The sequence below is a fragment of the Myotis daubentonii genome, chromosome 1 (genome assembly GCF_963259705.1).
Source record: "Myotis daubentonii chromosome 1, mMyoDau2.1, whole genome shotgun sequence".
Taxonomy (NCBI): domain Eukaryota; kingdom Metazoa; phylum Chordata; class Mammalia; order Chiroptera; family Vespertilionidae; genus Myotis; species Myotis daubentonii.
The window spans coordinates 132,731,687-132,997,088 of record NC_081840.1 but is presented as its reverse complement, the minus strand read 5'-3'; the positions used below and the strand labels follow the sequence as shown (position 1 = coordinate 132,997,088).

At 41.5% G+C, this 265,402-nt stretch overlaps 1 protein-coding gene and 1 pseudogene across 1 annotated transcript; one reads left to right on the top strand and one right to left on the bottom strand.

Annotated features, from left to right (window-relative positions):
* Positions 1 to 103,789: 103,789 nt before the first annotated feature.
* ST8SIA6 (ST8 alpha-N-acetyl-neuraminide alpha-2,8-sialyltransferase 6) lies at positions 103,790 to 254,998 on the top strand. Its single transcript, XM_059660339.1, has 8 exons — positions 103,790 to 104,426; positions 104,994 to 105,095; positions 161,159 to 161,245; positions 209,491 to 209,577; positions 243,159 to 243,303; positions 247,479 to 247,591; positions 251,508 to 251,600; positions 254,305 to 254,998. Exons 1-8 carry the CDS (start codon positions 104,335 to 104,337, stop codon positions 254,771 to 254,773), a joined length of 1,188 nt encoding a protein of 395 aa, XP_059516322.1. The 5' UTR covers positions 103,790 to 104,334; the 3' UTR covers positions 254,774 to 254,998.
* LOC132226788 (adenylate kinase 4, mitochondrial-like) lies at positions 176,948 to 177,525 on the bottom strand (annotated as a pseudogene).
* Positions 254,999 to 265,402: the final 10,404 nt, after the last annotated feature.

The following is a 265,402-nucleotide window of genomic DNA, read 5'->3' as shown; positions in this document are numbered from 1 at the left end:
TAATATTGATATACAGCAGTGGGGGGGGGGGGGGGGGTTTGGAGGCACTGAGGATATTAAACAGAATATCCAGCTAGCCTCAAGTTTCCAAATCACAACATTCATCAGTTTTCCTCTCAGATATCCTTAAGGTAGGAGGCACTAATTTATCTATTTCAGTGCCCTTAGACACCTGGCTTTCTGCAGCACATAAGCTATTTGCCTAGTGTGTTTTAAAGGATTTTTTTCAGTAAAGAAAAAGAAAAATCAATATTTTTTTATTTGCACACAAAAATGAAAACATACTTGGCCTCAGAGGAACAAAATATCTAATCTATTTCACAATGTTTTCTAAATATTTCTCCAGAGAGGCTTATATTTATGAAGAGTATTTGAACATGACCTTTAAAATACATTGTTTTGGTGAAGTTGTTGTTCTGAACAGACTACAATAATAATAACAGACTACAATAACAGACTACTATAAAAGAAAATGCACTTAAAAATAATGTGTGTTTGTACTGGTAATGTATGGAGATCAACCAAATTCTGCAAATCTTTTTTTCAAAATTAAGACTATTCTCATTGCAGTAGCAATTTTCTATTTAAACCTACTACGAATATTTATTGACAATCTATTCTGAGCAGTATGCTGCTGAGAACTGTAGAGATGTGGTTAATAAAACAAATTCTGTATTCTCACACAGTAGGCCACTGTCCAAGAGGAGATATAGAAACATCCTATCTAATAATAGACAAACATGGTAATTGACTGTACCTTCGCTATGCCTCCCATTGGCTAATCAGCATGATATGCAAATTAACCGCCAACAAAGATGGCAGCTAATTTGCATACTGCAGGCAGGGCGGGAAAGCGGGAGCCGCCATCCAGGCCCCCGTGTGCGACTCCAGAGGCCGCCTGTCTGCCGCCGGTGATCAGATCCGATCCTGGGCCGCAGGCCAACCCCAGAAGCCCCAGAGGCCGCCTGCCTGCCACCTGTGATCAGATCCGGTCCCAGGCCACAGGCCGGCCCTGGAAGCTCCAGAAGCCACCTGATATGGCAGTAACTCTATCAGTAAGCACTCTGAAAGTCAGTGGCATAAATGCACCAATTAAAAGACAGATTATGAGAGTGAATCAAAAACAAGACCCACTTTAAATATAAAGACACAGATAGCTTAAAAGTAAATGAATTAAGCTGCAGCCTGTTTTGCTCAGTGGATAGAGCATTAGCCCATGGACTGAAGGGTCCCAAGTTCGATTCCAGTCAAGGGCATGTACCTCAGTTGTTGGCTTGATCCCCAGTCCCTATCAGAGCATGTGCAGGAGGCAACCAATCAATGTGTCTCTCCCTTTTCCTTCACTCACTCTATAATTCAATGGAAAAATATCCTTGGGTGAAGATAAACAAAAACAAAGTAGATGGATTAAGTAACATTAAAGAGATTATAAGAAAAATATATTACAAATGTTGTTAGTTGTATAATGGTTATGTTTAAATTATTAACACTTGCCATAACTGGTTTGGCTCAGTGGATAGAGCGTCGGCCTGCAGACTGAAAGGTCCTAGGTTCAATTCTGGCCAAGGGCATGTACCTTGGTTGTGGGCACATCCCCCGTGGGGGGTGTGCAGGAGGCAGCTGATTGATGTTTCTCTCTCATCGATGTTTCTGACTCTCTATCCCTGTCCCTTCCTCTCTGTGAAAAATCAATAAAATATATTTTAAAAAAATTATTAACACCTAAGAAATTGGGTGAAGGGTACATATAATATGCTGTAGTATTTTATAGTTTTTTTACACGTATGAGGTTATTTCAAATTAAAATATTAAAAAATTAAAAATTAATAAAATATTAATTGAAATGTATCTGCATTACATGAAAAATCTCCTAATTGCTTCTAGCATAATTTATTAAATTGTGCTAAAATTTACAAGGGTTCAATTAAAAGATATCTTAATTCTAAATGATATAATAGAAAATATATAACAGTGCAGTTATAAGCACTTATCTGAAAATAAAAATTTAAAGAAGTGAATTTAAAGAAGGGATTAGCCAAAGAAAATACATGCACAACCCATGGACACAGACAACAGTAAGGTGATGGCCAGAGAGAAGTGGGGGGCAAGAGCTGGGTAGAGAGGGCAAAAGGGGTGAACTAGGGACATCCTATATAATGATAATAAAAGGCTAATATGCAAATTGACTGAACGGCAGAATGGCCGGTTGCTATGATGCACGCTGGCCACCGCGGGCAGACGTTCAATGCAGGAGCTGCCCCCTGGTGGTCAGTGCACTTCCACATGGGGAGTGCCACTCAGCCAAAAGCTGGCTCATGGCTGGCCAGTGCAGAGGTGGTGGCAGGAGCCTCTCCCATCTCCGTGGCAGCACTAAGAATGTCCAACTAATAGTTTAGGCCTGATCCCTTGGGGGCCTAAGCCTTTAGTCAGACATCCCCCGAGGGCTCCCTGGCTGCCAGAAGGATGTCTGACTGCAAGCTTAGGCCTGATCCCCCGGGGAGTGGGCCTAAGTCAACAGGCAGACATTTCCCAAGGGGTCCTGGACTGCAAATGGGCACAGGCAGGACTGAGGGACCCCCCCCCACCCTGAGTGCACAAATTTTTGTGCACTGGGACTGTAGTCTACACTAATAAAAGAGAATCATGCAAATTTGTGTCACTCTGCTACTCCCACCAGCTAATCAGGATGAGTATGCAAATTAACCCAACAAAGATGGCAGTTAATTTGCATATGCAGGCCAGGAGTGAAGACTGAAGACTGAAGAGGCTTGTCTTCTCTGCTGCAGCCAGAGCGAAGGCCTGGGTTCCCGGGTGCCAGAGGAAAACCGGTGCTGGCAGCCAGGGGAAGGAAGGCCTATTGCACAAATGTCTTCATGCAACAGGCCTCTAGTCTATACTAATAAAAGCCTAGGTGGCCCTCGCGCATGACTTCATCACAAGATGGCCACCACAAGATGGCGATGCGCACAGCGAATGTGGGGTCCGGCAGCCGCTCCGCGCAGTCGCAGTGTCTTTGCCACCTCATGCAGAGGAGGCGGGTCCCAGCGGAGGAGGCGGGTTGTGGCAGGGGAAGGCAGTTGTGGGCGATCAGGCTGACGGGGGAGGACATTGGGGGCGATCCAGCCGGCAGGGGAGGGCAGTTGGGGGCAATCGAGCTGACAGGGGAGGGCAGTTGAGGGTGATCAGGCTGGCAGGGGAGCAGTTAGGCATCAATCAGGCCGGCAGGGGAGCGGTTAGGGGGCGATCAGGCAGGCAGGCAGGCAAGCGGTTAGGAGCCAGGGGTCCTGGATTGTGAGAGGGATGTGCAACTGCTGGTCATCCCCTGAGGGGTCCCAGATTGGAGAGGTTGCAGGCCGGGCTGAGGAACAGCCCTTCCCATGCACAAATTTCATGCACTGAGCCTTTAGTACATACATAAACAATACAGAGTGCTAAGCAGAGGCCCAAAGGCTGTGAGGATGTAGGAGAGGAAAGATTAGTTCCTCTCAGGTGAAGCTTGAAGGCTTCCTTTGAATGATGGGTATTAAAAAACTGGAAACATTCCAACAAGCACAGTTAGAAGTGAGCTTGGACACTGGCTTGGTAGCTCAGGTGGTTAGAGCGTCATCCTGATATGCCAAGGTTGTGGGTTCAATCCCTGGTTAGGACATATATAAGAATCAACCAATGAATGCATAAATAAGCAAAGCAACAAATCTCTCTCTCTCTCTCTCTCTCTCTCTCTCTCTCTCTCTCTCTCTCAATAAAAACATTTTTTTTAAAGGAGGCTGGGACTGGTTTGGAAAAGGGAATAATGCAAGCCAATATAAGTGAGAAGCCAGGAGAATATGCAACAGAAACCAGGGACAAGTGGTAGCCATGTCATACATAGATGCAAAGCCAAAAAAGCACACTGTGTGGGCTCTTGTCCGGTGGAGATATGTTTTCTTCAACATGCAAAAGCCATCGGATTTTTTAACGCGATGGGGACAATTTCATCGGTGCTTCCATTATCATGGGGGAGGCTGGAGACATTAGACTGAAGGCTGGAGACCAGCTAGGAGGCTGCTGCATTATTGGGCCCGGAAGTGCTGAGAACCTTAACTGGGGGGACGTGAGAGAAAGGGTCAAGGTGGCTGAGACATTGTGAGATGTGGAAGTTTCAAGGTTTGGTGACTGAAAAAATAGAAGAGGAAAAGATACACCCTCAAATAATCCTCAGAAAATTAAGCATATAAAATAAATATGACCTTACCTTACAGAAAAAGGAAATACAGAAGACATGATCTCTTTTTCCCCAAAGACACACATTAATGAAACCCCACACCTCAGCAAATGGTGAATCTGCTCTGTTCCCCTCACCCTTCATTTGTCATCGATGTATCATTTCTCTCACACCTCACCGTTCCTTGACTTGACCTTCAAACTGCATCCTGCCTTCACTGATACCATTCTGGATTTGGCCACAATGTTGTTTCGCCTGTGTCGTTGGGGTAGTTCCTAACTACTTTCCCCAGCTCATTCCTGGCTCCTTGGCATCTGCTCTTAATAGCCGTCAGGGTTACCTTTAAAACACAAGTAAAATCATGACATTCCTCTTCCCAAAACCTTCCAGTAATTCCCCACTTCGAATGAAAGCCAAAGTTCTGCCTATAACCTAGAAGCCCTTCACGAGCGCCTGGCTCCCCCAACGCCTCAGTCGCCTTCTGCCTTGTCTTTTTCCTCTTTGCTGCAGCCACAATTGACACCTTGCTGTTCCTAGAAAATGCCAATCACGCTCTTGCCTCAGGGCCTTTGCACTTGCTGTCCCCCCTCCCTCCCCTTTAGGTTTTTGTTCAAAATGTCCCTTTATCGGCGAGGCCTTCCCTGACTACCCCATGAAGCAGCAACCCTCTTCCCTTTGCTACAGTCTGGATCCACCTCTTAATATTTTCCATAACGCTTGGGAAAATACAATTGGTAAGGCTCGTGTCCTCCCTTTATGTAGAATGAACACCGATGAGGGTAGGCTTATTGGTCTTTTTGTTTTCTTTTCTTGCTGCGTCTCCAGCACCTAGAAGAGCTCCACAGAGTGGGCATTAAACGTTTATGGAATGAGTAAGTGAGTGGTTTGTATCAACAAAAGGCTAAATCCCACAAGTGTGTGCTGCACGCTCCCATTGTTAATGTGTGCCTGTAATACAGCAACTGGTCTGTAAGACGAGCAACTTGTTAGGATTTCCAGTAAACCATTTATAAACTATAACAAAGCACGCAAAAAAGTATAGTCTCAACAAATATAATCTCTACTATACCTTAGTAACCATACTACTCGACTGTGTCCCAGCAAACTAAAAAGCTTTGAAGTGTGGGATTAGGTTAACAGGTGATCTTCGCATTCTTTTTCAAAATAGCTATAAGCTGCAGAAATCACTCCATCTAACATATAACAAATTTATTAAACAGCTACCTATATGCCAACTCTGTGCCCTGGGCATGCAAAGATGAAAGGTTGTTTCTGCCTTCCAGGGGCTTACAATCTTTTAAAAAACACATGCAAGTCAGCCTGCAGTTAAAAATGTGTGCCAAGTGCTTCGTATTTATGCTGTGGGAGCACAGAAGAGGGACGGCTATCGGGGAAGGGTCTGGAAAGGCCAGGCTGGAGGTGACTGGAAGGGTTATGTGGCTTCCATGTGAGTGGGAGAGTGGGGCTGGGTGTGCTGGGGCCTGAGCAGGGCCAGACAGTTCTGAGCAGCTTGCGGTAGGAAACTCCAGGAAGTTCTGCATGGCTGGTACACAAGGTATCTTCTAAAACGGGATGAAAAATGATCACACAGGCAGGGCCCAGAGGGAAAAGTAGAAGGAGATAGAAGACAAATGTGTGATGGTCATTCCAGTCGGGGTACATTGTGTTAGAATGGGGTCCTGTCAGGAGGAGAGGGCCGGACAATGCATGTATGTTGCCATATTAAAGTTCACTTTTAATTCCAGGCGTCATTTAATAATAGTTTTTCTTAAAAAGCTTTCAAGTAATATAGGTTAAGCTAAGAACAAACTAGACTTTGGTTCTGATCACACATCAATTTTGATTAGATTATTTGGATTGATAACTATAGACTGAAATTTACGCACTCCCGTTTTATTTGTATCAGTAAAGTTAATGGTACAATTTGTGATTTTTAAGATTTAAAAAATATGTACTTTTTTCTGTTCAAGAGTTCATATTTCTTATTCTTTTACTCCTTTTCAAGGCACTTAAATCATTTTGGCCGCTCATTTGTCCCTTCTTCTATCTGAGGGCAAGTAGTCTTGAACTACAATTGCAAGATCCTTAGAGAAATTCTCAGCCTTTGTAGCAGGACAATCTCTGATGTCACCTTCCATCTGATTGATTGTTAGCAGCTGCAAGGACTCCATGCCCAGGATGCAGAATCGGCCAGAAAGAATGCCAAGATCACTAGTGATACCTGCATGGGCGTGAGAGAGCCAGTGTTGGCACATGTCTAAGTATTGCCCTCTCTGATGATGACAACATGTTCTGACAATTCAAACAACTCTTCTCCACCTTCCCCCCAAAGCCTTTGAACTCCAGAAATGTGGTAATCACATTGACTTTAAACTTTTTGAACCATAAGTCACAGGGACTGAATTTTGGCATATGCATGCACCCCATGGCCATAAGCTATTTTTTTTTTTTTGAGAGAGAGAGAGAGAGAGAGAGAGAGAGAGAGAGAGAGAGAGAGAGAAATGGATCGGTTGCCTCCCAGATGCTCCCCTACCAGGGATCGAACCCGAAATGTTTTGGTGTACTGGGCAATGCTCCAAACAATTGCACCACCCGGCTACGGCTGGCCATAAGCTCTTATACTTCCTTTCCCTTGGTTTAATCATCAGCTGCACTTATGTCCACCCAACACCCACCTGATGCAATTGGCCGTATTTCTCCTTCCTACATATGACATGGAGTAGGCTGTTTTCAAATGCTTATTGATATGATAATTTGACACCAAATTATGAGTTTTTGCTTAGGTAAAAAAATAAAGTCTAAACAGGAAGAAGGAGAAGTGACAGATGACAGAACAGTTTTTATTGAAAGACCTCTAAGAGTCAGGGTTTCTGTGTGGGAGCTACAAAGTTCTAACTGGAATGTTTGCCTGACTGAGCTTGTTTCCTTTAATTCCTCGCTAAAGCTAATTGGAAATCATCAAACTGCTGGCCAGGGAGCAGTAAAGCCAGCTACTCTAACCAATGTCAAATATCCAGAAGTCTCAGCAGCTCACCTCACAGTCAAAAATGGATTGGTGCCAGGGGAGGGGGAGTCAATCAGGGAAAAGGAGACATATGTAAAACTTTAAACAATAAACACACACACACACACAGATTGGTGTGCAGCTCACTCCGGTGACTTGGGAACCCAGGTTCCTTCTGTCCTATGGCTGTGCCATGTTTCACATGACTTCCAAGGTCAGTGTGCCTTTCTATATCGAGGCAGCAGAGCAGAAGAGACATACAGATTTGCATGTGGGAAGTGTCGATGGCAGTGGCGTTCACAGATAGCCCACTGGCAAAAACAGTCACAGAACCAAAGCAAATTGTGAAGGATGCCGGTGCCCAGGAGGGGGAAAACAGTTGGTGCAGAACTTCCTTATTTCTCAATGGAAACAGACAGACACAAATTGGCTTTTACTGAAACTTGCCTTTGGATTGGTACCTGTTTATAAAAGAGCCCTTATTTTTATTTTTTAAAAAATATTTTTAAAATGAAGAAAATTTGAAGGGGAAAAAGCCCACAATTCCACTCTGTAATATATTCATAGTCACCTAAATTTTTATTTATATCATTCTCATAGTTATGTAAGAAATAGGAATGATTATTTAAAATGGCCATATCATGACAAGGAACCCATATTATTTATATGACTTCTCTCTTTTTTCCCAAAAAATATATTTAATTTATTTCAGAGAGGAAGGGAGAGGAATAGGGAGACAGAAATATCAAGGATGAGAATCATTGATCAGCTGCCTTCTGCACGCCCCCCACTGGGGACCAAGCCCTCAACCTGGGGATGTGCCCTTGGCCAGAATCGAACCTGGGATCCTTCAGTCCACAGGCCAATACTCTATCCACTGAGCCAAAACGGCTAGGGCCTAACTTCTCTTTTTTGGATATTAATTTGATTTTATTAATTGGATATTAACTTGAATACTCATTTGGATATTAATCTGATTTCTTTTAAAAATTAAAAAAATTATTTATTGTTGACATTCAATATTTGATTAGTTGTAGGTGTACAGCATAGTGGTCAGACATTTATATACTTTACAAAGTGATCCCTCTGATAAGTCTAGTACCCACCTGGCACCACACATAGTTATTATGATATTATTGACTATATTCCCTAAGCTGTGCTTTATACCCTTATGGCCTGCCCCACTTTTATAAATAAGGATGCCGTGAGCAACCTCTGCAGTTTTTTTATCTGTTGAATTGTTTTTTATAATTATACAGTCGCATTATTCTATAAATAATTCTGAAGTGAACACATTTCAGCAGATAGTCTTTCTTCTACTAAATTATTTCCTTAGAATAAAGTAATATAAATAGGTCAATTGTATTACTGTATTCAATAGTACAAATGTTTTTAATTATTCTAGATGCATTTTTTCATCGTGTTGCTTTTCCAGAAGTGTCTACTAATTTTCAGTGCTATTAACCTTACCCTTTTATTCCAGCCTCACAAGCATTTATGAAACGTTTTCTGAAATGAATTTAGTAGGTGTGAAATGGTATTTCAGAGTTGTCTCAATATTGATTCCTAAGATGAACATTTTTGTTGTTCGAATCTATGGAATTCTTGATGTTTTCTCTATAAATTTGAAAGAGCTGTTTATCTGGTAGAGATGTTTCTCTTTTATTGGTTTTGCCGCAATTTCTTCTCCTCTGTATCGTCTGTTATAAATGCAGGTTTCTTGCATGCCCTTTGCAATGGACACAAGTGCTTTGGTGCATACATGCTGTTATTTCTTTATTTCCTTTATGATGTTTCTCTCAATTGTTTGAAAACACAGAAATCCATGTAGGATCTACTTGGGGATTTGTGTTTATTTCATTGGTCTATGTGTTTATCTTGATAATAATTCTGCACAATACAGATTTGAAAGATATTACAAGATAGGAGAGGATGTGTGTATGATGAAAGGAGAAATAAACCACTTCATTTTCTGCATATAATCTTTCCTTAGCTTGATTTAAATGTGTCCAATAACAGATAAGTGTGTGCATGGGTGTCTGTGGGGGTGTCTGTGTGTCTGTGGCAGGAAGCAGGTGGGATGAGGAAGGACAAAGGGAGATGTTGAGAAATTGTGGGGGGAGTGAGAGAACCAGTGAGCTGATGAATTGTTTGGGGTTTAAGCCATAATTATTCTGTATTGTATTGTAATTATTCTCTATTGACTTCATGGATTCCAAGCAGCTTCTGAATTGTCAGACTTGATAGAGCATAACTTTGTATTTGATTATTAATATCTGATTTAAACAAGCTTTCAAAATGAGTCATTCATGGTAATGAACTATATTCAGGTTCTCTTATTTTCCCTAAAACTAATCAAGCAAACAGCCTACAGAGGCATTAAAATTAAGGACACACAAAAATGATATTAGGAGGACAGCAGTGTGGTGTTTAGTAAAATAATTTTGTTTTTCAGGAAGACATAGGATAAATGATATTTTGAATAAGCACTGCCATAATTGTGTGCAGAATTCATATTTCCTTATGCTGGGAGATAAAAAGAATTACTTCAAGTGCAAAGAAATTTATAGTTCAGTTATGAGAATGCACTGAAAAGTAGAATTATAGCTGCCTGAGGCTTATTTGAATTTCTAATGAGGGAATTCAGAAGGAAAGCAGTGTAGATGTGATCTACCCAATGTTGTGATCATTCTTAAGACTCTCCAGATCTCCTGATAATATAAAACTTGGTTGCCGCAGAGTTATTGAAAGCATATAGAACCTGTACAGGATCTAGGATCTAGCGCAGTCCAGGGGGGAAGTTCTTTCATGTGTTGGATATATAGAGGCATGATCCAAGCAAACCTTCACCCACTTATTCTAGTTCATGGTCTGGTCATGTTCCCTGCCAAGGCTTTTCTGGGAAGCAATAAGGAGACAAAGATTTGTTGGCCTGGCTTCTGACTTGACTTCATTCCTCTCTGTGGGGGATCACTTTACATTTCCTTAATTGCAAGGGCAGCTTGTATGGCTGGCAGTTGTTTGAACTGCAAAATGGATTTTAATGAACTACAGTTTCTTTTGCTCAGCTGGAACTGAAGTAGTCACAGACTAAATTAACAGCCACGATCAAAAGCTAAGATGACAGCTGTGTCACAGACGGGGAAAGGTAGGGTTTATTTTGTGCCAGTGTTTAGGATCATGTTCTTAAAATAATAGGTGTTGTAACTTCACACTTTTTTTGGTATTTTTTTATTTATTATTTTTTGTTAATACTCACCCGAGGATATTTATGATGTTTAGAGAGAGTGGAAGGGAGGGAAGAAAGAGGGAGAGAAAGAGAGATCTGTGTGAGAGAGACACATCCATTGGTTGCCTCCTGCACACACCCTGACCTGGTCAGGGATTAGACCTGCAACCCAGCTATGTTTCCTTGACTAGAGATCAAACACAAGATCCTTAGGTGTGAGGGCTGATGCTATAACCACTGAGCACACTGGCCAGAATTCATACTTTCGAGTTTGTTTGCTAATTTTTTAAAATATATTTTATTGATTTTTTTTTACAGAGAGGAAGGGAGAGGGATAGAGAGTTAGAAACATCGATGAGAGAGAAACATCCATCAGCTGCCTTCTGCACACCCCCCACTGGGGATGTGCCCGCAACCAAGGTACATGCCCTTGACCAGAATCGAACCCGGGACCCTTGAGTCTGCAGGCCGACGCTCCATCCACTGAGCCAAACTGGTCAGGGCACTAATTTTTTTTGAAGGAACCAAAAGCCTCCTGCAACGTAGTTTTGGAAACCTCAGATGTTATTTATTAAAGCACACAGTCTTAGTTTTTTTCCTCATCATGACCGAATGCAATAGGTCATTGCCATTATTCCTACTGAACATCTGAAGATACAAATGCAGATAAAGTTTAACCAAATGGAACAACAGAATAAAAATTGAAATTATATTCCCTGACTTTTTTTTTGTTATTAGGTATAGTAGACATATAATATCATTATAGTTTCTGGTGTACAACATAGTGATTTAACATTTTTATTCCTTATGATGTGATCACAGCAATAAGCCTAGTAACCATCTGTCACCATACAAAATTATCATGATAATATTGACTATTTTTCCCATGCTGTACATTATATCCCTAATGTTAATTTAATAAGCGGGAAAGCTTTTACTATGTCTATGTAATTCACAAAAATTTCTTCAGGCATTTTGTAAACACATTTTATGAGACATTATGCAAATTAAAATTATTAGCGTTAAATTTGTTTCTTACTATTCTTAGTTTATTACTTCTTAGGGAAACAAACTTGCCCAGTACTTTTCCAGAAAACTGTTTGCTAATGATGTGTTATAAATGCATTCCTACTCATTCATCATTTTGATAAATGGACTTAGATGAATATATGGCTTAGTTTCTTTAAAAGCCCTGTAGCAATTTTGCAACAGAAAATGGACATGCTGTGACTTAATTTTAAAATGCATCATCTTTCCTAAAACTTGGACAAAACAAAATGAAAGAAAAATCGAGTGAGAAAAACAGCATCAAAAAAAAGACTCTGTTCTTCTTTTGTAGTGACAATTTTCGTCTTTTCCCCAATGATAGGATATAAAGATATATTAATTCTAAATATCTCTTGCATCTAGCGGGGATAAGTCACACAGGTTTGCCCAGGACTTTGAAAGTTTTAGCACTAAAAATCCCTCTTCCTGGGAAACTCCTGAGCCCGAGGCAAACTAGAATGGTTGGTCATACCACTTGCACATGAAAAGTCTACATGTAGTGTAGGGTTTAGGAGTGGCCTGCTTCAGGGTGCAAATAATGCCATCTGATTCCCATGTTACAGCAGGCTGCATTCTCAGGCTTCACCAAGTGGCCACCGATAGTTTCAGGTTCCTCATTTTTTAATCAAAAGAAGCCAAGCTTCAAACTTTATGACCTCATTCCATAAAAAGAGCAGTGGAAGTGGAAAAGATGTCTCTCTTCTAGAAACCCTCAGGCATCACTGAGTTTGGTGGGCTTATGTGTCCTCTCTTGAGACGATGACTATGGATGAATGGATGGAATAATGTGATTGGTTCTGTCATCCCTGAACTTGCAGATGAGGTTCACATCACTCAAACTATGTGGTGGATGAAACAACTTCCTAAAACTAACTTGATGCCCTCAAATTGAAGGGAGATAAGGACTATCACATAACAAATATTCTAGTCATTTACCTTGTTAACAAAGTAGCAAGAACAAGTGCAGGGAACTTTTGTTTCTGGGTAGGATGTAGATAACAAGTAGGGAGAAGAGTAGATAATTGACAAAAAATAATTTTTTAAAGACTTTGGAAAGCTGATCACACAAAGAGGACTAGATCAGTCATCCTTACACTTTTACATGAACCAGGAAGGCTTGTTGAAACAGACTACGGCTTCCACTCTGCAGAGTTTCTGATTCAGTTGGCATGAGTTGGGGCCAGGGAATTGTCATTTCTAACAAGTCCCCAGATGCTGCAGTAGCTGCTGATCTGGGCACTATACCAGACTAGAGGAAACAAAGTTTCAGAAAGGAAGAGGCCTGCCTAATCAGCAGAGATTGCTGGCCTGTCTTCCTGAAGGACATTTGCTGAGTCTGGCTGTAGACTGAAGGCTTAGCCTAGACAAGAAATGCTACTGCTGGAAAGAAAAACTGGTAAAATTTTGAGTGTTGCATAGGCTTGCAAGACAGAATGAACTACAGAGGCACCCCAAGCACATAGCAATATTTTACCTAGAGAATATTTGCATGGGAGGTCAAGAAACTGGGCTGGAGCCCTGGCTGGTGTGGCTCCCCTATACCAAAAGGTGGCAGCTTCAATTCTCAGTCAGGACACGTGTCCAGGTTTCGAGTTCTGTCCTCTGTTTGGGGTATATACAAGGGGCAACTGATTGAACTCTCTCTCTCTCTCTCTCTCTCTCTCTCTCTCTCTCTCTCTCAAATCAATAAAAAAAAATCCTCAGGTGAGGATTAAAAAAAAAAAAAGAGCTGGGCTGGAAAGATGGAGTGAAAGCTACCTAACAGAGGAAAGTACAAACAGGGAAGTTCTTAAGGGATAAAATGTTAATTTTAATCTCTATTGTTCTTTTATACACAATGTGTAGCATAAAATTTTTAAAAAGCCATTCAAAAAGGTGAAAAAATATGATCAAGAGAAAAAGCAGACAACAGAAGGAGACCCATAGATTCTGCATATATTGGAATTAACTTTCGGAGACTTTAAGAGAACAGATTAACAAGTTAAAGAAAATAGAGACAAAGTTGGCCAAAATGGAATAAAAGATGAAGAATTTCAGCAAGAAAATTATATCTATTAAAAAATGAATCAAATCTACATTCCAGAAATTTAAAAATAAAATGTGAAATTAAATCATTGCATGGGTGTAAGAAAAGACTTGGCACAATAGAAGACACAATTAGTTCCTTGAAGGCAGGTGAGTAGAAAATATCTAAGCTCATACAGGGAGTGAAGAATAAAAGAACAGAATATTAAAAAATATAGATAAGTGGGAAACAAAACAAACAGTAAAATATAGTTGATGAAAAGGGAAGAGAGAATGGATCAAGAGCAATATCTGAAGAGGTAATGGTCAAACATTATTCTAAGATTAAAGATTAATATTAACCCACAGATTCAAGAAGTTCAGCAAATCCCAAGAGAATAAAACCAAACATAGAATCAACATCATAAAAATGTCCATACTACCCAAAGCAATCTATAGATTCAATGCAATCCCCATTAAACTACCAATGGCGTATTTCACAGATCTAGAACGAATGTTCCAAAAATTCATCTGGAATAAAAAAAAAGACCTTGAATAGCTGCAGCAATCCTGAGAAAGAAGAACAAACTAGGTGAGATCTCAATACCACATATCAAACTGTATTACAAAGCCACTGTACTTAAAACAGCTTGGTACTGGCACAAAAACAGACATATAGATCAAGGGAATAGAATAGAGAACCCAGAAATTGACCCAAAGCACTATGCCCAATTAATATTCGACAAAGGAGGGAAGAGCATACAATGGAGTCAAGATAGTCTCTTCAATAAATGGTGTTGGGAAAATTGGACAGATACATGAAAAAGGATGAAACCAGACCACCAACTCATACCATACACAAAAATAAACTCAAAATGGATAAAAGACTTAAACGTAAGACGGGAAACCATAAAAATACTAGAGGAAACCACAGGCAGCGAAATTGCAAACATATGCTGAAGGAATTTCTTCTCTGATAATGCTCCTAGGGCAATGGAAACTAAAGAGAAAATAAACAAATGGGACTACATCAAAATAAAAAGCTTTTGCACAGCAAGGGAAACCATCAACAAAACAACAAGAAGACCCACTGCATGGGAGAACATATTTGCCAATGATATCACCGATAAGGTTTTAATCTCCAACATTTACAGGGAACTCATGCAACTTAACAATAGAAAGATAAACAATCCAATCAAAAAATGGGCAACGCACCTAGATACACACTTTTCGAAAGAGGACATGCAGAAGGCCAAAAGACATATGAAAACATGCTCAAAGTCACTAATTATACGAGAGATGCAAATCAAAACGACAATGCGGTATCATCTCACACCTGTCAGAATGGCTATCATCAACAAATCAACAAACAACAAGTGTTTGAGAGGATGTGGAGAAACAGGAACCCTTCTGCACTGCTGGTGGGAATACAGACTGGTGCAGCCACTATGGAAGACAGTATGGAGTTTCCTCAAAAGACTAAAAATGGAACTCCCATTTGACCCAGTGATCCCACTTCTAGGAATATATCCCAAGAAAACAGAAACAGCAATCAGAAAGGATATATGCACCCCTATGTTCACAGCAGCACAATTCACCATAGCTAAGATTTGGAAACAGCCTAAGTGCCCATCAAAAGATGAGTGGATTAAAAAACTGTGGCACATCTACACAATGGAATTCTACGCTGCGGTAAAAAAGAAGGAACTCTTGCCATTTATAACAGCATGGATGGAACTGGAGAGCATTATGCTAAGTGAAATAAGCCAGTCAGAGAAAGATAAATACCTCATGATTTCACTCATTTGTGGAATATAGAGAACAACATAGACTGATGAACAGGGACAGATCCAAAGACAGAGAAACAGCGATCAGACTATTAATCCCCAGAGGGAAAGTAGGGGAGGGAGGGGGCTAGGGGAAGAGATCAACCAAAGGACTTGTATGCATGCATATAAGCCAAACCAATGGACATGGACAATAGCGGGATGACAGCATAAGTGGAGGGGGGGGGATGGGGATTTAATGGGGGGATGAGGACACATTTGTAATACCTTAACTAATAAAGAGTTTTAAAAAAAACTATAGTAAAGCAAAATCAAAGCAAATAAAACATAAACTCTTGGTAAATTAAAACAAACAAACAAACAAAAATCCAAACAAAAATAACAACAACAAATAGGCTTAGGCACACAACCAAAGTCAGAAGACTCCTATCCTGCCATCTTGGTGACATTTTTCAAGACAACTTTTATCACCCAACCCTGTCAAAAACATTTTGATAAGAGAAAATTATAGGTTAATTGCTTTAATGAACACATACAGAAAAATCTTAAGCAAATTTAGCAGGTCGATTTGCATAAAACGCTGTGACAAAATGAAATTTATCCCAGGAATACAAGATGGATGTGATATTTGAAAATTAATTATTGTAATTCCCCACATTAGCAGAATAAAGGAGAAAAACTATGGCCCTCTGAATAAATACATAATAAGCATTTGGTACCTTTATAATGGCTAAAATGTAGATGGACAATGTAAAACAACTGGAACTCTCATACATTGCTGGTGGGAGTGCTACCTCTTTGTAGAACTGGCTGTGTTTTCTAAAGGCTCCTGGTTAGGTACTCAAGAGAAATGAATGTATATATCCATCAAAAGATATATACACACGAATGTTCCCAGCAACTTCATTTATAACAGTCTAAAACTGCCAACAACCCAAAGTCCAATAGATGAATAAATAAATATAGCCATACTACATAAAATTTATACTCAGCAATATCAAAGAATAAACTATTGCTACCCACAACAATATGGATGACACTTACAGATATTATGTTGAGTATAATGAGCCAAACCCAAAAGAGTAAATACAGTCTCATTCCATGTATATTAAGTTCAAAAACAGACAAAACCACTCAATGATGAATTGTGGTTGTCATTGCTGGGAGTGTAGAATTGACTGGGAAGAGCATAAAAAAGCCTCTAGCATTCTGTCAATATTTTATATCTTGATTTGGGTCACAATGAAGTAAATGTAAATAGATATAAGTCTTCATTAGGATGTATACTTAATGTTCTTTACTTCCATGAATGTATTCATGCCTCAAAGAAAAGCAGAAGTATTGGCTCTGTTTTAGTCTATAATTCTAGAGTAAAACCCATAGGTTAAGTTGAGAAATGGAAAAAATAAAAAAAGAAGAGAGAAGACCTCTGAGTCATATTACAGCTCTCCTCAAACAGTTGAAAAGATGTTATCTGGAAAAAGGATTTGCCTTATCTATACATATAAAAGGCTAAGTGACCGACCAACCAGCTGGTAGATATGACTCACACTGGCAATTTAAAAATAAACGTTGACTTGTGCATGTGTGATACTTATAAAGCTCTCGCTGGCACCAATCACACTTGTGTGTTTCGATATGTCATTGTCAATCGTGAATTTGGTTGTTTTTGTTGACATTTCTATTATAGAGAAAGGGCGAATAGTGATATTAAAATATTTCTTCTAATTAATTTCCTTTAAATGTGCACAAATCCATGCACTGGGCCACTAGTTTTACATGATTTTGATTGAAGGTCAAAGATCAAGGATGAATTAGAAGCAGAAAATTTTTTTTAAATACTTTTATTGATTTCAGAGAGGAAGGGAGAGGGAGAGAGAGATAGAAACATGAATGATGAGAGAGAATCATTGATCGGCTGCCTCCTGCACATCCCTTACTGGGGATTGAACCTGCAACTGAACCACGTGCCCTTGACTGGAATTGAACCTGGGGACCCTTCAGTCTGCAGGCCGAGGCTCTATCCACTGAGCAAAACCAGCTAGGGCCAGAAAAATTTTTTGAATAGATTGTTTCACAGTTACACTTTCACCCATCCTAGTATGTGTTCTTGTGCAATGTCCCATTGCCATCTCCCTTTGCAGAAGTGGAGTCTTTTTCTTCCCCCTTTGCATCTAGACTATTCGCTTTAATCAAAAAATTTTAAAAATTGAAATGTGGCAGTGATGATAATGTATGAGTTCTGGATCCTAGGTTTAAGAGGCCCTGAATTCTCAGCCTTCATTCTTTTGAACATTACCCTGAGACATGTAATGAAATCAATTTATTGTGCAGGAAGAGGAAAAGCTATATGGAAGTCCTGTGGGACATAGGACTGCTCGGGGTTAGGCTGGACTCCCTGAATTGGAGGAATTCTAGCATTCCTGATCTCTGCTCACCAAGTGTCAGTAGTATTCCTCAACTGCTGTAATAATTTAAGCTCTCCCTCTTTGATTTCCCCCACAAAGCTTAGAGTGAGTGCATTCACTGTGGAAAAACAGTGATTAGAAAATTATTTTCTTCATTGTTGAGCTCTTTGCCTTCAAACCTGTGATAAAAAATGACATCTAATTTCTCCACATAATAACTAAAAAACAAATTATCTTTTTCTAGTACTAAACTGTTATAAACTTAAAACAAAATTTTTATAGGAGTTGAAGTAGATTGCAAAGTGCTTTTCAGCTCTGAAAGTTTAACAGCTATTTAACTTTTAATATACCACTATGCCATAAATCACATTAGATGAAAAAAAGGGGATTATTTTTATAATTGAATGAAGGGATAGTCTAAATTATTTATGACGTTTTTACTTTAAAATTTTGTAGTTAAGTGGTAATGTGTGCTCATTACAATTCAATTGTTACGGTTCAGACAAATAGGAAGATAAATTATATAAAATAGCACAGAAGCAAATCAACAAGAGAGAGTCTTAGTTAATGTTCTTACAGGTTTCTTTTCATGTCTAATTTGTTTATTTGAGGCTTTAAAATATACAATAAACTTTGTATTTGCCTTTTAAGCTAATGAGCGTTTCCCCTATTATTTCAAACAACTGATAGTCTTAAAATTTTTAAAACAAGAGCTGGTTGGTCCTCAATATATTGCTAACCCAACCCTCAGATCTCCATGATAATAGAACTCTAGATTTTTAGCTATACACATGACCATCTAGAGCAGGAATTGGCAAACTATGGTCATTAGTCCAGATCTAGCCTGTGTATGTTTCTGTATGGCCTGCAAGCTCAGAATGGTTTTACATTTGTAGGTGTATATTATTCAGGGTTCTTCAGAGAAACAGAACCAATAGGATAATATATAGACATTTGTTATAGGAACTGGCTCAAGCTATTATGAAGGCTGAGAAGTCCCACATGTGCCTTCTGCAAGCTGGAAACCCAGGGAAGCTGTTGGTATAGTTCAGTCTATATCTGAAGGCCTGAACACCAGGAGCTCTGATGTCCGAAGCAGGGGAATTACATTAATACTTTGATGTATTTCTTTTCTTTTTTTTGTTTTGTTAATCCTCACCTGAGGATATTTTTCCATAGAATTTTAAGAGAAACATCCACATGAGAGAGACACACATCGATTGGTTGCCTCCTGCACACACCCTGACCAGGTCCAGGGATTGAGCATGCAACTGAGGTACGTGCCCTTGACCAGAATGGAACCCAGGACCCTTCAGTCCATGGGCCCATGCTCTATCCATTGAGCCAAACTGGTTTAGGGTTGGTGTATTTCCTTTTAATCTTTGAAAGTATTTTTATGTACCTAGTTGCAATTACACTGAACCTGAAATTATTTATCTTGCTTTCTCATTTAATATGAGCATAATTTCATGTTATTATTTTTCAATTATAATTGACATTCCATTTTTTTAAAATTTTGTTTTATTGCTTAAAATATTACAAAGAGTATTGTATATGTCTCCTCCCCCCCCCATTCCCCCCCCCCCGACATTCCCCTGGCCTCCTCTACCCCCCAGTGTCTTGTGTTCATTGGTTATGCTTATATGAATGCATACAAGTCCTTCGGTTGATCTCTTACCCCACCCCCCCAAACCCCGCTTAGTTTGACAGTCTGTTCAATGCTGCTCTGCCTCTATATCTACTTTTGTTCGTAAGTTTATAATGGTCTTTATTATCCATAAATGTGTGAGATCATGTGGTATTTTTCTTTCATTGACTGGCTTATTTCACTTAGCATAATGCTCTCCAGTTCCATCCATGCTGTTGCAAATGGTAAGAATTCCTTCTTTTTCACAGCAGCATAGTATTCCATTGTGTAGATATACCACAGTTTTCTAATCCATTCATCTGCTGATAGGCACTTAGACTGTTTCCAAATCTTTGCTATGGTGAATTGTGCTGCTATGAACATAGGGGTGCATATATCCTTTCTGATTGGAGTTTCTGGTTTCTTGGGATATATTCCTGGAAGCGGGATCACTGGGTCAAATGGGAGTTCCATTTTTAGTTTTTTGAGGAAATTCCATACTGTCTTCCATAGTGGCTGCACCAGTCTGCATTCCCACCAGCAGTGCACGAGTGTTCCCTTTTCTCCGTTGACATTTAATTTTATATTAGTTTCAGGTGAATAGCATGTTGGTTAGAAATTTATACAACACAGTGATCCCCCAAGTAAATCTAGTAATCCCCAACACCATGCATAGTTATTGCAATATTATTGACTGTATTTTCTATATTGTGCTTTACATCCCAATGACTATTTTGTAACTGCCACTTTGCCTTTTTCACCTACATATTATTAGTTTTTATACATATTTACTATGTAATATTTACTATGAAATATTCCATTATGTGATGTCCAATAATCCACAGAGTTACCTCATTGACAATTTAGCTAACTCAATTAACAAGCCACAATAAAACTGCCTGATAATTTTAAATGGATGTGAGTCAAGTATATAGAAATGACAATTGAATAAACTATTCTCTTTCATGGTACTTTTATTTTATTTCCTAAGAGACCTTAAAGTCCCTAATAATAATTGAGAAATTTAACTCCAGCTATTAACAATAACTTTACAACAGAGAAGACTCATACTTGGTCTTTATAAAATACTAGAGGCCCAGTGCACTGGTGGGGTCCCTTGGCCTGGCCTGTGGGGATCGGGCCGAAACCAGCTCTCTTACATCCCCTCAGGGGTCCCAGATTGGAGAGGGCGGTTCTCAGGTGATGCACCCTGGAATCAGGCTCCCTCCTTTCTGGTTCCGGGTGCTTTACCCGAGAACTACTGCTGCCAAGTCACCGCAGCTTGGCAGTTCCTGCATTGAGTGTCTGTCCCCTGGTAGTCAGTGCGAGTTATAGCTACTGGTTGGACAGTTGGATGGTCAGACGGTTGCTTAGTCTTTTATATATATAGATTGCTCCCTTAAGCAGCTTGATCACCAAAGGCTGCGCATAACTCCCATTTATAGTGAGAATGTATTTTACTATGGAAACCATTTTATCAACATGCCTCTCAAGAGTTTTTAGAGGGGACCTTAGATGCTAAAGTTTGAGACATAAGAAAGGTCCAAAGGGTGAAAAAGCATTAGAAGCAGAATGAAGATCTCAGGTTAGATACAGCTATCTTATTCATAGGAAAAGCTAGTGAAAGAAATTTGACTTGATTTGATAGCATATCAATAGTGTTCTAAAGATAGAGTGAAGAATAATGGGTAAAACCAGAAAGAGAGAGAGAGAGAGAAAGAGAGAGAGAGAGAGAGAGAGAGAGAGAGAGAGAGAGCGCTAAAACCATTCTATTCCAAGAAAATTATTTTGTTGTTCCTTTTTTAAAAAAAATCCTCACTGGAGAATATTTTTCCATTGATCTTTCAAGAGAGATGGAAAGGAGGGAGGAGGGAGAGAGAGATAGAGAGAGAGAGAGAGAGAAAGAGAGAGAGAGAGAAACATTGATATGAGATATATATCAACTGGCTGACTTCCACATATGCCCCAACTGGGGCTGGGGATTGAACCTTTAACTGAGGTATGTGCCCTTGACCAGGAATGGTACTGAGACCCTTTGGTCCATGTGCTGATGCTCTAACCACTGAGCAAAACTGACCAGGACTGGTTGGTGTTCCTTTTTAATATAAACTTCTGTATTATTAAAATTTGAAAACAGCCTAGACAGAGATTATCACCTATGCAATTAAAGATTATGGCTTCCTAAAAGATTTTCATGTTTAAAAAGCACAGTAGCAAGTACTGGCAGCAGGAAAGGAAAAATGCAACTTTAACAGAGCAGGAAGTTCATCCTCAGTTTTTCTGAATTGCAACCCGTGGGGACCACCTACAACTATGAGATGAGGTATTATCTTTGATTTATGAGTAAGCAACAAGAGATGAGAGCATTTATTAGAAAACTCTCTCTCTCTCTCTCTCTCTCTCTCTCTCTCTCTCTCGTTCTCTCTCTCTCTCTTTTATAGATACAAAGAAATGAGAACTGCAGTGCTGGTAGAACAAGTGTTTTACAGAGCGGAGTTCCACTATGTATCCAATGTCAAGATAATATTTGTCTTTGATAGTCTTGTGTTAAATAATGTTATAACAGTAACATTGGACTTTAAACAGGACAGAAAGAAATAGGAAAAATACAAATGTGAAAGGAATAATATCCAGTTTAAGTTTTCTGGTATTGTTATAATCTTGAATTAGTATGCCTAGAGAATGTTTGATTTTGAAAAATTAATAACATGCTGACATAATGGGAAAATATTTGCAAATCATATAGCTAATAACAGACTTGTGTCCAGAATATATGAAGTACTCTTACAACTCAACAGTGAAAAGATTAAAAACTCAATTCATAAAAGGATTTGAATAGATATTTCTCCAAGGAGGATAGACTAATGGCCCAGAGCTACATGCAGAGATGTTCAACATCATTATGATTAGAAAAATGAAAATCAAAACCACAATGAGATACCAGTTTATGCTTACTAGGATATAAATGGACAATAACTAATGTTGATGAGGATGTCTAGAAATTGAATCCCACATGCATTGCTGGTGGAGTATATTACTCAGCAATTTGACTGCTAAGTAGAAATGAAATGAAAATTGTGTCTACACTAACAATGGTACACACATGTTCATAACACCGTTATGCTTAGTAGCCATTACATGGGAACATCCCAAATGTCCACAACTGATGAATGGATAAATGAAAAGAGTTGTATTTATACAATGGAATAGTATATACTTGGGATGAAAAATAGAATGAAATAGTGATCCATGTTACAATATGGATGAACCTTGAAAACATTATGCTAAGTAATGCCACTCACAGGAGGCCACATATGGTATGTAAAATGTTCAGAGCAGGAAAATTCATAGATGCAGAAAGTAGATTAGTTGTTGCCAGGGGCTAGGGGAGGGGAAATAGGGAGCAACTGCTAATGGGTGTGGGGATTCTTTTTGGGGTGATGAAAATGTTCTGAAATTTGATAGTGATGATGTTTGCACAACTTTGAGAATGTACTGAAACCCACAAATTGTATACATTCAAAGTGTGAATTTTATCATATGTGAAATGTATCTCAAAAAGCTGTTATAAAAATTAAATTTATACTATAAAAACAGAATTTCTAAGCAATTGGAACTAAGTTAAGTTTCTAGATTCACTTAACACATTTTATTTCTCTTTTAATATTATAAATAATTATACTACTTTTGTTTACTTGACTGAACCAAGAAAGTGAAATCAAAGTCATGAAAGTGAGATAATTACTTTTCCATCTGACCAAGCTACTTTTGGTTTTGCTTTCATTCATTTATTTATTACCTATTTTATTACCAATTAGAGGCCCATTGCAGGAAGATTCCTGCAAGAATAGGGCTTCCTGAGGCTGGAGCAAAGCCTCGCTCCCTCCCTTCTCCGCTGCTTCGCTCCCTCCCGTCTCTGCTGCCTTGCTCCCTCCCATGTCTACTGCCTCAGCTCTGCTCCCATCTCCGCTGCCTCGGTTCCATTCCCTTCTCCGCCACTTCGCTCCCTTCTATGCCGTCTTCAGTCTTTGCTTGGCGCCTGTGTATGCAAATTAACCTCCATCTTTGTTGGGTTAATTTGCATATCGCTCTGATTCACTGGTGGGCATAGCAGAGGGACAGTCAATTTGCATGTTTCTCTTTTATTAGTGTAGATTAGAAAGGAAAATGAGACTTGTGGTTATTTGTTGAGATAAATGAAATATATATATATATATATATATATATATATAATTTTTCAATTTTAATTACTGTCTTTCTTTGTGTGTTCTGATAAATGTCAGATAAATCTCCCCCCATTCCCATATAATATGCTATCAGAGAAAATGATTGGCTAGAGGTGAAGTGGCAGTGGAAGAAAATCATCCACAATCCTGTTATTTTTACAGAACTTTCCCACATTTAACCCTGATTTTCTACTCCATGTGTACGTTTTTATATGCCACAGAATTTCAGTTATGTATTTTGCTTCAATTCACATTCTATTGAGAATGCTGTTTGCTCTGGCTGGGTAGCTCAGTTGGTTAGAGCATCATCCCTATATGCCAAGGTTGTAGGTTCCATCCCCAGTCAGGGTACATACAAGAATCAACCAATGAATGCATAAATAAATAAGTGGAACAACAAAAATTGATGTCTCTCTCTCTCTAAAATCAATCAATTTTAAAAAAAGCGCCTTTCCTTGTTTCGGCATCAATTTCCTGATCATTGCAGTAGGTAGAACCATCACCTCCCTCTTCTGCAAGGCGTCCATTTCCCCATCCTGGAAACTGTCAATGTGTTACTTTATGTAACGAAAGGGACTTTGTAGACGTGGTTAGTTAGGCATTTTGAGATGGAGAGGTTATCCTGCAATACCCTGGATCATCTGGGTGGGTCTGATATAATTACAACAGCCCTTAAGCGGGAAAGGAGGTGGGAGAATCTGAGAAGGAAATGTGCCCATAGGATCAGAGGTCAGAGTCAGACAGGGAGCAAGGACTCAAGGACATGGATGGTCTCCGAAAGCCGGAAAGGCAAGGAAACAAATTCTTTCCTAGAGCTTCTACCAATCCATGTTGGATGTCCGACTCTCAGAACTGAAGATGAGAAATAGATTTTATTTTAAGCCCCTCATTTTGTGGTAATTTGTTGCAGTAGTGACAGGAAGCTAATACAATCATTTAACATTATGACCTCTTTGTTGCCATAATGGACCATAGTTTCACAAATCATTCCCTTGTTTTGAAATGGCAAACATTCTGAAACAGCAATTGAGTGAGTGTTGCCAGATCTGAGTGTGGGTCTGGTCCATGGCTGCGGACTGTGACCAGACCAACTTCCGTGATGCTGACTGTCGGGGGCCTGGCGCTGGGCCCACTGCCACTGTCATTCCATTCTCCTCTCCCAGGGCGGCTTCGCACTGAGCAGCACTCCGCAGCCCGTAGCTCCACCACCACTGCTCTCTCGGGTCTGGTGCGGGCACACAGTCATGGGCCCTGAGGACAGAGACCGTATTTTCTGAACCCAAACTGGGGGCAGCATATTTGAAATTTGGACGTTTGGAAATGGGGAACCTAAGGTTGCCATACAGGTGGCTCAGTGAGTGATACTTTTTAATCCCCTTAGTCGGTGGATAATAATTTAAGCATTGCAGCGGGCAGGGCTCCTTGTTTTTGCCTTTTTGATTAATTTCCAGGAAACAATGCCAAACACTTCCTTGCTGAAAGATGGGAAGTTTCCATTTTGTCTTTCGAAGTCAGCCTGGGTCCCAGCAGACGGCGGCACAGCAGCAGTTCCGTGGCTGGCCACGCAGAGAGACAATAACAGAGGCAGGGAGCGGTGATTAAGCTCCCAGCTGTGGACGGCCCAACGCTTCTGAGAATTCACTTTTTCTGGGGAAGAAAAAGAAACATCATGGAACAAATGTTCCACTGAATTCTTTCACCCGGTGGGCAGATAGGCTAGGTTAGGCTACATGAGGTATAAACGGTGATGATAGGGTACACATTGTCCAATACACTAAGTTAATCTGACACATACGTGCTGGCGTAGACTATTGTCAATATGCTGCATGGTGATTAGGGAAAATGGCAATTAGTTCACATGAATGACTGTAATTAGTATTATTTGTACAAAAAGCCATTTTTAAATACTTGTTTTTCTCTTTTCCTTTTGAGTTCTCCAGGACTTGGAATCAGAGTCTGAATCACTGTTTACTCCCATTCCTTTATCAGATGTACCATCTGCAGGGCAAAGGTCCGGAGTTCCCCCATTTGTCCTGCACTGTCTGTCACACAAGGTTCCTGACACTTTAGCCTTGTGGTCCTCTCCTCTCCTCAGCATTCTTCCACTCCCTGCACCAAGTGTCCTGGGCCGTGAAACTTTGGTAAGGGGCTTTGACTTGCTCTCCACATGCCCAAGTGGTTGGGAATGTCAGGGGAAACTGAGGCTAAAGGATGGGGGAGGGTCCTGTAAAATGTTCTCTGAAGTGCAGTAGCATGGCAAGGGCAGGGCAGTGGAGCAACCACCCCCAGGAACAGGCAGTAAGAGGATGCATGGTCTGTAGAGAAGTGGAAAACAAAAATAAAACAGATTTTTAAAGGTTTGTTTTTTTTTATTTCACCATAGAAGAACAATCCTAAACAGTGCCATTGATTCACTGGTAAAATATTCCTTCCCCCAGCAATATTTTATTGGTCTAGGTTCTAAACAATTGCTGTGGTTTACTGTTGAGTTTTAATGCTATATTGGTATGCTTGAAATAATAAAATTTTAACTTTATATTTTTAATATACATTGGATTCTTAGGACACCCGGTTATATCATTGCCCCAGACACAGTTGGAATCAGCTATACATGCTTGTTTTAGGGGTAAGTTTCTCATTCTTCAGAAATGCTGGGTTTCATCCCAGATGTAGTTTGTGTGTCCAAACCCTGTGATATACTACGTATTCTTGTGTTTAAACAGTAAATTAAAAATAAAGAATTATAGTACACTGATTGCAAGGAGAAAGGCACAGAAATTGAATTGCTTCAATCTGCCATTCTATTTGATCAGTTGGGAGATTTAATTTTGCTTAAAATTTCTTGTCTGCAGGCACATCTGAAAGCTGTTAGGTGTATCCAGGAGTTGAATTCCTGCATCATGGAGTAACTCTATGTTTAACTTTATTAGAAATTGCTAAACTGACTTTTCAAAGAGATTGTGCATTTTGAACTGTCATCAGCAATATAATTCCACCTTTCCCCACCCCAAATCTTCTGGGATCACATTGAATCTAAAGATTTAATTTTAGGAGAACTGATATCTTAATGATATTGAGGCTTTCATTCCATGAAAATTGTATATCTCTTAATTTATTAAGTCTCATTTAATTAATTTTGGCAATGATTTATAGTTTTCAGTTTTGAGGTCTTACATAACTTTTATTAAATGTATTTGAAAGTACTTAATGTTATTTGATGCTTTTATAAATGTTAACTTTAAATTTTTAATTGTTTGTTGCTGGTATATAGCAATACAATTGATTCTTTTGTGTTGACCTTGTATCCCACAATCATGTTAAACTCAATCAGTTCTAGCAATTTATTGATTTCTTTGAATTTCTATGTACAAAACCATGTTATCTGTAAAGAACAGTTTTAATTCTCTTTACTCAATTGTTATGCCTTTTATCTTTCCTTCTGTGCCTTATTGCACTGACTAGAACCACTAGTGCAACATTGAATAGAAGTGAAAAAAGTGGACATCATTCTTATATTCCCAACTTAGGAAGAGAAAATTTGATAGTCTACCACAAAAATTATAGTAGCTGCAAGTTTTGTATAGATGTTTTATCAAATTATTAGAATTTCCTTCTATTACTGGTCTGCTGGTGCTTTTTATATATGACTCAGTATTGACATTTATTAAGAGGATTCTATTCATCTACTGAGTTAATCTCATATTTTTCTCTTTTATTCTGTGATTGTGGAGAATTGCACATTTATTTGCCTTTTGAAGTTAAAACAATTTTGCATTCCTGGAATAAACTTCACTTTTTAGTATTATCATGTTCATATATTGCTGAATTGATTCCATTAACGATTTCTGTGTTCATGTTTATGAAGAATTTAGTGTGTCATTTTCTTTTCTGGTAAAGTCATTGTTAGGTTTTAGTAGTGTTAGACTAGCCATATAAAATGAGCTGAAGAATATTTTTTCTTCCTTTATACATTGAAATAATTTGTGCATTATTGTAATTTCTTCCTAAAAGCTTAGTAGAATTTATCAATGATTTTTGTGCCTGGAATTTTCTTTGTGGGGAGGTTTTTAATCAGGCAATTCAATTTCTTTCAGAGATATTACTCTTGAGAGTGTTTATTTCTTTTTGCACCGTGCTTACACAGCTTTATTTTTTAGGGAATTTGTCATTTCTAGGGAATTTCTCAAGTTTATTGAGGAAAATTTTAATAGTGTCTTCTTAGTATTCCTTTAATGTCATAGGATACAATGATGTCCTTTTATTCATTCCTGAACTTGGTTATGTGCGCTCTCTCTCTCTCGTTTATAAATTTTACTGATTTCAAAGGATCAAATTTACTTTGTTGATTTTCTCTATTATTTGTCTTTTTTCATATTTCATGAGTTTCTTTTTTTACCTATTAGTTTCCTTCTATAGTTTCTTCTCTGATTTTAGTTCCAAAATTGAAAGTTTAGATCATTAATTTTGAATATTTTATTTCTAATATATGCATTTAAAGCTATATAATTTTGCTCCTACACATTGAATACCATGGATTTCTATATATTATTTCTATAATTTGGTTCAAAACATTTTCTAATTTCTGATGTGATTTCATCTTTGATCCATGGCTAATTTAAAAAAGTGTTGCATTATTTTCAAATATTTGGGAGATTTTCTAGTTACTTTATTATTATTGAGTTCTGGCTTATTTTGGGAGAATTAGAAAATATACTCCCAGTGATTTTAATCTTTTAAATTTATCAAGAAATTACTCTGTGGGAAGCAAAAAGATGTATTCTCCAGTTGTTGCATATGGTGGTCTCTGGACATTGACTAGGTTGAATTAGTTAATAGTGTTGTTCAAATCTTCTATATTCCTACCTGTTTTTTCATCTTCTTTTTTTCTATCAATTTCTAGGACAGATGTTTAAAATATCCAACTACAGTTGACCTTTGAACAATAAGGTAATGGATTAGGACCCGCTTAGTCAAAAATCTGCATGTAACTTTTGACTCTGCAATCACTCCTTGGCATTCAAGGATTGAAGCAACCATGGATCAAATTATTAACAATAACAACAACAATAATAATTGTTGTTACCATGTAAAAAAATCAGTATTTTTCAATTCATAGTTGGGAATGTGAAAATATATTGCTCTGCGGTTGGGAATCATCAGTTGGGAATATGAAAATACTGTTTCTATCCGCATCTGGGAATCTGCCATTGGGAATGCGAATATACTATTTTTTCAATTACAGTTTACATTCAATATTATTTTGCATGAGTTTCAGGTGTACAGCATAGTGGCTATACAATCATATCCTTTACAAAGTGCTCCCTCTGATATTTCCAGTTCCCACCTGGCACCATGCATAGTTATTACAATATTATTGACTATGTTCCCTGTGCTGCACTTTCCATCCTTATGACTATTTTGTAACTACCACCCTGTACTTCTCAATCCCTTCATCCTTTTCACCAGTTCCCCAATCTCTCTCCCCTCTGGCAACCATCAGCCTGTACTCTGTATCTATGAGTCTGTTTCTATTTTGTTTGTTCATTTATATTGTTCCTTAGTTTCCACATATACTAGTAAGTGAAATCATCTGGTATTTGTTTTTCTCTGACTGACTTATTTTACTTAGCATAATACTCTCTAGGTCCATGTATGCTGTCGCAAATGGTAACATTTTGTTCTTTTATATGGTTGAGTGATATTTTTTCTGATATATCTCCTTTGGCAAGGGAAACAAAAGAAAAAATAAGCAAATGGGACTACATCAAAATGAAAAGTTTTTGCACAGCAAAAGAAACCATCAACAAAATGAAAAGACAACCTACTGAATGGGAGAACATATTTGCCAAAATCATACATCTGTTGAGGGGTTAATAGCCAAAATTTATAAAGAGCTCATACAACTCAAAAAACAAATAATCCAATTAAAATATGGGTAAATGACCTGAATAGACACTTGTCCAAATAGGACATACAAATAGCCAACAGACATATGAAAAGATTCTCAACAACACTAATTACCAGAGAAATGCAAATTAAAACCACAAGGAGTACTACTTCACACCTGTCAGAATGGCTATCTTCAATAAATCAACAAACAAGAGTTGGTAAGGACATGGAGAAAAAGGAATCCTTGTACACTGTTGGTGGGAATACAAATTAGTGTAGCCACTGTGAAAAGCAGCATGAAGGTTAAAAAAAAAGAAGAACTGCTTTATGACCCAGCAATTCCACTTTTGGGTATATATCTGAAAAACCCCAAAACACTGAAAGAGTATATATACTCCTATGTTCATTGAAGCATTATTTACATTAGCCAAGCTGTGAAAGCAACCCAAATGCCCATCAACAGACAAATGGATAAAAAAGCTGTGGCACATATATACAATGAAAATACTGCTTTTGATTCGGTTAGTTGAATCTGTGAATGCAAAACTGGCTGATGTGAAGCCCAAGAATAGGAAGGGCTAGCTGTATTTGTTGGAAAAAATCAGAGTATAAGTGAACTTGCACAGTTCAACCTATGTTGTTCAAGGATTGACTGTATGTTTATAAATATCTCTAGTTATTCTATCATTTCTATCATTTTTTTGCTGTTATGTACATATAGATTTATGATTGTTTTGTCTTCCTGATGAATCAACCCATTTGTTACAATGAAGTCTACTTTATCTGGTATTAAAATAGGCATGTTAGCTTTCTTATGATTGATGTATGCAAGGCATTTTTTCTTTCTTTTTTTTTAATTGTTTTATTGCTTAAAGTATTACAAAGGGTATTACATATGTCTCCTTTTTTCCCCCGCTCTTGACAATCCCCTGGCCTCCTCTACCCTCAAGTGTCTTATGTCCATTGGTTATGCTTACATGCATGTATATAAGTCCTTTGGTTGATCTCTTACCCCCCCCCCCTTCTGCCCCATTACCCTCCCCGGCCTTCCCGCTGATGTATGCAAGGCATTTTTTCATCCTTTACTATGAATCTCTATTATATTTAAATTTATCTTGTAATCAGCAATGACTGGGCCTTGTTATTTTATCCAGTTTGACTATTTCTTACTTTAATTGAAATATTTAGTTCATTTACACTTAATTTAACTACTGATGTAGTTTTATCATTCTCTTACATGTTTCCTGTTTGTCCCATTTCCCTTTACTTCCTTTGTTTTCCCCTGTCTTCTTTTAGATAAATCAAGTAGTTTCTAGTGTTACATTTTATATCCCTTTTTGGCTCTTTGAATTATTTTTAGTGTTTACACAGAAGTGATATAATGCAAACTTTAGAAATTTATTATATCAAAATCAATTGGAATACCATTTACTAGACAATGTAAGACTCTTTCAAGAACTATGATTTAACTTACTCCTTTTCCTGACATTTGTGGAATTATTGTCATGTATTTTATTTTTGCATGTTATAAATCCCACATATTTTATAGTTGTGCTTGCTTTAAAGAGAATTTAAAGAAAAAATTTGAAAGCTCTTCAGTTCTTTTAGGGTTTTATTCAGCATAATTTCTCTTTAACCTGAAAGACTTTCTTTAGCATTTCTTATAGTGCAGGTGATAGATTCTCTCAGGTTTTGTTTGCTTGAAAATATGCTTATTTTGCCTATAGTCTTAACGGATATTTTCAATGCATAGAGAAATTTAACAAGTTATTTTCCTTCAGGGGGTTAAAATTTTATTCCATTATCATTTAGTTTTCATTGTTTCTGAGTAGAAGCTGTTTTCTGAAATGCAGTGTTTCTTTTCTCTGCTTTTAAGTTTTTCTCTTTAAGTTTGGTATTATCTCTATCATGGTACTCAGCAGTCTGACTATAATATGCCTACATGTAATTTTCTTTCTTTATCCTCTTTGAACCATTTTTATTTAGGGTTCTTGGAGACTCTTAAATCTGTAGCTTGATGTCTTCCTTTTGAAAAATGTTCTGCCATGATCTCTTCATATCTTGCTTCTGCACCATAGTTTTCTTGCTTCTCTTTCTTCAATTATATATGTGTTAGACTATTTGATGTTCTTTTTAAGTTAGCATATTTATAAGATTTCTCTTAAAATCCTGTTTCCTAATTTCAAAATCTGGATCACTTGTGGGTTCTTTTTCAATGATTATATTTTCTACTGATTTAAAGTCACATTTTCAAGCTTCTTTTCACATCTATAACTTTTGATTGAATGTCATCCTATCTAATAAAAGAGAAACATGCAAATTGGCCATAACCCTGAGACCCTTCCCATTGGCTAATCAGCAGGATATGCAAATTAACTGCCAACCAAGATGGCGGCCGGCAGCCAGGCAGCTGAAGCAAGCAGGAGGCTTGCTTGCTCCAGTGACGGTTGGCCTGCCACTGCCAGTCTCTGAGCTACACTCTAAGCAACTATGTTGCAATTATAGAAGCTAAACAAGCTCCAGAGACCTCCTTTCAGCCAGCTTCGGCCTCAAAGCTTAGAGCTGCAGTGATGGCAACAGAGTTTCAATTATAGAAGCCAAACAAACCTAGAAACCTGCTTTCAGCCAGCTTCGGCCTCAGAGCTTAGAGCTGCTGTGATGGCAACAGAGTTTTAATTATAGAAGCCAAACAGACCCAGAACCTGCTTTCAGCCCTCAGAACTGGAGCTGGCTCTCAGCTCCAGAGACAGCTATAGAAGGTAAATAAATCCCAGAATAAAAAAAGAAAAGAAAAAAAGGAGAGGCTGGGAACTTAAGTTGCCCTCCAGCCTGAAAACGGCCCTCAGGCCCTCACCCAGACTGGCCAGGCACCCCAGTTGGGACCCCCACCCTGAAGGGGGTGTGACCAGCTGCAAACAGCCATCATCCCCTCATCCAGGCTGGCCAGGCACCCAAGCGGGACCCCCACCCTGATCTGGGACACCCTTCAGGGCAAACCAGCCGGCCCCCACCTGTGCACCAGGTCTCTATCCTATACTACAGGCAGGGCAGAACAGCGCGAGCTGCCAGCTGGGCCCCATGTGCAGCCCTGGGCAGCAGGGAATAAGCCCCGCCCCCAGCTGGGACCCCTGTGCTGCCTAAGCCCTGCCCCCAGCCAGGACCCTATGACTATTGGAGAGCAGGAAAGTGCCGCTGGGCCCTGGGTCGCTGTGGTGATCCGGCCATCGGTAAGTAAAAACATGCGGCCTGTAGGCAGCCCCCAGCTGGGCCTGATCCAGGAGCAGGAGAGCAAGCCCGGCCTGTGGGCAGCACCAAGCTGGGCCTGAAACAGGAGCAGGAAAACCCTGCCTGCGGGCAGCCCCCAGCTGGGCCTGCTCCCGGTCACCATGGCTATCCGGGAGCAGGAAAGCCCGGCCTGCAAGCAGCACCCCCATCCTGGCCATAGCTCAAGGGAGAGTACAACATGCAGTGGAGGCCAGGAGCCTGAGAGATCTCACACACACACACACACACACACACACACGGGACACCTGCTCCGAGCCTCTGCTGCCAGACTGTGGCCATCAGTAGGACATCCACTGATGGCTCCCAGACTGTGAGAGGGGCAGGCTGGGCTGAGGGAACCCCATCCCCCAGTGCACGAATTTCATGCACCGGGCCTCTAGTCTTATATAATAAAAGGCTAACATGCAAACAGACTGAACTGTGGAATGACTGGTCGCTATGACACACACTGACCATCAGGGGGCAGATGCTCAGCGCAGGAGCTGCCCCCTGGTGGTCAGTGCACTCCCACAGGGGGAGCACCATTCAGCCAGAAGCTGGGCTCACATCTGGGAAGCATAGCAGTGGTGGGGCAGGAGCCTCTCCTGCCTCTACAGCAGCCCTAAGGACCCCTTAGGGGATCCTTAGCTGACAGGCAGACATCCCCCGAGGGTTCCTGGACTGTGAGAGGGCACAGGCAGGACTGAAGGACACCCCTCCCCCGCAGTGCATAAATGTGCACTGGGCCTCTAGCTATGTGATAAAGAGCATTAGAGACTGAAGTCCATAATAATTTGTTCAGAAAATTCTTACCCTTAAGGGATAGATATTGCTCTCTTTTCTCAGAATTAAGTGAGCAGAGTCAGGATTGCACTGTTGCTTTACCTGCTTTCAATTTATTTATGGTTACCCTTGTTTTGAGTAGGAGATCAAGACTTTAGAATGTAGGCATTAACATTGCTCTCTGCAACCAGCACCATGCCAATCTTCCCCTGAGGTGCTGTTGCTAAGCATTGATGTTAGGGCTGGCAGGGTCAGCTAGTTCTGTGTCTGGAGACCCTCTAAATTCTAATCCATACACTAACCCCTGTGTGTAATCCTAGTATTTCTTCACCTTTCAGCTACCTCTGTATCTCCCTCACAATTCTTAGGCTAAATGTTTCTTCATTTTTAAAAATAATAGCCCTAACCAGTTTGGCTCAGTGGATAGAGCGTCAGCCTGTGGACTCAAGGGTCCCAGGTTCGATTCCGGTCAAGGGCATGTACCTTGGTTTGGGGCACATCCCCAGTGGGGGGTGTGCAGGAGGCAGCTGATCGATGTTTCTCTCTCATCGATGTTTCTGACTCTCTATCCCTCTCCCTTCCTTTCTGTAAAAAATCAATAAAATATATTTTAAAAAATAATATAGTGTTTACAAATTTATAAATTATGCTATTTGCATTTCATTTTTCTCTTTTGATTAATTTCCAGCTTACATAAGAATACTTGCATAATGAGGGTGTTAAAAAATGCGCACACTGCTAAATGTGCTTTATAAATGCATAATTATATTAACACAGAGGTTATCTGGCTACTTTCTGAATAATATTTTAAGTGATATTAAAATCATGTCTAACCTGACCAGTGTGCTCAATAGTTGAGCATCGACCTATAAACAAGGAGGCCAAGGTTTGATTACCAGTAGGACACATGCCAGGGTTATGGGCTTGATCCCCAGTAGGGGGTGTGCAGGAGGCAAACCAATTAGTAATTCTCTCTCATCATTGATGTTTTTATTTCTCTCTCCCTCTCCCTTCCTCTCTGAAATCAATAAAAATATATTTAAAAAAATATACAATCGTGTCTAACCATTATTTCTGGGTGTGTCTGTGTTAGTGTTTTTGAATGAGATTAGCATTTGACTCAGTAAAGCAGATTGCCCTCACCAATGCAGGTGAGCACCATCCATCCACTGAGGGCCTGAGTAGAGCAGAAGGCAGAGAAAGGTTGGACTTCCCCTCTCTCTGACTGCTTAAGCTGAGACATGGGTCTTTTTCTGCCTCAGACTGGGAATCACATCATCAACTCCCCTCGTTCTTAGGCCTTTGGACTTTGTGGACAAAAGGGGCCACATGCTGACCTGACAAGCTCAGAGGAGGCCTGCATGGCAGTCTTGCAAACTCAAAGACTTAAAGTAACCACAAAGGATGGTCTGAATTTAAACTTTAACTAAAGCAGTTATGGTGGGCAGTTACGTCCTAGGCTGGTGTCTTCACTGACAAGGTCAACCTTTACCTTAACTGAGCCTATCTGTCTTTTTGCATCTATGATAACATACCCTTGAAATGTCTGGGTAACTTGTATCTTCCCTTTTTCTTGACCCTTGGGGCACAATCTACTGTACCTGGGCACCAGGACAGATACCACAAATTCCTTCATTGTTATCATATTAAGTATTCCTGCACCCACCTAAGCATGTGTCTATCATTTTACTTTTTATCTAATCCCAGAGGTTTCTCAGCTTTGCTTTTTCCCGCCTCTCTAATCTATCACCAATGGATTTCATGTAACTCACCTAAGTCCCCTCCTTTGATTACAATGTATAAAAATAGATGAGAAACCACCATTCTCTGGAGCACTATCCCAATCCGTTGAGGTTCTGCTTCCTGGCAATTATCAACAGTTTGGCTCAAATAAACTCACAAAAATTCTTTACAGATTTGAATGTTTTTATGTTAATAACTTGGACTGAACTATATCACCAGCTTCCCTAGGTCTCCAGCTTGCAGACAGCAGCTTGTGGGACTTGTCAGCCCCCATAATCACATGAGCTATCTCATCATAAATCTATCCATCTATATACATACATATTTCTATCTCTCTCTATGTCTATCTGTCTATCTGTCTGTCTGATGCCTTTTGGTTCTGTTTCTCTGGAAAACCCTGACTAATCCATGGGGTGTTCAATTATTGGTAACTAGAAGCCCGGTGCACGAAATTCATGCACAGGTACAGTCCCTAAGCCTGGCCTGCCATAAGGGCCATCTTCCCCAGCTGCCTGCAGCTGGCCCGGCCCCCTCTGCCACCCACCCCTGGTTCCCCATTCGCCCCCATTCGCCTCTGTTCGCCATCGGGTGATTGGTGCCGGGGGAAGGGACCGAGAAGTTGGCTGTTCCCGCCCTCTCGCCAGCCTCACCCTCGCTGTGGGTGGCCATCAGGCAATAGGAGTGTGCTGGCAGAGGAAAGGGACCAAGAGGTGGTCAGTGTGCCTCATAGTGACTGGTCCAGCGGTCGTTCCAGTCGTTCTGCCATTAGGGTCAATTTGCATATTACTCTTTTGTTATATAGGATAGAGGCCTGGTGCATGGGTGGGGACTGGTTGGCCTGCTCTGAAGGGGGCCCCAGATTGGGGTGGGGGGTCCCCGCTGTGGGGAAGGGCCAGCCAGGGCAAGGGGCTGCAGGGTTTGCAGGCCAGCACTGCCCCCGATCAGGGTGGGGGTCCCCACTGGGGGTGGGGCTGGCCTGGGCAAGGGGCTATGGGCAGTTTGCAGGCCGGCCATGCCCCCAATGGGGGTGGGGGGTTCCAGCTTTGTCAGGAAGCTACGCCTGGAATGATGTCTACCTGGTCTAATTAGCATATTACTCTTTTATTAGTATAGATGAGAAGGTCCTAGAACAGTGATGGCGAACCTATGACACGTGTGTCAGAGGTGACACACAAACTCATTTTTTGGTTGATTTTTCTTTATTAAATGGCATTTAAATATATAAAATAAATATCAAAAATATAAGTCTTTGTTTTACTATGGTTGCAAATATCAAAAAATTTCTATATGTGACACGGCACCAGAGTTAAGTTAGGGTTTTTCAAAATGCTGACACGCCGAGCTCAAAAGGTTCGCCATCACTGTCCTAGAATATGATAGTGGAAGTGACAAAGCCTATGTAAGATGCACAAAAAGATCAATAGATTAGAAGTGTTCAAGCAAAATGAGAGGAAAAGATGGTCTAGATGTAGCAATGTGGCGCAAAGGGGATGCTTATTCCACCTTTAGGTCTGACGGTATGAGAGCTAGGGGTTGAGTAAAACTGTCCACCACTTGAAAGGGTTGGAAAAGATGCGATGTCCTCAGGGTAAAGTCAGGTTTTGGGCTCTGAGCAAGACTGTGAATGAACTACAGTCAGTTCAGTTGTAATGCTAATTTTGAAATCTGAATTTGTCTAAACACAATTGAGATATTAGGGAACATTGTGAGGATAAGGCTAGTTTTGCATTTACTTATATGTGATTTCATTTGTGAGAAATACTAAGGATAACACAGAAGACTACACCAGGCTGATGGGAGCCCCTTATGCATACACAAAATACAAACCTCAAACATCTCCCCGCTGCCTCAGTTTACCTCATGAATTATGAGCCACACCCACCTGCAGCTGGTGCTACAATCTTCCCTCTGATTTCAGTTGACCCTTCTTCCACCCTTCACAATAACTCACAAGCTGCTACCCTTCCAACATCCTCTTCCATAGGCAAAGCGCTATTTTATTGTAATATTTCTGTCTTTCTTAACCACTTAACATGTGTACGACTGTGCTACTGTTTTTATTAGGCTCTTTTTTTTCTATCACTGATGAAAATTTTGATTTTATGTCCCCACACAATTTTCTCCATAAGCTCTGTGGTTTTTATAGGGTGTTTAAAAATAGCACAGGAATTTTTGTTGCATTATAGCAGAACCGACTATATTTGGAGATAGGCTGCAGTTTAGTGGATTTTGCTGATGAATGGGCCATAAGTTCCAAAGAGCACAGTGGAAGGGGTTTTAGGAGATAAGGAGGAGCAGGAGGGGAGGGCAGCAAAAGAATATGCAGACCTGTAGGATTATGAGAAGGCAGGGTAAGTGTGACCTGAGAATCTGGAGTTCCTTGTGGATTAAGCAAGAGACAAAGGGTAGAATGGGATTATTACTGTTGTCTTGAGGCCGACAGTGGCTCCAGGCTGTGAGAGCTGTGGTCGGGAGGCATGAAGTCCAAAGGAGGCAAAGAAGTGAGAAAGGGAGGGTGTCAGGGCAGGTAAATTTTCTCAGAGCACAATGGGCTCTCTGAGAGAGTGTATACTTGAGTGTGAATAAATTACACATAACAATGAGATAATTCTCCTCATTATGTCTGTTTGAATAGGAGTAGGAGATTTAAAATAAGAAAAGGTGAGGCCTGAAAATATGGGGTTGGGTCAGAGAACTTATACTAGTGCAAGAGTAGAAAAGTAACTAAAAAGGGGAGGTCAAAATGCCCGGTCCGTGTGGTTCAGTGGTTGAGCATCCACCCAGGAACCAAGAGGTCCTGGGTTCCATTCCAGGTCAGGGAACATGCCCAGGTTGCAGGCCCAATCCCCGTTAGGGGGCGTGCAGGAGGCAGCCAATTGATGTCTCTTATCGATGTTTGAATCTGTTGCTCTCACTGTCTCTTTCTCTAAAATAAATAAAAACATTTTTTTTTTTGTAAAGGGAGAGGTCAAAGACACATAAACAAAAACATTTTCATAGCCTCCCAGTTTTGTCTTGGCTTATTTTCAGTGTCTGAGTGGGGATGGTGATGGAGACTTGGTATTATTTTTGTCAGAACTGTCAGGTACTTTATGAAATGGCTTGAGAAGTGATGATAACTTTTTGAATAGAGAGCATCCTTATTCTATTTTAAAAATAAAGTTAATGTTCTTTCACCAAAGTAAGTGCTGAAAAGTGAAGGGAGAAAAATTATCTCCTTGTCCACCAAGAGCTGGAACCACCTCTAATATCCCAGTATTTTTCCTTTGAATATTTTGTTTCATTTTTAATGCGAATGAACCAAAAACTAAAAACATATGCTAAGAACAATGTAGCACAGTCTCATCATTTTTAAAACATTGTTTTCCAATTTCAAAAGCTTGCAACTCAACCAACCTACAGGTCAGGAAGTATAGAAAAATGCAAAAGAAAGTTAAAAGTGCTAAGAACTCTATCACTGAGTTTTATGTGTTTTCTGGAAGGTTATTTTACTTACAGTTGATTATCACAATATTCTATGTACGATAGTTTTAAAGTATAGTTTTCACAGGCCTATTTACAGGTTCCACATCAGTGTTTCTCAAGCTGTGGTCAAGGGGCCACCTGCATCTGAAGCTCCAGTGAGTGGGCTGAAATGCTGGTTCTTAGGCCTCACCTGGGACTGTTGAGTTAGAATCACCAGAGGGTGGACCCAGAAGTCAGCACTTTATAATCTCCTCAACTGTTTCTTACAACAGAGTGGAAATATTACCTAGGTCAGTGGTTCTCAACCTTGGCTGAAACATGAGAATCACCTGGGAATATTTTTAAAATCCTGATTTCTGGGCCTCATCCTCTGGAAATTGTTTCTTTGTTACTAATGTTGTGGCCTCACCCCATAAAAAAGAAACAGAATTTCCAGAGGATGAGGCCCAGAAATCAGGATTTTAAAAGGATTCCCAGGTGATTCTCACGTGCAGCCAAGGTTGAGAACCACTGATCTAGGTGGAAGACAATAGAAAGAGAAATTTACATACAGATATCTGTTTGTTTTTTAGCTTTTTCCAATTAAAATGATTGAACAACTGAGGTTATATTCAAAAGTGAGAAAACAAAAACTTATTACGCTATGACGTGACAGCTATTTTAACGTGCAGCCCAGATTTCCCCAGGACTCTGAGTAAAATGAAGTCATATTAAAGATCTTATTTCACTAATGTGTGTGCCTCACCGGCATAATGCAGCCCGTCCCCTCCCAACCTTCCCCGTTTCCCCGCGTTACTGTCTTCTCTGTTCTCCCTGGAAGCACTAGAGGAGGACACTTCACTTGTTTTACTAATATTTTTCTTATTTACTATTTTTCTTGCCTTTCTAATTTCACTGGTCCCTGCATGTATTAGCGTTCTCCAGAAAAACAGAAGCTATAATATGTAATAGAAAAGAGACTCATTATGAGGCCCTGGCTCATGTGATTATGGAGGCTGACAAACCCCAGCATCTGCAGGCTGAGCCAGCACACTGGCGGCCCAGGAGAGCAGACAGTGTAGGTCCAGTCTGAGCTGCAGCCTCAGAGCCAGGAGAACTGACGGTGTACTGCTGTCTGAAGGCCGGCAGACAGGAGACCCAGGAAAAGCCCCTGTGTCAGTTACTCTGAAGGCAGAAAAAGACCTGATGTCCTAGTTCAAAAACTGTCAGGCTGGAGAAGCTGCCCTTACGCAGGGGAACATCCGCCTTTTGTTCTAGTCAGGCCTTCAACTGGCTGCATGAGGCCCACTCGCCTCAAGAAGGGCAATCTGATTTACTGTCTCCCAATGTAAATGTTAATCTCACCAAAAAAATCCTCACAGCCCAGCTGGAGTAGCTGTTGGTTGAGTGTCCATCTTCCTGTGCGCCGGTAGGTTGCTGGTTCAATTCCCAGTCAGGGTATGGGTTTGATCCCTGGTCAGAGCACATATACAAGGCAACACATCTCTCTCTCTCTCTCTCTCTCTCTCTCTCTCTCTCTCTCTCTCTCTTCCTCAGGTGAGGATTAAAAAAACACACACATCCTCACAGAAACACCCAGAATAATTATTGACCAAATATCTGTATCTGTGCATCCTACGGCCCAGTCACACTGACACATAAAATTAACCATCCCACCGCATCTCTTATTCAATTCAGGTGGCATGCATGGTATTATATGAATAAATTAAATTGTTTTTATGTTATAACCTAATTATTAGGGATAACACCTTATTATGTATTAAAATGCTAATTCAATAACAATTTTATTATTCTTTTTGTGTATATTTAATCTACCACCTTGATATAAAGTATCTTACATGGGAAAGTCGCTATTTTAAACTTGTCATGAGTTAATGCATTTGTATGACTTTATTTTGATATATTCTGTTCAAAATTTTGAAAAGTTGATTATGAGAAAGTAGAGTTTTGAAGATAAAACATTATTGAAAGAATTAAAAAATGCTAACTCAGGTTTTTGAAATAAAACAGTACACTTTCCCAAGCTAAATTTAAATTTAATAATTAAATCTAATATGAAGGGAAAGGCACTCAGTGGGAGTATGTTCTGGTACTTAAACAATTTTCCTTTTTAAATTATTTTTTAATTGTTTTATTGCTTAAAGTATTACAAAGAGTATTACATATGTCTCCTTCCCCCCCCCCACCCTTGACAATCCCCTGACCTCCCCTACCCCCCAGTGTCTTATGTCCATTGGTTATGCTTATATGCATGCATACAAGTCCTTCGGTTGATCTCTTACCACCACCACCACCCACCAGCCCCCCGCCACCCCTCAACCCTCCCAGCTTTCCTGCTGTAGTTTGACAGTCTCTCTGAGGCAGCTCTGCCTCTGTATCTATTTTTGTTCATAAGTTTATAATGGTCTCTATTATCCATGAGTGAGTGAGATCATGTGGTGTTTTTCCTTCATTGACTGGCTTATTTCAATTAGCATAATGCTCTCCAGTTCCATCCATGCCGTTGCAAATGGTAAGAGTTCCTTCTTTTTTACAGCAGCATAGTATTCCATCTTGTAGATGTGCCACAGTTTTCTAATCCATACATCTACTGATGAACACTTAGGCTGTTTCCAGATCTTAGCTATGGTGAATTGTGCTGCTATGAACATATGGGTGCATATATCCTTTCTGATTGCTGTTTCTGATTTCTTGGGATATAGTCCTAGAAGTGGGATCACTGGGTCAAATGGGAGTTCCATTTTTAACTTTTTGAGGAAACTCCATACTGTCTTCCATAGTGGCTGCACCAGTCTGCATTCCCACCAGTAGTGCACGAGTGTTCCTTCTTCTCCACATCCTCTCCAGCACTTGTCGTTTGTGGATTTGTTGATGATAGCCATTCAGATAGGTGTGAGATGGTACCTCATTGTTGTTTTGATTTGCATCTCTTGGATGATTAGTGACTTTGAGCAAGTTTTCATATGTCTCTTGGCTTTCTGAATGTCCTCTTTTGAAAGGTGTCTATTTAGGTCCTTTGCCCATTTTTTTGGATTGGATTGTTTATCTTCCTTTTGTTAAGTTGTATGAGTTCCCTATAAATATTGGAGAATAGGCCCTTATCAGATATAACGTTGGCAAATATGTTTTCCCATGCAGTGGGCTTTCTTGTTGTTTTGTTGATGGTTTCTTTTGCTGTGCAGAAGCTTTTTATTTTGATGTAGTCCCATTTGTTTATTTTCTCTTTAGTTTCCAATGCCCTAGGAGCTGTATCAGTGAAGAAATTGCTTCGGCATATGTCTGAGATTTTGTTGCCTTTGGATTCTTGTAGTATTTTTATGGTTTCCCATTGTACATTTAAGTCCTTTATCCATTTTGAGTTTATTTTTGTGTATGGTGTAAGTTGGTGGTCTAGTTTCATTTTTTTGCATCTATCCATCCAATTTTCCCAACACCATTTATTGAAGAGACTATCTTGGCTCCATTGTATGTTCTTGCCTCCTTTGTCGAATATTAATTGAGCATATTGGTTCGGGCCGATTTCTGGGCTCTCTATTCTATTTCATTGATCTATATGTCTGTTCTTGTGCCAATACCAGGCAGTTTTGAGAACAGTGGCTTTGTAATACAGCTTGATATCTGGTATTGAGATCCCACCTACTTTGTTCTTTCTCAGGATCACTGCAGCTATTCGGGGTCTTTCTTAATTCCAGATGAATTTTTGGACAGTTCATTCTAGGCCTGTGAAATATGCCTTTGGTATTTTAATGGGAAGTGCGTTGAATTTATAGATTGCTTTGGGTAGTATGGACATTTTAATGATGTTGATTCTACCAATCCAAGAACATGGTATGTTCTTCCATCTGTTTATGTCTTCCTCTATCTCTTTTTTCAACATCCTGTAGTTTTCTGAGTAGAGGTCTTTTACCTCTTTAGTTAAGTTTATTCCTAGGTAGCTTAATTTTTTTGGTGCTATGGTAAATGGGATTGTTTTTTTTAGTCTCTCTTTCTGTAAGTTCACTATTGGTGTATAGAAATGCCATTGATTTCTTGGCATTAATTTTGTTTCCTTCTATATTGCCGAATTCATTTATTAAGTCTAATAGTTTTTTGATGGAGTCTTCAGGATTTTTTATCTATAATATCATGTCATTTGCAAATAAGGACAGTTTTACTTCCTCTTTTCCAATTTGGATGCCTTTTATTTCTTCTTCTTGCCGAATTGCAATGGCTAACACTTCCAGTACTATGTTGAACAGGAGTGGTGAGAGTGGGCATCCCTGTCTTGTTCCTGTTCTTAGGGGAAATGGTGTTAGTTTGTGTCCATTGAGTATGATGTTGGCTGTGGGCCTGTCATATATGGCTTTTATTATGTTGAGGTATGATCCTTCTATTCCCACCTTGCTGAGAGTTTTTATCAAAAATGGGTGTTGGATTTTGTCAAATGCTTTTTCTGCATCAATTGATATGACCATGTGGGTTTTTTCTTTCAATTTGTTTATGTGATGTATCACGTTTATTGATTTGCGGATATTGTACCATCCTTGCATCCCTGGGATAAATCCTACTTGGTCATGGTGTATGATCTTTCTGATGTACTGCTGGATCCGATTTGCTAAGATTTTGTTGAGGATTTTGGCATCTATGTTCATGAGGGATATTGGCCTATAATTCTCTTTCATTGTGTTGTCTTTACCTGGTTTTGGTATTAGGGTGATGCTGGCTTCATAGAATGAGCTTGGAAGTGTTCCTTCCTCTTGGATTTTTTGTAGTAGTCTGAGGAGGATAGGTTTTAGTTCTTCCTTGAATGTTTGGTAAAACTCCCCTGTGAAGCCGTCTGGTCCTGGGCTTTTGTTTGCTGGAAGCTTTTTGATGACTGCTTCAATTTCTTCTATTGTTATTGGCCTGTTGAGATATTTAGATTCTTCCTGATTGAGTTTTGGAATGTTGCATTTTTCTGGGAATATGTCCATTTCCTCCAGGTTGTCTAGTTTGTTGGAGTAGAGCTGTCCATAGTATTTTTTAACAATCATTTGTATTTCTGTGGGGTCTGTTGTTATTTCACCTCTATCACTTCTGATTTTGTTTATTTGGGTCATCTCTCTTTGCTTCTTGGTGAGCCTAGCTAGAGGTTTGTCAATCTTGTTTATCCTTTCAAAGAACCAGTTCTTGGTTTCATTGATTTTATGTATTGTTTTTTGGTCTCTATGTCATTTATTTCTGCTCTAATCTTTATTATCTCCTTCCTTCTGCTCACTCTGGGCTTTTCTTGTTGCTCTCTTTCTAATTCTTTGAGTTGTATAGTTAGATGATTTAGTATCATTTTTTTCTTGGTTTTTGAGATAGGCCCGTAGAGCTGTAAACTTCCCTCTCAGGACTGCTTTCATTGTGTCCCATAGGTTTTGGCTTGTTGTGTTTTCATTGTCATTATTTTCCAGGATGTTTCAATTTCTTCTTTGATCTCATTGGTAACCCAATCAATATTTAATAACATGCTATTCAGCTTCCAAGTGTTTGAGTATTTTGGGTTGTTTTTATTGTAGTTTATTTCTAATATTATGCCATCGTGGTCTGAGAAGATGCTTGGTATGATTTCAATCTTCTTGAATTTGGGGAGACTTTGTTTGTGACCCAATATGTGGTCTATTTTTGAATATGTCCCATGAGCCCTTGAGAAGAATGTATATTCCGTGGCTTTGGGATGAAGCGTTCTGAAGATGTCAATTAAATCCTAATGATCTAGTGAGTCATTTAAGATTGCTGTTTCTTTGCTGATTGTTTGTCTAGAGGATTTATGCAGTGATGTCAGTGGTGTATTAAAGTCCCCTACTATGATTGTATTGCTGTGGATCTCTCCCTTGATATCTTCCAGGAGTTTGTTTATGTATTTGGGTGCTCCTGCATTGGATGCATATCTGTTTACCAGGTTTATATCTTCTCGTTGTATTGCTCCCTTTAGTATTATGAAGTGGCCTTCCTTATCTTGTTATGGCCTTCACTTTAAGGTCTATCTTTTCTGATATAAGTATTGCTACCCCAGCTTTTTTTTCATTTCCATTTTCCCGACAGATATTTTTCCATCCCTTCACTTTCAGTCTGTGTGAGTCCCTTCTTCTGAGGTGGGTCTCTTGTAGACAGCAAATGTATACGTCATGCTTTTTTATCCATTCAGCCACTTGATGTCTTTTGATTGGAGCATTTAGTCCGTTTATGTTTAAAGTTATTATTGAAAGGTACTTCTTTGTAGCCATTTCTTTTTTTGTGTGTCTGTTTTCTTTCTGAGCTTTTTATTTATTCTTTTTACACCAGTCCCTTTAGCATTTCTTGCATTGCTGGCTTGGTGGTGATAAACTCCCTTAGCCTTTTTTTGTCTGTGAAGCTTCTTATTTCCCCTTCAATTTTGAATGATAGCCTTGCTGGATAGAGTATTCTTGGATTCAGTCCTTTGCTTTGCATCACTTTGTAAATTTCTGTCCATTCTTTTCTGGCCTTATGTGTTTCTGTTGAGAAATCATTTGATAATCTAATGGGAGATCCCTTGAATGTAACTTTCCATCTCTCTCTTGAAGCCTTTAAGATTCTCTTTTTGTCCTGAACATTTGCCATGGTAATTATGATGTGTCTTGGTGTGGGTCTTGTCTGGTTCACCTTGTTTGGGACTCTCTGTGCTTGTGTGATTTTTTTTCTTCCCCACCTCTGTGAAGTTTTCTGATATTATTTCTTCGAGTAGGTTTTCTACTCCTCGTTCATCTTTCTGTTGTTCTGGTACCCCTATTATTCGTATGTTGTTTCGTTTCATGTTGTCCCATAGCTCCCTTAGGCTTTCCTCCTGTATTTTAATTTTTTTCTCCAATTGCTGTTCAGTTTGGGTGTGTTTTGTTTCCCTGTCTTCTAATTCGCTAATTCGGTCCTCCGCTTCTCTTAGTCTACTGTTGAAACTTTCAATGGTGTTTTTTATTGCAGCTATATCACTCTTCATTTCTTCTTGGTTCTTACATAATTTATTGATTTTTTCACCTGTTTCTTCTTGCTTCTTGCATAAATTGTTGATTTTTTCCTCCATGCACTCTAGGATCCTTAATCTGAATTCTTTTTCTGTCATGTTGCATGCCTCTGTATCACTTAGCTGCTTTTCTGGCGAGTCCTCCTTTTCTTTCATTTGGGGGTTTCTTTGTCTACCCATGTTTGATCATACTGCCATAGCTAGATGTTGAGTAGTTCAGTGGCTGCTCCTTGGGTGGCAGTGGCTCCTTGGGCTGCGGTTGCTCCTCGGGCGGTTGTGGTAGCAGCTGCTCCTCAGTTGGTAGCAGCTCCTCTGGTGGGTGCTGTTCACAGTTGTGGTGGCTCTTCTGGCTGGTGGGGGGAGGCTTCACACACAGCTGCTGTTCCTCAGACAGAGTGTGTGGTGATCAGGAGGCTGCTGTTCCTTGGATAGGGGCGGGCTAGACAAGCAGCTGCTACTCCTTTGAATTGTTACTTTTAATCTCTTAAGCAGCCTCAGGGCAAGGTGTTTTCCAATAGTGTGTGTCAACTGTCTTCCCCCCTGGCAAGGCAGATATCTATGTGGCTGTGTGAGGGAATGACTGAGCCGAGGAGACTTGGGGTGTCTGCCTTCTGAGCTCTGTTCCCCAAGTCCCCAGTGCTGACTTCATCCTCCCTCTGCCAGAGCACAAGGTGGGCGGCTCCACAAGGAATGTTTGTGCCTTGGCCCTTTAAGAGGGTGCCTGAACTTTCAGCTGCCACTCCCTGGCAGACAGCACCCCACTGCTTTTCACAGCTTGATGTTATGTGGATACCTTCCTCAGTTTGGTGCTCTCTGCTGGGGAGCCCAGCTCCGGGATTAGATCCCAGAATTCTCAGTGGCACCTCCCCCCACTCCACCACCGGCTGGGATATATCTCTGGGACTTCAGTTCCCCTCTGTGGGTCATGTCTCTTCCCCTCCTACCAGTCTCTATGCCAGCTCCACCTTCGGTCCTTGGGTATCAGGGTTCTCTCCTGTGAGTTTTCCGTTGATTATTCAGGAAGCCTTCTCGTATTTCAGTTGTAATTCCAGCTTGTTCCTGGGAGCATGACCATGCAGCATCCTCCTACTCTGCCACCATTTTTAATCTCCAATTTTCCTTTTTAAAAAAAATATATTTTCATTGTTTTCAGAGAGGAAGGGAGAGGGATAGAGAGATAGAACATCAATGATGAAGAAGAATCACTGATTGGCTTCCTCCTGCATGCCTCCTACTAAGGATCAAACCCACAACCTGGACATGTGCTCTGACCTCCTGGTTCATAGGTTGATGTTCAACCACTGAGCTACACCAGCCAGGCTCCTTTTGTTTTTTAACATAAAATACTGTCTTTGTTTATTCTTTTATCATTTGCCTGTTGTTTACATGGGTTTCTTGAAGATATCATATTCATTCATTTTTGTTAAATGGTTGCTGAGGGCTTCCGATATGTGGCCACTGTAAGCATTGGAAATACTTCTATGATAGGCATGGAATTGCAAGCCAGTTGTGAAATAGATCTTAAACAAATAATGGCATAAGTAACTTCTGGTAACACTTGTGATCTGAAACAAAAATGTAGGATTGATGTATAACCGGGCCTCTGTACAAGAATTGAGGGTTTGTGGAAATTTCCTCAAGCTGAGGCAATAAAGGATGATTTAGAGGTAGCTTTATACTGGGTGGAAATAGAACTATTTCAGGCAGAGGAAACAAAATTCACAAAGCTTCTGAAGCCAGAAAAAGCTCAGAGCATTTGGGCAGAAAGAAGTCTTAGTGGCTAAAGCCAAGTGCAGGAGCCCATGCAGACCATGCAGCCTTTGTTAATGATTTGGGATGTTTTCCTAAACTAAATAGAAAGCTTCTAAAGGTTTTCAGGCAGAGTGATGCTCTGATTGGATGTGTTGTTGAGAAGCTCACTCTGGACACTGGAAATTAGAATAGGTTGGGGCGGTTGTGGCAGGGAGGGGATGGTGCTGAGGGGACTTTAGAAAGCAACAGAGGTTGTATATGGGGTGTGGTGTTGGTGATGGGAAGCAGTGGATACCTTCAAGAAATATTAAAAGTGAGAGAGAGGGAAGAATCAAAACTCACTGCCAATTTTCTAGATAACTAACTGGGTGAGTGGGAGAGTACCACTGGAGGGTTAGCCACCTCGAGGGGGGAAGTTTTGAGTTCACTAGAGTCAGGATGTTGTAGGACCTTCAAATGCTATATTACCAACTAGAGGCCCAGTGCACAAAATTCATGCACTGAAGGGGAGTCCCCTCAGGCCAGCCTGCACCCTCTCCAATCCGGGACCCCTCGGGGGATGCCCGACTGGCAATTTAGGCCTGATCTTGGGGATCAGGGCTAAACTGGCAGTCATACATACCTCTCACAATCCTGGACCATTAGCTCCTAATCGCTCACCTGCCTGTCTGCCTGGTTGTCCCTAACTGCCCCCCGCTGCCAGCCAGGTCACCCCTAACTGCACCCCCTGCCAGTCCGGTCACTCCTAACTGTCCCGTCTCTGGCCTGGTCACCCCCAACTGCCCCTCCCCTCCACCAGCCTGGTTGTCCCTAACTGCCCCCACCCCCCGCGCCTGCCTGGTGCCTCTTACTGTCCCCCCCCCTGCTGGCCTGGTTGCCCCCAACTGCCCCTCTCTGCTGGCCTGGTCACCCCTAAGTGCCCTCCCTGCCAACCTGGTCACTTCCAACTGCCCCCTCCCTCCCCGTTGGCCTGGTTGGCCCAACTCCCCCCCTTGTCTGCCTGGTTGCCCCACGCAGCCTGCTGGTCAGTCATTTGGTAATCCCTCACTAACCCCCGCTGCCAGCCTGGTCACCCCACGCAGCCTGCTGTTCAGTCATTTGGTTGTCCCTCACTAATGCCCCTGCTGGACTGGTTGTAGGCAGCCATCTTGTGAGGGTGTGAGGGTTAATTTGCATATTACTTCTTTATTATATAGGATTAGACAGTTTGGAGTGAGGGGAGAGTGCTGGGCTAATGCTATATAGATGCTTTGGTTTTGACTCAACCTGAGCAGACTCATATTCTAGAATGAAAAGTACCCTTCTGGAACTGCACCTTCTTTTCTGCCCAGTGAGTTCATGGTAATTTCAGTCTTCAAGTGGATTTTGGAAGAGAGGAACTGATGACACTGGGGAAGGGGGTACAATGGAGGTGAGGAAAGACCAAAAGCATCTGAGTGTCTCAAATGTATATTCAGACAGGATAGTAACAGCTGCCCAATCTTCTGGATGGTTCAGGTCCTGTATATCAGATCAGAGGCCGAAATAGGCTTTCTGTATCCTATTCAGTAGGTCAGGTCATTTTGTTTGCAATTCCATTGGACTTATATTAAGTTGAAGTGATCCCCAGTACTAAGCTTCATGGAAATATTGGTTTTTGTTTTCTTCTGTTGTTGCATAGTATATTTTAAGGGAAGTTCAGCAAGCTGAATCAGTATTTTCCAGAAAGGCTCCAAATCCAGTAGTTAAATTTCTTACTTTCTGGTTAAAAAAAACAATTTTTAAATTTTGTTGATTCTGCATAAATGGATTATCATCACTATCTTGTTTAGTGCATTTGCTTTTAAATATAATCAGAAATATATGAAGAATGATACTATATTTTAAATAATTCCTCCAAAATTTTAAAGACAAAAATTAAGAGCTCAACAATAAAAAGTAAAATTAAGAACTCAACAGCCCGGGCTGGGTAGATCCATTGGTTAGAGTGTTGTCCTCTTATGCCAAGGTTTTGGGTTCAATCCCTGGTCATATCACATACAAGAATCAACTAAAGAATGCATAAATAAGTGGAACAGCAAATCAACTAATCAATGTTTCCCTCTCTCTCTCTGTCTCTCTCTCTCTCTCCCGTCTCTCTCTAATATCAATCAATAAAAACAACACAAAGTAAGAACTCAACAGCTCTTTAGTCTTTAAAATTTATAATTTAACTAGAGGCCCGGTGCACAAAAATTTGTGCACTCGGCGGGGGGCGGGGGGGGGGGAGGGAGGGAGGGAGGGTCCCTCAGCACGGCCTGTGCCCTCTCGCAGTCTGGGACCCCTCGGGAGATAACGACCTGCTGGCTTAGGCCTGCTCCAGCGTGGCAGAGGGCAGGCCCAATCCCTAGGTGCAGCCCCTGGTCGGGCTCAGAGCAGGGCCGATTGGGGAGTTGGGGCACCGCTCCCTGTCATGCACAGAGCAGGGAGGATTGGGAGGTTGCGATGCCACCCTCAGTCATGCTCAGGGTAGGATCGATTGGGGGGTTGGGGCACCGCCCCATGTCACACTCAAGGCAGGGTTGATGGGGAGGTTGCGGCTCCACCCCCTGTCACACACAGAGCAGGGCCCATCAGGGGGTTGGGGAGCTCCCCCCTTTCATGCACAGAGCAGGGTTAATCAGTGGGTTGGGGAGCTCCCCCCTGTCATGCACAGAGCAGGGCCCAGCAGGGGGTTGAGGAGCTCCCCCCTGTCACTCATAGAGTAGGGCCAAAAGGGGAGTTGGGGCACCACCCCCTGTCACACACAGAGCAGGGCGGATCAGGGGGTTGGGGCACCACCCTCTATCACCCACAGAGCAGGGCCCATCAGGGGGTTGGGGTGCCGCCACTCTCACACTCAGGGCAGGGCCAATGGGGAGGTTATGTCTCTACCCCGTTATACACAGAGCCGCAGGGCGATCAGGGGGTTGGGGAGCTCTCCCTATCAGGCACAGAGCAGGGCCGATCAAGGGGTTGGGGCACCTTCCCCTGTCAGTAACAGAGCAGGGCCGATAGGGAGGCTGTGGCCCCGCCCCCTGTCACACACAGAGCCACAGGGCGATCAGGGGGTTTGGGCACTGCCCCCTTTCACGCTGATCCCGGTGCCGGGAGGCCTCGTGGCTCCGCTGATCACGGTGCTGGGAGGCATATTACCCTTTTACTATATAGAATAGAGGCCTGGTGCATGGGTGGGGGCTGGCTGGTTTGCCCTGAAGGGTGTCCTGGATCAGGGTGGGGGTCCCCACTGGGGTGCCAGGCCAGCCTGGATGAGGGGCTGAGGGCTGTTTTCAGGCTGGGACTGAAGCTCCCAACTGCTCCTTTTTTTCTTTTTTTTTTTTTTATTCTGAGCCAGCTTTAGCTCTGAGGCTCCAGCTCTTAGGCCTCCACTCCTGAAAGCAGGTATCTGGTTTGTTTAGGTTCTACAATCGAAACTCTGTATCAACTCCAGGTCTGAGATCCCGGCTAGCTGAAAGCTGGTTTCTGGGGTTTTGTTTAGCTTCTTTTTTTTTTTTTTTTAAATATATATTTTATTGATTTTTTACAGAGAGTAAGGGAGAGGGATAGAGAGTTAGGAACATCGATGAGAGAGAAACATCGATCAGCTGCCTCTTGCACACTCCCCACTGGGGATGTGCCCGCAACCCAGGTACATGCCCCTGACCGGAATCGAACCTGGGACCCTTGAGTCCGCAGGCCGACGCTCTATCCACTGAGCCAAACCGGTCAGGGCTAGCTTCTATTTTTGTAACTATGTTTCAAACTGCCAGCTCAGAGGCCGGCATGGCAGGCGGGGAACATTGGTTTCCTCCGTCACTGAAGCAAGCAAGCCTCATGTTAGTTTCAAGCTGCCTGGCTGCCGGCCGCCATCTTGGCTGGCAGTTAATTTGCATATCGCCCTGATTAGCCAATGGGAAGGGTAGCGGTTGTACGCCAATTACCATGTTTCTCTTTTATTGGATAGGATGGGTGGACATTTAGCACAAACTGGACTTCTCTATTATCTCATTAGATAATTTAGAACCCAAAATAGTATATCTAATTGTTACATAACAGACTATTATTGTTTTTCAAAGCAGGGAATTTGGTATTATATTTTATAAACAAGGGTTTTAGTATTTATACAGGGTGTCCCCCAAAAATGTATACACACACTTTAAGAGCTGATAGCTGCCTTTATAATTATTTAAAGTATGTGTATATATTTTTTGGAGACACCCTATAAAGTAACAATAGAACTATATCTTTACACAAGGATTTAAAAATAATTATTACTTAGGCACTTTTTCTTTCTGCATATCAAGAGTACTCAATATAGCTTTCAGTGTAATTCATAATTAGTTAGTGTCTAATTCAGTTGGTTGGGAGATTGCAAAAGATAACCTAAGGCTACAAGGAATTGAATCAGTTTCTTTAACAAAAACACAGTGGACCCTTGTACTTCATTCATTTCCCTTGTTTCCTCACAGTGCTTGTTTTATGAACTCTTGAAAAATAGATTTCATTATAGTATGTAAAGTATTTTGAGGCATTAACAGAACATAAGCACTTTGATCAAATGTCAACTTAGTCTTTTGGTACAAAAACAAAGCCATCCTTTATGGTTTTCATTTGTGTTGGTAAAATCATCCTTTCCTCTTTCCTTCTTTCACCCTCCCCCTTCCCTTTTCCGTCTCCTCTCCCTCCCTCTTTCCTGCTCTCTCTCTCTCTTCTTTCTTATTTTCTTTCTTTCTACTAAGCACCAGGCTCAAAGCATTTTGTCAAAATGTAGATATCAGATATGCATGTACATAACACAAGAAGGTGAAGGAAGAGATGGAGTGAGCTGAATGTGCACTGAATATGGAAGAAGCCAGCCCCTATATTCCAAATTGAAAAACGGAATTTATGGCACGGTTTTGGCAGGACTGGGAGCAGGAGAAGTGGCCAGATGGACAGGGCCCTTTGAAATCACCTAAGTGGCTGGATCAAGTGATTTGCTAACAAAATTCCCAATTTGGTACTAAAAATGAGGAGTTTTATGATTGAAAAATTTTATGAGTAAAATTAGAAGCCGTTAAAAGCAACATTTAGATCCAAATGACTTCACTTAACCAGAGGCCAAATGCCTTTGTGGATCACAGTTGCTAATGTAAATTGCACTCAGAGGTGAGTCAGGAGCCAGAACAGACTGGGGCCCAGTTGTTTCCTGCATGCAGCCAACACCTCCAAGTGAACCAGCTGCTGTACTCGGAACCTCCTAACACTTCGAGCTGTTTTCAAGGGTAACTGCGAGTAGAGAGAATGTATTCCTGTCATGGTTCACTCCATGGCATTATATATTCCAGGTAAAAACATGGTATGGTCAAATAAGCTTGGGAAACACTGAGTAAAACAAAGTTAGACAAGGCTTTTCACTGCAGGCCCTCTTTAAGGTTTTAACCCCTTAATGTGAATTGTGAACTTGTAAGAGTATTTTCCAAGTTTATTCACTCAGTGAACCTTTTTTCCCTAGAGAATCTTCTAAATGTTGTGTATAACATGGACTTTGGGGACCATTTTATTAGACTAACCCAGCCGTGGGCAAACTACGGCCCACAGACCGGATCCGGCCCCTTCGGCTGTTCTATCCGGCCCATGGAGCCGGAAGAGCGGAGGGATCTCTTGCTCTCCCCTCCGCTCCTTCACCAGCAGCAGTGTTAACATGGCAACGTCGGGAAACACGGCCGCAGCTCCTCCTTCTGAGTCCAGTTTAAGAACCCATTGTGGCCCTCGAGTCAAAAAGTTTGCCCACCCTGGACTAACCTCTAATTATAAACTACAGCTGGGGTAACCATATAATTTATTATCCAAAGTGAGAGTCTTTGAGAATATTCAGAGAGTTATTAATAATTATGCTTCACAATGAGTATACTGGGACTCTCTTGGGCAAACCAGGACATAGGATTAGTTATAGCTAATAAAGGATGTTGCAACAGCAATTAGTATCCTCTGGATGTCATAAAAGCAACAGGACTTAAAGAGGTTGGGTCATGGAGCATGCTCTGCTCAATGATGAGAGGGTCCTGAAGGAGATCCAGAGCACACTGGAGGGAGACCGGGGGAGCTATGGCGACTGGTGTTCCCAGCAAGTGGCCATGAGCCAAGTGAGCAGGCCGGGTGTCCAGGCTGTGCGGTGAACACACTACTGAGGGGCTCTTCCTCCAGGCACTGGCCCACCTGGAGAGGCCCATGTACCGGGCTGGGCTGTAGGCTGGGGGCTCCCTCAGCTTCCACTCTGCTGCTGCTCCTGGCCTCGGGAGAGGGGGGACCCCGGCCTCGGGGCTGTCCCTCCCCGGGCCTTGTCTGTCTGGGTCCTTTTGTCAATGTTGCATAGTTTTTATCATCCCCACCCCCCCTGCTTTTTGTAGTGGGTTGGGTTTTAAATTATAAATTTTAACTGCCTCTGGGTGAAAAAGTTTTTAATAAACACCTTATTACCTCTTAGGAAAAAAAAAAAAAAGAGGTTGGGTCAGCTCACATCCTCTGAGAAGTAGGTCCCAACATGAACTTCGATATGACAGATATTTCAAAATTTTATTCTTATTGTTCTATTTTTTATTATTTTTATTAAATGTATTGGGGTAACATCGGTTAATAACATTACATAAATTTAAGGTGTACAACTTTATAATACACATATTTATATTCCTTTGTGTGCTCACCACCAGAAGCCTAATCTTCCCTCACCAATATATGACCACTTTTTACCTTTTTGTCCTTCCTCTACCCTTCTTCCCCTCTGGTTACCACCATTCTGTTGTCTGTATCTAGGAGTTTGTTTTTCATTTGGTTTTTTTGTTTGTTTATTCAGTGACCCTCCTATGAAGGATGAAGGGGGAGGAAGCAGGAGGAGGTGGGAATTTGGTCAGACTAAAAGGCAGCTCTGATACTTAGGAAAAAAGAGAGGGAAGAGATGGGGGAGACTGGGGAAGAAGATCCCCAGCACAGTTCTGAGAAAAACTTCACCAGGCTGATGGGGTTCCCAAGCAAAGACCGCCTGCCGGAGGAGTCCCACATGGAGTAGGAATGGGCTAGTGCTGGCACCTTCACTGTGGGAACTACACATGAGAAGCTTGACTTCAGCATGAGCATCTTGCTGGATCCTAAGGGATTGTTTGGCTCTGGAAATTGGACCTTGGCTTGGGTCTCCATAGCCCAGTAGAAGAGGATATCCTATATAATAAAAGCCCAGCGACCAAATGGAGGAATGACCAGGACGACCAGTCAACCAGTCGCTATGATACGCACTGACCACCAGGGGGCATATGCTCAATGCAGAAGCTGCCCCCTGGTGGTCAGTGCACTCCCACAGTAGGAGCGCCGCTCGGCTGACCGGGATGAGTAGCGCTCCCACAGTGGGCCAATTCCCACAGGCCATTCTCTCTATCAGTGCACGAATCCCGTGCACCGAGTCTCTAGTCCTATATAATAAAAGCCTAATATTCAAATTGACTGAACAGTGAAACAACTGGTTGCTATGACACACACTGACCACCAGGGGGCAGATGCTAAACACAGGAGCTGCCCCCAGCCTGCAGGCCCCAGGCCAGCTAAGGTGTGTGAGCAGGGGCCCCCAGATTGCCCTGCCGGTCACCCCACAGATTGGCCACACTTAGGGACCCTACCTGTGCACGAATTTTGTGCACTGGGCCTCTAGTTTTTTATAATTGGGAAATCTCCTGGCTATTGAAAGACTCATACCCCAATTGGGTATCCAGTGGAAGACCTGTCAGATTACTCCCAAAAGTTTCAGTTTATCAAGAGAAATATATTTATGAATAAGTGGCGAGGACTCCATCCTGGGATTATTTGCAATCTTTCTTTGGATTAAATTATATTAGCACAGATGTGCTGGTTTGCAATGACAGCAGAATTGTCATAGCTCTATGATTTATGGTTACATGCATGATTCCTGTTCTTGGTAAATGCCAGCAGAGAGAGGAGAAGGCAGAATTTAAGCTGTTTTGAATTCAGGACTCAAAGCTTTACATGGCCCTGAGTTGGCTGTTGAAACATGGCTCTCAGATTTCAGTGCACTCTTTATGGCAGTTCCATATTATCCGAATTGACGACCTGCACAATAAATTTCTCTGTTTCCCTCTGTGGTTAGTTCTAGGTGGAGATGGATTTTGCCCGAGAGGAGCAAAATGTAACATTTGTCTGTGACTGTATTCTAAAGCTCAGGTGATCAATTGTGATTATGCCTCTGTGATGGCTAATTTTGTGTATCAATTTGACTAGGCCATGGCACCCAGATATTTGATCAAATACTAGTTGAGTTATTGCTGTTAAGGTATTTTTTTAGATGTGATTAACATTAAATTTGAAGAGTTTGAGTAATGCAGATTACCCTCTGTAATGTGGGTGGACCTCATCCAATCAGTTGAAGGATTCCTTGGGGAAAAGGGAACTCTGTCTCCAGACTATCTTTGGAACAAGTTGCAAAATCAGTTCTTCCCTGGGTCTCTAGTATGTTGGCTTATATGCAGAACTTGGACTTGCCAGCCCCTCCAGTTATGTAACCCATTCCTTAAAATCAATATCTATCTATCTATCTATCTATCTATCTATCTATCTATCATCTATCTATCTATCTATCTATCTATCTATTATCATCAATCATCAAGAGTGAGAGTGAGAGTGAGAGTGAGAACGAGAGAGAGAGAGAGAGAGAGAGAGAGAGAGAGAGAGAGAGAGAGAGAGAGAGAGACACCATTGGTTTTGCTTCTCAGGAGAACCCTAATTAATACAGCTGCTTATAAGAGAGGAACCATGACACTCATCATCATAAATGGTGACTAATTCAAGTAGTTGGTATTTAAAAAGCATTGTATGACCTCTTACCCTTGTGTCTCATCCTAATCTACCTACCAAATCTCTGTGAGTACCTGGAAAAACTGCCTTGGCTATTCTATTATTCTTGTCATATAATATTTTTCTTGTCATTTTATACAAAGCACATATACCAGGAAGAGCTGGCTACTTGGAAAATTAGCTTCCTGTCCCTAGAATTTTAATGGGTGAGAAATCTAAGAAACTTACAGTTGTACTTTAGATGCTGGGACTTGAAGAATCTTGCCCTTGGGAGACCTGTCAAGCATTTCTGTCTTGTTATTTCCCAGGGTTCCTCCCTGCCCCTTCTCCTCTGAGAGTACTCCTTGAATTAAAAACAAGCATGAGATCAGTCTTTTGGTGAAAAGTATTTCTTCCTTCTTTCCTAACCTTTTCTAACCTCCTTCTCTGTTATTTTTTGGTTCTATTGAAAGATTTCTGCTAAAGCCAAAAGAATTTTTGATAGGGCTTTAGAGATTAATTAAAAAGACACATTTTCTGTATCTTTAGTATTGAGTAAAATGAAATTATTTACTGTTTACCCTTTCTTAGCAGGGAACTCATTACTCAGGTGACTGAAAGCTATGTTCGTTCACCTTATTTTACAGATACGTTGAAACCTCTTTCTGCTTACCTAAGGAGAAGTTCAAGGAGCAAAGGGATTTGCATATTTAATTTGTCATGTTATAACTGTAAAGTGAACCATTTTAAAAACTGGGAATGTTCTCATTCTCATATTACTGTCATTTCATTCCACATGATTTGCTTAACGAGAGCAAAACTAGTTTCATCCATCCGATGGGGCAGATGCTGGGAAAATTTCAGGGAGAGGCAAAATGCAATGTTCAGAGGGCACATAAGCCAGACCAGTGGTTCTCAACCTTGGCTGCACATGAGAATCACCTGGGAATCTTTTTAAAATCCTGATTTCTGGGCCCCATCCTCCGGAAATTCTGTTTCTTTGTTATGGGGGTGAGGCCACAACGTTAGTAACAAAGAAACAGAATTTGTGGAGGATGAGGCCCAGAAATCAGGATTTTAAAAAGATTCCCAGGTGATTCGCATGTGCAGCCAAGGTTGAGAACCACTGAGTTAGACGTTAGGCAAGCTACTTGCAGGTGTTTGGAAAAAAGACTAGCCTGGCTTGTGTGTGTGTGTTGGATTGTACAAGTTCTTTAAAAATTTTGGATATTAACTCCTTATCACAGGTATCATTGGTGAATATCATCTCTCATTCAGTGAGTTGTCTTTTCGCTTTGTCGATTTTCTTTGCTGTACAAAAAACATTTTAATTTTCTGTAGTCTCATTTGTTTACTTTTTCTTTCTTTTTTAAAAATATATTTTATTGATTTTTTTACAGAGAGGATGGGAGAGGAATAGAGAGTTAGAAACATCAATGAGAGAGAAACATCGATCAGCTGCCTCCTGCACACCCCCTACTAGGGATGTGCCCGCAACCAAGGTACATGCCCTTGACCAGAATCTAACCTGGGACCCTTCAGTCCGCAGGCCAACGCTCTATCCACTGAGCCAAACCAGTTAGGGCTACTTTTTATTTTGTTTCCTTTGCCCCCAGGAAATAAATATATCAGAAAAAAATATTGCTACAAGAAATGTTTGAGATTTTACTATCTGTGCTTTCTTCTAGGACTTTTATGGTTTTGAGTCTTATATTTAAATCTTTGGTACATTTTGAGTTTATTCTTGTATATGGTGTAAGAAGGTGGTCTAGTTTCATTCTTTTTTGCACGTACCTGTCCAATTTTCCCAGCACCATTTATTGAAGAGACTGTCTTTACCCCATTGTATGTTCTAGTCTCCTTTGTCAAATAAAAATTGATCGTAAAAGCTTAGGTTTATTTTTGGGTTCTCTATTCTGTCCCATTGATCTAAACGTTTGTTTTTATGCCAGTACCATGCTGTTGTGATTACTATGGCCTTATAGTATAGTTTGATATCGGGTAGCATGATTCCTCCAACTTTATTCTTCTTTCTCAAGATTTCTGTTGCTATTCAGGGTCTTTTGTGATTCCGTTAATTTTTGAAGTATTTGTTTTAGTTCTTTGAAATATGCCATTGGTATCTTGACAGGAATTGTGTTGAATCTATAGATTGTTTTGGGTAATATGGACATTTTAATGATGTTGATTCTTCTTACTCACAAACATGGTATATGCTTCCACTTATTTGTATCTTTTTCAGTGTCTTAGACTTTTCTCAGTACAGGTCTTTTACTTCCTTCATTAAATTTATGCCTGGGTATTTTATGTATTTATTTTTTGATGGAAGTGTAAATGGGATTGTCTTCTTAGTTTCCCTTTCTGATAGTTCATTATTGGTGTAAAAAATGCAACCTATTTCTGGATATTTATTTTGTATTCTGCAACTTTACTGAATTAATTTATCAGTTCTTATAGTTTTATTTTTTTGTAGACTATCTAGGGTTCTCTATGTACAGTATCATGGCAGACCAAGTTGACTTTCTTAAAATTAACCCAGGTTGGGAAGTATGTTAGATCGGAAAGAAGGGCAACAAGAGCATTTTCTGTTTGGAAAGAGGGAAGGGAGAAAACTCCTGAAGGTGGGAGGGAAGCGCAGGGCTTACCCAGAAGTACATTGTACAGATCTGCTTGAGTACAGGGCACGTTGGAGGCCAGGGAGACAAGGCTAGACAGGTAAGAGGGTAGTATCTTGTGAAAGCCTTGAACTTTTTTTTCCAGATAGTGCTATCTATGTTGTCTGAGAAAAGTAATTCATTCTGCTCTGTGTTTAAGGGAGACAAGTACAAGATGGCAGATAGATTACCGTGTGGTGAGATTGAAGATAAATCAGTAGAGGATAATTATTAGTCATGATATTATTTTACATCAGATATAAATTTTTAAAGAGACATTAATCTTTTGTTTTCACTATCTCCTCTTAAAAAGGACTGACTTTCTGAATTGCATTCTATAACTGAAATAATTATTTATATGTCGATATCCTTAATTATTCTATAAAGATCTTTATATAGTTTTAAAGCAATATAAAATTAGAGCATAATAAAAAAAATCAAGGCCAGAGAAGGTATATTAGCAAGATAAGACAAGTTGAAAAATATTATTAAGCAATTCAAGGCAGTACCTAATTGGGGTATAAATTTGACTCGGAGCATCCAGGAAGCCAAAGCAAAAAGGAATATACAAACCACTACAAAATTCATATCACCCGTGAGATACGACCCCTATTACCCATGTCATTTCCTAAGGAGCAACAGGGCAACTATGAATCTGAACGCAGTCATCACATACAAGTCAAATTAAATGAGCCATTTTGTTCTCGTTTTAGTAATAGAAGGAGCACATTTGTGTAGATTTTGATGAGCAGTTCTCTGTGGAGACAGCATGGTGCTTTAAACAGTGTGAGGACAACGAGACAAATGAAATACAAAGTCAGGGAGAAGGGAGACCAAGTCTGTCTGTCATGGCTGGTCCTTTTCAGGGTGTATTCAAAGGTCAAGGGAGACAGGAGTGGTCTCATTCTCATTCTCTACCTCACAGAGAGACTATATATATAATATGTGAATCACCAGTTTTTAAACATTTAGTACTTCATGTGAGTCTTTTGTTATGCACATATTTAACTTTATATGTTTAATTTATAATGTCTAAAAAATTTAAGGGCATGCTGGTTTATCCATTGACTTGCAGCATTTAAACTACTGATGAGTTTATAGTGAAAATAATTCCGAGGCCCATAGAAAGAGACAGGATTCTTATAAAACCAAATGTGGTGCCATGCTTGTTCTGTGACCCTTTACCGGCGAATCATCAGTATTCATTCCTTCTTGCTTTTGTCTTCACTTATTTTAAGGAAGATCTTCTTTCGAAACACGGCATTTTAAGACAAATGGCCAGGGATCATTTTCAAGGGAACATGCTTCAAATAAGACCTTTGACCCCTTTGTACTGAGTGGTGATGATTATGCTGCATGCAGCACTCTGAGTCTCTTGATAGACGGATTCTCCCGTCATAAAACAAGCCAAATCAGCAGCATACAACCCAAACTTCATGTACTCCTTCCCTTTGTAGCAAAAACAACTTGAAGCCTAAATCTGTGCCTTTTTTTAAAAGCTTACTAGTCTGAAATAATTCGAAGCATACGGTATCATTTTGAATATCTTTTTTTCAAAGGCTTCAAAGGAATGCATTCTCGGCCTCCCCCTACCATCATCTTTTTGGTGCATAAAGTACTTTTGGTTTGAGGTAGGGGAATTCATTTCTATGTGCATTTCTTAGATTTCTACCTTCCTTGTTCAGGAAGCCAGGGTAAGTGCTATAGGTAGGTGAGATAACATATAGTCTAGGGAGGTAAAGATGGCCATGGGTTGTGGAAGGGGTGGGGGAGTTGCTCAAGTTCTAGGAACTCAAGTGGGATGAGGGGAATCAAGAAACGTTTTGTAAAGGTGGTGAGAAGTTTGATATATAGAAACAGGAGCGAAAACATCAGTCAAATTATCTTGTCACACTTGTCAATACATTCAAAACAGATAGCTAACTTTTGAGGAAAATCTTCAGCTGTACTACAAATTTAACACCCACGCAAATTTTAGGTGAATAACAGGAGAAATCTTTTCTAAATACAGTTATTGAAACCAGTAAGTTGACTATCCCTTTTGAGTTGCTCTCAGGAAGAAAATGTCCTGTTCCTCTTCCTGGATCAATGACAAACCTTGCCTGAAGAGATCCACGCTGGGGTGATGGTCCCTGCGTAGCGAAATGCCCAGCAGCTCATAAGAGGAACTGCCATGCAATAATCTTCAAATAGTAGAGAGGTCAGCTCAGAAAGTGTTTAAAAGTTGGGAAAGCTGTTGCAATATGTCCCTCAGCGCACATCTTCCTGCTGTCCTCCACTCCCCGAAACATACAGTGATGATAGCTTTTTTGATTATTGGCAATTCAAGTAAAAAATAGGCTAGGAATGATCCTCCTTCTACTGAATTTTCAAGGGAAGGTAAGATCACAGACCAAGAGACTGTGAGTTTTGATTTGAAGTATGTCATCCTGCTGAGGCAATTTCTAGTGGAAGCTTTACTCATTTCTTGAGAAATAGCTGGTACAGAAAGCTTTTGCTCACAAATCCAGAGTAATGGAAGGATGACAGAGGCACAGCTATGGTACACATAAAAATCATTAAAAACACTTGCTGGTCTTCATTCCAACAGGCCATTGACTGACACGACATTCATAACCTTAACACTCAAAAAAAAAAAAAAAAGGCTTAGCATGAGAGGAATAGCTTCTGCGTAAGATCGATCTGTTGGAACACTAGAAAAAACCCAAAGGAAAACCTGAAATCGTGAGCGCTAAGATAGACAAATCTGTACGAGTCCTCAGTCTTTGTTAAGATTCCTTATTCGCTCAAAGGAACGCTAAAATAGTCAGCAGAGTGTTATTGTCTGATGGAAAAAGAAGGCTGAACAGGGAGCCAGACCAGTTTCTCTTATTTATTTCCTATGCTACCTCTTGAGTTCAGGTTTTTCTCATTTGTAAACCAGAAGTAATATACTGTCATAAATCTCTCCTGGGACTTTTGTTGGAATGAAATCAGGTAAAGATGCAGAAGCTTCTTCAAGAAGGGCAAAGTGTAAGCTAATAATCATCATTACCATTTATATACAGAATGCTTCAAGTATATTAGACACAGGCCTTAGATATATTATTTAAGCCCAGACAGCCTTGAGGGAGGTATACTCACTAGTCTATAGACTTGGACACTGAGGTTTAGAGACACAAAGAATTTGCATATGATCATGGTGAATAAATAGTTAAAGCCAAGATTCTCTGATTCAGCTGCTACCCAATTACATAAGCACTTAAAACGGAAAGGATCTAATGGGTCATGCTGTTCAATCCCACCATTTAGCAGGTGCCCCTTTCTATTTTCTTATCTTCTCCCTTCGTTCTATAGCAGGCTTCTCCATTATATACCGGTTCCTTTGCTCAGCACCACTGAATTTGTCATCTTTGCTCAAACACTCCTGTTCTCCACTCTTCACTCTGATAACTCTTAAATTTCTTTTCCATCTCAGTGAGAACAGCACAGTAGGGATATGATATATTGCATTTACCACTGTGCTCTTTGCTTCAGCACAGAGCCAGTTATAAATACTCACTCAATAAAAGATTGAATGAAAGAAACTGATGCGCAGAGAGATGAACTGAGTGGACCACTGCCAAGTGGCACGGTGCATCACCAGACATCCAAATTTACTGTTCTTTCTACTATCCCACTGGGTGTGAAGTTTATTTTCTGTTTAAAATAATGGAATTTGAAGCTTAATACTTGAATCATAATCCATTAATTAAAATCTCAGTAATTCCCTAAATTAGTCATGCACTGACAAAAATAGAGTGATAAGTGATTTGGGTGAAGAAAAAAAAATCAGCCAGCAGGAACATCGAGATAGCTAAAACAAGATTTGAGATCAATTAATGACATGAGAATGAGAAACTGGAAGCAATGGGCAGATATTAGATATTAGAGGAAAGGCTCAGGGCTACTTTATATTAATTTTTGCAGCATATGGAATACTTTGTGTCAATCCAGTTTGAAGAATATAAAATTCTTCCAACTACTTAACCATGCAAAGTTCAATTTTGTCTCATTCCTGTGAGGGCACAGCCATGTTAAAATAAACTGAAAGATGAAAAAAATGCAAGAATAAAAATTACTATGTAAATATAAGTTTTAATAAATTATGTTTAGGTGAACTTGTAATGCAGAGGCAGAATTATAATTTTGAAATGAAAAACATATATATCTTCATCTATTAAGAAATAAGACAACTTCAAAAAGTGTTGTCACCATGCCATAGCTTTGATAGATGGCATTACTCATTCCAGTGAGATAATTCATTTCCTCTGTTGCCTGTTTAGTATAAAGCAATCACTGTGCCACCTAGTGTTTATTAAAATTCATTGACAGATGATATACACCAACATCAAGGGAAATGTATCACACTTATAGTCTGATTTATTCTTTCAACCTAGAGCCCATTTTCTAAAGGCTTGGAAACCTGGAAAGTTAATCTGACATGCTTATTGTAGATGGACCGGTTAAGATAAAGTTGGAATAAAAAACAAAATAAAACAAAATAAGACCCTGTGTGTGTTAAACTCTTCATGGTGGAAAATTTCAAACATATACAAAATATAGCAACTAAAACAAAAAACCCCAAGTTTCACCACTCAATTTGAACAATTGTCAACTGAAGGCCAAACCTGGCTTATTTCTACTTTCTCCCTTGCTAAGTTATTTTGAGGCAAGTCTATTTTTTATTGAAGCAAATCTTATGATATTCTTTGGTCCAAAAATATGTTGGGATGCATCCCCAAAACGTAAGGGCCCTTTTAAAATACAAACAGAACATCATTATTAAACCTTAAAACATCAACATTAATTTCTTAAGATTGTCATTTATTTAATTAGTGTTCAAATTTGTCTGATTCCTAATTTTTCACAATAGCTGCAATACCCCAAGGCTCCACTTTTTATTGTTGCTGTGGTGTGGTTGGCTCTCCTGTCTGACAGAAACTGTCCTCGCTCCCCTCCCACCTTCATGGCCCTTCTCTGTCTTTGTCTCCCCGTCCCTGATTTGTTCCAATTACATCCCGTGCCGGGAGTTTCTCTTCAGGCTGCGGATTTCTCCTGAAGCCCCTGCTTTATGAAAGCGGTGTTGAGGCTTTGAGTGCAGGAATATTAATACCTAATGTATCCTTATGTGAAATGGTAGCTTACAGAGTTGAAAGACTTTGTTATCTTTTTAAATGCATTGTGATCTGACCAATCTGGGCGTTTGCAAGGCCTCTGGAGCTGAGAGGACTCTTCCCTTTGGGAGTGGTTTCTTGTTGGCAATTCAATTTGGGGGCTGTTTGTTGGAAGTCCCTTGTCTTTCCCTTCCTCCTGCAGTTGTCACCACACGTCTTGTTGCTGCCAGTGCGTCGACCTCTCCTGCTTATGGGAATGTCTTGTCACTGTTGTCAGAGATGCTGTCCATGGGTTCTTGCTTTGCTTTCTCATTTGTTCTGTCTTTTTTGTGGAGGGTGATTTGGGGAGATTCCGTAACTGTGCTAGGGCCACACTGCTATCTTTCTCCCCATGGGGATGGGTAAATGGGGAGCAAATGTGCTGCTGTCCATATTTCTAAACATGTAAAATCCAAGGTGGTGTTGTATTTGTTTTTCTTTGTAATGGCTTTGTCCTCTGCCCTCCCCACCCTTAAATATATGATACTGTTTGAAAATACAATGAAAAACATTGAACAGGATTTGGAAAATATCAAGGATCTTGTGAGAGAATGCTGCTTTGTCTATGTTTATAATGTTTGGAGTCAGTCATTCTAATCGACTTTAAAATAAACACTAAGAATTATGACCTTTTTTCCTATGACAAGCTTCTCAGAAATTCATGCTTACAGAATGTATGAATAACAAGCCCAGTAACAAAGAGTAGGTGAAATAAAAGGAACTTCCACATTTTTAAGATCCGCCCATAGTTATTCTGTTACTATATAATGTATGACTGCCTAAATCTTACATTACTTATTTTCTATTCAAAATGATTATAGACAACTTATAATTTCTTATCACATGGTATAACAATAAACTTATATAATTGATTTCTGTTTTTTTGAACTTTCTTTGTTGAAAATGTATCATTCTTTTTTGGGAGTAAGTTCAACAAGCAGCATACAAAATCATTTAAGTTAAGAACTTTTATTGTGTATACAGCTAGTGCCACTGTAATTAATATGCCTAATCTCCAGAAAATGACTCCATCAATCACTCATTTGCTCCATCCAGAAAATGAGGTCTCCTTTTCAATTCCTTCTTCTATAGCACTACTCCTTTAAATGAGTCACTAAATTCTGGTTATTCCATCTCTAAATGTAAATTTTTTTTAACTTCTTGCTAACATTTGACACTACCTTAGTGCTGGCTATCCTCTATCTTGCCTTGGCCATTGTAATATACACATTCTTCTTCCTTTAGTATCATCTCTAAATTTTGATTTTTCAAAATGCAAATCTTGCTATGTCCCTTCTTATCTCAAAACCCTTATACGTCGTCTCATTGCTTTGTGGTGCAAGTCCAGAACCCTAATGTGACTTTCAAATGTGACTCTACCTTCTTCCTATCTTTATAGCTTTTGCCTAACTTTTTAAATTAAGATATAACTGACAATATAACATTATATTAGTCTCAGATGTACAACATAATGATTTATATATGTATATATAGTGCAAAATTATCATCACAATAAGTCTAGTTAACATCCATCACCATACATAGTTATGATTTTTTTCTATATGAGAGAGAAACATAGATAGGTTGCCTCCTATATGCGCCCCAACTGAGTATCAAATCCACAACCTAGATATGTGCCCTGACTGGGAATCCAGCCCTCAACCTTGTTGGTGCATGGGTCAATGCTCCAACCAACTGAGCCCCCCGGCCGGGCTCTTGCCTAACACTTTTTATGCCTTTCACCTGTGACTTTCCTTCACTGCCAAAGACAAGCTTCCTTGGATCTAGGCCTTTCTCTCTGCTGTTCTTCCTTCCCAGAACACTCACCTGCTCTCTACCTCCTTGTTACTCTATAGTCGAGTGGTCGGCAAACTCATTACTCAACAGAGCCAAATATCAACAGTACAATGATTGAAATTTCTTTTGAGAGCCAAATTTTTTCAACTTAAACTATATAGGTAGGTACATTGTTATTAACTTAGTTAGGGTACTCCTTAGAATTAGGAAGAGCCACACTCAAGGGGCCAAAGAGCCTCATGCGGCTCGCAAGCCACAGTTTGCCGACCATGGCTCTAGACAATCCCAAGTATCATTCAGGACTGAGGGGAAGTGTCCTTTCTGCAGAGAGGCCTTTCCTACCCCTTTGCCTTGGGGAGGGCCTCTTGCTGTGGGTTCCCAGTGTTTCTAATCCTTACTCTATCATAATCATCATCTTGATTGATGTACTAGTATGTTTCTCTCACCAGACAGTAAACTTCATGAGGACATGGGTTGTCTTTTTTGGTATTTATTTATTTATTTATTTATTTATTTATTTTTTAGAGTCAGATATTTCTTTTTTTTTAAATTAAATCTTTATTGTTCAGATTATTACATTTGTTCCTCTTTTTTCCCCCCATAACTCCCCTCCTCCCAGTTCCCGCCCCACCCTCCACCCTCATTCCCCACCCACTGTCCTCATCCATAGGTGCACGATTTTTGTCCAGTCTCTTCCCGCATCTCCCACACCCCTTTCCCCCCAAGAATAGTCAGTCCATTCCCTTTCTATGTCCCTGATTCTATTATAATCACCAGTTCATTCTGTTCATCAGATTATTTATTCACTTGATTTTTAGATTCACTTGTTGATAGATGAGTATTTGTTGTTCATAATTTGTATCTTTACCTTTTTCTTCTTCTTCCTCTTCTTAAAGGATACCTTTCAGCATTTCATATAATCCTGGTTTGGTGGTGATGAACTCCTTTAGCTTTTCCTTATCTGTGAAGCTCTTTATCTGACCTTCAATTCTGAATGATAGCTTTGCTGGATAAAGTAATCTTGGTTGTAGGTTCTTGGTATTCATCACTTTGAATATTTCTTGCCACTCCCTTCTGGCCTGCAAAGTTTCTGTTGAGAAATCCGCTGACAGTCGTATGGGTATTCCCTTGTAGGTAACTGAGTTTCTTTCTCTTGCTGCTTTTAGGATTCTCTCTTTGTCTTTTGCTCTTGGCATTTTAATTATGATGTGTCTTGGTGTGGTCCTCTTTGGATTCCTTTTGTTTGGGATTCTCTGCACTTCTTGGACCTGTAAGTCTATTTCTTTCACCAGGTGGGGGAAGTTTTCTGTCATTATTTCTTCAAATAGGTTTTCAATATCTTGCTCTCTCTCATCTTCTGGCACCCCTATAATTCTGATGTTGGTACGCTTGAAGCTATCCCAGAGGCTCCTTACACTATCTTCGTATTTTCGGATTCTTTTTTCATTTTGCTTTTCCAGTTGGGTGTTTTTTGCTTCTTCGCATTTCAAATCTTTGACTTGATTCTTGTGCTCCTCTGGTCTGCTGTTGGGTGTCTGTATAATATTCTTTATTTCAGTCAGTGTATGCTTAATTTCTAGTTGGTTCTTTATCACAACATCGAGGGTCTCATTAGATTTCTTGTAGATCTCATTAAGTTTATCGGCAGTTTCTAGAAAATTATTGAAAGACCTTAAAAGTGTGGTTTTGAGCTCTATATCCTCCATTTCTGTCACGTTTCTTTGTCTCTGCATTTTTTATGCTTTCTTGGTGCACCCCCTTGTGGTCTTTGTGCGCAGTCTTGTTGTAGTTAAGCCTTGATTGTTGTAGGTAATACTGGAGGGGATTTGACCTCCAGGCCAACTGGCTATGAGAATCAGCTGTGTCTGCAGTGGGAGAACTTCTGTGCTGGATCTCTAGGGCGGTGCTAATCTAGACTTTGCCTGAGGCTATCTGGCAAATGCCTCTGTGCAGGGCTTGGGCGGGGCAAGCAGTTATGGCTGCTCTCAGTCCCGTCCCCAGGGGCTCTGCCTCTCAGAGTCCTAGCAACTGCTGCAAACCTCGGAGAGAAAGCTGCCTTCGCGTTCCAACCGAAGCCAGACAGTCCTGCTTCTCCCGTTTGAGTCTGGGTCCCTAGAGACTTGCCTGGATCTGGAGCTCAGAGTCTGAGACTCCCTCCCTATTGAAACAGACAACCGCGCCCTCAGCCTCCAGCCTGCTCCGCATGCACTCTGCACCTTAGTATTTGACTTCAGCACTGCGCCTCCTCTGAGTCTCAGTATGCTATTCTTTTTCCTCCTAGTTGTAGAACTTCCACTCAGCCAGCCTTCCTGTGGTTCTGGATGATGTCCGTTATGTCTTTTAGTTGTATTTTTGAAGTGGTTGTTCAAGGCAGCAAACTCCGGCGTTAACCTATGCCGCCATCTTCCCGGGTTTGATCCTTTTTTTTAAATTTAATACTAAATTAAACCCACTCAGTATGTGTTCAGTAAATATTTTCTAAAATTTTTGAGCTGCAATAAGATCCACATATGTGATAATACAATTATCTGCGGCCCAAGCTGGGACTAGGGTGGTCCAGGGCCTCACTCACTCATTCCCTATGCAAAATTTAAGGGGGTGCAAAAAGACCCTCAGTAATGACTGTAAATAATATTTGTGATGATTAATTGTATGTGTCAACCTGACTGGGCCATGGACTGCCCAGATATCTGATTATGTGCTATTTCTGGTGTGTTTATGAGGGTGTGTATAGAAGAGATTCACATTGAATTGGTAGATGGAGTACAGCAGATGGCTCTCACATCATCCAATCCACCGAGTAGAACAAAAAGCTGGAGGAAGGTTGGATTAGTTTTCTCTGCCTGATGAGCTGGGACATCGATCTTCACCTGACCTCGACGCTCTGGTTCTCAAACCTTTAGACTCAGATGGGAATCCACACCATCAGCTCACCTGCTCTCAGACCTTGAAACTAGAGGACAGGCTTTCCTGTGTCTGCAGCTTGCAGATGGCAGATCATGGGGCATCTCAGCCTCTATAATCCTGTGAGCCAATACCTAACATAAAATCTTATTCTGTTATATATATAATTCACATATATTATATATACCAGGGGCCCAGTGCACGCATTTGTGAACCTTGAAAGGAACTGTGGGCTGCGAGGCTGCAGTGGCCACAGGGGCGGGTCTTGGCCCATCCTCCATGCACCGACCCGGCCCCTCCCGCCATGGCCCCCAATCCCCTCTCTGCCAGGAGCCCTGCTCCAGCTGCCTCCGTTCCTATGTGCTAATGGTGCCGGCTCCACTTGCACCCACTAAAGCAGCCGTGGGCGAACTACGGCCCACGGGCCGGATCCGGCCTGTTTGAAATGAATAAAACTAAAAAAAAAAAAAAAGACCGTACCCTTTTATGTAATGATGTTTACTTTAATTTATATTAGTTCACAGAAACACTCCATCCATGCTTTTGTTCCGGCCCTCCGGTCCAGTTTAAGAACCCATTGTGGCCCTCGAGTCAAAAAGTTTGCCCACCCCTGCACTAAAGGCAGGAGCCAGCACAAGCAGGGGAGCAGTTAGGGGCAATCAGGCAGGCAGAGTGATTAGGGGTGATCAGGCAGGCAGGCGAGTAGTTTGAAGCCAGCAGTCCCGGATTGGGAGAAGCAGTCGGACATTCCCCGAGGGTTCAGGCTGGGCTGAAGGTCCCCCCCATCCCCATGCATGAATTTCATGCACTGGGCCTCTAGTCTTGATATAACAGATTAGGATTGGGGGAAAGAGTGAAGCAAGAAATTTGAGATAAGACATTCAAAAAGTCTCAGGGAAGTATAAGTCTCAGTGAATCCTTGATGGGCTTTTTGGGAATTTCCTAAAATGATTGATCAAGGCATTCCAGGCAAGAATGTCTGGAATAGCAGAGTTATGCTAATAAAATTACACATACAATGGGACAGTAAAGTCATGTTAATGTAGATACTCGAATTATATAAGTAAATTGAATACATAAAATCAGAGTTTAAAATCTTCAGGTGATTCCCACAAATCATGATATAGATAAGTTTTTAAATTTTTGAAAGGTTAGATTTGAAAACTATATGAAATATCATGATTAGACATGATTGTCAGTTTCAGTTTCAAATTTGTTTTCTCTATTTTCTGTTCTGAAATTTCAGAAGTGTTTTGACATCCATTCTTTTCCTCATCTTGCGCCACAGTCTATAATAGGACAAGAATTTTTTTGACCCATCTTAAATCTGTACAGACACATTATATGAAAATATATATTTCTATTTGCTATGGTTCAAATAAGGGGAATTCGTGGGCAAGCTATTTTTCTTTCAACCTTGTAATTCAGCACTTGATCTCTAGGTCTTTACTTCTCACTTTCCTCCCCTTTTAAACCTGGCCCCCAGTTTCATACACTGCTCTGTATGGGTGTGGTCCTTTTAAGATGGTGGCAGTGGTTAGAATGGGGGTGAGGAGGAGGGATAGAAAACTTGCTTGGCAAGTTCCCCAAAATACTTTTAAAATGCTCTGGCCAATTAGGAGAAGTGGATCATAACTCATGTGTGTAGACTGGGTCATTCATTCTCTTTGATGCACTTTAGCTACAGCACAGCTGTCAGGCCAAGGAAGTTATAAATCTCTCTCCATGTTAACATTCAGATTTAATTAATACTAATGGGCAAAGCTGTCTCCAGGGGCAGATGATGCTACAGGGAGTGAAGCCTGAGAAGCAGATAATAAAGGTAGTGTGTGAATGTATTATTTCTGGATCAATCCAGTTTGATTGCCAACAGTATTATCCTCTCTTAATATTTTCCGTATTTTGCTCTTTAGAGTGGTTTGGATTTGGGTCTTTCTAATGTTTTTGTGTTTCTTTTTAAAGGCTAGACATCTGTACTTTTTCTTTAGAAAAGGTAGGAGCACAAACTCAGACCCATCAAATTTCTCATATGAGATTTTAGAACTTCTACTCTCATTTCTGACATTCATCAGCTTAGTAGTAGTCCTGGCTGGTTTCTTTTGGGCATTGGGCTAAGAGAATACCCAAAAGCTGTGATTTCTAATTGGTCCTTGGGCTCAATCAAAGTCATGTTGACTCAGCAGCAATGAGCTATGCAGGCATAAATAGTCCTTTGACTATTTTACCCTGCACTTTTACACATTAAAAGCAGCCTAAATAATGACATTTCTAAAAATCCCTACAAAAGTCCCTATTTAGATAACATACAATCCATGCAGATTTCAGAAAACAAAAACAAAATCAGGGCTCACCTAGAGCAGTCTTATTTCATTTGTGTTTAATGTGCAATGTGCTTCTGAGATATACTGAAGAGTGATGGGAAAGAAAGCTTTATTTAACCTCTCTTCCTACTTGAGTTCTGTTTACCATAAGGACCAGTCAAGGAGATGCCTGATTAGGTAACTATTTAGGGAATTCCAAAATGTTACTTTAGGTAATGACTTTCCTCATGGATGGTTTGAATAACTTGTAGCCGCTATAGGTGTGAGTACGGTAGTCCAGCCATATCCTATTTGGCTTAATTTATCTTCCTTTCCAGGCTCTCGTGAAGGTATTTTCCCTTTCTTTTACGTCTAAAAGTTTCACTTTTAATACACCAATATCTTCATAAGGCCATTAAAATTAGATTCCTGTATCTGATTTTGGCTTCCCATCAGGATGGAAATTAGGATAGGTTGCTAGCTTTCTCTCTTCAAATCAACCTTAGAGAAACTAGAAGTGAAAAGAAATCATGGACTTGAGAAACCAACAAAAATGGCATGAACCTCCTGGGAAGAGTGAATGGCGTAGTGAACTCCTGGGGTTCAGGGTAGAGGGTGGGTTAGAGGGAAAGGGGTAGCTTAAGGAAGACACTGCAGTGAGAGAGCAGGTTGGAGAAAAGCTTATGTGTTTTGTTCTTGCTTTTCCTTACATGGCCGTGGGTCAAGAGTTGGCAGGTATTTCGTCACAGAAATCAACTATTGTGGTCCAGGTTTTGGGGTAACATTAGGGCAGAGCAAAAGCTTTACGGAGTGAAGATTTACAAAAATAGATGAAGAGTGCCAGCATTGTCTTCACTTCTGTCCCTCTAACCCCCCAGGCTGACAGATTGCCATGAGGGAGACTGCCTTATCCTAATAACCAGAACAGGGACTTCATAAAGTGTCAAGTATGATGCATACATAAAAAAGTAAATGAAAAGCAAAACCCTTCACACCCAGATACTATAATAAAAATTAAGGACATCAAAGACAAAGAGGGAATTAGAAAAGTTTCTAGATATAAATAGCAGATTACAAAGAAACAAAAATCAAACTTTTCAACAGCAACACTAGATACAAGAAAACAATGGCTTAATATTTTTAAAACATTGGAGAGAAATGAACTTTAAGCCAAGACTTTTATATCCCACTATAGTGACATTTAAACATGAAGGTAAAATTTTAATTACTTCTTCCAAGAATATGGTGGTATAATAGTAGTTCAGGGCTGATAGGCAATTTAATATTTGGGGGGCCCAGGCTCCTTCTATCATGTTAGTGTGACATCCCTACCATGTTGACCTTATCTGTATGATCTACGGTGGCTACTCTAGTCTTCACCACTGTTTCTAAATTTTAGCCATCAGAAATGAGAAAGGGGAAGCCATGTCCTTTTCTTTTTAAAAGTTACAACCAAAAGATGAACACATCACTTCTACTCATATCCAACAGACCAGAATTTAGTCATGAGGCCATATCTAGTGGCAAGTGAGTCTAGGAAAAATAGTCTTAATTTTGGATGGATGTGAGTCCAGCCCAAAATTTAGAGGTTCTATAACAAAATGGAAGAGAGAAAACATGAGTATGTTTGCCATTATTACATATCCCAAACCAAAAATATTCCCTTTATGAAAGGGACTAGACAAGATGGTCCATTAGTACTATTACTACTTAACATAATTCTAGTGAATGCTATAAGAAAAAGAAATGGTGTGTGTTATGCTTGGTCAAGAAAGAGATGGCACTGCCAATATTTTAGAAAGAAACAAGTTACTAGAACAATTGGGATTTTAGGAAGGTTTCTGGATATGTTAATTTATAAAAATGTCAATTTTAAAAAAAATTTTACTACCTGTCTAGAAAATACAATAAAAAATAAGATGTGATGCATAAAACTGAATAAAGGATGCATAAGTGATTCTGAATAAATGAATTTTCAAAGTTTCCAGAATGGATGTTAATATTTATGAAAATGTCAACTCTTCTCAAGTTAATCTATATATTCAATGGAAATCTCAATCAAACTCCTGGTTGAAAATACTACAAAGTTGATGTGAAAGAATAAAGGTGGTAAATCAGTCTTTAGAGAAAAGAAGAGGTTCTAGCCCGACCAGATATTAAGACATACTACAAAGCCACAGTATTTATTTATTTATGTATTTACTTATTTATTTGTTAATCCTCACCCAAGGCCATTTTTCCATTGATTTTCAAAGGGAGTGGAAGGGAGAGGGGGAGAGAGAGAGAGAGAGAGAAACATTCATGTGGATTGGTTGCTTCCCGCATGCACCCAGACCAGGGCTGGGGATAGAGCTTGCAACCTCAGCCTGTAATCAAGGTATGTGCCCTTGACCAGAACCAAACCTGGGACCCTTCAGTCCACAGGCCAATGCTCTATCCACTGAGTCAAACTGGCAGCCACAGTAATTTTTAAAAGGCAGTATTAGCATAAGAACAAGAAAAATAGAGCACTGAAGTAGAATAAACATTTCAGTGAATTTATCTATATATCCTATCTAATAAAAGAGAAACATGGTAATTGGCATATGAGCGCTACCCTTCCCATTGGCTAATCAGGGCAATATGCAAATTAACTGCCAGCCAAGATGGCGGTCGGCAGCCAGGCAGCTTGAAACTACCATGAGGCTTGCTTGCTTCAGTGATGGAGGACTCCAACGTTCCCCGCCTGCTGCTGCAGGCCTCTGAGCTAGAACTCTCAGCAACTATGTAACAAATATAGAAGCTAAACAAAACCCCAGAAACCTGCTTTAGTCCGCCGGCTTCAGCCAGCAGGATCGCAACATTGTAAGCAAAGGCCAGAAACCTACTTTCAGCAGCGAAGGCCTAAGAGCTGGAGCCAAGCTTCAAAGCTAAAGCTGGCCCAGAATAAAAAAAAAAAGAAAGGAAAAAAGGAGCGGTTGGGAGCTTCAGTCACCCCCAGCCTGAAAACAGCCCTCATCCCCTCACCCAGACTGGCCAGGCACCCCAGTGGGGACCCCCACCCTGAAGGGTATGTGACCAGCTGAAAACAGCCATCATCCCCTCACCCAGGCTGGCCAGGCACCCCAGTGGGGACCCCCACCCTGAAGTATGTGTGACCAGCTGCAAACAGCCATCATCCCCTCACCCACACTGGCCAGGCACCCCAGTGGGGACCCCCACCCTGATCCAGGACACCCTTCAGGGCAAACCAGCCGGCACCCACCCATGCACCAGGCCTCTACCCTATATAGTAAAAGGGTAATATGCCTCCCAGCACCGGGATCAGTGGAGCCGCGAGGCCTCCTGGCACCAGGATCAGAGTGACAGGGGGCAGCGCCCAAACCCCTTGATCGCCCTGTGGCTCTGTGTGTGACAGGGGGCGGGGCCACAACCTCCCTATCCGCCCTGCTCTGTTCATGACAGGGGAAGGCACCCCAACCCCCTGATCAGCCCTGCTCTGTGCCTGATAGGGGGGAGCTCCACAATCCCCTGATCACCCTGTGGCTCTGTGTGTGACAGGGTGCGACGCCCCAACCCCCTGATAGGCCCTGCTCTGTGCGTGACAGGGGCCAGCACCCCAACCCCCTGATGGGCCCTGCTCTGTGAGTGACAGGGGTGGCGCTGCAACCACCCCATAGACCCTGCCTTGAGTGTGACAGGGGACGGTACCCCCACCCCCAATCAGCCCTACCCTGAGCGTGACTGAGGGTGGCATCACAACCGCCTGATCGCCTTGCTTTGTGTATGACAGGGTACGGAGCCCCAACCCCCCTGATGGGCCCTGCTCTGAGCCCGACCATGGGCTGCACCTAGGGATTGGGCCTGCCCTCTGCCACCCGGGAGCAGGCCTAAGCCAGCAGGTCGTTATCTCCCGAGGGGTCCCAGACTGCGAGAGGGCACAGGCTGGGCTGAGGGACCCCCCTCCCCCCTGAGTGCACAAATTTTTGTGGACCGGGCCTCTAGTCCTATCTAATAAAAGAGAAACATGGTAATTGGCGTACGACCGCTACCCTTCCCATTGGCTAATCAGAGAGATATGCAAATTAACTGCCAGCCAAGATGGCGGCAGGCAGCCAGGCAGCTTGAAACTAACATGAGGCTTGCTTGCTTCAGTGACGGAGGAAACCAACGCTCCCCGCCTGCTTTGCCGGTCTCTGAGCCTGCAGTTTAAGAAACATTGTAATGAATATAGAAGCTAAACAAAACCCCAGACACCTGCTTTCAGCGAGGCTGGGATCTTAGAGCTGGAGTTATACAGTGTTTCGATTATAGAACCGAAACAAACCAGATGCCTTCTTTCAGCAGCAGAAGCCTCAGAGCTGGAGCCAGAGCTAAAGCTGGCCCAGAATAAAAAAAAAGAAAAAAAGGAGCAGTTGGGAGCTTCAGTCAGCCTGAAAACAGCCCTCAGCCCCTCACCCAGACTGGCCAGGCACCCCAGTGGGGACTCTCACCCTGAAGGGTGTGTGACCAGCTGCAAACAGCCATCATCCCCTCACCCAGGCTGGCCAGGCACCCCAGTGGGACCCCCACCCTGATCCAGGACACCCTTCAGGGCAAACCAGCCAGCCTCACCCATGCACCAGGCCCTATCCTATATAGTAAAAGGGATCAGAGGAGCCTAGAGGCCTCCCAGCACCGGGATCAGCGTGACAGGTGGCAGCACCCAAACCCCCTGATCGCCCTGTGGCTCTGTGTGTGACAGGGGGCAGGGCCACAACCTCCCTATCAGCCCTGCTCTGTTCATGACAGGGGAAGGCGCCCCAACCCGCTGATCGGCCCTGCTCTGTGCCTGATAGGGGGGAGCTCCCCAACCCCCTGATTGCCCTGCGGCTCTGTGTTTGACATGGTGCAGTGCCCCAACCCCCCCCCCACGGGCCCTGCTCTGTGTGTGACGGGGTAGAGCCATAACCTCCCCATTGGCCCTGCCCTGAGTGTGAGAGTGGCGGTGCCCCAACCGCCTGATTGGCCCTGCTCTGTGTGTGATGGGGTAGAGCCATAACCTCCCCATCAGCCCTGCCCTGAGTGTGACAGTAGCGGCGCCCCAACCCCCTGATCACCCTGCTCTGTGGGTGATAGAGGGCCGCGCCCCAACCCCCTGATCTGCCCTGCCCTGAGTGTGACAGCGGGCAGTGCCCCAACACCCCTATCCGCCCTACTCTGTGAGTGACAGGGGGGAGCTCCTCAACCCCCTGATCGTCCCTGCTCTGTGCATGACAGGGTACGGAGCCCCAACCCCCCTGATGGGCCCTGCTCTGTGTGTGCAGGGGGTGGCGCCGCAACCTCCCCATCGACCCTGCCTTGAGTGTGACAGGGGGCGGTGCCCCAACCCCCCAATCGGCCCTACCCTGGAGCGTGACTGAGGGTGGCATCGCAACCTCCCAATCTGCCCTGCTCCTAGCATGACAGGGGAAGGCACCCCAACTCCCGAATCAGCCCTGCTCTGAGCCCGACCAGGGGCTGCACCTAGGGATTGGGCCTGCCCTCTGGCACCTGGGAGCAGGCCTAAGCCAGCAGGTCATTATCTCCTGAGGGGTCCCAGACTGTGAGAGGGCACAGGCCGAGCTGAGGGACCCCCTCTCCCCTCCGAGTGCACAAATTTTTGTGTACCGGGCCTCTAGTATATACATAAAAGCCTAAGCGACCATCCAACTGTTTGACTGCCCAACCAGTAGCTATGATGTGCACTGACCATCAGGGGACAAACACTCAATGCAGGAACTGCAGAGCTGTGGTAATTTGGCAGCTGTGGTTCTCAGGTGATACAGAGAGGAAGGAGCCTGATTCTGGGGTGCGCCACCAGAGGACTGCCCTCTCTCAATCCAGGCCCCTTTGGGGATGTCGGAGAACCAGTTTTGGCCTGATCCCCACAGGCCAGGCTGAGGGACCCCACTGGTGCACAAATTCGTGCACCAGGCCTCTAGTATATCATAAAGATGGCACTACAATAGATGATGTGGGAAAACTGACTTCCCATATATAAAAAAATGAAAGTATTACCTATCCAATACCACATGCAAATGTGAATTCCAGGTAGATTAAAGACCTGAATGTGAAAAGTATGCATTAAATGTAATAAAATTAATGTAGGAGAATATCTTCTTATATGGAGGTAGAAAAGACTTCTGACACCTTCATAAGCCTATACCATTAAGCAAAACTAAGGAATTTCATTCAATGAAAGATACCATGGACAAAGTTAGAAATGACAAATATGGAAAAATTATTTGACAGTGCTTAAAACTGACAAAGGACTAAAACCCAATACACAAAAAATGGGGAATGTCTACAAATTAACCTGAAGAAGTAGGAACCCCAACATAAAACATGAGCTAAGAATATGAATAGCCAATTTATAGAAAATTAATAAACACCGAAGAGTTACTCAAATGAATTATTTATCAGGAATATAAGCTAAAATTACAGTGAACTATTACTTCACATACATTAACCTGGCAGGATGGGAGACATGTGGAGTTATAGGGACCCTATGCATGACTGGTGGGAGTATAGATTTGTGCAGTCATCCTTGAGAGTATATGGCAGGAAATGGTCAAATTAAATATGTGTAGATCCTAGGATCCAGGAATTCTCTTCCTTGCTATTTCCCAAAGGAATTCACACACAGACCCACAATGGAATATATACATTGATGTTCATCATAGTTTGTGGGAGTTGGAGGCAACTGTTGTCTATCACTGGGGTAGAAGATAAACACAGTGTTCTGTATGGAATAACATATGGAATATAGCCAGAAACAATTCACTGAATGTACGCACAGCAACCTGGGTGCCTTAAATACACAGTACTAAGTACCTAAAATAAGAAAGATTGGCCCAGCCAGTGTGGCTCAGTGGTTGAGCATCAACCTATGAACCAGGAGGTCACGGTTTGACTCCCAGTTGGGGCACATGCTTGGGTTGCGGGCTTGATCCCCAGTGTGGGCATGCTGGAGGCAGCCGGTCAATGATTGTCTCCCATAATTGATGTTTCTATCTCTTTCTCCTCCTCCCTTCCTCTCTGAAATCAATAAAAATATATTTAAAATAAGAAATATTGATATCCATAGCTCAATACCATTTATGTCCGGCTTTAAGAGATGTACACAAACCCAAAATAAACATTTTACGAAGATAAACACAGATAAGATAATATTCATCAAAGATATTAGAAAGGTGGTGGGGTAGGGGCAGTTAGAGGGATGAGAGTGGGGATGGAAAACAAAGGGAACCAAAAGATGAAAGGAAAGAGGAGCCCAGTGCAGACTGTTGCTGGAGTGTGTCTTTTGTTCCCCTCATGAAGCATTAGAATGGATTGGTCCATCAAGGGGTCCTGGCCCTGAATGAAATATTAGGATGGATTAGTCCATCAGGAGGTTCTTGCTCAGAGCATTTCATTGAGGATGGGCAGAAGATGGTGGGGCCATGGATTTGAGACAGGTGGGTGAGTGAAGGACCACCTGAAGGGAGATCTGCTCCTGAAAGGGATCCCAAAGGGAGAGACCTGGAGACCAGGGAGGCCACCTTCTTCATAGTTCTGCCTGCTTTTTCCCAGAGAAGCACATAATCTTTAGATTAAAAAAAAAAAGGCCCAGTATAAGCCACATGAGGGCACTTTTTCCTCATTGAAATGAGGCTCCATCATGTGAGAAGAAGCCTAAAGTGGAGTCCATGGTGGGGACATGCAATCTCACTTCACGGGGGAGTTCCTGACTCCATAATTAACTGGCTGCACCTGGACTCATTTCCTCCAGTCTAATTTGTCTCCATGAGAGAGCAACCTTTAAAACCCCGCAATGTATAAAATTTGGCAGAAAAAAGTGAACTTGAAGGGGGGAAAGTCATCCCAATTTTAAAATCATCTGTGAAATAATAGTAAATGGAACAATACTGGCATAATGCTTTATCTGCTTCTTCAGATTCTCCAGAAATGCTTTGTATTTCTACATCAAAACTATTTAAAATCTTTTCTCTTAAAAATCTTCCTAAAGCCTAAATTGTCATGTTTTTAGAAAGCTCCAATTTATTTCTTCCTAAAGCTGTGTTTTGTTTTGTGTTTTGCTATTGAAAATGATTTCAAATTCAAAACCACTTACAGAGAAATGAAATAAAATAACACAATAAAAATATTTGCAGTGTAGCTGTAATAAGAAGGTCAGCTTAAGAACATAATGGCTCTATAGGATAGAATCTTTTATGAAGATTTAAAAATACTAAAATCTATATTGTTTCATTTACTATGAATAAAGCTAGTTAGGGTAGATACACTATCTTGAACCCAGAAAAAGACAAATCTTTTAAGTGACAGTTTCAAGGGAAGAGATGGTATTTGAGTTAGATTTTGAAAAATGGGTAGGTTTTCAGTGGAGAAAAGGTCATGTAAGGCAAAGGGAACAATTTGAACAAAAGATCAGGAATGATAAAAAGGAAGACATCTTTGGGAAATGGTGAGTGGTCCCATTTGTAGGTTATAAGATCATCCATAACAAGAAACACCGATAATATACACAGTAACTGTTTGGCTCAATGTATTAATGTACATTTATTCATTATACAACCTCAAGAGGAAACTCTTCTGGTGAAGAAACCGAGGCGAGGCATGGAGAGATGAGGTCTGAGACTGCACAGATAGTGAGTGGCAAACCCAGGATATTGAACCCTACTCTCTAGGTCCTGATAATAACAGGGAGTATAGTCTGGGTGTCAGTCATAGAATTTCATCTCAATTGAGAGGCAATTGAGAAACATTGAAGATTAGATTCTGGAATGGCAGCATGGCCTGGCCTATATACGACAAGTTTAAGGAAAAATATTTTGTGGCATAGATAAGAATAGGAAATAAATGAAGTGATGAATCAAGACACCAACTCTGATATTGATGAGGCGAGAGGGAGGAGGAGAAATTAGAGGTAAGTCTGGGAAATCTAGCTTGAGTGGCTTGACAATGGTTTGAGACTGTCCTTATAGGAACTATGGTTTGGGAGGAGGAATGGATAAAGCTGGTGGGAAATCAAGGTGGGGATATCTAGCCGGCTTCCAGAAAGATGAGTTTTCTATTCACTAGAGAGGAAGGACAAAGCTAGAGGTCAAGTTTAAGAATTACCCAATTAAGGAACAACAGAGCTCACCCATGCATGTGAGTATGTTCCCAGAGGATCACAGTCGAGGGGAAAGAACTGAGGATTGAACTGTAGTGAAAAAATGCCCACATTTTTTTCCCCCTCAATGGTTTTCTTTTACTCCCCGAACCTGAGACATAACATACTCATGGGACTAACAGAGCCTTTAATTGATTATAACACCACTCACTTGGGTTTTACGATAAGGTAGCATGGCCAGAGCTGTTGTGAAGGCCACTCTCAGATGGTGATAATGAAACCCTCCCGTTTCTGGATAAGGTGTGTGTGGGTGTGAATTCAGTGGTGGGTCCGTTTCTTATAGCTGTGGGTCTTTATCAACAAGTGTTTATTTAATGCTTTCTGGCTTTCCTGTTCCTGAGAGAATGCTGCTGGTATTGGCACCACCACTTCCAAAACAGAACTTGTCTCTTTTCCCAAATAAAAATGACATTTTAATCTGGCTTGCCACTGGTCTCAGAAGAAAATATTTTGCTCTGTGTGTTTGCTGCTCTAGTGAATTACACAGATGTACCATTTTTAAATTCAAGAACTTGCTTACATTTTTTAGAAACTCAAGATGGTATGGAATTTATACTCAAAAGACATTATAATAATGCATATGTTGAAAGCGAACTCTTACCCTGTGTTTGCCGAGGCCATCCTGTGTCATTCATTCACTTATTCTGCAACTGTTTGCTGTCACCTACTAAGTAGCCCAGGATTCAGTGTGGACAAGGCAAGCGACACTCCTGTCCTCAGGGAGCTTGGACTTAGAAATGGAAAAACTATGAGTTGTTTGTATTTCCCTAAAGAAAACAAACTCTTAAAGAGGAAATAAGAAAAATGGAAAGGTTTATGTTTCTTAAATACCTAACAATATAAAAACCGGATAAATAAATAAGGTTAACTGATTATTCCTAAAGGAAAAAAAACCCACAACAAAAACTTCTGAGAGAACCATCGGTTACTTATGTATGGGGTTCAGGATTGAGTCAGATTATGCGCATGTCTGTATTGAAACATTACCCATTCTGAACATGTGCTTTATTAAAAATTAGCTGGTGAGAAAGGGGCATGAGGAGTTCTGCTTCCGTCAGGCATCTATTGCATGGTGCTGTTTCACAGCGGAGAAATCTGTCTTACCTGGGAATGATATCCATCTGTTCAGCTCTGCTTAATCTCGGTGACTGACGCTATAAAAAAGATGTGTTCCTAAAATGAATGTCCTTAGTTTGTAATTTTAGGTTTTACAATCTCCTGTATTACATTCTAATTCTCTAGTGGTCCTTGCTTTTGATGAACTGCCTAAACTTTTTTGGGGGGGGGCGGGGGGAGGGCAGACACTGGCCTGTTTCTATATCTCAATATTGTATCACTGGCAAATCCTATAATTTAAACCTACTTAAAAAAATCCAAGTAAAAATTGTTTAATTTTTAAGGTATTACTCTGACAATGTAGGCCCCAGTCACAGTACTACTGTAATTGTTTGCATTTAAACTATTTTCTGGAACAGACTTAAAATAGGACAAAACCAGTGGTTCCAAGGTGGAATGTGATCAGTGACTACAACAGCATGCAGCTGTTCTCATGAAGGTGCAAGGAAAAATATCTTCTTTCAATTCAGTGGCACATGGGGTGCTATTTGATGGGCACCCACAGAGACAGGAGAGATTCCTGTGTCCACAGCTGCTAATAACTTGCTTTGGGATTAGGGAAAAAATCATTTCACTTCCTACTGGCTGAGCCTTCATAGCTGGCAGAGAAAGGGTAATTAGGCTGTTATTTGGATAAGGCAGGAAAGACAGTTTTTGCTCTGCTGATTTTACTCTAATAATCCAGACGCAAAACATGATATTGGCTCAAGCCATCTAAATCAATGATTAAAACATGACATTGGCTCAAATGATCCATCAAACTTTTATTTTATGTGCCTGTTGGGAATGTAACTTAACTGAAGCCAGCAAAGAAGTATTCAAAGGAAAACTCTGAGAGACAAAAGTGCCCTCAGAAGAAAAACAATGAAGATCATTGGCTGTGAGGGGTCAGCGTTAGTAATTCAATCTTCTCAGAGAAACCACAAAGAAAAGGCCAAGTCATCTTGGCGCTATAATTTAGTTATAATATAGATTTGATTAGGTTTATATTTTAATTATATATCCATCAGATGTTAGATGTCATTGAAAAGTCTTAATAGAGCTCATGAGGTGATAAAATAGGTTACAAAATGTCAGCTAGGTCAAACATGTAAGGTCCATTTTTCAAAGTACATGAAATATAAAGGCATCCTTTCTCTAACTTAGATAATCAATTCATTAGAGTTGAGTGCTTTTGAACGCAGGTGGAAAATGGGACACATTCAAATGTGCAAAACATAATTAAAGGAACATTTTCCAGGGGAAAATTAATTAAGATGGGTAAACATATGGTTATCTCCTAACTTAAAAGTGAAATTAACATTGACACATCATGTAGACTCTAAGGGATTAGGAATTCTATCTTATGATATCTGTGAGTTGGAGGGGTGCAGTGATTAATGTGTTTGGCATTGAGCTATGCTAAGCAATTCGATGAATGGAAGAGTATAAGAAAATATTCTCTTAAAGCAGTGGCCGGAAAACTGCGGCTCGCAAGCCACATGCGGCTCTTTGGCCCCTTGAGTGTGGCTCTTCCACAAAATACCACATGCAGGCATGCATGTACAGTGTGATTGAAACTTTGTGGCCCATGCACAGAAGTCGGTATTTTGTGGAAGAGCCACACTCAAGGGGCCAAAGAGCCGCATGTGGCTCACGAGCCACAGTTTTCCGACCACTGTTAAAGAATGGGGACTCAAAGGTGAAATACTAAACAAGAGTATTATTTCCTTATCAATAGCTATGGGAGAATACTATTTACACATCTGTATATAATAGAATGGGAAACACAATGACTAAAAAGATAAGAGGTCTGAAACGAAGTATTTTATTTATCAAGGACTTTCTTCTACTCAAGTGCTCATGGGACAGATTAAAAAATAGACCACATATTGGGTCACAAGCAAAGTCTCCCCAAATTCAAGAAGATTGAAATGATACCAAGCATCTTCTCAGATCACAATGGCATAATATTAGAAATAAACTACAATAAAAACAACCCAAAATACTCAAACACTTGGAAGCTGAATACCATGTTATTAAATATTGATTGGGTTACCAATGAGATCAAAGAAGAAATTGAAAATATCCTGGAAACTAATGACAATGAAAACACAATAAGCCAAAACCTATGGGACACAATGAAAGCAGTCCTGAGAGGGAAGTTTATAGCTCTACAGGCCTATCTCAAAAAACAAGAAAAAATGGTAGTAAATCATCTCACTCTACAACTCAAAGAATTAGAAAGAGAGCAACAAGAAAACCCCAGAGTGAGTAGAAGGAAGGAGATAATAAAGATTAGAGCAGAAATAAATGACATAGAGACCAAAAAACAATACAGAAAATCAATGAAACCAAGAGCTGGTTCTTTGAAAGGATAAACAAGATTGACAAACCTCTAGCCAGACTCACCAAGAAGCAAAGAGAGAAGACCCAAATAAACAAAATCAGAAGTGATAGAGGCGAAATAACAACAGACCCCACAGAAATACAAATGATTGTTAAAAAATACTATGGACAGCTCTACTCCAACAAACTAGACAACCTGGAGGAAATGGACAAATTCCTAGAAAAATACAACATTCCAAAACTCAATCAGGAAGAATCTAAAAATCTCAACAGGCCAATAACAATAGAAGAAATTGAAGCAGTCATCAAAAAGCTTCCAGCAAACAAAAGCCCAGGACCAGACGGCTTCACAGGGGAGTTTTACCAAACATTCAAGGAAGAACTAAAACCTATCCTCCTCAGACTACTGCAAAAAATTCAAGAGGAAGGAACATTTCCAAGTGCATTCTATGAAGCCAGCATCACCCTAATACCAAAACCAGGTAAAGACAACACAATGAAAGAGAATTACAGGCCAATATCCCTCATGAACATAGATGCCAAAATCCTCAACAAAATCTTAGCAAATCGGATTCAGCAGTACATCAGAAAGATCATACACCATGACCAAGTAGGATTTATCCCAGGGATGCAAGGATGGTACAATATCCGCAAATCAATAAACGTGATACATCACATAAACAAATTGAAAGAAAAAAAACACATGGTCATATCAATTGATGCAGAAAAAGCGTTTGACAAAATCCAACACCCATTTTTGATAAAAAACTATCAGCAAGGTGGGAATAGAAGGATCATACCTCAACATAAAAAAAGCCATATATGACAGGCCCACAGCCAACATCATACTCAATGGACAAAAACTAACACCATTTCCCCTAAGAACAGGAACAAGACAGGGATGCCCACTCTCACCACTCCTGTTCAACATAGTACTGGAAGTGTTAGCCATTGAAATTCGGCAAGAAGAAGAACTAAATGGCATCCAAATTGGAAAAGAGGAAGTAAAACTGTCCTTATTTGCAGACGACATGATATTATACATATAAAACCCTAGAGACTCCATCAAAAAGCTACTAGACTTAATACATGAATTTGGCAATGTAGCAGGATACAAAATTAACCCCAAGAAATCTGAGGCATTTCTATACACCAATAGTGAACTTTCAGAAAGAGAGATTATAAAACAATCCCATTTACCATCGCACCAAAAAGTTAAGCTACCTAGGAATAAACTTAACTAAAGAGGTAAAAGACCTCTGCTCAGAAAACTACAGGACGTTGAAAAAAGAGATAGAGGAAGACATAAACAGATGGAAGAACATACCGTGTTCATAGATTGGTTGAATCAACATCATTAAAATGTCCATACTACCCAAAGCAATCTATAAATTCAGTGCACTTCCCATTAAAATACCAATGGCATATTTCACAGGCCTAGAACGAGCTCTCCAAAAATTCATCTGGAATAAAAAAAGACCCCGAATAGCTGCAGCAATCCTGAGAAAGCACAAAGTAGGTGGGATCTCAATACCAGATATCAAGCTGTATTACAATGCCACTGTTCTCAAAACTTCCTGGTACTGGCACAAGAACAGGCATATAGATCAATGGAATAGAATAGAGAGCCCAGAAATCGGCTCGAACCAATATGCTCAATTAATATTCGACAAAGGAGGCAACAACATACAATGGAGCCAAGATAGTCTCTTCAATAAATGGTGTTGGGAAAATTGGACAGATATATGCAAGAAAATGAAACTAGATCAACAACTGACACCATACACAAAAATAAACTCAAAATGGATAAAAGACTTAAATGTATGACAGGAAACCATAAAAATTCTAGAAGAATCCAAAGGCAACAAAGTCTCAGACATATGCCGAAGCAATTTCTTCACTGATACAGCTCCTAGGGCATTGGAAACTAAAGAGAAAATAAACAAATGGGACTACATCAAAATAAAAAGCTTCTGCACAGCAAAAGAAACCATCAACAAAACAACGAGAAAACCTACTGCGTGGGAAAACATATTTGCCAATGTCATATCCGATAAGGGCCTAATCTCCAAAATTTATAGGGAACTCATACAACTTAACAAAAGGAAGATAAACAATCCAATTACAAAATGGTCAAAGGACCTAAATAGACACCTTTCAAAAGAGGACATTCAGAAAGCCAAAAGATATATGAAAACTTGCTCAAAGTCACTAATCATCCAAGAGATGCAAATCAAAACTACAATGAGGTACCATCTCACACCTGTCAGAATGGCTATCATCAACAAATCCACAAAGGACAAGTGCTGGAGAGGATGCGGAGAAAAAGGAACACTCGTGCACTGCTGGTGGGAATGCAGACTGGTGCAGCTACTATGGAAGACAGTATGGAGTTTCCTCAAAAAACTAAAAATGGAACTCCCATTTGACCCTGTGATCCCACTTCTAGGAATATATCCCAAGAAAACAGAAACACCAATCAGAAAGGATATATGCACCCCTATGTTCATAGCAGCACAATTCACCATAGCTAAGATCTGGAAACAGCCTAAGTGCCCATCAGTAGATGAATGGATTAGAAAACTGTGGTACATCTACATGATGGAATACTATGCTGCTGTAAAAAAGAAGGAACTCTTACCATTTGCAATGGCATGGATGGAACTGGAGAGCATTATGCTAAGTGAAATAAGCCAGTCGATGAAGGAAAAATACCACATGATCTCACTTATTCATGGATAATAGAGACCATTATAAACTTTTGAACAATAATAGATACAGAGGCAGAGCTGCCTCAAACAGATTGTCAAAGTACAGTGGGAAGGCTGGGGAGGGTTGGGGGCAGGAGGGAGGGGTGTAAGAGATCAACCGAAGGACTTGTATGCATGCATATAAGCATAACCAATGGTCATAAGACACTGGGGGGTAGGGGAGGCTAGGGGATTGTCAAGGGTTGGGGGAAAAAAAGGACACATATGTAATACCCTTTGTAATACTTTAAGCAATAAAAGAAAAAAAAGAAAGAAAGAAAGAAACAAGACTGCAATGGCAAAGTTCCAGGGAAGTTATTTACCATGTTCCTATAAAAATTAAATGTGTGCATTCAAAAAATAAATAAATAAATAAATAAATAAATAAACTCTTAATCTTTCATCTCCTACTCTAATAGGATACAGAAGAATGAATATTTAATTTCTGTGGTATTTCCTAATCATACTAGTGCTATTTGTTAACCTCCAAATGACTACCTTAGATTTTCCATATGGACATCCATTTTTTTCATATTTAGCTTTATTAACAATTAAGACTCTTATGTGGGTGTTTGATTTTACTGAATTGTACTTCTCTGAAATCTCAGGATTGCTTTTTTAAAGTGTTGCTACTGATCTAAAAAAACACTAACCTATTTTACCTCTGGAAAGAAATGGTGAAATGTACTGGACTTTGAATAATTTAAAGTATCATTTTAGAAAAAAATTAAATATCCTATATAATGAAAGGGTAATATGCAAAGTGACCTATGTAATAAAAGGGTAATATGCAAATTGACCCTAAAGGTGGAACCACTGGGAACCACTGGTCACTATGACACTCACTGACCACCAGGGGGCAGACGCTCAATGCAGGAGCTGCTCCCTGGTGGTCAGTGCGCTCCCACAGGGGAACTCTGCTTAGCCACAAGCTGGGCTGTTGGCTGCCAGCCAGCGGCGGTGTCAGGAGCCTCTCCTGCCTACTGTACAGCGCTAAGGATGTCTGACTGTGGCTTAGGCCTGCTCCCCTAAGCTGGCAGGTGGACATCCCCAGAGGGTTCCCGGGCTGCCAGAGGGATACTGGACTGTTAGCTTCAGCCCAATCCTCCGAGTGCATGAATTTTTGTGCACCGGGCCTATAGTGTAATATATTTTAAGGTAAATAAAACATGTATTTAGAAGAATCATATAAATCCTTGATATGTTCCTGGGCCTCTATTACTTTTGAATACCTTTGTGCAGTATAAGTTATATATTTAGATGCACCGTATATTTCATGTGTTTGCTTCTAATGAATATCTAACCCCGAGTGTCTTGTAGGGCACAGTGGCTTCTATATTTTATGAGTTATTCTAGTTTAATAGAATTTTTTTCTTTCCAAAAGACCCTTGCTTTCCACCCCTTGTATAGTTTCCTCTTGGAAAAATGAACAGGTGAACAGACATGCGGCTGATTTAGAGACTGGGTTGGTGAAACGGCTCGTGGGAGCTAAGTGTGCATAATAAATGGCAGGCTTTAAGCAGGTGATGGGTATTGAGTTAGAGAACCTGTCAAAGGCAGCTGCTTCCTAATGTGTAAAAACTAAGGGGTTATTCAAAATGTACTAGGAGTTTCTTACCATTTTCAAAATGATTAGCTCAGGTTGGAACACCTGTACCCTGTATATAAGTGTTCAGAAATAAAAGGAGTCGAAGTCACTTGTTCAATGTTTAATGTTTATTTTTTTGTACCCATTAAAAATTAAACTATTACAGACTGGAGTATAAACCTAAGCACCGTCATAGTCATAACTTTTTCTGAAGGATGTTATAGTGGTACAGCAGTTTCAACTTGACAGGATACCGGTTCAAGTTATCCGATTCCTACTTATGGGCACGCAGGTTCACACGCACACATGCACGCACACATTCTCACATACATGGGCTCCCTCATACAGATGAATGGGTTTGTGCTAGATTTAGAAGGTCTCTAACTTTCATATGACGCTCCAGATGGGCAATTTCTTTCTGCTTGCAAAGGGCAAAGGAACCCCCTTACTAGTGTTTATTGGAAACCTATTATATGGTGTCGTTTTTTGCAACAACATTGTGAGACAGATATTTTTATGCAAGTATTTGAGAATATTGAAAACATGTACCTAATATTTAATTTCAAAAAATAAAGGAATATACAGTGGAATGTCAGTCTCACGCCACAAAATCATTTTGACCACATGTTTGGAGGTGCATTGTATATTCCCTTCCTCACTAAGCAGGAGAAGAATTTTAGAAAAAAGGCAAGAAGAAGATGATCTAAGGTTGATGCCTGAACCCAAAATATTTCTAAATACTTTTCTTCAATTTTGAATTGTAAGGTCATGTTCTAGAGATACATCTTGGAGAAAGATACCGTAAAGGATTCTGACTCGCCAATGGCAACAAAAACTGAATCCTTGTGCTAATAAAGATAGAAACATTCAACTAAGCCTAAAATCGACATGCCTTTAGGGATTAAATTGTCATATAAATGAGTAGTGAAGAATATCATTCAGGTTAATTGTTACTAATTGTAAAATCAGACTTATTTTATAATTTTCTCTTCTCTAGTTTCAGAGATAACGATACATTCAATCCCAATTTTGAGTGTTAAATGTAAAAATAGAAAAATTGATAACTTGTATTATACTGGTTCCTAAACTATGGATGAAGGTGTTGAATATTTTTACATGGCTCCATTTGGGTTTAAAGTTTAAAAAATATTTTTAGCATGCTGAAGAATCAAATGGCCTGTCAAGCACCTGTTCAGGACCATGGATACCCTTCACTCAACAAATATTTTTTGAGAGCTTGTTTCATTCCTGACAGAAATTGTTTCAATGAAATAAGTAATTATGCATGAGGTTGCCTTTTGATTTGAGATGACTATTTTTCTATTATTTATTTAAAGACGGCTGTTAAATTCTGTTTTACAAGGATTTTTTTTAAATCTAGGAAATGTAGATAAATTTTATTAAATGCCTCTTTTCTTTTGCTCGGATGATCATGGCTTTCCTGCAATGATCAAGTAATATGATAAATAAAATTAGATTTATTATGTTGAACCATCTTTGCATCATGAGAATAAATGCTAGTGGTCTTTTTTTTAAGGCTTTATTTATTTTTAAAAAACTTAAATTTTAGAGTAGTTTTAGGTTCACTGAAAAATTGATCAGAAAGTACAGAAAGCTCCCATATACCCCTGCCCCCAAAACATATATCACTTTCCCCATTATCAACATCCCACATCAAAGTGGGACATTTGTTACAACTGATGAACCCACACTGACACATAATCATCCAAAATCCATTGAATACACTAGTGTTCCCTCTTAGTGTTGTATAGCCTATGGGTTTGGATAAGTGTATTATGACATGTATTAATCATTATAGTATCATACAGAGTATTTTCACTGCTCTAAAAATCCTCTGTACATTGCCTATTCACCCCTCCCCCCACAACCCCTAGCAACCACTGATTGTTTTTTATATCTCCATAGTTTTGCCTCTTCCAGAATGTCATATAGTTGGAATCATACAGTATTAATGGATCTTTTAATGTAGTTTTTGAGATTTGTGGTATTTTTATTGCTGAATGAGTAAGTGGCAAAATATTTATCATTCTGCTGAAGGGAAATTAGGTAGTTTCTACTTTCTTTGTATAACATTCTAGATGAAAATAATTTTGCCTTTGAATTTTGAAGCTGTTGTTCCATTATCTTCTAGCTTCCATTGTTGTTCTAAAGCAGTGGTTCTCAACCTTCCTAATGCCGCGACCCTTTAATGCAGTTCCTCATGTGATGACCCCCAATTTCATTGTTACAAATTGAACATAATTAAAGCATAGTGATTAACCACAAAAACAATATGTAATTATATATGTGTTTTCTGATGGTCTTAGGCGACCCCTGTGAAAGGGTCGTTCGACCCCCAAAGGGGTCACGACCCACAGGTTGAGAACTGCTGTTCTAGAGAATGTAATGAGACATATAATGTTTATCATGTTCCTGGCACTGTCTTAATCTCTTTATATAAAACAGTTCATTTAATATTTATAAAAGCATTATAAAGTAGATACTGTTACTATTATTCCCATTTTAAATGTGAGGAATTTGGGACACAGAATAGCTAAGTATCTTACCCAAAATTCTATAGCAGGTAAATGGGAAGGCCTGCATAGGAGCCCAGGTAGTCTGCCTTGAGAGTTCCTTCTAACCTATTAGATGATATTCCCTCTCATGACAACTTCATTCCTGACCCTTTGTATAAGACCTGTTTTTTAATCTTGTTTCCACTGATGAGAGTTCCACATTAGTGCAGATGTAACCTTCGGTTGCCATGTATATCTCCTGTTTCCTTCCTGGGGCTTCTTGGATCTCATGGTGTGATGGTCTCATTCTTGGAGAAACTCACCTGGTCCTCATTCATGTGCAACCTGAAAAATGTGAGAGAGTTTGCAGCTCAGAAGACATCAACCCTTGAAAGAGGGGGACCCAAGCTGGTGGGTGAGTGCTCCTGCCTGCCCTTCACATGTACAGTTTGGAGGTGCATTCCATGTGGTTCAGGGGTTGCTGAGAGGGACAGAGCTCCACCTTCCCATGGACTGGACCAACCAAATCATTATTTCCCTTTCTACATCCCTCAGTCCCGCTTCTGGGGAATACTTCTTAAGTGTCCTACTTGCAAGATTTTGCCTCCGGCTTTGGGGGTGGGCAGGTCAAAAGTTGGTATCAAAAGTGGTCCTGAAAAGCAGAGCTTCAGCACAGGGTTCTGGAACGGAATCACTTCCCTGTCGGACAGCAGCAAGGACCCCACTGCTGGTGGAGGGTGGACGGTGAGAACCCTTGACACCACAATTACTGAGCTCTCACTGCAATGGATTGGGGCGAAGGGTATGTGAAGATGAAGTGTTCAGCTAAGAGGCCAATCCTTTGAATAGGATGGGGCAGTAGTAAGGGAAAAAGACCACAGATTTGCTGGTTTTAGTTAATGCTTTAGGAGCTTTACATTAAGGAAATTGTTAGGCTTAGTTCAGCTAACTATCAACTCAAAGCAGGCTTTGAACGCTAGAGGCCCTCTATAGTAGTACTTAAGGAAATATCATCATTTGCGGCTGCAGACCATTTTGGCCCAGGGTTGAATTTTATGGGCAGCAGAACGACAAAGAAGATGGAGTTTACAGCCTCGATAGGTCTCTTGGGCAAATGTCAAGATTGTGACAGAAAAGGAGGAGGGCTTTGAGACCTGTCGTGGGGCATTTGTTTAGGTCAGCCCGAGAATCTTGATAAGCCCCAGGTTCCTCTACAATCTCTGGTCTGGCAGAAGCAGCCTCCACTCCCTTGATGACAGGGAAAATCTTTACCTTGCTTAGATTCAAGCAAACGCCTCAAAGGCGGCAGATGCCGCTCATGATGATGTTTTTCCTCACCATCTACCCCATCTTCCTCATTGCTTCCAGACTAATAATGAGGGCCAAGTCACAGCATGGCTTAGGCAAGCAAATACAGTCTGTACTCCAGGAGGAAAGCATACACATCAGACAAATTGTAGTACCTGTTGGCAGAAGCCCAGGACCACATCTGGGGGTGGACCACAGACGTGCTGGAGCAGACAAGGCAGAATATACCACTGAAGAGGGAAGAATTTATTCATAAGGAGCCCTGTCCTGTGAACTGAAGCCTGATGCGGGGTCGTTGTACCACTGCAGGACGCCTGCCACTCATTCCTGTGCAACCTGAAAACGCACTGATGGAGAAATGCCAGCCTTCCTTGAGGCAGACAATACTGAGCCACTCTCCGTGAGGCGCATCAGAGAGTCCCTGGCATGAGGAAGCCCAACATCCACAGGAGTGTCCAATTTAATGATGCAGTTTTGCACTGGCCTTCTCTCCTCTGCTTTGCTTTTTTCTAGTTTATCACTCCTGCACTCCTGGATTTATTTTGAAACAAACTGCCTGCACAAAAGCCTCTATCTCAGTTTTGCTTTTAGAGAGTGAGCAAGAGGACCTGTTATTTGGATAGTAGGGTGTTGAATTGATCTCCCAATTTTCTTACCTTTACAATGTCGTCGTTTGGTATATTTCATTGTCTTAGGTTTACGCAGCTCTATTTTCCCAGGATCTCAAGGAGGGTGTTTCATTCATTGATTTTTAATTTTTTTATTTTTAATATCTGCTATTAAGGCTATAAAATTTCCTGCTTTCATTATAGACCACAATTTTATATGTTGTCTTTTCATTATTGGTGTTGTGGAAATATTTTCTAAATTGAATGTAGATGATCTATTTGGCCTATGAATTATTTAAAAATGTGTTTAAGTATAGGAATAGTTTTATGAATCTTTTTGTTTCTAATTTTCCTGCTTTCTGATTAGAAAAAAAAATCTCTATAATTTCCACTTTGTAGGATTTGTTGGAGCTTGCTTTGTGGAGTAGAATATGATCAGTTTTAAGAGATATTCCAGATTAGCTTGAGAAAAAATGTCTTTTTTTGAATTGTGTTGTTCAATCCGTGTTTTTCTCATTTCTTTTTGGTCTCTGAGAGAAAGTAGTGTTGAATCTATAAAATTTGTTTTGTATAATTTGAGATTATGTTGTTGGCTGTTCCATATAGATCCAGGATTTCTTTTTAATCCTCACCCAAGTATATTTTTCCTATTGATCTTTAGAGAGAGAGAGAGTAGAAGGGAGAGAGGGAGGGAGGAAAAGGGAGAGAGAGAGAGAGAGAGAGAGAGAGAGAGAGAGAGAGAGAGAGAGAGACATTGATGTGTCACATTGACTGGTTGCCTCCTGCATGTGCCCCAACCTAGATCAGGGATCAAACCTGCAAGACTTCGGTCCATAAGCTGATGCTCTAACCACTAAGCAAAACCGGCCAGGACTAGATCCAGGAGCACTGTTCTGAGAACTGAAGTCCGTGAACTGACAAATAATAACCTTTTTATCTCTACCTAGCAAGTTATACTTTTTTTTATTATGAATGACCTTCTTTATTTCTAATACTGGTTTCCACCTCCATGCCTGTTTTGTCTGATATTGTTTTAGCATTCTTTTGGTTAGTATTTCCTTTGCATATAATTGTACATTTTGTTATTTTCTGTGCCATTTTGTTTATTTTTTATATTATTATTATTATTATTATTATTATTTTAAATATATTTTATTAACGTCAGAGAGGAAGGAAGAAGGCTAGAGAGATAGAAACATCAATGATGATGACAGAGAATCATTGATCAGCTGCCTCCTGCACGCCCCCTACTGGGGATTGAGCCTGCAACCTGGGCACGTCCCCTTTACCGAAATCAAACCTGGAACATGCCAGTCCGCAGGCCCGCGCTTTATCCATTGAGCAAAACCAGCTAGGGCCATTTTGTCTATTTTTTAAATCTGATCTGTGAGTTTCTGTCTTTTAACTGGTAAGTTTAGTTTGTTTATATTCACTATGAAAACTACTGTATTTGAATTTATTTATACCATCTTATTTTATTCTTTATTTTTGACTTGTATTTACTTTTCCCTCTTCTACTTTTCCATCTTCTAGTGAATAGGTTGGTTTTTAAGTTCTATTTTCTCTTCCAGTGGCTTAAAAGTTATCATGTTTTTACTTTATAGTGAATGTCTTTTTTCAGCTTCATTGAGGTTATAATTGACAAATAAAAGGCATGATATATTTAAAGTATACAATGTGATGATCTGATACACATATACAGTGTGAAAGGGTTCCCACCATTGAGTAAATTAACAGATCCATCACGCCACATACTGTAGTGGATGTCTTAACATTTAAAAGTGCATATTTGACTTAGCAATGTATAAGGGTAAGCACTGGCATCCTGAGTAAGACAAGGACCTTTCCTGAGCTTTCACTCTAACTAACAGCTTGTAGTTTCTGCCGGGGGCTCTTAGAATATTTTTAATGGGAATTGTGAACCTCTAAGTAAGAAGTCTGGCTACCCTGAAGTCACTATGCTGGAGATTTCATGTGTTGGTGTGTCAGTTAACTGTTTTAGGTAAACTCATCTTTCAATTATTCCCATCAAAGGACAAAGACATGTGAATAAATCTACGTTGAACTCTCCAGATTTTACTCCAAGTGAAACACCAGTATTATCCAGCTGAGTACTATCTGAATTCCTGCCCTACAAAATTTTTAGGTATAATAAAACGTTATTGCTTTAAACCACCTTTTTACAAGTCTTTTAGCCTTTTTCTCACACTTTCTTTCTCTTTCTCTTTAATATATAATTTTCTCAGATTGGTTTTCCACATTATTGATTCTCTTTTTACCAATATCACTTACCCCATCCATTGCTTATTTTTACATCAATGGCTATTTTTTTCCTCATAGTTCTATTGGTTCTTCAGGACAAATCTGCTTCTTTTGTCACACTTATTTTCCCAGTGTGTTGATTTAACGAGTTAATAATTTTAAAATTATTTCATGTTTTCTCCATTATTGGTTAAATAGTCCTTCCATTAGTTGTACCTACTGAGACATATTCATGGTGAATTCCTTAAGTCTTCTATAATTGTTAAATTTTATGGTCATTTTTATTGAGATTTCTTTTCTTTGAGATTTTTATGGAACCAAAATAGTTCTCACTCTTTTTTGTCATGCACCTCAGGGCATCATTAGCCAGGGACCAAGCCCTATGTTAATTTCAGGACTATTTAGGCAGGGTAACATTGGACCTCAAAGCCAAAGGAAGCAAATTTTAGAGTAAAATTTGAGCTCAGGCAGAGACAAGCAATTGTCATTGTGCAGGTGTGTGGATTTTTGTATTTTTAGTTCTTACATTTTGTTTTTAACAACAAAAAGAAGCTTTATACCGGAATTTTAATTCTAGTTCTGTCTCACTGGGAGTTCAGTCCTCCTCTTTCATTCTCTGTATTGATGCTGAAAGCAAACTTCTAGGTAACCTGGATGATAATGTATTCCCGGTGACTGCTGCATCAGAGCACACACTGCTTTTTTTCCAGTTCTTTCCTGGACAATAATGGGGTTCCTGAGGCTTTTCCTTTCTTTATTGCGAGCTCATCTATGAATTCCTTTTTTATTATTACATTTTATAAAACATTTTAAGTGTTTGTAACAGATCCACATACTAGTATTTCTTGAATAGGTATTCTTTCTGTTTTTAACTAAAAAGTTTGACTTTTTTTTTCTTCCCTCTTGTTCTTTTAAATATACTTATATTTTTTGTTTTTATTTTTTGTAAAACAATTACTGCTTGTTTGACTAACAACTTGTTATGATTTAAATATATATATACTGAGTGGCCAGATTATTATGACCACCTGACATTTGTAAGCAAATTAGCTATAATTCCGCGCTGAAGTTGCTAGAGGGCCAGATCATTATAAATAGGGAAGCAGGTCATTTACCAAGACAGTAGAAGTGATTTTTTTTTCTGAGATATGGGCAAACAACACGATTTAACAGCCTTTGAACGTGGGATATATTTGAACGTGAATGGCCAGATTATTATGACCACCTCATCAATACTTTGTTGGGCCACTTTTGCCTTCAATACTGCGGTGATTCTTCTTGGCATTGACTCCACGAGATGTTGAAAGGTGATGCGAGGAATCTGACACCATGCCTGATGAATAGCACTGTCCAGTTCTGTGAGATTTGATGGTTGTGGAACCAGCTGCCTGATGGCTCTTTTAACTTTGTCCCACAAATGCTCAATTGGATTGAGATTTGGTGATTGTGGGGGTCACCTAAGCAAGGTAAAGTCTCCCTCATGTTCTTGAAACCACTCCTGCACAATATGAGCACCATGGCATGGTGCATTGTCTTGTTGGAAGAAGCCATCTCCATTGGGATATGCCATCAACATGATAGGATGAAGTTGATCAGCAATGATACTTAGTTATGTTGTGCTATTCAGACGTTGTTCCACACGAATTAAAGGGCCCAAGTCATGCCAGAAAAACATGCCCCAAACCATAACACTGCCTCCACCAGCTTGAAGTGTTGTACTCATGCATGTGGGGTGCATGCTTTCATGCTGTTTCCGCCAAATTCTCACTCTGCCATCTGCATGATGCAACTGGAAACGTGATTCATCAGACACATGACTTTTTTCCTATGCTCGACTGTCCAATCTTTGTGTTCCTGTGCGAATTAGAGACATTTTATCTTGGTAACTGCAAACAGCAAAGGTGTTCGAACAGGCCTTCGGCTTCCATATCCCATACGATGCAGTGTACGGCTAATTTGCCTATAAAGGTCAGGTGGTCATAATAATCTGGCCACTCACGTTCAAATATATCCTATGTTCAAAGGCTGTTAAATCGCATTGTTTACCCATATCTTCAGAAAAAAATCACTTCTTCTACCGTCGTGGTAAACAACCTGCTTCCCTATTTATAATGGTCTGGCCCTCTAGCAACTTCAGCGTGGAATTATAGCTAATTTGCCTACAAACGTCAGGTGGTCACAGTAATCTGGCCGCTCCGTGTGTATTCAAAGGCAGGAAAACAATGTACATTTATTGCATCCTTCATTCTCCTTCTTATTTCATGTTTTCTACTATTTACCATGAACTAGAATTTTCCTTCCCGGATTTATTGCATCAACATATTATTTTATATTTATATAGCAATTTGAAAAGAAAATGTAACACATGTGGAATTTTATTATTTAGACTCAATTCTGTTTTTAAAATGATTTATTTCTCATCTGACTTCTTTATGGTCAAGCCTTCTTTATTGTGAATTCTTTATTTTGATTCATGTTTTATGATTGGGTTATGGTTGAAGGTATTTTTTAGGACACATACAATAACTCATATATTCTGAGTTATTGAATATTTGAAAATTTTATATGCAAAATATTTGCTTTTATTAGCAAAAACTATCTTAGTTGGGTATATTTTGGGGTCACATCTTTTCTGCTTAAAACTCTGTAAATATATAGTTGTGTTTTTAGTCTAATGTTGCTAAGGTATTCAGAAGAAAGATTAATTTTTACCTGTTTCTTCTGTCTGGATGCTTTCAGGAGTCTCTGTTTTTGAATGATCTCTGCAAGAAAATTAATGATGAAGTTAGCTGTTGTCTATTAAATTTCTCTGGATAACCATGAGTTCACTTAATGAGTTCAAACAATGAGAACTCAAAAACCCACAGGTTCCCATATTTCTTTATTTCAGAAAAGATTTTCCTATTATATCTTTAAATGTTTTAAATATTTCATCTTTATGCTTTTAGAAAGAGCACCTAATACCTACATGATATATATCTAATATCTGTCTTTGGTACTAATTATTTTCCTAATCAATGTAATTTTTTTGTCCCTTTCCTTTGTCGGGGGGGGGGAGGTTTTTTTTTTCTTTCAATTTTCATCAGCATAACCTTTATGACACTGATTTAAATGTTTGCTATGTAAATTCTGATCTCCAGGCTTATTAGGTAGTTCCAAATTCTGTAATGTTTTTTATTTGTTTGTTTGCTTTGTCTTGTTTTTTACTGTTGTCAGCTCACTTCATCTTGTTGCTTTGCTATCTCTTACAGTTCTTATTTCTCCTTTGGGTTCTTCTATCATTCATATGTTTATATTATACTAGAGGCCCGGTGCACAAAAATTTGTGCACTCGGGGGGAAGGAGGGGGTCCCTCAGCCCGGCCTGTGCCCTCTAGCAGTCTGGGACCCCTCTGGAGATAACGCCCTGCTGGCTTAGGCCTGCTCCCAGGTGGCAGAGGGCAGGCCCAATCCCTAGGTGCAGCCCCTGGCCGGGCCCAGAGCAGGGCTGATTGGGGAGTTGGGGCACCGCCCCCTGTCATGCACAAAGCAGGGCATATCAGGAGGTTGCGATGCCACCCTCAGTCTCGCTCAGGGTAGGGCCGATTGGAGGGTCGGGGCACCGCCCCCTGTCACACTCAAGGCAGGGTTGATGGGGAGGTTGCAGTGCCACCCCCTGTCACGCACAGAGCAGGGCCCATCAGGGGGTTGAGGAGCTCCCCCCTGTCACTCACAGAGTAGGGCCCATAGGGGAGTTGGGGCACCGCCCCCTGTCACACACAGAGCAGGGCCAATCCAGGGGTTGGGGCACCACCACTGTCACACTCAGGGCAGGGCCGATGGGGAGGTTATGGCTCTACCCTGTCACACACAGAGCAGGGCCCATGGGGGGGGGGTTGGGGTGCCGCACCCTGTCACACACAGAGCCACAGGGGGATCAGGGGGTTGGGGAGCTCCCCCGTATCAGGCACAGAGCAGGGCTGATCCGGAGGTTGGGGCACCTTCCCCTGTCATGAACAGAGCAGGGTGGATAGGGAGGTTGTGGCCCTGCCCCCTGTCACACACAGAGCTGCAGGGAGATCAGGGGGTTTGGGCGCTGCCCCCTGTCACGCTGATCCCGGTGCCGGGAGGCATATTACCCTTTTACTATATAGGATAGAGGCCTGGTGCATGGGTGGGGCTGGCTGGTTTGCCCTGAAGGGTGTCCTGGATCAGGGTGGCGGTCCCCACTGGGGTGCCTGGCAAGCCTGGGTGAGGGGATGATGGCTGCAGCTGGTCACACCCCCTTCAGGGTGGGTGTCCCCACTGGGGTGCCTGGTCAGTCTGGGTGAGGGGCTGAGGGCTGAAGCTCCCAACTGCTCCTTTTTTTCTTTTTCTTTTTTTTTTTTTTTAATTCTGGGCCAGCTTTAGCTCTGGCTCCAGCTCTGAGGCTTCTGCTGCTGAAAGCAGGTATCTGGTTTGTTTGGCTTCTATTATCAAAACAATGTATAACTCCAGCTCTGAGATCCCGGCTCGCTGAAAGCTGGTTTCTGGGATTTTGTTTAGCGTCTGTATTTGTTACAATGTTTCAAACTGCAGGCTCAGAGGCCGGCAAGGCAGGCGGGGAATGTTGGTTTCCTCCATCACTGAAGCAAGCAAGCCTCATGTTAGGTTCAAGCTGCCTGGCTGCCGGCCGCCATCTCGGCTGGCAGTTAATTTGCATATCACCCTGATTAGCCAATGGGAAGGGTAGTGGTCATACACTAATTACCATGTTTCTCTTTTATTAGATAGGATTTCAGTTCCTGGGGAGTAGGAAGTGATTCTTGCTTAAATTTTCTATTTCCTGGAGTAAGTCTTGTTCCAATATATTGTCTTCATTGACTTTTTATTGGTTATATTTCTTTTCTTTTGTATTATATTTTACAGGTGTTTCCCCCCTGCTTACTCATCTTTGAAATAAGGCATACTTGTTTTTTTCTGCTACTTGCTAGAAATGTTGTGAATGGAAAATGTTTGGCAGTCCTTCCTTTTTACTTGCCCACTTATTGAAACTTAGTTTTGCATTAAGGGTTTGCTATTGGCTATTTTTTTTTGTTTGGTTATTTATCTGCTAATGATTTAGGGTGAATGAAATGAAGGGTTGGGGAAGAAAAGCTGAGGAAAGAAATATGGCAGGTTTGGGTACATTACCTCTGGACACACAATCCCCAACCTCCACTCTGTTGAAATAATCAGAGTTCTGTCAGGTCTTACAAAACCTGGAATTAGGTAGGAGATACTGGGAGAGGCCAACTCAGTATAAAAACCAATGGCTCAAGGGCCTTTTAGTTATTAAATATGTAGACCAGCTGCTTATTTCTCTTTGGTAAATTGACTTTAATCAGTAGCTATAAAATTCTTTTGTAACATCTCTCTTCAAGATTAGTACTGTCTCTAAGTCATCCTCTGGCTAGAAAGCTGAATTCACTGAAATATTGGTCACTATCTCTCCTTCAACTCCATGGCCCCTGCCATACACACTGATTGTTACTCATTTTTGTGGTGACATACTTCCAACCTTTGCTCTTCCAAATTGAGTATTAGAGGGGTCTTCAAAAGCTTTCATTTTTCCCTCTGTAAATCTAAGGTCACACATAGGAGATGTGTCCTGAACCTGGCATTCTTCTCCAACCAGTTCACCGTTAGCTGGCATTCTTGCAGGTTGTGAAATGGGATTGTGGCCATTCTATAGTTTCAGGATAAATTGTTTCCACTTCTGTTTTTGATCCTTTTTGATCTTTTAAGTAGACAGGGAGAGGTGTTTTAAAAGTTTGAATGTTGCCCTAACCAGTTTGGCTCAGTGGATAGAGCTTCAGCCTGCGGACTGAAAGGTCCCAGGTTCGATTCTGGCCAAGGGCATGTACCTTGGTTGCAGGCACATCCCCAGTAGGAGGTGTGCAGGAGGCAGCTGATCAATGTTCCTTTCTCATCGATGTTTCTAACTCTCTATCTCTCTTCCTTCCTCTCTGTAAAAAATCAATAAAATATATTTTAAAAAATGTTTGAGTGTTTTATACATTAAAAATCAATTTTATTATGTGAATAATAATTCTTATTTTTTTGTTTTGTAATTTTAGTTCTGCTACAAATCTGATTTTTTATATGCATAAAGCCTACATATAATTTATATATCATCCTAGGTATTCTATCTTTAAACTTAAAACTACTTTATACACAAAATTGATTGCATTTTCGTATTCAATTAGCAATGGGCAAAATCTAATTTGAATAAAACATATTTGAAAACATACCTTCATAGAAGGTTATTGATTCCTTGAAGTTATTTCTACTTTTATTTATATCCTACATATTTTTTATTGAAAATATGTAGTCTTGGTTATACTATCCTTATGAATTTTCTCCCCAAGGAAATAATTAATATTTATAAATGTACTATGGCTCTTCAGTCTTCACAAATCTCTAATATTACTAAAACCAATCACACAGGCCGAAGACATCGGAAACCATTCTTTCTAGACATGGAAGTTAACATGTCAACCAAATAAAGGAAACGATTTTTTGGTGGATCAATTTTCTTAGTTTCTCACAGCACTCCTTCCTTGCCTTATACTGAGAGGTGCCACTGCTGTAGAGTAGATATAGTAGACACTTGATTTTTTTTTCATGAATCCCCAAATCATACATATGGAAATGTCTAGAACCAAAAATAAGAAACCCAACTTCCTGGATGTTTTTTAATTACTTAGACATTTTGTATATATCAAACCTCCCAATTATTTTTAAAAAATTTATTTTATGAAAGTGAGAGCATTCTTGGAGATGAATGAATAATAACACAGGAAGAATGAGAAGCAAATGTTGGGCAGAGTGGATGAGCAAGGTAGGTTCATGCACCAACTTGGGCTTCTGCACATCAGCCCAAATTTCTGGGTCTATCTATTCTAAGCCACAGTAGAATCTCAAATTACTACATGACATAGATCATTTTGGTATTGGTCAAACCTGCAAATGTTAAGTTACCAAATGTACAGTTTTCCAGTATTGGTTCAATGGCTGATAACATTTAGGAATTGTGTTTTTGTCAAATTCTTTTATGTCTCAAGTATAAGCAAGGAAATTCATATTTTACCAACCCAAGGCTTCAATTACAAAGCTTGTGGTAAAGTTCCCTACTGTCAAATTTTAGCACCCAGTTCAGAATTCTCATTGCAAATTTATACTTCTGTTTTCCAATTAAAATGGGCTTTTGCAAGTCCCCTGCTGATAGCCATTGGCTTGAAAAAAGTTACTTCATTTTCAGTGAGGGTGTTTAGGGACCTCAGCGCAAGGCTGGCTCTTCTGCTCTTGCCTTGAGCCCAGCTGTGCTGAAATATTAAACTTCAGTAAATTAGGTAAACTTGCAGCTTCCTGGCTGATATAGTAATGCCCTTTTCTTTTTCTGCAAACAATCTTCAGTGTGAGTTTTCTGCACAATTCTTTTCTCCTCTAAGATAAATAAAATTGAGATTATCTTCCAAAGCTAAACAGCTTTTTCATTTAGACTGTCTTCCAAATCCAGACTTTTCATTTTCAAGATAGTTGTGCTATGCCCTACTTAGCTAACAGAATATGTATTTTCAAACATGTATAATTGGATTACTTTATTATGTTAGCACTGAAGACAGCATTACATTATTCTACTATACTCAGTTAAGCAGTTGGACACCTAAAAATGTAAGTCTTACATAAAAGTGGCAATTTTTTCTTCATTGATTAGTATATATTTTAGTTGCAAGGGTTGCTATGGGTGGAAATAATATTTCTAGTCACATTTCAGTTTTTTGCTCCTTTCTCTTTAAGAATAGGTATTTTTTGTGTGTGTTTTTGTTTTGTTTTGTTTTGTTTTAGTTCTGACGTGTTTTATTTATTGACCAAACATTTATTGATCAATTACTATGTACAAAGTTCTGTATGTTTTCAACTAAATATTTTTAATTAGAACAAATGTAGAGTTAGCAAAAAGAGCCTACGGCCATACCACCCTCAACGCGCCCGATCTCGTCTGATCTCGGAAGCTAAGCAGGGTCGGCCCTGGTTAGTACTTGGATGGGAGTTAGCAAAAAGAAACTAGGCAACCATTCTTTTCTCTTCTTGATGTTACTTTTTCAGTGATGAACTTGCTGGTGGCAACTTTATTGAACTGTCTGGCCTACTTGCTCCCCAAAAGATTCTCACATTGCTCTTCCAGGTTAAGACCTTATGCTCCTAAGAGACTCCAGTTGAAATATGAATATTTTTGTTGCTTAGAAAAGTTACTCACGAAAGCCTTTCAAAGGACCTTTATCAGGGTACTCACAAGACGACAGAGTCCAAAGGTTGTTTCTAGAAAAATCTCAAATTTAGACAAAAGTAGACTGAATAGTCTAATGAGTCCCCATGTAAACATTATGGAGTTTATGAATTATTGATGTTCCTCAAGGGTCCAGAGTCAGGGTCAAAACCTGGGGAGGTGGCACAATGGAAGCTTGGGAAGTCTGGTGGCTACACGTGTAGAGAGATGGTTCAGGAATGAAACAGGGAAAGGCCACTCCCAAATAAGTAACTGGGGAGCCAGGCTCTATCACTGTCATCGGGTTACTCTCTTGCAATAAATAAGATCATTAATAGATGAGATGCTAATCAATAGAATCTAGATCAATAGGATTTAGATCAGGAACGTACCAACTTTTTCTGAGAAGGGACAGCTAGTAAATATTTTTTAGCTTTGTGGGCCATATGATCTTTTCACCACCACTCAACTTGGCACTTGCGTCATAAAAGCAGCCATAGATAATCAGACACAGCCCTTGATAATACAAAGGAATGGATAGGGAGGCGTTCCAATAAAACTACAAAAACAGGCAGGGACCGAATTTGGCCCAGGGGCAGTAGTTTGCAGGCCCCTAAAGATTGCCTGGCCCTAGAAATAGATTCTCTGCGTCTTGGATTCTGCGTTTAAGCCAGGAGACGTTATTCCTTCTACTGGGCACCGGAACCTATCCAATGACTGCCAAGTTGCTGGCAGCCTTCATGCGTGGGACAATCCGGCAGAGCGACTACACAATTTCCAAAGTTTTCAAAGTGGGCCTTTGTTCCGTCCTCCTCCGCCCCGCTAAGCCCTGGCTGTCGACCACAGGGCACCGACGGAGTTGCAGTGCTCCTCCGTGGGCCGCGTAGGCTTCGGGGAGCAGCCCGCGGGCCCTCGGGAGCCGGTGAAGGCGCAGAAAAGTTGGATCCCAATCTGCACTGAGTGGAGCTCCCGCGCCCCAACCTTCAGGTGACCCCGCGCGGCGTCGGCGGCGGCGGCGGCAGCAGCGGCGGCGGCGACCAGAGCCCGGAGCCCGCAGCGGCTCGGAGCGCCTCCGGCAGGAGAGGAAGCGAGTTCGGCGAAGCGTCACCGCCTGCCGAGCGCGCGCCGGCGGGCCGGGGCAGGGGGAGAAGTGGGAGAGCGGGACGCCGTGCAGCCGGGGCCGGGTGGCCCGCGAGCGCGGACCTCGCCGAGCGCTGTGGTCCCCCTCCCGCCGCCTGTCAACGCTGGAGGTGTGCGTGGCTGCGGTGGCTGCGGCGGCCGCGGCCAGAGCCACGAGTCGGGGCCGCCGGGGCTGCGCGTCGCTGGGGCAGCGGCGGCGGCTGCCGCGCCTGTGGCTCAGGATGCGGCCGGGGAGCGCGCTGTTCGCCCTGCTCGGCAGCCTCCTGCTGCTGCGCCTGCTCTGGGGCTCGACCACCGCACCCGCTCGCCGCAGGTAACCCGCCCCCCCCCCCCCCCCCGCCGCGCCCCGGTGGCCGCGGGTTCCGGGCACCCCGCCGCGCACCCTGCTGTGCGCTCCCGGGGCCCCAGCCGCCGATCCGCTTGACTTGGGCGCGCAGACTTTTGGAGGCGGCGAAGACAAGCCGAAGGGCAGCGGCGGCCTGAGGGTGGGGTGTGTTGGGGAAGTCCGGGTCGCAGGGCTGGATGAGTCGGGGGTACCCGAGGGGCGACACTGGAATCCCGTGGGCAGCGCGTGGGCAGAGAGGGACCTGTCTGCGTGGTGAGGGCCCAAGCGTGCATCGCCCGGGGCGAGGGAGCTGCAGGGCGGGACCTGCCGTCGGGCTCTGCCTGCGTGTCCTGGGCTCTCCGCCCCGGCGCGTGCTGCCCCGCCGTCCCGCCCGCAGCCTCTTCAGACGCCGGGGCTCGGGACACTACCTGGGAGCCAGGGCGCGCAGGGACGTCCCGGCCAGTCAGCCAATGCGGTGCCCAGCTTGCCAGCCAACTGCTCCCCGCGAGGTGTAACAACTTAGGTTTTTTTTTTTGTTTTTCCCTGGCTTTGCAGGCTCTTGGTGGAGAAAAGCAGAGAAGCCACCCATGGTATCCCGGTAGCGCTGAGGACGCTCAGGAGCCCGGGGACCCCGCCGCCTCGCGCCACAACTAACAGGTATTACTGGTGCCCGCGGGGATGGGGTGAGGCTGCACTTGCAGGACTTGCCTTGAGTTATCTGGCTGGGATGGCACGATTGAGTGTGTGTGTGTGTGTGTGTGTGTGTGTGTGTGTGTGTGTGTGTGTGTGAGAGAGAGAGAGAGAGAGAGAGAGAATGAATATGCACACACCAGAATGTAACTCCTCACTCCCTCAGTCTCCTCGGTAAAGCCTGTTTCTTGGTCTAGGGGTATCCGAAAACAGCTGCACTTTAAAAAAACGGGAGCTGAATTCCCCTCTGGCTCATGGTGCTTTGCACCCCCTTGGGAGTTGGTGCAGCCTGTCCTTATTGAGGGATTTGGTTGGGTTGCTTTCTGTCTATGCTTTAATGTGCACCGGTGTAAGAGGCACATTTGGGAGGATGGAATTCTGTGCACGATGTTGAGAATGTTTTTGTCCTTAGTAAATGGAGACTTAAAATTGTTCTCTTTCACTTATATGAGTATTTTATTCATGCGCGATAATTGTGTTTGTCTTTTTTAAAATCATTTTTCCGATTATAAAAGTAATACATGCTTGGTGGAAAAAGTTAGATGTTAGAAATATATAAAAATTATATTCACTCAGAGTCCCACCACCCAGAGATCATATTAAGGTTTTGGTCTGTATTCTTCCAGGAGTTTTCCCTACATAAACATATTTTAAAATATACTTAATATTGTACTTTGTATTTTGTGTTCTTTCTTTTTTCCTAAACAATCAGACATATTTATATTATTAAATTTTCCCCAAAGCATTGTTTTTCACTGTTGCTTAATTCATCATATGGATGTGCCATAATCCATTGACTTGTTTCCAGTTTTAGACATTTAGATCATTTCCTGTTTTGTGTTGCTTTGTTTGCTATGAATAATTGTATTAAGTACATTGATGTATGTAAATTTTAATATTAAAAATTAATTCTCCAGATGGGCTGATAGATGTTGGATTGGTAGGTCCAAGAATAAGTCTACTTTAGGTTCTAAATACATAAGGCCAGTTGCTTCCTAGAAGAGTTGAATCAAATTACATTCTCACCAGCAGAATGTACTTTGCGTCTCAGCATTGTTTTATTATTGCAATTTTATATATGGCAATATATTTTCCTTTTCCTATATTTATCTCTTGTGAATTTCTTTTCCTCTATGTAGTCTTCTGTATATTCTTTTTTGGAAAGAAATATTTTTAAAAGAGAATAAAAATAAGGCTAAATAGTTTTGGTCACAAACCTTATATTCTTTAAATATAAGAATATTTAAAGGTAAACATATCTGAGGAACCAAACATGATGTATAATAATCATTAATATACATATTGATATGTTGATACAGGAAATAGTATTCCCTCTGACATTACTAGTAGCATCAGTTTCTTGTTTTATATTTTTCTTTGACTTCTAAGGATAATTTAAGTGTCTTTGTAATAAGAAACTCATTGATAGCATAGTCAAGTATAGTGAATGGGAGTTAGGTAGAATACATTCTCTGTCACCGGTGTTCTTTTTGCTATGCTTTGTGTTCATATTTAAGAACAGAGATCCGTGTCGGTTCTCTCAAGAGAAAAATTATGACATCATAGACTATATACACTATTCATGTCAAAACACAATTTTACTTGCATTTTATAGCTTGCTTTAGCATTCTTTTGGAAATGAATTCTCCCAGAAGACCTAATTGCCATCTTATTAATGAGTCTGTGTTTTGTTACCATTTACTATTCTAGCAGTTCTTTTTAAAATTTGTCTTTATTTTTGAAAGTATTACAGATGTCCCCTTTTTCCCCCATTGACCTCCCTCCCCTTAGGCCTTCACACTATGGTCTGTGTCCATGGGTTATGCATATATGCATATAAGTTCTTTAGTTAATCTCTTCCTGCTCTTGGGTCATCTTAATCTTCTGACTGCCTGACTCAAGGCTCCTGTGTAGCTTCTGTGTGGTCACGAGAAGGGTCTGGGGGAGTCTGGAAGAAATCTTAAAGTGCTGGAACCACACTCCCTCCCACAACCCTCCTTTTGGAATTTCACAGCAGATTAGAGGCGCTAAGAAATCCTGGAGTAACAAAACTTTGAGAAAAATGTCTGCCTATACTTTGATTTTATGCAGGGTTGTGTACTATAGGCAGCCTTGCTTCCCAATGAACGGGGCATTCCATCATTTTCCAAGTCCTGGTACTGTTTGTTATACTTTCTGAGGTTGCCCCTTGGGGAAAGTTTGAAAGAATGTACTAATTATGTTATCTGGTTCTAGGCCTTTTCTCAGGTAATTCTTTGATGAAATTTTCAGCATCTTTTGGCATACTCCTTTTCTGCTTGGCATACTTCTTGAGCTAATATAGGTAATTCATATTTTTTCCTGAATGTGGTCTATTTTAAGATTTTTCAATTTATATCATTCTGTTGTGTTTTTTAAAGCTGTCTTTTAACTTATTTTATATCCCTTTTATCATATACTAGAGGCCTGGTGCACGAAAATTGTGCACTTCAGGGGTGGTAGTGGTCACGCAGCCCGGCTTGCAAGAGAGCACAGGCCAGGCTGAGGGACCCCACCAGTGCACGATCGAGGCTGGGGAGGGATGTGGGAGGTTGGCCAGCTGGGGAGGGACTGCAGGAGGGCCCAGGGCATGTCTGACTTGTCTCACTCAGTCCTGATCAGCTGGAACCCAGCAGCAAGCTAAGCTACTGGTCAGAGTGTCTGCCCCCTGTGATCAGTGCACATAGCAACTGGTCGGCGGGCCGACTGTCTGCCCCCTGGTGGTGAGTGCACATCATAGCAAGCAATTGAGTGGCCTTAGCATGTCATTAGCATATTATGCTTTGATTGGTTGAATGGCCGACTGGACAACCGGACACTCAGCATATTAGGCTTTTATTATATAGAACTAGAGGCCCGGTGCACAAAAATTTGTGCACTCGGGGAGGAGGCGGGGGGGGGGGGTTCCTCACCTGGCCTGTGCCCTCTCGCAGTCTGGAACCCCTCGGGAGATAATGACCTGCTGGCTTAGACCTGCTCCCGGGTGGCAGAGGGCAGGCCCAATCCCTAGGTGCAGCCCCTGGTCGGGATCAGAGCAGGGCTGATTGGGGAGTTGGGGCGCCGTCCCCTATCATGCACAGAGCAGGGCGGATTGGGAGGTTGCGATGCCACCCTCAGTCACGCTCAGGGTAGGGCCGATTGGGGGGTTGGGGTACCGCCACCTGTCACACTCAAGGCAGGGTCGATGGGGAGGTTGTGGTGCCAACCCCTGTCACGCATAGAGCAGGGCCAATCAGGGGGGTTGGGGCTCCGTACCCTGTCACGCACAGAGTAGGGTCGATCAGGGGGTTGGGGAGCTCCCCACTGTCACACACAGCAGGGCCGATCAGGGGGTTGAGGAGCTCCCCCCTCCCTGTCACTCACAGAGTAGGGCCAATAGGGGAGTTGGGGCACTGCCCCCTGTCACACACAGAGCAGGGCGGATCAGGGGGTTGGGGCACCGCACCCTGTCACACTCAGGGCAGGGCCGATGGGGAGGTAATGGTTCTACCCCGTCACACACAGAGCAGGGCCCGTGGGGGGCGGTTGGGGCGCCGCCCTCTATCAACCACAGAGCAGGGCTGATCAGGGGGTTGGGGCGCCGCCACTGTCACACTCAGGGCAGGGCCAATGGGGAAGTTATGGCTCTACCCCATCACACACAGAACAGGGCCTGTGGGGGGTGGGGGGTTGGGGCACTGCCCCCTGTCACACACAGAGCAGGGCCTATCAAGGGGTTGGGGCGCTGCACCCTGTCACACACAGAGCCACAGGGTTATCAGGGGATTGTGGAGCTCCCCCCTATCAGGCACAGAGCAGGGCTGATCAGGGGGTTGGGGCGCCTTCCCCTGTCAGGAACAGAGCAGGGTGGATAGGGAGGTTGTGGCCCTGCCCCCTGTCACACACAGAGCCTCAGGGCGATCAGGGGGTTTGGGCGCTGCCCCCTGTCAGGCTGATCCCGGTGCCGGGAGGCCTCTTGACTCCACTGATCCCGGTGCTGGGAGGCATATTACCCTTTTACTATATAGGATAGAGGCCTGGTGCACGGGTGGGGGCCGGCTTGTTTGCCCTGAAGGGTGTCCTGGATCAGGGTGGGGGTCCCCACTGGGGTGCCTGGCCAGCCTGAATGAGGGGATGATGGCTGTTTGCAGCTGGTCACACCCCCTTCAGGGTGGGGGTCCCCACTGGGGTGCCTGGCCAGTCTGGGTGAGGGAATGAGGGCTGTTTTCAGGCTGTCGGGTGACTGAAGCTCCCAACCGCTCCTTTTTTTCTTTTTCCTTTTTTCTTTTTCATTCTGGGCCAGCTTTAGCTCTGAGGCTTGGCTCCAGCTCTAAGGTCCCGGCTGGCTGAAAGCTGGTTTCTGGGGTTTTATTTAGCTTCTATATTTGTAACAATGTTTTAAACTGCAAGCTCAGAGGCCGGTAGTGGCAGGCGGGGAACGTTTGAGTCCTCCGTCACTGAAGCAAGCAAGCCTCATGTTCACTTCAAGCTGCCTGGCTGCCGGCTGCCATCTTGGCTGGCAGTTAATTTGCATATCACCCTGATTAGCCAATGGGAAGGGTAGCGGATGTATGGCTAATTACCATGTTTCTCTTTTATTAGATAGGATGGTTTTGATTATTTGTGTAGCAGGGGTGCAAAATTTATAGTGCTTGGCCGTATAAAGAAATTATAATTTAATTTGTCCTCTTCCTCTGCCCTCTGCAATAGTTTCTCAAATTTGCCCTCTATATTATTGAATTATTTTTCTGTAGTGTCAACTCTGTTTTGCCCTATCTATAACAGTAAATCTATGACATATTTATTTTTTATAGTTTTTTAAATTTTTTCCAGCCTGTACTTTATCACATCAATTTACATCTTAGAAAACACTTAATAATCTTTTAAACCTCACCTTCCATTTCTTACTTCATATTTTCTTGAGAATGTGAAGCAAATGCTTTCCAAGGGTTTCTTCTGTTTCTTATAGTATGTATTCTCCAAAAGTAGCATTTTCTCCATATCTTAACAATATTCTCCCCTTAACCTATAGAATGTTTTTATACATTTTATGATTTTTTGGATCTGTGGTTTTTGTTGTTGTTAACCCTCACCCGAAGATATTTTTTCTGTTGATTTTTAGAGGGAATGGAAGGGAGGGAGAGAGACACAGCCATGTGAGAGAGACACATGGATTGGCTGCCTCCCCCATGCACCTTGACTGGGACCAGGGATAGAGCCTGCAACCAAGAACCCTGGACCTTTCAAGTCTGAGTGCCTATACTCTATCCACAGAGCCAAACTGGCTAGGGCGGGCTTGTTTTTAATTTAGATTTCCCCAAATGGCCTGTGCTCTCAGACAGGATTTAGAACTCCTGGTGGTCACTACTAAGCAGCAGTTGTCCTTCTTGGAGAATAAACCACATGAGAGGCTGCACCACAGAGCCCTTAAACAAATGTCTGTTGTTTTTTTTAAAACTTGAATTAAAAACATTGTGATAAAATACACATAATATAAAACTTACTAATTTGAGTTTTTTATTTTATTTATTATTATTTCTTTAAATATATATTTTTATTGATTTCAGAGAGGAAGGGAGAGGGAGAGAGAGAAACATCAGTGATGAGAGAGAATCAATGTTTAGCTGCCTCCTGCACACCACACACCAGGGATCGAGCCTGCAACCTGGGCATGTGCCCTGACTGGGAGTTGAACCGTGACCTCCTGGTTCATAAGTCGATGCTCAACCACTGAGCCATGCCAGCTGGACAAATAATTTGAGTGTTCTATTTTAAAATATATTTTTACTAATTTCAGAGAGGAAGGAAGAGGGAGAAAGAGATAGAAACATCAATGATGAGAGAGAATCACTGATTGGCTGCCTCTTGGCTCCCCACTGGGGATCGAGCCCACAACCCGGGCATGTACCCTTGACTGGAATGGAACCTGGGACCCTTTCGTCCGCAGGTTGATGCTCTATCCACTGAGCCAAACTGGCTAGGGTAATAATTTGAGTTTTTTAAAAATTGTGGTAAATACAGGTAACATAAAATTTATTCATTTGAATTTATTGATTTATTGAATTTATTGGGGTGACATTTGTTAATGAAATTGTATAGGTTTTAGGTGTACAATTCTATAATACATCATCTGTATATTGTATTGTGTGTTCACCACCCCAAGTCAAGTCTCCTTCCATCACCATTTATTCCCCCCTTTGCACTCTTCTACTCTTCCCAACCCCCTTCCCCTCTGGTAATCACCTTCCTGTTGTCTGTGTCTACGTCATTTGAGTTTTTAAATTCTGGATCTCAAAGCTATCTTCTGCTCCCATGTCTTAACCCAATGGGTGTCATAAAGTGCATATATTCATGAGTGATCCTAATCAACCTGGACTCCTGCTGCTGCCAGGAATAATGCATGAACAATGCCACCTGAAACCTGCCACCCCGTCATGTCCGGAGGGGTGATGGCTGATTTCCCTCCCATTCCTTTGGTGTCGCTTTATAATGTAACAGAGGTATCATCTCCAGAGCCTGGAGACAGAGCGCAGTGAACGAGCCTGGGGCACCCAGTCAGCCTCAGGAAGTGCATCCTTCCTGTGTGGGAGCAGCCACCTGATTCTCTGGCTGGGCAGTGGGAGGAAGATCAAAGCCTCTATTTTTTCCTCCCTGGGCCTGCTCTGTTTCAGAGGTAGACTCTGACATCAGCTGCTGGCATTGCTCCATGTGGTCCGTGTGCCCTCTTGTTAGCAGTATTTCTTCCCCAAACCTGAGATTTCTGAAGCAGTTGAGTAAGGTCGTCATTCTGTGTAGACTTGTGTACTTTCCTAAGAACGTAGTATGGAAGTGAGAGAATCAGGCACTGTTGACTCTCTACTGTCTTCTAGTGAAAGTTGTAATAATGTTTTATGCGACATTTTTCTGTTGTCTATGTTCACACTGGGATCATAACTATGAACTACAGAAAATTCAAATTAAATGTGAACCAGGCTTGAGGAAAGGTCCATACAACTCATCAGAACCCTGGAATAGCTGACGTTCACCCAGTATCCCTTTCTTCTACCCCCACCCTCCAAATTGCTGAAGGCTATTGAATTTTACTTTTGAGAATGCTGTCATTCACTTAGTGTATATATATATTATTGATTTCAGAGAGAAAGGGAGAGGGAGAGAAAGGTAGAAACATCAATGATGACAGAGAATCATTGATCAACTGCCTCCTGCACACCCCACACTGGGGATCGAGCCCACACCCTGGGTATAGGTCATCGTTCAACCACTGAGCCATGCCGGCTGGGCTGTTACTCCCTTTTGCATCTTTACTTTATTGCTTTTAGAAGTTATTATACTATCCGTGTTCTGTTTTAAAAAATTCAGTACACTTTAAAGTTGCCTTAAGTCTGGTTTCTGAAGTAACTTGAAATGAGGCGTTAACTCTTGCAGTCTTCCTAACCGGTGCCTAATTGCAGCCCTTCTCTTTCAAGGGGTAAGAGGAGCTCTCCTCCACTGCTGCTCTGGTGTCAGTTGCCTGTCTCCTCCTATTCCCTGTTTGGAAATGGGTTTCTCTGGGGTTTCCCAGCTTGTCATTTCCACCTCTTTGTCCTTAGTCGCTTATGCATACCTTCAGCTGCTCTGCTGTGGTAAGAGCTGTGGGGCACATGGTTTAGGCCAGCTGACCAGGGAGAGGCTTCTGAATGCGGCTGCAGTCACTCTGGGCTTCTGTGGGCACATTGCCACGGGGACAGAAAAGCTAGGGTGAGCTTGCCAGGCAGGAGGACATGCTCTGCTCTTTCCTTTGCTTTGTTGGGTAGGTGGGCGAAGAGATCGGAGTTCATGAAGAAATGGTGTCTGATTGGCCCCACTTACTCTGGAGGTTGTTGGAGGTGGAATTTTATTTTCTGTTATGCTCCTGTGACTTCGCTACTTCCTTGACAGGGCCTCTCTTCACAAAGAGGCTGGGTGTTGCTTTTTATAACTTGAAAGAAAACATTCATCAGACAACACTGTTCGCACCCGTTTGCCAAAGTGAAGGTGGGCCCATTGAAACATAAAGCGGGGTTGCCGTAATGTTGCCTGGCCTTGTGTGTTAATTCACTGTGACCTTGGTAGACGGTTTCCTTGAGCCAACAAGCATTAGAATGAATTTGAAACAAACAAAGGAAAGCCCTTCTGCCTGGTGGGAGGAATTATTTTTGGGGGGAGTTACAGAGAAGCACAAATATTTTGAGAGATTAAGTGCTTACAGGAAGTAGTGAGAAAAGAGGCGTGGGCTCAGTGGAAGGGATATGAAGAGAAGAAAAGGAATTAAATATACCTCCTCATCTGCCAGGGCCAGTGATTCTTTTTAGAGCCACTAGGCTCTTAGCTGCTCTGTGGTTTAAGAGTTCAAATGTTCCACAACCTCTCATTTGATGGGAGAAAAAGAAGCTCTTTAGAGAGCCGCCGAGGCCATGAGCAAACTGGAGGAAAATGTTCTTGTGTCCTGATGTCTTATATTATAGCTTCTTTTGCCATTAAGAAGATGGTTATTGCTGTAGTATCTTTATGTGTACACACTTAAGAAGTTAAATATATCTTGTCTATACTTTCATATTTCAAAAACTTAATTTTGTTTCATGAAGTACTAAGAAGACTTTGTACATGCTATAGGTAATCAGTCATTGGGAACATACATTTCCATGGGCATAATGATTTCTAAAGGTGATTTTACAGGCACAACCTGTGCTTTTAAAATGATTGTAAAATAATTTCCATTACCTTGCTGGTTATTGTAAAAACCCTAGAACTCTCTAATACACAATTTTTAAACCACAATATTCCACAAACCCTCTAGAAGAAAACAAATTTTAATGGCTTTGGATTAGGTAAAGAAACAACACTAAAAGTATAATCAATATAGGGGAAAATGATAAATTATATTTTATCAGACTTTAACATTTTTATGCTTCTGCATACATCATTAAGAATATGAAAAAAAAAAAAAAAGAATATGAGAGGAAGCCTGGCCAGCATGGCTCAGTGGTTGAGCATCAACCTGTGAACCAGGATATCCCAGTTTGATTTCTGGTCAGGGCACATGCCCAGGTTGCAGGCTCTATCCCCAATGTGGGCATGCAGGAGGCAGCCAATCATTGATTCTCTCTCATCATTGATGTTTATATATCTCTCTCCCTCTCCCTTTCTTTCTGAAATCAATAAAAGTATTTTTTAAAGAATATAAAAAGAAAAACTACAGACTGGGAGAAAATATTTGAAAATCATATAGCAGTAAAAGAGTTGTATACAGAATATATAAAGAACTCTTGCCGAAACCGGTTTGGCTCAGTGGATAGAGCGTCGGCCTGCGGACTGAAAGGTCCCAGGTTCGATTCCGGTCAAGGGCATGTACCTGGGTTGCGGGCATATCCCCAGTAGGAGATGTGCAGGAGGCAGCTGATCGATGTTTCTCTCTCATCGATGTTTCTAACTCTCTATCTCTCTCCCTTCCTCTCTGTAAAAAATCAATAAAATATATTAAAAAAACAAAAACAGAACTCTTGCAACTAACTCAATAACAAGAAGAAAACAACCCAACTTAAAAATGGGCAGAAATTTTAATAGACATTTTACCAAAGAATATATACAGATAGCTAATAAGCATTTGAAAAAAAAATGTTTAAAATCATTAGTCACTAGGGAAAAAACACAATGAGATAGTCACTTCCTACCTTCTATGATGGCTTTCCTAGCAACTTCACCATGTCATGGGGCAGCTCCTCCCAAGGTTAGTTTCTCCTACTGAAGGTCATGACAGTAGTGCTTTGGTATAACCAAAGAAAGGTTTATTACTCAGGCAAGCGAAGAATTCCTGAGGTGGGGATAAAGGAGGATGGTTCTCCAGGAAAAGACCTGGAACAGAGAGAGAGAGAGTATTGGGTATACAGCAGTTTACAAAACCTTTATGAGTCTGTGAGTAGCCCTAAGACCTCGAGACAGAGCTTTACATTTGAGAAATTACCACAAGAATGACTAAAAATCAGTATTCCTTTGGCTCCAAGAGTTGTTGAGTAAATTCTTATTTCCTATTATTATGAGAGGCATGGGCATTCCATCCTGAGTCTTGTAGCAAATCCTTATTCAAATCACCATAATAGAGTGGAGCTGGCATCCCATTTAAGAATGTTGGTGTTAGGAACTAATTCAAGATCTTCCATTCCTCGTTAAAAGATCCACACAGTTACAGGGAGTGTTGAGTCTGTGTTAAACAATTGAAAATACTAGACATGTGTCTTTTATACCAAAGGCTGTGATGTAGTTTAAAAGAAGGCACCAAGAAACAGACACCTCCAGTTAGTCAGCCTTTAAAGCCATCATATTGAGGAAAGACAGTAGGCTTTGGCAGACAGATTTCTTTGGCATATAGAATAGCTTTTTGGGGAGGGGAGCGGGTGGAAGGGGAAGATTAGGGCCCTCATTTTCTATGGGTCCCACTGTGTTATCCCTTTCAATCTGGGCTCCAGGTTTGAAAAGGGATAGCAGAACGGGAGTTTGTTATTCAGTGGGAAGGGCAATTCTGTTTGGTTCTATATGAGTTTACTTAAGAAATGTGAGCAAGTCGGTTGGCTGTGGCATTAAACTGAGCTTCCTCCTTGGGACCTGTAGTAGGAGCTGAGACCTGGGGGACTTTAATTTTAATACATGAGGTAAGAGCAGCAATATATTCCTAATGCGGAAGGTCCCATAGTGAACAATCCTGAATGTGGAATCTATTTTGTGTTTGATCCGTAGAGCAGATCAAAGAGAAGAGCCATTAGCTACCACCCAGGAGTCTGTAAAATAGGGACAATGAACATACTTTTTTTGAGGGTATCCTCCGGTATTGAAATGACTGATGTTTGGATCCCAGCCTTTATCAAGGATGTCCTGGTCATAGAATGAAAGAAGCAGCTCTTCACTGGTTTCCAGCACATGTGATGGTGGTGCTGTCATCTATAAAATAAATTTATTCCCTTTCTCCTAAACGTAGGGGACCCTGCAAGTAGCCAATTGGGACAAGCAAGGTATACTCTTACTTGGATCCATGGGCAAGAAAACTCCATAGAGCAGGAGAACTAGTGGCTAAGGCTTCCATGGTAAAGGAATCACCAGATGGAATTAGTGGCATTTTTACCTGGACAGCTTTTGGGGTGGCCTCAAGGGTCTATTGCTGGGATGACTTCATTCCGATTGGACCGATTTTCTTGTGATTGTCTAAATAGATTGTCTAAATCTCAATTGTTTTTTAATTAAATGTGTAGATGGGGAATATGTTGCTTCCAGAAACTAAATAGGCAAGTAGATGTTGGGCTTTCTGGAGAGTGCTAGGAGTAGGGATATTGACTGGAGATGGTATGGAGCAGCCTTCTTGGGATCAAACGAAGCCTCCAAATCTAACTGAGGTGCTGGACCTCTTAGATGTGCAGTGACGCAGCTACAGTTAGTCAAAGTCTGGGCCACGGTATGAATATCTTGTGAAATACCTTTATGTGTTTCTCCCCTCAGTAGAATACAGGGGTGGGCAAAAGTAGGTTTACAGTTGTGAGTATGCAAAACAACTTATTCTTGCGTTATTATTTATTAATTATTGTACTATTTCCCATAATCACAACTGTAAATCTACTTTTGCCAACCCCTGTATTTTCAGGGTACTTAAAAATAAAACAAGCCCATGAAGATAGTGTTTGCATAAATGGTAGGGATATAGATATACTCCACAGATAATTTAGTGAAGCTATATTGGGATACCTCATAGATGAATGCAAATTGTGACTGTGATGCTGGATAAATGGGCCAGAATGAAACATATTGGCTAGTTCAATAGCTCTGAGGATCTACCTCAGGGAATTTATCATTCCTAAGATGATACAGATGGTCCCCAACCTTATGATGGTTTGACTTAATAATTTTTTTGACTTTTCAATGGAATGAAAGCAATATACATTCAATAAAAACTGGATATAGGCTAAGCTACAATGTTCAGTATGTAAGGTGTAGTAAATGCATTTTGACTCAATAATATTTTTAATTATAATGGGTTTATTAGGACATAAAACCATCATAAATTGAAGAGCATCAGTGTTCATAGCCTTATTGTGTAAGGAGTCTCAATCTCAATTGTTTTTTAAAATATTTTATTTCAAAGACAATGCTTGTTGTTGTTTTTTTTTTTTAAAAAGATATTTTTATTGATTTCAGAGAGGAAGGGAGAGGGAGAGAGAAATAGAAACATCAATGAAGAGAAAACATCATTGATCAGCTGCCTCCTGCACTCCCCCTATTGGGGATCAAGCTTGCAGTTTGGGCATATGCCCTGACTTGGAATCGAACCAGTGACCTCCTGGTCCACAGGCTGAAGCTCAACCTCTGAACCACGCCTCCCAGCTGTAGCTTTTTTAATCCCCACCTGAGGATATGTTTTTGTTGATTTGAGAAAGAGAAAGGGGGGGGGGAGAGAGAGAGAGAGAGAGAAGAGAGAGAGAGAGAGAGAGAGAGAGAGAGAGAGAGAGAGAGAGAGAGAAAGAGAAACATCCATGTGAGAGTAACATTGATCAGTTGCCTCCTGTATGGCCCCGACTAGGGATTGAACCTGCAGCCTTTTGGTATATGGGATGATGCTCCAACTGAGCCATCTGGACAGGACTTTTGTGGGGGGTTTTTGTTGTTGAATTTTTATTGATTTTAGAGAAAGAGAGAGAGAGACTGAGAGATAGAGAGGCAGAGACATCAATTTGTTGTTCCATCCATCTGTGCTTTCATTGGTTGATTCTTGTATGTGCCCTGATGGGGGATCAAACCCGCAACCTTGGCATATTGGGACAACACTCTAACCAACTGAGCTACCTACAGGGCCATTGTTGGGGTTTATGTTATCACTCTTGGTTATTTGTTGAAATGTGGGAGCACTAAGGAGGGTACATAATCTTTGTCAATGACCTTTACATTAGCTCAAAAGTGCATTAGTTTCCTTGGTATACTTAGAAGGTACCATTTAGGGCTGGTTAACACTTTAGTTTTAGCTCCTGGGAATATTTGGATCATTGTAGTAGGATCCATGTTCCTGCCATTCAAGGGCAGGAACAGCTGTAAAGATTTTTGGTGCTCTTAGTGTTCCTATTAACCATTTGCGCTGGGGATGAGCCTCAGCAGGCCACATAGTGATAGTTCTGCTTCATTCAGGGGTCCCCTGCTGACACCGGGGGTTAGTGCTGATGCTGGAGTAAGTTTCTTTAGGATTGTGCAGGAGGCAACAGACACAGGTGGGAGGTGAGGCTTAGGGGTTGCTGGCACTAAATCAGTCATCGGTGGAAATCCAGGTGCAACTACTTTGGAAATGGTTTGATAATTTCTTGGAAAGTTAAACATAAATTTGTCATATGCTCCAGGATTTCTTCTCCTAGATATTTACCCAAGATAAGTAAAAACATGTCCACATAAATATAAACATAGTATATGAACATTTATAGCAACATTATTCATAATCATCAAACAATGGAAACAGTCCAGATGTCCATCAACTGGTGAATCGATAAACAAAATGTGGTATATCTATACATGAAGTATTATTCGGCAATAGAAAGGAATGAAATATGAATACACACTACAACGTGGACGAAACTCAAAAACACTAAGTGAAAGAAGCCAGACACAAAATATTGTATGAAACAGGCATGCAAAGCAGACCAATGGTTGCCTGTGACTGTGGGTGAGGGTACGGTAGAAATTGGGTACAAGGGATCTTTTGGGGGTAATGGAAATCTAAAGCTGGATTATAGTAAAGGCTGTGGAAATCTATAAAGTTACTAAATATCATTGAATTGTGTACTTAAGCTTTTTATATGTAGGAAATTTTGAGAGCAAATACGGGTTGGCATCCTTAGTTTTGCTGTGTATAATTTTATGCAGTGTGTGTGTGTGTGTGTGTGTGTGTGTGTTTCAAATATTGGAGGTTGATGAACATAAGTAATGTTGTGTTGCTAGGATATGCAGTAGATTTAAGTAGTTTTGAAGAGCACCACGTTAAAAATGTCTACTTAGGTAATCTACATAGTCATCATCAATATCCTGAAGTGAAAAATAGACAAAATGAGCAAAGTTTTCCATTAGCATTTAGATTTCACTTTTTTTTTCTAAGCTTCCAAGTCAAGTTTAACATGCTGTTTATTTAAGATTGAAAACATCACCCAAATATGAGTACCTGTAAGGTGTGGGGTGTTGTGTCAAGCTCAACAAAATAAACAAGGTTTAGCAAGTATTGAGCTGTTGCCATGTCCAGGTTTAGCAGCTTAATATTGTACAACTCCATCTAATTCTCACAGCAACACAGTTTGGTAGGACTATTAATATTCCCATTTTATAGAAAGAGAAACTGAGATCCAGAGGGTTTATTCACTTGTCCCGGGCCACATAGGTGGAAGGGTCAACTGACTGACTTCCCAGGCTGTGTTCCAAATGGAGAAACAGGGGTAAGTCATTTAGTCCCATGTCAAATACAAGTGATCTTTCCAGATATATAGGGAATTGTTGGAGAGAATGGCAGGGAGTGGTCAAGAATGACTGAGACTTGCAGGGATGGAGGACCTCGGGGACATGTGGAGGTGAGACCAGGGCCATATGCTATGGTGGGAGGCAGGGGCCATCCAGAGGAGATCTTTGAATTCCTTCAGACAAAGTCAGATGTACTGAAGGCAGATGTGCCACAGCTACAGATGCAGCATAGACCAAACACTGAGAAGGGAGCTTCAGGGGCTGGCCAGAGGCCCATGCCCTGCTGTCCAGGCTGAGGTTTAGCTAGGATAGCCAGGCCAGTCATTCAAGTAGTGGCTGAACTGCAGCTTTTTCCTTCTCCCTAGGTCACCAGAGGTGCCTATCTGGTTGAGTAGGTGCCTGCACTGGTTGAGTAGGTGCCTGCACTGTGGGTACTTTGCCTGCAGAACATCTGTTTCTGTGTGTTTGGCATCTGTTGCAAGTATCCCCCTGTGCAGATGATGGATTGAAAAGGGAAGGAAAGGAGAGACCGAATAGGAGTCTGTCATGGTCAGGTCTGAGTTAAAATACACATGATAGGAGTAGATGGAGATTTAAGGAGAAGCGTGAGGAATTTGAATCCTTGTCTTGGTAATTCAGTGGAATTTGGGGGTGAGAGGAACCTGGTCAAGGTCTTGGGTGCGTGCAATTATGTACTGTGTTAATCTGCTATGGCTGCTGTAACCAAGTACCACAGACTGGGTGGCTTTACCAAATACATTTATTTTCTCATTAATTTTTATTTAATTTAGTTCTGGAGGCTAGACATCTGACATTAGAGTGTCGGCAGAGTTGGTTCCTTCTGAGGGCTGTGAGGGAAGGAGCCGTTCCAGGCCTTTCTCCTCAGCTTGCAGATGATCATTCCTGTTTCTTCACATGGTCTTCCCCTTCTGTCTGTGTCCCCATATCCTCTTTTTATAACTTAAGTATCTCTTTGTAACTTAAGTACCCCTTTAAAGGGCCTGTCTCCAAATAAGGCAACATTCTGAGGTACTGGGGGTTAGGACTCCTACAGATGAATTTTGGCGGTAGGAGAACACAAGTCAGCCCATGATGCTGAAACATAAACAGATCTAACTTTGCTCATTCTGAGGAGTCATATAATGGGGCTGGCCTGTACTTCCCAGCTGGGTTAGTGTGTGTTAGTTGTAAGGTGGAAGGGTGACTTTCATGGAAAGAATCCCGTGACCTAAGTCGAGGTGGCAGATCTTAACATAGTTTGGAAATTCAGATTTTCTTAAGGTGAGTGTAACCTCTATGAGAAGCCCAGGTTTGGGGGAACCTTGAGACGTTGAGACAGCATGGCTTAAGTAGTTTTATTTCATCTTCACTTTTCATGCCTCTGTTGAGCCAAATATGCTTAGCCGAGAGTTTGGACATCCTAGAGATGTATGACTTCATGTGCCCACTTTGTTTTCTTGAGCAAAACAATGTCTTTATTTGTAATTCTTTTCTCTTTCACATGCTATTATAACACACTCTAAAGTGATTTTTTAAGTTGTATTTTTTTAAATTATATTGTTTTCTGATTATAAAAGTGTTATGAATTCATTGTAAAATTATTTTTAACAAAAATGAAAATTACCTATTATCTCACCATTGAAAGATAGTTTATTAATTTTATCATAGGGGTTTTATTTTCTTCAAGAATATGTGTATGTATGCACTTAATATAGGAGAGATTACATATGACACATACACACATGTATTATATACATATAAACACAATTTTGTGTCTTCCTTTTTTCACCAAATATTGGAAATTTAAAAATCCTTTAAAAATGTGTTTTAAGTGACTATCCTTTTGTCTGAGACTTCATAACAGACTCATTCTTTTCTGTTTGTTTTTTCATTATTATTATACACTCCACTTCCATAACACTAATCAACATAAGATACATTATATATTTATTGATTGAATGATTGATTGTCTATTTTACCCTACAAAATGTAAGCTCCAAAAGGACAGGATTTGAAGTTTAATGTTCCCTAGCCCCACTCCAACTCTTCTGCACTCAGCACCCAGAACAATACCTGGTACATGGTAGATATTCAATAAGTGTTTGTTGAATGAATAAGTGAATGAATGAATGAACATATTTGTGCCTGTACCTTTTTTACTTTACAGATACTTTTCTCTAGGGTTGATTTTAGAAGGATAATCCCTGTTAACAGATACTAACAATTATAAAGCCTTGATATATGTTGCTATTTTGTCAATTCGGGAAAGATCATGTCGATTTAGAGCTCCAATCACTAGACCATGACAACTCCAGAAATAGACTGCGTAACCCACTGACACTCAGCTAATCTCCCCCAGACATCAGCTTCTCCCCTGGAGAAGACAAAAAAGGTTACAAATATGCTTTACTACCAGTATATATCCCCAACTTTCTTTTCTTTCTCCTCCATCTCAAGGGGGAATCTATCTGACCTTCTAAACAAGAACCACAAAGACCTCCTCCAATCTATATGTCGTTCTATTAAAGTCACACGTCTTCCCTGGAACAGACTCCGCAGCCACGGGCCTGATGGTGCTAAGAGCCTTGAGCTTCCTCAGAGGGAGGTGACGTGGTGAGATGGAACACGTGGCCTTTCTGGTTTCCCACTCTGCTTCCGTCAGAGATGCCTCTTTTCATCAATTTGATATATTAAATATTTGCATTAAATCTTATTAGTAAAACAGGGTTTCATAATAAAAGAGTTTGAGAATCATTTGTTTATTCATTTTATAGCTGAGGCCCAGAGATGCTACTCACTCGGCAAGGATCCCAAGCCCAGGCTTCCCTTCACTAGCTCCCGGTTTTATAGCCTTTAGCAAAGATTAAAACATGACAGTTACCAACTGAGGTGCTCATTAGAAATGAAAATTCCTCACCCTAACCGGTTTGGCACAGTGGATCGAGCGTCGGCCTGCGGACTGAAGGGTCCCAGGTTTGATTCTGGTCAAGGGCATGTACCTTGGTTGTGGGCACATCCCCAGTAGGAGATGTGCAGGAGGCAGCTGATGGATGTTTCTCTCTCATCGATGTTTCTAACTCTCTATCCCTCTTCCTTCCTCTCTGTAAAAATATCAATAAAAACATATATATATATATATATATATATATATATATATATATATATATATATATGTGTGTGTGTGTATATATATATATATATATATTCATATTTAAAAAAAAAGAAAATTCCTGGATGGACCCCACTTCAGATCTATGGCTTCAGAATCTCTGGGTTGGGACCCATGAGTCTGCATTTCTAAATGAACCATGTTGCAACTCATTCACCCTTTTATGCCCTGGCACTTTCTCCCAACACATACCTCTCCCATCACACTTACAGGAGGCTTCCTCGTTATCAGGGCCTCAGGACTCTCCCTGCTCTTCACTGGCCACTGTTGAACCTTCTTTTCCTTTGTTTCCCATCCCTCCTGCCCACTTCTCCCCTTTCAGCAATCCTGTATTACTGGGCAGGGGAGATACCCACTTTGTAGGTGTGACCCATGCATCTTTGTACTTTCTTATGAAGGCACGTTTCTGGGTGCTTCTGTGGTTTTCATCCAGGGGTCAGAAACATCCAGAAACCTGTCAACCAGATATCAGGGTTGTCTGACCGTGGGTCTTAGCAGTAGCTGTGGGTGCACTAGAGGCCGCAGTGCAACAAGGGCTGTCTCATTTGTGTACACTTGGAGCTGCCAGTGATGGATCTTTCGAGAGTATCATGGAGGTGGGAGAGCTCTCAGGATTCGAGGGGCCTCACAAAGCACCAACCAACTGTCTGCTTTTCATGCTTCCAGGGGTGGATCAAGATGCATGTACCGACAAGGGTTATGCTTCTGCTTAGCAAGGAGTCCAGACTGCTGCAGCCGCTCCCCAGTGTCACCAGCGCCCCTGATTCCTTCATCCCTCATCTCCACCAGCCTCAGTGTGTGGTCCTCCTCCTCACATCTGCAAATGGTGGCTGCCCCTAGACGCCTGCATTGCAGTTGGGAGAAAGAGGCTAAGGGCCAAAGGCTTTTTTCCTAATGAGGTTTTGCCTTTATAGTTGGGAAGGAAATCTCTACCGCAAGATGTCTGCCCAAATCTTTTGGGCCCTAATAGTCACACACCCAGTCTAGAAAGATGAATGTTCTAATTTTCCCGCCTCTGTGCTAGAGGAAGGTTAAAGAAAGGGCTTTCAGAAATGGCACTGGGGCTGTTGATCCACTGTCTGCCACAAGGGGAGCCCTTGGTCATGCGGAGAAAGTCTTCTGCATAACCCTATTACAAAGACTGTAGACACTCAGAAGAGGTGGGGGTGCTGCAGGACAAAGTACAAGATACTAGATGAAGCCCCACACTGTAAGATGTGAGGTCCAGATCGACATGGAACAAGTTCCCAGGAGTATGCGGGGGTATCGGTAGTGGAGTTAGTGGTGTATTCTGAAAGGCAACACTGGCTGTACAAATGTATAAGGGAGCATAAATTGCTTTAAGGGCTATAGAAGTACTCTAAAATATGAAATATGTACATAGAGAGACATAACTGAAAATACTAGCTGTGAGCCAACAGCAGCACACCTCTGTGCTAACGTGAGATACCAGGGTGACCGTGACTCCCCAACACAACAGAGGTGGTGGGGAATGGCAGTGCAGCAGACTGACTTCTGTCCCAGCTGCTCTCTGACTCTCTTTTTGCTGAGATCATCAGCAACGTAGCGAACAAACAATCCCTGTATTTCTTGCTTTCTCAGATCCAATCACCCCTTTTCTTCTCTGCATGTTTTCCTCCTTGACTCCCATGGTGCCGGCGCTGTGCTCCCTCACTTGTCTCATTCACGTTGCCCCCCTGCCCTGCATTGCTGCCGTCCCAGCTCCTTTTCTAGCTTTCAGAGGCGTCTTACTCTGCACCCTCACACTTGCTCTTCTTTCTGCTCCTTCCCACCTGGCTGATTCCTCAGCTCTTCCCGGAAGATCTAGCTCAGCTGCCTCTTCCCTTGGGAAGCCTTGCCACTGCTTTTCCTCCCTCTTTCTAACTTTCCTTCTGTGTTTCTCTGGCATCGCTCATTATCACACTCGAGTAAATTAAATTTTTATTTGCTCCTCTCCTGGGAGACTGAGATCTATGTGCTGGCAGTGGCTGCCCGTCATTTTTGTATCTCCAACATTTACTGACTGTCACATCACAAATAAAAACAAATATGCATTGAATGAATGAGTGAGTGAATGCGTGCATGCATGAAAATAGGCTAGGATTTATAATGCGCTCCAGCTCTACTCAGAGAGAGCAACTATCATGGCAACTAATGATGGGGCCAGGGTGTGGGAGGGGAGGGGTAGGAGTGAAGACAGCTCACATTCAGCCAGAGTGAGACAGGCCCGGCCAGACACTTCACACATATTGTTTGCTTTATTTATCATGTCAACCTGTGGAATATGTGTTGGAGTATTTGTGTTATAGCATTGAAAGAAATGGACATTCGGAGAGATTTAGTCACTGGACTAGTAACTAAGGAAAACGTGTAGGGATGATGCTAAAGTTAATAGAGCTGAAAATGAAGTCAAAACAATGCCTTGAAACACTTTGACAGTAAGCAAAATGAGCTTGTTTCTTTTCTTTGTGCAAGGAGAAGGACGTTTCACAGGCATAGAGAAAACCTTCCTGCGTGTCCCATGCCTTCTTGCGCTGCCTTCGGTTCAGACTGACCTCCTACAAGGTGTCTGGCTTAGTCTCCATGGGGCAGGCAGCAGGAAGAGCCCCCAACCTCCTCCCCCCCAATACAGCCTCACCTTCAATTTGTACTAAGATTGTGAAATACATCATCCAGAGCCTTCCTTCCTCACCACAAGCACCCTGTGCTCCTTGGGCCACCTACCACCTTGAGGTGTTACTGTTTCCCACCAGTTTTCCAGGTTCTGCATTGAAGCACCTCACCTACTCCGGACTTCTCACTGCTTCTCCTCATATTTTGTGCCCTGTGTTCTCCACCATCAACATTTCCTTTTCCATATCATACCCATATGGTTCTGTGCTGGGCCATCCATCTCTTGGCAAACAGTATCATATGCCTATTTCCACCAAGGTGTTTCTTCAGGATTCTAGCTCAGTGTTGGGGTCCTTGCCAGCTGTATTTCAGCTCATTGGGAGTTTCTGCAGGATCCTGTCCCTCCCTGGGAAAGAATGAATCTGAAATCACAGAATTTCAAATGGGTTGGATGGCTCTACTAGAAAACATAGGCTCTTGCAAGAGCCTCTTACACCTATCAGACTGTATTCTGAATACTCTTTACAGAAGGCATATGGCCTATCACATAAGAGCCAAGCATAGCATTTGAAAAATGAAAACTGCATGAATGATGAGACTTGCTCTTTCGATACATGGTGTGGATGATAGAGCGTCTGAAGTCAGACTCCTTTGGAGACTGAATTCTGAGTTCCAGAGATTTGGGGGAGGAAAGACTTCCCTCTGTCTTGCATCACTATGCTCTCTCATGCCTCAGGGAGACCAGGGCGATGGGCTTTCATAAGTCACCTCATGGGGAGACTTTAGGGTTTTCTTCTTTCTCAAGCAATAATTGATCTGGTCATAGCTTCTTGAGCACTTAAATTCAGAGGCAGAAAGATAAAGTGCTAGTCAAGGTCGTCCTCTTTTCACGAGTAAGCGGATTTCTAGGAGACCAAGACACCAGGCTATTTCCAAAGACAAAACAGACTCTTGTTGGACTAAAGGGATAAAGGAAAAAAGGCAAGGGCAAGGCATCCCCTTTTCAATGGGTAAGTGCCCAGATGTTGCCTAGAAAGAGTGACCTGACTCCAGTTCTCAGTATCATCTTTGGAAATCCGCGGTCACTCTGTCCATGGAGGAGTGGGCCAGGTACAGGAGGACCTTGGGTGAACACAGATTCAGCTGCCATCCGTACATGCTTTTACCTGGACCACCCCCATGACCTTCATTTATATGAAGGAAATCTCATACAATACTGCAAGACAATGCTGCTGATTTCTCTTCTATGTGTTAACCTCATGCTTTGATAGGCCATCCCACTGTGGAAGAGGCCTGCTCTGCCATCATTTGACTCTATCATATCCTTATCAGCACAGGTCTCAGTAGCTCCACGTTTGAAGACGTCGGTGGCAGAGCTTTGGCCTGGGGCCAGGTGTGGTCCCGGCCCAGCAACATCAGCATCCCTGGGAATTTTGTTAGAAATAGAGATTCTCAGGCACTGAAGTTGAGACCCAAGCCCTCCACGTGATTCTGATACATGCTGACATCTGAGAACCGCCAGCCTGGAGCACCTCATTCCTAAAGGCTAGAGGTTGGAGGAAGGCATGGTCACTCTACTTTATCAAACCATAGCATTCAACATTACTTGTGCCCTCTCTCAGATATCCACTTTTCACGCCTAGAATTTTGACTATACTCAAAGATGAAGTCTTTTGTATGAGGATTAGTGAATTTGTGGACAAAGTTGGGAACAGGATTTTGAGTAACGGGCCATGTCTTTCTGGGTAGCAGGGCCTCTGCGCATCTCCCCTCAGACTTTACAACTGCAGTGCTTCAGGCCAGCTTCACCTGCAGGTCTCTCCCGATCTTTGCCTGGGGGCCGCTCTGGCTGGCTGAGTCACTTCGCCCACTTACAGCATGCCCGTGCCCAGTGTGTGGGAGAATGAATGGCCCTGGGGGAAGCCATCAACTGCTGACTGACAAGAGTTGGCTTTAAAGGTCTCAGCTGTTTCCACACGGGGAGGGGCTGTCTCCAAGGCTGGCTCTCCACTCTCCCGAGGGTTTGAGCTCCAGTTACCCGGTAGCCAAGGTAGTAACTTGCTTGGTAATACACATTTTTATTAGCCGTATCTCCTTCTGTATCTGTTTTTAATTTTTAAATTTCAAATGACAGTTGGCATTCAATATTATTTTCTCTTAGCTTTAGGTTTATAGCTTGGTGGTCACACGTTTATATAATTTACAAAGTGACCCTTCCCCCGGTATTTCCAGCTCCCACCTGGCACCATGCATAGTTATTACGATATTATTGACTGTATTCCCTATGCTGTACTTTACATCCCCATGACTGTAATTGCCAATTTGTATGTCTTCATTCTTTCACATTTTTCACCGATGCCCTTGACCCCCTCCTGTCTGGCAACCATGAGTCTGTTCTCTGTCTCTGTTTTAATTTTCTCTTCTGCGTCCTGTTGGTGAGGGAGGGATTCCTCCTCTGGGGTTATGGAGATGACCAGACACAACACCTACATGGGAGAGGTGAGATGGACAACAATTTATTCCATATACTCAGAGCCTAGGGGAGGAAGACACTGCATGTCACACAGGGCTGCATGGAGATTGCACTTGGGAACATTATGAACAAGCAGGGGCTGTGGGAGGCAGGCTTTGTAGTGCCAAGCAGGTGGGGTGCCCAGAGGTTCTCAAGAGAGGATGTGATTAATTTGAATAATTCCGTGGGCTGGCAGGGAACGGAAGCCCCTACACAGGGAAGTGTGCCTGGTCTTGTGACAAGGATTCTTTGGCTAGGAGACCTCATCTGTGGGAGCAGGATGAGGAGGGGAGCTTATGATTGGGCATGTCTTGCTAATCAAAAGAAAACAGGATTCTATCGAGTCTCCTATCTACCTACTCCAGGACTTCTGTGAGGATAAAATGAGATGAGGGGTGGGAAAACACTTCACAAACATGTGGTTAAACTGTAAAATGTTTGCACCTGGCTATAAAGCAAGTCGGATTCCTGGGCTAAAGAAACTCCAAGGAGGCTAGTCACTAGGGAGAGAAAGCTGGATGTTGCTACATGACGTCATTACTTGGCGCCCACAGAGACCATTACAGGCTGGGTTGGGCTGTGGGCTGCATTTTGTGCCATGGAGTCTTCACTATGTTGGCTGCAATTTGGTGAGGTGTTGCTCCAGGGTGGTGGCGGGGCCTGTATCCCACTTGAGGGAAGCTGAGTGTTGGTTTGTCAGTGCCAGGTCCATAGTGCTGTTTATTTTTAAATGGCCAGTGCTTGTCATGACAGCTCTTGCATTGAGCATCTGCCCCCTGGTGGTCACTGCATGTCATAGCTACCGGTCGGACAGGCACTTAGCCATATATATATCTCCTATCTAATAATAGACAAAGATGGTAATTGACTGTACCTTCGCTACGCCTCCCATGGGCTAATCACCATGATATGCAAATTAGCCTCCAACAAAGATGGCGGCTAATTTGCATACTGCAGGCAGGGCGGGACAGCACAAGCCACCATCCGGGCCCTGTGTGCAATCGCGCCGCCTAAGCCCCGCCCCCAGCCGGGACCCCATGGCGATTAGAGAGTAAGAAAGTGCCGCCCACAGGCAGCACCCAGCAGGGCCTGACCCCGGGTGCCCTGGCGATCCAGCGATTGGTGAGTAGGAAAGTGCAGCCAAGGCCTGCTCCTGGGTTGTCGTGGCGATCCCAGAGCAGGAAAGGGCAGCGTCCAGGCAGCCCCCGTGTGGGCCTGCTCCTGGGTTGCCGTGGCGATCCCCAAGCAGGAAAGGGTGGCCTGCAAGCAGCACCCCACCCTGGCCACAGCTCAAGGGAGAGTACAACACACAGTGGAGGACAAGAGCCTGAGAGATCAACAGAGAGGGGCACCTGCTCCAAGCCTCCACGGTGTGGCTGGGGGCAGGCCCCCAGCAGACACACACACACACACACACACACACACAGTGCCTACTCTGAGCCTACAATGTGGCTGGGGGAAGACCCCCAGTGGACACACACACACACACACACACATACACACGGCAACTGCTCCGAGCCTACGTGGCGCTGCTGGGGGAAGGCCCCAGCAGACACATACACATGCACGCGCGCACACACACACACACGGGACGCCTGCTCCGAGCCTCTGCTGCCAGACTGTGGCCATCAGTAGGACATCCACCGAGGGCTCCCAGACTGAGGGGCAGGCTGGGCTGAGGGAACCCCACCCCCCAGTGCATGAATTTCGTGCACCGGGCCTCTAACATATATATATATATATATATATATATATATATATATATTTATTTCTAAAATAAAAACAGAAAAATTAATACTTGGTATATATAAGCTGCAAGTAAAAAATGGAGATATTGAAATAACTATGAATAAATAGAATAAAAAAGAACTCGCCTGCCAAAGCCGGTTTGGCTCAGTGGATAGAGCGTCGGCCTGCTGACTGAAGGGTCCCAGGTTCGATTCCGGTCAAGGGCATGTACCTGGGTTGCGGGCACATCCCCAGTGGGAGATGTGCAGGAGGCGGCTGATCGATGTTTCTCTCTCATCGATGTTTCTGACTCTCTATCTGTCTCCCTTCCTCTCTGTAAAAAAATCAATAAAATATATTTTTTTAAAAAAAGAACTCTCCTGTTAGACCTGTCAAAATGTCTGTATCATGAAAATCCATTTTTTCATCTTCTATAATTGACAATAGGGCAAAATCTTAAAATGAATACATTAATAAATGACAGACACACACACACCATTTGGGGATTATAGGAAGAATTGGAGTATAGTGTCTGTTACAATGACAATCAGGCAAAAGCAGAACTTAGAAATAATGCTAAAAAGTTGTTAAGGGTACTACTATATCAGTGTAAAGCAAGAGGTAGGGGTGATGGGGGCAATGTTGTTTCAAGGCATGAGGTTGGGAGGTATAAGAATGACTAGCTAGACAAAAGGATCCAATGAAAGTTTGTTATATCTCTTGATTTTGGATAATCATGTCATAATTGGCACAGATTAGGAGCTCAGTCAATACCTTCGATTTCTGTACCACTTTATTATCTCTAAAGGGCCTACTACAATACATAGTGTGTCATTCTGAAGATAATTTCAGACAAGATGTGAGATTCCTTTTAAGATGATTGCTCATGTATTTTGGGATCCATTACAGGGGCCGAATGCTCTTGAACAAGTGGTCTATTTTGGTGTGCATAGTACAAAGGGGTGGGAGGAAGGTGCGGTGCCCCTTTCCTGTGAAGGTCACGTTGTTCTAGCACTGCTGTTATTCTATTCTCAGCAGAAGAAAAAGTAAGAGTATCTAGAGAACAATGCAGGTAACATCCAAAGAGAAACTAGAAAATGGAGAGAGAAACTTTGATGTGCCCAGAAGATTTTTCATTCACTTTAAAAGTGTATTGAGAGCACATGTATCGTATCACACATTGCACTAGGCATTTAGGGAGCCAGACAGTCCTGGGGTCTCTGTCCTCATGCACCTGACAGTCCACTTGGGGGAGGGAAATGTTACTCATAGGAACCCTGGAACGGGAAGTCATGTGAAGGAAAGTAAAATAGGGCGCTATGAAAACATATGACAAGGGGGAATCCACCCCGGAGGATTTGAGAAGGTTCCCCGGAGAAGATTATTGGGCTTTAGGAAACAGAAATGAGCACTTGTACTTACAGTCAATTTCACAGGCTTCTGCTTCTGTTTTATGGGGCTGGGATTTGTGGGATAGCGGCTGCTTCTGGTTTAGTTTCAATATTTCTGTCTAATTACTTGCTAATTTGGCTGCATAATCTATCAGGCACATATTTTTGCTACCAAACAGTCTCTGCGTCTCGTTGTCTCTGGCACTGCCAAATGAATGGCAACAGGGTTCCACTAAGAACTGCTCCCCTGTACATTTATTTCCTGTTGTGTTGAAAGGGATTTTTATCATTTCCAGTCGGCTCTATTCAAAGTGAAATTACCGCTGTCCATCATCCTGTCTAGTCCAAATTGTTAAACAATTTCTATATTTTCTATCATTCCTTTTTCTGTCTCTTAGCATGCTTAAATAAAGCTTGTGGGGTGGATTTGTTTTTTGGGGTTGTTTTTTTGAAAATTTTAGCCAAATTTAGTGGACTTTAAATGGTGTTGAATCCATCAAACCTGGACATTTTAGATAATTTTTAAGTACTATTGACTGTAAAGACACAGATACAGCACTGTCATTAAAGTAGGAGAGGATAAATAGTTTCCCCTGAGAGTCAACCAAATAGTTTTCTTACAGTCCATTTCACTAAGTGTTTAGAATGTGTATTACCTGATTAATCAATGTGTCGCACACCATACCGATATCAATGCATTTTCCTTGTTCAGTCCCAGGATGGTGGTAAGGGAGGAGCAGGATTACTGAAGGTTCTGTTTGCCATGGAGAAGCACATTATCCACTGTTAATGATGAAAGTAGCTCCTGGCTACCATATGGCAAAGAGAAGATCAGTACTGTGGGAAGACAGATAGAGATACATAAATTTTGTTTTTCTGATTCACAGTAATTGTCTCTGTAAAACAATTCTACTTGTGGGCAGTTGCTTTAGGGAGAACCTAGAGCATAAATTTAACATGTTAGAAATTAAAAATCATCCTAATAATAGACAAACAAGGTAATTGACCATACCTTCACTATGACTCCCATTGGCTAATTAGCATGATATGCAAATTAACCACCAACAAAGATGGTGGCTAATTTGTATACTGCAGGCAGGGTGGGGCAGCGTGAGTGCCAGCCGCCATCCAGGCCCCCGTGTGCGACCCCAGAAGCCACCTGCCTGCTGCCCGTGATAGGATCCGATCCCAGGCTGCAGGCCGGCCCCATAAGCCCCAGAAGCCACCTGATATGGCAGTAACTCTATCAGTAAGCACTCTGAAAGTCAGTGGCATAAATGCACCAATTAAAAGACAGATTATGAGGATGAATCAAAAACAAGACCCACTTTAAATATAAAGACACAGATAGATTAAAAGTAAATGAATTAAGCTGCAGCCTGTTTTGCTCAGTGGATAGAGCATTAGCCAGTGGACTGAAGGGTCCCAAGTTCGATTCCAGTCAAGGGCATGTACCTCAGTTGCTGGCTTGATCCCCAGTCCCTATCAGAGCATGTGCAGGAGGCAACCAAACAATGTGTCTCTCCCTTTTCCTTCACTCTCTCTAAAATTCAATGGAAAAATATCCTTGGGTGAAGATTAACAAAAATAAAGTAAATGGATTAAGTAACATTAAAGAGATTATAAGAAAAATATATATATTCCAAATTTTGTTAGTTGTATAATGGTTATATTTAAATTATTAACACCTAAGAAATTGGGTGAAGAGTACATATAATATGCTGTAGTATTTTATAATTTTTTTTACATGTATGAGATTATTTCAAATTAAAATATTAAAAAATTAAAAATTAATAAAATATTAATTGAAATGTATCTACATTACATGAAAAATCTCCTAATTGCTTCTAGCATAGTCTATGAAATTGTGCTAAAATTTACAAGGGTTCAATTAAAAGATATCTTAATTCTAAATGATATAATAGAAAATATATAACAGTGCAGTTATAAGCACTTATCTGAAAATAAAAATTTAAAGAAGTGAATTTAAAGAAGGGATTAGCCAAAGAAAATATATGCACAACCCATGGACACATACAACAGTATGGTGATGGCCAGAGAGAAGTGGGGGGCAAGAGCTGGGTAGAGGGGGCAAAAGGGGGGAAATAGGGACATCCTATATCCTATCTAATAAAAGAGAAACATGGTAATTGGCATACGACCGCTACCCTTCCCATTGGCTAATCAGGGCGATATGCAAATTAACTGCCAGCCAAGATGGCGTCCGGCATCCAGGCAGCTTAAACTGAACATGAGGCTTGCTTGCTTCTGTGACGGAGGACTCCAATGTTCCCCGCCTGCCTTGCTGGTCTCTGAGCTTGCAGTTTAAAACATAGTTACAAATATAGAAGCTAAACAAAACCCCAGAAACCAGCTTTCAGCGAGCTGGGATCTCAGAGCTGGAGTTGATACAGAGATTCTATTATAGAACCTAAACAAACCAGATACCTGCTTTCAGCAGCAGAAGCCTCAGAGCTGGAGCCAGGCTAAAGCTGGCCAGAATAAAAAAGAAAAAGAAAAAAAGGAGCAGTTGAGAGCTTCAGTCCCAGCCTGAAAACAGCCCTCAGCCCCTCACCTAGGCTGGCCAGGCACCCCAGTGGGGACCCCCACTCTGAAGGGTGTGTGACCAGCTGCAAACAGCCATCATCCCCTCATCCAGGCTGGCCAGGCACCCCAGTGGGGACCCCCACCCTGATCCAAGACACCGTTCAGGGCAAACCAGCCAGCCCCACCCATGCACCAGGCCTCTATTCTATATAGTAAAAGGGTAATATGCCTCCCAGCACCAGGATAGGCGGAGCCGCGAGGCCTCCTAGCACCGGGATCAGCATGACAGGGGGAAGCATCAAAACCCCCTGATCGCCCTGCAGCTCTGTGTGTGACAGGGGGTGGGGCCACAACCTCCCAATCCGCCCTGCTCTATTCGTGACAGGAGAAGGCGTCCCAACCCCCTGATCATCCCTGCTCTGTGCCTGATAGGGGGAAGCTCCCCAACCCCCTGATCGCCCTGCGGCTCTGTGTGTGACAGGGTGCGGCGCCCCAACACCCCACCCCACGGGCCCTGCTCTGTGTGTGACGGGGTAGAGCCATAACCTCCCCATCGGCCCTGCCCTGAGTGTGAGTGTGGCAGCGCCCCAACCCCCTGATCGGCCCTGCTCTGTGGGTGATAGAGGATGGCGCCCCAACCCCCCAACCCCCCACGGGCCCTGGTCTGTGTGTGATGGGGTAGAGCCATAACCTCCCCATCGGCCCTGCCCTTGAGTGTGACAAGGTGCGGCACCCCAACCCCCTGAATGGCCCTGCTCTGTGTGTGACCGGGGGCGGTGCCCCAACTCCCCTATCGGCCCTACTCTGTGAGTCACAGGGGGGAGCTCCTCAACCCCCTGATGGGCCCTGCTCTGTGCGAGACAGGGGGGAGCTCCCCAACCCCCTGATTGACCCTGCTCTGTGCATGACACGGGGGAGCTCCCCAACCCCCTGATCGGCCCTGCTGTGTGCATGACAGGGGGTGGCGCCACAACCTCCCCATCGATCCTCCCTTGAGTATGACAGATGGCGGTGCCCCAACCCCCCAATTGGCCCTACCCTGAGCATGACTGAGGGTGGCATCGCAACCTCCTGATCCGCCTTGCTCTGTGCATGACAGGGGGCAGCACCCTAACTCCCCAATCAGCCCTGCTCTGAGCCCAACCAGGGGCTGCACCTAAGGATTGGGCCTGCCCTCTGCCACCCGGGAGCAGGCCTAAGCCAGCAGGTCGTTATCTTCCGAGGGGTCCCAGACTGCGAGAGGGCACAGGTCGGGCTGTGGGACCCCCTGCCCCCCGAGTGCACAAATTTTTGTGCACCGGGCCTCTAGTAATAATAATAAAAGGCTAATATGCAAATTGACTGAATGGCAGAATGGCCGGTTGCTATGATGCGCACTGGCCACCAGGGGGCAGACGCTCAATGCAGGAGCTGCCCCCTGGTGGTCAGTGCACTTCCGTATGGGGAATGTCACTCAGCCAGAAGCTGGCTCATGGCTGGCCAGCGAAGAGGTGGTGGCAGGAGCCTCTCCCACCTCCGTGGCAGCACTAAGAATGTCCAACTAACAGTTTAGACCGGATCCCTTGGGGGCCTAAGTTTTTAGTCGGACATCCCCCGAGGGCTCCCTGGCTGCCAGAAGGATGTCTGACTACAAGCTTAAGCCTGATCCCCTGGGAAGTGGGCCTAAGTCAACAGGTGGACATCCCCCAAGGGGTCCTGGACTGCAAATGGGCGCAGGCCAGGCTTAGGGACACCCCCCCCCCCAGTGCACAAATTTTTGTGCACTGGGCCTCTAGAATTCCATAAAAGTTTTAGAATAGTAGACTCTTTCAAATGTGAGGTTTGTCCCAAATTTTTTTCTTGTTTTTAAACTTGTTTTGCTTTTAAATACCAAGTTTATCCTCTTGTGGCATGATGTGAGACTGTTCCTACTGGTTGAAAGATTGTGTTCTCCCTTTGGCAGGTGTGGCTCAGTTGGTTGAGCATCCTCCTGTGCACTGAAAGAGTGCCAATTCCATGCCTTGTCAGGCACATGCCCCGGTTGTCGGTTCAGTCCCTGGTCCGGGTGCATAGGGAAAGCAACCAACCAATGTTTCTCTCTCACATTGATGTTTCTTTCTCTCTCTCTCCCTCTTTCTCTGAAATCAATAAAAATATATTTTAAAAGATTGTGTTCTGTTGATTAAACGTGAAATGAGGGACTTAATATTATTGTTAGGTGCTTGTTAGGGAGGACAAATTTTCCTTACATGCTTCTAGGTTCTTTGTCTGGCCTACTAATTAAGTTAACATAAGGCAGTTTAACAGGAGAAAACCAAATTTAATTTCGTATGTAAGGGAACTGCACAAAGACATGAGTGGCTCCTGAACTGTTAGGTTATTGAGGTTGATATGTCATCCTGAGCTGAGGAAAAGGGTTGTGAATCTGGAATTTCAAAGGGAAGGAAGATAATTCACAGGGAGATGAGATGGGAAGAGCAAGTATTTGGTAAACATTGTGCAGTACATGCCATACTGTGCAGAGAAATCTTTCTGATATAAAAAAGAGTTATCTTTGGTCATAGCTCTCTTCCTGCTATAGGCTCCCTAACTAAATATTTTAGGCAGTTAAGTAGGGGGAGAAAAATAAAAACTTCCTAAGTCTTCTGTTTCTTTTAAAAATATATATATTTTTAATTGATTTCAGAGAGGAAGGGAGGGAGAGAGAGAGAGATAGAAATATCAATGATGAGAGAGAATCATTAATTGGCTGCCTCCTGCATGTCCTACACTGGGGATCAAGCCCACAATCTGGGCATATGCCCTGACCAGGAATTGAACCGTGACCTCCTGGTTCATAGGTTGACGCTAAACCACTTAGCCACGCTGGCAGGGTCTGAGTCTTCTGGTTCTTAAGAATAACCTCATTGCCTAAAACAATTCTCATTGCCAAAGAGACACTTTTTCTATTTTTATTTTTTTCAATCTTTAATTTCTTTATTGATTAAGGTATTACATATGTGTCCTTATCCTCGCATTGCCCCCCTCCCACTCCCCCCCTCATGCCCTCACAAAGAGACACATTTTGGGGTGACAGATTTTGCTCCCCTACATGTTCTTTATGTAAATAGATTTAACATCAATGTAATCTATATCCATAAAATTATTATCTATATCTAATCTAATAAAAGAGAAACATGCAAATTGACCATACCTCCACTACACCCACAAGCCATGCCAACAAGCCATGCCAACAAGCCATGCCCACCAGCCAATCAGGAGTGAATATGCCAATTAACCCAACCGAGATGGCGGCCACGGAGCTGGAGTGAGTAGGAGGCTTGGGTTGCCCCCGGCAATGGAGGAAGCCAAGCTTCCCGCCTGCCCTGCTGGCCCTGAGCTCTGCTCAAGGCTACAAAGTTTCAATTATAGAAGATAAATAAATCCCAGATACCTGCTTCCAGCCCGTGGTCGTGGCCAGCCTGAAAACAGCCCTTAGCCCTTCACCCAGGCTGGTCAGGCACGACAGTGGGGAACCCCACCCTGAAGGGGTGTGGCCAGCCTGAAAACAGCCCTCAGCCCCTCACCCAGGCTGGCCAGACACCCCAGCGGGACCCTCCCACCCTGAAGGGGGTGTGACCAGCCTGCAAACAGCCATCAGCTCCTCACCCAGGCTGGCCACACTCCCATGGGGTGAGGGACCCCACTGGGGGGCTTGGCCAGCCTGCAAACAGCCCTCAGCCCCTCATCCAGGCTGGCCAGGCACCTCAGTGAGACCCCCACCCTGATCCAGGAAACCCTTTAGGGCAAACCAGCCGGCCCCCACCCGTGCACCAGGCCTCCATCCTATATAATAAAAGGGTAATATGCAAATTGACCCTAAAGGCAGAATCACTGGGATTGATTGGTCACTATGACACACACTGATCACCAGGGGCAGACGCTCAATGCAGGAGCTGCCCCCTGGTGGTCAGTGCGCTCCCACAGGGAGAGCTCTGCTCAGCCACAAGCCAGGCTGACGGCTGTCAGCACAGTGGTGGTGGTGGGAGCCTCTACTGCCTCCTGAGCAGCGCTAAGGATATCCGACTACAGCTTAGGCCTGTTCCCCGCTGGCAAGTGGACATCCCCTGAGGGCTGCTGGGCTGCCAGAGGGATGTCTGACTGCCAGCTTGGGCCCAATCCCCCAGGGAACGAGCCTAAGCCAGCAGGTGGACATCCTCCGAGGGATCCCAGACTGCAAGAGGGCACAGGCTGGGCTGAGGGACCTCCCCAAGTGCACAAATTTTTGTGCACCGGGCCTCTAGTATATAAATAAAAGCCTAAGCAATTGTCCGACTGTTCGACCATCTGACCGGTAGCTATGACGCGCACTGACCACCACGGGGCAGACACTCAATGCAGGAGCTGCCAAGCAGTGGTGACTTGGCAACTGTGGTTCTCGGGTGACACACCCAGAACCAGAGAGGAAGGAGCCTGATTCCGGGGTGCATCAGGGTGCATCACCTGACAACCACCCTCTCAATCTGGGACCTCTCATGGGATGTCAGAGAGCCAGTTTTGACCTGGTCCCTGCAGGCCAGGCCAAGGGATCTCATCTGCCAGAAGGACCCTGTTCACTCCGCAGATGCCCTTTGAGCCGTGGCCGGGGAGGGACCAAAGGAGGTTGGCTCCAGGGTGTGTCTGGCCCATCTTGCCCATCATGCCCAGCTGGCCACCTTCTAATTAATTTCCTTTCAATGTGCATGAATCTGTGCACTGGGCCTCTAGTAAATTATGTAATATTATAATTAATAAACCTATAATCAATTCTGAAAAGGAAGATATAAAGGAAGCTTTGTAGAGCCCTTAAATTTTTCCACTTGCTTTCTTTATACTTTGGGGGTTATCTGTGTATGAAAAATGTTGCAAAAAGGAAATAAAATTCAATTTAAGACTTGTTCTAACTAGTATGCATCCTTTTAATTCTTGGATCTTGTTTATTCTGGTCTAGTTAATTGTACATTTTATATACATGATTTTTTTTTTTTTACACATCAAAAGCACAGATGAATTAAACTACATACTATGCAAATCCTGCTGTAGTAGGGATTGCAGCAATCTGGGTTCCTTGGGAAATAAACTCTTGAATATTTAAGGACCTGATTTGACTCCAATAGGTGTTTATCAGTATCTGTTCCAGGGTGACCCTCAGAGAGAGTTTTGGGGATGATCACAATGAAACAAGTGTCCACATGACTTTCACCATAATAGAAAAGCTCACAATCTCTTCTATAAAGCATTTCACAGTTTTCAGACTTTAAGATTGTAAATTTTTAAAAATTTAACTATATTTTAGTTATCATTTTAAAACCTCATTTTTATCTGCTTGGAAAATATCTGTGTCTATTTAAGCCTTGCCAGGAGAAATACTTTAAAAATAAAAATTCTGATCATATAAATGCAAATAAAAAAATTGGGAAGCATCTTTTACAGTAACAGGAGGGGATGATCTCAGATTCAGAAAAGGTGCATGGAAAGGTAAAGTAAGGATGGATAACAAAGATATATGCAAGAGAGTGGCATGTAGATGTAAGAAGGTTATGTAAAAAGCTTAAAGAATACAATGAAATGCTGATGTTTTTCAATAGTCATGTTTTAAGCAAAAAAGCAAGAAAGGGATCTGTGCATTGCTTGGGGCAGATCAGATATTGCTCTCTGAAGATGGAGAAATCGTACTGCTCCATTCCCCTTTAGCTTTCAACTTCCTTTCAAAAACAGTGTTCCTCAAACAGGAAACATCTTGCACAGTAGAGAGAGAATGGGTACCCTCAGCAGGTAAAGAGCTAGTCAGAGATCACTTTGTCAAAGAAAATTCAGTCTCCAGATAGAGACAAATGATCTGCCAGGAGCTGCATGTTCTTTACACGTGTGATTGGATACCCACTACTGCTAATCCCAGGAATGGCAGAGAAGAGGATAGGTGATAGCAAACTAAAAATGGAACACATTATTTTGATATTTGGAGGGCAGATAAAGATATATTCTGGAGACCATAAACTAGTGAGTTTTACTGAAATTGCTGGGAGTAATTAGAAGGGAAAAGGATAACAGGAGGTCATGTTACTTATTAGAAACAAGACACATACAATTAACCTCATATCTTGTTATGGAGGGAAGCAGGTGGCGTAACAATATAAGACAAGGCCCTATAGGCAGAAGCCTGGGGTTTGACTCCTCACTTTGCACTATCAAGTGAATGACTGTGGTTATGTCACACAATCTCTCAGCGTATATATATATATATATATACATATATATATATATATATACACACACACACACACACAATGTATATATATGTGTATATATACACACACACATACACAATGTGTATATATGTGTATATATATATATACACACACAATGTGTATACACACACACATACACAATATATATATGTGTATATCTACACACACACAATGTATATGTATATATATACACACACACACACACAATGTGTATACACACACATACACAATGTATATATATGTGTATATACACACACACAATGTATATATATGTATATATACACACACACGTGTATACACACAATGTATATATATGTGTATATACACACACACAATGTATATTTATGTATATATATACACACACACAATGTGTATACACATGCACACAACGTATATATATATATATATATGTGTGTGTATATACACACACACAATGTGTATACACACACACACACACACACACACACACAACTGCTATATTCAACCCCAGGCTGATACTTAAGGAAGCACAATTCGATATGCAGGAAAAAAACTTACATCCTTATTTTCCTTTCTCTTAAAATGCATAAAAAAGAATCCAATTCAGAGTCTTCAGCTATGCTGCTCATATCCCATTTACTCTTCTCAGTTTTTTCTCTCTCTTCCCCTCAAGAGACTCAAATTTGACAAATGCTGAAAGAGCTCTCTCACTTCACTGAGAACAGACAGATTTTCCTTCCTTTCCCAGTGCTCCCTTCCCCCTTCCACGCACCCGCAACTCCATTCTTTATCATTTTTTACTGACAACCGATTTCTCCAAGTGTTTTCCTTTCGGAGCTTTTTAGGTTTTATCTCCTCCTATTAATACCCTGTCAATTCTCTGGCTGATGTATGAAGAGCCCTGGACCAGTCTGGCTGAGACAGCTTTCCTTAAGAGATACTGGGGGTGGGGACAAATGGAGAATTGGGAAGGCAATTATGGGCTTTTCTTCTCAGCCTGGAGGATGGAAGGAGTCTGTGATCAATTTCGTTCTTTCAGGGAGCCTTCATTGTCTGCCAGATATGTGTTTGGTCCTGGAGATACGGCAGGGAGCATGATGGCCAAAAGCTCTGCCTTCTCCGGCAGATAAGTGGTGATAAGTAAGTAGCGTGGAAGAAATAGAAAGTCATTGCTGGTGCCCGGTGTGGGTCAGCTTCAGTTAGATCGAGAGTAGGACAAGTGTCACTTTGACACTTGAGTTAACACCTGGAGGATGAGAAAGAAGACAGAGGGAACAGTGATTGTATATACCCTGAGCTTGGTATGTTTGAGAAACAGAAACAGAGATGGCATAAAAATAGACATATAGGTCAATGGAACAGGATAGAGAGCCCAGAAATAAACTATACCTTTATGGCCAATTAATATTTGACAAAGGAGCAAGGACATACAACGGCGTAAACACAGTCCCTTCAATAAATTGTGTTGGGAAAATTGGATCGATACATGCAAAAAATGAAAGTAGGCCATCTTCTTCCACCATATACAAGAATAAGCTCAAAATGAGATAAAGACTTAGATGTAAGATTTGAAACCATAAAAACCTTAGAAGAAAACATAGGCAGTAAAATCTCAGATATTCCTTGTAGCAATATTTTTCTGATTTATTGCCTTAGGGAAGGGAAACAAAAGAAAAATGAATAAATGGGACTACATCAAACTACAAAGTTTTGTACAGCAAAGGAAACCACCAACAAAATGAAAAGAAAACCAACTGAATGAGAGAACATATTCACCAATGATACACCTGATAAGTTAATATCCAAAATTTATAAAAAGCTTATAAAACTCAAAAAAACAATCCTTAAAAATGGGAAAAATACCTCAATAGACACTTTTCCAAAGAGGGCATGCAGGTGGCCAATAGACATATGAAAAGATGCTCAACATCACTAATTATCAGAGAAATACAAATTAAAACCACCTCACACCTGTCAGAATGACTGTCATCAACAAAGCAACAAACAACAAGTGCTGGTGAGGATATGGAGAAAAGGGAACTCCCATGGTAAGAATGCAGATTGATGCAGCCACTGTGGAAAACAGTATGGAGTTTCCTAAAAAAATTAAAAATGAAAGTTCCATTTGACCCACTGATCCCACTTAGTAACATATCCTAAGAAACTTGATATACCAATCAGAAAGAATATATGCACCCCTATGTTCATTGCAGCATTATTTACAATAGACAAGATTTGGAAGCCTCCCAGGGGCCCATCAGTAAATGAGTGGATAAAAACCTGTGGTACATTTACACAGTGGAATACTACTCAGCCATAAAAAAGAGAAATCTTACCTTTTTCGACAGCATGGATGGACCTGGAGATTATTATGCTAAGTGAAATCAGCCAGTCAGAGAAAGATAAATACCATATGATCTCACTTATATATGGAATCTAATGAACAAAATAAACTAATAAACAAAACAGAAAGAGACTCATAGATACAGAGAACAGACTGACAGGTGTCAGTGGGGAAGGGTGTTGGGGGACTGGGTGAAATGTGAAGGATTTAAGCAAAAGAAAACCCCAAAACCAACAACAAAACTCATAGACACAGACAGCAGTATGGTGATTACCAAAGAGAAGAGGATAATGGTGATGAAAGAACATTTGACTTGGAATGGAGAACACACAATACAGTACACAGATGATATATTATAGAATTGTGCACTTGAAACCTATATAATTTTATTAACCAACTAGGACCCAGTGCACGGGTTCGTGCACATTGAAAGGAAATTAATTAGAAGGTGGCTGGCAGGGTGGGACTGGGTTAGATGGGCTGGACATGCCGTGGAGCCAACCTCCCAAGGTCCCTCCCTGGCTGGCCGCACCTGGGGCAGCGCCATGGCTCAAAGAGCGTCTGCAGAGTATGTGGGGTTCCTTGGTCTGGCTTGTGGGGATCCAGCTGAAACTGGCTCTCTGACATCCCCCAAGGGGTCCCAGATTGCAAGAAAGTGGTTCTTGGTGACACACCCCTGAATCGGGCTCCCTCCTCTCTGGTTCTGTGATGTGTCACCTGAGAACTGCTACTGCCAAGTCACTGCAGCTTTGGCATTCCCGTGTTGAGTGTCTGCCCCCTGGTGGTCAGTGTGCATCATAGCTACCAGTTGTATGGTCGCTTAGCCTTTTATATGTATAGATGTCACCATAATAAATTTACAAAAAAAGAATGGAGCAGAGAAAGAAGAATGCTAAGAGAGATCTGGGAAGTCAGATAATGTTGTGGGACACAGGCCTTGGACATGATTTTGAGTTTCTTTCTAATGATAAGTGAAATCACTGAAAGGTTTTGAGCAAAGGCATGCCAAAACATGAGTTAAATTTTTAAAAGATTCATCTGGTATCTGCATAGAGAGTGGATGGCTGTGGTGTGAGAATGGAAGCAGAACAACTCTTTAGGAGGCCAGTCTAGGCAAAAGATGATGTGCCTTGGACTAGAGGGATAAAAGTAGACACAAAGAGAAGTAAATGGATTTGAGGTAGAATTGTCCAAAGGCTGGATGTAGGAGAAAAAGGAAGGGGAGAAAATCAAGGATGATACATTTTTGGCTTGAGCAGGTCATTGTCATGTACTGAGATGGGAAGACTGGAAAAGGGAGAAGGAAGTCAGGGTTATATTTTGGATGTGCTTCATTTGACAAGTGGAACTGTCAGATATGCATTTGCACTGTATAAATGAGTCTGGAGCTCAAGGGAGAGGGCAGAGCTACACATCTAAATTTGGGTGTCACCACCTGAGAGACAGTATTCAAAGTAAGGAAGTGCAGTGAGATCATTTAGCATTAGCAATAGCCGGAGAAGAGAAGATGACCCAGGGGCAAGTCCTAGGGCATTCCAATATTTACAGGCTTGAAAGAAGAGTCGAAGCCAGCAAAAGGAAACCAGGAAAGTGTGATGTCATGGATCCAGTAAGAGGAGGGTTTTTAAGAAGAGAGTGGTTAGTTGGGTCAAATGTTGCTGAAAACTTGAGTCAGATCAGAATAGAGAAGTGTCCATTGACTTCTGTCCATGACTTGTGTCCATGGAGCACAAAGGATGTGGAGGAGTTTGAGGCAAACAGTTTCAGCCAGATTTGTTTGGTCTGATGAGTGAATAAATTGTTGAGGAAGGGAAGGCAGTGATTTTAGAAACTTCTTTAGAGAACTGTTGTTTCAAGGGAGGTAGAAAAATAAGTTGGGAGGTGGAGAAGGATTGTGGAGTCAAGGGAGGGAGGAGCATGTTCGACCGCTTGTAAGAATGATCAGAGAGACAGGGTGTGCCAAAGAAAGAAGGGATGAGCAGGTCAGTGATGTCCTGAAGGGGGTCACAAGGGCTGGAATCTGGAGCCCGTTGGGGTCTATTGTCCTTTGATGGGAGCAGGAACATTTCTTCTGTTGTAACACTTGGTAAGGTGGACAAGGTGGGCACTGTTACGAACTGACATGTGTCTTCACCAAAATTCACATGTTGAAGCCCTGACCCCAAAGTGACTATTTGGAGACAGGGTCTTTCTGAAGGAAATTAGGGTTAAAGGGAGCCTTGGGATGGGGGCTAATCCAATAGGATTTGTTTCAACATTAAAGGTCCTTATAAAAGAGGAAGAGGCACCAGAGAGCCCTCTCTCCAAATGTGTGCACACAGAAAAAAGGCCATGTGAGGGCACAGGACAAGATACCTTATCAGAAACCAATGCTCATGGCATTTTGACCCTGGACTTCAGCCTCCAGAAAAGAAATGTTTGTTGTTTAAGCCATCCGGTCTCTGGTATTTTGTTAAGGCAGCCTGAGCAGACTGGAAGCCCCAACAGACAGGTTTTAGATATAGTAGAAGGCATGCTGCCTCTGTGGGCCTCTGTTTTCTCAGGAAAGTATGAGGTAAAGCCATCAGCTGAACATGAGTGTGGAGGCGGCAAGGCTGGAAGGTTGGAGCAGAGAAGGGAAGAAATGCAGTAATGATATTGAGAGAGAAGAGGATGAAATTTATTAGGGAAGCATGATTTTCCATAATAAAATATAAGATTTCCAGGTATTATTTCATGCCCATTTGAGGTTTGTAGAGATGAACTAAAAGTGAACTCATTCAGCAGAGTAATGTGTATTTTCTCCAGCAGGATTTGGCTGTTCAGGGATTAGGCCCAGATGGCAAAGAGTTGGATACATTTGGGGCTCCAAATTTTCCAGGCACGGGCAAGAGAGAGAGAAGCAAGAGAACTAAAAATCATTTTGAAGGCATGAATTGGAAAGGAGAGAAATGAAGATATAAGATGTGTATTGGAGAGAGTCTCAATGAGATTAAAGAATTGTTGCAGAGAGTATACTAGAATAAGTGAGCTGGACAAATAAAATGAATTAAATTGACAGTAACACATTATATTTACTATATGAAAGTGGTGCTAAAAAGATTCACTTCACAGGATTATTCTAAGGATCAAATGAAAATACTTGGTAAACTATAAGGTGAATTATCAGCCAGGTAAACTGAAATAATGTAGTACATATATCTTGATTTCCTAAAAGCATTCCTTCCACCATAGCTATTGCTCATACACTGGATTTATGAATGACTGAATAATTGCATAAAAAATGGTTGATTCTGCTTACTTTCAGCTTTGTGCCAAGTCACTTGGCACAATGGTCAGTACCTCTGTGTCAGACAATCTTAAAGTGAGGAGTTTCAGAGTGGACACTGGATAAGTAATTTTTGTTTTTGTTTTTCTGGATGCCAGCAATGACTAGATGGAAAGGTATTAAAGAGCCATAATTCTTTTTTCAGGAATCTTAAGTAAAAAGTTACAGGAACTTTGAAAAAATATATTCAGTCTGCAATTTTCATATCGGAATTGCTCAGGAAGAAAGAGAATGAGATAAGACTTGTAAATTCCAAATTACATGCAATTGTATATAATAAAGAGATTTAAAACGTTGAAAAATATACATTATTACTGGGAAAGAAATAGAATTGTTGAGAAAAAAAGATAATAAGTAGTTGAATTAGACAGAAGCATTCATTGCCTAAGGAAAAAGCCACAGTTGTAACAAAAATATTCATTCTGAATATTATATTTCTTGAATTAAAAATGCATTCAATTTTTGATAGAATGGAAAAAAGAGGTGTGTTAGATAACAATATGCTTGCACTGTGTGTGCCTTTATCTCAGCTTCTCCTTGCTTCTCTTATATTAATATGCACTTAACATTGATGACAGATCCATTCCTATAAAGCTCTTGTAGACAAAGTGTCTGAAGGCCGGTATATCAGGAAAATGCAGGTTCCAACTGATGGAGGACACCCCTATGCAGCCGTTTTGATGTAGCAGTGGCTGGATTCCCGAAGCTGAAATTAAGGACCCACAGCAAATCGTCCTGACTCGGGGTTATCCTTGTGCTGGCGTTGTTAGGTCACACCTTGTCTGACACTTAATGCAAGAATGATGGCTCCCATGGGATGACTTGAGGAGCCCATCTCTGTCCAAAATGTGGAGCCTGCTTCAGAGTTGGGATCTCTACTTTAGGCCTTTGATTGGACTACTAATTTTTCTGAGCCAGTCAAGAGGGGCTGGCTTGGCTGATCATGGGTTGATGGGATATCATGAATTGGGAAGGCCCAATTGAGAGGCCAAAGAGGGTGTCATCCAGGGCAATAGTAGCCAAATATTGGGGGTGAGGGCGGTCACAGTGATTGCTAATTATGGCTAAGAGAGATACCTAAGATGAAAACTAGGAAAGGCAACTCTATCCGGTGGGATAGGATGGGAAGTTGAGAATTGAGTAGTCACAAGCATAGATTGGGGAGGTGAAGGGGCCAGAGGTTCAAAGTGATTACAGTTCTTGCACTAGACCAGAGGGGGGTGCCTCTCTTTGGTTCTGCTTAAAGGCAACAGGGTTGGGTGTGAGGGTGGAACAAATATTCCTTAAAAACATTTTTAAAATACAGATAATGTTCGTTGTGAATTGTCATAAATTAAAAACTCATTACCACATGTGATCCTACTCACAAAGACTAGTTTTTCTGATGAATAGGAAATGGGCTAGGAATTAGTTAAAGAGCAAGAAGGGAGGTCCTCCAAGGGGAAAGGTGCTGGAGAGAACCTGGGATGTCCTGGGAAAGCGGTTCTGTTGCAAATGGAGACAGAGCCAAGTATGAATGGAAGACAGCAAACAAAAAGAAAACATCCAACCCTCTGCCTCCACCTCCTTACCTCCCCACCCCCAAATCTGTAACTGGACAGAGTAGCTCTGATTTAATTAGATTCAAATTATCTCAACATTTAAGTGAAATGATAGGACATTTTTTTCACCTGGGAAATTGCAGATACTCAGATATGAAATTAGTACACTTTAATGTAATCAAGAGCTCAATTTTGTTGAGTAGGTTTATTGCTCCTGAGTTGCGTGAGATGAGACTTGACTGACTGACTGACTACAATGTTCAGAACTCAACACCACATGGGAGTAACTGTATTTCTTCTCTTCTAAGAGTTTCCTTGTTGAATTTCATCTGTAATTACATTGTTCCATTTTGTGATGGATAGGTCTCTTAGGGCACTCTCATAACCCTTCCTAATTACAGTTTACCTATAAACAAAGTAAATTTGGTTACCCAGTTCTCTTTTCATTCAATATTAGTAAGAATATTTGGACAACAGCTTACTAAATACGGTAAAATCTCAATTAAATAGGATGAACAGAAACTTGTTCTTCTGGTTAATTGAATCTTATAATGAGCTGGGGATTGATCAAAAGATGACCATTTTGGTTCTAATTCTCCCTGTTGATTTTTTTCTAGAAGTTTAGCTTTCTTTTCTATCTGATCAGCTCCAGAATCTATCTTATTTCCCTGGATGAGGTATAATCTTGAAGTAACTTGGGTTCATTCATTTATTCATTCATCCATTTAAAAAAATTTTGGTAGGCAGCTGCCAATAGATGAGAAAGATGCAATCATGTCATAGACAGACATGGAAACAATGTGACAGTGACTTAAGGGCAAATTCTAGAAGTTGCTTTTGAACAAATGCTAGTTCACAGTTACAAAACGGGTCATAGGGAAAAAATCTTGATTGAAAAGGGAGTCTTGTATGCTGCTTGTTAACTGAATGGTAGTTTCTATCTTATTTCAGAAGTAGGAAAATCATTATTCCATGTGACAGGGTCTTTTACCCCTTTTCACATTTATAAAGTTGCCACAGTAAGATGAGATGGTCCACTTGTTATTTTTATTCTCTTATTACATATTTTCTTTTGTTTAATATCTAAGGTGTCTCCAACTGTTTGGACACGATTTCTTCAAGATGTTTGCATTGCTTTTCATTCTGATACCACTCACCTGAATTTCACAACTAAACCCAAATAGCCTTTGTAAGACATACAAACATCTACCAGTTTTGAATGTTAGGTCGGTAAATTAGAATTTTGCTCACTGCTCACCGGTGATGAGCTTCTGCAGTGTTTATGTTTTTGTAGCGTATAATTTCCCTGGAGCCTTATTGATTAAGTAGCTTCTCCATGTTGGTACCCAGTGTTGGACCAGTTCTCATTGCTTCATTTTTTCCCTCGCTCTGATGATCAGAAACCACAGTACTACTCTATAATTTTGTTTGTTCATTTTTTAAAGAGAAGATTCCATAAAATTATCTATCTGAGGTCTTTAGTTTTGAACTTCATGCTTTCTTGAAACTGACTGTGAAATATGAATATGGAAAAATGAACTATCGACTTACAGGTTATAAGAGAGTTTTCACTCTTTGATGACTAAACTTATTTTGTAACTATTGTTATGCTTCAAAATATTTAAACATTTTAAAATTCTTAAATGTATCCAGTGATTATACGGCTATTTCAAACACTATCATAGAGCCAACATGGAATACAGATAAAGTTATTTTCTCATTAAAGTTCTTATCCCAGAATTCACTTCTCCAAGTTTTATTGGAGAAATATTGAGTTGACAGAGAAATTTATTCACTTTTTAGTTGGGATGGAGAACTCTTTTATTGGGATTGCATAGCTAATAACTCACAACCATTGGCCTTTTCTTGGGAAAGGCTGACATTCGTCAACTATTATCTGGTTTGCTTGAACAACGCCCTTTGGAGGGTTGTGTTTGGTGGGCCAAGTGGAGGTATTAGCAATGGTGGAGGCTACCTGTGTGTTTTCTGTAGTGGAGCTCTGGGTAGGACAAGCCCTGCACCTAGCTCAGAAAAGCAATTATGTTCAATGTTCTCAGTACCATAAATCTCTTATATTATTTCCTTTGTTGAGCTTTTCATCTGAAAAGTTAAAAAAAACCACAAAAATAACAAACACTTATTAGCAACATGGTAATTTAGCTGTGTTTACCCTTAGAGTTTTTCAAATAGTTTCCTTATTTTCCCCTCTAATACTTCTGGCCATAAGACACTGCTCTTGAAAGTCTAGGTCAGCGGTTCTCAACCTGTGGGTCGCGACCCCTTTGGCAGTCGAACAACCCTTTCACAGGGGTCGCCTAAGACCATCCTGCATATCAGATATTTACATTATGATTCATAACAGTAGCAACATTACAGTTATGAAGTAGCAACAAATTTAATTTTATGGTTGGGTCACAACATGAGGAACTCTATTTAAAGGGCCAGAAGGTTGAGAACCACTGGTCTAGATTGTTATGAAAAAATTATCAGGGCAGAAGAACTTGATCCATGAGGCTTTTAAGACTTTGTTACTCAAAGTATGCTCCTCAGTCCAGCAGGATTGGCATCATCTAGGGGATTGTAAGAAATACAGACTATCAGGCCCCTCTCAGATCTCCTAAACCAGAGTCTGCATGTTAGTAAATTTCCCAGGTGGCTCATGGGTGCATTGCCATTTGAGAAGCAGTGATTCAAGAGGCCTTCCATGACAATGAGGGCTCTCTCCAATCATGGTGCTGTGCCTTTTCATACATTATTTCTTATAAACTGCATCACATCTATCACAGAGATGACATTATATCCATTTTGAGAATGAAACTAAAAGCATAGAGTGGTTAAATAACTTCCTTGGAGTAAACATCTAGTGTGTAGCAGACCAGGGATCTGAACTCTGGTCAGGTTGCCACCCAAGTTTATCCTTTTGATCAGGGTAATGAGTTTATTCAACTGGGAAATGTTTTCAGCACTCTCATCCAGAGTGTTAAAATATAATTTTAATAAAATCACGTCTCTCATAAAGATGTGAAAATGAACACTTTTTAAAGATTTTATTTAGCTCATGAGTGAGAAAAAGGGTAAGGTGTTACAAGCAGATCAAAGGCACAGACGCATTTATAGGTCAGGGATCTTGGGATGAATTTGCAAATGGAGGCAAACTCATTTTTCCACTGTGGGGGAGAGTTGTCTCTCCACTGGACATAACTTATTTGCATACCTATAGACAAGAATTATTTTGCATTGCTGTCAGCTAGCTACAATTTATAGAATTGCAAAATAGCTCTGTTAAAAAATTATTCATGATGCTTGTTAAAATGGTAAGACAGACTTTATTCAGTTCTACTGTGATAGGTATAAGGATCATTGCAGTGGAGCAGTGGGGGACAGAGATTGAGCTCTACTCTAAATTCAACAAGGAAATGTGGGAATGGATAGCAAAGGAGCAGGCCAGGGGTCAGTGGATAGTCTTAAACAAGATTCAACTGAGTAAATTTTAAAGATTTTATTGGCTTTGAATTATTCAGTGGTTCATGAATTGGGAAGCATCCCATCTAGCAGGTAGAGAAGAGTTTCAAAGAGCTATGGAAAAGGAAAGACGTTTAACAGCAGAAAGAGCGTGGGATATGGAAGTTTTTAAATTAAGAGTGCAAAAGGTAGATTGTTTTATGTTTAGGTTACGTTCCTGTGTGGGATGGAAGGGGTTTATAAGACCGATTACCTCACTAGTGCTGACCAGGTAATTCCAGATTGACTGGTTAAAGGTTAGAGCAGGAGTGGGCAAACTTTTTGATTCGAGGGCCACAATGGGTTCTTAAACTGGACCAGAGGGCCGGAACAAAAGCATGGATGGAGTGTTTGTGTGAACTAATATAAATTCAAAGTAAACATCATTACATAAAAGGGTACAGTCTTTTTTTTTTTTAGTTTTATTCATTTCAAACGGGCCGGATCCGGCCCGTGGGCTGTAGTTTGCCCACGGCTGGGTTAGAGGCTAAGACTGCAATTAGGTTAAGTATTAAGTCTTGGTTTGCTGATGTGGGACTTAGCACAAGTGACTCCATTTTGGGCCTGCTACTTATTTTTTGTTTGTTTGTTGTGTTTTGTTTTGTTTTGTTTTGTTTTTAACAATGGCAAATTACTAAGAGGAAACATCAAGGGTAAGAAGTGATTCAACTAATCTGGCCTGACAAGATTCTTGCTGATGGCAGGCCAGGGTGATTGGATATCACCTGAGGATGGTGAGAGATGAGGAATTCTGTCAGATATTGAAAGCGATCATATGTGGAGGATGAGGAATTATGGCTAAACTGACTTTGCAAGCTTCTTGCTAAAATTGGGCTCTGAAAGCCATGCCCAAGGATTGGGCCTAGTTGAAAAAGAGCTCAGAGGAGCCTGCCTAGAGCTTGGTCAAGGAGAGAAACTTTGTCAGCAAACATGGACTCAGAATCAGTTAACCTCAAGGGGAGGGGTGCTGTAGACAATGAATAGCTTTCCTTTGAAGGATGAATTTTACCCTACAAGGGGAGGTGGAATAGCACAACGTTAAGACCAGAGAACCATGGTGTCTAGGTTCAAACCTCCACTCCAGTTCTAACGAGTAGAGTAGGGGTAGGTATGTTCTTTATTCTTATAGTGTCTTATTTTCCCCATCTGTAAAACACACAGTGCCTACCTTGTCTATTCATTGAGAGGTATTAATGAGATGACAGCTGTGTAAGGTGTTTCAAACAGCACCAGCCATCTAAGGATCACCCAGTAGATGTTTTGACTGTTATCTTCATCCTTAGCCAGGAGGTATATCATAATTTTTGCATCAAGGTATATGGACATTGGTATTAAAAACATAGTTTATTCAAGGTTTTCAAATTCAATGCACCTTAAAGAGAGCTCAGAACAATCTTGGCTGTGTAGAGTAAGAAAGTATTGTTGGAGGTGAGTTAGAAAAGACTTAGAAAGCTGCACTGTAGATGAATTCTACCCTGACCCTGCACTACACTGAGCTTTTCTCTAGCCCCCAAAGGTCTCGCACTTAAGGACCAGTGAAATGAGACACCGGTGCCGAATGATTGTCATTTGTTTTCTTACCAATCAGTTCCTTTAAAATTTTTATCTCTAATTGCCAAAGGCTCATTTGCTATTTAGTATCCTACTCTTGCCCATCTGGTTTAAAAAATTTAATAAATCTCTGTCGGAATTCAACCTTCGCATGGAAGTTAATGCTTCTGATTTGCTCTAAAAGACTCATGCGAAGCCAGGCCCACCTGTTCCTCTTGAGGCAAACAGTGGAGTGGAGGGGACCGAAATTCAGAGGAAGTGAGAGTCTATCAGGTTCATTGCTGTGGATTCTTCCTTTAACATTATAGTGATAAGCAGTGATACTGTTAATGGGTTCGGGAGATTTTGTGCTTCAATGGATAACTGTATTCTTCAGATCACACCCCCCTGTGTTATCTAGGTCTAATCCTTTGGGAGCAGTTTTACAACACTGTAAGTAAGTTGTAGTTAACTCAGAGCAATGCAAAATAATTCTTGTCTATGCATATGCAAGCTACATTCTATTTGGTGGAGGTCCAATTGACTTCTGTGCAGCCTCTCCCCCACACCAGTTTTGCCGCCATTTGCACATTCACCTCAGAATTCCTGTTTTATAAATGTATCTGTGTCTCTGCGTAGGCTTCTCCTGCTTTCCTCATTATGTACAAAGTAAACTCTGCAATGTGTGTTCATTTTATAGTTGTGGGGTCTTTATGGTTTTTCATTTTTGAAAACTATCAACAATGGTAGGAGGGCTGGAATACATTATGGCAACTAATTTAGTAGTAAAAAGCTAGCTAATTATTCTATGTCAAGGGCAACTAAAGGCAGGTAAAAGTTAAGAGAAAGCCAAATTAACAGAAATTGTTTGCAGAATTTTTTGCAAGTTCAGTTGGCTTCAGCGTTCCTGTATAAAAGGTGAAGTGTATGTAGTCATTTTAAAAGCAGTTTCTATATTTTGAATTAAATGACATCTACCAAAACACAGATTCATGGTTTCTTGAGGTTAATATGCTTATGGAAAATAGCCAGCATTCATTCTGCAAACTCAGCATGGTAGGCGTGTGTTTACCTGACTGTCCTCTTCATCAAACTCTTTGTTCCACGGCAGAAGGGACACTGTCTTGTTCACTGTCCTATTTCCAGCAGCCACCATTCTCAGTGACACCTAGTATGGGTTCCAATGACACCTGGTGAATGACTGAACAATGACACAGGCCAGGGTCTGCCCATCTCTGTAGGCACCAAGACTTGGTTCTGTAGTTCCTGTGTACGGTTGGTATTTCGAAGGCAGATTTGTGTTAACCAAACTCATAGGCAGGCAATTTACAAACCAAAATACCAGTCAGTTAGAGAGAGTAATCAAACTATGCAGTGGGCTGGATGCATCCTGTTCTCTCTCAGGGAAACTACGTGGAGGGGGCACATTATAGCTAGCAGTTTGCTTGATGAGCTCGAAGCCAGAACACAAGTGGCCACTATCGCCTCTGTGCCAGAGGCAGGCCAGCCTGTTGCACTTCTTTACAGGGGGGGTTCTGCTGGTGGTCAGCAAAGGCGAGGGAGCAGGAGAAGTATATGGAAGAACTCTAATTCTTTGGGCTTCCCATTTTAGACTGCATTTCCCATCTGTTAAGAATTCTTTCTTCAGAGAGAATAACCTTAATTTGGTTTTAAGCTTTTCATTGAGATTCACAATCTAGTTTTTGCCCCCTTTATGGCTACTGTAGGTAGAATTTGGATGTTCTTGAAACTTCTTAGTTGCCTACAGGCAGATTATTTTGAGGGATGTTTCACTGGTCCAGGAGCCTGATTGCACTAATTACAAGTAATGCTCAGAATGTGAGGCAAACTCTATGTCAGAGGTCCTTGAGGGTACCCCGTAAGTATTAATGATATTGTTTTGTAGGGATCAAATCACTTGTTTATTTGTTTTTGAGATATTCTTTGCATTATCAGAATTTTAATTTTTATTCTTTTTCCAGGTGTCTCTTAGCATCTTGCTGTTCTGTGAAATCTTGCCAGGTGGCTTTGTAAACCGATCACTTTCAACTCAGGACTGACCTATAAAGAGAGAATTGCTAAAAAGCAGATCAACCACACAGATGATAAAAGAAATGCTTGTTTTTGTGTATATTCCTTCCCCCAATCCTATTAAAGATTTTTCGAAGTGATGAAAATGTGCCCGAAGGCTTAGTTGCCTAAACAAATAAATTCTATAATTAAATAATGAAAGCAGTCAGAATCCATAACATGACTTGCAAGGAATGGAGAAAGAGGAATTTGTATCATTTAATGTTTAGCAAACTGTCAATAAAAGATGAGTCATGGTCAGGGGCTCTGTATGTCAAACTGAAGAGTGTGGAGCATGTCCTGAAGCTGATGGGGGTCATGGAAGGTCTTGGAGCAGGGACACGACATGATCAAATGCACACGAGGCCACTCATCTCAGGGATGGTGAGGATGGAGCAGAAGGGGAAAGAGGTTGGTTGAGATGTTTAGAGAAACAAGCAGGTTGCGAAGACAAGAGGCCTGGAGAGAGCCCTGGGAAATACTGTAACTGAATACCAACCATTTGCTTTAAAGTAACAGACAGAAAAAGGAGAACCTTGGAGACACCAACACTTATAGATTGGTCCAAGAAAGGACCTACAGAAGGACCCTGATCAGCAGTCAGAGGGAGAAAAACAAAGAGAAAGGATTGCCATGGGAACAGGTGCAGAGTGAGCGGTCAGCGGTTCCAGTCCTTCTGGGGGGTGAAGGAAGAGGACTGCAATGTGCCTTGAATTTGGAGGTGCTTTCCAAGAATGGCTTAGTGGATTTGTAAGTAAAGGAAAGGGTCAGAAGTGGTTTGCAGTTTGAAGGAGGAGCAAGGCATTAGGTAGGAGAGAATAGTGGACTGAGTTGTTTGGCTTGTTTTTTACTTTGAGATGGTAGAGAATGAGCGTGAGAAGGAGACAGTGGACAGGAAAGGCTAAAGATTCAGTAAAGAGAAAAATGAAAGGATGGGCCTGGATCTTAGAGGAGACAGGCAGGGATATGATGGCAGGTGGCTTGTCCTTCTGTAAGAGGAGAGACACTATTTTCTCTGAGATAGAAGATGAGGATGGCTTATGGCTAAACATTAATTCATACCAGGCAGCATCATTTTTTTCTGAATAGGGTTAAATAGGAAGACACAGAATGGTGAAGACAGCAGAACAGTGAATGTGGAAAGTAGTTGTTGGAGGAAGTGGAGAGAGGAGGTGGCTGGCAATATGTAATAGGATTGTTAAGGTGAACAGAAGTCCAAGCAAATTGGACACCATGAGTTTATCAAAGCCCCAGCCCACCTACTCTGTGATTTCTCTCCCCAGCAGCCCTGGGGGCTTAACTATAGGAATGTGTTATTCCAGGAGTTCTACTACTCTCTTATCACAGATTTGCCAGGCGAGTGTGATAAAATATCAAGGGAACTGGAATTGAGTGCTGGCAAGATGCCACACATGCTACATATGAGCAGACAAGCAATCTTACATAGTGACAAATGGGATTGTGGTCTTATATGGAGCGACTGCATAGGCATCGGCGGGGCAGTGGGAGCCTCCTCAGCATCTGGTCTGGGAGACTTCAAGCGCTAACTCGGTCCACCGAGTTCTCGGGGAGCTCAAGAAGGTGGCCACTGTTCCTTCCGTGACTTGTATTGGGATCACTCTCCACTGGCTAGTTTGGCAGATCACACGTGGACTGATTCTTTCTCTCTTCGCCAGCTAATTCTGGTAAGATGTTGTTACAAGGCGTTTTCATCAGATTGAAATTTAAAAAGTATCGGAGCTGACAGAAACATCGTTGTCATTTTGAACCCGCAGAAGTCTGGCCCCAGGGGTTTTGGTTCTCACAGCTTGTCTGGCAGCCCTCCCGACTCCTATGAGTTTTCTCTCCCCAGACCCAAGTGCTCAGATTGCCAACTTCAGTTTGTTTTAGGGGGTCCAGTTTATATCCTGGACTTCTTCCACCTGACTGTGAGCTCCCGGCACAGGCTGTGGTATGCTCCACATCTGTAGCGTCCTGTGCTGTTGCAAGTTCTTCCTGACGCCTGGTCCTTGTGGAGGGGCCTTTCCAGCCAACCCCCAATAAGCCCTCCTGGGTCATAAGTCAGCCCACACTCGTCTTGTACAGTCTCTTTTTCCACCAGGTCACCCCTAACTCCAGGTATTGGGCATTCCTACTTTCATCTCAGTCAAGTCCTCTCTGTCCTCTTTGACTTATCTGAGAGATGCTCCCAAATCAGAAGTGAAGGAGGATTCAGTCTATGTCTTCATCTGCAGTGGGTGCCAACCTCACAGGTCATGTCCTCTCTTAACTCAGAACTGAGGAGATTTCTTCCTTTCCTTTTCCAAGAGCAAGTAACTCCCTCGTGGTTCTCCTTGTGAACTCAGATTCAAGAAACATCTGGTTCTCACTTATCCACACAACAGAGAGGAGCGACTCTCTAGGCTAATTGGGTGACCTAGCCCACTCCCTGGAAGATCTCAGGCCTCCCCCTTCTCCAGGGACTCCTGACATCTCTGCAGTGTCAGATCCTCAAGCATTTTAAAACATGGCAGTTACACTATTGATTTGTGTTTCAAACACTGTTGAAAACAACACAAACTGGGAGATCTACCTAAGGGCAGTGAGAGGGGCTATCTTGGTCAGGTGCCTAATGCAGACAAACGTTTGAAGTTTATGGATTAGCGTGTGAATGCTTGGACATTTCCTAGAACATTTCCATTTATTTTTTAAAATTTTTAAGAAAATTTATTGGGGTGACATTAGTCAACATGAACATATAGGTTCCATGTGTGGATTACTAATTTACAAAATCTGTATATATGACCATGTGCCCACCACCCAAAGTCAAATCTTCTCCTGTCTCCTCATATTATGATCCCTTTCTTCCCCTCCCCCCTCCCTCTGCAGCCACCACACTGCTGTTTGTGTACATAAGTTTCAGTTTTATATTCCACATATGAGTGAAATCATACAGTTCTTAGCTTTTTCTGTTTGACTTATTTCACTAAAACAACCAGGCAGCCAACCAGATGGGAGATGGTATTTGCAAACAGTAGCTCTAACAAAGGTTTAATTTCCAAAATATATAAAGAACTTGTAGAACTCAACACCAAACAAATAAATAATCCAATCAAAATGTGGGCAGAGGACCTGAAAATACACCTCTCCCAAGAACATACACACAGCCAATAGATACATGAAAAGATGTTCAACCTCACTGGCCATCAGGGAAATGAAAATTAAAACTACAATGAGATACCACCTCACACCTGTTAGAGTGGCCATTACCAACAAGACAAGCAACAAGAGTTGGAGAGGTTGTGGGGAAAAGGGAACCCTCATTCACTGCTGGTGGGAACGTAGACTGGTACAACCACTATGGAAAGCAGTCTGGTGAGTCCTCAAAAAAATTAAAAATAGAGCTACCATATGATCCTAGGAAGGTTTAATGACAATAGATGAAAAGGAAGAAAACTGTGAAGACTCTCTGAATGAAAAGGAGCAGGAGAGAAAGAGAAAGGAGAGAGGAACTCAGTGGACTTCCTTTTCTCTTCCTTTCACTGGGAAGTGGCTTTCCATGGGTGGGAGCAGTTGCGGACCCCTGTGGGAATAACAACCCAGGTGGTTTGAGGAAATAACACACTGATGTGTTTAGGAGAATCAGAGCACAGCATTTATTTAGTGACTTCTGTATGCCAGGTGTTTTTAAACACATCCAGTATAAACCCTAGTCTCAGTCCATTTGGGTCGCTATAACAGAAACAGAACACTATAGAAAGGGTGGTTTATAAACAGCAGACATTTATTTCTCACACTTCTAGAGGCTGAGAAATTCAAGATCCTGACACCTGCAGATCTGGGGTCTGGTGAGGTTCTGATTCCTCATTCATGGCCATCTTTTCGCTGTCACCTCACAGGCAGAAGGGGGCAAGGACTCTCTCAGGCTGATTTTATAAGGGCACTAATCCCATTCTCAAGGGCTCCCCCTTCATGAGCTTTATCACCTCCCAGAGCTCCACCTCTGAATACCATCATCTTGGGGAATTTCAGCAAGTGAATTTAGGGAGACACAAACATTCCGTCTATAGCACCCCTATAACTACTGTATTGAGTAAATATTTTAAAAAGGAAACCCTTAGGTTCAAAGACCACCGTCAGCGAGGGGAGCCCAGGTTCAAAGGCTGGTCCTAGTGACCCTAAAGACCCTAAGGGTCTTTTCCCTCTGATTTCATTCTCTCATTGCCACTTTACCCCTGACACTTCACTTGCCTCCCATGCGTCATCGGTGATTTAGTTGGGCAAAACTGTTTGGGCTTTTTATTAACAAAGATACTCTCCAATTTAAGGAAAGTTATGTGACATTAAATCCTATGGGTGCTTGCTTATTACAGTTTTACAATTCAATATTGCAAAGCCATCATAATTCAAAGCACTGCTGGCTTGGTAATTCACTTCATTAACGGTGCTGCCCAAATAAAATACACAGCCAATTAGAAATAAACAAATCCTTGGAAAGTATGATTACCCATTCAGGAAGCACAGAAGGTGAGGCATGTAGACAGAAGGAGGGAGATGAAGGACAGTTGTGGGGGAGGGGAGAAAAATCATATCAGGATAAAGAGGGATTTTATGAGCCCATATGTACTCTGTGCACAGTGTTTTTGGAAGGCATTTCTGAGAAATATTGGAGAATTAATTACGGAACTTTCTTGTTTATATCTCTGCCTGTACACCTCCTGCTCCCTCACCTCCCACATCCAGTTTATTTTGAAGTCCTGTCAGTCTTATCTCCAGAATAGAGCTTACATCTGGTGGCTGCTCTCAGGCTGCTGGGCAGTGTGGTGCCAAGGGCCACGTCTGTATCCCAGTCTCCTCTCTTTCTGGGCACTCAAGACGGGCGCGCTTTTCTGACTCCCACATTGCGATCAGGACGGGCATGTGACTAGTTCTGGCCAGGCTAGAGCGTTCAGACCCAGGGTAAGGCTGCATCCGGCCTCTTCTGCTGCAGCAGTTATGGAAGCAGGCTGTTGAAATGAAGGTGCACAGCTGCCCTGGAAAGCCGCCCAGCCGTGCAGTGGGCATTTCATGAGCAAGTTAACAGCGTTTTGTCATGTAAAACATCTGTGAGTTGGGTGTTTTTTATGACATCATAGTCGCAGTGGCCATCATCTCTCCCCTAGAACCCTCTTAACTTTATCACATTTTCTGTATCCTACTTCTCTCATTTCATTCTTCTGTGTAGTGAACCTCTTAAAACATACATTGGGTCACATCACTCTCCTGCCGCAAACCTTCTATTGCTCCTTATGCAGACAAATTCACAACATGGTTCACCAGGACTGTGTGCTCCGGCTCTACTTACTCCAAACACCCGTTAGCCTTTAGCTGTGAGACCCACCTGCCTTCTTCCAATTCCTCAAACATTCTGGGTTATATTCTGGGGCCTTTGCACATGCTTTTCCCTCTGCCTGAAAGTCCCCCTCCCCGTCCCCAAACACACACTTCCCAAAGTTCATCTAGCTCATTTGGATTATCCTTGAGATCATCACCTAAAGCAGTGGTCGGCAAACTGCAGCTCGGCAAACCACGGCTCGCAAGCCACATGCGGCTCTTTGGCCCCTCGAGTGTGGCTCTTCCACAAAATACCGACTTCTGCACATGGGCCACGAAGTTTCAGTCGCACTGTACGTGCACGCCTGCATGTGGTATTTTGTAGAAGAGCCACACTCGAGGGGCCAAAGAGCCTCATGTGGCTCGGGAGCTGCGGTTTGCCGACCACGGAAAAGGATACCATCTCAGGGGCCCCTCAGTATGCAGGGGTCTCCCCATTACACTCCTCAAAGGCACCCACTCCTGTTTTAATTATCTTAATCACAGCTCATAATTCTATACTATATTCATTTGTGTGGTTTTTGGTTTGATGTATCTTTCTCCCTAATCAGACTGCAAGCTCCGCTAGGGAAAGGGACCATGCCTGCTTTATCCGCCACCACATCCTAAGCATCCTGTGCCTGGCCCCCAGCCCATATTAAGTTATCTTGGGCAAATACCTTCAGGATGGTCAAATAAATCGATTGATAGTAGTCAGAGTTGTATGCATAATTTGAAGGCTAAGGAAAATGATGTTACACGTTTTTGTGCATTTACTATATCAGGCATGGTGTCAAGTGCTTTACATCCATTTCCATGTCATTGTACATATCATGACAATAACACTATGAGGGAAGGACTGGAGATGTGGAAGCTGCTGGCTGGAGTGGTTAAGTAGGATGCACATGTCCACAAGTCTCCGTAGCTAGCCTGACTCCATAACCCCTTGCTTTTTTGCTGTAGTTAGTCCTTATCAGGGGGATATTTTTCCATTGATTTTTAGATAGAGTGGAAGGGAGGGAGGGGGAGAAACGTTGATGTGAGAGAGATACATTGATTGATTGATTGATTGATTGATTAGCTGCCTCCCACATGTGCCCAACTGGGGCCAGATTGAACCTGCAACCCTAGTATGTGCCCTTGACTGGGAATCGAACCTGAGACCCTCCCGTGCTCTGGCTGACGCTCTAGCTACTGAGAAACACTGACCAGGGCCTTACTTTTGTATTCGGTTTTGTTCCAGCTCCAGTTTTTCAAGTTCATAAAGCAATAGCTATTAGGAAGTTGCTATTGCAAAAGGCCCTATTTCATGGCTACTATAATAATCAAAGGCCAGATTCACTTTGCATTCTTTTTGGAGAGAACTGTTGATCTCCTGTGCCTGGATGCCTCCTACCAGAGACAACATCTTTTAAAAATAAAGTCTGCTCACACACACACAATGGTTAAACTATTCAATAACGTGTTCATTGCACATAATAACTTCAAAAGAGGAAAACATGATAATATAACATCTTCCAAAGGAGTTCTTTTCTTTTTGACATTATAGTGTGAGATTTCTTTTTTAGACCCATCAGAAGTGAAAATATCAATTGCCTTTTCTACCGAGAAATCTAATAATGGAATACAAACCAGACTTCATTTGAGCACACTTTAGCAATTAAATCTGGTTTCTGTTAACAGCATCTTGTAAGCTCTCATTTTAAATCAACCTTTCTTTAAAATCTCTTCCATGAAACAGCACCTATCTGAGTAAGTTGCTCCAGCCAACGGAGAGGTGCACGAATCTGCAAGATGGCTTCCAGACGCTCTCTAACAAGACGAAAAGGTAAGTTCTGCACTTTTATATTCTAAATATTTTATAGCATGCTCGAAATCATCTGGAAACGAAGACTGTGTTCAGGCCTGACCTTGAGCGTGGATGCTCCCGTGGGTGAGGAGGACGGGCCAGGAGCCGGGCAGTGTGGCTCAGGGTCAGACCCCGGCGGCAGGGACTCATCCTGCCCTGGGTCACATTCAGTAAGAACTGTGCAGTTCTGTAGGCTAAACTTCATAGGCCCTCAGTCTTTTTGAGAACCCTGTAAACATTCTGGAACTGATTTTAGAAAAATGCTCACTTATATTAATGTGCTTGCAATCCCAAAGGATTTACCCCAAATCTCAGCTGTGGCACACTTCCCCACACCTGCTTACAATCCTGTATTTCTAGAGAGTTCTTGACACCATCTTCTCCAAACTGGGGAAAAGGAGATCTAAAAGCTACAGAGCTTCAGATGTAGAAGCGCCGCGGTGGCCTGGGGTCAGAGGGCAGCGGCCCTGCCTTGCTCCTGTCATGTGGGGAGGAGCAGAGGCTGACGTTGCTGGCCCAGAAGGTGCCTTTGGGGTGGAGCCTATGGTTACACCTGTGATATCCCTTAAGAAACTCACCGCAGTTGCATTTTGCTGTGGGCTTGTCGGACAAAGGTGGAAGGTTATTGAGCAGGTTTCCTCAAGCCTGTTCATGCAAGGGGCCCAGTGACCTTCCCTCCTCCATATTGTTATATATTTTCTCTTTTTCCCCCTGAAAATCTCTCTCTCTCTCTCTCTCTCTCTCTCTCTCTCTCTCTCTCTCACACACACACACACACTTCTTCCTTTTTTAAATATAAACATAGTGTTTGTGGGAGGAAGGAGTTAAAAAGGCTGCCTGAAATCCCTTCCCTCCCTTCCCTGGGGGTGTGGGAGGTTGTGTGTAGGCAACCTGGTCTAATCTCTTTTTAACTGCACCTCTGGGTTAGGGGCTAATATCTGCTGGGAGAAAGTGTCCTTATTGGTTGAGAGCCCCTAACAGGCTGTTCCCTGGCTTAGGGATTATTTACAGTAAATGGGACCCAGGATTTATGAGGCAGGTCTCCCTGGAGAGTGGCTCCTAAGCCAGCGGTTCTCAATCTGTGGGTGGCGACCCCTTTGGCGGTCGAACGACCCTTTCACAGGGGTCGCCTAAGACCATCCTGCCTATCAGATATTTACATTACGATTCATAACAGTAGCAACATTACAGTTATGAAGTAGCAACAAAAATAATTTTATGGTTGGGTCACAACATGAGGAACTGTATTTAAAGGGCCAGAAGGTTGAGAACCGCTGTCCTGAGCCATCCAAGTCCCTGGGTAGAAGGGAACTGTGCCGTAGTTTAAACGTTCCTGCTGTGCCAGGGACCCCACGGACCCACTCCGAGACCTCGCCTACTGTTCGAAGCCAAGGTGCATGCCCAGTGCAGGAGGACAGGACCACGGAGCATCCTTGCTCTCCCAGGTTCCTCTGCTTTGTCTGAGACTCTTGACTGACGGGATCCTTGACATGAGTAGGAAAGCTTGATACTACGCGAGATCTCTGATATGAATTAGTCTGGTTGGACACTCCAATCCGGTACGATAGCTCAGTTTATTACAAAAGGATAGCCCTCTTCAAATTTTTGTTTCCTTTTCCTTAAATTCCAGCTGATGGGCCCTAAGCTTCCCGGAGAAATGGCCTGTGCTGAGGACCTTCCACTTGCCACACCTGACCCACTTTTCTCTCTTCACTGCGGTTTTGTCTGGGTCATTCTTTGCTCTGGGAGGCCAACCTACGAGGACTTCAATCTTTAGGCTCCTTTGTGACCTGGTTTTCCTTGGATTTGACCCAGAGAGGAGCACTAGAAATTGATCAGAAAAAGAAAATAAGGAAAGAAGCTTTCTTATTGTGATGTTCCTCCAGTCAGCTACATCCTTGACTGAAGGAAGCTGTTGCATCCTGAATGAAAGCCTTGACTTTTGTTAGAACCCTTCCCCTCCCTTCCCCTCCCCTTCCCTCCTCTCCTCTTCCCTGGATTCTTTAGCTTAGGTATAGGCTGTAAATAGTCCCCTGATACTGTACATGGATTTTCCTACATTTGGCCCACACCTTTAGGGAATACCCCTTCTTTAAGCTTTTCTGAAATGACACAGTTTGGGCCCTCATTCCTGCCAGGACCCTCGCTTACCGCAGATGGCAAGAATGAACACTTGCCAACGCTTCTCTTCTCAAACAATAAATCCATTGGTTTTGGGGCGGACGTAAAGTAGCTCATGCATTATATATGGGGCTACACATCTGTTTTGATCATGTTGGAGCCATTTGTTTTTGTTTCTTGAGCTCTTTCTGAAACTTCCCCTGAGGGACTCAAATTCGAAACCTCTTGCAGATAAATGGCATCACGCCTCATGAAGAGTAGAACTTGGAAAAACTGGTCCTTTCTCTACCATTGCCTGTGACAAGCCAGTTGTACTCCTTGCCCAACATGTGAATCAGTGTGTGAAAGTTGCCTTTGACTCTTCAACTCTCTTTCTGACATGAATTATTTTTGCACCTCAAAGTGACAAAAGTCCTCAACGTAAGGTTGGCCCATAGCTGTGCCTTGGAGGAAAGCACTTGGGTCAGCATGGGGGGAAGTGGGGGGATTCTTGCATCCTGGAAGGTGTTCTTTTCTAAGGCAGAGAATTTGACAACTCTTTTATGTGCATCCACAAAAATGGTTAACTGTAGGATGCTAATGAAAAGGCCTGTGCATATGCTCTCATGTTTGCTCTCTCGCTTTTTTTTTCAAGTTGTTTTGTGTTTGGTACTAAGACCTTTTCTGGGCTATTCTTTAGGAGACGGCTTTCCAGTACACAGATAGTTTTCACCTGCTCATGTAATTAGCCTGCACTGGTATTCTGTTCGGCAAAGGTCCAGAGAGAGCAGGCACGGATTGTCCATTGTGGTGAATGTTATTTTGCACACAGGAGACTAATTTTTTCAGTCGTATTGTCTATTATCAGGAATTGTGCGTTCTGCGACCATGGCTATTACAGACTTACAGGGAACAATCAGGAAAGCTATTCAGTGTGTGGTGATAAAAAGTAATTTCATTTTCTTAGAAATAATTATTTAGCTCTATTTTTGTCATGGTCTGTTGAAGTCTTAGAATGTTCTCTTTCTTCAGCCAATTTGTCCTCTTCAGATTGCTAACATAGAACTTAGGGAGTCAGAGTTGTAGTGGGAGAGGAACAGTGCTCCTTTTCTCCACTGGCCTTGACTATATTTTTGAATCAACAGTTGCCATTCTGAGGAATAGGATACTATGTATCACAATTTTTTATTTTCTGTTTAAGGAGACTATGAGCTCCAAAGGGCTTATTCACAATTATTCTCTCCCTGGTGTCAATCACAGACACAGCATATAGTTGTTGCTCAGTAAATATTTGTTGAATAAACTAATAGATGAATAAATATACTTCTTAAGCCTTCAACACATTTTTCTTTACCATCTCTAATTTCTAGCTCTAAAAAAAAAAGTACCTTGAAATCTATAAACTTCTATTCCTTTTTTGAAACTACTTTGTAACTTCTGTCATTCTCATACTTTGAATCTTCAGGTTTTCATTTTTTCCCTACCTTATCCTTTCCCCTAGAATGTTTCTCTGGGTTTCTTCAGCCCAATCTTTTTCACCAGTTATCTCAAAGATAAAATATGATACTGTGGCCCTAACAGGTTTGGCTCAGTGGATAGAGCGTCAGCCTGCGGACTCAAGGGTCCCAGGTTCGATTCCCGTCAAGGGCATGTACCTCGGTTGTGGGCACATCCCCAGTAGGGAGTGTGCAGGAGGCAGCTGATCAATGTTTCTAACTCTCTATCCCTCTCCCTTGCTCTCTGTAAAAAAATCAATAAAATATATTAAAATAAAATATGCTAGGTAAGCCACCTTAGCACTACTTATTTTCAACATGGCAAAGATTATTTGTAATTTTTTCCTGACTACATATTTAGAAAAATGATAATTATCTGGATAACCAAGCTATCTATCTTAGTCCACATTGCTTCAGACCAATGAACTGATTTTTCTTTTAAAAAATATAATTATAATTGATTTCAGAAAAGAAGGGAGAGAGATAGAAACATCAATGATGAGAGAGAATCATAGGTCAGCTGCTTTCTGCATGCCCCCTATTGGGAATCGAGGCCCCAACCCAAGCATGTGCCCTGACCAGGAATGGAACCACGACTTCCTGGTTCATAGATAGATGCTCAACCACTGAGCCACACCAGCCAGGCCAATGAACTGCTTTTTCTAAGAGCAGATATTTTTAGGGGTTGACCCAGGAAATGAACTCTTTTCTCCCCTCCTGGGTTTTTCTGCTCTGTGTCTATGCCTTTTTCTTCTTTGTGCTGCTCTTCTGTTTTCCCAGATGACCTTAGATCCTGAGAATATTTACAATTATACTTGTTTGATGTCTGCCATTTGGTCAGGGTAGATGAACTGCTCTACAAAAATCTTCTAAAACTCAATGTTATAACACAAAATTTTATCCTCTCTCATACAACATTCAATATAGATATTCCTTCTCGATTAGGCAACTCTCCTAATATTGACTTAGGGATTCTGGTTCCTTCCATCTTACATGGTAGCCATCTTCAGCAGATGATCCCAGGCTTGCGAGCGAATATGCAGATGCTATGGAGAAAGCACACACAGCTTGGAGGAGACACACATCACTTCCATTGTTTGGAACAGGCCCACCTAGATGTTTGTGGTCATGTGACTGGTTTTGGCCAATAGATGTGAGTGGAGTTTGTGTGCAGTTGGCATCGGGAAACATAGTGCCTGGCTGGGAAGCTGCTTAAAGCAACAACTGTCCTATCGAATAAAAGAGTGATATGCAAATTAACTGTCACTCCGTCACAAAGATGGCGGCACCCAGGCTCCTCAGCTTGCCAGAGTCCCCCAGTCCTGAGGGAGCAGCCACTGAGAGCGGGCAGCTTGAGCAGCCAGGGCCAGACACTCGCTTCAAAGCAAGCGTCCCACCCCGGCCCCGAGGGCCTCTGGGCAGTGTGCACACGTGGCCTTCTACATGGAAGCTCAGCAAGCATGTCCCTCCGGGGCAACCCTTAGGCTTGCTGCTTAGGTTGTCTTTCCTCCTGTGGCTGGAGGGAGGCTGAGGACCCACAGTTGCTCAGTGTTTCTGTCCCTGGGACCACAGCACCACAGGCTACAGGGCACTGGCACCCTCCAGAGCTGGGCGCTGCTGTGGGGAGCAGTGCCCACTCTCTGGGACCCACCTGCAGCCGGCATGTTCGGGGGAGGCAGCTGGGAGCAGACAGATCCTGGGCTGGGGAGTAGGGGATGGGGTAGGGAGCAGGCGGGAGGAGAGGAGGTCAGGGTGCTTCATTCCAATGGATCTCACTCCAAGGCTTCGTTCAAATGCAGAAAGCTCTCCGGTGATGTCAGAGCCTCGGACCTTGCCTGGGGCTTCTCGGACTCTCCCACCCTTAGGCCGCAGCTCACCACCTTCAGGAAGGGAGGATGTTTGAGAAACCAGCCTGTCTGGTTCAAAAAGAGTGCGGGAGCATCCCTCTGTTCGCTTCTGTCTGTTTTCTCTTTGTAAATCCCATTTCCGGTTTTCTACACTCTTTCTAAGGGTGACCTGGCTTTTGACAGCAAAAACAGGCTCCTCTACAGTTTCACAGCAGACCCCATGGACTGATTCTGTTGTTTTGCCCTCAGAAACCAGCAGGCGTATATGTCATGTTCATGTAAAAGCATGCAAAACTTGTAGAGAACTTTTACAAGTTTCTTGAGCCAAACTATCCACACTTGCCGGGAAGCAGAATCTCAAGGGGTTGGGACAATGATCTGGAGAGTGGCTGTTTTTTCGCTTTGTTTTATTCATTCTTCTTCTTCTTTTTTAAAAATTTAATATATTTTCATTGATTTCCGAGAGGAAGGGAGTGGGAGAGAGAGACAGAAACATCATCGATGAGAGAGAATCACTGGTCGGCTGCCTTCTGCATGCCCCCAACTGGGGATCAAGCCCACAACAAGGCAAGCATCCCGCCCTGGCCGAGGAGAGCCTCTGGATCTCAGAGAGCCTCTGGATCTCAGAGAGCCTCTGGGCAGCGGGCACGGAGCGGCCAGGCCCCACAGAGAGCAGAGAACCATGGGGAGTGGGCCTAAGCTGTCAGGGCTCCTGGATTGGAGAGGGCTCACTTGAGGGCTCCCAGATTGGAGAGGGTGCAGGTCGGGCTGAGGGACCCATCCCGGTGCACAAATTTCTTGCACTAGGCCTCTGGTATACTATCAAATGAAGCACCAATCAGCAGTGGTGAACCAGATTCATCTGCCGCATATACAGGCTGTCCAAAAAAATGTAACACACTATAACAGCTGATAGCTCAATTTTTAAAATGAAATGTATTTAAAAAATATGTTTATTGATTTGAAATAAGAGGAGAGAGGGAGGGAGATAGAAACATCAATGATGAGAGAGAATCATTGATTGGCTGCCTCCTGCACGCCCCCTACCTGGGTACTGGGCTCACAACCTAGGCATGTGCCCTTGACTGGAGTTGAACCTGGGACCCTTCAGTCCACAGGCTGATGCTCTATCCACTGAGAAAAACCGGCTAAGGCTGACATGTATTTTAATAAACATTGCCTTTTAAATTATTCAGAGTATTTAATAAACACTGCTTTTATAATTATTCATTTTTCAGGACACCCTATATTAAATAACTCCACCATTCTCATCATTCTATTGGCTATAGGCCACCAAAATGTTTTTTAAAAGTGGGAGAAAACATTTTTTTTTAAACAACAGCAATCTCATATCTTTTTAAAAAATATTTATTGTTGAAAGTATTACAGATGTCCCCCTTCGTTCCCACACCAGCACTGACTCATCATAAACACATGACTTCCGGGAAAGCGGAGCTGACATTTCACAGGACAGTCAACCAGAGACAACTTGTCATGACATTAGAGAACTGATTTGAGCTTGAGAGGGATTACAGTGAAATGCCATTGGAACTCAAGAAATTCCCCCAGAGATCTATTCGTTTCAAAAGCAAAAGGAAATAAAAATCAGTAGTACAAATTCTCATAAAACTAGGAAAGCCCTCTCGTTTTATGATACCTTGAGCTTACATAAAGATTGAGTTTTAGCCCTAACTGGTTTGGCTCAGTGGATAGAGCATCGCCCTGTGGACTGAAGGGTCCCAGGTTCGATTCTGGTCAAGGGCATGTACCTTGGTTGCAGGCACATCCCTAGTGGGGGGTGTGCAGGAGGCAGCTGATCGATGTTTCTCTCTCATCATTGTTCCTAACTCTCTATCCCTCTCCCTTCCTCTCTGTAAAAAAATCAATAAAATATATTTTAAAAAAAGATTGAGTTTTAGTTTTTCTTCCCTTTTCTCTAAATTAAATACAGTTCAGTTTGTTTTTATTTAGTACATTTCTGACTTTATAGCCAAAGCTTTAAAATAAAGAGAAGAAACGTTTAATGACATGGAGTTAGACACATGCTAACCCCAGGGAGAATCTTCTAGGTGCACTACTCCTTTTAAAAGTTTAAAACAGGAAATCTTCTACTTCAAAGATCCTGAACTTCTTGGGGTAGCCTAATTATCACTAAGGAAGGAAGGAATATCCAGCCATACAAAACCTTTCTCCCTTTTGGAAATGTTGTACCATCTCTGTCTCTTTCTCATTTTCTGTCTCTCATGCACACACTAATTAAATTGGGGAATTCCCAGGAGCATACAGATCATGTTATTTATTTTGACAAGAATTTGCAGTTTGTTAAAGGAAAGATAAGATATGGCATTTATAAACAATCGTAATTATAATGCATCTCAACAGATGCAGGAAGCAGATTTTTCTTCACGGCTGAAATATGGCCTCATGAGTTCCCCATATCTGGGTCTTGCACACCAGGCTGGGTTAGTTGTATATGAAAAGGATGCTAACTCATGACTAGACCACACCAAATGGACAAGGGAGTTACTAAAAATGGAGGGGAAGAGAGAAGCAATTCACACTGTGAACATGATCTGCCTTGTGAATGGCCTCTCTGGCAAAATTAAATGAGGCAAGGAAAGATGCTGTCTGTTAAATGAAAGGTGATAAACAAAATTCATCAGGTAGATGTGGACGCCTCCCGAGATGCTGTAACCCAGCGGAGTACAGGTGAGACATACGCCCTCCCCATAAACAGTGTGCCACTACCACCGGGACCCAGTGCAGGGCCCATTCCCTGTCTCAGCACCAGAGCGTAAAAAACAAAGATTCCAGGTGGGAGCAAATGCATTGTTTATCTGTTAGTGAGAATGGGGAGCTCACACTAAAGAAAGGCACCAAAAAGGCCCTTTTGAATTTACTGATTAATCCCTAAAGGTACATGAAAACGCATGCTCACGTAAACAGGATTCAAAATACAAGGAGGCAAGATAATTGAAGTAATATCTATTTTTTAGGGTAATTGTTAAGGATTTAATTAGATAATGCATGCATGCGTTTACCATGAAGTAGCAATAACCAGCGACTGCTAAGAATGCTTATACCATAGCATTTGGAAATTTGTGGTCTTTATGATTTGAGCAAAGAACCCCCTTCCTCCCCTAGCAGGTGGGTAAATTGTTTAAACATACAGCTAAAGTCAGATACTGACCTTAGATTCCAGTGAACTAAATTTTATAAAAGCCCTATTTATGGGTTTGCACAGGCATCTTTCTGTCAAACATTATCCTGTCTCAACAACATTTTAAGCGGCAGGAAAGGCCACAGCAGCGCCTTGCTCACCATTGCTATTCTTTCCTTTTCCCTTGTCTACCAGAGGGGCACACCCTGGCTGAAGCTGGAGCTCATCTGAGCTTGGCTCCTGGATGTGATGGGAGTGACCCTGGGGAAAGGGGGTAAGACAGGAAGCCAAGCTCCCCTGGTTCTGCCAGAACCGTGCATGATAAGCAGCACCGCCATATCAGACAGCAGGCCAAGGTGTGAATTTGGCATTCAGGATCATGTTAATGTGTAAGGTAATATAGGGAGATGGTATAAAGTCAGGGTTACCCTGTGTTAGGTGCACAATCGCCATTGGTTCACCTGCCAGCACTTTCGGAAGGATCAGTTTATTATCAGGGCCTTGTTTGGGGTGGCAGTGGGGGACTGATTTGTTCTGATCTCAGGAAAGAAAAGCAAGCATTATCTGGAGAGCTCCCAGGAGCCCAGACCTTTGTGTGAGCACCATGGCTAAGGGTGACCAAAGGGTAAATGTCCTTATAGGGACACAAAACCCTGGACACAAAATGTTGGTGAGGGTCATGAGTTCGCCTTCTCCATAGATTAGCCTGGACTCAAGCCTGCCTACTTTGACAGCCTTTAGTTTTATTTATAAACTAGTGGCCCAGTGCACGAAATTTGTGCACATTAAAAGGGAATTAATTAGTGGAAATATTTTAATATTGCTATTTGCCCTTTCTCTATAATAGAAGTGTGAGAGATGAAAGGAAATTAGTAAAATGTATATGAAAATAATATATAAATTTATTCATAAATAAACAGTAACAAAAGGATATAACAACAACAGAGGCATGATATAAAAACAACAAAAACATGATATGAAAATGACAAAAACATGATATAAAAACAACCAAAACATGATATAAAAACAACAATGGTGCAAACAATGACTGATAAAGTGATTAAACTTATCCTAATATCTCCCTGTATACCACATTAAGAGTGAAAACACTTTCAGATTGCTTGACTAATTTCCCTTGTGATGAAGTATTTAGAACTTTAACTTTAACATCACATGCTCTTTGAACTTGAGAGAAAGCAACATATAACTGATCATGTGTGAAAACGGGTTCAGGTAGTAATATTCCTACTTTGTCTAGAATTTGTCCTTGTTATTTATTAATAGTCATCACAAATGCTGGCATCACGGGAAACTGTTGTTGAATCAATTTAAATGGGAGGCCAGTGCCAGATGGGGACAAATCAATTCTTGGAATCAGAACAACCTCTCCCTCTGCAGATCCTGTTAATACTTCAGCTTCAATAATGTTAGGTCGTAATCTTTTGATAATAAATCTGGTACCATTACAAAGACCCCATTTACTATTGAGATTTCTCAATAGCATGATGACTGTACTCACTTTCAATTTTAATTTATTACATGGCATTCCTGAAGGAGTAATACTTTAAGAAATTCGATGGGAAAATTTTCCTTTTCAGCATCATCTGTTGAATCAATAGAATCATTACTCAAATATGTGTGAAAATCTCCATCGAGTATATCCAAAATTTCTTCATTTAATTTTTGAACGTGCTCAATTTTTGGACAAAGAATTTCAAGTTTAGATATGTTTTTTATATTATCTATAGATATACTATTTCCAAAGGTAGCTTCAATAATAGACCCATTACAAATCATTTCACAGGGGATTTCAATAATATCCATTCCTAAATGAAAACTATCAAGTTTGCCACCTCCAAGTTTTACTAACCATTCACTATAAGCAGAATCCTCTGATCTCATTTTTGTTGTAAGAGACAACTTTCTGAAACATCCCCAAACATTGCAGTACTTTAAACTCATTTGTACTATGGCCGATCACATAGCATGTGGTACAATACTGAGACATTGTCGAAAATCCCCTCCGAGAAGGAGAACTTTCCCACCAACTACAACATTCAAATTCATAATTTCTCTTATCTGTCTATGGCATTTATAGCATGACTGGATGCCATGGTGCACTCATCAATAATGAGAAGTTGGGCCTTTTTAATAGTTTCAGCAACTTCACTGTTTATATAGAGTCTAGAAATTTAAGTTTCATTTGGTGGAATGGGTAATTTATATTGGGAATGAAAGGTGCTTCCACTGAGAAGTAAATTTGCAGCAATTCCTATAGACGCTGTGGGTAAAACAGTACCACCACGACCTCTACTATAATGTATTAAAACTTTATAAAGATATGTCTCCATGCTCTGAGGGCCGGTTCCTGCCTCAAACCTCACCCTCCTGGGAAACAGCTCGGGAAGGGCATACCCCTTGGCAACATGGCCCAGGACTCAATGTGTCCATGCACCGAAAACCGGTTCCTGCCTCAAACCTCGCTGCCCTTACTGGAAACAGCTTGGGGAGGGCGTCGCTGTTGCTAAGAGGACCCAGAACTCATTGCGGCCACACTCTGAGGGTGGGTTCCTGCCTGAAACCTCGCCCCCTTGCGGGAAACAGCTCAGGGAGGGCACAGCCATTTCCAGGATGACCCCTGCAGGACTGACTTCCTTCGGGTTGGTTGAACCTCAGTCGTGACATTACACCCAGGGTTTTTATATCAATAGATGAGTAATTATGGAGGAGGATCAATGCTCAGACTTTCTTCTAGCAGTGTTTCTTTGCTTAAGCAAAGGGAAGAATAAGAAGAGTGTCATATAAAGCTAAATGTCACCATAAGGAACACTGCTATTTTTTATGTGAGGCCACTCTTAAATACAAGTAAAACCAAGCAAGCTCGTTCCCTGGGTTGCTTGGGACAGGAAACAGGTAGTTTACATCCAGGAGCAAACTCAGGCTGCAGAGTCTGGAAAACTTGAGTGTGAGTCCTGGCTACACTGTTTATTGGCAGCAGGAGCCTGGGCAATGGACTTCTCATATCTGACCTCATCTTCTTCTATAAATGTAGGATGCTTGAGAGATGAAATACAGCGTGGGGCAAAAGTAGGCTTACAGTTGTGAGTACAGTTTATTCTGTATTATTATTTATTAATTATTGTATTATTTTCCATTTGAACAACTGTAAGCCTACTTTTGTCCCATCCTGTATTTATTTATAAAGGCTGTAAAACTACACATATCACTCAATAAGCCTTTGATAAATGGTACCTATTTTATGTTTGCATTAAGGCTAAAGGGTATTAAACAGCAAAGTTTTCAAGTTCTAAACAAGTTCTAAACAAGTCAAGATAATGGAGAGAAAAATGAATTCAGAACTAGTTAGAATCACAGCATGTGAGTATAGGTAGGAATCTTAGAGCCCATCCAAACTATTCATGCATAGCAGTGAAGGAACGGTGTGTGTGGCAGCATAATGAAAACCAAGAAAAGCTGTCCCTTGAATTTTATTTTTTTGAAAATGTTTTCAGACAAAGTTTTACAATATAATTGAAGGAGTTTATATTGAAGAAAACCAGAAATTATATATATATATATATATATATATATATATATATATATATATATACACACACACACACACAAACACACACACACACACACTAGAGGCCTGTGCACAAAAATTTGTGCACTTGGTGTGGGGGGGGGTCCCTCAGCCTGGCCTGTGCCCTCTCGCAGTCTGGGACCCCTTGGGGGATGACCACTGGCTGGCTTAGGCCCACTCCCTGGGGTATTGGGCCTAAGATGGCAGTCAGACATCCCTCTGGCAGCCCAGGAGCCCTAGGGGGATGTCCACTTGCCAGTGGGGACCAGGCCTAAGCTGCAGTCGAACATCCTTAGCGCTGCTGAGGAGGTGGGAGAGGATCTCACCACCACCGCTGTACTGGCAGCCTTCAACCTGGCTTGTGGCTGAGCAGAGCTCCCCCTGTGGGAGCGCACTGACCAGCAGGGGGCAGCTCCTGCATTGAGCATCTGCCCCCTGGTGGTTAGTGTGTGTCATAGTGACCAGTCATTCCCAGTCATTTTGCTGTTAGGGTCAATTTGCATATTGCTGTTTTATTATATAGGAGTGCCTGGCCATCCTGGGTGAGGGGCTGATGGCTGTTTGCAGGCTGGCCAAAGCCCCTTCAGGGTGGGGGTCCCCACTGTGGTGCCTGGCCATCCTGGGTGAGGGGCTGAAGGCCGTTTTCAGGCTGGCTAAGCCCTCCAGCAGGGACCCTCACCCTATGAGAGTGTGGCCAGCCTGAGTGAGGACTGATGGTTGTTTTCAGGCTGGCCAAGCCCCCCAGCAGGGACCCTCACCCCATGTGAGGGTGTGGCCATTCTGGGTGAGTGGCTGATGGCTGTTTGCAGGTTGGCCACAGCCCCCAGCCACCCAAGCTCCCAGTGGAGGCTGGCTGGAAGCAGGTATCTGGGATTTATTTATCTTTTATAATTGAAACTTTTTTACCATGAGCGGAAGCCGCAGCCAGCTCAGGGCAGGCGGGAAGCTTGGCTTCCTCCATCGCACGGGCAACCAAGCCTCCTGCTTGCTCCAGCTCTGTGGCTGCTGGCCGCCATCTTGGTTGGGTTAATTTGCATATAGTCGCCCGGATTGGCTGGTGGGCATGGCTGAGGGCATAGCAAAGGTATGGTCAATTAACATCTTTGTCTTTTATTAGTGTATATACATATATATTTTAGGTCACTGAACATGAAACAAGAATCATCTTTCAAAGATCAGGGAAAAGTTGTTTGTCTTTGATTTTTCTCACCTCACAAAGGGCCCCTCAGTTGTTGGGCTGTGTCTCAGAAACATCAAACACGTGAGACACGCTGAGTAACCCTGACACTCGCTGCAGCTATTTTGCTAGAAAGGAGAGGGGAGTGAAGGATGGAGGAGTAGATTATGAAATTAGGGATCATGCCCTCTCCTATTTCCTATCCCTCTCCCCCAAACTCCAAAGGTAATGATTACACGGAAGTCATCCCCAAGAATAGAGAAGGACCCTCACTGGAATATTTATTTTTAAGGCAACTGGAATAAATTTCATTGTACTTCCCAGAGGAGAGCAAGAATTAATTATATAAGGTGGTCACCAAGTCTGGAAACCAAGCAAATCCTTAATTAGTGATTTATTGATATTATATTACAATAAATGACAAAATAGTATTATATGTATTTTTAAACTTTATGACTACCCTATAGAATCTTTGGACTAGAAAAAAATTAAGATTTTGTTTTCTCCTTGTTGTAAAGCTGTCATCTTTAGTCTAGGCATAGCTAGTGCAACATGTTTCCTCAATCGCAGGCTCTATTCCCTTTACCAACTATTTACTCACAGTAGAGAAATGCTGTCAGCACAAACATTTAGCAGCATTTTCAAAATATATTTCTTTTTGTCTTGAATAAAGGTAAACTATTCTTTTAGTCCAGTAATTCCACATGGTCTTTTTACATCTATATATATAAAAACCTAAATAACTGGATGACCAGTTGCTATGACGTGCACTGACCACCAAGGGGCAGACGCTCCATGCAGGAGCTGCCCCCTGGTGATCTGTGTGCTCACACAGTGGCATTGCTGCTCAGCTGACTGATGTGAGCCAGATGAGGGCTCATGCTGGCGAGTGCAGCTGCTTCGCTGTGAGCCTTTCCTGCCTCCAAGGCAGTGCTACTGAGCAGCAGCAGCAGGTGCAGCGGGGCCTGGATGAGCAGCAGCAATGTGGCACCTGGCCCAGGCTTGGGCTCTTCGCCGGCCGCCTGCCGCTTTGCACACTCCTACATCCCCTGAGGGGTCCTGGATTGTGAAAGGGTGCAGGCCAGGCTGAGGGACCCCACTGGTGCACAAATCTGTGCACCGGACCTCTAGTTTATACATATGATCTTTTAATATTTATGTAGGTGAATATTTCTTACTTTTTGAGAATTTACAAAAGACCATGAGGCTTTTATTTTTCCACACAAAAAAAGAAAGGAACACCCATGATAGTAAGACCAGCAGTTTAAGTAGACCCTCTAAGAGCTCAGTTCCTGGTGCATGAAATGATCTGACATCACCCCCTAGCTCTGAGCTCTGAGAAAGGAAGTTCAGAGGCATAAAAGCAGTAAGTATCTATAGGGAGAAAGGGAGGGAAGGAAACAGATGTAAAAAACACAGTCTAATCAAAATAGGAGAAGCCAAATCCTTTCATTCCAGGATGTCTGAAAAGGAGAGATTCTATGGAGCATAAATGCAGAAAGGGAAATGTTGCTCTAACAAAACAATAAATTGTGGATACAGTTGCTCAAAGTCAGAGAAGTGACCATTGTGAGTAATTGGCTTCAACCTCGTTGTCTACAGGGGGCACATAACAGAGAACGTGGGACAAAGCGTGGGCTACATTCCTTGGCATTCTCAGGCCTATTGATGCTATGGTTCAACAGCCCTTAGGGGGTGGGAGAACTAGAGACCACCACCATCATGGGTAAAAAGGCTACCACTATGGCAACAACATGACGGTAAAAAATCCACTAGAGCTTGGGTTATACCAGTGATGGTGAACCTTTTGAGCTCGGCGTGTCAGCATTTTGAAAAACCCTAACTTAACTCTGGTGCTGTGTCACATATAGAAATTTTTTGATATTTGCAACCATAGTAAAACAAAGACTTATATTTTTTGATATTTATTTTATATAATTAAATGCCATTTAACAAAGAAAAATCAACCAAAAAAATGAGTTCGCGTGTCACCTCTGACACACGTGTCATAGGTTCGCCATCACTGGCCGTTATACACTGTTTGAAATCCAGCCTGTCCTCATTTTCTTGTGAAGGGCTTGACGCCTGTGCAGAGGCATCTGCAATATGTTTAGCTGCCCCTTTTTTCGAAAGGCAGAGAGGAGCCTCTTCATGAACTCCTTTGACTCATTAGTTTTCATATCAGTTCACCATTTAAACAAGACGAGATGCCGCAAGCTATCTCAGCTAGCTTCTAATTGGGACACGGCACCACACTACACGTACAATTGGAAGAACAACTAACTATGTCTTCCTCTTTCTTCCACTGGGCCAGCTCAGTATGCTTCTTTGGGCTGAATAAAGGTGATCTTGTTTGAGGAAAGCATGTAAACCTAGGGCCAGATGGTGTTAGTCTCCATTCAGAAAATTGGTGGAGCACTTCTCCGTTCTTGTACAGTTCAAGAGGGCTTTGCACATCCTTGTACTGTCTTAGCCTGGGAGCAACTGCTTCCAGTTCATCATCCTCCTGCTGGACCAACAGTTCAATAGTGACATCATCCAACCCAGGTACAAGAGTTGGATTGAAGTACAGGTTATATACCCTTCAGCTAGGAGGGTGAATCCAACGTTGGCTGAGATGTTCTTTGAGTGTTTCAAACGGAATGTTCAGAGTGATTACTAGCTCCAGGTCACAGATTCTGGCTAGGGCTTCAGCCTGAACCAATGTGCTAGGAAAACCATCTAGTAGGCAGTGCTGATCCTGCCTGTTCTCCAGGCGTGTGATCACATAGCCTGGCTTTGGTGTTCTCCCGCAAGTAGTGGCCGCTGGAGAGATGCTGGAGGCCAAAGTTTTGGTGCCCCTGCCCAAACCCGGCAGCCCGAGGATGAACACATGAGGGAGTTTGGAAGCCATTGCCTCCCTGAGGAGAGGGGCAGCCACTCGGGCAAGCAGATAGCAACCTTGGAGAAAACCCAGGAACTTCATTTCTGCTGCCCCTGCTCCAGACACCCTCTACTCACGTGGGGCCGCCCCTGTGTTCAGGCACTTATAGCCAAGTGATTCTAGGATTTCAGGGCCCAGCTGTTGACACTTACAACTCTCTCGTATCTTCTAAATATGAGGGTAGTTAAAATAGTGTCTCCAGTGACAGGAGAGATTTAGAGATTTCTAAGAAACTGAGTGCAAGCTACAGTCCTACAGCTTCCTGTGCAGTTGTTAAGGCATGAAAGGTTCATTTGCATTCAGATAGCTTTTTGATAAGATCCAAATTTTCATAATTTGGAACACTACCCTTGCATAGTCTAGGTGTGGCTTGAGCCATACATTATGCAGTGTGTATGCTTGATGACCTATTTCATGTAGTAGCATTTCAAATGACCTAGAACAATAGAATTTTCTAAAAGGGGACACCCTAATGGGGTACCATAAAGATGGTAGTTAGAAGGCACCCTTTTGCAGGGTGAAAGGCAAAGTGAATGGAAGACTGGCCCTACATGCTCTTTACTATTTATTATCTTGGAGAGTACAACATGACCCGAATTACAGCTTGAAAAGAAAAGGTATAAATTATGGCAAAACTTCAGAAAACCCAGATGTGAGCATGGCACTTGACAGCCTGCTGACAAAGCAGGTATTCCTAAGTTTCAGCTTGTCCGCCTGTCAGGAAAAACAATTTTTGGTTATATACAAGATTTTCCAGACATAGAATGATATATGACTTGTTTCTACTCAACTTTAAATCTATGTTATTTTTATTGTTTCTGAAAGGATACTCATACTTTGTCTTCTCACCTCTTACCCTTTAACTTACTTTTTTTTTGGTTAGCTTTTAAGAGTTTCAAATCTAGCATTTCTTCCTGTCCTTGGTATAGAGGTCAGAAAGAAGATGTTAGAGTTCTGAAATGGTGGTGGATTAAGTGAAAGCTACACTGACAATATCCTAGGACCAAACTGGAATTACAGCTAAAATACCAAAAACCATCCCGAATAATCAACTGAAGACTAGATGGAAAGAACCCTGATAACCAAATGGAGAGTGGAGACTTCATAGAGACTGGTAGAAAAGGTGGAGATACAAAAGGGCTGGCAGGGCTCCCAAAGGCAACAGCTAAAGTGCTGGAGGTATATCTCAGCTGTGGGGGTTACCACTGAGAACTCTGGGATCTAAACCTCAAGCTGAGCTCCCCAGTCCAAGGCACTGGAACTGAGAAAGTTGCCTGCATAACATCTGGCTGCAAAAAATCAGCAGGGTTGCTGACTGCCAGGAAGAGATGACTGGAAATGCAGGCAACCTCTTAAAGGGGCAACACATGAAATTTCATGTGTAGTCACCCACTTTGGGCTCCAGCAGGGCAGAGTGGACTAGAGCTGTGTGAGGAGAATCTAGAGTTGGGGGCTCTGGGTTTAGAGCTCAGAAGGCAGACACTCTGGTTCCCTGTGCTGAGTCATTCCCTCACATTGCAGAGGACATCTTTCTCCAGCAGACTTTACCATCTAGGCAGAGTTTGCCCGGGGGGGGGGGGGGGGGGAGGGAGGGAGCAATTGCCCCACCCTATTGTAAAAACTCTCACCTCGCCCTGTGGAGTCTATACCTTGCTTTGGTTGATAGCCTGAGGGTTATTAAGGCTGAGAATAACAATAAGACTATAGGCAGATCTGGATCTCTAGATGCTCTAAGTCTTTACTTGATCTACTTCTGGATCAAGGGCTAGGAAAAACAGACCTTGATGCATTTCTTGGTCCTTTTCAAAGGCACCCAGCCCCGGCAGAGGGAGCCACAAGCTGTGGATTGCTGATAGCTCCAAACAGTACTCTGGGGCAGTCACAAACAGCGCCTGACATCCTGCACTAGAGACTGGGAGTCATTAGAAGATCTAGCTAAAACATAGACACAAATCCAAACAGGCAGCCAAAATGGGAAATCAAAAAACAAGCCCTAAATAAAAGAACAGAGAATCCTCCAGAAGAAGAGCTAAATGATATAAGTAATGTATCAGATATTGAGTTTAGAATAATGATTATAAGGATGCTCAACAGTATGAGAAAAGATATAGAAACTGTGAAAAATTACCAGTTGGAAATGAAGAATGACATAGCACTAGTCAAGAACACATTTGAAGGAATGAACAGCAGATTAGGGGAAGCCAAGGATTGGATCAGCGAATTAGAAGACAAAGTAGAAAAAAAATCACTCAATCAGAGAACCAAAAAGGAAAAACAGTTAAAAAAAAACCCAGGAGGACAGTGTACGGGAGCTGTGGGACAACATGAAATGTAACAATATTTGCATCATAGGATAGCCAGAAAGTGCAGAAAATGAGCAAGGGATAGCGAATGTGTTTGAAGAAATAATAGCAGAAAACTTACCTGACCTAGTGAAGGTAAAAGCTCCACAAGTTCAGGAGGCACAGAGATTCCCAAGCAAGAAGAACCCAAACAGGCCCACCTAGACACATCATAATTAAAATGCCAAAAATTAAAGAAAAAGAGAGAATCTTAAAGGCAGCAAGAGAAAAGCAATATGTTATCTACAAAGGAGCTCCCATAAGGCTGTCAGTTGATTTTCCATCAGAAGCTTTATAGGCCAGAAGGAATGGCATGAAGAATTCAAGGTAATGAAAAGCAAGGATCTGAAACTAAGATTACTATATCCAGCAAAGATATCATTCAAAATGGATGGTGAATTAAAGAGCTTCCCAGACAAAAACAGGTAAAAATAGTTTATCACCAGCAAATCAGCACTGCAAGAAATGCAAAAGGGACTGCTGTAATGAGAAGAAATACAGAGTGAGAAACATAGGTATAAATAAGTACCTATCTCATATAATAAAAGGCTAATATGCAAATTGACCAAATGGCAGAATGACCAGTTGCTATGATGTGCACTGACCACCAGTGGACAGACGCTCAATGCAGGAGCTTCCCCCTGGTGGTCAGTGTGCTCCCACAGGAGGATCGCTGCTCAGCCAGAAGTTGGACTCAGAGCTGGCGAGCGAAGCAACAATCGCAGGAGCCTCTCTCGCCCCCACAGCAGTGCTAAGGACCCTTCTGGGGATGTCTGCCTGCTGGTTTAGGCCTGCTCCCCAGGGGAAGCAGGCCTAAGCCAGCAGTCAGACATCTCCCAAGGGGTCCTGGACTGCAAGAGGGTATAGACCAGGCTGAGGGACACCTCCCTGCCCCAGTGCACAAATGTAGCTGAATGGAAATAAAAACACACCTCAATTATATGCTGTCTACAAGGGAGCCACCTTAGAACAAAAAACTTACACAGGATGAGAGTGAAGGAATGGAAAAAATTTTCCATGCAAATGGAAACAAAATAAAGCTGGGGTAGTAACACTCATATCTGACAAAATAGACTTTAAAGGCCATCACAGGAGGCAATAAAGGCCACAGCATAATACTACAGAGATTGATCCAACAAGTAGATATAAGCCTGGTAAACATATGTGCACCCAGTAGAGGAGCACCTAAATATATAAAAACACTTCTGGAGGACTTTAATGGAGAGATAGAGAGCAATACAGTCATAGTTGGGGACTTTAACACCCCATAGCCTCCACTGGATAGATCTTCCAGATCAAAAATCAACATGGAAACAGGAACTCTAAATGACACAGTGGATCAGATGGATTTAATTGATATTTAAAGAATATTTCACCCCAAAGCTGCAGAATACACATTCTTCTCAAATGCACATGGTTCATTCTCAAAGACAGACCACATGTTAGGACACAAAAGTCTCTACAAGTTCAAGAAGATTGAAAATATATCAAGCATCTTCTGAGATCACAATGGAATGAAATTAGAAACAAACTACATTAAAAACACTCAGAACATTCAAACACATGGAGGGTAAATAGCATGTTATTAAACAATGAATGGGTTACCAATGAGATCAAGAAAGAAATTAAAATCTTCCTAGAAACAAATGAAAATGAACACACAACAACCCAAAATCTATAGGACACAACAAGAGCAGTCCTGAGAGGGAAGTTTATAGCAATACATGCCTACCTCAAAAAACAAGAAAAAATAATAATTAAGTATTTAACTCTGCAACTAAAAGAATCAAAAAGAGAATGACAAGAAAAGCCCAAAGTAGAAGGAAGGAAATAAAGATCAGAGCAGAAATAAATGACATAGAGAGTAAAAAACAACAACAATAACAAAACAAAAGATCAATGAAATCTAGAACTGGTTCTTTGAAAAGATAAACAAGATTTATGAACCCTTAGCAAGACTCATCAAGAAATAAAGAGAAAGGGCTCACATAAATAAAATCAGAAACAAAAGCATTGAAGTGACAACTGATACCACAGAATACAAAATATTATAAAAAAAAAATACTATAAACAGCTATTTGCCAACAAGCTGGACAATGTGGATGAAATGGACAAGTTTTCAGAAAAATATAATCTTCCAAAACTAAATCAGGAAGAATCAGGAAACCTGAATAGGCCAATAACAACTGATGACATTGAAGCAGTAATCAAAAGACTCACAGCAAACAAAAGCCCTTCATGGCTTCACAAGGGAGTTTTACCAAATATTCAAAGAAGAACTAATACCAATACTCTTAAAACTATTCCAGGACACTGAAGAGGAATGAACACTCCCAACCTCTTTTTATGAGGCCAGCATTACCCTAGTTCCAAAACCAAAGACACAACAAAAAGAATTACAGGCCAATATCCCTGATGAACATAGATGCTAAAGTCCTCAACAAAATATTAGCAAATTGGATATAGCAATCTGTTAAAAAGATCATACACCATGACCAAATGGGATTTATCCCAGGGATGCAAGGCTGGTACAATATTCACAAGTCAATAAATGTGATACATCATATAAACAAAAGACAAAAATGTGATCATATTAATAAACACAGAAAAAGCATTTGACAAAATCCAACACCCATTTTTGATAAGAACTTTCAGCAAAATGGGCATAGAAGGATTATACCTCAACATAATAAAGGCCATATATGACAAACTTACAGCCAATATCATACTCTTTGGGCAAAAACTAAAACCATTTCCCCTAAGAATAGGAACTTTCATCACTCTCATTCAACATAGTAGTGGAAGTCTTAGCCACAGTTATCAGACAAAAGGAAAATATAAAAGGCATCCAATTTGGAAAGGAGAAAATAAAACTGTCATTATTCACAGATGACATGATATTGTACATAGAAAACCCTAAAGACTCCATCAGTAAGCTACTAGATTTAATAAATGGATTCAGCAATGTAGCAGGATACAAAATTAACTCTGAGAAATTGATGGCATTTTTATACTCCAATAATGAACTCTCAGAAAGAGAAACTAAATGAATAATCCCATTTACCATTACAACAAAAATAAATTAAGATACTTAGGAATAAACTTAATAAAGAAAGTAAAACATGTACTTGGAAAACTATAGGATATTAGAAAAGGGATAGGGGAAGATATAAACCAATGGAAGAATATACCACATTCATGGATTTGTAGAATTAACATCATTAAGATTTCCATACTACCGAAAGCAATCTATAGATTCAATGCAATCCCTATTTAAATGCCAACAGCATACTTCACAGATCTAGGACAAATATTCCAAAAATTTATATGGAACCAAAAAACAAAAAAACTCTGAATAGCTGCTGCAACCTTGGGAAGAACAAAGTTGGAGGGATTACAATACTAAATTTCAAGTAATACTACAAAGCCAATATAATAAAAACAGCCTGGTACTGGCACAAAAACAGGAATATAGATCAATGGAACAGAGCAAAGATGCCAAAAAAGTAGCTCAAGCCTTTATGCCCAATAATATTTTACAAAGGAGGCAAGAGCATACAATAAAGTCAAGATAGTCTTCAATAAATGGTATTGGTAAAATTGGACAGATACATTAAGAAATATGAAAGTAGACTACCAGCTTATACCATATACAAAAATAAACTCAAAATGTATAAAAGACTTAAATGGAAGTCATGAAACTCTAAAAACCCTAGAACAGGGGTGGGCAACCCCTGGCATGCGTGCCAAACATGGCACGCCAGTAACTTTTGCTGGCACGCGAAACCCTTTCTTATAATCTTCCATTTACAATTTTTGTGAACATTTGAATGATTTAAATGTTAAATTACAAGGAACTGGCAAGACACTTGATGTTATGTTTGGTTACATAAAGGCTTTTGAAAAGAAACTGGAAGTCTTTAAGGGAGATGTGGATGGTGAGAGATTTAGATATTTCCCAAACCTCAAGAGGCACATCAAAGACTTCCCAAAAGATGACAGAACAGATTGTCAAAGCCTTCCAAAGATTTTTTAAACATCATCGAGTCAACTATTGAGCAGTTCTTCTCAAGATTTGCAAAATTCAGAGAACTGGAAGAGATGGAAAATTCATGAGGTTTCCAGACAGCATGAAACTGGAGGAACTAAACTTACAAATATTTTCATGGATAGACATGGCTGACTTTGAAATGCAGTTGATTGAATTTCAGAGTAGCTCAATTTGGAAGCAGAAATTTATTGACCTTAGAGTTGACTTGGAAAACATTGAAAAAAGCGATTAGAGACAGTACCAGAGAGAAGTGTCGAAAACGAACCATTGAGGACTTTGAATGCCATTCCAGAAAATTTTTTTCTGTTTAAAAAACTTTGCAACAGTGTTACTCTCCATGTTTTCATCCACATACGCTTGTGAATCTTTGTTCTCAGTGATGAATTTTGTTAAGTCTCATAATAGGAGTAGCCTGACGGATGAAAGTAGTAGCTCGTGCATATCTCTGAAGGTCATGAAATATAAACCTGATGTAAAATCTCTGTCATCAGTGATGCAGCAGCAAAAGTCCCACTGATAATATCAAACGGAGTCATAAAGTTTTCTGTCGAACTATCAGTGTACATGTATACATTAAAAAATAAATGTATTTTTCATCATCATATACTGTGTTTTTGTTGCTCAAATGAATTTTATTATTTCTTCAAGGTTCTTCACATACGTACACCTTAAGAGATTTCAAGTAGGCGTAACATGTTCTCAAAAAATTTGGGTTGGCACGCAGAAGAATTTTGAGTCAGAGATTTTGCTGGTTTTGGCACGCACTCACAAAAAGGTTGCCCACCCTTGCCCTAGAAGAAACCATAGTCAGCAAAATCTCAGACATTTCTTGGTAGCAATATGTTCACCAATACATCTACCAGGGAAAGGGAAACAAAAGAAAAAATAAACAAATGGAACTACATCAAAATATAAACCTTCTGCACAGTAAACAAAACCATCAACAAAATTAAACAGGAGCCCACTGTTTTGAAGAACATATTTGCCAATGATACGTCTGATAACGAGTAATACCTAAAATACATAAAGAAATAATACAACTTAACTAAAGGAAGATAAAGAATCTAACTTAAAAATGAGCAAAGGCCCTAACTGGTTTGGCTCAGTGGAGAGAGCATCAGCCTGCGGACTCAAGGGTCCCAGATTCAATTCCGGTCAAGGGCATCTACCTTGATTGCGGGCACATCTCCAGTAGGGAGTGTGCAGGAGGCAGCTGATCAATGTTTCTCTCTCATCGATGTTTCTAACTCTCTATCCCTCTCCTTTCCTCTCTGTAAAAAATCAATAAAATATATATTTTTTAAACAAATGAGTAAAGGACCTAAATAGACACTTCTTCAAAGAGGACGTACAGATAGATGTCAAAGAGACATGAAAAATGCTCAAAGTCACTAATCATCAGAGAGATGCAATTAAAACAACAATGAGGTATCACCTCACACCTGTCAGAATGACTACCATCAACAAATCAACAAATGACAAGTGGTGGAAAGGATGTGGAAAAAAGGGAACCCTAGTTCATTGCTGGTGGGAATGCAGACTGGTGCAGCCATTATGGAAAACAGTAGATAGTTTCCTCAAAATATTAAAAATAGAACTGCCGTTTGACCCAGTAGTCCCACTTCTATAAATATATCCTAAGAATACCAAAACACCAACCAGAAATAATGAATGCACCCCTATGTTCATGGCAGTGGAATTTACAATAGCTAAGATCTGGAAACAGCCCAAGTGCCCATCAGCAGATGAGTGGATAAAAAACTGGTACATCACACCATGGAATACTATGCAGCGGTAAAAAAAAAGGAAGGATTTCTTACCCTTTGAGACAGCATGGAGGGACCTGTAGAGTATTATGCGAAGCAAAGTAATCCAGTCAGAGAATGACAAGTATCACATGATCTCACTCATATGTGGAATCTAATAAACAAAATAAACTGATGGACAAAAATAGATCCAGAGACATGGAAGCATGGAACAGACTGTGGAATCTCAGAGGGAAGGTGGGGGAGGGTGGGTTGGTGGTAGGAGATCAACCAACGAACTTATATGCATATTAGAGGCCTGATGCACAAAATTAGTGCAAGGGGCTCGGCCCTCACAACCCCAGCTTCATCCGGAAGGTCGTCCTGCTGTCCAGTCTAATTAGCATATTAGGCTTTTATTACTAAAGACTAGAGGCCCAGTGCACAAAAATTTGTGCACTCGGGGGGGGGGGGGTCCCTCAGCCCAGCCTGTGCCCTCTCGCAGTCTGGGACCCCTCGGGAAATAATGACCTGCTGGCTTAGGCCTGCTCCCGGGTGGCAGAGGGCAGGCCCAATCCCTAAGTGCAGCCCCTGGTCGGGCTCAGAGCAGGGCTGATTGGGGAGTTGGGGCGCCGCCCCCGGTCATGCACAGAGCAGGGCGGATTGGGAGGTTGCGATGCCACCCTCAGTCACTCTCAGGGTAGGGCCGATTGGGAGGTTGGGGCGCTGCCCCCTGTCACACTCAAGGCAAGGTCGATGGGGAGGTTGTGGCGCCACCCCCTGTCACGCACAGAGCAGGGCCCATCAGGGGGTTGGGGAGATCCCCCCTGTCACACACAGAGCAGGGCCCATCAGGGGGTTGAGGAGCTGCCCCCTGTCACTCACAGAGTAGGGCTGATAGGGGAGTTGGGGCACCGCCCCCTGTCACCCACAGAGCAGGGCGGATCAGGGGGTTGGTGCACCACCACTGTCACACTCAGGGCAGGGCCGATGGGGATGTTATGGCTCTACCCCATCACACACAGAGCAGGGCCCATGGGGGGAGGGGTTGGGGCGCCACCCTCTATCACCCACAGAGCAGGGCCCATCAGGGGGTTGGGGCGCCGCCACTCTCACACTCAGGGCAGGGCCGATGGGGAGGTTATGGCTCTACCCTTTCACACAAAGAGCAGGGCCCGTGGGGTGGGGGGGTTGGTGCGCCGCACCATGTCACACACAGAGCCGCAGGGCGATCAGGGGTTGGGGAGCTCCCCCCTATCAGACACAGAGCAGGGCCGATCAGGGGGTTGGGGTGCCTTCCCCTGTCAGGAACAGAGCAGGGCTGATAGGGAGGTTGTGGCTCCGCCCCTTGTCACACACAGAGCCACAGGGCGATCAGGGGGTTTGGGCGCTACCCCCTGTCACGCTGATCCTGGTGCCTGGAGGCCTTGCAGCTCCACTGATCCTGGTGCTGGGAGGCATATTACCCTTTTACTATATAGAATAGAGGCCTGGTGCACGGGTCGGGGCTGGCTGGTTTGCCCTGAAGGGTGTCCTGGATCAGGGTGGGGGTCCCCACTGGGGTGTCTGGCCAGCCTGGGTGAGGGGATGATGGCTGTTTGCAGCTGGTCACACACTCTTCAGGGTGGGGTTCCCCACTGGGGTGCTTGGCCACTCTGGGTGAGGGGCTGAGGGCTGTTTTTGGGCTGACGGGTGATGGAAGCTCCCAACTGCTCCGTTTTTTCTTTTTTTTTTATTCTGGGCCAGCTTTAGCTCTGGCTCCAGCTCTGAGGCCTCTGATGCTGAAAGAAGGTATCTGGTTTGTTTAGGTTCTATAATTGAAACAATGTATAACTCCAGCTCTGAGATCCCAGCTCGCTGAAAGCTGGTTTCTGGGGTTTTGTTTAGCTTCTATATTTGTTACAATGTTTCTTAAACTGCAGGCTCAGAGGCCAGCAAGGCAGGCGGGGAACGTTGGAGTCCTCCGTCACTGAAGCAAGCAAGCCTCATGTTAGTTTCAAGCTGCCTGGCTTCCAGCCGCCATCTTGGCTGGCAGTTAATTTACATATCTCGCTGATTAGCCAATGGGAAGGGTAGCAGTCGTATGCCAATTACCATGTTTCTCTTTTATTAGATAGGATATACATAACTCATGGACACAGACAATAAAGTGGTGAAGGCCTGGGGTCGGAGGCAGAGGCGGGCCAAAAGGGGTCAATGGGGCTGGGGGGAGAAGGGGACATATGCAATACTTTCAACAATAAATACCTTTTTTAAAAAAGAAAGAAGACATTAACACAAAACAGCCATTCATACCAACACGCTACATTCATACTGTCTCAGGAAATTTCTCTTGGTAACCAAAGCAGTGGCTGTGTTTGCTGATATGAAATTTTAAGTTGGGAAAGATGAGCTATTATCAAGGCTATGCTAGAAATCTCTGAAGCTTTTTTTTTTGCATTTTATGCTAAATAAAAATTATGCCAAATCTATTAAAAAGTGGTTAAACCATCACTCTGTACCTCAAAATACACAAGAATCAAACAACCATACAATTTAAGAACTTGAATGAATAGTCTCTTAAATTGTTCTAATGCATTTGTGTGTGTGTGTGTGTGTGTGTGTGTGTGTGTGTGTTTGCTGATGTGGGAAGATAATCAGCATAATCCTAATCTGAATTTCTTAATATTTGGTTAGAGTTGCTTAATATTATTTTTTACCATGCTGCAAGATTGAGATCGTGTTTTATATTATTATAACTGTTTATCAGGGAAATAAAACTTCATTTCCCCCCGGGAAAATTAATACACTGACTTTCTAGCTATACTACAATGTCAATTAGGTATCCACATCATAAGGCTTCCTCATGCTTGTTCAAATAACTAGTCATTTGAAAGAAACCTTTAACAGGAAGAGAATGACAATAAAAATAATCACACATTTAATGTCATTAAGAAATGACTGGAATTATTTGCAATTTTAGAAGTGGTACAGAGAAAGAAAGCAAATTTTACTTTTGCTCCATCCTTTCAAATAGTATAGGAGGTAATGTTAAAGGTACAGTTTATTTACTACTGTGGTAGCCAAACTTTAAAAAGACTCCCAGTGATCCTCTTCTGTTATTCACATGCTTTCCCCCTACCTCACTGAAGGGCTGCACTGTGTAACTGATATGAAATAATGATGTATGATGGTTAAGACCAGGTTATAAGAGAATTTGCCTTGCCATCTCTTGGATTGCTTGTTCTGAGAGAAGCCAGTTACCATGTCATGAGGACATGGAGAGGTCCACATGGCAAGGACCTAATGTCTCTTGCCAACAGCTAGCACCAGCTTGTCAGCCATGTGAGCGAATCTCCTTGGAAGCAGGTCCTTTGGCCCTGATCAACATCTCGGCTTTGCATCCTAATGAGAGCTGCTGGGCCAGAACCACAGCTAAGCTGCTTGTGAATTCCTGACCTACAGAAACTGTGCAATAATAAATGTTATTGTTGGTTTCAACCACTAAATTTTGCAGTTGATTTATTACATAGCCATGGATAACTAATTAACTATTCAATTCATAATTCTTTACATTATTATAATAATTATTACCAAATTATCAATAGTGATAATAACAGTTACCATTTGTACGTGAGATAATTTAAATGCATCTATAGTCCTTATAATATTTCTTCAGAGTAGATTTCATTATTCTAATCCCACAAGTTACAAATGGCAGAGCCAGGATTTGGATGAAATTCTAACAATTCTTTTTACTCGGTGGCATCACTCTTAACGAGCAGAGTTGCAAGTCACAAAGACGAGAAAAGCATTTGACTTTATGATGTGAAGCTACTCAAAAGTGATCCATCTCCAAAAATACTATACACTTTCCTCACTTTTTGTTACTTACCTGGTATTAAGCTTTTGTAATGCAAGTTTATTTAGGTAGCATTAGTTTGCACAGCAGTTACTCTAATTGAAACTTGGGGATCAGTGTGGCTTCTCTTGATAAGATATTAGCTGATGGTTAATGATTGTCATAGTTCAAAAGTAATATCTGAAACCTTTGGGTGTTTTTATGTGCTAATCATATATTCAATTTCAATTTCAGAAACACACAGCCACTTCTATGTGCCCAACACTATGAAAACCACAGGGACAGTTATTCTCAACCTGGAGGTGTGCATCAGACTCACTGGGAGCTTTTTCAAAGTACACATGTTTGAGAAAGGAGATGAGAACTCCTGTGTAAGGGACACAATGATAAAGAAAGGATCTCTACCTTTTAGCAGCTCACAGTGAGATTCAGTTGTTTAAAACACATTCACTTCTTCTCATTCATCTCTGCAGATTCTGCCTCGTCACCCCTCACTTTTCACACCAGAGTGTCCCAGAACTCAGTCCTCAGGTCTCATTTAGTCCTCTCTCCATTCTCAAGACCTCATTTAGTCTTATGGTTTTAAACACCACCTACATACTATGATTCCCAAATTTATATTTCCCGCCTGAACCACTTCCTAGATTTGTGTATACCTCTGCCCAGTCAACACCTGTAAGGAATCTCAAACCTAACACATCTCCCAGCACCTCCTGGACGTCCCCTTACACTATGAGGTCCAGTAGACTTCCCACTTCAGTTAATGGGGAGGCTGTTTTCCAGTACTCAGGCCTAAATGTTTGGAGTCATCTTTGACTCTTCTCTCTTTATCCATGCCATTAAATCCCATTGGTGCCCAGCTGGTGTGGCTCAGTTGGTTGAGCATCATCCCATGCAGCAAAGGTTGCCAGTTCATGTGCCCTGACCAGGTTTCGGGATCGATCCCCAGTAGGGGTTGTGCAGGAAGCAGCCAGTCAATGTTTCTCTCTCATTGATGTTTCTATCTGTCTCTCACTCTCCCTTCCTCTTTCTCTAAAAAAAATCAATAAAAACATATTTTAAAATTAAAAAAAAAATCTCATTAGCTACCTTCAAATTATATCCTGAAGTTGATTGTTTCTTACTAACTCTACCACTTCCAGCCTGGTCTAAGCCATCTTTATTCCACTCCTGAATTGTGGCAAACATCTCTTAATTGATCTCCTGGCTTCTACTCCTGCTCTCTTAGAGACTATTCTCAATAAAGTATACAAAGGGATCCTTTAAAAATAGATCAGGTCACTTCTCTGTTCCAATGTCTTCCCAACTCACTAAAAATACAAGACAAAATTCTTACAGTAGTTTGCAAGGCCCTTTTAGGCACTTCTCAAATATACATGTATATTTGCCAATGACAACATAAAGGAGTTGGGTGGAAGCAAAGCTGTATTGGGCTAAGGAAATTACTACAAATAGTAAAATAATAATTATAACAATGTGTAGTTGGGTTTATAACATTAATGTAATGTTATGTAACAAAATGTCCACAAAAGGGGGAAAAATGGAATAGAGCTGTATAAGAATAATATATCTATGTATTAGTGCAATTAAACTAGTATAAATTGGAAGCTGATTTTAATAAGTTATATGTATATGGTAAATCTTAGAGCAAACCACTAAAAATGCAGTTAAAATTACTAAGGACATTAAAATGCTACATTAGGAAATATTCACTTAAGGCAAAAGAATGATGTAATGGAGGACTAGAGAAACAACAAAAAAAATACATGCTATATGTAAAAACAAAAAGTAAAATGGCCGAGGTAGATAACTATATAACAGCTAGAGGCCCGATGCTCGAAATTCATGCAAGGGTAGGCCTTCGCAGCTGCGATGTCTGCCTGGATTCCTCCCTCGCAGCCATGGCAGCTGCCTGGATCAAGTGGCTGCAGCCCTGGCTTCCTCCCGGAAGGATGTCGGTCTAATTAGCATATTATGCTTTTATTATTATAGACTAGAGGCCCGGTGCACGAAATTCATGCCTGGGATGGGGGTCCCTCAGCCCGACCTGCAACCTCTCGCAATCAGGGACCCTTCAGGGGATGTCCTGCAGGATGGGGCCTAAACCGGCAGTCGGACACCCCTCTCGCAATCCGGGACCGCTGGCTCCTAACTGCTTGCCTGCCTGCCTGCCTGCCTGATCACCCCTAACCACTCACCTGCCTGCCTGATCACCTCTAACCACTCTGCCTGCCTGCCTGATGCCCCTAACTGCTTGCCTGCCTGATTGCCCCTAATTGTTTGCCTGCCTGCCTGATCACCCCTAACCACTCAACTGCCTGCCTGATCATCTCTAACCACTGTGCCTGCTGCCTGATGCCCCTAACTGCCTCTGCCTTGGCCCCCGCACCCAGGACCCAGGCTTACCTCCTTCAGCCAGCTGCAGGCACCCGGGACCTCAGGGACCCCGGGCGCCTTTACCCAGGCTGGCCACAGGCACCCGGCACCTGGGCGGCTTTGCCCGGGCCAGCACCCGGGACCCTGGGAGGCGCCACCCAGGCAGGCACCCAGGACCCCGGGCAGCGCCGCCTGGGCCCCAGCTTTGTCAGGAAGGATGTCCAGAAGGTCGTTCAGAAGATGTCCAGTCTATCTGGTCTAATTAGCATATTACCCTTTTATTAGTATAGATAGCATTAAATGTGAATGGATTAAATCATACAATCAAAGGGCAGAGATTGTCAGACTGGATTAAAAAAACATGATCCAACTATATATATTTATAGAAGACACACTTTGTATTCAAATAAACAGGTAGATGTGAAAATATGGGGAAAGATATATCATGCAAACAGCAACCACTAGAATGCTGAAGTGGTTATATGGATATTAGACAAAAGAGACTTTTAAAACAAAAAATGTTGGTGCACTCTTCCGGTAAGGAGCACGCCTGCACCTTTCCCTTCCCCTTCTTATTCCCCCATAGGTGTGCCTCTCCTAAACTCTAAGGACCCCGAGAGACTTACAGCAAGAGAACAATGGGCAGCACAGCATCCCAGGCTAACCCCCTGAACCTGTCTCCAAGGTGCCTTTTCTCTGACTTTTCAGTGAGCCACGCAGCCCCTCCCAGGCTCATTTCTTTTCAATAACATTTCTAGAGAGCAAAGCCACCTCGCCTGGGCTCTCTCCCATTGCTTCTTCTGTCCTAAGCCTTTCATGTTTTGGTGTCCCCAGCTTTAATAAACATGCTCTAAAAATATAAATAAGTAAATACAACAAAAAATGTTAACAGAAATAAAGAGATGCTATTATCATAAAAGTGTACACGCTTTCTTTTTGAGATGATAAATATGTTCCAAAATTGACTGTAGTAGTGGTTGTACACACCTGTGAATACTCTAAAAATCACTGATGTGTACACTTTAAATGGGTGAATTGTATGGTATATGAATTGTACCTCAATAAAGATGTTAAAATTTAATGTTCCTACAGATTAATTGGGGATTTTATTTTAACACAGATTTTTGATTCTGTGGGTCTGGGACAGGGCCTGAGATGCTGCATTGCTAACAATCTTACCATATGATTCTAATACTGCTTGTCTGAGGGAGTGGATTCATGAATGACTAGTGGATGACTTTGAGCCACTTTAACCATCTTGTTTTTCCTTGAACATACCATGCCTGACTCTATCTCAGACCTTTGTACTTGTCATTCCCTTTGCCGAGAATATTCTTCCCATTCCCATGCCCTGATAAAACTTACTTGACCACTTTGGTCAAGTCCTTGCCTAACTTTTAACTCCATGTGGGGTCTTCCCTAACTACCCTACCTAAATGGCAACTCTATTTCACATATTTGCTTTTATTTTTTTCCTGCTTTTTCTTGGCAGTAATGACATTGTACGTCATTATGTACATTGGTGTATTAGTTTGCGAGGGTTGCATAACATATTAAAACAGACCAGATGGTTTCAACAACAAAAATTATTTTTTTCACAGTTCTGGAGGCTAAAATAACAAGATCAAAGTGTTAGCAGGTTTTGTTTATTCTAAGGCCTCTCTCCTTGGCTTGTATATGGCCACCTTCTTACTGGTCCTCACATGTACTCTTTACATATGCCACACTCCTGGTGTCTCTCTGTATATACATATTTCTTTTTCTTATAATAACAACAGTCAGATTGACTTAGGGCCATCTTAATGGCCTCATTTTAACTTAATATCCTCTTCTAAGGCCCTATCTCCACATACAGCCACATTCTGAAGGCGCTCAGGTGTCTTCAGCATATGAATTTTAAAGAACACAATTCAACCCATACATTTTGTTATTGTGGATCATTCTCTGATACAATACAAATTTTATGAGAACATGGAGTGTTTTTAAAAATTTATTTTCTTTATTATTGTAAAATTGGTCACTAGCACAGTACCTCACACATAGCAGATGCCCAATAAGTATTTATTGAGTATACACATGAAAACAAAAGGATAAGTACTGAAGAGCTATATAGTAGATATAGGGTGGTGCAAAGGACACAGAAGGGGGACAGAACAACTCTGCTTATGTGAGTCAGAATAATTTAAAGGGCAAATAGTTAATAGCCACTAATATATGGCTTAGAAATCTTACCAGATACACTCTCTATGCACTCACCCTATAACATATTACTCTTCAAGAAATGGAGAAACCCTAAATTTATTGGTTCTTTAAGATTTCTTCCAATATATAAGATCCTATTTCTAAAAGTTGACAATATTAGAATACTAAATTGTTAGTATTTTCATCTCTGGATATCCTCTTATTTCTGAAGATTTCTATTAACTTGAAAAGTGGGTCATCACTTTTCATCTTCAGAACTCTTATGGTGATTGTGTTGGAGAGGAAATATGAAAATCTTAACTGGCAGCTTCATTCTTTGTTTATTCATTCTTCTCTCCTGGTGATTTATTTGCATGTTGTTGATACTTGCAAAGGAGATACTTAAAATCATATATTTTGCTCTGAAGTACTGCTTGATTTTGGCATTATATAAAACTAGTCCAGTGAAGTAAATTCGGTTACCCCAAGTCATTCTGATAATATAAATCATGAATAGATTTCCATTTGTGGTATATATTCCTTTTTAACCTTTCAGATCTACTCACTACCCTTTTTGCTCTAGCTGCGTGCTGTAGGAGGCTGATTTCCTTGGGCTACATTAGTTGGACTCTTCTAACCTTTAGCTTCTGGTTAGGGTCAGCCTATGTCAGGAACATAGGAACTAGGAAGAGGAAAAGTTTAGGGTATTTATTCTCCTGGATTCCTCTCTGTGGGCTTGCTTTGGGAATGACTGCATCCTCTATTGAAGGCCATCACTCCTGTCCAGAGGCCTTGTTCTACACAGACAGCTACAGCTTTTTCTGGGTAGCCTATAGACTTAGGGTGGTAACAGCTTTCCTACTCCTTCCCTGTTGCTAGCCATAGAGTGCTTCACCAATCTGTATAACTTTTCCTTTATTCTATCTCACTCCTTTGTAAATACATTTCCCATTCTCTCTTGGTCTATGGTTAGTCTCTGCTTACAGTATTGCATATTTTATTAAACATACCCTATATAATAAAAGCCTAATATGCTAAGTGTCTGGTTGTCCAGTTGGGCATTCAACCAATCAAAGTGTAATATGCTAATGATATGCTAAGGCCACTCAATCACATGCTATGACGTGCACTGGCCACCAGGGGGCAGATGCTCTGACTAGTAGGTTAGTTTGCTGCTGGGGTCCGGCTGATCGGGACTAAGTGAGACTGAACAAGACTGAGTGAGATGAGTGAGACGGGCCAGATGGGCCAGACATGCCCTGGAGCCCTCCTGCGTCCCTCCCTGGCCCCGATCATGCACTGGTGGAGTCCCTCAGCCTGGCCTATGCCCTCTCACAATCCAGGCTGAGGGACCTCCCCACCCCATGCAGAATTTCGTGCACTGGGCCTCTAATAATTAATATAAAAATCCCAAAAGTTAATTGTGTAGGACAAAGTGTTCTTTTTTATAAAAAAGCATTATCTGATTTTTTAAAAAATATGACAATTTAGAGATTTCATTGGGGCTCTGAAGAAAAACATTGGCATCCGTAGGAGTTAATTTCTGCAGCACTTTGGGACTATTTAACTTGTCAAAGGGACACTAAAAGGTATGGAATGAATAAAAGTTTGAGATTCCTTTCTCCTATGGCAATTGGCAATAACACAGCATTTTAATTAGAGTTACCATATCACGCAGAGTTGAAAACAATATGAATTGAATTATTCTACCTTTAGTAGATGAAATGTCAGTATGGCAACACTATTCATAGTTCAGTCAGTCTACCCAATGCATATTTCTCTTTGTTAGCCATTATACACTCATCAACCATTTATTTAAGAAGTATTGCCCAATGGAAATAATTGGCTATATTGTTTGAAAATTTTATAGCACTATATTGATTTGAAGACTTTCTTTTCATGCAGACCTAAGCTCTTCAGGGGTTTTGTAGAAACTAGCTACAAAAGACTGTTTGATCTACATAGAACATCACTTAGAAATCTACTTACTTAATATTATTGGGGTATCTGCACCCATTTCAATAGACAAAAAAGGTTGGTTTTTACCATGAAGAGATGTTATGAAAACTAAATCAGTATGTCAGATACTTAAAAGGGACTAATAAATTAATATCCTAAAGATAACTTCTAGGCATTAATAAGAACCCAATAAATACTTAGTAATTAAATGAATTAACCATATATTATAGTTTTTTTAAAAAAAACCTATATACATCTTTTTTCTTCTTTTTTTATCTTTAATTTCTTTATTGGTTAAGGTATTACAAATGTGTCTTAATTGATAGTCAGCGCTTGTGAGTCTTCATCTCCAAAGAGAAGTTTCTAGAAAAATATTTTAAATTTTAATATATTTACTTAGTATCATTTAGTATGTTATTTATAATTTGTATCTCACTTTGAGTATTATTAATAATGATTTAAATATACATTATTTATTCTTTTGGAAATAACTTGCTGCATTATTTAGTATGATTTATTGTATGTCTTGGGACCAGAAAATGTTTGTGATGGGATTAATTTTCTGTTTCATTATGAAAATAGATGAATTGCATCATGATATATTGGCAAGAGGGCTGGACTGTGACTCAAAAGACATGAATTTAATTCTCAACTCATCCACTTATAATACAATATTGAGAATCTGTTTGTCTTCTCAGAACTTTTAGTTTTGTCATCCATGAAAACAGGGCTATTCTCATAGGAATAGCTGTCCCTCAATATTGTGGGGTGGGGGGCTATCCTTTGTAATAAAAAACTAGCTGTAAATGTAAATTTTCAGAAAGTATGATGTGATTTTTAGAGCATTTTACTTAACAGGAAACTTCTATAAGATGCATTTATCCCACAAATTAGTCCACACTTGTAGCACATCTATGATTTCTCCTCCTCAGATGATTTTCCACTCCAGCAATGCTCCCTTGTTACAAATCAAGATGGTACTGTAGCAATTTCAATTTTCCAAAATAACTGGTTGATGATATATATATATATATATATATATATATATATATATATATATATATATATATATTTAGTAAAAAAGAGCAAGCATATAGGAAAAACCTCCCTTTGCTATTTCTTCTTCTTCAACCTTTCCTTTATTATGTCAGGGGATAATGCTTAATTTCTAAACTGGACATCACAAAGATTCTTTGAACACAGCAACCTCAGAAAGTTAATAGCTTGAGTACTGTTTTCTGATGGTAGAATGGCCAGGAATAACTCTTCTTTTGTAATAGGTAGGCCTCCTCTAATGTACTGGTTTAGTTTTAAATATTAATGGCTGTAAAGTCATAAACCCCTTTATGCAGCAAACTTATTAGTAAAATTAGATATACTATGGTTGATATCTTTCAATATTAAGTAAAATTGGAGTCCACTGTAATTTATAGGAGGATATATATCACTAAAACAAAATGTTTTAAAGACTATTCATATTTTACAATGCACCAAGGCACCTTTATTTCAGCTGGTAATGGATGGTAATTTGAATGTTCTAGAATAAGCTTGATAGAAAGGTAAGAATGATTTCAAAATGACACAAAATGCTTTTCAGGGAAGCCAAAGTAAAAGTATAATATACTTAAGAGCATTTGCTCAAAATCTCAGTGGAAATAAAGTCACCTTTACTTTCTTGAGATAGTTCCTCTTTGAAGTTAGTATGATAGTTTGGTAAAGTGTGGCTTAGGGCCAAACTGGGTCAGTGTCACTTGATAAGTCTCACCTGACCTTCTCGGCAGGCCTCCATAAGGCTCAAACTGGGGGAAGAGTGAAAAATTTCGAGCCAGGCCAACAGGTTGCCCAATTGTAGTGAAATGTAGGAACAGCACCACCCTGGTTCAAGCTTAACAACTATCTTGGGTAGGAGGGAGCCTTAATTTGTCACATTTGCTGATTCTTTTTTAAAAAATCTTTATTGTTGAGATTATTACAGATGTCCCTCTTGTTTCCCCCCATAGCTTCCCACCACCTGGTCCCCACCCCACCCCAGGCCCTTGCCACCCTATTGACTGTGTCCATAGGTACTGCATACATGGATATAAGATCTTTGTCTAATCTCTTCCCGCACCCCCCTACACACACCCCTTCTTCTGAGAATCATCAGTCTGTTCCATTTCCATGCCCCTGATTCTATTCCATTCATCAGCTTATTCTGTTCATCGGATTTTTTTATTCATTTGACTTTTAGATTCATTTGTTGATACATATGTATTTGTTGTCACTTTGTTGTTCATAATTTTTTATCTTTACCTTTTTATTCTTCTTCCTCTTCTTAAAGAATACCCTTCAGCATTTCATATACTACTGGTTTGTTGGTGATGAACTCCTTTAGCTTTTTCTTGTCTGTGAAGCTCTTTATCTGACCTTCAATTCTAAATGATAGCCTTGCTGGGTAGAGTATTCTTGGTTGTAGGTTCTTGCTATTCATCACTTTGAGTATTTCTTGCCAATCCTTTCTGGCCTGCACAGTTTCTGTTGAGAAATCAGCTGACAGTCATATGCGTACCCCCTTGTAGGTAACTGTTTTTTTCTTGCTGCTTTTAAGATTCTCTCTTTGTCTTTTGCTCTTGGCATTTAAATTATGATATGTCTTGGTGTAGTCCTCTTTGGATTCCTTTTGTTTGGTGTTCTTTGCGCTTCCTGGACTTGTAAGTGTATTTCTTTCACAAGGTAGGGGAAGTTTTCCATCATTATTTCTTCAATTAGGTTTTCAATATCTTTTTCTCTCTCTTCTTTGGCACCCCCGTAATTCGGATGTTGGTATGCTTGAAGTTGTCTCAGAGGCTCCTTATACTATCTTCATATTTTTGGATTCTTTTTCTTTTTGCTCTTCTGGTTGGGTGTTTTTTGCTTCCTCATATTTCACATCATTAACTTGATTTTTGGGGTCCTCTAGTCTACTGTTGAATCCCTGTATATTATTCTTTCAGTCAGTGCATGCTTAATTTCTGACTGATCCTTTTTCATTCTTTGGCATTCTCACTAAGTTCCTTGGAGGTTTCTAGAAGGTTCTTGAGTAACCTTATAACTGTGGTTTTGAACTCTATATCCAGTAGCTTGCTTCCTTCCATTTCTTTCATTTGTGACATGTTTCTTTGTGTATGCATTTTGGCTGCTTCCCTGTGTTTGTTTCTATGTATTGGGTAGCTGCTAAGTCTCCTTGAGTTGATGAAGTGACCTTGTGTAGTAGTTGTCTTATAGGGCCCAGTGGCTTAGCCTCCCCAATCACCTGAGGCGGACACTCTTGGTGCACCGCCCTTTGTGGGCTGTGTGCACAGTCTTGTTGTAGTTGAGCCTTGATTGCTGTTGGCATCACTGGGAGGAATTGACCTCCAGGGCAATTGGCTGTGGGGACCAGCTGCAACTACAGTGGGAGAGCTGCTATGCAAGAGACACCTTATGGGGCAGGACTTGCTTCAGTGGGGCTTTAGTGCTCACTGAGTCTGCCCCTTGAGTGTGTCACTTATGGATGTGAAGAGTTGTAATCTGGTATGGTTTCACACTTACCACTGGGTACTCTGGCTCTTGGATCTCCAAGGAGGAGCAAAGTCAGCCACTGCCTGGGGCCACCCAGCAGGAGCTACGGAGAAATCTGCAGATTCCTCCTCCTTGTATCAGGTTTGGAAGTGCCCAGATGAGGCCCAGCTGTGAAGCAAGGCAGGCTGGTGCTGGTGCTGGTCTTGGGCCTTTTATTGATAGCTTTGGGGCTCCCTGACCCAGCTGCAGATTGTTTGACAGGTTTTAGGCTGAGAAAGGACAGGCCGTTCATATGCAAGAGCCATTGCTCACAGCAATGTAAATTGGGTAGGGCGGTGGTCTCAGGGAATCTCCAGGGCAGAGAGAACAGAAACGTCTGCCAGTCAACATTGCACAGGGGAAGTCCCAGAATGGGAACAAGGACCACTAAGAGCACCTTTGTCTGGAAGAAAGCTGCCCCCGCATTCCTGCCCTGATACAGTCCAGTTTCTCCCTGTATCTGTCTGTGTCCCCCAGAGCCTCACCCCGCACTGGAGTGGCACTGGAGCTCAGAGCAAGCAGGAACTTGTAAATTCAGTTCACAGTGCTGGCCTTTTAAGAGGAGCAGCTGGGTCTCTAGCATCCTGTGTGTCACTGAGCCCCAACCCACACTTGTTTTTATAGTCCACAGTTCTTACTGCATATAGAGACTTCTTTCCCCAGCTCTGGAACCCTGGGCTGGGGATCTGGTGTGGGGCTGGGACACCTTGCTCCTCTAGGTGGCCTCCGCAGAGGTGATCTCCCTCCTGATTAAAAAGTTGGTACACCCAGGTGCTGGACCAGCCCATTCCGCTCCTCTGCACCTCCTACCAGTCTCATTGTGCTTTCTTCTTTACCTCTCTACTTGTAGTACTTCCACTCAGCCAGTTTTTCTGCAGTTCTGGATGATAGTTGTTATGTATTTTAGTTGTAATTTTGATGTGGTTGTGGGAGGCAGCAAGGTACAGGCGTTTACCTATGCGGCCATCTTGGTTCCTCTCCTGCTGATTCTTGTAGGATAAATACTTCTACCTTGGCCAGTTTCAAGCTACCAATGTTTTAACAACCTGTTCACAACACTCCTGAAAACTTACCAGTCAGTTCTCACAATCTATGAGCTAGCTTGAGCACAATAATGGGAAACAAAGTATGGAAGGAGGGAAGAGACGATCCCATACCCATCCTGTGCCAATCAAGAGGGTTGAGAGAAGAGATCACTCTCAAGGCCAAGAGTTGGCCAAAACAACATGGGGAATTATTGTGTTGTTTTTTTTAAGTTGAAGAGGTTATATCTCTACTACCTCGCAATATAAACCCTTTCCTCCATTTCCTGTATGAAATCTCCAGCAAATTTGGCATTGATCACTACTGAGGAGATCTGAAATAGGAAAATTCAACATTTATTACTATTGAGGGAGCACTCAACATATGGGTTACTCATTAAGAAAGGGTAAAGTTTAACAGGTTACACACACATGCACACTCCTTATACTTTATGCTAAGAAATTGGGAAAGTAGGAAGGATGCATTGGGTTAATGGACTAGCTGAAGTGACTGACTAGCTACTGAGCTCTAGTTTGAGCCTTTTCAAGGGATACACTGAAGGAGGGAGGGCAAAGCTTTACTACAGCTGTGGATAGGAAGAGTGAATGAAAGTCAGCATTGGGGAAAGTTATTAAGTAGAATCCATAAGCCATGGAATAAGAAAATGTTGCTTTGAACTTGTTCAATGTAGTTTTTTACCTCAAATTTCATATTTATATTTAAATGTGTATTTCCTGTGTTAACAAGAACAATCAGCTGGTGATTGTGTTAGGCTAGAAATTAGAAATGCTTAGTATTTGAGGGTTCTGGAGGGAAATGCTTAGTCTAGAAGGGGAAGCCAACGTGTAAATACAAAATGAAATTCAATGTGAGAAAGGCTATTATAGAAGTACTAGAGGCTTCTATAGAGGGGGGGTGGGGGGTCCCTCAGCCCGGCCTGTGCCCTCTCACAGTCTGGGACCCCTTGGGAGATAACGACCTGCTGGCTTAGGCCTGCTCCCAGGTGGCAGAGGGCAGGCCCAATCCCTAGGTGCAGCCCCTGGTCGGGCTCAGAGCACGGCTGATTGGGGAGTTGGGGCACCCCCCCCCTGTCAAGCACAGAGCAGGGCAGATCAGGAAGTTGCGATGCCACCCTCAGTCACGCTCAGGGTAGGGCCGATTGGGGGGTTGGGGCACCGCCCCCTGTCACACTCAAGGCAGGGTCAATGGGGAGGTTGTGGCGCCACCCCCTGTCATGCACAGAGCAGGGCCAATCAGGGTGTTGGGGCGCTGCCCCTGTCATTTACAGAGCAGGGTCCATCAGGGGGATTGGGCTCCGTACCCTGTCACGCACAGAGCAGAGTTGGTCAGGGGGTTGGGGAGCTCCCCCCTGTCACTCACAGAGTAGGGCCGATCAGGGGAGTTGGGGCACCGCCCCCTGTCACACACAGAGCAGGGTGGATCAGGGGGTTGAGGCGCTGCACCCTGTCACACTCAGGGCAGGGCCCATGGGGAGGTTATGGCTCTACCCCGTCACACACAGAGCAGGGCCCATGGGGGGCAGTTGGGGTTCCGCCCTCTATCATCCACAGAGCAGGGCCGATCAGGAGGTAGGGGTGCCACCACTGTCACACGCAGGGCAGGGCCGATGGGGAGGTTATGGCTCTACCCTGTCACACACAGAGCAGGGCCCTTGGGTGGGGCGGCGGGGGTTGGGGCGCCGCACCCTGTCACAAACAGAGCAGGGCCGATCGGGAGGTTGGGGCGCCGCACCCTGTCACACACAGAGCCGCAGGGCGATCAGGGGGTTGGGGAGCTCCCCCCTATCAGGCACAGAGCAGGGATGATCAGGGGGTTGGGGCGCCTTCCCCTGTCACACACAGAGCCACAGGGCGATCAGGGGGTTTGGGCGCTGTCCCCTGTCACGCTGATCCTGGTGCCGGGAAGCCTCACTGCTCTGCTGATCCCAGTGCTGGGAGGCATATTACCCTTTTACTATATAGGATAGAGGCCTGGTGCACGGGTGGGTGCCGGCTTGTTTGCCCTGAAGGGTGTCCTGGATCAGGGTGGGGGTCCCCACTGGGGTGCCTGGCCAGTCTGGGTGAAGGGCTGAGGGCTTTTTTCAGGCTGGCGGGTGACTGAAGCACCCAACCACTCCTTTTTTTCTTTTTTTTTTTTTTTATTCTGGGCCAGCTTTAGCTCTGAGGCTTGGCTCCAGCTCCTAGGCCTCGGCTGCTGAAAGCAGGTATCTGGTTTGTTTGGGTTCTATAATCGAAACACTGTTTCAACTCCAGCTCTGAGATCCCAGCTGGCTGAAAGTAGGTTTTTGGGGTTTTGTTTAGCTTCTATATTTTTAACAATGTTTCAAACTGCAAGCTCAGAGGCCGGCAGCGGCAGGAATGTTGGAGTCCTCCGTCACTGAAGCAAGCAAGCCTCATGTTCGCTTCAAGCTGTCTGGCTGCCGGCCGCCATCTTGGCTGACAGTTAATTTGCATATCGCCCTGATTAGCCAATGGGAAGGGTAGCGGAGGTACAGCTAATTACCATGTTTCTCTTTTATTAGATAGGACTAGAGGCCCGATGCAGAAAAATTCATGCAAGTGTAGGCCTTCCTTCCCCTTGTTGCCGGCACCGGCTTCCCTCCAGCACCCAGGACCTGGGTTGGCTTCCCTCCAGCCCCAGCTTCATCAGGAAGGCCATCCAGAAGATGACTGGTCTAATTAGCATATTACCCTTTTAATATTATAGATTGGTCAAGGCACTGAAAGTACGTAGGAAGTAGCAGCTTATTAGCTTTCCAGGGAACTCTTTAAAAAGCATATTCATGAAAAAGGTGAAGGGATTAAGTACAAATTACCAGTTATTAAAATAGTCATGAGGATGTAAAATACAGCATAGGGAATAGTCAATAACATTGTAATAACTATGTAAAGTGTCAGATGGGGATTAGACTTATAGGGATGATCACTTTGCAAGGTATATAACTGTTTAATCACTATGTTGTACACCTGAAATTAATATAATATTATATGTCAACTGTAATTGCAAAATAATTTTTTAAAAGCATATTTATTTAAATATACTGTAGGTCCATGGAATTTTGAATTTTCGATATCTGATCCCCTAACAATGGCTGATGTACATTGCTTATTATCTTAGTTACTAGAAGCCCAGTGCACAAAATTTGTGCATGGACATGGGTTTCCCTCAGCCTAGCCTGGACCCTCTCCAATCTCAGACCCCTCAGGGGATGTCTGACTGCCTGTTTAGACTGCAGGTATTGGGCTTAAACTGGCAGTCAGACATCCCTCTTTCAATCCAGGACCGCTGGCTCTTAACTGCTCACCTGCCTGCCTGATTGACACCTAACTGCTCCCCAGCTAGCCTGATTGCCCCCAAATGCCCTCCCCTGCTGGCCTGATCGCCCCAAGGCTTTCATTAGTATAGATATGACCCTTCACAGAAAATTTCACTAACCCTGCTTTACAATAAGGACTTGACAATTGAATCATTAGGGCCAGACACCAAGATTCCCTTTCTTTGAATAGTGGAGGGAATAATTATCTTGTCTTTAAGTTGCCCTGAACATCAAATGAGATAATGACTTAGAAAAGTAAAAAAGCACCATATAAAGACAACTTTCTTTTTCATATACTGAAAAGACAATAAAGTGGTAAAATGAAAAACATTATTTTTATTCTCCCCCTTCTTTCCTTTACAGCCTTTATTTAAACTTTGAAATTTACAAAAATTTCACTCCTATTTTCATTTATTTACATTCAAAATTATTTTGTATTAACTTCAGGTTTTATATTAGTTACAGAATAGTGGTTAGACAATCATATACTTTACAAAGTGTTCCCTGATATTTCCAGTACCCACCGGGCTTCATACCATCATTACAACACTGTTGACGCTATTCCCTATTTAAGTGACAATACGTTTACAGGTTCCTTCCAATCTTTCTTTTGTGTTGCCCACCCTTCCTTTTCTTTCTCATGTCTTCCCTCATTTTCTTTATATAGTATCTCAATTGGCCCTCAAAGCTCAGTGAAGGCACTGGGACACGCTTAACACAATTTACAGAGCAGGAAACTGAGGCCAATTCCAGTTGGCTATGGAACTGGACTCACGCAGGGAGCCCTCACAGTCGGCTCTCCATCTTTCCTAAGGGACAGCCGCAGGGCAAACAGAACAAACCTCCCGTCAGGCTTCTGAGCCTTATTCTCAAGCACTTCTTCATCGTGGACACTCCACATTCTTTCCTCTCCCTTGCTTCCTGCCCCCATTCATTACTGCCCCCCCTTTCTGGGGAGCATGTGGTAGGCTTCACACTCACCATGCAGGCACATGCCGCCATGGGGCACAGTGTGGCGGGAACTGGGAGCAGGATGGGCACGCACTTGTTTTGGGGCCGTGGTGGGAGCAGGAGTCACCACCTCTCAAGTGCGCAGGCTGCTGGGGTGAGGCCCGGTTATCGCTGGGAGCTTCGCCAAACCACTGCAGTGGGGGGCCTGGCAGTGCGGCGCCCTCCACTGAGGTGGCACCACCCCTCAACCCCTGCTCAGGGCTGCGGATCCATGCTTCTACACCCGGGCATCCTTCCATGCCAGCAGTCATTGCCTCTTGTCTCCCGCTGGGCCGACCCGCATCTTGGGGCCACTGCAGAACCTCACTCTCCATGGGCAAGGCAGATCCCCACCTGCTGGCTCCCTGCCCCAGCCTGAGCCCCCTCCAGTACACCCCAACTCGGCGCCGCTCTGCGCCCCTTGGGCCGCCCACCTCCTGGCCGGCTGCTTCTCTGAAGCCACAGTGCTCTCCCAGGAGCCGCCCCTCAGGCAGGCCAAGAAGGACAAAGCCCAGAGGGAGTGAGTCTTGAACCCCCACATCCCATTCTCTGGATTTCCTTCTGCAGCTCCTCTCTGTTTCACGTCTTGAACGAGCACTGGGTTCGGGCACCCTGTGGCCCAGCCATATGGCCTCCGGACAGCCTGGTAGAGTCGGTCTCTGCAAACCTGTGTATCTGTGGCCAGAGGCCTGGCCTGGGTCTCAGGAGCCCCATGCCTGCTGGAGAGGGCTGTTGGAGGAGGACCAGAGCCCGTCCATCATTAGCTCCCCAACTCTAGAGGAGGCACCACAGGCTCACATCCCCCAGCTGCCACAGCCTGCCCACCTGAGCCTGCTGTGCTCGCAGCCTGGTAACTGGTCATTATGTTACAGAGTAATGGGCAATTAGCATATTCCTCTATTATTATATATGATATCATCAGGGAAAATATAACTTAAATGTACAGTGTATGCACCAACACTCCAATCTAATTTGAGCATATCCACTACCCAAAAGATGCTCTTTTCATCTATTCTCCCTACCACTGCATGCCAGCCTTTATATCCAGGTAACCCTGATATGCTCTCTGTCATTATACTAGTACTGATGACTTTTTGGTTTTCCATCTGTCTTTCATTCAGTTGATGTGGCACCCATTTTCCTTCCTTTAAAACAGTGGTTATCAACCTTCCTAATGCCGATACCCTTTAATACAGTTCCTCATGTTGTGGTGACTCCCAACCATAAAATTATTTTTGTTGCTACTTCATAACTGTGATTTTGCTACTGTTATGAATCGTAATGTAAATATCTGATATGCAGGATGTATTTTCATTGTTACAAATTGAACATAATTAAAGCATAGTGATTAATCACAAAAACAATATTTAAGTATATATGTGTTTTCCGATGGTCTTAGGTGACCCCTGTGAAAGGGTCGTTCGACCCCCAAAGGGGTCGCGACCCAAAGGTTGAGAACCACTGCTTTAAAAATCTTTCCCATTGCTTGTAAACAATTGGAAATTGTTTGCTGAGCAACGTTTAACCTTTCTGCAATTTGTTTTTGAGTTTGACACGCATCTTCATCCAATAATGCTTGTAATTGTTGATCTTCAAACTTTTTCGGTTGACCTGGACATTCTTTGTCTTTCACATCAAAATCATCACTTTTAAAGCATTTAAACCAGTGTTCACAAGTATCTTGAGATGGATAATGTTCACCATAAGCTTCCCAAAGTACACGATAACTTTCAGCAGCACTTTTCTTCAAAACAAAGTAATGAATTAAAACTCAAATGCTCTTTTTTTGGCACGAAATTCGACATTTTTAAGCGTAAAAATATCTATGTTAACACCTTCACAAAATTTGACATATGAAGGTTTGAAGCTTGTTGTCAATATAACAAAATAGCATACATATAAAATCGCATATATATCAACATATGTGTAACTCCATCTATTGAAAAAAATCCGCATTATCAACTGGTACACCTAGCACATTTCCCTAGTAACTAGTATTGTTGAGCATCTTTTCATGTGTTGATTTGCCATCCATCTATCATCTTTGATGGATAATATTCAAATCTTTTGCCCAATTTTTAATTGGGTTGTTTGTCTTACCATTGAGTTTTAAGAGTTCTTTGTATATACTGGACTCAAGTTCTTTATCAGGTATGTGTTGTGCAAATATTTTTTCTAATCCGTGACTTGCATTTTCATTTTCTTTACAGTGTTTTTTGAAAAGTAACCTTTAATTTTAATGACGTTTAATTTATAGATATCTTTCATAGTTTGTACATTTTGTGTAAAGATGTACAAAACCCACGATCATTAAGATTTTTTAAATGTTTTTTTCCAATTTAGTTCATACATTTAGCTTAATGGTACAATTTGGGTTCATATTGTAGATGAAGTGAGGTAAGAGTTGAGAATTTTAAAAATAGTTATCTAGCCAATCATTTTTGCAGCCTTTGTTGAAAAGATTATTCCTTTTCCATTGAATCACCTTGTTGAAAAGCTTTCTTTCTGTTTTTTCTAATTTTTCATTAATTTCTTTATCTGTCTTGACATACAATAAATAAGGCATTGCTCTGATTATTGTAACACTGTAGTAAGTTCTGAAATCAAATAGTATAACTCTTCCAAATTTATTGTTCATTTTTAAATTTTGTTGGCTGTTCCAGGTCTTTAAATTCCACGTGAATTTTAGGTCAGTTTTTCAGTTTTTACAAAAAGTACTGCTAGAATTTTTTTTTATTAAAATTGCACCAAACATATAAATCAATTGGGGGAAATTAAAATCTTAATATATCCTAAGTCTTTTTTAACCGATGGACATGGCATATTGCTATATATATTTAGGTCTTCTTTAATTGCTTTTAGCAATTTTTGTTCATTTAAGTGTATGGGTCCTGCACATCTTTGGTCAAATTCATTCTTAGGTATTTTATATTTTTTTATGTTACTATAAATTGAATTGTTTAAAATTTAATTTAGGTTGTTTGTTGCTAGTGTATTAAAATATAATTGATTCAATATGTTGATCTGGTATCCTGAAAAATTTTCTAAAGTATTAGTTCTAATAGCTTTTTTTGTGGATTTCTCAGGAGATCATGTTCTCTCTGAATAAAAACAGTTTAGTTCTTTCTTTTTAATCTGGATGGTGTTATTTCTTTTTCTTGCCTTATTGTATTAGCTAGATGTCCAGTGTAGTGTGTTACAGAGATGGTGAGAGTAGACATTCTTGACTTGATCCTGATCTTAGGGGGAAAGCATTCAGTATTTCACAATTATGTATGATCCTAGCTGAAGTGTTTTTTTTTTTTTTGTGGATGTCCTTGATCAAGTTGTATAAATTCACTTCTATACTGAGTTTGCTGAGAGTGTTTGTCATGGCTGAATGTTGAATTAGGTTAAATGCTTTTTATTTTCTTGTATTGAGAGTATTATTTTTTCATATTCAAGTTATCATTTTCTTCTTCAGTGAGCTCTGGCAGTTTTTATCCTTCAAGTGGTATTCTTTGGCATAAAGTTGTTATTATGCTTTTAAAGTCTGTAGAACTTTTAGTGCTGCAACCTCTCTCACTGGTCACATATTGGTCATTTGTTTATTCTCTCTTTTTACCTGATCAATGTGGCAAGAACTTTATCAATTTTATTGATTTTTCAGTGAATCGGCATTCAATCTTATTGACCTTTCCCCGATTTTTTCAATTTATGCTCTTACTCTATTTTATGGTAATATTCCTTGCTCAGAAATCTACTTTGTCTGATATGAATGTAGCCACTCCAGCTTCATTTTAATTAGTTCTACTGTGGTATATCTTTTCCTATCACTTTACTTTAAAAAAATGTTGTTGTTGTTTTTTAATATATTTTTATTGATTTCAGAGAGGAAGGGAGAGGAAGAGAGATAGAAACATCAATGATGAGAGGGAATTATTGATTGGTTGCCTCCTGCACGCCCCCTACTGGGGATAGAGCCTGCAACCTGGGCATATGCCCTTGACCGAAATCGAACCCGGGACCCTTGAGTCCACAGACAGACGCTCCATCCACTGAGCCAAACCAGCTAGGGCTCAATCTATTTTTTTAATATACTGTTCAGATTTAAAATTTAGGATGATTCTTTTGAAGACATTTTATCTATATATCCCAAGGTAAATCTATCAACTTAGACTCTGAAAAAAAATGATAAACTATATATTTATGATAAACACCTATAAAAATATATTTATTTTTCAATGAGTTGAAGCTAAGATGAAATGGCCATAAGATAGGAATGTGGATTGGTGTGCTGTCATTGTTTGTAATGCTAGATATGACTTATGTACAAATTACACATTCTTAAATCAGCGTAGTAATTCTTTGTGAATTGTATGTTCCTAGAAGTTTTTAAATGGGTATACATTTACTTATTTCTCCTTTATTTTAGAAAAGAATTAAAGGATTGAAATTAGTATATTTTAAAAGTGTCCTTTAGAACATGCATATTTTTGCTTAACAGTATGTGAGATCTTTATTTTCTAACTTCGTTAATATTTGATTCTTAGGTATTCAGAGGATGACTATCTTCAGATTATCACAAATATACAGAGCTGTCCATGGAAACGACAAGTAGAAGAATATAAGGATTTCAGGTAAAAGTTTTTTTCATAAATAATATGAGATTTGCTTTGTAGGGAAATAAGCAACATGTTGTTAAAAAGAAAAGTAGAAGGAGCCAAGTGATATTCAGGATGATTTCATTCCAAGACCCTCTCATGAGTCACATGGCACTCTATCCCCACCATTTACATAGACATTTGTAATTTTGCTACTGGAATTAATTATAAAATTCCCAAGTTTAAAGTGAAAGATTTTTAATGCTTTTTTTTTAGAGCACATTGCTTCTGTTTTTGTACCAATTGTATTTAATGTTTATTTATTTATTTTGGAAATAAAATGTAATAAGCATTAGGATTGTTTGGAAAACAGGAGGGAAAACTCATTCATAATTTCATCATTTTAGGACAAAAACTGTGTTATTTTCTGCATATTCTCTTACAATTTTTATTGTCTTCCTAATACTAGCACTATTCAGGAGTATGAGTTGCTCAAGGTAATAACCTGTGGAGGAGTCATCCACCTGACAATACCAGGTTGTCAGTTGATGATTACAGAGCTATCCTGTGCTTGGATAACTTGGAGCCCGCCCAGACAGAGATAAATCATGTTAAATACTATGCTGTGGCGTGTGCATGAACGCTTACCTGTCACCCATTCCCCCCAATATCTGCAGCTAGGCCATAGTCTCTGTGCTTGCTTGGCCTCCATTGCTCTGCTTCGCTTTGCCCTCATTCTGATTTTTTATTTGTATCAATACAGGTTTTGTCTGTGACAAGTTATTTTACTATATTATAATCCAGAAATATGTTTTTGTTTTTAATGGGTCATATTTTCAAAGTTTACTTTACGTATCATGTCTTTTTTTTAAAATATATTTTTATTGATTTCAGAGAGGAAGGGAGAGGGAGAGAGAGAGCGAAATGTCAATGATGAGAGAGAACCACCGATCAGCTGCCTCTTGCACGCCCCCACTGGGGACCAAGCCCACAACCCTGGCATGTGCCCTTGACCGGAATCGAACCCGGGACCTCTCAGTCCTCAGGCCGACGCGCCATCCCCCAGGCCAAACCAGCCAGGGCAGCGTCATGTCTTTTAAAAATCGTATTAAGGACACTTAGCTTTCCGCTGAGATTCTCTGGGAAGTATCTGCTGCTCGGCTCCCTTTACTGTGGGGAGGCAGCTCATCCTGTTTGCATGGTGCTGTGGCTCTGCCTGCCCCTCCTGCAGTCAGCATTCACTGGAGCTGTCAGACCAGCTGCCTTTGATTCTGCTGCCATTTTGAGAGGGGTTCTGGTCAGCTCCCATTGGGTGTAAAAGTAACTTCCTGATTGGGTCAAAACTAAAAATCAATATATTCTTTCCATTGGGTAGACCTGTAGATGTTGTGACTTCCTGTAGGATACCATTAAGCATCTTTCACTTCAGGATGAGAGGTGAGGAAGGGGGTTCCTGTTTAACTATTTCATTTCCAGGATGTTTTATGCTACAGTGTGTTATGCAGGGTGGGACAAAAGTATGTTTACAGCCCTAGCCGGTTTGGCTCAGTGGATAGAGCATCAGCCTACGGACCAAAGGGTCCCAGGTTCGATTCCTGTCAAGAGCATGTACCTTGGTTGCAGGCTCCTCCCTGGCCCAGGCTGTGGTCAGGGCTCCTGCAGAAGGCAACCAATCGATGTATTTTTCTCACATCGATGTTTCTCTCTGTCTTTCCCTCTCCTATTCTTTCCAAAAATCAATGGAAAAATATCCTTGCATGAGGATTAACAAAAACAATCAGAGAAAAAGTAAATAAATAAGGATGATTAAATGTTTAAAAAATAGGTTTACAATTGTTTGTATGGAAAAAAATACATTAATTAATAAATAATAATACAAGCATAAACACTGTTTTGCATACTCACAAATATAAACCTACTTCTGCCCTGTCCTATATTCTGAATATGTCCCCTCAAAAGTCATAAGTTGAAAACCTAATCCTCAATGTGATAGTGTTTGGAGGTGGTGCCTTTAGGAGGTGATGAGGTTATTAGAGCCCTCATAAGTGGGATTGATGATTTTATAAAAAGACCCCAAACTGCTCTCTCAAGCATGTGAGGACACAGTAAGAAGACAGACATCTGTGAACCAGGAAGTAGGTTCTCACTAGATACTGAATCTGCCAGCTCCTTGATTTTAGATTTCCCAGCCTCCAGAACTGTAAAAATTAATTTCTGTTATTGCCCTGGCTGAGTAGCTCATTTGGTTAGAGTGTCATTCTGATATGTCAAGAGTGCACAAAGGTTGCGGGTCCAAGCCGTAGTCCAAGCACATACTAGAAACAACCAATGAATGCATAAATAGAACAAATTGATCTCTCTCTCTCTCTCTCTCTCTCTCTCTCTCTCTCTCTATCTATCTATCTCTATCTCTGTCTCCCTCTCTCAAATCAGTAAATTAATATTTAAATTGCTGTTGTTTATAAGCACCCAGCCATACTGTTCTGTTATAGTGAGTCAAACAGACTAAGACATGGTCTTACTCAGCACTAGATTTGAGAGATCTTAGTAACAAGGAGACCAGAAAGAAATGACTCCAAGTAGCTACAGCAATCTTGAAAAAGAAGAACAAAGTTAGAGGAATTACAATACCAGATATCAAGCTATACTACAAAGCTACTATACTCAAAATAGCTTGGTACTGGCTCAAGAACAGGCTTATAGATCAATAGAACAGAACACAAACTCAAGAAATTGATCCACACCATTACGCTCAGTTAATATTTGACAAAGGAGTCAAGAGCATACAATGGAGTAAAGACAGTCTATTCAGTAAATGGTGTTGGGAAAATTGGACAGATACATACAAAAAAAACGAACTAGACCACCAGCTTATACCATCCACAAAAATAAGCTCAAAATGGATAAAAGACTTAAATGTAAGTCATGAAACCATTGCAATAAAAAATTAAGATACTTAGGAATAAACATAACTAAGGAGATACAAGACCTGTACTCAGAAAACTACAGGACATTGAGAAAAGAGATAGAGGAAGATATGAACAAGTGGAAGAATATATGATGTTCATGGAATGGTAGAATCATTAAAATGTCCATACTACTCAAAGCAATCTATAGATTCAATGCAATCCCTATTAAAAAACCACAGTGTATTTCACAGATCTAGAAGAAACCATAGGCAACAAAATCTCAGACATCTCTTGTAGCAATATGTTTACTAATACATCTCCTAGGGCAGCGGTTCTCAACCTGTGGGTCGTGACCCCTTTGGGGGTCAAACGACCCTTTCACAGGGGTCACCTAAGACCATCGGAAAACACATATATACTTAAATATTGTTTTTGTGATTAATCACTATGCTTTAATTATGTTCAATTTGTAACAATGAAAATACATCCTGCATATCAGATATTTACATTATGATTCATAACAGTAGCAAAATTACAGTTATGAAATAGCAACAAAAATAATTTTATGGTTGGGGGTCACCACAACATGAGGAACTGTATTAAAGGGTCGCGGCATTAGGAAGGTTGAGAACCACTGCACTAGAGCAAAGTAAGCCTGGAGCAAGTTACTGTTGCAGTGGGGGCTGGAGGGAAAGCAAAGGTGAGAGACATAAGTAAAATCAGAGCATCTAGGAAAAATTAAAGGGAAGATATCCTAAAACTTCCAGGAAATCTCCACCAATGAAGCAAAATAATAAAAAAAAATGCCTCTATCATTCTGTGAGCAACAAACCAAACTGGGTTGGGGTCTCAGACAATTCGCTCATATGATTATAAAGACAGACAGAAACTCCAGGATTGGAGAGGGCTCCCAGATTGAAGAGGCTGCAGGTCGGGCTGAGGGACCCCCACACCCTCAGTGCACCGGGCCTCTAGTGATGTTATAAATATCCAAAAGGCCCTTGGCAGGAAAAAGGTTCCCCACCCCTTCTCTAGATAATGTGGCCCACCTGTGTATACCTGAACTTGGTCAACCTGCTTTTGGGGGATGGAGTGATAAGAAATGTCCTAGTCCTTGATTCTGACCCCAAACTTTTAGAGTGAAGAGGGGACAAGGAGGACAAAGGCTTTTATCTTAGCCAATCAATTCTGTGATTTTTCTAGTCTGTTCACAAGCTAGTTGTCTGAAATAAGCCTAATATGAATATTGTGGCTTGGTGACATTTCATGAGCCCTTAAGGCAGCGGTTCTCAACCTGTGGATCGCCACCCCTTTGGGGGTCAAATGACCCTTTCACAGGGGTCGCCTAAGACCATCGGAAAACACATACATAATTACATATTGTTTTGTGATTAATCACTATGCTTTGATTATGTTCAATTTGTAACAATGAAATTGGGGGTCACCACAACATGAGGAACTGTATTAAAGGGTTGCAGCATTAGGAAGGTTGAGAACCACTGTCCTAGGGCAAAGGAAACTAAGGAGAAAATAAACAAATGGGACTACATCAAAATTAAAAGTTTTTGCACAGCCAAAGAAACCATCAACAAAACAAAAAGGGAGACCACTGAATGGGAGAACATATTTGCCAATGATACACCCAATAAGTGGTTAATTTCCAAAATATATAAGGAACTATTTGAACTTAACAAAAGGAAGACAAACAATCCAATTAAAAAATGGGCCAAGGACCTAAATAGACACTTCTCCAAAGTGGACATACAGAAAGCCAAGAGACGTATGAAAAAATGCTCAGTCACTAATCATCAGAGAGGTGCAAATTAACATGACAATGAGGTATCACTTCACACCTGTCAGAGTGGCTGTAATGGACAAATCAGCAAACAAGTGTTTGCAAGGATGTGGAGAAAAGGGAACCCTAGTACACTGTTGGTGGGAATGCAGACTGGTGCAGCCTCTGTAAAAAACAATATGGAGTTTCCTTAAAAAATTAAAAATGGAACTCCCATTGACCCAGTGGTCCTACTTCTAGGAATATATCCTAAGAAATCAGAAAAACTAATCAGAAAGAATGTATGCACCACTATGCTCATAGCAGCATAATTTACAATAGCTAAGATCTGGAAACAGCCCAAGTGCCTGTCAATAGATGAGAGATATAAAAACTGTGGTACATTACACAATGGAATACTTCACAGCTGTAGAAAAGAAAGCTCTCTTACTATTTGCAACAGCATGGATGGATCTGGAGAGTATTATGTTAAGCAAAATAAGCCAGTCAGAGAAAGTCAAGTGTCACATGATCTCACTCATATGTGGAATCTAATGAACAAAGTAAACTGATGAACAAAATAGATCCAGAGACATAGAAGCATGGAACAGACTGATGAATTTCAGAGGAAAGGTGGAAGTGGGGAGGTGGGAGGGGAATGATTAACCGGGGAACTTGTATGCATATACGTGTAAACCATGGACACAGACAATAGAGTGGTGAAGGCCTGGAAAGGGAGGGTATGGGGTGGAGAGGGTAAATGGAAAAAAAATAACACACAAACAAACAAAGGGATCATCTATAATACTTGCAACAATAAGTTAATTTTAAAAATTAAGAAAAAAGATAAAAACAAACAAAAAAAACAAAATGTGTTTATAAATGTAAATTAACAAGCCTCATCATCACTTCTGTACACAGAGATGGTTCATTTAAGTAACAGAAATTCACCTAAATGGCCTACTCAGGGTCACCTGAGCAGTCCTTTGTGTAATCTGGAAATGGATATTCAAATTGTAAAAATACCGTGCAGTCTCATTACAGATGCAAATGTATTGTCTCCTTAGCAAGTACCACTGGAAGGACAAATCATCTTCAATCTATACAGCAAGGGTCCTACCAGTTGGTCTTTCCTCAGCCTCACCAAGTGCCTGCATACCTGGAAATCTAGACTTCAGCCCTCCTCTTTCCTGTCTTATCTGCTCCAAAAGTTGAGTGAGGACAGAACATGACTGTTTTTTGAAGATGTTTTATTACTCTATTTGATTAAATAAATAGCTGACCATATTTTCTTTTATGAATCCAGTGAACAAATATTTATTAAACACTTCTTTTGTTGCCACTCACTGTGCTAGACACTGGGAACACCACAGGCATGCTCTTCCCTTCATGTGAAGACAGAATAAACAAGAATCAGCTACACTGCCCTGGCCGGTGTGGCTCGGTTGGTTGTAGCATCATCCAATGCACCGAAAGGTCACAGGTTCATTTCCTGGTCAAGGCACCTGGTCAGGTTGCAGGCTTGATCCAGGTTGGGGTGCGTACGGAATCTAACCACCAGATGTTTTTCTCACGTCTACGTTTCTCTATCACTCTCTTCCTTTCCCTTCCTCTCTCTCTCAAAAACAAAAATCAATAAAAACATATCCTTGGGTGAGAATTTTTTAAAAAGAATCATTTACAATGCTGTCAGTGCTACGAAAATAAAAAAATATGCTGCACTGGGTGAGGTAGGTAGGAATGGATGGATCAGGGAAGCCCTCTCTAAGCAGGTTTGAACTGAGACCTGGAGCAGTAGAGTAAGTCAGCCTTTTCTTTTTTTGCATCTTACAGATTTTAGTTTCTAATACAGTAAATATTAATCTTTAATATCCCACATAAATAAAAGGCTCTTTGGGGGTCCTTTTATTTCTTTTTCCAGAGCAAAAGGGTCATGAGGCCAAAAAGTGAGAAAACCACTATGGTTCATCCCCAGCCATGACTGGTCCATTTCTTGCTCTGACCCCATAAGGCGCCATTTTGATGGAATTGCAAACCACTCCTCTAGAAGGTCCTGGCTGGGCTGAGGTTTTAGCCCCTTGGAGCCCAGGAAGCTGATTGGTAGTGATCTGTTGGATGTGAACTAGTTGGCTTATCTTCTGATTCAGCCTGCAAGCGAGGACAATCATTCCCCAGCAAGTGCGCAAGCAAGGATGACCCTTTCCCCAGCCAGCATGGAAGCGAGGAATTCCATTCCCTCAGCCAGTGTGGAAGCAAGGACTATAACTCCCCGAGGCAGCCTAGAATCAAGGCCTGCCACCCCTAGCCCAGCCCTCCAGCGTGACCCTGGGGGCTCCTCACCACCTGCAGCAGCAGCACCAGCGGTGGTGGTGGAACCCCAGCGCAAACCACCAATGAAAATTGCCTTCAAGCTGGGCAGCAAGATGGTGGGACCCCAGCCTCTTCCTCCGGCCACAGCCAGGGCCAGCAGGGGTTGGCTAGGAGGGTGTTCAGGTTTTTCTTAAGATTCCTATGCTGTAGGCTGTCCACTGAAAGGCAGCATCTGGAAAGGACAAGAGTGAAGCCAATATACTTTTTTACGATAGTGGACAGCCAAAGCAGGACCACAGTCAGTGATGCCTGGGGAATCAAGCAGCACTCTGCATTTTACATGTTGAACTTCAAAGATGCTGAGCTCCAGGGAGGCCAGCCATGTGGTGCGGGAGAGGAGACAGTGGCTGAACACAATGTGCTGTGGGTGAGAGCAGGGCCAGAAGTACATGCTGTGTGTGCAAGGTGAGAGGACTCGGTCCAGAGGACCATGGAGGTGGGCAAACTGCCCAGGTGTTGTCTGCATGGGATTCACATCAGGACGGCATCTGGCATCTCCATGGACTTCAGAAGCATCTTAGCCACAATACCCTCTGACCTTGGAAGATTGCCTGGAGCCCTCGGGGGTCAAGAGGAAAAGCTGCTCTCCCTGGAGTCCACCCCTTAGCCCCCACCTGAATGAAACTTCAGAGACTGGTCTGTTTTTCCTGGGACCCTTCTCCCTTCCCTGTGCTCCTTTGCTCCCATGTTTGTGGGGTTCTTATTAAATTATTTGGTTCCCTCAAATTTTATAACAAACCTGATGCTCCAGAAAATAAAAAAAGAAAGAAACTGTATAGGTGATGGATGGCATGCAGACAGAAGGGGCATTTTCTGTTTAATATCATCTTGGTATAAAAAGTGCATCAGTAACCATGATGATCTCTCAACAGCCTATCTATGTCTTCAGGCTCTATTAAAGTAAACATCTGAGACTGTGCACTTATTGCTTATTTTTATTCAAGAGAACACTCATGGTGATATTTATTTACTTGAATATTTATTTATTGTAATGTTCTTTTTATGGGCATATTAGTAAACTAAATTATATCCCCTCAACAGAAGTCTGTGCAAGTAAATCATAATAAACTGCTCAATTTCCTAAATTTTTACCAATATGGCAGGCCAAATCTGGGGAGTTTCTGGCTTATTTATAAATCTGAATTATAGAAATGCCCCTTATTATGATAGATGTGACGTAGCTAAATCATTTTCTATTTTATTTTTATTCAGCATTTTATATCAGATTGGAGAAAAGTGAAATACAAGCCTTAAAAAGGAGGTAATATTCTTTTAGTAGGAATTACAAAACATTGAATTCTGAATAGTAGAAGCAAGTGAATAATTTCTAAATCCATCTGCAACCTGATTACTGAAGCTCTCAATATCTGATATCTAGGGGCTATTTGAAAATGGTGGGATTTCTATGGTCACATGATATAAAAATAAGAGAACTTTTATGAATTATTATTTTTTAATCATTATTGTCGAGAGTATTACAAGTCTCCCCATTGGGTTCCCCCCCATTACCCACCTCCACCCAGTTCCCATCCCTCCTGATTAAAAACACGCCACACGTGGGTGTCGGACCAGTCAATTCTAGGCCTCCACCCCTCCTACCAGTCTCGATGCACTTTCTTCTTTACTGTCTAATTGTAGGACTTCCATTCAGCCAGATTATAGGCAGTGCTGCGTGATGGTGGTTCTGTATTTTAGTTGTAATTTTGACGTGGTTGTGGGAGACGGTGAGCATTGGTGTTTACCTATGTTGCCATCTTGGTTCCTCCTATTAGCATCTTATAAATCTCCTTCTTCTTGTGATGTTGTGATATGAATTCTTTTTCTTAAATAAATATGCTTCTTGCTAGCAGAAGAGTTAAATTTTATTTATCAACAAATATTTATTTAGGGTTTACCATGTCAAAGCACTGTACCCTTCAGCCTGGTACAATGCCAGGGTGCAGTGTAAGATACCAGTGAATGTATATTAAATGAATGGCTGCATGAAAGTAAATAAGAAAAATGCACGCTTTCTTATTGACCTCAAAGAAATTGTAGTTAGTTTGGAAAGATAATAAATAAAACTATGAATATGTATAATTTAGTGTCAAAATGAGTGATTTATACAAATACCATAATATAGTAATGTCCAATCACCGTGGGATATGATTTCTTGGGATGTTTTGTGGAAAGGGGCAGGACTTGTGCTGTAACTCTGAGGGTGGATAGAAAGGAAGGGAGAGAGCAATGCAGATGAAGGAAGCCAGGAATAAACATGAGTACATTTCAGGACCAGCTTCACTAACACAGTGAACTTACTCTAGAGCAGCGGTTCTCAACCTATGGGTCGCGACCCCTTTGGGGGTCAAACGACCCTTTCACAGGGGTCACCTAAGACCATTGGAAAACACATATATAACTTCATATTGTTTTTGTGATTAATCACTATGCTTTAACTATGTTCAATTTGTAACAATGAAAATACATCCTGCATATCAGATATTTACATTACGATTCATAACAGTAGCAAAATTACAGTTATGAAGTAGCAACGAAAATAATTTTATGGTTGGGGGTCACCACAACATGAGGAACTGTATTAAAGGGTCGCGGCATTAGGAAGGTTGAGAACCACTGCTCAAGAGAGTGCTTGGGATAAAGGGATACTCATAGGTCAGTAGGTGCTCCTGATGACACACAGGGTCTCTGATGAGCAGAGTAAAGTCCACAGGCTTTCTGTAGACACCACGAACCCAGTAGAGATATTTCTAGCATCAGAATTATGTGATGGATTTATTATTTTAGAGACTGCTTCAGTCAGCAAATTATTTAAATTAGAGCCTTAGAAGGAAATGAATAGACTGAAGGAAGACGGAGCAGTCAGGGGCAGCTTGTAGAAAGATGACCTTAGGATGTTGAAGATCTAAAACATCAATCGTAGCCATAAAAATATCAAGGGAGGGACTCTTGACTGTGAGCTCCTCGGCGTCACGGTGTGTTTTATTTATCTTTGTATCTCCTGTGCCCATCACACAAGTGGTACCAATAAATAGCTGTAGTATACATACCTAAAGAATTGGCAGGACTTAATTGATCATTAATTCCTAGTTTTCTAATTGAAGGAGAAGGAAAATGAAGAGTTGGCTCTAGCCAGTTTGGCTCAGTAGATAGAGCATCGGACTGTGGACTAAAGGATCCCGTGTTTGATTCCGGTCAAGGGCATATAACTCAGTTGCAGGCTTGATCCCCGGCCCTGGTCAGGATGCATACGGGAGGCAATCTGTCGATGCGTCTCTCTCAAGTTGATGGTTCTCTTTCTCTATCTCTCCCTCTCCTTTCCACACTCTCTAAAAATCAATCGAAAAATATCCTCAGGTGAGGATTAACAAATAAAAAAGAAAGATAGTGAGTTGAAGACAAATGGAACTGTTGGGTCTGGTTGATTGGGATAATAGTGGTGCTACTGACAAGTAGACAGATTTCAAAGGGAAGTTGCTTTTGAGAAGATGAGCGCATGTGGACAGGCTGCATTTGAGCTGCCATTGGGACAACCTGATGCAGAAGACATGTTCTTTCTTTGGGGTAAATGCATATGTTAAGAGAAAATGGACTTTTCTGAAAAAGAAAGGTGGGTGCTGTTTAAAGTTACTTTAGGTAAGAAATATGGACCTTTAAAAGCCTTCTACTCAGCAATCTTTTCCCCCCTGCTTAACAGCATTTGTCCTCTTTTTATAGATTATTAAGCTTTTACTCATTCAGCACTTAATTGTGCATCTGAGAACTTGTAGCTGGGGTTTGTGTCCCTAACGTCTCACAGCCTTTCGCTGGAAACAGCTGAGGTTCAGATCAGTGGTTCCATAAGCTTTTGCAATTGTATGTGAAATAGTATATTTTTTGGAAAAAGATCCTTAACTTTCATTAGATTCTCACGGAGCCTAGGATCCCCAAATGAACTAAAATATGTCTAAGAACGCTTCCAAACCTGAGGCCCTGTTTACCTTGGGATTTTATTGCTTGTCTCACTTTCCCAGTAAGCATGGTTATCATAAGCTTAGGGTGACCCTCCCTCCAGTTGATCCTTCCCTAAAATCTGGACATTTTAAGTTTCAGTAATGAATTGGTATTTCTGTGAAACCTTAGTTGAACCTAGTTAAAGAGGGGTTTAAGTAAGAGTTGATGTTCTACCCCCTTGGTTTTTCTTTGTCATTTAATTTTATCTTATACTAGAAGCCTGGTGCATGAAATTCGTGCACAGGGGGATGTGTGTGTCCCTCAGCCCAGCCTGCACCCTCTCCAATCTGGGACCCCTCGAGGGATGTCCGACTGCCCATTTAGGCCCAATCCCACAGGACAGTCGGACATCCCTCTCACAGTCCAGGACTGCTGGCTCCCAACTGCTCACCTGCCTGCCAGCCAGATCTCCCCTAACCACTCCCTTGCCAGTCTGATCAATGCCTAACTGCCCTCCCCTGCCAGCCCGATTGCCCCTAACTGCCCTCCCTGCAGGCCTGGTCCCCCCAACTTCCCTCCCCTGCTGGCCATCTTGTGTCCACATGGGGGCGGCCATCTTGTGTGTTGGAGTGATGGTCAATTTGGATATTACCTCTTTTATTAGATAGGATAATAAAAGCCCAGGGACCATAATGCAACAACAACCAAGAATGACTGCTTGACCAGTTGCTATGAGGTGCATTGACCACCTCTCGGTCCCTCCCCCTCACCCCTGGCCCGCAGGCTCCGATCTCTGGATGGTGAATGGTAAACCAGTGTGGCTGGCAGCGGTGGGGAGGGACCGGGGGGCAGCAAGGGGAACCGGGTGGCTGGTGGCAGCGAGAGGGACTGGGGACTGGTGAGCAGGTGGAAGATGGCCCTGACCACAGGCTTGGCCTATGGACGCTTCCTGCCCATGATTTTGTGCACTGAGCCTCTAGTTTACATGTATTTGTATAAAGTTAAGAATGCTGACATGCCCAACTTCAGCTTTTAAAATTCTACTTCAGTTTTTTTTCCTTAAACACAGTTGACATACATATAATACTTAATGAAAAATCTACCTGGATTTCAGTTTAAGCGATTTTTGATAGGGTGGTTGTATACTTAACTATAAGAAACTGACAAATTATTTTCTAGAGTAAGTGCAACATTTTATACTCCAAGAAACAATGTATAAGAATTCCTGTTGTTCTACATCCTCACCACCACTTGGTGTTGTCAGACCTTTGAATTTTAGCCTGACTCCTATTTCATGGTATTTTCAAATTATACATCCCTGATAACTAATGACATTTAGCATTTAACATGCATTTATTGGCCATTCACATTTCTTATTTTATTTTTTACCTCTTGACCCCCTTCAGTTAAAGAAATTTTGACTCTTCCCATTCTCTTCCTCTCACATTTAGAAACTGATGGATAATCATTTGCTTGAACTCAGATATTTGAGAATTACATAGAGATGCTTAAATTAAAATTAAATATGATATGTAACATCCCTGACTCTTTTTTTCTCACTTCTATTGCATCTTGAAAGCCCCTTGTGAAGCCTGGAAACTTCTGGTAAGCTGATTTTATCCAAGCAGAAGATCTTAGGGCTTCAGTAATTAGTCTTAGACTCCCTAGGTAACTTGCATGGTAATTACTGCATTAGCTTTTGTGAATTGTTTTCTAATTTAAAAGAAATGTGTTTGTTTGTGTAATCAATTACTGAAAACTAATAGGTACACAAGCAACAGGGCCTAATTTTTATTTTACTTTCATCTTTTCCCACAATTACTCATACCACTCATTTATTTTCTTTTGGACCCCCTGACATCTTAGATTTGTTTAGATATTCCCATGTTTCATGCATGTGAGTTTGAATCCAAAATGACTGAACATTATCAGTCACATATTTATTGAAAACGTAGTGGCTGAAAACCATGCTAGTATGTAACTGCACACATGTATTTAAAGGCTCATGCATGAAATGCCTTTCAGATTATTTGTAAGACAGGTATTTTGTGCCCGATTACTTTGCTACAGATAACTATCCCATGGCAGCAGTTTTATTAAATCTTGAATTATCTCCTCAGGTTTGATTAGATTACAATTTCTTGAAAGTTATTCCTTTGAATTTTCATGTTGGATATGTAGGAAAAGATTCCAATGCTGTATTAGTAGATGCATGGATATTTAAAAAAATAACAGCCACGGTGTTATTTTCATTTTTAGTTGGGCTCCTTGGAAAAAATACAGTGCAAACAAAATATACTTACATACTGTATCACACTACAGTGGCATTTAATGATTTGGCTGTGTGAAAGAATGTAAATTCTGCAAGTAAATAGATTTTGAAAAATCATAGAACTGAGCAACCAAACTTGGTTTAACCAACAATATTTAAAGCTATTTTCTTATTTTTAATATATTTTTATTCATTTCAGAGAGGAAGGGAAAGGGAGAGAGAGATAGAAACATCAATGATGAGAGAGAATCGTTGACCACCTGCCTCCTGCACACCCCAACTGGGGAATGAGCCCGCAATGCAGGCATGTGCCCTTGACCGGAATCAAACCTGGGACCCGTCAGCCTGCAGGCCAACACTCTATCCATTGAGCCAAACTGGCTAGGGTGCTATTTTCTGATATATTTCTCCAAAAGCAGTAGTTATAGTTTGATTTGAGTTAGCATTTTGTGAGATTACACTTTTTTTTTTTTTTTTTTTTTACTTATTTAGTCAACACTTATTGAGCACTGTTATGTCTCAGGCATTTTATTTTGTAGCACAAATTTCTTGGAGAGAAGCAAAAATCATCAGTATTAGGGGGTTCTTGTGATTTTTACAAGACCATGTTTATTTTTCTGAGCAGAGTCCCTATCTTCCTCAGACCCTTTAAATGTTTGCTGTTTATGATTCATACAGGGTGTCTACAATGATGGCTTAAAGAAATACTTTTTTTTTTTAAGATTAAGAAGATGTGTGTACTTTATGATAAATGTTTTGGGTCAGTTGTCAGATTGAAAAAGCTTCTTTTTCTCGTTTCCTCTGCATCCAGACCATTTTTCACCGTTAATATCCTGTCATATCACCTATTTGTCACGCCATACAGCATGCCTGTGCATTTAGAAAAGCAACAAAAACCACACCCTGTCATTGTGCCTGCCGTATTTAATAATAGAAACTGGTTCTTGCACATTTAGGGACTGGTTTCTCTCTTAGTCTTCAGAGTATAATCTTTGCCATAAAAATGCATCAAACCCACATGGGATTCCTTGATATTCTAAATTTTATTTCAAAACTTATCTCCCATGTTGTAGGCAATATTAACCATATTACCTTATGCTCCCATGTCAGATAAGCCTCCTTCTAGACTGCCCTGCCTTTCAAACCCTCTGTTCCTTATTGTGTTGCTTGCTATGTCTTCATTGGTACCTCACATGGTTTAAACCCTGGGACAAAGTCTCAGCATATAGAGCTTTCTTCAGTGATTCACCATTTTACATCTCAATTGCCTTCCTGCCCTTTGCTTTGACAGTCATTTTCTTTTATATTTTATTTTAGCTTGGCTTAGTTTTTACATTTGACTCAAATACATGAGCTGACCTTGTATAAACTTAAAAATATCATATCAGTGCATACATTAGCCAACCAGGGAAAAACTCAGTCATTTGAGTTGCTGACTGAATTTGGTCTTTATTCATTCTCTTCCTTAGCCTGAAACTTGTGCTGATTCCATATTGAAGAGTGAATTATATACTCTCCTGGACGTTTCTATGGCTGCCAGGTTATGAAAGACTTTGAGTGGGTTGAGATATAGCTAGGACGAACCTGCAGCAAATTTGCAAAGTATGTGAATGTTCATTATTATTTATTTTATACTTCACATGTATTTCAAGATGCAGGTGCCTTCCTTTTTTGATTTTGTGTAAATTGTCCCAGCTTCTTCGCCTCTCTCTCTTCTCAATGCCTCCAGGGCCAAGAACACCACACGATGTTGTTTCCATGTTCCCAAAGGTTTTCTCCATCATCCTTCCTCAAAACTCCAGTTTGTTTGTGCCAGATTTCCACTGACATGTGATGCGCTAATTCATGTTAAGATGTGAATGATCAATGGCTTTTCTGAATGTCATGTCTCCCATTCTAATTGCAGTCATTAGGGATAATCACCAAATCTGACTTCCAAATTCTAAATGTATAGGCCATCCCACCTTCCTAATTTTGGAAGAGGGCCAGGAAGCTTAAGGTAAAACTTCCCTGTGTGATTAGTGTCATAAATTAACCTGTACCAGTGATAACTATCAATGCCCCATATTTCACTATGATGCCAACCCAGTAGTCACACACACTAATAACAGATTCCCCCTGGGTTGCTGGAATTTTTCCCAAATGGATGGCTGTATTTTCTTGTAGGCACAGGCATGTTGCTAAAAAGAAGTAGTGTCTATTTGAAGTCCTTAATTCCTCTGGTCTGCTGGGGTGGAAACAGTTTTTTCATGCCTTTGGAATCCCTGTCAAGCACTGAAAGTCTTTGATCATTGTATTCTTAATAAAAACAAAAACAAAAACTACTCCTTTAGTTTGAAACATGCATTCATTGTAAGCCAATTAATTCTAAAATCTCAGTATTTTAGCTTTCCATCTGATTTTATTTTTCATTTCACTTCTTACATGACTCCTTCTCTTCCGCTACATAGCCAAACCCTGGAAAGAGTTGTCTGTACTTGTTCTGTCTTCCACCCACATCTCTAATTACACCACTTCACCTGTGGTCAGCAGTGACCCACATTGCTAAATCCAAGACATTTCCCATTCCCATTTTGCTCGACCTCTCACCTCTTATCAGTGTTTTGAATTTATAGACCATTCCTCATTGCTTGAAAGATTCTCATACTTGGTTTCTGAGTCACTCTGTCTGACCTTTCAGTTCCTTCTTCCTCATGCCCATCTCAATTCGTCCTCAAGTCCTGTTTGTATTTTAGAAGTCTCCCTCTCTCTCTAGAACACGGGAATCTCTGCTGGCACGTAGGTGGCATCCATGACTGGCTATGGTTGATGGAACTTGCTACTTCATTACCTCTCCTTTGGACTGTTGTGGTCACCTGCACCCTGGTCATCACACACCATCTTCATCCATTCTCCACACAACAGCCTAGTGGATTTTTTTTTTAATGCAAATTTGACTACAGTCTGTGGTTACAACTCACTTCTACCACCGCACCCTCCACCCCAACCAATTTGGAATCATTTATTTTTTTAATCGCATTCAACACCAAAACTAAGGTCCTCTGTTGCCTGTCCACTACCTAATTCTCTGAACACACCAAGCTCCTGGCTCTTTTTGCTTCACTCAGGTTTGTCTCATACTTCGTCAAATGTATTACACTGGCTTCAGCCACAGAGCATTGACATTGCTGTCCCTTCTGCCTTCCCATCTCTCCTAGTAAATATGTACTAATCTTTCAGTTCCTGTCAGTCATCCCTTCCCTGAACAACCTGGTCAAGTCATTGCTGCGGTCCTATAATGAGATTCTTCTTCATAACATTGATCACAGTGTGAATTTTCATTTTGTGTGTGTGATAAATTTAGAGGCCTGAATAACCTGTGATCCGTGCATTTTAAAGAGTGCAAAATACCAGAAGGAGCCCAGAATCTTTCTAGATGGTTCTAAAAATTGGTCAAGGCTCAGTATAGAAAAAAGTGTTGGAAAGCATAGTTAAGTTTCTGGGTTCAGGAACATAAGCTCAGCTTCAGGTGCGTGCCATGCATTTTATTATTAACCTTCCTTTTTGTTTCCATAGTCTTTGATTTTATTTTAAATTCGGTATCCCCCCCTGAGTGTCTGAGTTCCTACTAGAACTTCTTAAAGCATCATATTACCTTTGAGAAGAAGCATTTAGGCAGTTAGTTATTTGTTGCATCATCATTATAGTTATTAGGCAAAGCCACTTCATCTCAGTCTCTTTATTAGTAAAATGAAGATGATAACCAGAATAGTGAGTCAAGGGTTTTTCCCCTGGGTCCTGTCTCATGAAGCTGAAGAATGAGCTCCACGGACTAGAAGATTTAAGCAAAAGTGGAAAATTTATTACAAGCAGATTCAGACTCCCCTCACATGGGGACCCGATAATGGGCTGCCCGTGAAGCCTTGTAGTCCAGGGGTATATATTTGCTACCTATGTCGCTACCTGACTGATTCTCTCATTGTTCTTGCCCAGCAATGGACCTGAACTTTCTCTGTTACTATGTGTTCGTACAACTTGTGGAAGCAAGCCCTCCCTTGTTTTCCCATGCCTCCCACTCGGTGTCCAAAACATTCTGTTTTTCAGCATGGTTGGTTCCTGTGATCAGGCTGGCTCAAACTGCCGTCTCTGCCCTGCCTATGTTCCACCTGCCTTTGTTTCTCGCTGGACCCCTGCCCTGTCTGCCTGCATGTCAAGCTAACTTCTCTCAATACTTCCTCCATGAGTTTTTAATGAATATTCAAAATGTATATGCTCAGTGCAGAATCTGTTATACGTTAAAGTCTCAATAAACTATCGCTATTAGTATGCTAAGTGTCATCATTTTCCTAAGTTACAATTAATATTTTACTAAAACTAATTTAAACTTTTGGCATCTGTAATAAACATAGCAAGTTCCAGAGTAGCAATAAAACTATAATCAGCCGGGGTCCACTCCTCTGCCTGGGGAGGCATGTGAGCATCTCTGAGCCCCCGGATGGCGCTGGTGCTGCATTTTATGTGGATTACCCCAGGCGTTTGATAAGGGCCAGTTCTTTCTTTGATCTTTTCTGGGTGGAAAGTAGGTGGCAGAGAACAGAAAATATTAACCTTCAACTTCCTAGGTTACAGTCTTCCTGTATATCATTTGCTGTACCAAAGGATTTACCTTTATCTGAACAATCTGTGGCTGATCAAATCGGGTTTGGAAACATGCTCTGAGGTCCAAGGATTATAGACAAAGCAGAGTTTCACATCCCACCTTTTCTTCCTTTAATCCCTCCCATCCCCCCACCCTGCGTTGTGACTAAGGGCTGGCAGCTCAGGGTGGGACTGGATCATTCTTATCTGTTGGGCCAAGCCTGAGGCCAGAGATGAAAAGTCAGGACGTGGAGGGAAGCCAGAGGCCAAAGGCAGGAAACCGACTGTACAGTTCCTAGAGTCCAGGCAGAAACAGAAGTTGAGTTTGGGGTTGAAGCCAAAAAGCAGAAGAAGATGAATTCCACAGCGAGTCTTGAGAGCTGTCCTGGAAAAGTGCCCGAGATGGAGCTGGCCCGGAGAGGCTTTCTAGGAACACTTAGGGCCCACGTGAGCATGTAAACCAGGCTCATTAAATTAACGTGAGCAGAGCTGGCCTCCTATCTATCTTCCCATCTGTGCAGGACACAGACCCATCCTTAGCACAGAAGGCGCCCTTTGTACACATATGCATTGCTTTTTTACTGAAAAATACAAGTAAGCTTTGGTTTGGAAAGTTAAGGATCATGAAATAATGAGATCTTTCATAAAAGAAAGGGGTATAAACACAAAATGCACTGGAATCGTTTTCCTTGGGAAATGCTTCACCTCCATGCTTCATAATTGGCACGTTGGTGCAATTATGCATAAGATTGATTCAGCATTGCGATGATAAAACTCTGTTTTCGTAGGGTTCAGAGGGATAATTCAGGATCTTAAAAATGTTGCCAGATGATGTCTGGGAAAAAAAATAGTTTCTTACTCCTCTCTTTTCCTCCCCTTCAAAATATCTAACTGAATAGAAATATAAACTCTGTCAGCAAAGTTTGGCATAAATGACTTCTTTACATTCTCTTCACGCATTGAACAATAATGGCAGTGACCTGGATTTTCTTTTTTAATCTTCAAAGTAAAATATATTCAGAAATCTTAGCCTTCACCTTAACATTTGATTTTTTATTTTTAGACTTGTGTTTTCCACACTTATATAATACACAATTGACTTAACGATTTAAAAAAGGCAGGGCCCAATCATGCGGCCAGAACACCAGGAGGGACCTTGAGAGGTCAGTCGGATCATAGCTCTGTGCTCATTCAGAATGGCATCTAAAGCCAGCCAGGTGGTTGAATAGCTTTCCTATTTTCAGAGACTTCACAACCCTGCTTTTCACAGTCTAGCTTCTAGATTAGTTCTACTGCCGCAATGTGATCCCCTTTTCCCTTTATGAGTCTTAGTATGAATTGAAACTCTAACAGGTCCCCACTTCATTTTCCTCCTTATGTCAGGGAAGGCACCACCTTCTCCCAGGGGCCTGAGTCAGAAACCTGTGTATTACCCTTAATGTCTTCTCTTTCAATGCACAATTCCAGTCAATCGCCAACCTTTAGCAATTTCACATCCTAAACATCTTTCAAATCTATCTACTTTTTACTTTCCCACCACAACTCCAATCTAAGTGACTGTGATGGTTAATTTTATATGTCTACTTGACTAGGCTAGAGTATTCAGCTATTTAATCAAGTGCTAATCTAAGGTGCTGTTGTGAAGGCATAAGGTTGTAGATGTGGTTAACAGTTGACTTGGAGTAAAAGTTACCTTTGATAATGTGGGTGAACCTCATTCAGTCAGCTGACAGATATCCTTATGAGCAAAAACTGAGCTTTCCCAAAAGAGAAGAAATTGTACTTAAAGACTTGCAGCATCAACTCTGCCTGAGTTAACAGTTTCTGCCTTACAGATTTTAGACTTGCCAGCCCCTACAGTTATGTGGGCCAATTCCTTAAAATAAATATTTTTAGATTAGATAGGTAGGTAGGTAGACAGACAGATAGATGATAGATAGATAAATAGACAGATAGATAGATAGATAGATAGATAGATAGATAGATAGATAGATAGATAGATGGAAGTAGATAGACTATTGATTCTTTTTCTCTGGAGATCCCTACCTGATATAGCTGCACTCATTATATAAATAGTTCTTATCTAAATAGTTCTTATCTAAATAGTTCTTAACTGGTGTCCTGGTTATCTATTGCTATATAATAAAGTGCCCCAAAACTTGGTGGCTTAAAGCACTGATTTATTATTCTTTCACAGTTTGGGGGCTGACTGTGCTAGCTGGGGAGCTCTTAACTGGGGACTTTCATACAGCTGCAGCCCAGAGGTAAGGAGCTGGAGTCATCTAAAAGCTTGCCTGGCCTGGACATCCACGATGGCTCACTCAGGTAGCCGCCAGGTGACACTGACTTTTGTAGGGCTACCATAGAGCACCTTCCAGAAAGCCTCTGCATGACTTGAGCTTCACAGGATATGGTGGTTGGATTCTCCGAGGCAGTGTCCAAAGAGTGAATAATTCAAGAGACCCAGGCAGAAGCCACAAGACTCTTTATGACCTAGTTTTTGGAAGTCCAAGAAGACTACTGCTGTTCCATTCTCTTAGTAGTCATGAGGTTCAGCCCAGATTCAAGGGGAAGAGTTTAAGTTGTACTTCTTGATGTGAGGAGTAACATTTGTTTTTTGGTTTTGAAAAAAACTTTTTATTTTTCAATTACAGTTAATATATAATATTACACTATTTTCAGGTGTACAGAATAGTGATTAGACATTTATATAACTCACACAGTGCTCACCCTGATAAGTCTAGTACTCATCTCACACCACACATGGTGATTACAATATGTGACTATATTCTCAATGCTGAACCTTACATCCCTGTGACTGTTTGGTAACTGCCAGTTTGTACTTCTTCATCTTCCCCCCTTTTCACCCATTCTTCCAACCCCACTGTCATCTGTCAATCATCAGTTTATTCTCTGTACCTTTGAGTCTGTTTCTGTTTTATGAGGAGGAACATGTATGTGTAGGGAGAGAAGGAATTGATGGTGGCCATCTTTCGAAACTATCTACAATACTGGGTCACTGCCATATTCTCATAATTGACCACATCACTTTTATTCAGACCACCCCCAAACCACTGTAATCTGTGCTCCTCATCTGTGGGGGTGCACATCCTAAAATACATACTAGTATCTCATTGTGTCACTACCATCACTAATACTTTCTCTTTTTTTCCTTTATTGATTAAGGTATTACATATGTGTCCTTATCCCTCTTTTGCCCCCCTTTGCCCTCACCCCCCCCCCCCCGGTGTCTCTGTCCATTGGTTAGGCTTATATGCATGCATACAAGTCCTTTGGTTGATCTTCCCCCCACCCCCCACCCCCTACCTTCCCTCTGAGGTTTGCTGGTCTGATTGATGCTTCTCTGTCTCTGGATCTGCATAACTAAGACTTTCAATTACTTTCCCTTTCTCATAGAAGAAAGTCTAATCATTTACCTTGTCTTGCTTATAAGACTTGTGCAGCGTCCCCCACCTAGCGCTCTACCTCCTGACACAGATAGCATTCTCTCACCATTCCTTTCTCTCCCTCTCCCTCTCCCTCTTCCCACTCCTGGCTTTTATTCTCCCTGTTCACTTCTTCTCAAACAGCCTTCACGCCTCCATCTCTTTCTCTTGCCTTGTCTGGCTAACTTCTACTCATCTTTTGGTTTTTAGCTTAAGCTTTATTTCTTCTCCGGAGCTGAGCCCTGACACCCTAAGTTTGGATTGGGTACCTTCCCAGGTGCTCTGCCCACAGTGCTGGCCCAAGTTCTGTCCTTGGGTTTGCATGAATGTGGAATTGGACTCCATTAAACTGGCTTTCACTATGCTTTATTCCTGAACCAGTAATACAAAAATGCAAGATAAAGGATTCAAGCGAATGGATTGTTGAACTCAGAGCAGCACCTAGTTCTATAGTTTATACAGTCCTTGGGGATATGTACATCCTGATACTTTGTGTGTGACTATCTTTTACCTTCTGTCTTCATCTCCTCTGCTTTCCTCAGGGTTTTCTTTTGGGAAATGAGTAAGGAGCCCAGACTCTAAACTGTGGGCTCCCTTCCTTCTATTGGTAAACATGTCAGTTTCAAAGGTCTATTCTCTTATCATAAAAGATGGTTCCCATTGGGCTACAGTGTCCCCTTTGCAGGTTTGTTTTTTCTTGTGCATCAGTGGATATAGCAAGCCCGGCACAGCCTAGCCTACATAATCTCTTTCTGGTCCCCCTTTGCAGTGTAGGACTGATGGCATGATGTTTCTTTCCTACTAGATGACAAGCTTTTCATAAGCATTCACTCTGTCTTTGTTGTTGTTGTTGTTATATCTCTAGTACTGAGGAAAGTAGTAAGAGCTTGATTTGCTGAATAAATGCACAAATGAATGAATGAATGAAATCTTCAATTTACCCTGCTCTATGTCACTAAACTTGGTTTCTGCCTCTGTCCTCTTGGTGCTTGCTGTTCATATCTGTTCTCCTTACTGTCTGACCCTATCTTTTTTCTTAAGAACTATCTTGGTTGGACACTGTTTCTTTTATGCATATAGTTGTGAAAATTCAGCACAGTTTGAAAATATCTCATCACAATTTACAAAATGTCTCAGATGTGGATATTTTCCCATGAAGGTGAGGGAGTTTACATATTTTGTGACAGTGGCTGTGGGGGCTATATTAGTAGCTTTATTCGCTCTGTGTATCTCTGTTATATGGTTTACTTATATATAATAAGGCAACATTTACAGGGAGGCTAGGCAGTGGTTAAGAACACACAGACATTAAGACTTGGGTTCAAGTCATGTCATTTACTAGCTGTGTGACCTCAGGCAAGTACTTTAGCCTTTCTGTTCCTCCGCTTCCATGTCTGCAAAATGAGGACAAAAAATAATGGTAATAATAGTGTTTTCCTCATAGGGCTGTGATGAAGATGATGTAAGTTACTATGTAAAGTGATTAGCAGAGTACTTGGGACATAGTAAGAGCCACACATGTGTTTGCTAATATGTATGCGTTAATATGCTTGAACTCAGGCTCATGTTTTGCTTTTCATTTTCCGATCTGAGCCTCTGTTTCATGGCTCTCTTTCTGGCCACTTTCTATTGAATGTTCTGTCTCTAAACCTGTGTTTCTGTGTGATCATGTGAGTGTTAGCATGTCTCTCTGGATATTTCATGGGTCTCTACATCCTGATACTTTGTGTGTGACTATCTTTTACCTTCTGTCTTCATCTCCTCTGCTTTTCTCAGGGTTTTCTGTCGGGTTGGGTTTCACTTTTATGTGTCTTTTCTTTTTCTTCTTTGTCTCATGCCGTGTTTGTTTATTTTCCCCCCCGGGGTTTGTTTTTTTTACAGTTATTTTGCTCCTTCTCTTTCATCTCTCCACTTCTTATCTGCAGTTCCCCATAATATAAGAACTAGCTCGTAAAAAATATTTTCTGAATTCGTTAAAGAGTTTCTGTTCTTTTCAAAATTTTAGAAGCTTATGTACACAGTATATTCTATTGTTCTTTGCTTACACAACCTTGTATTGATTTTCTGCCTTTGCAGTTCAGTGACCCTTTATGCCAGAAAGATTCCATGTTGCTGACCGTTCTTTCTCAAACACAGTTAACAAACCTTTAACCACCTTTATTGCTTTACTCTGAAGCATTTTTCCATTTTCTACTTCTTTAAATTGTGCTGCCCCGGGTGCAAGATGAGAACAGGGACAAAGTCTCTTACTCCTGGACATAGTCCCAGGGTCCAGCACAGAATGCTCTTGGTGGATATGTGTAAAATTAAGGAATTACACTGGGGAATGCTGAGGGTTAAGGGGAGACCGAGAGGAGCACCATGTCTCGGAGCCATTGTCTTACCTCCTGGCAGCTTTTGTTTATCCCCTATTCTTGTTATTTCACGTCCCAATGTCGGTAAGATCCCACAGGGCAGGGCCCATCTACATGTTATTCATATTTGTATTTAATAACTTATAAGTTGAAATCCTCATGACCTTGAACCAGGCCATTACTCAATGGGTGCTCAGTAAATATGTGCTGAATTGTTCTAGGCATTGGTCCGAGAGCTGTATCTGGAAATTACACAAGTTAAATCTAATTCCTCCTGAGTCCGTACAGTATTAAAGATAGCTATTGAATCTCCCTCAGCCTGTTCTTCACTGGTCTGGGCATTATCAGTCTTCATCTGTCATGGATTTCAATTCCTCTACCAATGCAGATGTTCCCTCCTGACAGGCCCTGGTTTCTTAATATACTTTTGAAAGCAAAGTTTTCATAACAAACCCAAGTTCACTGAGTGTAGTTTGAGCAACGCAGAGTAGGATGTCTCTCTCCACACTGCTTCCAGCCACTATTCTCTTAATTGTATTATTTCACATCACATTTGAATTTTAGTAAGCCAGTGCACACTGCTGAGTTATATCAAGTCAATTTAAAGCCTGCATATCTTGTTCACTTCTTAAATGGCCTCTGACCAGGGATGACGTATTCTCCATGTCCAAAACCAAGTGATTTTTCTCTCCCCCTTCCCCAGGTCCTCTCTGCAGAGCTGCGCACACAGGCCCACATGCAAGCACACACACTTACCCAGAGTCTGGCACTCACTGGGGCATGATGACTGTGCACGAAGGCTGTCTGAGGATCTTCTACATGGTGGTAAAGCAACATCTGCATGACATGAAAGACACTCTGAGCCCACAACTCTCTTACTTTTATTTTTCAATGTGTTTCCAATTATGAACTAGAGGATTCTAGAGAAATCTGTTAGGCAAGAAGATATGGTAGTTCAAACAGTAGCATTTTACTCATTTAATCTCCCCCATTCCATCCCCAATTCCTTTGTATGGAACAGTGCACACCATGGTACTTTGTAGGGCATCGACAGAGCGTGGGCTTTAGAGCAAGGGTTTGAATCCTAGGTTTGAATTTAGGTTTACCACTTACTATCTTATAATTTATGGGGGAGGAAAAGTAACTTTGCCTCTAAAATTCTGATTTCTTAATTGCGGTCCCTTTAATAAAAGATAGATTAACAAGTAAAAAACGGAATCCACTGATACATAGATCTCGTGTCTACATGGGAGGCACCCCAGGAAAGATGAGGAACCGTGCCCCCCCCCCCTCAGGTGGCTTAGAATTCAAATGTAAATAACATCCTAATAAGGAAAGGGGAGAGGGGAATGTAGGTTTTTTTACAGGTGAGTAAAGGATTTTTAGGAAAGATTAAGGTCCTAGAAGAATAGATGGGAGGTATACTATTTGTGACAAAGTCTGTCTTGGTGTGGTGTCGACTTCTCATCTCCTCTCTTGTGATCAGAGCCCATCTTCCCTGGTTGAGGAAACTGTTCAGCCGGGGATTTTGTGACAACTGAGCTCCTTTAGGCAGATAGGGCGAGTTCAGAGACACCCTCTTTCTGCATTTGCTGCCTTCTTAGTGCCTAGCGCTCAAAATAATGACTATGCCAAAGTGGCATATTTGGGGGTGGGTGGCATATTCTGCTAACCTTAAAATTCATCCTTATAAACCTTTCTTTTTTCTTCCTTATTAGATCATAAACACCATAAAGGCAGAGACTGAGGATTTTATTCACCAATGTATAGACAACACATCTCACAGTGCTTAACATCTTTTTAGGTGCTAAATAAATATGAATTAATGAATAATGTGATATGTGAGCTTTTATAGGCCTGAGTTTTTCTCAATTGTAAAATGAGCATCAACTGTACCTATTTTGTAGGGTTATTGTGGTGCTTAGATGAGATAATATATGTGTCCTTAGCAGGTAAGGACAATGCACTAAATAATTATTTGATACTGTTATTATCGGTCAATCAATGAATTATATAATATACAGTAGGGACAGAATAAAGCAAAAAAAGGGGGGGAGAGCAACAAGAAAGAGGTAGCTGGTGTATTGCTTGCCCTAAGCATTGTGGTTTTAATGAAGAAAAAGAAATTTGACTGTTATCGAACTGATTAGAGTGATAAATAAGTCCCTTGAATTTCTTACAGGGTTTATATTTTAAAACTCCTTTTCCTAGGAACCTTATTATAATCCTAGAGAAGGTCCCCCCAAAAGGTAGCCCTTTAATACTTGGAAAGTACCTGTAACCTCTGCCTCACAGCTCATTAGAGAGTCTTAGAGTTTGATAAACAGGAGCGATGTCTGTGCGCTCTGGGCTGGGGCAGTTAGTTGTTAATATTCAGAGTGTCCTATAGTGTGCTGCACACTATAAGCCTTACGCAGTCATTAATATTTCATGGAAATCCAGGAAGCATCCCATTTAGAACTAAGGAAGAATTTTGACCTGAGACTTTAAATGAATCGGGAAAACAAAACTAAAGATAAAAGAAAATAGCACCTATGCTATAAGAGAAAGGGAAATTTTCACAGTTTTAACAAAAATCCCTTTCTCAAAAGTAGATTTATTACACCAACTGTGATGCAAAGGTGATTTTTCACATGTGATTACATCTTTATAAATCAAGGTTAGATATATTAAGCCTGATTCTCCCAGGACCAACCTACTTCTTGAGAGTTAAGCACTTTTGAAAGTATGTGAACTGCTTTCAATTTTGGAACACAATGCAATGCAGAGGGTCCCTTTTCTTTCTTGGGGTAGAAAGGAGCATACAGTATTTACTTTTTGAAAGTGGATTGTATGGAGAAAGTATGACACAGGGAGGATTAGATCCTCATCAATCCAGAGGATCCTTTTTCATTTAACACTGGGGCACATTGGCCAGACCACTTGACATCCTTGATCTGTATCTCCTCCATGTAGAATGAGAGCTTTGAGTGTCTCCGTTATAAGTAGGGTTTGAAGCATTTACACGTCATATATATTTGCACCCTTTGAATTGTGTCTGGACGAGTTGTCAGCAAGGTGCTACCCGCATTATTTTTGGAACCACTGTGTTGTTGTGGTGCCATTATGGAAAGCATCCTAAAGGAAAAAGCTCAAATGAGGGTATTATGCTCTCACCCCCACCACCAACTACAACATATTCTAGTGTAAACTACAGTGCATTGAATGTCAAAAGACATCAACTCCAGTCATTTACAGCCTGTGTGCCTTGGTCATGTCACCTCACCTTTCTCAACATCAGTTTTCTCATCTCTAAAATGGGAATAATAATATTTTCCACCTCCCTGGCCGTTGTGAGATCAGATGAAATAACGGGTGTGAAAATGCTCTGGAAAGTGCACAGTGCTTTACAAGTATAAGGTTTGTGCATACTGATCTGGTTGAATATTTACTATTGTGGAAAGTGAAACCACACGTTATAGACAATGTAGGTGTCATGGTCCCAGTATGTCTTCTAGTGTCTTTTAGCTGCTGCCACAATGTACCATAGACTGGGTGGCTAATAAACAACAGAAATTTATTTCTCACAGTTCTGTAGGCTGGACATGTGAGGTCAAGGTTGGTTGGGTTTTGGTGAGAGCCCTCTTCAGGTCATTGATGACAGCCTTCTCAGTGGCAGAGAGCAGAAAAAGGAAGCAAGCTCTCTTGTGACCATTATAAGGGCACTAATCCCATTCATGAGAACTCCGTCTCATGACCTCATCTAATTCTAATCATCTCCCAAAGGCCCTATCTCCTAAAACCATCAAATAGGAACTAGGTTGTCAACATATGAATTTGGGAGGACATAAATGTCTAATCCGTGACCTTCTGCCCTCCCCCCCAAATCATTTCCTTCTCACACACAAAAATGTATTCATTCCATTCCAACAGCCCCAAAAGTATGTGTATATATATAATATAATATGTTTTTACTGATCTTTAGAGAGAGCAGAAAGGAGAGGGACAGAGATAGAAACATTGATGAGAAACAAATATCATCAATAGGCTGTCTCCTGCATACCCAGGCCCCAGAAGTCTTAAATATGTTCCAGCTTCAATTCCAAAGTCTAAAGTCCAAAGTCTCATCTACTAGTAAATGCCATCTAATTCAGGTGTGGATGAGACTTCAGGCACCATTCATCCGGAGGCAAAGTCCTCTCCAGCTGTCAACCTGTGAAAGCAAACAATTTTTGTGCTTCCAAAATACAATGATTAAACAGACATAGGATAGACATTCCTATACCTAAAAGGAGAAACAGGAAAGAAGGAAGGGTGACAGGTCCCAAGCAAGTCCAAAACATAGTACAGCAAACTCCATGAGATCTCTATGCTCAAGATAATCTTCTTTGTTTCCATGCTCTGCCCTCTGGACCCACTGTGGTGATGGTCCTGCCCCTGCAGCTCTGCTGGGCCTCCCCATCCCCATGTTTTTCGGTGGCCCTGCCTTCACGGCTTTGGACAGAGGCCACCTGGCCTGTTGAAAACAGGTCTTCCCTTTTGTAACTGAGGAGGCAGCCCTGTTGATTTCTGAATCCCCTTTATGGTCATTCTTCCCTTGTCTTGTGCTTGTAACCAAATAGCTCTATGATCCCATCCTTATAAAAAATAAGAAGCCCAACACTTTTCATTCATTCCTTCCCATCTCATTCCTCTTCAATTCAAATTGTTGGGTTTTATTTCCTACAGGTGTGGCTCCATGGTTCACACCCACCTTAAATCCATGGTTCACCCCACCTTAAATCCATGGTTCACACCCACCTTAATCTCTTTACCAAATGTAAACTAGGCCCCACCTTTAGTATTCTCTCCTGAGCATACTTTCTCATTTTTGCCATGTGGACAGGCTGAGAACTTACAAATCTTTAAATTCTGCTTCCCCTTTAATTGATAGGTCTGTCTTCAAGTCACTTCTCTCTTCTTGCATTTTAAGCAAGCGGGAAGAAGCAAGTCACTTCTTCAACATTTTGCTTAGGAAACTCCCCAATCCAGTATCCAATTTCATTGCTCACAACTTCCACCTTCCACAAAACACTAGAATTGTAATACAATTCAGCCAAGTTCTTTGCCACTTTATAACAAGGACTGAATTTTCTCTGTTGTTCAATACGTGTTCCTCATTTTCGTGTGAGACCTCATCAGAATGGCCTCCGCCAACCATATATCTACCAGTGTTTTTTCTGCTTAGGACCACTTAGGTTTTCTCCAAGAAGATAGAGGCCTCTTTTCTTTCTGAGCTCTCATCAGAATTGCCTTTACAGTTCTTTTCATGACAATCTAGACCTTTTCTAGCATGCACATAAAATTTCCAATCTCTACTTACTACCCAGATGCAAAGCCACTTCCACGTTTTTAGGTATTTGTTACAGTAACACCCCCACTTCTCTGTACCAATATCTCTTACTTAGGGTTTTATGGGAAAATAGAACCACTTGGATATGTATAGGTATACAAAAAGAAACGTATTATAAGGGGTTGGCTCATGTAATTATGGAGGCTGAGTCCTATTATCTACCGTCTGCAAGCTGGAGACCAGGAAAGCTGATGCTATAAAGTCCAGCCTGAGTTTGAAGGCCCAATAACTGGAGGGCCAATGGCCCTGGTCTGAGTCTGAAGATCTGAGAATAAGGAGCACAGTGACCAAGGACAGGAGAACATGGATGTCCTAGCTCAAGTAGGGAGCACATTTGCCCTCCGCTGCCTTTTATTCTATTGAGGCCCTCAATGGATGGATGATGCCCATTGCATTGGTGAGGGCAATCTTCTTTACTCAGTTTACTGATTCAAATGCTAATCTCTTCCAGAAATACTCTCACAGATGCACCCAGAAATAACGTCTTACCAGCTATCTGGGCATAGACTTGGCCCTGTCAAGATGACTTAAAATCAACCATCACATCTAGTTACTATCATGTCCTTCATTTCTTAATGTCTCCCGCTCTTTTCACACAAGAGGGGAAATTGCCATGCCCATTGTTGTGAACATATTTAATCACCAGTGATCAAAATCCACTGTTTTGGGGAGTGATGGTAAATGGTATAACAGACATAAAATTCTGTTTTGTTTTGATTGTTATGAGCAGCTCAGCTTTATACTAACACTGGTTCCTACAGGGACCTCTATCACATGGTGAGCTGGGAAGTGACCAAGAGCATACATTTTTAATTCTGCCACCGAATATAAAGGCTCAAATAGTCCCACTGGTTAGTGAAACAAAGCCGGCTTCAGAAATAACATTTTGAATAATTACTCTACAATTTTTTTCCTGGGAAGTTATATGAGTGATCAGGTGTTTAACTTTGATTTTTTATAGTGATTTCTTTAGAAGTGCAAGGGAGATGGTTAACCCAAACTCTGACACATCCATGCAATGGAATACTACTTCAGCAATAAAATGGACTACTTATACATGCAGCAATATACACAAATTGCAAAAAGCTTATGCTGAGAGAAAAAGTCTTTTTCAAAAGCATGCATACTATATGATTCTGTTTATATAGATTCTAAGACAGACAAAACTAATCTTTGGTAAAAACATCACAATTGTGGTTGCTTTGAGATAGGGGAGGACTGAAGATATACTGGGAAGGGGTATGAGGGAATTATCTGGGGGTTAGTAGTATTCTATATCTTGATAAAGGTGGTTGAGTAACAGGGGTATATGCATCTCTCAAAATTCATTGAATACACTTATGATATTATTGTATGTAACTTTTACCCCAAAATATAAACAAAATAACAGTATACATGCTGAAGTGTTTAGGGGTAAAGTGTACTGATACCTGCAATTTACTTTAAATTATAATACCTACAACAACAGATAAATACACAATAAGGCAAATAGAGTAAAAAGTTAACTGCAGAGAGTAGTTGGTGATTATTCAAGTGCTCATTGTCCAATTCTTTCAACTTTCCTGCAGTTTTGAAAATTTTATAATCAATGTTAAAAATATAACTTCAGAATAAAACCTATTAATATTTAAAAACCACAAAGGGTACTCTGGTTGTGTTTTGTGTGTGTGTGTGTGTGTGTGTGAGATGTAATATTCTTTTAAGCATTATCATTAGAGAAATTAAATTACTTGTCAAAGCTAAATGAGAATTTATTCCATTACCTTTTCTCAAAATGAAACCTAAAAGACATTTAAAATTATAAACATATAAGGATTTCTTTTTTTCAATTATAGCTTATAGTCAATATTATTCTGTATTTGTTTCAGGTTTATAACATAGTGGGAAGACAATCATCCTATATAATAAAGATATAATATGCAAATTAACCCTCATGCCCTCACAAGATGGCTACCTACGATCAGGCCAGCAGGGGGGTTCGTGAGGGATGACCAAATGACTGAACAAGCCAGCTGCGTGGGTCAATCAGGCTGGCGGGGGGACCATGAGGGGCAACCAGGCTGGTGGGGGGGGCAGTTGGGGGCAACCAGGCCGGCAGGGGGGCCAGTTACAGGTGATCAGGCAGTCAGGCAGGTAAGCAATTAGGAGCCAGTGGTCCAGGATTATGGGAGGGATGTCCGACTGCCGGTTTAGGCCCGATTCCTGGGATCAGGCCTAAACCGGCAGTCAGACATCCCCCAAGGGGTCCCAGATTAGAGAGGGTGCAGGCTGGGTTTAAGGGACCCCACCCCCAGTGCACAAATTTCGTGCACCAGGCCTCTAGCATACTTTATAAAGTGATCTCCCCAATGTCTGAAGTACTCACCTGGCTCCATACATATAGTTATTACAGTATTAGTGACTATATTCCCTATGTTATACTTTTTATTCCTGTGACTATTGGTGACTCCCAATTTGTACTTCTTAATCCTTTCAACTTTTTCATAATCTCTCTTGGCAACCATCAGTCTGTTCTCTGCATCTATGAGTCTGTTTCAGTTATGTTTACTCATTTGTTTTGTTCTTTAGATTGCATTTACACATAAGTGAAATCATAAAACACATAAGGATTTCCGAGTTGCAATATGGTACATGAATGCTTATGAAATTAAATTTATAATTAAAAGCTACTTAATATTATGTTTTGACTATACATCATTTCATTTTAAGTTGTATTTTCTTTTGCTGATCTCTAGGTTCTGAAATACAAAGAAAGATGATAAGCAAGTGATAGGATTCAGTTAAGAAGCATGTACTATTTTAAAAGAACTCATAAGAGGTTATTTTTGAAAATCTTCATTTCTGTGTACAAATAATATCACAGGAACTGACTTTTTATACCATGAGAATTATTAGAATGTAGAAAGCTTTGATTATAATTCAAAATGACCATGGCAGATTAGAATGTTGTATTTTTTCAAAGGGACAAAATTCAATAGGGACATGTACAAAAGTATACCTTTCAGGACAAACAAACAAACAAACAAACAAACAAAAACAGAAAAGGGGAATGAATCTAGGGTGTCAGCATTGCCCATAGTCAGCTCTGCTCACTGATTAGTCACTGTCCCCTGTGCTATGATTGGATCCAGCTTTCATATTTAGATAATATGGAGAAATAAGTAAAGGCTTAAAGAGGAGCAAGATGGCTAAAATTACAAAAAAACGACTCCTCCAAGGAAAATCTGAGAGAAGAGGAAATTCTATAAGACTCTTTAATATTAAAAAGGCCCAAGTTTTGCTTGCTTACCATTTTCAATTACATGAAGTGTTTTCCTGAGGAGATTCTCTGAAAAACTAACAAGGGAAATGGAGTTAAGTACTAGTTCGGTTGTTCAAATGGAATAATCTCTTGACTTCAAGGTTGATTAAAGTCTGGGATAATTATCAAGAGATGGTATGGGTTCTACGCCCCTGGAGAATTATGTAAATAAGCATAACATCAAGCCTGAGAGGGTGGGGGCAGACTCCGATGAGCCCTGCAAAGACCTTCCTGGGCCTTCATTCTAATGATGTTTCATTCCACAGTAAGAGTTTTGAAAGATAGCTTGGTACTGAGTTACAGTTTTTCTGGGTTTTCTATAAGGAATGGCAACTTTAATTTTGCTTCATTTAAAAATTCACTGTATTGCCCTAGCTGGTTTGGTCCAGTGGATAGAGTGTCAGCCTTCGGACTGAAGGGTCCCAGGTTCAATTCTGGTCAAGGGCATGTGCCAGGGTTGTGGGCTCGGTCTCCAGTAGGGGGTGTGCAGGAGGCAGCCAATCAATGATTCTTTCTCATCATTGATGTTTCTATCTCTCTCTCCCTCTCTCTTCCTCTCTGATATCAATAAAAATTAAAAATATATATATTAACAAACATTCACTGTATTAATGTATAGCATTGTTAACTATAATTAGCAGTACTACATTGTATACTTGAAATTTGCTAAGGGGTATATCTTAAGTGTTCACACACAAAGAAAGAAAAAATAATGACTATGTGAGGCGATGGCTATATTAATTTGCTTGATTGTGGTGATTATTTCACAATGTATATGCATATCAAAACATAAAGTTGTACACTCTAAATATAATTTTTATTTATAAGTTATGCCTCTGGAGCTTGGAAAAAAATCACTGTAATGATTCTTTTCTTTGAATTTGTCTCATAATAAATGATTGCATATTGCTTTGGTGACTATTTGTAACTGCACTTAATGTTCTTAATTTAGTTTCTGCACTTTATAATTATTACAGAATAATTATAATGTATTCTGTTATTTTTCTCTTTAATATTAGAACATTATCATTAGGAGGAAATTTTTATGTTTAAATCATTGACCTTCTTTGCTATTTTATCCCACCAACTCACCATTTCACCATCCAGGGCCAGTTAGCATGAAATGAAATAAAAATGTCATCTTTGTGAATGATTTCTCTTCGTTTGGAAAGTCAAAATGGAAAAAAATCCTTGTTTGCGTTTCCCATGGTAGTCTCTGTTTTTGGTTTCTCCATCTTATTCCATGGCTCCCTTTTATTGTTATATTTTTCAGGGCAAAACTTGCTTCCTGTTGTGACGCTGTGCAAAACTTCATTGTTTCTCAAAATAACACTCCAGTCGGGACTAACATGAGTTACGAGGTGGAAAGAAAAAATGCAATCCTAATTAGAAAGAGCATTTTTAATATGTTTCCAGTGGTGAGTAAAGATTTGTTATGGTTTATTTGTGTCATCGTTCCAGGTGAATTTTCTCTCACTTCAAGTTATAATTTATGATAATGGAGGAGTTAATGAATTAAAATGCTGTACTCTGTTGTATAAGATGTGCATAGTAGTCCACTTTAAAAGGCAATTTTGAATGCATGCTGGTTCTGCAGGGGATGGAATTTATATCTTAAAAGATAAGCGTTCCCACTTCTTGTGTCTTGATGACTCATCCTCGAATGAGATGAGGTACTTGGGCTCTCGGCATGGTAATTGCTGGGGCTTGGGAAGATGACCATTTCTCACCTAGAACAAGTTTCTTCCAATTGTCAGTTTGGGTGATTGAGTCAATTCCTTTATAAAGAACTCTAGGTTTATGCAGTTAATCTTTGGGAAGTAAATACGTAAGAATTATTGGTCACTAGACATAACCCCCATAGATGGATTTTTGCCTTGTGTGTTTACTGCTGGATCCCAAGCTCCTAGAACACTCCCTAGTACATATGCACTCATCACATATTTGTTAAATTAACTGTGAGTAATGATACAGTATCATTACAAAAAGAAATCAGTCCCTTAATATAAACCCAAAGTTGGGGGAAATTTTTGTCAGGAAGGACAGCCCATTGCTTAGAAACATACACTTTCCAAATTTTTTTTTTAAATTGAATTTTAGAGAAGTAGGGAGAGGGAGAGAGAGAGAGAAACATCAATAATGAGAGAGAATCATTGATCCGCTGCCTCCTGCACATCTCCTACCGGGGATCTAGCCTGCAACCCAGGCATGTGCCCTTGACTGGAATCGAACCTGGGACCCTTCAGTCCACAAGCCAAGGCTCTATCCCAGTGGTCCTCAACCTTCTGGCCCTTTATATACAGTTCCTCACGTTGTGACCCAACCATAAAATTATTCTCGTGTCTACTTCATAACTGTAATGTTGCTACTGTTATGAATCGTAATGTAAATATTTGATATGCAGGATGGTCTTAGGCGACCCCTGTGAAAGGGTCGTTTGACCGCCAAAGGGGTCGCGACCCACAGGTTGAGAACCGCTGCTCTATCCCTTGAGCCAAACCAGCTAGGGCTCTCCGAATCTTTTGTAATTGATTTTATTAAAAGCAATTAGGGCAAGTCAATATGATCTAAATGGGGTCACTTAATATAGGTAATTTACCAACTATAGACTATTAGATCCTTACAATTATTTTTTTGAACCTTTGACTTCTTACAGCTAATTTATTGTTTGTCATATAAATTGCTCCAATTTTTTTTAATTATTATAATTTGAAAAAAATAATTTTCTGGGAACAAATGAAAATAAACAGAAAACAGTAGGAAAAAATATTACACATTTTCTGAAAGAAAAGGAGGGCAAAAAATAACGAGTAAAACATTCTACAACACCCTTAGGAAGCACTGATAATAACTAAAGTGTATTTATATTCCCTATCTTGGAAGGCTGGGGAGAGTTCGCCAAGGAGCAATCCTTTCACCCATGCAATTTTTGCTAGGGCGTTTTGGGTTTTTTTTGTTTTTTGGTGTGTTTTTTTGCTTGAGACTGACCAGAACAGAGGAACGGGAGGTATTTCTTGCTTCTAATTGGCACCTTCAAAAAAAATAACATGACAGAGGCTGGATAATTCAGTATGCAATTAGCAACATTCACTTTTCAAATTTATAACTGATTTTTTTAAAATTGGGAGGAGAAATTTCTGAAGTCAATTCAGTAACAATTGCAAAGCTAGGTAGCAGGTGTGTTGTTGTTGTTTAAACATCCGGGTTCCATGGCTATAGCTCCTGGGGGAGCTGCCCTCTCTCCCACCTTGCTTCCTGCCTGTCTTCCCAGCTCAGTTCTGCTCGGCTGCACTCAGCTCAGAACTGCTAGGCAGCACAGAGATCTCAGTAGTTGATTTTGATTAAATGTGGTGAAGTTAACTTTCTCCAAAAACTTTGCTAAGTAACTTGCAAAGGAAAACAACAAAGTTGCTTTTCAACTAGAGTGAGCAATATGCAGACACTGAGTTGGGCAAATTTGCATTTTCTTGGGAGGTGTAAGTTAGGGAATGTTAATGTTTGTAATTTATTTAAACTCTTAGTGAACACAAAGGTCCCAAAGCATATGGATGTTTTCCCCCAGTTGACCAAACAGCCAGAGAAAAACATAGGTTATTTTGACTGCTTAATTGGAGATATGCTTCCCTCAGCAATCTCTTCTATTGTGGCATAAAGAGCATATTTGCGTTCTACTCTGTCTATAAAATTCAGAATTTATTGTGATGCCGGTTAGTAAACACCGTCCTAAAATATTTTGAGCTAGAAGTTTAGTGACTTAAAATACCCTGAGATATTTGGGAGCTACTCATTTAAAAGCCAGGCAATCTGCTAGGCATTGGGGATATAAAGAGAAAAAAGGCATGCATGTAAGTGTTTTAGGCATTGAATGTGAGGAGCTGTGTAATGTGTATGGCAGGGGTGGGCAAACATTTTGACTTGAGGGCCACAATGGGTTCTTAAACTGGACCGGAGGGCCAGAACAAAAGCATGGATGGAGTGTTTGTGTGAACTAATATAAATTCAAAGTAAACATCATTACATAAAAGGGTACGGTCTTTTTTTTTTTTAATTTTATTCATTTCAAACGGCGATCCGGCCCGCGGGCCGTAGTTTGCCCACGGCTGGATGGGTTAAGAGCAGGGACTCTGACACAGATTGCCTGGGTTTGAATCCCAGCTCTGCCACTTTCTAGCTTTAACACATGCCACCAGCTTCCCATCTGTAAAATGCTTGTACTGTTGTTGTGTGGACTAAATGCCTTAACAAGTGATGCACTTGGTTGCCTTGCATAATAAGCACCTTCTGATTTTTAATTTTTAAAGACAAACCTAGAAGCACTGAAATAGAGTGCTCTTTGCTTGTGAGGCATCTCCCAGGTGCACCGGCAGGAACAGATGGCCGTCAGTCACCGTGATTCAGGGTCTGCTGTGCTGCCCAGACCACATTGGCCCCTGGCATGTTGCTAGTAGTGCTGGTAAACTGGCTTTGGGGAGTGGGCGCCCTGACTTGTAGCACTCGCCGATGTAACTAGTAGAGATGTAAACACCCCCACCATGGCCGATTTTACCTTACCAGTGGCTTAACAACCCCCTCACACAATTCCTGAATATTTACCAGTTGGCGCTCACAAGCTCCTCACAAGTGAGCTTCAGCTCAATGCGGGGAGGTGGGGGGGCTGCACCAGGTGGGACACTGGGCCAGCAAGCACTTCTTTAAAGGTCGCTGCACACATTGCCCTGTGCTAGGCCCGCAGTGAAAGCGGAGGGACAATGACAGGTAATAAACACACTCTCTGCCTTGAGGACTCACACTCCAATTCTAAAGAAAACCAGTAAGCGAATCAAGACCCTGTCACTGTAGAATATGGACTGGCACCCTGGCTGCCGGTCAGGGTCACACCACTCCTTCAGGGAAAGTGACCAGCAAAGCGTAGTGTTGAACTGAAAGGTTATGCTTCAGCCTGGGAGGATTTGGTGACAGTGGGAGTCTTTCAGGGTACGCAAGTTGGGTCCTTGGAAAAATTTTAAAAGATTCAGGCCTGGGAAGTTAATTTGAAATATGTGAGTACAGAGTGAGGAGGCCTTCCTGAAATGCCGTGGCTGGTCACTTGCGGAGATGGCAGGCATAAATCTCCCGTCGTCGCTGAGCCTGAAGGCCTAACTATTTAAGAAGCACAGGAAATGTTGCTAAATTAGCTATTAATTTTATTTCCCAGAATAGAGGATTTTACACTACTTTCCAACTGCCTTTTTCTCTCTTTTTTCTTTGCTGAAAATATTCCTGCTGGTAAGGCACAATGTGAGATTTTGCTATTCTCATTTTATTTAATTATGTGATGTAAACTGCATTGTATTTTTATATACAAATATGTTGTGTATTATTACATTACATTGTATGTGATACGCTGTATATTTCTCTCCAGAAAAAGAACAGGTTTAGGAGATTTTTTATTGTAAGTCTTAAGTTGATCAACATGTTATGGTAGTACTACTTCTCTTTTTCCTGTTCTTCTTTACATAGTATGCATAAAAATCAAGCTGCTTGAAGTAAGCTGACAATGTTTATGGTTCTAGAGGTAAAACTGTCCCATGGTAGTTTTCTCTTTTTCTGCTAGTCGCAGCCTTTTGTGGAGCGCCCTTACAATCAGTGCGCGGTGGTCGGGAACGGGGGGATTCTGAATGCGTCTCTCTGCGGAGCTGAAATAGATAAGTCTGACTTCGTTTTCAGGTAAGGCCTGTTCAGCCGAGTTTTCTGAAACAAAGATCCGGTGGATATTTTACAGGATTTGTGTAAAGATGATCTGTAAATTTTGAGCTGTGCTGTTGAAGTCTACAAATTATTATTATTAATTAGTATTATTTCTTTTGAGGAGTTTTTTCTTTAAAAATGCTTGTTTTGTTAACCCTCCCCAGAGGATATTTTTTTCCCCCATTGATTTTTAGAGAAGGTGGAAGGGAAGGAGAGAGAGAGAGAGAGAGAGAGAGAGAGAGAGAGAGAGAGAGACATTGATGTGAGAGATGCACGTCGATTGGTTGCCTCCCACACACACCCCGACCTGGGCCAGGGATCAAAGCTGCAACCCAGGTACATGCCCTTGACCAGGAAGCAAATCTGTGATCCTTTGGTCTGGGGGGTAGACACTAACCACTGAGCATAACCAGTCAGGGCTCAGAAAACAAATTATTTTGATAGGCTTTCCTGCAGTGTTAAATGGATCATTATTTCTTCTGAACGTGGGTACTAGAAGGATACAAATGTTCTGTGATAATTTACTTTTCAGAAGCTCTGGGTGAAATCATGGTGAAAGAGGGTCTGCACTGCAGGACTTGTCAGAGTCTTCAGTGTATTAAGGATTTCATGGCTCCTTGAGAGGACACTATGGAGCAGCATTTCCCAGGTTCACCGGACCTTGAAAACCTTTTTGTGTATTTTTTTTAAAGAGCTTTTCAAGGAAGTTTTGTTCCCAGACAATACTTGAGAAAATGCTGAACTGGGCACTGTTCATATAGCCATGCAATACTATTGTTTATTTAGTTTCCTGACTTGAAATTTAAAAAATTTGTGCAGCTTCTAAATTATGCTCTTTTAAGATCTTTATATCTTAGGCCCTAACAGGTTTGGCTCAGGGGATAGAGCGTCGGCCTGCGGACTGAAGGGTCCCGGGTTCGATTCCGGTCAAGTTCATGTACCTTGGTTGCGGGCACATCCCCAGTAGGAGGTGTGCAGGAGGCAGCTGATCAATGTTTCTCTCTCATTGATGTTTCTACCTCTCTATCCCTCTCTCTTCCTCTCTGTAAAAAATCAATAAAATATATTTTTAAAAAAAGATCTTTATATCTTAGTACCAGCTAGCTTGCAAAAATAGAAACTGAAGTGGTTTCCATGTGTGCCTGTATTCATAAACCATGTTACAGGATATCTCTACTTTCAGAATATGAAGGAAAGGTGATTCATTCCTTTCTGATGAAATGCACCTTTTTTTCAGTTGAAATGCACCTTTAAAAAATATACACATATTTTTATTGATTTTTAGAAAGAAAGGAAGGAAGAATGGGAAAGAGAAAGAGTAACACCAATGTGAAAGTGAAACATAGATTGGTTGCCTCCTGCACACCGCATATTGGGAATCGAGCCCACAACCCAGGCGTGTGCCCTGACCAGGAATCAAACCAGCGACCTTTTGGTGCATGGGAAGACACCCTGGCCATGGATTAGATTGGTGAAGGCCAAGGGAGGGAGAGGTGGGGTGGGAAGAGGTGGGCAAAGGGTGTGGGGAAAAGGGTGACACCTGCAATTATGGAAACATTAAAAATGTTTAATGAAATAAATAGAAATAAAATCATTGCATTATACACTTAAAAAACAGTAAATTGAAATCTGTTTTCCTCTTTCAGGAACACTAATTTTATACCTCAGAGGAGATCCTTTGATCCTTATCAATTCAATGCTGCCCCTTTTTAACAAATTTTAAAAAAAACTGTCATCTGTACTTCCTCCCTCACTTTAATCTCATTTAAAATTTTTATGCTGAAGGTCATGACAGAAAAACAGAACCAGCAGTTCAACAGTTAATGGGTGTGTTCCTCATAATGAATGTTAAAATAGCCAATATCTGAATGACTTAGCCATTTGGTTAAAGTACTCATTACTAAAAAAGCCATCATGAAGATAAATAATTCTTGTAAAAGACTTTTTATAAACTTAAAATTCCCAAAAGATCTGTGGTATCATGCCTACACATCCATTTGACTTTATGCAAATATAGGATAAATATATACTAGTCTAGTTTTTAAGTTTTTAAAATCTCAGCAGTTACTTAATTTATAACTTTAAAATAAATGCATGTATTTCTAGAGTCCATATTTGCTGATGCCAGGCATCTTTCTGCATAGAGAGTTCCCTTTGAAGTTTGCCTTTCAAAGCAAAAGGCAAAAATAAGAGCTAGACTTGATTGGTGTCATTAAAATTTATTTAATTTTTAAGCCTGCACTTATTTTGGATGTACATTTTATAAAACAATCCAGCAAGTGCTTATTATTACTTTGTTTTCATTTTAAAATATTGGGAGCTACAAGCTAAGAATGTAAGGAGCAAAGATAGGGGATGACTGGCTTTCCAACACTGATATATATATATCACCCAGTATTTCCTCTAGAACTCTCATTTGATACTATTGTATGTGAAAATAACCTTCTATTCTTCAACAGAATATGAGACTGTCCTAGGAAGTAGATTTGTTACAGGAAGCCCCACTAATGAGGTCATTGCTGATCTTTTATCTATGATTAGTATTATTCCAAAGTGCTATATTTAATTGTTTTCAGATAAATCTTTTTATCAAGGTGGGAAGTGCACGTTTCATTTGTTTATGTGTTTAATAGAGCAGGTAATAGGATTTTCAACTTCATTCATTGCTCAGAACACATAAACTTTCAGTAGCCTTCCTTAAGGAAATGCCCAGAGATGCTCCCTTTGTATGTATAGTTTTTAAGAATTGGTCTACTTGAAATTCTGTAAATGATACTTAGGAAGTCATAACTAACTTTCCCTTTTTTGTGTGACAGGAATAGAATTACTCAGAATTACAATTTTAATTTCTTTTTCAATTTAAAGAAAATTACTACTCAGAAGAGTACTAAACATCATTATAAGAACATTAGAATTTTATTTATTAACAGCATAATTTGGTGAGAAAACTATCCATATGGGAATCAGGAGATTATAATTTTTTTTTTATTTTTTAAATATATTTTATTGATTTTTTTACAGAGAGAAAGGAAGAGGGAGAGGGATAGAGAATTAGAAACATTAATGAGAGAGAAACATCGATCAGCTGCCTCCTGCACACTCCCCACTGGGGATGTGCCGGCAACCAAGGTACATGCCCTTGACTGGAATCGAACCTGGGACCCTTGAGTCTGCAGGCCGACACTCTATCCACTGAGCCAAACTGGTCAGGGCTTAATTTTTTTAATGTAATCTTTGTTCTGGCAGACTCTATAACCTTCATCACAATGCCTCAGTGTTTTAAAATCTGTAAATTGGTGATTATACCACTGTGGGAATATAATCAATATAAATAATTTTAATCGGAAGAGTGAACTCTTCAAAAGCTAGGCAAGATTTAATTGTCATTTCTAGTATTGTTATTTATAAAGGTCTTAATCAATGTTGAAATCATTTATCAAATTTGTATATTATATGCAATGTTGAATCAATTAAGAGTTCAGCACTTATTAAATAGTTTTAAATGCAAATTGGATGAAATCTGAGGAATCTTAACATCAATGATTTTCTAAAAAAAAAAAAAAGTGATAACGGGCAGGGGAGGTGGAGGATGGTGTAGGACAGATAAATGGTGATAGATGGAGACTTGACTTGGGGTAGTGAACACACAAAAATATGTATAGATGATGTGTTGTGGAATTGTGCACCTGAAACCTGTGTAATTTTATGAACCAGCTTTACCCCAATAACTTTAATAAATTCAAAAAAAATGACAGTAATCACATATGTATGAATGTATTTGAATGGCCATACCACCCTGAACGCGCCCGATCTCGTCTGATCTCGGAATGTATTTGTGTGTATGTATTTTATTTTTTCAAGTTGTATTTTGAAAATAATTTCTTCAAAATTTCAGGTGTAACCTTCCCCCAACAACAGGAAATGTTAGTAAAGATGTTGGCAGTAAAACTAACCTTGTGACCATAAACCCCAGTATCATAAGACTAAAGTAAGTATCTCCAACGTACATAACAGTTCAAGAACATTTGTTCATTGGTTAGCATGTTTCTTAATCTGAGCACCAATCTTATTGCTGAGACTGACTTGAAATACAGCTGGCATGGCTTTTGGGGGAAATATACATTTGTAATTTTTGAATTTCTATCAAGGTTGTGGCTCATAAGAAGTTGTGACCAGTTTTACTTTGAATGTCATAAGCTGAATGTTGCTCATTAAATGAAAACTTACTGTTTCTTTATCTTTTTTTATAGTAGTGAAGTTACTTTTTTCAGTTTTCTTTCAGAATTTTAGTGTTACTCTTTTATCTTGGTAGTACTTCTTTGATAAAACCTAATCTATTTGGAAACTTGAGATAGCAAGCCTTAGGAAGACCTGGCTCCATTTGATTTTCACTTTGAATAGTATAATACTAAAGAATTATTCCCAAGTTTCATTTTCTACATGGAATTACCATGAAATGTTGGTTGGTTAATAAAAATTCTATATAGTAGTTTTGCTATATTATTTTAATAAACAGCGGCTAGTAGTAATTATTAATAGAATACACCCCTCAAATAGTTCTGGTGTCTGTTAAGAGAATATAAAATACTAGAGACTCAGTGCACGATATTCATGCACTAGGAATGGGGAGTCCCTCAGCCCGGCCTGCTCCCTCTCGCAGTCTGGAATTCCTCGATCCTTACTGCCTGCCTGCTCACTGCTCTTTACTGATTGCGCTCGCTGCTCCTCAGCGCTGCCGCAGAGGCAGGAGGAGCTCCCGCCACCGCTGCTGCGCTCGCCAGCCATGAGCCTGGCTTCTGGCTGAGCAGCGCTCCCCCTGACACTGACCACCAGGGGGGCAACTCCTACATTGAGCATCTGCCCCCTGGTGGTCAGTGTGCATCATAGCAACTGATCATTTCAGTTGTTCTGCCATAACAGTCACTAGGCTTTTATTATATAGACTAGAGGCCTGATGCACGAAATTCATGCATGGGGAAGGGGGTGTCCCTCAGCCCCGGCCTGCACCCTCTCCAATCCAGGACCCCTTGGGCCTAAACCGGCAGTCGGACATCCCTCTCACAACCCAGGACCACTGGCTCCTAACCACTCACCTGCCTACCTGCCTAATGCCCCTAACTGCCCTCCCTGCCAACCTGGTCGTCCCCAACGGCTCTCCTTTGCAGGCCTGGTCGCCCCAATTGCCCTCCCCTGCAGGCCAGTTTGCCCCCAGCTGCCCTCCCCTGTGACCTGGTCGCCCCCAACTCCCCTCCCCTGCAGGCCTTTTTATATAGAGAGGTTGTATCTGAAAGGGTTAAAGAGAATGAAGTGGGGCAGAGGAAACTTATTGTGCTTAGCAGATATCTTGCAGAAATCTTGTAACCTTGAACACTGTATAGCCCAGATAACCACTAAACATCTGGCAATGGGAGGAATGAAGGACCAGACCCTTACTTCAGCAGAACTGTTTGCAGCCAGCAGAAGTTAATAAAAACTTGCCTCTCTCTTCAATCTCTGCTGATTCCTTTTTCGGACTCAGCCCACCTGTACCCAAGTGCCTGAAATAAAAGTTCTTTTGGTACTTTATGGCCTCATGTCATAGTTGCACAACCCCAGTACACTCTGAACCTTTCAGTATCTTTCTCCCAAAAGCTTACTTTCAAAATACACAAAATTGGGTAATTATTTAAATTAAACATGTAAAGCTACCACAGTTACAGTGGAGGAAATTTTAAAAATGGGTGTATGTATATTGTTTTTAGGTTTTCTAAAGGAAACTTTTCTTTTATAATCACACTAGAGGCCTGGTGCACAAAAACTTGTGCACTCGGGGGGGGGGGGGGGGCTTCCTCAGCCCAGCCTGTGCCCTCTTGCAGTGTGGGATCCCTCGGGGGATGTCCACCTGTTGGCTTAGGCCTGCTCCCCAGGGGATCTGGCCTAAGCTGGCAGTCAGACATCCCTCTGGCAGTCTGGGAGCCCTCGGGGGATGTCCACTTGCCAGCATGGAGCAGTCCTAAGCTGCAGTCGGACATCCTTAGCGCTGCTGAGGAGGCGGGAGAGGCTCTCGCCATCACCGCTGTGCTGGCAGCCCCGTCAGCCTGGCTTGTGGCTGAGCAGAGCTCCTCCCATGTGAGAGCGCCCTGACCACCAGAGGGCAGCTTCTGCATTGAGCGTCTGCCCCCTGGTGGTCAGTGTGTGTCATAGTGACCAGTCATTCCCAGTCATTCTGCGGTTAGGGTCAATTTGCATATTACCCTTTTATTATATAGGATGTTCAAAAGATACACAAATCACAAGAGTACAGCTTGATGAATTTTAAAAAATGTATAGATATTTTAAGAATGTCCTGTTTGAGAAAACATTTCATCATTGTAGACTTGGAATTGTTTCAGCATCAAAAAACAACCTTAGATTACTGAGACTGAAGATCAAAGAATACAAGAAATGTGTGTCCAGTAAGGGGGTGGCCCAGTAAGAAAGTAGAAATTAAATCCTAGAAATACCAAGAAAAAGAAATTAAGGCCTAGCTTTTTCTTTTTACAAGATACTTACTATGAGTTTTTTCTGAGTCTATGGTGTGTCTTTTTATGTACAGTGATATGCATGCTTCCATTTATTTGGCTAGAGGTAAACTTAGCCTGTGTTACCAAAACCACTACCTTGATGATGATGATTAATATTACTATTATTACTATCATTATTACATTTGGCAGATATGGGAACCTAAACGAAAAGAAAGCAGTATTTCTAGAGGACATCGAAGCCTATGGAGATGCATTTCTTCTGCTGCCAGCGTTTTCCTTCAGGGCCAACACCTTTGCCTCTTTTAAAGTGTACAGCACACTGGAAGAGTCTAACGCAAGACAAAAGGTTATATATTTCCATCCCAAGTACCTGAGGAATCTTGCCCTCTTCTGGAGAACTAAAGGCGTGACAGAGTACCGCCTGTCCTCTGGCTTGATGATCACGAGTGTGGCCATTGAGCTGTGTGAGAACGTGAAACTGTATGGATTTTGGCCCTTCTCTAAAACTATGCAGGACACACCTGTCAGCCATCACTACTATGACAACAGTTTGCCTAAACGTGGTTTCCATGAGATGCCCAAGGAATACAGCCAAATTCTCCAACTTCACATGAAAGGAATCCTCAAATTACAATTTAGTAAATGTGAAATAGCCTAACCAAAGTGACTTAAAGTGGGAATCATTGTAATGTAATGCTATAGGTGAGTAACAATGTTTCTGAACACAAAAACTGGTGGTCGTAGGGTATAACAGGAGGAGCCCATACTTAGTTTGATCAAAACTCCCCACAAAGTGTGCAACCCCAGCAACTCATTCAGTTGTTCTGATCTTCAGTTTCCCTGACTGTATAATGGGGACCAGGATATCTAACTCATATTAGGAAAATATTTGGCAAACTATTTGCCTGAGGTAAGTACCCCAAGTCCATTTCCTTTTGATAGTTATAACATTTCCACCCTCACCAGACTGATAATAAAAGGTGTGCTGTTTGAAACCCTTTCTGGAGAGAATACCTGAACTACCAGTACTCACTGAGGTTGTTTCTCTGGCTGACCTCTCTCATCAAAAATATCCTTCTCATCTTTCCTCCTGTCTTAGAGAGCATTTAAGAAAACTATGTACTAAAACAATAAACCCTCGACTATTCAGGAATGAAATCTTTCTCTTTGTATGCTAATGTGCCTGCTTCTGATTACATTGCCTTGTGTCATTCCCTGTGATGACTGGTATTGGTTGGATTTTAGGCCAATTCTTTTTCTACTTTATCTATATTTTAAATCACTTTTTATTTTGACTTCTTCCTCACTCTTAAGTATTTCCTCTCTCACTGACAGGATCTATTTCAAGGATATGAATGGTTACAATGTCCAGTTTTTCTTACCTGTTGACTTAACCGTGCCCTCACTTATTTAATTAATTTTTTTAAAAAAATCATTGAATAGCCACTTCATGCCAACCCTGTAACAAGCTCTGAGAGAGGGATGCAGAGGTCCTGCAGGAGGAAGCGGACACGCATGTCATCACTATGATCTGGTGTAATGAATGTTCCTACAATAGCTATGAATAAAGAATTGTGAGGAACAGAGGCAGGAATAACTGAATCTACTTCGTAGAATCTATTTCAGAGAAGAGGTGATTTCTGAATTAAACCTAGATGAGTAAGGTTTTAGCAAATGAAGATAATTCTGGGTAGAGGGAATAGGATAAGGGAGAAAGCTGTCCCCTTGCTCCTGACTCATCAAAACTAGCACAGTTGAAGGCAGGTCATGTTCTTTGCTCAAAAACACTGCCCCAGGAGGGTAGGATACAGACTGTGGTGGTTACTGGCTTGGGCCCACATCTGTGAAATGGGGATGATACCAGCCTGGCAGATTTTATAGGAAAGCTGCCATGATTAAAACACGAAAACTTCATTCTCATAAGGAAAGGTGTGTGTTCACATGAGAAATAAGACTAATCACTTCAACATCAGTCTAAAATGAAGCTTGCGTAGATATGGAATATTAGCATTTTCACACCATTCCCTTACATTATGATGATACCTGGAGGTTGCAGGGCTAGGTGAAAAAGGTGAAAAGATTAAGAAGAAAAATAAAAATAAATTTTATATATATATATATATCCCTGTATCTACTGAACAAGTTATTTGACTTAAATAATTATGTTACAGAGTAGTGAGATGCTAAGAAAATTCTAGGGCAGAAGGAATAGGGAAACTCAGATAAGAAAATTAAACAAGACCAAGCAATTTAGAAAGCTTTCAGCCAAGTTGTAGCAAAACCTTATCTTGAGAACAAATGGCTAATACCTCTCCTCTTTAACCAAAGAATTCAGTAAAGAGGGGGAGTTTTAATGCCTCTTTTCCTTAACCAGGGAATACGTAGTGTAAATCACCCTGGAACTGCTAAGGCAGGAGGAGGGAATGGGGAGAAAGAAGGGAGAAATTTATCTCACCCAATAAACAAAGAAGTCAGCCTTTTGGAGAAGGAGAAAAGAGGGGGGAGTTTCCATCTCGCTGTTTAAACAGAGAAGCCAACAGTCTTGGGGCTTGTTAAAGATAAAATCACCAGATGCTTCTCATAAATTCTGGGCAAGCCATAGCAAAGTAAAAGGGAGATGTGAAGAGTTAATCTGGCCCTGGCCGGTTTGGCTCACTGGATAGAGCGTTGGCCTGGGGACTGAGGGGTTCCGGGTTCGATTTTGGTCAAGGGCATGTACCTTGGTTGCAGGCACATCCTCGGTAGGCGGTGTGCAGGAGGCAGCTGATCCATGTTTCTCTCTCATTGATGTTTCTAACTCTCTATCCCTCTCCCTTCCTCTCTGTAAAAAATCAATAAAATATATATTTTTTTAAATAGAGTTAATCTGTACCAAGATATCCAGCAGAGGAATTTAAAAACCTGTAGCCCAGTGGTTCTCAACCTTCTGGCCCTTTAAATACAGTTCCTCATGTTGTGACCCAACCATAAAATTATTTTCGTTGCTACTTCATAACTGTAATGTTGCTACTGTTATGAATCGTAATGTAAATATCTGATATGCAGGATGGTCTTAGGCGACCCCTGTGAAAGGGTCGTTCGACCGCCAAAGGGGTCGCGACCCACAGGTTGAGAACCGCTGCTGTAGACAGAAAAATATAAAAAGCCAAACTTCTGCCAGGCTCGCTTCTCAGACTACCTGGGAAGTCCATCTGTGCTTCATAAGCCAAATATATAGATTTGCTTGCCTTGCTTCTTTAATAAATTTACTTGCTTTACTTCTTTAATAAATTGGCTTTACTACAACGGAATGGTCCCGGGTCATGCATTTGAATTCCTTCCTCCAAGACTGACAAAAACGGAGGGGACAGCCCTCTCCCTTGAACTCATGCGGCTGTCCAACAACACCTTTGCTGGTGCCTATGACAGTTATGTGTATACTTTCCTGCTTGGCTTTGTACCAGCTCCAGGTGAGCAGAATTAGGAGTGGAATAGACTGGGCAGCATGTTGAATTAATTACAATTCTAATACTAAATTTTTACCTTAGCCAGATTATGGTTTTACTAAGTGTTGGCTTATGAGAACACTCTGCTGTAAATTGCTTATTTTGATAAAGTATACCTTTAATTTTATTGTGATGCTAGTCTCAGTTCACATTGTCATTTGTTCTACCTAGCAAATGATACCCATTATGTCCGTAAATTAATTAAAAGTTCATATGTAAATATTTTACAAAAGAAACATCCTTTTAGTTACATAAAGTCTAATTCATTTTTCTTTCTTTTTATGGTGATGAATAAGTGGCTGATTTTCACTGCTTCTAATGCACTTAATTAGCTTTTAAAAATCTGCTAGCAATATTGGTAATGACTCTATCATGTTACTAGCAATGGATTGTTAAAAATAGATCAGAGCATTCTGATGCTTTAAAGTTAGTAAAATGTTTTCTGATGAGTAAGGACTTAAACTTTTCTCTTTGATGGTATTGGAAATAGATAATTGATGAGTAAAAGTAAATACACTAATAAAAGAGAAATATGCAAATTAACCATCACTCTGCCACTCTGCTACATCCACAAGCCACACCCACCAGCCAATCATGAGCAAGTATGCAAATTAACCCAACTAAGAAGGCGGCGGCCACAGAACTGGAGCAAGCAGCAGGTTTGGGTTACCCCTGGCAATGGAGGAAGCCAGGCTTCCCACCTGCCTTGGCCGGCCCTGGGCTTCACTCAAGGCTAAAAAGATTCAATTATAGAAGATAAATAAATCCCAGATACCTGCTTCCTGCTGGCCATGGCCTCTGCTCAAGGAGAGGCTGGGAGCTTGTGTAACCGGGGGTTGTGGCCAGCCTGAAAACTGCCATCAGCCCCTCACCCAGGCTGGCCAGGAACCCCAGTGGGGCCACCCTGAAGGGGCTGTGGCCAGCCTGCAAACAGCCCTCAGCCCCTCACCCAGGCTGGCCAGGCACCCCAGCGGGACCCCTCCTCCCCCTGAAGGGGCTGTGGCCAGCCTGCAAACAGCCATCAGCCCCTCACCCAGGCTGGCCAAGCACCCCAAGTGGGAACCCCCACCCTGATCTGGGACACCCTTCAGGGCAAACCAGCCAGCCCCCACCCATGCACCAGGCATCTATCCTATATAATAAAAGGGTAATATGCACATTGACCCTAACAGCAGAATGACTGGGAATGACTGGTCACTATGACACACACTGACCATCAGGGGGCAGACGCTCAATGCAGGAGCTTCCCCCTGGTGGTCAGTGCGCTTCTACAGGGGGAGCTCTGCTCAGCCACAAGCCAGGCTGATGGCTACCAGCACAGCGGTGGTGGTGGTGGGAGCCTCTCCCGCCTCCTCAAGCAGCACTAAGGATGTCCGACTGCAGCTTAGGCCTGTTCCCCGCTGGCAAGTGGACATCCCCTGAGGGCTTCTGGGCTGCTGGAGGGATGTCTGACTGCCAGCTTAGGCCCGTTCCCCCAGGGAGCGGGCCTAAGCCAGCAGGTGGACATCCCCCAAGAGGTCCCAGGCTGCGAAAGGGCACAGGCCGGGCTGAGGGACCCCCCACACACACACACCGAGTGCACAAATTTTTGTGCACCGGGCCTCTAGTAGAATATACTGAAATAAATCATTAAATATACAATAGGGAAACTTTATTAGTTATTTTAATACAAACTACATTTGATTAGGACATTTATAGCTTGCTTAAATTTTTCCCATATAACTTCCTATTTTAACTTTGGAAATTTCCTGTAGAATATTAAAACAATATATTTATTAACACTGATCAGGATTTCAGAAATATTGAAAATGGTATGAGTCTAAAGAGCAATGTCCTCATGAAACCCATGTCCGAGTCAAAGTTCAGCAGAAAACAAATGTTTAAGCTGTAGAGAAAATTGTAGACCTACCCACATGAGCACAACTGAAGTTGATTTCTTGTTTAATATTGATCTTAACATTTGTATTATCATCCTAACTGCATGTTGAAATTACAAAACAATCCCAGCTAGATTCACATTAGCCAGAAAACTTTGGTTGGAAAAAAAAAGTGTTATCTTTTCATCTCTGTTTCCCAATTGGGTCTGTAGCTGTTGTGAAATATCAACCCCTTGTAGTTATCCGCCAGGAGCTGAAAATCTCCTTCACGTTGTTGTAGTTAGCGGGTTGTGGAGAAATAAGCAGAGTGGGTGGCCTCATTCACATCATAACATTTCCTCCCCAGCAGGGGATGACCTTCCGCATGTTCACTGTGATGTGCCAATAATGTCCTTCTTTTCCTAAACAGAATTTTAAAATCTTTTCTAAAATAAAATAGAACATGAATTTTTATAATGTAACATATCAGCTTATGAGAATGGTAAATCATAAGTCACAGTTCTTTTTGTTTTGGAATGGTGAATTATTACAAGTTTTTTTCACCAAGATCAAAACAAGAAGAAAAGCCCTAACCGGTTTGGCTCAGTGGATAGAGCGTCGGCCTGCCGACTGAAAGGTCCCAGGTTCGATTCCAGTCAAGGGCATGTACCTTGGTTGCGGGCACATCCCCAGTAGGGGTTGTGCAGGAGGCAGCTGATCAATGTTTCTCTCTCATCGATGTTTCTAACTCTCTATTCCTCTCCCTTCCTCTCTGTAAAAAAATCAATAAAATATATTTTAAAAAAAAAAGAAGAAGAAGAAAAGCTATGCATTCCATGTTGTAGATTTACAGATGAACCACTACCAGGTCAAACTGTGGCACTCTCAAGAAATCTCCAGGGGTAACGAGTATTGCTTAAATGTTGTTAGCAGGGTTGGATTTGATCGTCTGCTCTTAAACTTCAAATGCATCCCTGGACATTGAAGAGAGAAAGTCTGAGCACTGCTGCTAGAGACTACTAAACCTTTAGTTCAGACTCGGGCTCCTAAACCCCGATGCCACCAGTTTCTAAGGGAAATACTGGCTTGCTTGATTCTATTTTCTGCTTGTCGTGCAGCATCACTGGGCAATGTAACTGAATAATGAGAGTCAAAACGGATTTCCATCCAAATCCAAAAGTAAGGCAGAAATAGTCATTGAAGCGTGTAGTCCATAGTGCTGTCTGGTCTTTGGAAAGGACTCCAGAGATTTAAGTTTCCCCTAATAGACTAGCCCTTGAAGTCTCTGGTATTTTTCCCTCCTAACAAAAAAGAAAGGCAAATAGGTTGTGACTTTCATGAAAGAAGATTCCTTTCTGCATGTAAATTCCAACCCAGTAAATGTGTGGGCTCTCAGCCAGGTAATCAGCCAAGGACATTTTTTGGAGGACTTTCTATCTCTAGCATACTGAATTAAGCCATAAGTCAGACCCGTTTGGGGCTAGATTTTTTTTTCCCTTGCTGACAAAAAATTTACCAGTCAAATACTCTATCATGTCAGGTACCTTAAATCAATCCATGAATCTCAGAAATCTTTGGGAAATTGGAAAATTTTGTGGATAACGGCTCTGTTCGTATCCTAAATAGCTACTGCAGAAGGATAGTTAAAATAAAACGTTTTATTTATGTAACATGACATGAAAACACATTATTATGCTACTAAACACTAAAGGAATTACAGAAATTCACATAAAATATCTGAAGCCTTTGACCTAATAAGATGATTTATTTCTTTATTCTTGTTTTTAAAAAGCCATTTCGAGCTGCTTGGTTTCCTAATTTGCATGTGGCTTCAATAGGCTGACTCCGTGGCGAAGTCACCATTCCCCTTTTGAAGATATATGGGCAGGACAATTTATCTTGTCCATTGTATCTTATCTGGGTCATTTCTTCCAAAACTATTCTGCTTAAAAAAAAAAAATGTGAGCAATATATGATAAAGGTGCATTGCTCACATAATGGAGAAAAGATAAACTCTTTAGCAGATGGTCTTGGAACATTAGCTCATGATATGGAGAAGAATTCCTACATTGCATGTTAGAAAAAGTTGGGCTCCAGATAGATTAAAGATGGATTGAAAGGTAAACCATAAAGCTACCAGAACTAACAGTGAGGGGCTGTACTTCTTAACTATAACCCAAAATAATTTTTTTAAAAATTCAGTTGAGAAGTAATGTCTATGGCTATCTTAAAATGGCTGATTTCTAGTCAATGAGCAGCACCTTAAAAAAGTGAATAGGCTGGTGACAGACTGGAATAGCTTTTATCAATGTGCTAAATTAATGACATTAATATAGAAACATTCCTAGGATATGTTGCAAATCAAGAAGTAAAAGACAGGAATCTCAATATAAGAATGCGGCCTACAAAGGGAAACGTTAAGTAGCTAATAAAAGAGTGATGCTCAAGCTTACTAGTATCTGAGAAATAAAAATTAAAAGGAGATTTTATATTATTGGCAAGAATTAGTAAGGTCATTCATTCCAAATGCTAGTGGAAGTTTAAACCGATTCAACCATCTTGGAAAGTAGTCTGGAAGTACTGAGTTTGTCAAAGTAATTATTTGTCCTATGGCCCAGCAATCCCACCTGTTGGGCACATGCCCCAGAGCACTTCTTGTAAATGTCCACAAGGAGAACAATACTAGGATATTTATTTCATTATTGTTTGTGGTAGCAGGAATTTGGTGCACAGGTGGCCATGTATGTCTAAGGAAATTCATGCGTTAACTTTGACAAATACATAGTATGGAATACAGGGCAGCAATTAGAAGCAACTTGTATATAGAGAGCAGCTAGGATAGATCCTTAAAATACAGTGTAAAGGGGAAAATAAGAGCTGTAGCACAATGCCGCTTAGATACATTAAAGCCTATACATACATAATTCATATACATATTCAAGGACATGTACTAAACACAAGACGAGTGCCCATTTAGGAGAGAGCAGTAGGATTTGTTTTAGGGATAACGTGGGGGAAGGAAAGAATAACACAAGGAAAGGACCTGGCAGATTATGCCATGAACAATGAGCCTAATGATCAACTCAACTCTCAATTTGAGGCAAAAATAAAATAAGGTCAAAAGGAAGAACATATATTAGTTTGAAAAGACTCCAAGTTGTAAAAACAACATCAAAATAAATTTTCTGTCTTCCAAGAGGAGAGGACAAGCATCCTTTGGCAGAAAAATAGTAGTGTTAATGAGGTATTGTTATAGAAGGGGGAGATACAGTACAAATAAGTAAATATATGCTACATGGAAATGAACAGTTATATTATGCCAGTACTATGTGCGTTACTTTATATCTGTCAGCATATTTAATAGAGCAAGCCTTGGACACATATATTCTTATCCATACAAAAAATAGTCTTACTACTACATAACTATAGAAGCTGAGACTCAAGTGGGTAACTTCCGTAAGGTTACATTATATAAGAGTAGAGCTGACATTCAAACTCACATCTGTCTGACTCTAAAGCCATGTGTACACCCATGAAACCATCTGCACAATAAACAATGTACATGTCCATTACCTCAAAATGTTTTCTAGTGCTGTTCTCCCTCAACATAAGATTAATTCATGTTGTTTGTATATCAATAGTTTATTCATTTGCTGAGTAGAATTCTATCATATGGATGCAACACAATTTGTTTATCCACTCATCTGTTGATGTACATTTTAGTTGAATCCAGGTTTGGGCTGTTACAAATACAGCTTTCATGAGCTTTCATGTACAAGTGTGTGTGTGGACATATATTTTCATTTCTTTGTTGCAAATATCTAGGATTGGAATGGCTGGGGAACAGGATCAATGTATACCTAACATTTTTTAAAAACTACTAACTGTTTTCCATAGTGGTTGTAACATTTTATGTTTCTATCCACAGCATATACCAGTTGCAGCTCCCTCACATCTTTTATAAAATTTGGTATGGTCCTTTTTTATTTTTTTTATTAAAAATGTTTTTAATTTTCTTTTTAGAAAATCTTTATTGTTGAAAGTATTACAGAAGTCCCCCCACCTTTAAATCCCCCTTTGCCCACCCTCTCCCTGGTTCCAGCCTCCCCTCAGGCCTCCACCACTCTATAGTCTGTGTCCATGGGCTCTACGTATATGCATATAAGTTATTTGGTTAATCTGGTCCTGCCCCCCTCCCCCAGATTCCCACTCCCCTTCCCTCTGAGATTTCTCAGTCTGTTTACATGCCTCTGGTTCTATTTTATTCATCGGTTTATTTTGTTCATTAGATTCCACATATAAGTGAGATCATGTGACGTTAGCTGTGGTTAACATTCAGTATTGCAGTATATTATTTTCAGGTGTACATATAGTGGTGAGACATTTATATAACTTGTGAAGTGACGATCCCCATGATAAGTCTAGTATCCACCTAACACCATACACGGCTATTACAGTATTATTGACTGTATTCCCTATGCTGTACTTCATATCCAGTGACTATTTTGTAACTGCCAATGGTATGGTCAGTCTTTCAAATGTTAGACATTCTGTTGGGTGTATAATGTGTCTCATAATTTAAATTTGAATTTCCCTTATGATTGTATTTCATATGTTTATTTACTTTTTGCATTTTGGCGAAGTATCTGTTCAGATATTTTGATCACTTTTAATTGGATTGTCTTTTCATAATAGAATTATCAGAGATTTTTATATATTGTAGATACAAGTTTTTTGTCAGATATAGGTCTTACAACTATGTTCTCTTAGTCTGTGGTGTGCCTTTTAATTTCCTTAATAGTGTTTTTTGAATAGCAAAAATTTTAAATTTTATTAAAGTCTAGTTTATTTATTTTTAAAATTTTTTGTGTCAACTTTAGGAAATCTTTGCCCTGGCCCTTGTGGCTCAGTTAGTTGGAGCATTGTGCCATACTGCAAAGTGTGGCCTGTTTGATCCCACGTCAGGGCACATGCCCAGGTTCAATCCATGGTTAGGTTGTGTGCGGGAAGCAACTGGTTGAGGTTTCTCTCTCCCTTCCTCCCTCTTTCTAAAGTCAATTAAAAAATTAAAAAAATATATTTGCCAAACTCACGATCACTGAGATTTTCTTTAAGTTGTTTTTTTTTTCTAGAAGTTTTATAGTTTGGCTCTTAACATTTAGAGCCATTCTTACATTTTTTGTGTGTATGTTATGGTGTGGGGTAAAGGTCAAAATTCAGATTTTGCATTCAATTGTTCAAGTAGAATTTGTTGAAGAGACTTCCCTCACTGTATTGCTTTGGCACTTACATTGAAAATCAACTGATTTATATTTGGGTTTACTTATTTGTGTGCTCTCTATTCTGTTCCATTGATTTATTTGTCTTTATGCCAATACTATACTATCTTGATTAATATAATTTTATAAGACTTGAAATAAGACAATTTTATTCTTTTACAATGTGTTTTCTTTTTTGGGGGGGAGAAGCGATTCTGGAAGAGTTTCTGTAAAAATTATTACTTATTTCTTACATGTTTGATAAAATTCAGCAGTGAAGCTACCTGGCTCTACAATTTCCCTTAGAGGGAACATTTCAATTATGAACAATTTTTTAATAGACATGGGGCCATTCAGGTTATCTATTTATTTTTTATGTTTGGTAGTCTATGGCTTTCAGAGAATTTACACCCTTCATCGAAGCTGTGGCTTTTATTGTCATAAAGTTGTTCATAATATTCTCTTATCTTTTTAATATAGTAGAGTCTACAGTGATGCCCCCTATCTCATTTCTCATATTAGTTATTTGTGTCTGCTTTCTCTCTTTTATCCCTTATATATATGGTTAGAGATTTATCAATTTTATTCATCATCTAAAAGAAACAGCTTTTGGGTTTCTTTCATTTCTGCTCTGATTTTTATTAGTTCCTTACTTCTCCTTGGTTGGGGTTTCATTTACTTTTCTTTT

What these genes read in the sequence shown, in the direction of transcription:
- ST8SIA6 (XM_059660339.1), top strand. Translation starts at nt 104,335, where the DNA reads ATGCGGCCGGGGAGCGCGCTGTTCGCCCTGCTCGGCAGCCTCCTGCTG. An exon ending in CTCTCTAACAAGACGAAAAG is followed by an intron (nt 161,246 to 209,490) that starts GTAAGTTCTGCA and finishes TTTGATTCTTAG; the next exon opens with GTATTCAGAGGATGACTATC. An exon ending in AAGTCTGACTTCGTTTTCAG is followed by an intron (nt 247,592 to 251,507) that starts GTAAGGCCTGTT and finishes TCAAAATTTCAG; the next exon opens with GTGTAACCTTCCCCCAACAA.